This window comes from Bubalus kerabau, chromosome 15, assembly GCF_029407905.1.
Source record: "Bubalus kerabau isolate K-KA32 ecotype Philippines breed swamp buffalo chromosome 15, PCC_UOA_SB_1v2, whole genome shotgun sequence".
Lineage (NCBI taxonomy): Eukaryota > Metazoa > Chordata > Mammalia > Artiodactyla > Bovidae > Bubalus > Bubalus kerabau.
Window position 1 is genome coordinate 78407491 of NC_073638.1, and position 207882 is coordinate 78615372.

General features: G+C 47.8%; 1 protein-coding gene, 1 long non-coding RNA gene and 2 other non-coding genes across 8 annotated transcripts; 3 read left to right on the forward strand and 1 right to left on the reverse strand.

Moving 5' to 3' along the window:
* The first annotated feature begins 7100 nt into the window (after positions 1–7100).
* On the forward strand, positions 7101–16197 carry LOC129628412 (uncharacterized). 5 transcript variants are annotated; one of them, XR_008702817.1, is made up of 4 exons: positions 7101–7432; positions 8957–9107; positions 10342–11047; positions 15936–16197. It is a non-coding gene; the product is annotated as an uncharacterized LOC129628412 (long non-coding RNA). The 5 variants fall into 5 exon arrangements; XR_008702821.1 differs by having other exon boundaries at positions 8968–9107; XR_008702819.1 differs by lacking the exon at positions 7101–7432 and adding an exon at positions 8400–8589.
* A 17561-nt stretch (positions 16198–33758) lies between these two features.
* PTPRJ (protein tyrosine phosphatase receptor type J) lies at positions 33759–206869 on the forward strand. The gene is made up of 25 exons (XM_055547129.1): positions 33759–34199; positions 155544–155565; positions 156713–156859; positions 162754–162954; positions 165531–165773; positions 166688–166909; positions 168603–168869; positions 172082–172339; positions 176521–176778; positions 177538–177813; positions 180409–180699; positions 184179–184310; positions 186273–186483; positions 186593–186717; positions 189207–189294; positions 190480–190521; positions 191069–191077; positions 191181–191268; positions 192031–192121; positions 193405–193478; positions 193579–193713; positions 197554–197673; positions 199714–199874; positions 201370–201505; positions 203235–206869. Exons 1-25 carry the CDS (start codon positions 33759–33761, stop codon positions 203391–203393), a joined length of 4197 nt encoding a protein of 1398 aa, XP_055403104.1. The 3' UTR covers positions 203394–206869.
* On the reverse strand, positions 160144–160217 carry TRNAC-ACA (transfer RNA cysteine (anticodon ACA)). Its single transcript has one exon. It is a non-coding gene; the product is annotated as a tRNA-Cys (tRNA).
* On the forward strand, positions 191592–191664 carry TRNAG-CCC (transfer RNA glycine (anticodon CCC)). Its single transcript has one exon. It is a non-coding gene; the product is annotated as a tRNA-Gly (tRNA).
* Positions 206870–207882: the final 1013 nt, after the last annotated feature.

The window sequence follows — 207882 nt, forward strand, 5'->3', positions numbered from 1 at the left end:
AAATGGCAACCCACTCCAGTGTTCTTGCCTGGAGAATCCCAGGGATGGCAGAGCCTGGTGGGCTGCTGTCTATGGGATTGTGCAGAGTCGGACACGACTGAAGTGACTTAGCAAGGAAACTGTTGAGATAATGAGAAATTTGAACAAAGTCTGAAGATTTTATACTATCACATGATCATCAATAAAATATTTAGGGATAAAAGGGCCTATCCTGTCTGTAGTTTACTCTCAAATGATTCAGAAATAATATGTATGTATTATATGTGTGTGTGTGTGTACATGTGTGTGCGTGTGCAGAGAGAGAGAAAATAATAAGACAAATGTGATCAGTTGTAAATATCTGGGGAATCTGGGTGAAGATATAGTGTATTTCTTGTGTTATCCTTCTAACTTTTTGTAACTCTGGTATTACCTTAAAATAGATATGTTTTGTTTAAACCCTAAAACTTTTACAAAGTCCTAAAAATGGAAGAGAGTAGGGACAGAATTTAAAAATGCAAAGAAACCATTTTTTGTTGTTTTAAAAATAATCCACAGCTATAGGGAAAGAGATCATCCTTAAGAAGAGGCAGTTGTCAGAATAAAGGCGAAGGAGTTCTGGGCTTCTGTTTAAGCATCTGCTGATTTCAGGTTCCAGCAAGTATGCTGGCAGAGTACCTCCAATAGAGGGCGGTGCAACATTATGAAGAATAAATCACGTACCATGGGTTTTGGAGGTTACTTCAAGTGGATTCTCAAGTGTTTCCAAATAGAGGCACCGAGAATCTTAGAGCTGAATCTATCTGCATCCCATTTTACAGATGCATAAACTGAGACTCAAAGAGGGGAAGAAACTTGCCCAAAGTCATAGCCACCAGTAGCACAAGTGCCTTGCAAATAATAGCCACAGCTAAGATCTATGGAAGGCTTACTCTCTGCCAGGTGCCTTGCAAATAATAGCCACAGCTATGATTTATGGAAGGCTTACTCTCTGCCAGGCGTGGTAGCTAGTGAGCACTTCACATGCATTATTTATTCAGCCACACCTCCACCCCATCTCTTTCTTTTTTCCCTCCAGCTATGTAGCTGAGGCTCAGAGAAGTCAGTAACTTCCCTGACGGATGGCGCCAGTGAAGGGCTGTGCTCGTAGCTAACGTGGCATATTCTGTGCTCCAGTTTTGCTGGTGTACCCACCCTACCCTTGAAGGGGTAGGAGAACTCATAGGGGAAGGAGAACACAGCCATCAGAAGAGGAATTGATCTCAGCTTCTACTGACAGACACACACACACACACACACGGAACCAGAGATCTAGTGAGGAAAGAGTCCTAGGACTGAAGAAAGCAGAAAAGGAAGGTGCCATTGAAATAGTGAAGCATCAGTGGCATGTGGGAATGGGTGGTTTTAGAGATGGTGAAGAGAAAGCAGAGAGTGGTGGCGGAGAGAAAATGAAGGGGATGCACACAGTCTTGCTGGGAAGGCGTGAGTCTAATATGTTGGCTCCTCCTGTCTCTGCTACCCTGCATGCTAAGTCGTTTCAGTGGTGTCCGACTCTTTGTGAGCCCTCCAGGCTCCTCTGTCCTTGGGGATTCTCCAGGCAAGAATAATGGAGTGGGTTGCCATGGCCTCCTCCAGAGGATCTTCCGACCCAGGGATCGAACGCAATCCTCATCTCTTATGTCTCCTGCATTGGCAGGCAGGTTCTTTACCACTAGCGCCACCTGGAGAGTCCAATGTCCCCTCTAACGAATCTGTCATTAGATGGGTTTAGATGGATGGTGTTAGCTCTACATCCAGAAACATCTGTGGTCCCACAACTTCGCTCCATCTGCACTGCCTCGCCCTGGCTCAGGCTGCATCACCCCTCACCTTGACTTTTCAAAAGCCTCTGAGCTGGTCCCCTTGCTTCTTCTCTTGTACTATCCACAACTCACACGCCACACTGCAGCCAGTCATGCAGCAATCATGCCACTCTCCTATGAACATCTTCTAGCAGCTTCCCATGCATTCCGAATAAAATCCAAACGTCTCACCAGGCTCTACTTGAAAGGGCCTCTGCCTCCCTCTCTGACCTCATCTCCTGCTAACCTCCTCCTGGCCTCACGTTACTTTAGCCATACTGGCCTTTGTTCCACCCCGAGCACACGTAAAGTTTGTTGCCACCTGGAGGGCCTTTGCACTTGTTCTCACTTTTGCCTGGAACAGTCTTCACAGGTCTCCACGTGGCTGTCCTTTTCTTCTCCCTCAGTCCAGTTCAGTTCAGTCACTCAGTCGTGTCCGACTCTTTGCGACCCCATGAATTGCAGCACGCCAGGCCTCCCTGTCCATCACCAACTCCTAGAGTTCACCCAAACTCATGTCCATTGAGTCGGTGATGCCATCCAGCCATCTCATCCTCTGTCGTCCCCTTCTCCTCCCGCCCCCAATCCCTCCCAGCATCAGGGTCTTTTCCAATGAGTCAACTCTTCGCATCACGTGGCCAAAGTATTGGAGTTTCAGCTTCAGCATCAGTCCTTCCAATGAACACCCAGGACTGATCTCCTTTAGGATGAACTGGTTGGATCTCCTTGCAGTCCAAGGGACTCTCAAGAGTCTTCTCCAACACCACAGTTCAAAAGCATCAATTCTTCAGCTCTCAGCTTTCTTCACAGTCCAACTCTCACATCCATACATGACCACTGGAAAAACCATAGCCTTGACTAGACGGACCTTTGTTGGCAAAGTAATGTCTCTGCTTTTGAATATGCTATCTAGGTTGGTCATAACTTTCCTTCCAAGGAGTAAGCATCTTTTAATTTCATGGCTGCAGTCACCAACTGCAGTGATTTTGGAGCCCCTCAAAATGAAGTCTGACACTGTTTCCACTGTTTCCCCATCTATGTCCCATGAAGTGATGGGACCAGATGCCATGATCTTTGTTTTCTGAATGTTGAGCTTTAAGCCAACTTTTTCACTCTCCTCTTTCACTTTCATCAAGAGGATTTTTAGTTCCTCTTCACTTTCTGCCATAAGTGGTATCATCTGCATATCTGAGGTTATTGATATTTCTCCTGGCAATCTTGATTCCAGCTTCTGCTTCTTCCATCCCAGCGTTTCTTGTGATGTACTCTGCATATAAGTTAAATAAGCAGGGTGACAATATACAGCCTTGACGTACTCCTTTTCCTATTTGGAGCCAGTCTGTTTTCCATGTCCCTCAAGCCTTCCCTAAATGTGGTCCCACAGGGAGACCTTCCTGATGACAGGATGGAAGGGGGTCCCACCGCCTATCACTGCATCCTGCCTTGTTGGCGCTATTGTTAGCAAAGCATCAGGAACATTATCCTTATCTGAAATATTCTTGTTAACTTGTTTACTTGTCTCTTGTCCCCTTTCCCCGTCTTTCTACAATGTATTCTTGTTCAGCACAGCAGCACCTAGAGTAGTGAGTACCAGACACATGTAGGAATGTAAAACATAGCTATTGAATGAATGAATGAGTTGAATTGATTGAAGCACAGAATTCTTGTGCAGTGAAGCAGGGTGGGGTGGAGAGGTCTGTTTGAAAGGGTCAGGATGAGATTGAGGAGAGTCTCGAGTGGTAGACTAACCCTTCTATGTGTGTGTTGTAAGTAGCAGGGAGGCACTGAAGGTTTTTGATTTCCTAAAAGCAAGGTTTGTTCATGTAGTCTACAAGCAGTGTGTAAGATGGTCTTCCCTGGGGGCTCTGCAGTTCAGCAGATGCAGGAGACACGGATTCAATCCCTGGGTTGGGACGATCCCTTGGATGAGGAAATGGCAACCCAGTATTCTTGCCCAGAAAATTCCATGGACAGAGGAGCCTGGCAGGCTGCAATTCATGTAAGGTGGTTTGGAGAGGAGAGCCTGGAGATGACTGAGTTAGGAGACTAGTGCAAACCCAGCCAATTACAGAGTCATTTTTTTTTTTAAACTAAACGAATTGCCTTGACCATATAACACAAATAATTACCAGGACTCATTGTATAGAATTTACTGTGTGCTTTTGTTTGTCTCAGTAGACCCGCCTGGAGCATCCCGCAGTGGTGTGAGGTCTGGAAGAGGACTGGAAATGGAATCAGATGGACAGACACATCAACTTCTTCTGATTCTGCAATTATGGATAGCATCATTTAAAAGGTTAACAGTCAGGTCATAGGATTTAAGAATTTAAAAGTCTGAGCCCCAGAAAGGACCCAGTTCACATCTTGTCATTTTCACCTATAAGGAAAAATGAGCTTAGAGAAGGGAAGTGACTCGTTCAAGGCCAGGAGACCAGGAGAGCTTGCTTTGTCTTCCAGAGACCCGTCATGTCTACGTCAAGGTCCCTCACCTAGAATATGCAGATCAGATGAACAGGTTCAAACGGATCCTGTGCGAGGGTTTTGCAAATTGTGAAGTGAGGGGCTCATGTGATATTTTATTTTTGCTAAGTCACTTCAGTCGTGTCTGACTCTTTGCGACCCTAGGGACTATAGCCCACCAGGCTCTTCTGTCCATGGGACTTTCTAGGCAAGAACCCTGGAGTGGGTGTTATTATTATCTGGCCATGACTGCCAGCTTGACTTTAACTCAGGTTCAGATTCTTTCTCCCAGCACATCTTGCTTAGTGCATGCTAGGGCAGGGTCTGTTCCCAGCAGTGGAGACCCTGCAGTGAACACAAGGCCTACAAGCCCTAATCCCCACAGTGCCTACGTTCCGGGCAACTGCCAGTGTGGGTGTGCTTGCTGTGTGGTGATCAATGCCGTGGAGAAGAGCAGAGCAGAAGGGGGAATGGCAAGTGGCCAGAGATGGGAAGACGGGCTAGAATTACACACAGAAGGGGGGGTCAAAGAGGGCCCCTCAGAGAAAGTGACCCAGATCCCGGACTGCACCCAGCACAGTGGGAGGGGGGGACTTTTAAAATGGAAATAAAATTTTTTTGTGGAAAGAAGTATATTTGTTCTTGGGCAGCAGAGTCTCCAGGGAAAGGCCGACTTTGCTCAGGTCTGTGGCAGTGGCCTTTGACACTGGCCCGGGGCACGGGCTGCAGAAATGAAACCTTTGTCATCAGCATTCTTTTAGACCATCAGATGCAACTTTCTGCTTCCTTCTCACAAACCAAACCCAAGCAAAAACCTTCGGGGGTTAGCAGAAATGATTTGCATAAAGACATCCTCAAATCTTTAGGTAGTTCCGCAAGCAGGCAGGAACCCACACTGCAGCGCGGTGTGTGTGCTCAGCAGCGCCTGACTCGTTGCAACCCCATTGTGTCTGAAGTGCAGTGCTCGGCTCCCACCCGCTCCTCCATCTCATTTTACCCTCCAGGCAGCCCTATGAGGGAACGTTATCATTCCCATTTTGTAGATGAGGAAACTGAGGTTCGACACTTGCTCAGTGTCGGCATAACTGAGAAAGGACAGGCCAGAGGTTTAAACCCAGGCCAGCCTGGGTGTGTGCCCCGTGCTCTCTCTGTGAGGTCACAGCCCCTTCCCTGGACTGAGAGCTGCAGTGGTTCTGAAAGCAACTTCTGAAACCTTTCCCAGAAGCAATTCAGAAATTATATAGCCCAACCCCTTCATTTTGCAGATCAAACAAGTTAACAATATGAACGTGCGCCTAAGCACCTGGTAGCCATGAATGGATGTTGGTTTCCTGTCTTTGCAGATCAGAAACCAGCAGTTTAGAGAAAAGAAGTTACTTCTCTGAGGTTTACAAGGCAGCTTAGTGGCAAAGCTCATAGACTCAGGCAGCCTTGGGACTTCTACATGTTTTCACTTCTCTCCGTGCCCCTTAAGGCCTTAGAGGCGAAAGGGTGTAGTGTCAGTGACAGAGAGAGAGGAAGAGCTGTCAGGACTGGAGAGCGGTGATCCTTTAAGACTTCTACTGAAATGATGCCTACAGAGGAATGGGCAGGTTGGGTGGAGGTCTGGGGCCAGTAACCAGGAGTATCAGGGAGCTGGTGGGCTGATGCTCAAAGATAGCCATGCTTTCTCTTACGATGCATAGACTGGCACCTGTCACATCGGACCTGCTCTTCAAAGTGCTTTGCTTTGAGAGGCAGGGTGGTGGCGGGCACTGCCAGCTGACTGTGGGCTGGTTGTCTCGGTTCCACATTCTCATTCACAGGTTGAGCCTAAATAACAGTAATAGTTAATAGCTAACAGTTTCCCGGGTGGCTCAGATGGTAAAGAGTCTGCCTGCAATGCAGGAAACCCAGGTTCAACCCTGGGGTCAGGAAAATCCCCTAGAGAAGGGAATGGCAACCCACTCAGGTATTCTTGCCTGGGACACGGGGCCTCAAAGGCTGAGCGCCTGCACGACTGCTGCTGCTCTTACTTCAGACACCAAGCCTGACCTGTTCTTCCTCCAAAATAAATAGTTCTTGTAGCTCTACCCAGGTTATCCCCCATGCCAAGGATCTCCAAAGCTTTGGGGACTTCCCTGTAGCTCAGACAGTAAAGAATCTGCTTGCAATGCAGGAGACTGGGGTTCAATCGCTGGGTCAAGAAGAGCCTCTGGAGAAGACAATGGCAACCCACTTTAGTATTCTGCCTGGATAATTTCACGGACAGAAGAGCCTGGTGGGCTATAGTCCATGGGGTCACAAAGAGTCAGACACGACTGAGCGACCAGCACTGTGGCTGTAACAGTTAATGAGTCTACGTCAGGGCTGGGGACCTGGGGTGTATATGTGGGAGGGGGCTGGAGTGTACATGGGGGGAGCTGGGAGAAGGACCACTCACGTCTGGTCAGAGTGTGGGGGGTGAGTTAAAACTTGGGGGAGGAGGCGGGCTTACGTGTCATTTTCCCCGCATCCAGTCAGGTCACTCGAGTTTTCTTCCCGGTTCACAGACGAGAAGGCAGAGGCTCAGGGAACGTCAAGGTCACATAGCCAGTGAAGGTCAGAACTCTAGTCTGTCTAAGCTCCGTTTCCCAGTTTTACACTGGGTATGTGAATGTGAATGTGTGCAGAGGGGCTTAATTCCTTCTTCCACTTTAATAAGAAAATGCCGCGGGGTTGGGGGAGGGGGTTGGCGCTGGGTGGGGGGGCTGGCCCAGGATGGGAGGCTCCGTCTTGTTACTAGGAGTAAATGCCCCGAACTTTGGGAGGAGTCTCTCTCTGGGAATTTCACCAGGATGGGGCTTTATACAAACTTGAAGCAAGTCCCCGCCCACTGTCCTCAGGGAGGAGGTGGGGTTGCCCCAGTCTCTACACAGATGGAGCGGAGAGTATTGAGTTCTCTTTCATGATGTGAATCTATGTCTTTTTAACCACCCTTTACCCTGGAGGAGGAGTGAGGGGGAAAGTCTTCCCAGAGACAGATCCCAATGGCAGGTTAGGTGCCTCCGTGGGAGGTCTTTGCAGACTGAATAATGGAGACGAGGAAGCTGCCTTGGACCCATGTGACTGGTTTGAGTCATCCAGTCATTCATTAATTCACTGAAGCTCTGCTCGGCTTTGGGAATTTACTGGTGAGTTGCCCCCAGCTGAACTCTGGGAGAGTTAAAAGGGCAGCAAAGCAGCTCAAAATAGGATAGCTAAGATTGGAACTGACGGGGACTTCCCCGGTGGTCCGCTGGTGAAGAATCCACCTGCCAAATAGAGACTCAGACCTAGAGGACAGACTTCTGGACACAGCGGGGGCAGGAGAGGGTGGGAGGAACTGAGAGAGTAGCACAGAAATGTGTACATTTCCATAATGTGTACATTTCCATAGATATAGTAGACGGCTAAGGGGACCTTGCTGTGTAATACAGGGAGCTCAACAGCCCGGTGCTCTGTGACAACTGAGAGGGGTGGGAAGGGATGGGAGGTGGGAGGGAGGGTCCAGAGGGAGGGGACACATGCATACCTGTGGCTGATTCATGTTGATGGTTGATGGCAGAAACCAATACAACATTGTAAAGCCATCATCCTCTGATCAAAAACAAAACAAAAAAGGATCCACCTGCCAACGCAAGGGATGCTAGTTCTGTTCCCAGGTCGGGGAAGATCCCACCCCATGTGCCTCAGAACCTCTAAGCCTATGCGCTGCAACTAGGGAGCCCAAACTCTCGAGCCCCCCCGAGCTGCCGCTCCTGAAGCCTGAGTGCTCTAGGGCCCCCTGGCCGGCAGCAAGAAAAACCACCCTGAGGAGAGGCCCGCACACCACACTAGAGGGTAGTCCTCGCTCACAGCAACCAGAAAAGAGCCTGCATGCAGCACGGAAGAGCCTGTGCAGCCAAAGAGAAATAAATAAATACAGTTTAAAAAAGAAAAAGATCGGAGCTGATGGTTAGACTTGTGCAGCCCACCTGGAGTCTTGACGTCAGGGAGGTGGGAGAAGGAGGGGCTCTGGGTCATGTCAATATTTGGAGAGTTTGAGATCAGGACGATCTAGTGGGTGATGAGATAAATTTCCAGTTAGAGTCTGGAATCAGGGAAATGCAGTTTAGACGTGTGTTTGGTTGTTAGTCGCTCAGTCGTGTCTGACTCTTCGTGACCCCGTAAACTGTAGCCTTGCCAGGCTCCTCTGTCCATGGGATTTCGCAGGCAAAACTACTGGAGTGGATTGCCATTTCCTTCTCCAGGGGATCTTCGTGTTTGGTTAGTAGAGGCTATTTTAAAATTTGAATTTAAATGCCTTTAGGTGAGGATCCCATTCCCAGCTTCCGGGGTTCTCACCACTCCTTATTGGCCACATCAGATTTATGTATTTACATGACCAGCTATCTGCCCAGCCCTGTGGCTAACAGAATTTTCCACCCGAACAGTGGATGTCTCTAAGTTTTGAGAGTCTATTAATTCAAGTAGAAACAAACCAAAGGCAGATTTGCAGAATTTAGTATAGTTTTAAACTTTGAGCTTTTCTCTCATTCTCATCGGAATGAGAATAATGCCAGTCTTTACTGGTGATCTTCATTGATGACAATGATAGTTGGTGATAAATAATAGTGAAAAAGTTGGCATTTGTTTCCACTCGTTCCACATGTTTATTGAGAGCTGCTCTGTGTTAGCACTTCTCTAGGTCTCAGGAATACAGCAGCGAAGAAAACAGACAAAAATGGAACTTGAATCCCAGTGTGGGTGGAGGGAGACAGACAATAGAGAAGATACATCATTGTATTAGATGGCGATAAGCACTACAGAGAAAAGTTGGGAAAGAAGGTAAGAAGTATTGGAAGAGGAGGGGTTAGATGGGGTGGCCGTTGTGGGCTGCACTGAGAAAATGCATATTTAGTGAAGATCTTGATTTAGTGTGGGAACTGCCTTTGGAGCGAAGACCTAGGCAGGAAAAAGCGGCAAGGGCAGAGGGTTAGAGGAGCCCCGTGGGCACACCATGCCCGGCTCTGAGTCACTTCTCTTCCGTGAGGGAGGTGCTGTCATTGTCCCCACTTGCAGATGGGCAGACTGTGGCGGGAGAACCTAAGAAAGCTCCTGTGGGTTCATAAGTGGTAGAACCGGGCTTCTAACCCAAGCGGCCTAACTCGAGATCTTGTGCCTGTAAATGCTAAGCTGAAGAAATTAGACCCAGGTATGGAGGATTTACACCTCCAGCTATAAGCAGCCTTCCCAGCCCTGGAGGAAAACCCTGGGTGTGGTGGGAGGGGAGCGAGTGACTCGGGCCTTGGCTGGCTTCCTGCTGAGTCACTGCCGATGGGCCGTGAAGGGAGGCGAGGGGCACTCAGGCCTCCCCTCCTCACACTGGTTGGTTCCTGCCTTCCGGGGGAGACCTTCCTGGCAGCTGGCCTGAACCACACATTGTCAGTGGGCAAATTCGTCTGACTTTCCTAAGAGCTCTGCTGCAGACTGTGGGTGGCCTCCGTTTGCCAGTGTGGCCCCATGGCCAGCAAGAGGGACGGGCCCTGGAGGTTGACCCTCTGCCCAGCCCAGCCCAGCACCCTCTAGCATGTCCCGGATGGACGCGTTCTGCCTCTTGTCAGACTGGCTGGCTGTCATCTTCAAGAACAGCTGTGTGCTTGCCCCGCCACTACAGACAGCCAGATGCAGAGGGCAGCCACCCACACTGCCCTGGGCCTCGAGAGGCTCACCCTCTTGACATATTCATTCAGGCAGACGGCAAGGAAGGAACCCATAAGTACTATAACGTGTATATCAAGTTTGTTAAGATTTCAAAACAGGGACTGATGAATAATAGTAGCTAGCATGGACTGAGCACTGGTAGGTTCCAAACGCTTACCATAGTTAATCTCATCTTCATAGTTCCCTCACCACCTAGCGAGGGAGGTGCTTCCTGTTTTATAGAAAAGAGCCTCAGCGAGGCCTTACCCAAGAAAGGGCCAGGAGGACAGTGGGAATAGAATCCTGGAGTCCGGAAAGTACAGGCAGGGGCTTGGTTCCCCAGAGAGCCACAGGTTAAGACTCTGTGTTTCCGCTACAGGGGGCACGGGTTCAGTCCCTGGTTGGGGAACTAAAGATCCCGCATGCTACATGGCACAGCCAAAACCAAAGGACAGAGGAGGACAGTGACAGATGAAGCTGGAGAGGACCAATGGGACCAGGGGCTTGAGATCGTGGTGGCAGGGAACCACTGAAGATTTTCCACGGCATTTCTCCTTGGTGCCCCAGAGGTGTTGGATCCTTGTTGCTTTAGTTTACAGTGACCTTGGAGCTCAGATAATGGAGACTGAACAAACACAGTGGGAAGAACTCAGACTGCCTGTGGGGCGACATCCCTCCCTGGCTCCTTGCTCACCAAGCATCCTCTGTACCTGCTGAACTTCTACAGAATACCCTTAGGTAAGAATTGTAGGGCTTCCCTGATGGCTCAGTGATAAAGAATCCAAACTGCCAAAGCAGGAGACGCAGGTCTGATCTCTGGTCGGGGAGCATTCCACACGCTGCAGAGCACCTAAGCTCGTGCACCACAACTACTCATCCTGTGCTCCAGAGCCCAGGAACCACAACTACTGAGCCCACCCGCCACAGGTGCTGAAGCCCACATGTCCCAGGGCCAGTGCTCCCCAGAAGGAGAAGCCCCTGCAATGAGAAGCCTGTGTACTGTGACGAGAGAGTAACCCCTACTTGCAGCAACTAGAGAAAAGCCCATATAACAAAGAAGACCCAGCAGAGCCAAAAATAAATAGGTAAAAAAAATTTTTTTTAAGAAAAAACGTGTTGCATTATCTTAAAAAAAAAAAAAAAAAAGAATTGTGTGTTCCAGGAATGTGCTGTGCTGTCCACAGCTGGCTGATCCTCTCCACCCTGGCCATGCCCACCTGCCCTGATTCACCTCTTCTCATGGCCTTCATCTCCTTCCTCCCCAATTCTAATGTGCACCGAAGTTGTTTCTGTTTAGCTAGCATTTCCACCGCTTTTTGCTAAACTTCTCCTCTCTGTGCATCTTATGAGATCTATTCAGGTTGGCTCATAACACCTTGGAGAAGGCAGTGGCACCCCACTCCAGTACTCTTGCCTGGAGAATCCCATGGACGGAGGAGCCTGGTGGGCTGCAGTCCATGGGGTCGCTAAGAGTCGGACACGACTGAGCAACTTCACTGTCACTTTTCACTTTCATGCATTGCAGAAGGAAACGGCAACCCACTCCAGTGTTCTTGCCCGGAGAATCCCAGGGACAGGGGAGCCTGGTGGGCTGCCATCTATGGGGTCTCACAGAGTCAGACATGACTGAAGCGACTTAGCAGCAGTAGCACAACACCTCCTTGCAGTGGACATCATTGGGTTACCTACTCAGTCTAGTCTCCTTCCTGCCTGGCTTAAGAAACCCCAGTTTTCTTCTGGGTGACCACATGGCCAGCCCCAGGCCATGGGTCTAAACCAAAGACAGCACCGTTTCCCTTTCCCAGACTCCCTTGCCGCTAGGGTATCCATGTGAGACAGCTGTTGACAGCAAGACCTGCAGGGAAGTCTGCTCCGAGGCTTCTGAGAAAGTTTTTGGTTTTTTGACAAAAGGAAACAGGCCCTGCCCCAGGGCTCCTGGGGGCAGCCCTTCCCACTGCCCCCAACGTAAATACAGTCATGATGGCTGGAGAGTCCTGCAAGCTGGGGGAGCGTATCAGGTGAGGGTTGCCAGCAGCCATCGTCTGGAGAAAGCCTGCCTTCCGAGGTGAGTGCGCCTCAAACACACAGAGAAGAGCAACAGAGCGGCAAGGAAGAGGAAGAAAAGTCAAAGTCTCTTTTTTTGAATGTCTTGATTCACACCTGAAACCAGCACCACTCCTGGAATTCCAAGTTATGTGAACAATACATGCCCTTCTTTGTTCCTTATGTGTGTTGAGATGGGTTTCTATTATTTGTAACCAAAGGCCCGGGTCTTCCATCTTGACAGCAAATGTTTAACAGGGCTCCCAACCTTCCTCTTTCTGCAACACCTGCGACCTTGACGGGCTGTTAGGATGTGAATAAGGGCTCCAGTCACATGTCATTCTCCTGCCCACCCTCAACCTGAGCACCCCTCCCCATCACACACACACACACACACACACACACACACACACACACACCTCTATCTCTACCCTCTTGGTCAAAACTGGCCCAAAGGAATGAAGAATGGGGAAACCCAGGGTGTCAACACATACCATTCTGAGCTCCACAGTGTGCCCAGAATGTACTATTTTGTAACCCCTTTGTTTGAGAAACACTGGAGTTAAGAAATGGGTGTGAGAGAAAAGTGGTCTGGGTGGGGTGCACGAGGTCTGTGTGATCCGGGAGGAACCTTTGAGAATGTGTGTCTCTTGTCTCACTCATTTATTATTCAGAAAACACATTAGTGTATATATATATACACACATATGCAATGGCAACCCACTCCAGTACTCTTGCCTAGAAGATCGCATGGACGGAGGAGCCTGGTAGGCTGCAGTCCATGGGGTCGCTGGGAGTCGGGCACGACTGAGAGACTTTACTTTCACTTTTCACTTTCATGCATTGGAGAAGGAAATGGCAACCTACTCCAGTGTTCTTGCCTGGAGAATCCCAGGGATGGGGAGCCTGGTGGGCTGCCGTCTGTGGGGTCACACAGAGTCGGACACGACTGAAGCGACTTAGCAGCATACACACATATATTTTGCTACACCTCGTTTGGCTTGTGAGGTCTTAGTTCCTCAATCAGGGATTGAACCTCAGCAGTGACAGCGCTGAGTCCTAATCTCTGGACGACCAGGGAATTCCCTGTGCTGTGCTAAGTCCCTTCGTGTCCGACTCTTGAGACCCTGTGGACCGTAGCCCACTGGGTTCCTCTGTCCATGAGCTTCTCTAGGCAAGAATACTGGAGTGGATTGCCATGCCCTCCTCCAGGGGATCTTCCTGACCCAGGGATCGAACCCGAGTCTCTTATGTCTCCTGCATTGGCAGGTGGGTTCTTTACCACTCGCGGCACCTGGGAAGCCCATGGAAGTCCCTACGACAGTATTATTAACTTTAGTGAACACGCTGCATGTTATATGCTGTGACATTTATTTTCAGAGTGGAAGTTTGTACTTTTTGGTCTTCTTTCCCCATTTTTGCCCACCCCCACCCCCGACTCCCATGCCCACCCCCCACCTCTGACACCACCCATCTGTTCTCCACACAACACGTTTTTCTTTTGAGCACCTATTTGGTGCCGGAGTCTAAAACCTTCCCTGCTTTCTCTCCGTGGGTGAGGAAATGCGAGGTACAGCGTATGAAAGCTGCAAAAGAAAGAAACCAGCTGGTGAGTCTCCACCTTCTCTCCTTCTCAAAACGGAAACGACCTTAAAATGAAACAGACGAAATCCAGATTGGCAAGAGAGCCTTACTATTGAGAGGGATCTGAGATACTAACACGAGGCGTCACGCTGGGAGTGGGAACCTCCTTTCCTGGAAACCTTCAGGATAAAGGTCTAAACCGCTGACTCACTCTTGCTAGGCATGTCCGTGGGGTAACGCAGAGAGCAAGGGCTTCTGAGTGAATAAACTTGGGTTGGAATCCTGATTCCTTTCTTGAAAAGGGTGAATTTTGACAAATTGTTAAGCCTCTGAGGCTTGGTGTTCTTTGAGTTATTGGGAGCATTTTATGAAGATAATAAGTAATTAAAAAAAATTGTCTGTGCTGTTCTTAGTTGTGGCACGTGAGATCTTTTGTTGCGGCATGCAGGATCTAGTTCCCTGACCAGGGATCAAACCCGGGCCCCCGCCTTGGGAGTCTCAGCCACTGGACTACTAGGGAAATCCCTATGGAATGTTTTTTTGAGGGCTGACTATATTCTGGCTCCGATCCAAGCGCTGTATGTGTCTTAACTCATGAAACCTTTACAACAAATGAAGAAATCAAGGCTTAGGAAGGTCAGATGCCTTGCCGGTCAGCTGTAAAGCCTGGCTTTGAACTCAGGGAGCCTGGCTCCAAAGCTTGTGCATGTAACCAGGTCACTTACTGCCACTCTTCTTGGTAAAATGGAGATGACTCCTTTGGTTCAATCACTAGAAAGGATAAGAAAGTGGTAAGATGCAAGGGCTCTGGAGCCACACTGCCCCGGGGGTTCAAATCCCAGGTTTAGAATCTGCCTGCCAATGCAGGAGACAAATCCCATGAATGGAGGAACCTGGTGGGCTGCAGTCCATGGGGTCGCTGAGAGTCAGACACTACTGAGTGACTTCACTTTCACTTTTCACTTTCATGCATTGGAGAAGGAAATGGCAACCCGCTCCAGTATTCTTGCCTAGAGAATCCCAGGGACAGCGGAGCCTGGTGGGCTGCTGTCTATGAGGTCGCACAGATTCGGACACGACTGAAGCAACTTAGCAGCAGCAGCAGGAGACATAAGAGATGTGGGTTCGATCCCTGGATGGGGAAGACTCCCTGGAGGAGGGTACAGCAACCCACCTCTGTGTTCTTGCCTGGGAGATCCTGTGGACACAGGGGCCTGGTGGGTTGTAGTCCATGGGGTCACAAAGACTGAAACAACAGCAGCTGCAGTTATGAGCAGATCGCTTCACTTCTCTATCCCTGCCTTGATTTCCTCATCTGTGAAATGGAGCTGAAAGTAACACTCTTTGGCCTTTTGTGAGAACTGAGGGAGTTAACCCAATAAACTCTCTTTTTAATTTATTTTTATTTATTTGGCTGTACCAGATCTCCATTTGCGGCACTCGGGATCGCTCCCTGCGACATGTGAACTCTGAGTTGCCGCCTGTGGGATCTAATTCCCCGAGCAGGAATTGAACCTGGCTCCCCTGCAGGGGGAGCGCAGAGTCTTAACCAGGGGCCCACCAGGGAAAGTCAAAACAATAGACTTGCATCATACCTGCTGCCGGGTAAACACTCGGTACCTGCTGCCTAGTACTGTTTCAGGTCTCTCTGTTTCCTCAGGGAGGCCCCGCTGTCCACCCCCACCCAATCTGAATTATGTCCCCATCTCTGAGCATCCTGCTTCTTTCCCAGACAGCACTTAGGATTACTTGCAATCATGTATAATAGTAGCCATTTCACCGTGTTGTTATGAAGATTAAAGGAGATGATGTGAGGAAAGCACGGAGCTTCGTGGCACATGTTTGGCTCTTGGCAAGGGTAAGCTGCTATATTATTATCACCAGCTATTTACACTGGATGCCTTCCTTGGTTGAAAACACTGATGTAGTGACGTATTGACAATTTCACCAAATCTAAGCGTTATTCAGCTGCGTCCGACTCTTTGCGACTCCGTGGACTGTAGCCCGCCAGGCTCCTCTGTCCATGGAATTCTCCAGGCCAGAGTTGGGTTGCCATTTTCTACTCCAGGGGTTCTTCCTGACCCAGGGATCGAACCCAGGTCTTCTTCATTGCAGGCAGGTTCTTTACCATCTGATCCAAAGCAGCCATCAATTATAACCCACACCATTACTAATGGATTTCTAAGAAATACAAAATCATGGCATAAAGCTTTCTTATCACTTAGAATTTCCATTTCGTGCATAGTGAAAGAGCTCTTTAAGTCTTATTTAGACATAGATTTTTATTGTGTATCAAGCTGCTCTGTTTCCTTGCTTTTTAAAAAACACAATAACTTTTCATTTCAGTGCCAAATCAGCGTGAAGTCTTTTTGAAGACATTGTCAGCAGAGATTAAACCAACGTCTGCGGTGCTGGCGCTGCCCAAAGCTTAACGACAAGGATGACGAGATGCGGAACCGTGACCGAGTTCGTGCATGCGCACTACATCACCGCCGTCTCCCGCCTGCTTGCGATTTGAGATGCCGCCGTTACCACACACGGCCTTATTTCAGAGACGTTAAAATTATGTTGAAAAAGGTGTCGTAAGTTTGATGGAGTACAATAAGAAAATTTGAATGTCCTCCCTAACAGTTGTGTTGTTTCTTATTTGATGTTTCAAAAGCCACTGTGGTTTAAGTCAAACCTATGTAGGTTTTCCCTCTAAGTAACGGTTTCATCTTTAGCACTGAGCTTTTTTTTTAAAACAGTTTTATGTATTTATTTGGCAGTGCTGGGTGTTAGTTGCGGCACGCAGGATCTTCAGTCGCAACTTGCTAACTCCTAGCTGCGGCATGTGGGATCTAGTTCCTTGACCAGGGATGGAACCCGGGCCCCCTGCATTGGGAATGCAGAATCTTAGCCACTGGACTGCCCAGGGAAGTCCCCTAGCCTTGAGTTTTGATTCACGCAATGCTAGCTGCTGTAAAAGATAAACCCGAAAACCACATTGGTTAACACTCTAAAGGTCGATATCTTGCATGTATAAAGTCCAAATCAGACGTTCCTCGTTGGCGGCAAGGACTTCATGTCGTCATTCAGGGATCCAGATACAGAGATTTTGCCAGTTCCAAGAGATCAAGGCTGCCCTGGGGCTGGAAACATAGAAGGTTTTATGGGCTGAGCCTGGAGGAGGCAGGCACAGAACACTTTTTCTCACATTCCACTGTCAGATCTTGATCATATGGCCGCACCTACGGGAGCCTGGGAAATGTTCTGTGGCCGTGTCACCAGGAAGAAGGGGAACTGAGTTTGGTAATCAGATACCAGTATCTGCTCTGGGCTTTGTAGGAAGTTCAAGTCCTGTGACGGCCATGCTGTGTAAGTTAATTCATTGCACCCTCACAGCAAACCCCCCAAATGGTTACTATCTTCATTCTACAGGTAAAGAAGCAGAGGCTTGGGATTTCCTTGGCAGTCCAGTGGTTAAGACTCCATGTTTCCAATGCAGGGGTTCAGGTTCAATTCCTAGTCAGGGAACTAAGATCTGACATGCTGTGCAGTGCGGCCAAAAAGTAAAAAGAAAAAAAGAAAAAGAAACTGAGGTTCAAAGAGATGATTTGCCCAAGGCCACATTACTCCATAGTTAGGGAGCAAGTATTGAGGCTTTTCTACCTATTTCTTCCATTAAACCCGCCTCCCTCTTTGAACTATCCAAGAATGGCGAGGGAGAGAGTGTAAATAGTTCTTCTCAGATGGAGCTGATTCACATACAGGGTATAGTTTGTTTTTTTTTCTGAGGCCAGTGATTTCACCTTTAGTCAGTCGCCTCTTGGGCTTCCCTGGTGGCTCAGTTGTAAAGAATCCACCTGCTAATGCAGGAGATGTGAGTTGGATCCCTGGGTCATGAAGATCCCCTGGAGAAGGAGATGGTTACCCACTTCAGTATTCTTGCTTGGAGAATTCCATGGACAGAGGAGCTTTGCAGGCTGTAGTCCATGAGGTCACAAAGAGATGGATATGGTTTAACGACTAAACAACAGTCACCTCTTACTAGTGGACAGGAGGCAACAGGGTTTGCTACCCACTAACAGGATCATGTCAGACTCTTTGGGACCTCATGAACTGTAGCCTGCCAGGCTCCTCTGCCCATGGAATTTTCCAGGCAAGAATACTGGAGTGGGCCCACTGGAGTGGGCCATTTCCTACTCTAGGGGATCTTCCTGACCCAGGGATCAAACCTGAGTCTTGTGCATCTCCTGCATTGGCAGGTGGATTCTTTACCAACCGTGCCACCAAAAGTATAGTTGTACTGGGTACATGACTTTTTCAAGCAATCACTGTTTTTGGCTGAGCCTTGAAGCTGGCATGCATGCTCAGTCATTCAGTCATGTCTGACTCTTTTTGAACTCATGGACTGTGGCCCATCCTCTGTCCATGGTTTTTTTTTTTTTTCCAGGCAAGAATACTGGAGGAGGGTGTCATTTCTTACGGCAGAGGATCTTTGAGACCAAGGTATCAAACCCAAGTCTCCTGTGTTGGCAGGTGGATTCATTACCACTAAGCCACCTGGGAAGCCTTACCTTGCAGGATCTTATTCCCTGGTAGCTCAGCTGGTAAAGAATCTGCCTGCAATGCAGGAGACCCCGGTTTGATTCCTGGGTTGGGAACATCCCCTAGAGAAAGGATAGGCTACCTACTCCAGTATTCTTAGGCTTCCCTGGTGTCTTAGATGGTAAAGAATCCGCCTGCAATGTGGGAGACCTGGGTTCAATCCCTGGGTTGGGAAGACCCCTGGAGGAGGGCAACCCACTCCAGTATTCTCACCTGGAGAATCCCCATGGATAGAGGAGCCGGTGGGCTCAGTCCATGCGGCTGCAAAGAGCTGGACACGACTGAGTGACTAAGCGCACTTCCCTCACCAGGGGTTGAACCCATGGCCTTGGCCGTCAAAGTTTGGAGTCCTAACTACTGCACCGCCAGGGTATTGCTGGGAGTGATCATTTTGACAATAGAGATCTATCTATAGATATAGTCCATCTGTCCTAAGTCACTTCAGTTGTATCCGACTCTTTGCGACCCTATGGACTGCAGCCCTCCAGGCTCCTCTGTCCAGGGGATTTTCCAGGCAAGAATACTGGAGTGGGTTGCCATGCCCTCCTCTGGGGGATCTTCCTGACCCAGAGATCGAACCCGAATCTCTTATGTTTCCTGTACTGGCAGGTAGGTTTTCTACCATTAGCACCACCCGGGAAGACCCTATAGATATAGATGTTGATGTAAATGAGATTGTAGATATAGACATTAAAAGGAGACTTAAAAGTAAAAGGAGTATGGCAAAAACCATCACAATATTGTAAAATAATTAGCCTCCAATTAAAATAAATAAATTAATTTAAAAAAAGTAAAAACAACCAAATGCAATGTGTAAATGCTGATTGAGTCCTAGTTTGAAAAACCAGTATTTAAAAAAATTATAGGAAGAAATGTATATATTTGAGCATGGGCAGAGTATCTGGTGCTATGAAGGAATTATTATTGTGTTGGTTGTGATAATCTGTACTTCTCTAGTGGCTCAGATGGTAAAGAGTCTGCCTGCAATGCAGGAGACCCAGGTTTGATCCCTAGGTTGGGAAGATCCCCTGAAGAAGGGCATGGCAACTCACTCCAGTATTCTTGCCTGGAGAATCCCCATGGACAGAGGAGCCTTGTGGGCTGCAGACCATGGGGTCACAAAGAATCGGACACAGCTATGTGACAATCATATTGTAGCTAGGTGGACAACTGTCTTTAGTTTTTAGAGGTGTACTGAAGGGTGAAATGTCATGATGTTTGTACTTTAAAACAAATCAATGACAAAAACAGTAACAGAAAAATAGATGAACCAAATGTGGCAAAACTTTAAGAACAGTTAAATGTTGGTAATAGGTATGAGTATGTTCATCACATTTTTTTCCCCATGATATTTACTGTGTTTTTTTTTTTTTAATTATTGATTGGTTTGTTTGTATCCCTGGTACACAGTTGGATTTTATTCTTTTTTTTTTTTTTCTGCTAAACTCAGTTCTCACTGATGTTGTTGGCTCTTATCCATCATTGCCGGCTTGAGTTTTGCTGGTTCTGGCTGCATCTCTGGCTTTCTAGGTTCCCCCATTCATAGACCGGCTCTGCCCTTGGTCTATCTCTGGCCACAGGAAGCAGGACTGCTGGTGGTCCTGGTGCTCACCACAGCCTCGGCGTGAGCCTGCAGGGTCTCTCACCCTCCCCTGTGACGTGCTACCATCACACTGGCAATCCCTGGAGGGCAGAGACTTTGCTTGACACTTCCGGCTAGCTGCTAAAGCACTTGCCACCATATGCAATCAGGGCTCTGAAATCATTCGTTGATTGATCGCTTATATTCATCCCCCTCTTGGCCCCACTTCACACTTTTTTGATGAGAAATATTTTCATGTGTTACTTTCTTTTCTCCTATTACTTTTTAGTTATACAAGTAACACACGGTCATGGTAGAAAACTTAGAAGATAGAAATAAACTAAACAAGGATTAAAATAATCTGAAATCTGGTCTTCCATTGTTATCATTTTCATGCATAATTAACTTTTCTTTATGCATACGTTGAAATATTTTTCTGGGAATTCCCTAGCGGTCCTGTGGTTAGGACTATACCTTCACTGCTGAGGGCCCAGGTTCAATTCCTGGCTTGGAAACTAAGATCCCACAAGCTGTGCAGCATGGCCAAAAAATAATAATAATAAAGTAAAATGTTTTTCACTCTATAAAATGGCATTATCTTTTCCTTCCTTCCTCAACAGAATATTGAGAGAATATTCTTCCAAATCAGTAGGTATACATCTATGCCATCATTTAAAATATCTGTATTCTTTTATTAGCCTATCCCATAATTTATTTAACTAGTCCCCTATTGGTAGGCATTTAGGTTCTTTCTAATTTGCTACTGTATTGAAGATCCTTGCTTGTATCTCTATGCCCATGTCAATCATCTACTTGTTCATTCAGTGGTCTTTTATCAAGCCCCTTCTGGGTGTCAGGCTCTTTTCTAGGCACTGGAGAAACAACCACAGTGGATTTTTGCTGGGGGTAAAATGCCCGTATTTGTTTCTATTATTATTAAAGACTTTTAATACACATGGGCAAACTGTCTCAAGAGAGACCGGGCGGGTTTCGTTCCCACTTGTGGGGTATGTGTGTGTCTAGTGCCCTGTCCACGGTGGTGCTTCTGGCTGGCTCCACACGGCCTCTGCAGGAGGTGCCCAGCAGTGTGGCAGGCATCCCGGTTCTCTGCCCCCCTGCTCGGGGTTCTTTCCTGGGCCACACCCCTGCCTTCCAGAGTCGGCTTCCCTGCCTTCCTGTTCTGGCTCCACGACCCTAGTTTCCTGCCTGCCTCTGAGCGGGCCTTTGATTTCGAGGTTCCCTGCAGATACTTCCTCCACCTGCCTTGGCCCCATGCAGTGCTCCCCACAGTCAGCCACCATGCTTAGCCCCTGAATAGAGGGTTCGGGCAACCAGAGGGCAAGAAGCAGGCAGGATTCTGGGGCGTCACTGCTGATGGCAGGTTTTTCCCTTCCTCTGCATCTCTGTCTTCTTTCAGCAATACCCTCAGAAGCCAATCAGGGGATCTCCCCTCATCTGTGTGCAGAAAGAGCTGGAATTGAATCTTGGCCCTTGACCCAAATCCTTCCAGGAGAGCAGGGGCATCCCTTGGCATCCATGGATTAGTGCAGAGTGTGCAGCCGTGTATTTGGACTTGACCTTGGGGACAGAGGGATCAGTGGTTCTGGGGAAAGGCATTCTGTCCTGAGAGTGGGGAGACTCAGGCCTGAGCCCTGGCTCTGTGTGTCCTGTGTGACTGTAGTGGACAAGTTGTAGTGTGTCTGCTCAGCTCACCGCTACTCCTGTCTGTGCATCAACCACCCAGTGGGGGGCCTTTGATGGCCATTTTCATATTGGGTTGGCCATAAAGTTCATTTGGGTTTTTCTGCAAGATGTTATGGCTACTATAAGGGTTCCATCATAGCTCAGCTGATAAAGAATCCACCTGCAATGCAAGAGACCTGGGTTTGATCCCTGGGTTGGGAAGATCCCCTGGAGAAGGGAAAGGCTACCCACTCCAGTATTCTGGCCTGGAGAATTCCATGGACTAATAGTCTATGGGGTCACAAAGAGTCAGACGCGACTTTCACTTTTCACTTTCATAATACAACCCTGTCTCCTCAGCTACATTGGTAGGACCTGGGGTGGGCTTGGAATCCAAGCTGGGCTAATCAGCTGCCCCCTGGAAACTGATTTTACATGGTCTAGGAGTCACTGGGGAAGCCATGGGGCTGCCCCAGTGGCTCAGCAGTAAAGACTCTGCCTGCAGTGCAGGAACCACAAGAGACATGGGTTTGATCTCTGGGTCGGGACGGTCCCCTGGAGGAGAAAATGGCTACCCGCTCCAGCATTCTTGCCTGGGAAATCACATGGACGGGGAGCCTGGCGGGCTACAGTCCACGGGGTCGCAAAGAGCGGGACGCAACTGAGTGACTGAGCATGAACACATGCAGGAGTCACTGGAAGAACTGAAACAGAGGTGAGGAAAACTGGAAGGAAGTGCACACAGGTCTGCGGGAGCGGAGCGAGGGCAGAGACTGCTGTCCTGGGCTCTTGGTGGCTTTCCAGGTCTTGGTGCCAGGCTGGGGGAGGTGCTGGGTGGGGGCAATGGTCTGTGAGACACCCCGATGCTCTCATAATAAAAGCCCCCTTTCTGCTTAAGCTCTCTCTGTAATGTGCAAACCAGCAAACAAAAGTCTTCCTTAGGATGGTGCATAGGCCTAAACGTCAGTCTTTCTGAGCCTCCCCTTTCTCATCTGTAAGATGGAAATAGGGACAGAGTGCTCTTCTCAGGAATGTTGAGAGGCCCAGAGGCACTGAGTCTGTGGGGCTGGGGGCCCGCATGTATCATCAGAACCTGTGCCTGACCGGTTAAACCGTCTTGAGTATCAGCCTTGACTGTGTGTGAAAGAACTTTGGAAACGTTATGACTGCGGAACACTGCATGTATGTGTGTGCATGTACACGTGTGTGCAGCTCTGTCTACATCAGTCCCTAGTTTAACTTTTCCCTACAAACTTCTCCATGACTTTACTATCTTTTTAAAGGGAGTTTTTGTTAATATTTATTTATTTCGTTTTTATTATTTACTTGGCTGTGCCAGGTCTTGGGCATGCGGGATCTAGTTCCCTGACTAGGGATCACATCTAGGCCCCCTGACTGGGAGCACAGCATCTCAGCCACCGGACACCAGAGAAGACCCTCTCCACGGCCTTAGACGGTCACTGACCTCCTTTAGGGCCTTCATTTGTTGTTGTCGTCCAGGTGCTCAGTCGTGTCTGACTCTTTTGCGACCCCATAGACTGCAGCCCGCCATGCTCCTCTGTCCATGGGGTTTCCCAGGCAAGAAGACTGGAGTGGGTTGCCATGCTCTCCTCAAGGGGATCTTCCTGACTTAGAGATCAAACCTGCATCTCGTGCATTGGCAGGCAGATTCTTCACCATCGAACCACCAGGGAAGCCCAACGGGTCCTTCGTTTACTTGTAAAATCAGGGGTCAAATACATGACCTCTAAACCCCCTTCCTGCTCTGGGAGTGGAAGGTTGAGCTGGCTGGTTAACACCTGGGTGTGGTCCAGGCTCACAGAGAACACAGCTGCCTCAGGTTGCTGCTGAAGGCCAGGGGGCCAGGGGCCAGGGATCCTCCCGGGTGATCTGCCAGGGAGAGTCAGGGAACCAGGCAAGATCCTTTCGCTGCTTTGCTCTGTTTATGTTTATGCTTCTGCTACGTGGCTGTCTTGCTCCAGGCCAAATGAGTCTCCAGGTTGTCACTGTTCCAGCAGCGGCCGGAGCAGAGAAAAATCTAGCTTTGCCAGAAAAACCAAGATCTTGAGGACACTGGTTGTAGCCTTACCTCCAATCGGATTATAGCTCGTGTACAAACCCTTTCTTTCTACTGGATTCTTCTGCTTTGGACTATGGTCAAGTAAGAAACAGGCCCAGGATCAGCCCTGCCCAGTTTGCTTTCCCAGGGCCCGGAGGCTCAAGGCAAAAATACTTCATGTTCTGGGGATTTCCCTCGTGGGCCAGTGGTTAAGACTCTGCGCTCCCAACGTAGGGGGTCGGGGTTCGATCCCTGGTCAGAGAACTAGCTCCCGTGTGCCACAACGAAAGATCTGCTACTAAGACCTGTTGCAGTCAAATAAATAAATACAAATAAATATCAAAAAAATTCTTCATGTTCTGTACCTCCTTGGTAACTGGCAACTTCAAGGCTTCACTAAATCAAGCTTATTGACATTTCTTAACAGCCCAGAAATGAGTGGAGGTCATTTGAGAAGGGTGGAGCCTCAGATTGTTCTGTCGGCCATACAGAGGAAAGGGAGGATGTTAAGAAAGGTGGCAGAACCCAGCCTTTATTGCTGAAGCCCTGCTGATACACAGACCAACTGTGTTTCCATTCACAGGTCACTTGATCTCTCTGAGCCTCAGGTTCTTCTTCAGTTTCTTTATATGTAGAAGGAGCAGATTGGACTGGATGGCCTCCAAGCTTCTTTGTTGCATGTTACAATGTTAACAATTGTACCTTTACAATTTACTTACTTCCCGGGATCTCAGAATGATTAACCCTGAGAGCAGCAATAGCATCTTTCAGCAGAGTGGAAGCAAGTCTCAGAAAAAAAAAAAAAAAAAAGCCTGATGAAAATAACAACAGAGGAACATGACAGCAGCAGATGAATAAGAATCAAGGTGGGTGAGGAATCTGTCCACTGGTCCCTGTCTTGAAATCCTTCATTTACTGGGTGTGTGCAGGAAATTCAGGAGTATCTGTCTCACATTGTCCTGGGCAAGAGGCTGAAGGTTAAAGGACCATGTGGGAGACACAGGGTAGGGAGTGGATTCTGAAGAAGGACCTCCTTAGGCCAGGGATGTTTGCCCTGGGAAGCAGTCTTGGGGTGGTTAACACAAGCTTTGACTTCAGCCAGGTTTTGTGTGTCTGCTTCTTTTTCTGCCTCCTGTGTATTGTTGAGTAAGTTACTTAAACCACGTACTGTGGTTTCCTTAACCAGAAAAATGGGAATCATGATAGCATATATGGTATAGGGCGTGGGTTACAAATATTCAGATAAGTAAGGATTAAACGAGATAAAATATATCAAGTAGCTTACACATAGCCGGGTACACAGTCAGCTGCCAGTGATGGATGTGATTATTAGGTTTTTTGCCATTTCTTGACCTTGGATTATAGTTTCCAAGTAAGTAAAACAGAATTCTAAACATGCTCTGCTTATGTGTGGTAATCTAGATCTTTTAAAGTTCTTTTTCCTTCATTGAGGGGGAAAAAAAATCCCAACAGACTCAGAACAAACTTAGTATTTTTCCCAAACTGTGGTTGGAGGAAGCTACCTGTCCTGGGTCACCTGTGAGCTTCTTAGTGCAGAGTCCAGAACTCAGAGTCTTTGAGGCAGGCCCAGAAATGAGCATGTGAACAAGGTCACTGATCAAGGTTGAGTCAGCTCTTCTTTTTCCTTCGTTTGGTCTGCCCTGGATCTTCTTGCTGAGAGTGGGCTACTCTCTAGCTGCAGCTCGGGCTTCTCTTGTTGCGGAGCAAGGGCTCTGTAGTTGTAGCACGTGGCCTTGTTGCCTTTAGCGTGGCCATGAACAGGGATTGAATGCTTGAACCTATGTCCCCTGCATTGGCAGGCAGATTCTTTTTTTTTTTTTAATTGGAGGATAATTACTTTACAATATTGTGACGGCTTCTTCCATAGGTCAACATGAATCAACTGTAGGTATACACTTGTCCCCTCCCGCCCCATCCCACCCCTCATGGTTGTCCCAGAGCACTGGCTTTGGGGTCCCTGTGTCCTGCAGCACATTTCCACTGGCTACCTATTTCACATACGGTAGTGTATATGCTTCAGTGCTACTCTCTCAAATCATCCCACCTTCTCCCTCCCCTACTGTGTCCAAACGTCTGTTCTTTATGTCTGCCTCTCCATCTGGCAGCTGGGATTCTTAACCACTTGACCACCAGGGAAGTCTGAGAACCAGCTCTTAAGGAGTATGCCACCCTGCCAGCCAGCGGACCAGGTCAGTGCTTCTCAAACTTTGAGGTATGTAGGAATTTGCTGGCAGTCTCGTTAAAATGCAGACTCTGATTTAGTAGGTATATTAGTCAGTGTTCTTCTAAGAAAGAGAACCAATAGGAAAAAATTATATGAAAAAATATATATTAAAATACACATGTACGTGCCTGCCAAGTCGCTTCAGTTGTGTCCGACTCTTTGTGACCCCATGAACTTTAGCCCATTAGGCTCCTCTCTCCATGGGGATTCTCCAGGCAAGGATACCTGAGTGGGTTGCTGTGCCCTCCTTCAGGGGATCTTCTCAACCCAGGGATCAAACCTGAGTCTCCTGTGGCTCCTGCATTGTAGGCAGATTCTTTACCACTGAGCCACCAGGGAAGCCCTATACACACACACACACACATAAAATAAGATATTGGTTCATGTGATTATGGAGGCTGAGAAGCCCCATGACTTGTCACCCAAAAACTGGAAACCCAGGAAAGCTGGTGGGTGAAGTTCCTAGGCCCAAGAGCTAATTAATGGTGCAATTTCCAATCTGATCCTGAAGGTCTGAGAACCAGGAGCACCAGGGCAGGAGAAGATCACTGTCCCACTCCAACAGTCAGGCAGAGAGAAAATTCAACCCTCCTCCAGCTTTTTGTTCTATTCAGGCCCTCAACAGATTGGATGAGACCCTCCCACATCGGGGAGGGCCATCTGCTTTACTCAGCTCATTAATTTCACTGTGAGTCTCTTCCGGGAAGCACCCTCCCAAACAAATCAGAAATAGTGTTTCCCAGATATCTGGGCCTCCCCAGGCCCCCTCATCAAATTAACCATCTCGGCAGGTCTGGGGTGGGACCAGAAATTCTGCATTTCTAACAAGTTCCCAGGGGAATGTCATGCTTCTGCCCAGTGGACCATAGTTTCACTTGCCAGGTTTTCGAGGCTCTGTCACTGTGATGGTCACGAGTACCATTCACTAGACGTTTCTGACTGTGCTTTCAGGGCACCTGGTAGGATTGTACTTCCTGGCCCCTTTGTAGTTGAGTGGGGCCATATGACTAGTTCTGGCTAATGATCTGTGGGCAAAAGAAATCAGGGTCACTTTCAGGACAGACTATTTAATTGCCGATTCGATGGAGAAGGAAATGGCAACCCACTCCAGTTTTCTTGCTTGGAAAATCCCATGGACAGAGGAGCCTGGCAGGTTCCAGTCCCTGGGGTTGCAAAGAGTGGGACACGACTGAGCGACTTCACTTCTTCGATTCTCCAAAGCCTTTTTTCTGTTTGCCACTGCTACTGGCAATGTTTCAGAAAGCATCTGTTGGAGCAGACAGCCCCTGGGATGAATGGCATGGAGCCTGGCCCCCAGCTGGCCTGTGAGGACATGGCCTGAGAAGAAGACACGTGTGTTTGTGGCTTTCAGTCTCCCATATTTGGAGAGGTGTTTGTTACTGCAGCATAACCTAGCCCATCCTGACCGATACACTTATTCTAACCCATGTTGTACAAAACAAGAAACCAAGCCCTTGCGACGTCCCTGGTGGTCCAGTGGCTAAGACTCCGAACTCCCAATGTAGTAGGCCTGGGTTCGATTCCTGGTCAGGGAGCCAGATCCCACAGGCCACAACTAAGACCCCATGTAGCCAAATAAATAAATATATATTAAAAAAAAAAAAAAAAGAAACGAAGCCCAAGAAGAATGACTTGTCTGTGCTCTGACACTTGGTCAATGAAATACTAGGGGTCTGACTCCCCACTTTCCTTCCTTTTTTATCCCATCAATGACCATGCCTTTACCACTTGGATCTTCTGGAATATGTGCCAGGCACTTTACATGTGACATTTCCTTCTATCTTCACCACAGTGAATTATCATCCCACTCTTCATATTATGAAACAGAGGCCAAAGTTACACAGCAAACACAGGACTTGAACCTCTGACCATCTGATCCAAAGTACATGTCCCCCTCCCCCATTACATCATCCATCTCAGATCTACCAAAAGGATAACTTTAATAATGGAAAACACCTACATGCTATTTACTTTATTCCAGGCAGTACTATTAGTGATTTAACTATTTTAAAGCTTGTAAAAATCCTATGAGGCAGATAATGTCATCAAGAACATCCTCATTTAGATAAGGCTATCAAGGCACAGAGAACTTAGGTAATTTTTCCAGTGTTACACAGCTAATATGTGGCAGGACCAGGATATGAAGCCAGGTAGCTGACCTCAGGGTCCATACTCATACCCATTAGACTTTATTGCCACGATCAAAGATAATGCATATATCGGTCTAACATGATATGTATGTGCATGTATATACCATTTATATACATAATGTAACTATATTGCCAAATATGATTTTCGCTTATTTAGATTTAGGGTATTTTCTTCTCTACTGGCAGGACTCCACTGTACAATCGTTCCCACACGAGTTGATTTGCTAACTGAAGGGGCCCAGGTGTTGTATACATCAAGCCTAGTGTGATTAAGATTTTCTTTTCAACCTGGAAAAAAGAGAACATTTCTTTTCAAACCTGAAAAAAATTAATTTATTTTTAAAAAGCCTGGAAGAACCCAGCTGCCAGGAAGCCCTGGGACCCTGGGCCTCCTGCTTAGTCTCCCTCTCCTTATCTTTGTACCTCTCAGCCCTTTCTTTGTTGGAGGTGATGTTTTCAGCTACAGGCTTGACAGCCTCTTGCCCGCTGCCTGGCACTTCTGGTCTTTGTGTGGAAGTCATTCTCAAGCCCTTGACAAAAGCCTCTTATCCCCTAGGCTCCAAGTCTCCTTGCCAACAGACTCCCTGTGTTCTCAGGTACCCCGGAACCCTGGGTCTTTCTTTAATTTGTTCTGCTAGAATGTGAAGGTACCAGGCTCCTGGGGAGCTTGACTCAAGACCTAACAGCCGAGAGTGCAGAAACCAGTGGGCTCATCCCTGTGGCTACGGAAATGTGGGAAAGGCAGGGGACTCTTGAGAGCAATGACTCTCCTCTCTCCACACTCTGAAATCTGTCACGTGCTACTTTTTCCTTTAACTCAGCTTTGTTTTCTGTCTCAGCATAACACACACACACACACACACACACACACACACACACACACACACGGAATATTACTAAGCCAGAAAAAGGAACAAAATGGGGTCTTTGTAGTCATGTGGGTGGACATAGAGACTCTTATACAGAGTGAAGTAAGTCAGAAACAAACAAATATCATTTATTAATACATATACATGCTGCTGCTAAGTCGCTTTAGTTGTGTCGGACTCTGTGCAACCCCACAGACAGCAGCCCTCCAGTCTCCCCCGTCCCTGGGATTCTCCAGGCAAGAACGCTGGAGTGGGTTGCCATTTCCTTCTCCAATGCATGAAAGTGAAAAGTGAAAGTGAAGTCGCTCAGTCATGTCCGACTCTTAGCGACCCCACGGACTGCAGCCTACCAGGCTCCTCCGTCCATGGGATTTTCCAGGCAAGAGTACTGGAGTGGGGTGCCATTGTCTTCTCCATGCATATACATGGAATCTAGAAAAATGGTACATACAGATGAACCTATTTGTAGGGCAGGAATAGAGAAGCAGATAGAGAGAATGGACCATGTGGACATGGTGCGGGGGAGGGGAGGGTGAGATGAATTGATTAGGACAGACGTATACACACTACCTACCAGCTAGCTGTAAAACAGAGCGCTTGCGGGAGGCTGCTGCACAGCACAGGGGCTCAGCTCGGTGCTCTGTGATGACCTTGAGGGTGCAATGGGGGTGGTGGTGATGGGAGGTTGGCTCAAGAGGGTGGGGACTCACTTCTTTGTACAGCAGAAACCAACACAACGTTGTAAAGCAGTCATACTCCAATAATAATAATAATAATAATAATAAAGACATATGAACATGCTTAATGTTGCAAGTACTTGAAGTCAGGAATGAAAAAGGCCTTGCCAAGGCTTGGTGCAGGGCAGGTGATTCAGGCCCTCTTCTGGGAGGAACTGAGGTCTGGTGGACAAACAAGGAGTTCTAACCACAGCCCAGTTATTAGTCCACAGGAAACATCCTGTAACTCTTATAAAGATGAAGTGCTACTTTTTTATTTTTTTTAAAGAGCTTTCTAAAAGTCTTCTTTTCCATTCTGATTCAGTTCAAGTCTGTGAGGCAGGAAGGTCTCAGGGCAGCCATGCCTGCAACATTAGCTAATCAGACTCCCAAGAAACATTCCATTCCGCTTAGGAGGGCTTTGGAGAATGGTTTGCTCATGGTGGCTTTTAAAATAAACTGAGGGTTGCCAGGCTGAATGGACTCCCTGTGGGGCCTGTGACCTGGTTCCAGGCCGGTGCCCAGGGCGCTTGCCTCCTGCTAGGTTGGCAGACCTCTCATTAAACATGGTTGCCTTGCCTGTGCCCCATTCTCGGGGGATGAAGTGGAAAGTCTTGTACCTTCTGTCCCTTTCTGTTTTAAAACTGGGGAGACTGAGGCCCAAGAGAGTCAGGAGAAAAGTAATAACGACAGCCAATGCATAGAACACTTTATATTAACTTACCTACAAAGGTCAAGGCAAGGGTCACCATGGCATAGTGGCAAGTAAGATACAGCTTCAGATCCTGGTTTTGACTCTCTGAAGCTGTGTGATCTTGTGTAAGTAACTAAGCCTCTCTGAGAGGTAGTTTTCTGCTCCTCACATATTGATAATGATACCTATTCTAAAGAGTGGTTGGGAGCAGTAGAAATAATGGCTGTAAAGTACCTAGAGTAATGACTGGCACCTAGATAGTACCTGATCAATGGTCTTTATTATTAGTAGGGATGCAATGTGGGCCAGCCACAGGATAAATAGTGTTTTCCAACTTATCATGGACAGAGAAGCCTGGTGGGTGGGTCAGTCCATGGGGTCACAAAGAGCTGGACATGACAGAGTATAGCACACAGCACAATCCTGCTTCACAACAAGACTGACCCGAGGAGCTGGTGGAAAGTACAGATGTAGTCTAAGGAAAGGCACTGGGATGTGTAACAAGCCACTGGGTGACTCTTACTGGCCCATTTTGCGACACACCCAGGAAGCCTCCCCTCCAACCTCTTGCTTGCTTCAGTCCCTTGCACCTGGCCCCATATTCAGCAAAGATTTTGCTTGAGGGTAGACATGATTAAAAGGTCAAATATCATTATATACTCTCAAAGAGAATGTGCCTTGAACTTTACACAGTATATTTCTTTCTGGAAAGCTGCTTGCAAATAGAATTTGGTGTGTGCGTATGTGTGCGTGCGAACGGATGTATATTTAACACCTAAGTTTGCTATTCAAAGGAATGCAATCAATTCAGCTAAATGAATATTATATGTGTGACTTTTAAGTGCTGAGGATACAGTGACCAATAAGAGGTAGGCCCTGTCTTCAAGGGTCTTACTTAGGGTCCAGAGTGGTAGATAAGGTTAGCACAGGGACCACGGAGGGTCCCTCTACACTGGAACCTCATCTCAAATCCTTCTGGAAAGAGAATGGTCCTTCCCTAATTCATCCCTGCGGAAAAATGGACTTTCACACCATGTTGCCCTGGATTCATTTACACAATCAGGCAGCCGCACAAATACCGGGTTCCTGCCATGGGTAAGGCGCTGAGCGAGGTGTTGTAGGGCAGCTAGGGAGAGAAAGGCCCAGTCCCTGCCCTCAGGGAGCTTATACAACACCTGTTTATGATCCAGCAGGATTATTGAGGTCTTAACTCCCTTTCCTGAAAATACTGTGTATTCTCTTTCATCGCCATGTTGTGGAGAAACGCAGTTCTGGCCAACACAACCATGAACATCATATTTCATCCAGGAGATAATCCAAGTGTGTGCAGGCATCCCCAGGCTGCTTGCAGACCCTCTATGAAGTGGTGGGAGGCTTCTGAGGTGGCCCAGTGGTAAAGAATCTGCCTGCCCATGCAGGAGATACAAGAGATGCGGGGTGGAGTCCTGAATTGGGAAGATCCTCTGGAGAAGGACATGGAAACCCACTCCAGTATTCTTGCCTGGAGAATCCCATGGACGGAGGAGCCTGGCAGGCTACAGTCCATAGGGTCACAAAAGAGTCAGACCTGACTGAGTGACTGAGCATGTATACACATGAAGCTGTGGAGGCCTGGATGAATTCTTGGGGTCCACAGGGTCTGTGAGTATATGGGGCAACCTGAAGACCTGGAAGCACCTGGGGTAAGTGATGCTTTCCTCCCCTGCCCCCCGCCCCCCCAACCCCCCGCCACTGTCATCAACAGGAATGCTTTTCAAACCACTTGTCTCTGCCCTCAGAAGAGGAAGAGTCAGGAAGGAACAGCATTCCTGGTGAATTACGATCAGTACACCATCCAACCAGTCCATCCTAAAGGAGACCAGTCCTGGGTGTTCATTGGAGGGACTGATGTTGAAGCTGAAACTCCAATTCTTTGGCCACCTGATGTGAAGAACTGACTCATTGGAAAAGACCCTGATGTTGGGAAAGATGAGGGCAGGAGGAGAAGGGGACCACAGAGGATGAGATGGCTGGATGGCATCACTGACACAATGGACGTGGGTTTGGGTGAACTCCGGGAGTTGGTGATGGACAGGGAGGCCTGGTGTGCTGCAGTTCATGGCGTTGCAAAGAGTCGGACATGACTGAGCGACTGAACTGAACTGAACTGGACACCATATTTACACCAAAGATGGCAAGGTGTTGCAGTAAACATGTGAGGCCCCCTTGCCTTATGCTCTCTGTGTGTGGTGCCCTGGGAGGGAAGACGGGCTCCCATCTCCCAGATGGCAAACCGGAAGCACAAGGGGTGCCTAGAGGCTGTGCTGGCCACCTGGTGCTTTGCACCCAAATCTAGCCCACACTTACCATGTTGCCTTTCAAAGTCTCCTCTCTATATGAACCCCTCAACCTCGCATTCATTGCTTCTCAGAAGGCCAAGCCTGAAGCATTCACCTCCTGTTTTTTTTTTTTTTTTTTTTTTGCGAAGCTGCTCTCACTTCCTGGGCCCCTGCCCCGCCTCTAACTGGCTGGTGAAATTCAACCATCCCTCAAAGCCCAGCTCACGTGTCACCTCTCCCTCTGGTTGGAATTCACCTCTGTCTCCCCACACTCCTTGTTTGGCCTTTTCACTCATTACTTTTTCTTGGGCAACAGGCTTAAGTCTCTCAGATCCTCACTTCTCTCCTCTGTGCTTGGGTATAACATCTGCAGTAATCTTTAACCCTTTTCGGGTAGCGGACTTCTTTGAAAATGTGATGAAAGCTGCTGGAAGAGCTACTGTTGAGGGAAGCCTACTGTATGTCAGTGTCAGGCCTGGGGTTTAGGGCTTTTCCGTTCATTATTTCAGGTGATTGTCAAGTCTCTCTAGCCAGGTGCCAGTATTATCCTCACGTTACAGATGAGGAAAGGAGGCTCAGAGAGGCGAAACGCCTCTCCGCAGGTCACACAGCTAGTACCACTAGCAGAGCCAAGTTCACCCCATGGCAGAGTCGGGTGCTAATCTCTGGATCGGCTCCAACGCCCCGCTTTCAGCCTCCCTGGCCCGGGAATGGGGGCGGGGGCGCGGGTTAAGACAACACACCACATGTCTTCTGCAGTTTAGGGGTTCATGCACCTCTAAGCCACCCACTGGTCAGGTCAAGCAGGCCATCGCTTGGGTGCCATCCTATCGCAGGCCTGGCTGCTCCCTAGGGAGGGATCTCGGTCCACATCTGGCGACCCAAACGTGGGGGCCCCGGAGCCGGGGCCGAGGGTACAGACTCGTGGTTCGGGAGCCGCATCCCGGGTGCCGAGTCCCAGGAATGTGGGAGGGCTGAGCGGAGAGGGCGGGCGAGGCGGGGGCGCTTCCTCTGCCCGCCAGGAGGGGAGCCGCCCGGGCGCGCGCGGGTCGCGCCGCCGCCCCCTCCCAGCGGCCCGGCCGGCCCGGCGGGGGCGGGGGCTGCAGCGGGAGGGCGGCGAGGGGCCGCGGAGCTCGGCAGCCGCCCGGCCGGCCCGGGCGGGAGGAAGCGATGAATATGCAGAGGGGGAGGGGGAAGGGAGGGGGCTGAGCGCTCGCCGCGGCTCCCTGCAGCCGGAGCCGCATGACGCGCGGAGGAGGCAGCGGGAGCCGCCGGGGCCGCGGGAGCCGGGATCCGGGCGCCGCGCGCCAGGGGTGGGCGCCGCTTGCTCCGCCCTGCGAAGCCCCTACGCGTCCGGGGACGTGTCCCCCCCGCCGCAGCCGCGCCGGGCTCCGCCGTGTGGCCGCCGCCGCCGCCGCTGCCATGTCCCCGGGGAAGCCCGGGGCGGGCGGAGCGGGGACGAGGCGGACCGGCGGGAGGAGGCGGAGGCGGAGGCGGCGGCTAGAGGCGGTGACTCAGGCGCCGGGGCTCGGGCGCACGGCGGGGCCCGGCTCGCGCGTCCCGGGCACGTTCCAGGGCGCGCGGGGCATGAAGCCGGCGGCTCGGGAGGCGCGGCCGCCTCCGCGCTCGCCCGGGCTGCGCTGGGCGCTGCCGCCGCTGCTGCTGCTGTTGCGCTTGGGCCAGGTGAGCCGCCGGGTGGTGGGCGCTGGGGCGGGGGTGGTGGTGGCGGGGTGGGGGGCGCGAGGAGGTGGGGGCGGGACTGGAAGCCCCTGCACCTGCCCGGGTGCGTCCTGATTGCGGGGATCCGGGCAGATGGCCGGGGTGGGGTGGGGGTGGGGGCTCCGCGTCCCCGGGGCCCTCCCCTCCTGGAGGCCGGGCTCGTGTGCCGGCGACCCAGCCCTTTCCGCGGCTCCCGCGTCCCCGAAGGAGGGCGGCGGGCTCGGGGGTCCCGGAGGGAGGGGTGCGGAGCCTCGCCGTGGCCGCCCCCCGCTCGGGCTGCAGGCAGTCTCTGGCCCGGCCCGGCCCCGAGCTGGTCACATCTGGCGGGCGCGGGCCCGGCTCGCCCGGCCGAGGCGGCCGGAGGGGGCGTGTTTGCGGAGAGCTCGGACCGCGGAGCCGGGCCGGCCTGGCGGAGCGGCGGCCGACCTCCGACCTGGCCTGCGGGGGCCGAGGGGCGGGGCCGAAGGGCCGCGGCAGGCGGGGAGCTCGGGCCGGGGCCGGGCCCGGGGCTCGGGCCGCTGCGGGTGGTGGGCGAGGCGCAGGGCCTCCGGGCCGCGGCGCTGCTTCTGAGGAAAGTTGCAGCCCCGGGAGAAGGTGTCCCCTCGCAGGCGTGCCTCCGAGCGACGGTCCTTCTCCCGGAGAAGCTGCCTGCTTTCCCTGGGTGCTTAATTCATGCATTGTGGGCTCCGGCTTTCCCTACCCCCCCGCGCGCCCTGTTCTCGAGCTTCGCCTTTCAGATAATGCTGTGCCTGGCGTTTTGGCGATCCATCCCCCTGAAAAGCGCCGTTTCCCCTTCATGGTGTTCCCACGGGGTGAGGCAGGGCAGCTGAGCGATGTCCCCATTTCACAGACAGGGAACTGGAAGGAGAGAAGTGAAAAAGCAGAATCGCCCAGCCCTGCCGCGGCAGCTGAACCAGTGCATTCGTCCCCTTCTAGGAGCCTGCTACGGTCTTGAACCCGCGATGGAAAGGGCCTTGGCGTTTTTGTGAAGGAAAAAATTCTTGCTAGTAAACTGATTTCAACCAGTATATACTAAAATATGGGGAAAAAAATGTCTCTTCTTTTATACAGACGGCAGCTCTAAGAACAGGATGTTTGAAACCTGGGAAGCGAGTTATTGACTGGGGAGGGAACCTGGCTTCAGGGAAAACTACCACCCCCCGCCCCGCCGCCCCCCGCCCCCCGCCCCATCCCGGGTCCCTTCCTTTTTCTTTCTTTCTTGACATTGAAGTCTAGTTGATTTAGAATATTGTGTTAATTTCAGGTGTACAGGAAAGTAATTCTGTTATACGTATCCATGTATGTATTTTTCTGTATAATTTTGATTCTTTGCCGTTATGGTTTACTACAAGGGAAAACTTTTCAAGCACAAATAAAACGATTGCCTGAGAACAGAAACATCAGCCTTGGGGCAGCAATGCAGCCCAGCAGGCAGGACAGGAAGGTAGCTAGGGCCTGGGGGCTCCAGTAGCTCTCCGCACCCAGAGGGCTCTCTGGTTGTCAAGGTCCCTACAGTTTTCCTGGGCAGGCTTTGGCCAGTCTCTCCGGGGGACCTAGAAGGCGCAGTGACCTCCTGCAGAGAATGTGTGATGAGGTGTTTCGGAAGACCAGCTCCAGGGCCAAGTTCAGTCTCCTCCATTCTCAGTTAATTGCTAGCTCAGTGGTAAGGAACCTGCCTACAATGCAGGAGACGCAAGAGAAGTGGGTTTGATCCTTGGGTTGGGAAGATCCTCTGGAGGAGGAAGTAGCAACCCACTCCAGTATTCTTGCTTCAGAAATTCCATGGACAGAGGAGCCTGGTGGCCTATAGTCCAGAGGTCGCAAAGAGTCCAATGAGACTGAACACACACACACACACACACACACACACACACACACACACACCCCCCACCTGCCCCATGGGCTTGTCTGAGGGGCTCTCACTGGCCAGTGTCTGAAATAGCCTTATGAACATGAAAGGGCGTCCAGGTGGGATTATCATTAAGGTACGGTTTGTATGGACTTGCTCCTTGTCCCTATAAAGAAATTCATGGAGAACAGTATATGAGATTAAAAAAATATCACCTTATATTGAAGATCTCTTGTACCAGATATTTCATTTATTTTTAGTTTACTTTGGTGCAAATGTATCTTACAGTATTTCTCATTTTGCATGGGCCATAGTGGTTGCTAGCTCTGTTTGGAATCAGCGAAGTTTCTTCGGTAAATTTATTTCTTGCCCAATTCTTCCTTGTGTTTCAATAGCATTTTGCCATGCGACACTTGTCCCCTATTCAGATATTTCCTTCCTCTCTAATTTGTTCTGTAGAAACTTGAGGAGTCTATTTCTCGTTTTTGTATGCATTATAAAATGGGAAATGTAAAAGGCTTTCTGAAAAAGCATCTTCAAAATCCGCATTGGACAGTTCATTTTGATGTTGGATATTTCAGGGAGTCAGTGCATTTTTGAGCTGGACCAGACTTCAAGATAGCTCAAATTCCTTTTTTTTTTTTCTTTTAAAGATAAGGTTTTTGAGGCCCAGGGAAGACAGTGATTGGACTGAGGCCACCTGGCAAGACAGTAGAGGAGTTGGGATGGGACTGAAACCTGTGTCCCTTGCCTGTGTCTCTGATTTTCATGATTTTGTTATTGTTGTTTTTGCCATTTTCCACTTTGCTCGTAATTTTACTATGGGCACAGCGCTGCCTCACTGTGTACTCCTGAAACTGTGGGTTTGAATAGAGTTTTTCTTTTTTCCATCTTTTTGTGGGATCTTCCCTGGTCAGGAATCAAATCCATGTCTCCTGCCTTGACAGGTGGATTCTTTACCACTGAGCCGCCAGGGAAGCCCTCGAGTTTTTCAAGTCAAATCATATTTTCCATGTATATGTTTGGCTGATCGCCTTTACTGTCCACCTGAAACTATCACAACATTGTTTTCAGCTATTTACTCAAATATAAAATAAAAAGTTAAAGTCAAATCATATTTGAGATGGAAAGTCATATTTGAGGTTTTCAAAGCTTTTACATTTAGGAAATGTGGGTAAAGGGTCTGACTGTCTCCCTAACACTTGGTCGGTTTAGTAAGGCTTGGATTGTGTGTGTGTATGTTTTAAAATGAAATCAACAGTAGCAGGTTGAAAAAATGGGCAAGTTGTGGAAACAATGCACTCTGGGTATTCATGAGGACAGATACAGAAGCAGGAAAGCTGAGATGCTAGAAGACTCAGTGTTTAGTAGGGCTGGAGAAGCGATATTTGAACCTGTTTTCTCATCCCCTTTCTCCGAGGCAGGAAGGATGGCTGGGGTTGATTCCAACATGCGGACTTGACTGGTTGCAATGACTTCACCCATTCTCCTAGCATTTTTGCACCCTAATTTTGGTTTGTATGTATGTTTTAGGCAATGTGACAAAGCTATCCACCCCTCCTCCCTTGGTCTCCTTCTCTTGAGAAAAGTAGTTCTACAGATTCTTTTTGAAATCAGCTTGATCGTGGACTGCTTTAAAATGAAAAGCAAAACAAAACAAAACAAAACCCGAACTGGTGATTGATAGCTGTTTTGTTGGTCTTATGGTGTTTTGGATTTGCTTTTCTTTTATTTTCTTGTTTCCTGGTGAATAATAACTGTTTGTGTTTATTATCTACTGTAGCTAATCCTTAAGTCTGCTTGCCTACCTATTTTATCCAGGGTACAAAAAATATTTTGACTCCTTCAAAATTGCTTATTAAATTCTCATAGAGGCAACTTTAAACATTTTTGTTTTGCTTCAGAACAACAATGGAAAAAACCGAATGATTATGTTTTGTTTGCAGGCAATTTAAGAAAACAGAGCAAATTGGTTTATGGTTAGACTGTGGCTTTGAGCTGACTTCAACCTTAGCCCTATGATAAAGATAACCCTGGAATACCCAAGGTTTCCTAAGCAAAGAGAATCCTGGCTCCTGAGTGAGCAGTTTTGGTCAGCAGAGAGGTTATTTAGTTCCTAAAAGTAATTTTTGCTTGGGATTGAGACCCAGGCAAAGTTGCTGGGATTAAGCAGCACATCATCAGCAATTACTTGCTTAGTTTATTCACTGCTTGGCCAGGGGAATTATTTTGAGTGCAGGGTAAGAGGCAATTTTCTGTGCATTTCCTTTCTAATAGAATGCTGCTGCTAATACTGTAATTAATAGGTAGCTTTATATGTGGCAGGTGTTGTGCTAAGGGTTTTAATGCACTATCCCGTTTGGCCATATCAGAAATAACTGAGAAGGAGGTGCTGTTCATGGTCCCATCTTATTTTTTAAAATTTTACTTATTTAAAAAAATTTTTGGCTGTACTCTGTGACTTGTAGGATCTTAGTTCCCCAACCAGGGATTGAACCTGGGCCCTGGCACTGAAAGCATTGTGTCCGCTGGACTGGACTTCTGGGGATTTCCTGGTCCCATTTTATCTGGGAGAAAACTGAAGTTCTGAACTTACCAAAGATTCATCATAATAGTGTGTGGCAGAGCCGTGTTTGCCGTCTCTGGCACCCCAGTTTACTGTCCCGTGCTGTGAGAATGCGTGTCTTACAGAGTCTTTGGTGTTCAACTGGGAGACACAAATGAACCTACCTGCAAGAGGGAAACAGACTCGGAGAGACCAGACTGGCCATTGCCAGGGCAGGGGCCGGGGCAGAGAGATGGAGTGGGAGTCTGGGGTTAGTAGACACAAGCGATTATATATAGAATGGATAAACAGCAAAGGCCTACTGTAGAGCAGAGTGAGCTATATTCAATATCTTGGGATAAACCATCATGGAAAAGAATTTTAAAAATGTTTATATAGGTATAACTGAATCATTTGGCAATATAGCAGAAATTAATACAACACTGTAAATCAACTATACTTTAAAAAAAAGCAAACGGGGGAGGGGGGAGAGGAGGTGACTGACTTGTGAAAGACAGGCGTGTAGGGCCTTCCCCTTCCCCTGCTTATGTTTCTTTGGGAGCCTGAATCTGCAAGGCGGGCCTGCCTTAGTGGAGACAGAATGGGATTTGGGATGGAAAGGCCTGGGTTTAGGTCCCCCCTCAGTCACTTAGTAGCTGCATAAACTCGGGCAAGCCACTTAACCTCTGTGACTTCTCATTTCCTTATCTGGAAAATGGGACTAATACTTCCTGCTTCACCGGGTGGTTGAGAGGATCAAGTAAGATAGAAGGGGAACTGCTCCGTGAAATTTAAGGCTCAAGTTCAGTGGGGGCCTCTGCTATTATCTGGGGAGAGGATGTGAGGCTTCAAGTCATTTATTCATTGAACAGATATTTATTGTCTCCCACAGAGTGGTGATGAACTCAGCTCACATAACATTAAAAATAGTAATTATTCATTTTAGGGAGCTTTTAGTAAAAATGTAAGTGAGATATCAAATCCATGAGTGTCATGGTAAATAAATTTGTGTAAAACTTCATAAAAAGTTGAGCTGAAGGAAAATATTGAGGGGACTTCCCCGGTGGTCGCCCAGTAGCTGGGACTCCTCGCTTCCAGTGCTGGGGCTGAGGGGGCAGGGTTGATCCCCGGTCGGGAACTAGATCCTACCTGCTGCAACTAGAGATCCCACATGCCCAAACAAAGATCGAAGATCCCGTGTGCCCCAGCTAAAACCTGGAGCAGCCAAATAAACAAATACTTAAATAATATATTTTCAAGAGAAAAATATTGAGTAAAAATAATGATGTAAATAATGGTGTGGTTATGGCACCCTTGTAAATGCGATACATTTCTTAAGCGGGGGCACACTGCATGGGGCACAGGCAGTCGTGGTGAGCGGGAGAGGCAGCCTGGCTTTGTGTCTCTTATGGCTGTGGGGCTGGCACGACTCGGATCACCCCCAGCTCACCAGTCACAGTTGTGATACAGGCCGTGCTGGTGGTGTCCTTGCTGCCCCCGTCCCCCCGCCGGAGAAAGGGCTGGCCCTGGGTTTGCCAGGGAAGAGGTGGTGTTGAGAGGGACAAAGTGGAGATCCCTGGAAGCTGCAGCTGTGTCAGACCAGAGAAGTCCACAGCAATTTTGTCACCTCCTCCTATGGCTTTTCAGTGGCTTTTCTGGTGCCCGCTGGGAAGACAGGAGCTGCAGGAAATTTGCTATCACTTCCTTATCAGCCGTAGGATTCCTTGATAGTCACCCTATTGTTTCAGCCTTTCCATGGCATGTAAATGCCTGGATGAGGGGTGGTGGTAATGAGACAGCAGATGGGGGCCACTTTGAAAGCCAAGTAGTGTCCGCTCCCACAGAAGGTCTAATTTTAAACATGCAAATAATTTTCAGTTCCACTTTTCCTTCTTCCTGTTAGAGGGAAGCTGTCCCCTGTTGCCTTCTTTGAGGCTTGAGCAGACAATGTTGTTATTATGCCACAAACTATCCCCTTCTCCAGAGCAGGGATGGGGTGGTGGTTTTCTGAATGCCTGTGCTGGCCCCAGCCCAGGGTTATTTCATGGCTTCTGAGAAGCGATGTGAGTGAATATTAAAACTTAGCACCAATACCGAGTCTAACACAGTGGTTCTTAATCTTTCTGGGGAGGGCGGGTGAGGGCGAGGTTTACAACCCTAACAGAGTATTCATATGTAAAAGCGACTCCTCTCCCTAAAAGAAATGCACATATTTACAATATTGTATCCAATTTCAGGAGTTTTACAGCCCCTTTAAAATAGCCCATGAAGCCTAGGTTAAAAACCCTCCAATCTAAAATTGTAACAGTTACAAAAGTATCAGTTCTCTTCAAAGAGATAACCACTGTGTGTATCCTTGCTTCCCTCCTAGGGGAAAAAATGTTTCTATGTAATATATTTAAGTATCTTTGTTCATCATTTTAAAAAGTTACATTAAAGGAAACCTTATATATACATTGTTCTCTACTTTTAGCCTTTTACTTTACTTAGTTATCTTGAAGATTATTTCATTATCTGGACCCATAGTTTTAATTGATTCTTTTAAATGCCTAATATTTTGATGTGTGACTTTACCATAGTTTATTTGGCCATTCCGGTCAATGGACACTTTAGTTATTTTCTGACAATCCCCTCCTCCTTTTTTTTTTTTTTTTTTTTTTACAAATCATGCTTCAGAGAGTGTGTTTGATACATATTTCTTGTAACTTTCAGGAGCCATAGGGTAAATTTCTAATTTTAGGATGGCTGGCTTAGAGGGAACCTGCATTTAAAAATTTGATAGCCATTAAATTTTCCCATTTGTACCGCACCCATAGGCTTGGAGAGTGTCTGTTATCTCCATACTATAAGCTGAACTGAGGATTGTTAAGTTTTTAAATGTGTATCAGCCTGAGAGGTAAAAAATTATATCCTGTTACTTTTAGTTATATCTTCAATTTTGAGTTAGTTGAGCATTTTTTTGGGCTATTTGCATTTCTTCCTTCCTTTTTTTGGGGTGGGGGGAGTTAACTCCCTGTTCATTAAAAAAAGATTATCTTTTTGTTATTTGTGTGCAAGCTCTTTAGAAATGAAGGAAGTTAGTCCTTTTCTTTCATTTGTGTTTCAAATGCAACAATATAATTCAAATATAAGTATATCTAAAATATGACTATTTTAGCTGCAACCCTTGTCCTTAGGAACTGAAATTTAAATAGACCTCTGGGTGATAAAGAGAGGGTAGACTCTTTGTAGCGAGACTGCCAGGTTGGAATCCTAGCTCCACCATCTAAATAGCTGTGTATTTTGGGCAGGTGCCTTAACCTTTCTGACCCTTGGTGTTCACATTTCTAAATTGCTAGTATAACAGTAGAACCTCTCACACAGGGTAGTTGGATAAGTTAAATGAGATCACATTATGTTCAAGTTCCTTGTAAACTGATCTCGAAATATAAGAACACTGTTTCACTTATTTAAGGATTAGATTTGTAAAGTTAGAGCAAAAGGACATAATTCTGAATTGTAAAAATTGTGTCACAACATTTTAAAATTGAATTTGAGATTAGATCCACAATGGATAGTATACATACACACACATATATATATCTATATACCTATATATGTATATGTGTGTGTGTATATATATATATATATATATATATATATTAAAATGTATAATGTGAAAAAAATGTGTAATGTGAAGTGGTCTAGGCTTCTCTGCTAGGATAATTTAAATTATATTTCTCTTTTGACAAGTTGATATACTTGAATTAATATAGGTTAAATGAGCACAAGACGTGACTGAAGAGTGGCCAGTGTGATCTTTGTCCCCAGAGAGCGTAGGACTATTGACCATGTCCCCTAAACAAACAGGGTCTTCGTTGAGCATCCTTATCTTTGTGACCTGGCCAGCTCTGACTGTGGCCACCTCCTATCTCTGGGGACATTTTTTCTAGGACCATGAGGAGTTATTTTATGCTGCCAACTGAAAGTTTGAAGGCATTCTTCTTGGCTCTGAATGCAGAAGATGGGAAGTTGAGAGAGTCTGTGCCAACTGGTCCACCCTGTTTCCATGGTGACAAGGTGATGCTGCGGCTCCTGGCTGCTGGCTGAGGGGCCGCCATGTTTCCATGTCCATCTGTCGTGGGGGTTACTCCTTCCCCACTAAGCACGGACCACACTCATGGTCTTATTTTGCTGAGACACTGGCATACTTTACTATTTATGAAAACTAACATATTATTTTTTACCTATTTGGTTTGCAAGGCCTTCAACATATATGATTCATTCAGTTCTCACAGCATCCCTGTGGGTTTCTCATTGTCATTCCCATTTAAGATGTGACTTGGACTGTCCATTTCAGGTGCCATCTGTCTGTTGTGCAATAATAATGTACATTCACTATATAGCCCAGTTTTTAACATTAGTCAAATTTAGAATTAGCTTTCAAGAGGCTAATTGGCCAGTTGAGTCCCCTAGTTTGGTTCATTCATAATTATTAGGTTGAACCATATGAAATTACTGTTTTTGGTCCTTTGAATCCCGGCAGTTGTATATGGTTCCATCTAATATGTTCCAGGAAATGTTCTTTTATAGTGAAGTTTAGAAAACCAAATCATAGACTTGCATGTTGTAAAGTGGTATGTTTGAAACCATGGGTCATAAAATCAGTTTAGTAAGTTATGATCAGCATTAAAAAATGATAGAATAGAAAATATTGGCATCTTCTGCAGGTGGGATGGGCAAGAACTGCTTTATGAAAGCATATATATATATTTGTGTGTCTGTGTATGTACTGAATTGCATATAAATTGAATTCATCACGGCTTCAGTCATTGCCTAGAACACTGGAAGCCACTGTTAGGGAAAGGAGAGGTGGAAGGTGTTGGTGAGGGAGTGGAGGTGGTTTCTGTCTCTAAAGACAGTGGAAAACTAGTATAATGTCCCCAAATATGCATAATCAGTGCCCACATAGATGACTGAAGACCATTGTGCAGTAGCTGGTACAGGAAGGCCCTTAGGAGGGGAGTGGGTTGCCTAGCAGCTGAGGAGGCCTGACCTTAAGTAGCTGCCCTTCTGGAAACTTCGGGGGGACCACCCCAGTGAGACAAGTTATTGGCCATGCCCGGTGTTCTTTGGTGAATGGATTTGGTTGGGAGCTGACACTCTCTGTCTAGTGTGTTGTGTACTTTGAATAAAAACTTAGGACCTTCTCCGGGGAGCTGAGACTCTGAGGGGTTGTCACCCGTCTGTTGAGTAGTGGGACTCAGACTCACAGCCTGGCCTTTTTTTTTTAACCTTCAGGCTGTGCTGCCCTCAATCCCCTCATGCTGGTCCCCAATTGCCTGGAGGACCCTGACCTAGAGTTTGACTTTATTCTCCTATGAGTCAGTTCAGGGTTTTTTTTTTAATATAAAAAATATGAAAATACAGATAAATAAAAACAGAAAGCAAGATTATTATCTGTAATCTCTGCTCCCTTGAAATTAACTCCTGGTACTGTTTTCTGATGAGTGATCTTTGTCTTTTTTTTTTATGCTCGTTCTGTTTCTACTAAAATAGGGTTACCTGCTATACATGCTTTATAATTTATATTTTTCAATTTTTAAAAAATTGGGGTAGATGCATTTGTAGGGTATATCCCAGGAGCCCACAGCATAAACATGAGGCTTCTTCCTGGAAGCTCACTGTTATTCATTAGAAAGTCTTCTGGAAAAAAAAAAAAAAATTTTTTTTTTAAACAAACATGGTTGCATTAAGAAAATTTTCAGCAAATACAGAAGACAGCAAAAAGCATCTCTGTCCCTCTGGGGTATGAGTTCACTTTCCTCTGCTATTCTCAGGGGCGTTTTGTAAAGTACTGATAGTATGTTGCAAACATTTCCCCCTTGAGAGTAAATACTCTTGCCTTTTCTAACTTTTAACTGTTGCATCTCATTGCATTGTATGGGCTACCTTAGTTTATCTCATTCATCTTGTGATGAGTTGTCTGCTGCTGCTAAGTCGCTTCAGTTGTGTCCGACGCTGTGCGACCCCATAGACGGCAGTCCACCAGGCTCCCCGGTCCCTGGGATTCTCCAGGCAAGAACACTGGAGTGGGCTGCCATTTCCTTCCCCAATGCATGAACGTGAAAAGTGAAACTGAAGACGCTCAGTCATGTCCGACTCTTCTCGATCCCACGGACTGCAGCCCACCAGGCTCCTCCATCCATGGGACTTTCCAGGCAAGAGTACTGGAGTGGGGTGCCATTGCGTTCTCCTGATTATTTGTCTAGTTTGATTCTAACACATTTTGCCATGATAAAGACTATTTGGATAACTTTGTGGTTAACTCTGAACACATCTGATGATTTGGGGATACGTGGTGATAATAATAGCGGCTGGCATAGGTTGAATAGCCATTATGAATTGTCAGCACTCTGTGTGTTAACTAATACCATCCTGTGATGTAGGTACAGGGAAGGAAACTGAGGCCAGGGAGTTATAATCTGGACCATGGCCACAGCCTGTGCCAGGACCTCAACCAGCTAGTTGTGGGTTTCCTTGAGGACGCAGGGAGATCTGAGGGGCATTGCCTTCAAGCGCCAGGGTGCGATTGAGTCTCCTGGAAGGACAGCTGGGCTTGAGGGCCACTTTCGCAGGTGGGAGAGCCACCTTCCTGGGGTGGGGGGAAAGGCCCATTGACATTTGCTGCTCAAGTGCCATGACTTGGCAGGAATGAAATGCTTCCCAGAACCGCAGAAGGTACGAGTGTCTTGGCCATGGATTTTAGATCCTGAAGCTCTAAGTGGTAAAGTGAAAGTGGAAGTGAAGTCGCTCAGTTGTGTCCTCCTCTTTTGCGACCCCATGGACTATAGCCTACCAGGCTTCTCCGTCCATGGGATTCTCCAGGCAAGAATACTGGAGTGGGTTACCATTTCCTTCTCCAGGGGATCTTCCCGACTCACGGATTGAACCTGGGTCTCCCGCATTGGAGACAGATGCTTTAACCTCTGAGCCACCAGGGAAGCCCCTCTAAGTGGTTAAGGCTACCTGAAACTTTGGGGCCTTGGCTCAAATCAAATGATGACATAACGGCATGGCTTTGGGGTCTTGACCTTCCTTTTGTGAACGAGTTTGGATTTCATAGAGCTTGAAATTAGGCATGGATGACATGCCTTTGGGGTGTCCCAGGAGAAGAGCAGCATGGCAAAGGGCATGGGCTTTGGCATCAGCAGAACATGCATCCAAATCCATGTTCGTCTTCTGCAGCCTTGTCTTGAAAACTTGCTACAGCACCTGGGAAATGGGTCATAATTACCGGGCCACATGTTATTAGGGTTAAATGAGGGAAGGTGTGTGAGATTAAACCCAATCCAGATTGTGGCTTAAATGTGTGCTCCCAACTCACCCGTAGTATCACGGTGCTTCCTGACTTTGAGATATAGTTGCCACGCATCCAAGGAGAAGACCTGCTATGTAGGTGTTGAGACAGTTTCTGCCTTGGTGCCCGGGAGTAGTATTGTCTAGAGTGGTCACCAGACCCTACTGCATGGAGAGAAATTGTAGGGGTACAGATGGGAGCTCTTATTTCAGATGACACGTTGGCATATCTGATGATGTGGGCATATATTCACTGTGAATCACAGTGATCTCTAAAAGAGAATAATGTTAATTAAGCTGGAGCAGGAGATCATCAGACAGAGGGGTGGAGAGAAAGAGGTCACATACAAGCAGTTAGAGAGAGTCAGCCCTTCCTGGAGGAAAGTAATGGTCCCGTGTGCCTTTTCTCCCTGCTGGTGAGGCCATGCCAGCCTGTTACATCCTTGCTTCAGGCAGGAAACATTTAACCAGCACTAATCTCACCTTTTAGATCTAGCACCCTGCAGCCCAGCCTGTCTCTCTAGGGTAGCTGTACCCATCCCGGCGACCTATGGCTTGGCTTCATCATCTAGCACCTGTCTTCAGACTTCCTGCCCGAATCCATTCCTCAAGGTCCTCTCCTCCTGCAAACCACTCTATCTGATACCACCTCTGATTCTGCATTCTCCTTAGAGTTCAGACCTGATGCTGAAATTGTTTCATAGCTCTGACCCATGCACCTCTCCAGTCAATCATAACCTCCAATTTAGCTTCCTTGTATCTGGCTTCTGGGAGTCCATCCCTGTGAGAGTGGATGTCAGATGGCTTGAAGTCACTTTGGGGACAGTCTCACCAAACTCTGGGCTTGTTTCTGGAACTGAGAGACAGTGTGTGCAGTTGTCGAGAGCCAGGCTCTTGAGGAAGAAGACTGCATGGGGATTCCATGAGAAAACATGTTTTGTCATGTTGTTTAACCTCCCTGTGCCTCACTTTGCTCATCTATAAAATAGTGGTGGTTGTATGACTCAGCTCTAGGGCTGTTAGAGGAAGCAGGTAAGATAAGGTAGGTATTGCAAAGAATTAGTCACCGCATGTTAAATATCAGTAGAGATTCCCAGGGCGCTCAGTGGTAAAGAATCCACCTGCCAATGCAGGAGATGCAGGAGACACATGTTTGATCCCTGAGTTGGGAAGATCCCCTGGAGAAGGAAATGGCAACCCAGTCCAGTATTCCTGCCTGGAAAATCCCATGGACAGAGGGCTACAGTCCATGGGGTCACAAAGAGTTGGACATGACTGAGCACCCACACACATGAAACCAAATATCAGTAAATGTTACAAAAAAGAAAAGGGACCGTGTGCTGGATGGGGGTAAGACTCAGACGCTTGGCCTCTGTCTGACCATAAAGTCTGTGAGCAGCCGTTTGATTTCCTTTGGAAGAGGCACATGTGGTATTGAGCCTTTGCTGTCCCCTGGAATCTGGCCTTTAGGCTTCGAGGCTGTCTCCCAGGGTCACTGGGGGTGAGTGGGGACAACTACTATTCCTTTAGACCAGGGCTTCTCAACCTCAGATAATCGCTTATTTGGGGGACTAGTCTATGGACTGTAGGGTGTTTAGCAGCATGCATCCCTGACTTCTGCCCATTGCCTCCCGCAACTTGTGACAATTAAAACAAAGTCTCCAGCCATTGCCAAATGTCCCCTGGGGGGGTAACGTTGACTTAGTAGGCGGGTCCAGCTGTCTTTCCATTCCCAGGTGGTGATGTCACTGACTTCATCTCTTCTTTTTTTGACTGGACCCTTTTAAAAGTCTTTATTGAATTTGTTACAATATTGCTTTTGTTTTATGTTTTGGTGTTTTGGCCAAGAGGCATGTGGGATCTTCCCTCCCCGACCAGGGGTAGAACTGCACCCCATGCATTGGAAGGCGAAGTGTTAACCCCTGGACTGCCAGGGAAGTCCCCCGCTGACTTCTTCTTGTGCGACAGTAGATCTCAGCTAACCAATGCATTTACAGATGTGACGAATAGCTGCCCCGCTGGGTCTCAGAAGATGACTCCCATTCAACCTCTGCTTGTGCAGTGAGTGCCTTTCAGGGGTGCCGTCAGGTCAGGCGCTGTCCTGGGTGTCTCAGCTCCCAGGAGTCGAGTCCTATGCCAGGCTCCTCCCTGTGTGCTCAGGCTCACTTTCTTCTCCCGCAAAGTGGGAATAACTGACACTCTTCTCACCCTGCCCGGTGGGACAGGAAGCCCATGTTAATGTGATAAGTGTGGTTTGAAGCCTTACTGCAGAGCGTGTGAAGTTGAAGGAAAGGCTTTGTGTTTATTAGGAGTGAAGCCAGATGTGCCAAGTTCCGCACAAGAGATAGACCTGGTCAAAGGGAGATCACATTACACAGAGGCACTGCCAAGTTCCCCCTCCCACCACCTCCCTAGAAGGTTTTTCAGCTTTTTGAATGTTTAGCAGCCCCAGAGGTAGGCATAAGCCTAGAGATAATGCCTTCAGAGCCAGTGACAGGGAGACCAGCAGGAACAAGGCTGGATGAAGAACCCTGGAAAACCCGCTGAGATGGTGGCAGTGCCAGCCCAGGGCGAGGAGGGTTGAGAAGGGTTCGTGCATGGGTGCTCAGTGGTGTCCAGCTCTTTGTGACCCCACAGACTGTGGCTCCCTGTCCCTGAGATTTTTCATGCATGAATACTGGAGTGGGTTGCCATTCCCTTCTTCAGGGGGTCTTCCTGACCCAGGGATTGAACCTGCATCTTCTGCATTAGTGGGCGGGTTCTTTACCCACTGAGCCACCTGGAAAGCCCTGTCCAAGAAGGTTAGGTTTCCGAAAGTCTGATATTGACGCAGCTGTTTGAAGACACGTCACTTTGTGAAGCCAACAAAGGGCTCCTCCCTCAGTGTCGGTCACGCCTGGTCAAGATGTACTCTTTCTAGTGGCTCTAGTCTTGTACCCAGATTCCAGCAAGTTCTCCCGAGCTGGCCACTGGACTGCCACATGCAGTGCTGGGCTCCCTCTTCATCCTTTTCCTTTTGGCCATTTCAGAGCTGAGGCACAAAGAGGTGAGGGGACTTGCCCAGAGCCAGGGATGGGGCTGTTCAGTAATCTTTCTATTGTTTTGTGATCAACAGCAATTTAAACAGCTTTCAAAGCCTGAATTTTCCCGCATTGCCAAATGGGGCTAATAAACACCTCAAAGGATTCTTACTGAGATGCCATGAGAAAATGCATGGGGAGCCCCCAGCCTGGTGCCTGGCTCCAGAAGGTGCTCCAGAAATGCCAGCTGCTGTCGCTATTAACGTCTCAACTATCAGAGATAACACAGGGCACCAGCTTGGATGAGCTTTTCCAGGAATGGGAATGGCTTGCCTGATCTAAGCATACAGTCAGTCTCAGGCCCTGTTCCGTGAATGTTTGGGGGGTGCACCTGTCTGGAGGGGATGGGGGGATGTCATGTAGGGAGGACAGAGAGCCTGAGGTTGAGAGAAGAGAGCAAAGGAAAGCAGAATCTGCTCTCAGGGATGGACTATGCGATCTCCATCAAACCAGCTGAGCTCATTGCCATGCTATTTGGTGGTTGAGCATGGCTTATCAGAAGATAAAAAGGATCATCATCTCGAAGAGTGAGAAAGGACCTTAGGGACATTAGGCTAGGACAGATGGGCTCCAGTTTGAGTCCATTTTCAAGTGGTTGATAGCGGTTGTACCAGCCCTGCATGGCAGGGTTCTTAGACCACTAGGGATGGCCTCGCTCCGCTGGAGAGCGTGCTGGGATCAACTAGTGATGTCTGTCATGGCCACAAGCCAGGCAAGAGGTAGCACACAGGCTGTTTATTTGCTCTCGTTGATTTCAGCTGAGACGCTGAGGCCTAAGTACTCACTGGAGGGTCACCCAGCAAGTCGTAAAACCACAAAAATCTCTTTTGAAAGGGATCTTTTAAGGGTACCTAATTCTTGGGTTTCATCTCCGAGAAAGTGATTTTTTGCTGGACTGTCTTTAGCGAGAAGGAACATGCTGTCTCAAAAGGTGGCTGGGTCCGTCTTTGGGCACCTCTCCTGCGTGCGTGCTAAGTCACTTCAGTCATGTCCGACTCTTTGCCACCCCGTGGACTGTAGCCCTCCAGGCTCTCTGTCCATGGGGTTCTCCAGCAAGAATACTGGAGTGGGCTGCCATGCCCTCCTCCAGGGGATCTTCCTGACCCAGGGATCGAACCTGCATCTCTTATGTCTCCTGCATTGGCGGGTGGGTTCTTTACCACGAGCGCTATGTGGGAAGCACCTTTCCTGGGTGGCACTTCAACCACAGAGGGGGAGAAGGCCTTAGAAGCCACTTCTGGTGGTCTCTTCCCCACCATGGCTGCATCTGGGGAGCTTCTAGAAAATGCTGATTGAAAGCCCCTGCTCCGACCTGGGATTTGAACTTCTGGTCGGGTGGCCACACACCTTCCCCAGCTTTGTTGTTTTGTTATTATTTTTCCAGATGCCTCACGTGGTATTAAAGTGTGGCCAGGGATGAGAACCACTGAGACCAAACCTTTTTGTTTTGGAATCAGAGGCCTAGAAAGCGTATGGTTGTCTAGGTTTAGTGAGGCAGGGGAAGGAAACTAGGGTTTCTTTCTTCACAAAGGGCCAGCCATATGCTAGGCTCTTTTAATGTCCTGCAGAGGCTCTTTTTGTCCCATAGAGGTGCGTAACCCCACTGTTTAAATCCACGTGGCTTCATATTGCTCTTGGTATAAACCCATATGGTGTGTCTGCAAGACCCGAAACCTTGCGTCTGGATAACCAGACCCATCCTTCCTCTCTGACTCACCCTGTTCACCTGCCCCTTTTTGCTGATTCCATTCATGCTGGTTCTCTTATAGCAGACACTGGTACCCATCCTGCTTTCTCCCTTGGTGGGTTGGGAGGACTGGCTACAGCGTTCTTCCCCAGATCCTTCTGGTTCCTTCTCAGGCTTTAACTCTGACTTGCCCAGACCCCTCCAGCCCTTTGTCCTGCTTCATTTCCTCCCTGCTTACCAGAAACTATCTTACTGGTTTGCTGTTTCTGTTTCCCTTGTGGTTTAGCCACTGAGTTGTGTCTGACTCTTTGCCACCCCACGGGCTGTAGCCCACCAGGCTCCTCTGCCCATGGAATTACCCAGGCAAGAACTTTGGAGTGGGTTGCCATTTCTGTTTCCCTGTTCCCTGGAATAAGAACTTCAGGAGGTAGGGACCCTGTCTGGTTCTCTGCTCCATCTCTCATGACTTGGACAGAACCTGCCTCAAAAAGATGCTTGGTAAATGGGTGAATTAAAAGAACAACCTTGACATAGACCTGGTATTAATTATCCCCAAGTTACAACCAATTAGGATCCCAGTTAACTGCCTCTCAGTCTCATGTAATTTCCAATGATCTCATATTTTTACCTTTAGCCATGACAGCCCAAATGTGTGTGTATTTGTGAGAGTGCATGCTCTAGTTAAAAAAAAAAAAAAAAAAAGCCCAGATTTTTAAGTCCTTTGGACTTCAGTTTGAATCCCAGCACTGTCTTACTAGCTGTGTGATCTTGGGAGATTATGGCACCTGTCTGAGACCCAGTCTTTCTTGTCTGCAAAATGGAATGACAATCAATATTAATGCTGTGCATGTGCGCTAAGTTGCTTCAGTTGTGTTTGACTCTGTGCGACCCTATGGACTGTAGCCCACCAGGCTCCTCTGTCCATGGGATTCTCCAGGCAAGAATACTGGAGTGGGTTGCCATGTCCTTCTCCAGGGGATCTTCCCGACCCAGGGATCGAACCCGCATCTCTCCCATCTCCTACATTTGCAGGCCGGTCCTTTCCCACTAAGGCCACCTGGGAAGCTCAGTAGAAGCCAACTAATGCTTAGTTGGCATTGATTGAATGCTTTCTGTGTGCCAGGCACTGTGTGAAGGGCTTCATGTGTTTGGACTGAGCGAATCCTCATGACCACCTCAGGAGGAGGCTCTCTTCTTGCCTTCATTTTATAGGAAAGGAAAACCGAGACCCAGAGAGGTTAGGCAACCAGCCTGAGGTCACACCGTGAATCCAGCCAGACGCAAGAGTTCAAACTTCGGCAGTTTGCTTCTAGAGTCAGGGTGTTTTGAATCTATGAAACCATATCCGGGTGGCCCAGATGGGTGGTGGTGATGAGTCCCCAAGGCTTGTGCAGGATGTTGAGCCCGGGCACTCAGGGAGTGTGGGCGAATGAGTGCATTTCCCATGAAAAAAACAAAACAAAAAAACTCTTTGCCTCAAATATTTTATCAGGTGCCTACTTTGTGCCTGGCATTGTGACTAGGGCCAGTAAAAAAAAAAACTTAAAAAAGAAAAGGTCTCAATCCTATCACTCCAACTCATCAGCCTTTTATGCCTGATTACTTGGGCGCTTTTTGAGGTTATGATGGTTTTAACTGGACATGTGACTTTATGAGTGCTGGGCCTGGGTTGGGCATCACCTTGCTGAGGCATTTCCTGGAAGGATTTGCCCTGTTCTGATAAGTGGAAGTGTGAACAGCCGTGCCTGCATTTCCAGTGGCTGCTACACTTTGGGGTGAGCAGGCCTCAGGGTTGATGTGAGACTGAGAAGCCTCAAGTGAGTTTGGTCTTTTTTTTTTTTTAAATTATTTTTTTCCTAATTATATTAGAGTGGCATAACAACATTAAAAGAAGCTGGAGAAAGGGGGAAAAAAAGCCATGTATCTCTCCTTATCACGGAACTACTATATTTTAAAGCAGTTACAGCTATGATTTAGTCCATGTGGCTTCTTGTTTAAAGTAATTGTGATGACGGCTATTAATATATTCAAAGTAGATAACCAACAAGAAGCTACTGTATAGCACATGGAACTCTGCTCAACGTTATGTGCCAGCCTGGAAGGGAGGGGGCTTGGGGGTGAATGGGTGCATGTGTGTGTATGACTGCGTCCCTTCGCTCTTCACCCAAAGCTATCACAGCGTTGTCAACCGGCACGCCAATACGAAATAAAAAGTTGAAAGTTTCGAAGAAAATAGATAAAATAATGGTGATCACAGACGGGGACAGTTTCAGACCTCTGATGTCAAAAGGCCAAATGAAGAGCGAAACATTTTTCCTTGGTGATACATGAATGATATAACCATAATTTTTAATAGCTGCAGGATACTGCATGGACTGGATGTGCTGTAATTCACTTAAGCTTTTTCCTATTTAGAGTTTTAGGCAGCAGCCAATTTCCCCGTTACAAGTAATGTAGGGACGACCGTCTTCACGCCTGTCTCTTTTTCTGAGAAACAGAAATGATTTCTTCTGGATTAATTTCCAAGCATCTTTATAATCTTTGACACCACCTGCCAAATGCCTTTCCAAAAGGGGCGTATTGTTTATATTGCCATTAGAATGCATGAGACTGCCTGCTTCATTACGCCCACACTGGCACTGGGTGTTATCATTTTTTAAAGACAGATTTTAAATTTAATATTTGCATTTGCAGACATGCCAACTGGGCTATGTGGTGGCTGGCTGCCTCATGCCGCTTTTGACCATGTGTGACTCATATAGAACCTGTTTTGTGTAATCTTTTAAAAAAAATCGTTAATTTTTTTTTTTTGTCTAATGCTCGGGGAAAATGTCAGGTCACTGTCTGTGCCTTGTACCAAAGTCTACACTTGTCTGGTTCAGTTCAGTTCAGTCGCTCAGTCGTGTCCGACTCTTTGTGACCCCATGAATCGCAGCACGCCAGGCCTCCCTGTCCATCACTAACTCCCGGAGGTCACCCAAACTCATGTCCCTTGAGTCGGTGATGCCATCCAGCCATCTCATCCTCTTTCGTCCCCTTCTCCTCCTGCCCCCAAATCCCTCTCAGCATCAGGGTCTTTTCCAATGAGTCAACTCTTCTCATGAGGTGGTCAAAGTACTGGAGTTTCAGCCTCAGCATCAGTCCTTCCAATGAACACCCACGACTGGTCTCCTTTAGGATGGCCTGGTTGGATCTCCTTGCAGTCCAAGGGACTCTCAAGAGTCTTCTTCAGCACCACAGTTCAAAAGCATCAATTCTTCAATGCTCAGCTTTCTTCACAGTCCAACTCTCACATCCATACATGACCACTGGAAAAACCATAGCCTTGACTAGACGAACCTTTGTTGGCATAGTAATATCTCTGCTTTTTAATATGCTATCTAGGTTGGTCATAACTTTCCTTCCAAGGTGTAAGCATCTTTTAATTTCATGGCTGCAGTCACCATCTGCAGTGATTTTGGAGTGGTTAGGTACCTAGAAACTTCTAAGCACAGCCAGAAGCCAGCCGGACCTAGTTGGGTATTTTCTGATTGGAGAGATGATCAGCTGTATTCATTTCAGTTTTAGAGCTGCTGTTAGAGATGCCTGCTCTGCAGTATCTCAACCTTAAACTTGAATTATGTGATTGTCGGGGGAACATAGGGGAAATGAAATGTTTTTGAGTGCTTCCTAGATATCTAGGCCTTCCTGGTTACAGCTTGAAAATGGCAGCACATGCTAGCATGGCAGGCAGAGAAAGTTGCGTTCAAATCCTTGCTGCGCCCCCTGCCTTCTCCCCTCTTCCCCCCCGCCCCGCCCCTCCCTACCTGTAAATCAGTCTGCTAGTGCTGAGGTCCGGAGAAGGCGATGGCACCCCACTCCAGTACTCTTGCCTGGCGAATCCCATGGACGGAGGAGCCTGGTAGGCTGCAGTCCATGGGGTTGCTAAGAGTCGGACACGACTGAGCAACTTCACTTTCACTTTTCACTTTCATGCATTGGAGAAGGAAATGAAAACCCACTCCAGTGTTGTTGCCTGGAGAATCCAGGGACGGGGGAGCCTGGTGGGCTGCCGTCTATGGGGTCGCACAGAGTCAGACACGACTGAAGCGACTTAGCAGCAGCAGCAGCAGTGCTGAGGTCCAGATGAAGAGCCCTGTTATCAAGGATTCAGCCCACAGGAAGACTTGGGGATCTCCTTTTGGTGTTGACAGAACGGAGGCCCGAGGGGTGGGGACAGAGCAGAGGGAAGCAGGCCGCCCCAGATGGCTTTCCTTTGGGAGGTTCTGGTTTAGCAGGAGAGATAAGGTGGGCTGCTGGGTCAGCGTCAGGTCACTGATGGGACGGCCCTCAGAATAACGGCCAGGAGCTGAGACAGAAGGGAGGTCAAACGAGTTACCCTGGTCCCTGATCGGGGTTGAAGGTTGGGCGCCCAGCCTGGCAGTGGGGAGGACTCCTCCTGGGTCCAGCGAGGGAGTTGCAGTTGGCAAGTTTGGTGTGTTTGTGGCAAGGTGGGCTGGGGCCAGGCTGGAAGGTATCTGGTGTCTGAGTCCTTTAGACTCAGACTTGTAGAGCCTGAGGCCTTACAGAAGGATTTTCTTACAGATTTTAAATACTAACTGTTGTGTGTGTGTGTGTTAGTCGCTCAGTCATGTCCGACTCTTTGTGACCCCACGGACTGTAGCCCACCAGGCTCCTCTGTCCATGGGATTCTCCAGGCAAGAGTACCGGAGTGGGTTGCCATTCCCTTCTCCAGGGTATCTTCCCAACCCAGGGATCGAACCCTGGTCTCCTGCAGGCAGATTCTTTACCCTTTGAGCTACAGGGAAGTCCTAACTGTTGTTTTGTTGTTTTTTTTTCATGGTCATTTAAAAATTAACAGCTGTATTGAGATGTAATTCATGTACCACAAGAGCATCCTTTTAAAGTCTCCAACTTGGTTGTTTTTAGTGTATTCAGAGGCAATCGTCTCTGTTACCTAGTTCCAAAATATTTTCATTACCCTGCCCCACCCCTGCAAAATAACCCCATGCCCATTAGCAATCACTCCTGATGCTTCTTCCTCCCAGCGCCTGGCAACCAACAATTTGCTTTCTGTTTCTAAGAATTTGCCTGCTCTGTGTGTTTCGTGTAAGAAGAATTGTACAGTATTTGTCCTCTTGTATCTTTCTGGCTTATTTCACCGAGCATAATGTTTTCAAGGTCCATCCTTCTTTCTTTTTTGGACTTCACCACACAGCTTGCAGGGTCTTAGTTCCCCAACCAGGGACTGAACCTGTGCCCCCTGCATTAGAAGCCCAAAGTCCCAAACACTGGTCTGCCAGGGAATTCCTTCAAGGTATTCTGGAGAATAGCAGCACCTCATTCCTTTTCATGGCCAAGTAATGCTCCACCATAGGGACCCCCCCCCACCCCAGGTGTTATGTCTGCTTTCATGAATTGATGGGCATTTGCCTTAATCCCTCTTTTCAGCTGTTGTGAATAATGCTTCTGTGAACATTTGGGTGTAGGTTTTCTCGCACACAGAGATTTTCATTGTGAGAAGATTATGGACTGGGGAGTGGATTCAGAGCCTTTGAGCAAGATGGTCTGTGAGGAGGCCCGTGTTGTCTCCACCCTTAGGCCAGTCCAGAGCAAGCTTAACGTTCTTCTTTTCTAAGACCCTCTGAAGCAGAGTCTGATCTTACTCCATTTTGACAGATGAGGATACTCAGGTTCAACGAGGTGAAGTTAAGTAGCCCAGCTAGAAAATGGTAGGTTTAGGTCAGCCAGCCGGCAGGCCACCTGCTCCTGGAGATCGGGTGGTGGTGGTGGCCTCCCCGGGAGGCTGAGTGGTGCTGCAGAGTGGCAGGGAGTGGGATAGAGTGGGGTGTGTGTGTGCACCGGTGTGAGCCGGGTGTGTTGTCAGGGGCAGGACCGTGCAGCTGCAACAGTGGAGAGAAGCCTGAGCTGGAGTCAGTGAGAGCCAGTTGGATTCTTGGCACCATCTCTGTGACCTTGGGCAGATCTTGTCTCCTCTGAACTTGAACTTCCTCGTCCAGAACCTGGGGCTCTTCTCCCAGCCTCCTGCCTCCCTGAAGGCTGAAATGAGCAAGAAGCAGGTAGAGGGTGGGGAGAGAAGGGCAGAAGGGAGGCGAGGAGGAGAAAGGAAGAAGAGGGGGACCAGAACCTGCTGGAACATGTCTGGGGAGGGGGGCGGCAGGAAGGGACACGCGGCAGGTGCAGGCAGGCTCGGGGGGAGGTCGCCAGCTGGTCTGGGAGGAGAAACATCCCTGACCATCTGGGGGAGTCCCGAACCCTGGAAGAGCTCCTACCCAGAGGTTAATGAGCTGGTTGTCACCCTGGAACTGTTGATTTTTCCTAGTGTTTGAATTGGAGCTTTCATTTCCAGGAAGAGTCTGGCACTGACCTGCCCTCAGCATCAGTGGCCGCCTCCAGCACGTCCCTTCCTCATTCTGCCTGCGCATCACCTTCAAGCCACTGAGGCTTGCCCGGGTCCTTGAGGTCACTCGGGTGGCCTCTCCTATCTGGGCCTGTTTCTGTTCCAGTGGCAGAGCCGGCTGTCCCCTTTATCAGTGACTTGCAGCTTACCGGCGTTTTGTGTAAAGCTTGTCATTGCCAGTTAGGAAATAAAGATAGAAACCTCCCCTTTGGAGTTGGCATTGCGCTGACTTGCTCTTGTTCTGACTCCAGTATTTTGCTGGATTGTTATCAATCAGTCACTTTTTTTTCCCCCAAGTGTGACAAGCACATTTGTCTTAAAATGAGAAGCTAGGCTTTTATGTGATGCAAGTCAGATGATTTTTCCTTAGACTAAGAAACCTGCCCTTACCTCTATCAGAGAATGATCTGATGTGTTCTGTTTTGTCCTGACCTTTGAGGACATAATAGATGTGGGTTCAGTCCCTGGGTCGGGAAGATCCCCTGGAGGAGGGCATGGCAACCCACGCCAGTATCCTTGCCTCGAGAATCCCATGGACAGAGGAGCCTGGCGGCCTACGGTCCATAGGGTTACAATGAGTTGGACACGACTAGAGTGACGCATGAGGACACAGGGGACTTCGGTGTACTGTCCTTCCTCCGCGTAGTTTCTGCCCCTTTGCCTCCAGGCAGCAGCTGTTGGCTTGGGGCTGTACTTATGAGCTCAGATCATGGAGTCCAGTCACTGTTCATTTATATAACTGGTCAGGCCCAAGGGTCTCCTTCCGAGCAGGAAGGGACCTTAAGGATCACCTCATCCAAACCTTGCCCTTTGCAGATACTGAAAGTGAGGCCCCAAGAAGGGAAGCCACGTGCCCTCGGTCACATAGGTGTTCACAATGTAAGCCTAGCTTCCTGGCTCCCCCAAGACACTGTCTTTCTTCCAAACAGTAAAGCTCCCGACAGTGAGCATGCCGTGGGGCCTTCAGGGAGCATACCTATCTTTGACCCGTTTCTCTAGCAGATGCAGAACTGGTTTTCTGGAGGTGAATTCTGTCACATGCTTGGCGATCTGCTGGGGAGAATTCCATGCTTTCTGCGGAAGAGTTGGACGTGTCCGCTGGAGTCTGGCGTCTCTGCACTTTTTGGCCATCTGGGGAGAGATTGAGCATGCTTAGATCCTGAAGGTGTTGGCTGCCAGATGGTCCTCACCTGTACCCCCAGATATTGCATTTATATCTAATAGAGCAGGGGTTCCCCAACCTCCAGAGTCTAAGACCTGACGGTCCGAGGTGGAGCTGATGTCATAGGAACAGCAATGAAGTGCCCAATATGTGTCATGTGCTTGAATCATCCCAAAACTATCACCCCTCCCAGTGCATGGAAAATATGTCTTCCACGAAACCAAAAGGGTTGGGGACCACTGTCATAGAGAACCCAGCCCAGCAACCAAAACTGGGGGCGCTGAGTTGGGAAAGAAAAAGAGTGGTGTTTCTTTTAGAATAAAACTTGCTGATGTCGTTTTGAAAGTCATTGTCTTACTCATCCTTGCTGGAGATAAGTCACATAATGGGTGGTATCTGGGGTGCTGTTTCCCCCGTGAGAGCACAGCGAAGTGAACCTTGTGTGGGCTGGTTGGTTAAAAACCCAGAAGCCATGGGTTGGAAACAACCGAAATGTGAAGCATTGGGGGAGCTGCTGAAACCGTGCGCTGCCCTGAGGTCATCACAGATGCTTTGAAAGAATGCTCTGCGAGCTGGAAAGATGTTCATCACATAAGATACTTGAAGGTATGAGCTACAAAATAAGGTAAAGCAGAAACATTCAACCCGACTTCAAACTCAAAAACGTGTTTTGCAAGGATACAGCACAACACCATAGTGTGTTTTGTTTTTTTTTAAAGAAAAATACAACAACCAAAAAAGTAAGTTAGGCAGGCCTAGGCCCCTTGGGCAAGTCATCAGACCTTCCAAACTCAGGCTTCTCATCTGTAATTTGGGAGATGTTCCTTGCCTCTGGGTTGTGGGAGGAATTCAGTGAGCTATTTGGGCCTTCAGAGATAGGGTTTGCCTCCGCCTCTGGTCTTGGACTTTAAGTCTTCATGCTGTGGTCGAGTGATTGGACCAGGCCCAATTATCTGCTGCTTCAGGCCCATCAGAGCTCCCAGGGCCTTCTGGATCCTGGACCTGCATGCTGGGGGCTTACACCGTCACTTTGCGTGTCGTTTCCTCCACGTGCTGTGCCCTTTCTGGCCACCAGGGCCGTACACGTGCTGAAGTAACTCTTGTGTTTCTGGCTTCCACCCAGGGCACCGTGTACACAGCGCCTGGGGTCCAGGAGGTGCTTAGTCCAATGTTTGTCAACTGACTTGAAGAGGTGGGACTTGAATTAGGCCTCTAAGTGCGAAGTGGGGCTTGGTGATCGAGCTTGGAGCGTCATGCTAGGAGCCAGGCAGGGCAGAGGGCAGTGGTGGTCATCACTCCTGCCTGTTCAGGGACCAGACCAGCTGGGCACAGCAAGGGATTGACATAGGCACAGCCTGCCTTTTTTTAAAAAATAATTTTATTTATTTATTTATTTTTGGCTGTGCTGGGTTTTCACTGTTGCATGGACTTTTCTCTAGTTGGGGTCAGCAGGGGCTTCTCTCTAGTTGCGGGGTGCCGGCTTCTCACTGGGCTGGCTCTACTTTGTCATGGAGCAGAGCTCTGAGGAGTGCGGGCTTCGGTTGTTGTGGCTCCCGGGCTCTAGACCATTGGCTCAATAGTTGTGGCGCAGGAGCTTAGTTGCCCCGTGGCATGTGGGATCTTTCCAGATCAGGAACCCGTGGATCCTGCATCGGTAGATGGGCTTTTTGCCACGGAGCCAGCAGGAAAGCCCCGAGGCACAGCCTGCCTTTACTGTTCATTGTCACTGGGCATCACTGCCCTTTGTAAGACATTCAATGGGTCAGGCTCAATCGGTCTTGCTAGCTTTTGTAGCTTGGGGCTGTGTGTACTTCCTTATAAGAGAGACCCATCAAGACCAAGCCTGTGGGGTGGTCACATATGTACGGAGGCTGCTGACATCCTGCAGAAGGTGAGACCCAGCTGGACCTGGAGGCAGGAGGCAGCCTGGGTTCTCTGTCTCACTTTACCATTTCCTGGGCTTCCCAGGTGGCCCTAGTGGTAAAGAACCCTCCTGCCGATGCAGGAGATACTAGAGACGCGGGTTTGATACCTGGGTCATGTAGATCCCCTGGAGAAGGGCAAGGCAACTCACTCCAGTATTTTTGCCTGGAGAATCCCATGGACAGAGGAGCCCTGCGGGCAGGCTACGGTCCATAGGGTCACAAAGAGTCACACATTTCACACAACTGAGATGACTTAACACACACCGCCCCGCACACCCCCCCCCCCCCCACTTACTAGATCATGTCTTGAGTGGAGTGACTTCAGGAATGAAAGCAATGCTTGCCAGCATGTTCCGAGTGCCATCTACGCGCAGTAATCTCATCTAGTTCTTACGGCAGTGGTGTAATTCCGAACGTGTCCAGTCGCACGTGTGTGGTTGCTGTCTGTGAGGCAGCAGGGAGAAGTGGGGACTCAGAGAATCTGCCCTGTTTGAAGGGGAGCCCTCCCCTTTTTAAGAGGACACATTAAAATGTGTCAGGCAGTTTTTTGGTGTCTTTTGGCCAGACAGCTTATGGGTTGCTAGTTCCCTGACCAGGGATCCAACCCAAGTTCTGCCAGTGGCCAGTGAAAGCGCCACATCATAACCACTGGACTGCTAGAGAATTCCCTTGTTGTTTTTAAAAATTGCAGTAAAATATACGTAACATAAAATTGAGCATTTTAACCATTTAAAAACTTTTTAAAAAGTTTGTATTTATTTTGTACGTTTCAGCTGTTTTTAAGTGTACAGTTCGGCTCTGTGGACACTCACCGTGTTGTGTGCCCTCCACCACCCTCCATTCAGGCCCTGTATTTTGTGCTTTATAAACACCACCCCACTTAATCCTTACTAAACCTGCTGAGATAGCTCCGATTTTTAATCCTCATTTGAGAATTGAGGAATTTGAGCCACAGACGGGTTAAGGCACTGGTCAGTGTTGGAACTGGAATTCTAACCCTTAGGGGACCCAGAGTTGTCAGTTACTCTGATTCTTTTTTTTTTTTCCAGAAAAGCTGGAAATAGCTTTAAATGTTAAAACTCCTGCTTTTAAAAAATATTGACTCAAACTAACCAAACAAAGCACCATGGAGGCCAGACAACAGCCTCTTCGTTACTATCTGGACAGGGTTCTCCTGGTAACTCACTGACACCCATCCGGCCTGCCTCCAGGAGGCACTGGGATGGTGAAGGTCCAGGTGCTTCCCGGGTGACGCTAGTGGTAAAGAATTCGCCTGCCAACACAGGAGATTTAAGACATTGATTCGGTCCCTGGGTCTGGAAGATCCCCTGGAGGAGAGTATGGCGACCCACTCCAGTATTCTTTCCTAGAGAATCCCATGGACAGAGGAGCCTGGTGGGCTACTGTCCATGGGGTTGCAAGAGTTGGACACGACTGAGACGACTAAGCACACACACACACACACACACACAAGGAGATAATGTAAGTAAAACTTTGGGTAGCCTGTGAGGAGCAAGCAGGATGTCTTATTTGGGGGTTGTTAAGAATAGCTAAATACGCATATTGAGTGCTCTGTATGTGTCAAGTCCTGTTCTTCCGAGAGCCCTCCAGGGTTGGGGTATCGTTCCCCTCCTTTTACAGATGTGGCACAGACAGGTCAGGTACCTCTTCTGAGGTCAGGAGCGGTGGAGTCGGGATCCGAACCCAGGCAGTGGACTCCAGAGTGGGGCTCTGTTACCACTGTGCTTATTGCCTTGGAGCCCAACTCTGAAGAATTACCAGGGAAAGGGAAGTGATGAGCATCTATTTAAAGCCCAGAGCAGGGCCAGACACTTTGCCAGGCACCTTCTCTCACTTTATTTCATTTCACTCTCACAACAATCAGGTGGAAACTGAGACTCAGAGAGGTCTAGTGACTCGCCAAGGTCCCATGGGGAGAGAGTGCCAAAGCTGGGATTTGAACTTGGATCTGAGAGACTGCAGAGCCTGCACTATGCTTTCCTCTCCTTGAAAAGTGGAAGTTTAGTCTCAGTCAAGTCTGACTCTTTGTGACCCCATGAACTGTAGCCCGCCAGGCTCCTCTGACCATGGAATTCTCCAGGCAAGAATACTGGAGTGGGTAGCCAGTCTCTTCTCCAGGGGATCTTCCTGTCCCAGGGATCAAACCTGGGTCTCTTATGTCTCCGGCATTGCAGGCAGATTCTTTACCATCTGAACCATCAGAAAAGCCTTTCTTCATGGAAAGGTAGTAATCAACTAATTTTCAGATTTAAAAAACGTATCTGCTTAAGGGAAGAGCGCTGAAAAGTGCAGTTAGAAGCTTTAGGGCGGCTCAGGGGAAGCCCCCGAGAGCTGTAGCAGTTTCCCTCACGTGTGTTTGGGTGGCTCCTTGGGGGTCACGTGAGTCCAGATCTGCTGCAGTTTGGGGGCATGGGACAGGGAGCATGGAGCTGGGGTGAGGGCTGTGCTGGCCCCAGTTTCCTCTCTTTTTTCTTCGTTTGGAATTCTGCTAACAACCCTGTAAATTAGCTTGTTTGGATCCACAGCCTCCCTCTAAGTGGTGCTGATTGAAGGAACCACAGCCCCAAGGGGGTGGTTTCAAGGTTGGCATCTCAGTGGCTTGGTGGGAAGGTCTTCAGCCACTGTGTTGATGGCCCCTCCTCTTTATTCAGCACGGTCCCTCGAGGCTGGCCCGTACCAAGCCCTGTGCTGAGTCCCCGGGGAGTGAGAAGGTGGGGGACATACCCGTAGTCAAGGACTGAAGTCAAGGACCTCGTGATCCAACGCAGGAAAGAAGGAGCTGCTTCTCTGCCTGTTGTAACAGTCGATCAGCCATCAGAGAGGACCTTCTAGGCAGCAGGAACCACACGGGCAGATGAGGGACGTGCAGGGCATAGGGGAGAGAGACATGTCGGCTGGGCCTTGGAAGAAGAGAGCTCATGGATCTTACCCACCTTTCTGTCCCTGGATCTTAGCCCTGGACCTGCTCACCAGGCTTCCGAGAATGAGTCAGGGATGTATTTGAGCTGTCAGGCCCCAGGGGGCAGAAGGTAGATGACAAGAGAGAGATGTTAAACTTTTGGGCTCATGTGCACCTGGCCGCTTTGATTTCTTTCAGACCCATGGACTGGGCAGCTAGAAGTAGGAGGACCGTGACTCTGTGGCTGTGTGGGTCCACGCTAGGCGAGGACCACAGGCCACAGCCTGCCAGGGGCACAGAGGGCTCAGAAGGTCAAGGCCAGGGCTCAGTTAGAAGCCTGGGCCGGTACTTGGTCCTCAGTGCTAGGTAGGCCCTTAACAGCTGCTTCTCGAACGAGTGGATGGACACCAGAACCCATCCGGGGTGGATCCAAGGCTGGGAGCAGCCCTCTGCTGCCCGGAAGTGCTCAGTAAATGCTTGTTAATCATTTCCTGCCTGGCAAGCCCTGTGGGTGCCCGGGAGAGCCCTGGTTTGCTTGGGGGAAGGGTCATTCAAATGACCTGGCCTCCGGCCCGCCCGGCTCTCTGGGAGCTCAGGGCAGGGTGGCACCTGCAGGTGTGGCGGCGGGAGCAGCAGCCAGGGAAACCTGATGCCAGGTGGCCTCTCGCCTTAGTGAGCTAAAGGGAAACATGTGACGCGCCCTGCAGGCTGCCCCCAGGACTCCTGGACGGATGCCCGCCCTGGCCCCCTCTCCCCGCACCCTCTTCCATGAATGTGCTGCCCGCCCTGGGGGGTTGGGGGATGGTGAGGACCCTTCCCTGGCCCAAGACTCAGATCTTTGCTTTGACATGGGTGTTTCTCTGCAGGCTGGTGACCCTGAGCCAGGAGGCTGGGAGTTGGTCTTGCTGAACAAGCAGGTTCTGGAATGTTCAGGGGGCAGCCAGAGTGTCCATGTGTCCAGACAAGAGGGAGCTGCTTAGGTCTGAAGGATCCATTCAATTCTTAAAAATGCCATGTGTTCCAAAGTCAATAGGTGGTGGTGGTGGAGGGGGTTGGCTTGGAGACCAGGGATGTTCTTTGTTCCCTGGCGATTATGGGACCATCTCTTATCTCTGGGGTGGCCCGCTTTTCCTTCTTAGGAAAAGTTCGAATCCCCTAGGGTCATGAGAACACTTGTGAGTCTATTTCCATTCTGTGGGGGGAAAAGAGGTTTTTGGTTAAGAAAATTTGGAGAACTCTGGGCTAAACAGAATCAAGCAGATGTCTTTCTTGCAAGACTTCCAAGAACCTTCTGTGTGCTTCTGACTCTGAGAGAGGGGGGATATAAAATGCTTATTTCCCCCAGTTTTTTGTTTTACCTCATATCTATTTATCTCTGTTATTAGAAATACCTCAGGAGGCTAATGTTTTCAGGAACCTCCTGCAGGAAATGAATCAGTCAATTCAGCAAATGTTTATTGGGTAATTACTATGTGCCAGTGGCCATTATAGATGCTTGCGATAAGTCAAGGACAAGTCCAGACCTAGAGCCCTGTGCTGGAGGAACTTATCTCCTTGTGGAAGTGAAGATGTGATCTGTGCTGTGTGTCAGCCTGTGAGTTATCACATGTTACCCCGTGTAACCCTCACAACAGCCTGGTTGGATAGATGGACCACTTTACAGTTTAGGCTGTAACCGAGGCTCCCAAGGGTAAAGTGACCTCCCCGCTTGGGCTGAGTTGCAAGAGGATCTGGTGAAGTGAGGAACACCGGGCAGAGATGTTAGGGTCTGTGGCGAGGATCTGTTGCTATCCTCTGGTGTCCGCTTTTGAAGGTCTGATGGAGAAACTTTCCCAGGAGTCTCTGAATCTGACAGGGGAAAATGTGTGTCTCCTGAACAACTGGTTTGTTTTTCTCTCTGGGCACCGAGGATCTCATGACTGATCGTGTTTCCTTTTGGCTTCGGTTACTAAGCACCTGAGGACTAGGTGTGTGACCTGACTTGACACTTCTGCAGAGAGAAACTGACCATACGGTATATTTTTCTACGTGTTGGTCTTGCCTCTGGCTTCATTATTTTCCTTATGCTTATTTTTCTCTTGGCCCGATTCGCTTGACTGTTTATTTTATTCTTTGGTGTTGTTTGTATTGTTTGCTGTAAATACTTGGTGGATGGGCATAACTAAATTTAAAAAATGCTGGTCAGGTGCGTTCTGTCAGATCCTCCAGCTAGCTGGCCGGGGGAGGCAGGCTCCACCTCTGTCCTCCACACCCTGTGTCTTTCCGGATGAGGATCCACCAAGAGACAGTTCTATTTGCTTTTGCAGCCACCGTTCTGTGCGTTTCAGCAGAAACCAGGCTGGCTGAATTGGAGGTCTTGAGTGGCTTGAATTGACCTGCATGTCACACACATGGTTTGAGCAAGACTCTGGGCTGTGGATCCTTTCTTGGTGAGAGCTCCTCAGCCTTCCCTTCCTGCTTGTGGTTCGGAGAGTTCCCAGGGGGACAGGCCCTCTCCCTGCCTTGGACAGACAGATGAGCACCGGATGCTTTCCGCAGCTACCTGTCATTCATTATTCTCATGGCAACTCTGGAGAGCGTCAGGAGGAGCAGGTGATATTGATGAGAAAACAGGCCTGGAGAGGCTGAAGGACTGCACCCCCTGGGTGACACCTGAGCCTGCACCGCGACGTAAAAAACCACGCGGCCCCGGGGAGAGCTCCCTGAACCCTCCCTCTGTCGGCAGCGTGGGAGTGGGGAAGAGCTTAGGATTTGGGGTTTGGATCACATTGGGCATGAGTCCTGGCACACAACTGTGCGTGCCTATGGGTAAGTCACTTTTTCTGAGCCTCAGAAGCCTCATCTCTAAAGTGGGCGCCCTAATTCCTGCCCTGCCAGCCTCCATGGATGAAGGAGGAGGCGAGCATGGAAGCATTTGTCTGGTGTTAGCTACTGCGCGTGTGTGCTCTGCTCCATCTTCACCGCGCTGGTGATGGAGAGGGTGGCGATAACGATGTTGATGGGAATGGCGGAGTCATAAGAATGTTACTTCTTTGCCCATACATTATCTTAACGAACGCACAAAGTAAGCAGATGAGTGGGGAATATGAGAGTTCCTTTTTGTAGGTGGAAAAAAAATTGAGTAATTTGTTTAAAAAAAGATTAAGTAATTTGCTTAAAGGCACAGAGCTATTAAGTGGTAAAGCCAAGATTTGAAGCCAAGCAACTGACCTCAAGCTGAACTTATCATCACAATCCTGGGAAAGGGCAGAAGCCTGGGGCCTTTTAGGGTGATGGTATTATTATTTTAGGGTGATGGTATTATTATTTTAGGGTGATGGTATTATTGCACATCAATGTGAGAGGACCAGTAAGGACCACCTGGGGAGGCAGTTGGTGTGGGTGGTCCCTGGAGGGGCAGTGGGACCTGGAACAGCCTTGGGCAACTGAACCCCCCTCGGAGCTTCTTATTTTTCACCTGTAAGATGAGATAATAACACGCTTCATGGTGTTAATGAAATAGGGGATGCACAGATGCTTGTACCTTGCTATAAAATTGTTTGTGACATGTGAATGACATTTTGCAGACACGGAGAGCAGATGTAAATTAGTCGTCATGGCCCCTTCCATTTCTTAAAATCATCTCCCTTGCTGAGATGGTGGGATCACCTGTAGTATGCAGATTCTTCCTTCAACCAGTTTGTTGAGAGTCCGTGTTGCAAAGTCTTAGGAAAGTGCTGGCTCAACAGGCAAAGAATTCGCCTGCAGTGCAGGAGAGACAAGAGACGTGGGCTTGATCTCTGGGTCAGGAGATCCCCACCCCAGCCCCAGCCCCAGCCAGGAGATTCCCCGTCCTGAAAGGCAAACCACTCCGGTGTCCTTTCCTGGACAGAGGAGCCTGGTGGGTTACAGTCCATGGGGTCGCAGAGAGACAGAACTGAGCAGAGCGCAGCAAAGTGCCAGGCAGGCCTGAGGTACCCATCCAGGGGTGCTGCTGATGCGGGGCGCTGGGGGCAGGGTCGGAATTGCCCGAAGCCCTCCGCCTGCCTCGGAAGAGGTGGGAGGACCCTTAGCAGTGGAGCCCCTGGGATAAGGCAGTGGGATCCCAGGGTTCTCAGGTGGGAGGGAGAATTCTCTCTTCATTGTTTGGATCTTTTCTCTTCCCACCTACAAGTAATAATAACACTTTGAAAAGTTATGTGAAAAGTGGCTAACTGAAAAGATAAATACAGGCCCCTAGGAGATTGGAAACAGACACTGGAGAAACAGGTTCCTTGGGAACAAGGTGGCTTTTGTCAGCGCCAGTCAGGGGGCGGGGCGGGGGCGGGGCTGGCGAGCCACTCCCAGCTTCGGAAGGGGGAGACTGGCGCGCTGTTGAGCTTGATGAACTTTGGCTTTGAGTAAGGGATAGCCCTGTTATTTCCTGCTTTGTTCTGTCCCAGGTATGCAGTGACCACAGCCCTCATTCATGCAAATGAAAGCTGCCCGAGGGGGCGGGCTAGATACTGGGAGGAGAAAACTGAAGCCTTCCTTTCCTCCTGTCTCCAGTTACCCTCTCTCCAAACTTCCTGACGGTGGTGCTGGGGGTGTGTCTGTGCACGCGCGTGCGTGCATGCGTGTGTGTGTGTGTGTGTGTGTGTGTGCACGTGTGTGTACAGGGACACCTGGCATGCTGCAGTCCATGGGGTCACAAAGAGTCGGACTGAGCCACTGAACAAAGGCCCCCGACTGAAGAAAGGCCCCCTGCAGTGGGCCTTTGAGGTCAGGCTGTCCCAGTCTCCCCCGTTCTTTTCCTGCCTTGGGACGACTTCTGTCCAGGAATACCAAGGTGGTGGAGGTGAGGCGGACCCTTGGCCTCGACAGGAACAACGCAGAAGTGCTCTCAGGGGAAAGGAAGCGTCCTTCCTGGTTCACCCTCTCCTGCCTGGCCCCTCTGGACAGATGCACATGGACACACCTGTTTGGACTGGAGACCTCTTCCCAACACCCCCACCCCCCAGCTCTGAAAGCAAAACTGAGGGCCCACAGCCAAGGAAGCTGCAAACCAGGGAGAACTTGGCACCCTCATCATAACTGATTCTGACTTAAGGTGGTGACCCTGTGCTGTGCTTAGTTGCTCAGTCGTGTCTGACTCTTTGCGACCCCATCCATGGACTGCAGCCCCCCAGGCTCCTCTGTCCATGGGGATTCTCCTGGCAAGAATACTGGAGGGGGTTACCATGTCCTCCTCCAGGGGATCTTTCCCACCCGGGAATCAAACCGAGATCTCCTGCATTGCAGGCAGATTCTTTACCAGCTGAGTTCCCAGGGAAGGACCCTAAGGAGTGTTATTTTGGGGAAGCATCTTTGGACTTAACTCCCCTCCCCCGCCTCCAAAACGTACCCAGCACCCACCACTTCATTTCTCTGAGACCAGGAAGGGGTCCAGCTCTCTCTGTTGACCGTTCAGCAAACCCATTTGCCCAAGCCTGAAGGTAAAAATTCACTGACCCAGGCGAAAAGGGTAAAAACATGCTGTGCCAGGAACTCCAGGAGATAGTGAAGAACAGGGAGGCCTGTGTGATGCAGTTCACGGGCTGCAGAGGGTCGGACGGGACTTGGCGGCTGAACGCCAACGACAGAGGGAACCCAAGGTGTGTTTCTGCTCCCAAGGCCTCAGCCTGAGACACAGGAACATTTGGGTCTCTCCTGCCAGTGTGTTGAATGCTTGTCAGCTTTCCCTTCCTGAGTCTTCATCTTAATAAATTATTTGAGTAAGACAGATTTGTTTTGGAATGTCAGCACCTAAGTCTGTGCCATCAGACAGCACACAGCTGAGAGACCCATGCAGTTCTTTAGAATTCGCAGCCTGTGTTATGTACACAGCGGCGGACCTGGGTGGTGGTTATATGTGTAACCACTGACAAAAAAGGAACCATAAATTTTGCAGGAAAGAATTTGTTTTGGTTCCCTGTTCTTTTTGCTTTATATCACATATTGTTTAAAAGAAGGATTTTTTTTTTTTTTTTTTTTTTGGGTAAAGGAAAGGGAACTGTGTATATGAGATAAGTAGATTAAAATGAGATAAATAGTTGGGTTCTGTCATGTGCGAATCAAAATGGCATGATTTCTGAGGTCACTCTGGTTCTGTCCTGTTCCAGTATTTCTCTGAAAATTAAAACATAGAAACTATGGGCAGGTCCTGTGATGCTGGTTCGATGAGGATTTATAATGGCATTCCTTTCTGTTTGCTTTACAGAGCTGAGTTTGGTGAACTTTCAGGAGATTGTAGCCAGTGGTGATCCAGAGACAATAAATATTGCTTTCTGGGGAGGTCTCTACCTCGTGTCTAATTTGGTGACCGTTAAATGGTGGCCAAATGGCAGAACCCATTATGCAAATGTGGAAGTGGCTGGATTTGAGTCAGTCATCTCCGCTTGCGGCATGAAATACCCTAAGTTTTGGTGGCGGTGGTGGAGGGCGTTGGCACAGAAAGTCAAGATGCTTTCCATTCCCTGCTGCTGTGGGAATGTCTCTCATCTCTTCCAACCCTTCATTTGGTGTGGTCCCCTTTCCTTCTTAGGACATCTGGGGTTCCCTGGGGCGTGGGAACCTGGTCCACATCTGACCCCCACTGAGCTCACGGTTGGAGGTCTAATAACTGGGCTTGGTGCAATCTGGGTGCAGACCAAATGCTTGGTGACCGCAGCTGGCCCAGCCCAAGTCCCTGAGGTGGGTCAGAAGCTGAGCAGGCAGAGGTTTCAAAACCCTCTCAAAGTCAAGCTGTGTATTGGTTCCGCCATTGCTTGCTGTCAGCTTGTAGCTTCTAGAGCTACCATTGGTGTGGATGCGCCAGTGAGCTATGAACAGGCTGTGGGCAAGTTCATGAAACAGTAAAGGAGCGGGGGGATTTGGACAGTTCACCTCTGGATTATCCGACTTTATTTTATCATATGCCAGAGTTGACGATAGATCCACAGATGCAGAGAAAGACTGCAAAGGGCAGGCTGAACACTGATGGCTTATTTTTTAAAGAAACAGCTGGGCATTTTCTTGCATTGAGTGGCATCACTGATTCAATGGACATGAGTTTGAGCAAGCTCCGGGAGATGGTGAAGGACAGGGAAGCCTGGCCTGCTGCAGTCCGTGGGGTCGCAAAGAGTCGGAGATGACTGAGTGACTGGACAACAACAGCAAGGCATTTTATTTTTCTGTGGTAGGAGAGTAGTCTGCCCGGAGCCCTTAACAGGAGGGTGGGTTTTGTATGCAAGCCTCAAGGTTTGGGGCATCAGAGGTAGGAATGAAGCCAAGAGCCGTGTGCGAAGGACACATGCATTGTGAACAGACTGAAAAGATTGGGCTACTGTGGACGTTACCGTGTGACTGCCTCATCCCACCCCTCACAAACAGGGAATGCCCTAGAGAAAAAGCCAACAGATGTCTTGGAGGGGCGTTTAGCACGGTTAGGCTTCCGTTGCAACCTCCAGTGTCATGGGTGTTGTTTTAATTTTTTGTTTTTGTGGTTCGTTTGCTTCTTAAGGGACACTCTGGGTGTATTTCCTCTGTCAAATGGTTAATAGCCCAGTATTCCCTTTTCTGCCTACTTTTCCTTCTGGCAAAGTGCTTAAGAACCATGCGTCTAAAGCCTGGCTCCCTGGGTTCAACCCCCTGGCTCTGCCCCTCATCAGCTCTGTGACCTTGGCCAAATTCCTAAATCGCTCTGTGTTTCGGTTTCCTACTCTGTGAAATGGAGGGCATAAGAGAACTCGTGTCCTTAAGACTGTTGTGGGGATTAAATGTGTTCACCTGTAAGAGAGGGCGTAGGGAAATGCTGGACACCTGGTCGATTTTATGCAAGTGTTGGTTACACGAGTTGATTAAGCTGCCGTGTGGGCAGTGGAAAGTGCTGGTCGGGTGAGTCGAGAAACCTGGCTTCCGGCCTGATTCTGACAGACTGAGGTCCTCCAGCCAGCTGGGCACTTTCCCTCTCTGGGGTTCTGACTTTGCACCTGTAAGATGAAGACATTTGGCTTGACGAGTGCTTTTCTGGGACTCTGTGGTAAGGGGTAAGAGGGGTGGGGGCAGCCCCACGACAGAGTGACAGAGGCTTGTAGATCTCCGTCTTCGCTTTAGCTGGAGCAGGTTGGGTTCATTGCATCTGTGGATTTTGGTTCCTGGGGAGGAAAGGGTTCTTTTGGGGGTTGGTGTGTGTGTGTGTAAGTGTAAGAGAGAGAGACAGAGAGGGGGGAAACAAAGAGGTATGGAAGTGGCTGAACTCAAGGGCCCTTCCTGGGGAAAGAGGCAGGGTGAGTGGGCCAGCCAAGGGGAAGTTGTCCAGGGAGGGGTGAGCCTGGTGGGCGTAAGAGAGCCTGGGGAGGGGGTCTGAAGGCCTGAGGTCAAGCGGTACAGGATGGGACTAAATACAGAACAGTAGGGAAATGCTGCCTATCCAAGTGGTCTGGGCTGATCTCCTTACTTGGGCGGTATAGATGACTGCTTGTTTATAAGGTGACCAGACTTTGGAGAAGAAATTAAGAGCCAGGAAACCAAGAAAAATGACTATTAGACGTGTAGAAATTCAGTTTTGTTATAGCTTACTAGTTCTTGCTGGAGGTCATCCCAACTTGAACAAAACAGTTGCTGCCTTTTCTAGCATTGAAACCAGAGGGTGTCTGCCAGTCCTTAATGCTTCTGTTTCCATCTCCTCCTCTTTCCTTTCCATTCTAATAATTACTAGGAATTTCCCTGATACGAATGCCCATTCATTCCTTTATTATCACTTAGAGATGAGGCGCTATCTTGCCAAGTGGAAAACCCATTCACAGGCTGAATGGGTGTAACTTTCTCGAATGAGAGTTTTCCGTGGGATTTTGAACTTCATTCTTCCTAAAATGGGATTTAATGTTTCCTTTTTTTTTTTTTCAATTGTAGTTTTATTAGATCTACAGTATTTTTTTTTCAGAGGGAGGTCCTGATGATTAATCCAGCAGAAGTTAGATGATTTATGCCGCCCTGCCCAGGCTACTTCTTTAATTAAAAGCATCTTGCAAAACCCTGCCTTAGGGACGTCCCTGGTGGTCCAGTGGTTAAGGCTCCATACTACCAGTGCAGGGGGTGCAGGTTCAGTTCCTGGTCGGGGAACTAAGATCCCACATGCTGTGGGACCAGAAAATTAAACCCCCCAAAACAACAAAACACCAACAATCCCTCACACATACCCCCCCCCCCCCCCCAACCCTCCCCAGCACACACACCTCACCCAGCAGGTCTCCTGCCTGGACCCCAGCCTCTGTTCACATTCCTCCTATGTTAGTGACTTCATTAATCTGTAGGGTTCAGTGTTTGAACCCTTGACTAGGCTGTTTACTCACTGAAGACAGGAGTCATAGTTCCATTTCTTTTCTATTAGTATTTTGCTGCCGTGACCAACCTTCTCTCTCTTTCCAGCCTCTCTCACTCTGTCTAAGATGAAAGCAGTGGAGTAGATTTCCTGGTACAAACAGCTGATTCTGATGGGAGTAAGGGTTGGGGACTGAACCCTGACCCTGTCCTGAACAGGCCGTGCCTGCTGCCTTGGTTACTGGCCAGCGAGTGTTGAGCGTTTGCTTGCAGAATGTGCGTGGAATGCTGTGTTTCGTGACTGAGCTGCGTTGTTATTGCCCTCATTCTGAGTGGCATCTGAGCCAGATCTGCCTGGACTTACTCCAGGTTCCCCCCCAACCCCAGACCTGGCAAACGCACGGATCGCACCTGACTCAGATGTCATTCTTGACGTCTGCTTGGAAGGCCTGACACACAGTGGGTCATCAGGGAGAGCTGAGTTGGTAATAGAAGGGAAAATAAAGATATCTTGTGTTTCTTCTGAGCTTGTTGCCCAGCTCTCTGGAGGGCCCTTCTGGTTTCTTTTAGCTGTGCTATCGAGCAGGGCCTGAGAGTGTGTGAGGAGGAGTGAGGTGCCAGGTCTCTGTGGGTCAACAGTGGGCTCTGGGGGCAGGATTGGTACCTGGGGCTGAAGGAATCAGGAATATCTACTAGGCCCATAAGTCTAGCATAAATGTGGTTGATGTTGCAACTCGGAGGGCTCTGGGGGTGTGGTAGGTGGCCTGGTAAACGATAAGTGGACAGTGGAGGTTTGCCGTCCGTCCTGGAGATTCGAGAGAGGTGACCGTGTGGGAAGCGGGTGGCTGTGTGCTCTGCCAGCGGGAGCAGCTGCCAGTCAGCTTCTTTGTCACCGTGTAGGAGTGTCATCCTAGAAAAATTCAGAATTTTTTTTTTTTTTAAAGCTATGTCTCCTAATTTTTGAATGTTGGCAACCGTGTCAACCAGAGAGTCACGCCTGCTGGCTGGCCTCAGAGTGGGAGGGCCAGGCTGATGAATGCCAGTGGCCCCCAGGGGACACATGTTTGCCAGAGGGTCAGTTTGGGAGGGTGGAAGTCACCATCCAGATGGTGACATACCCTGATGGCCACGGAAATGGACTTGGCATTTGGGGCGGGCAGAGCAGATGCCAGAGGTTGGCATCAAGGAGATGTTAATGACAAAGGCTGAGTTCTTTGCCCACCAGAAAGCCTTCTGGTCCTTGTCTCCTTCCCTGCCCTGTGCCTCCCAGGGCTCCTCCCTGCCCCCTGGAGCCTCAGTCTGCCTTTTCCAGTCTGACCTTCAAGGCCTTCCTTGTGCGGTGTACCTGTAAATGTTGCTCCCATGTCAGAGAGTGGCCTCGACTGACTGACACGCCCGTGGGGTCCCACTGGCTCCTCCAGGCTTCCCGGACCGCGGCCGGGCGCTTCCAGGACACGCCCACGGTTTCTTCCCTCCTGGTTTCACTCATGCCGTCCCCTCTGCCGGAATGCTCGTCCCTCTAGTGTATGGGCGAGTCCGCGGCCTTCCCCACTCCGTAAACTGGGAATAAACCAGGTGTTTCCCTTAGCTACCATGGCACATTCTCTTCATCTGCACCCCTGTCCATGGATCGTGGATGTTCGAAGCTCTGTCTCCTGTGGTAGATGGTGCAGGCTTTGTGGGAGGGTCCCGGTCTCACTCATCACTCTGTACCCTCGGTGCTTGGCTCAGGACAGCGGTCAACAGGAGTTTATTGAATTAGACGCTTCTCAGTGGGGGAATGGAGATTTCTTAAGAGGAAGCTGCTTCAGGTCTGCAGGGAGCATGGAAAAGGGGACAGTTGGCCGGAGCAGAGGGTGGGATACTGCCTCGCGGGCTTTCTGGACTTCAGAGCAGGCCCTGCCTGCAGGACTGTTGGGTTTCCTTCCTTTTTCTCCCCCAAAGCTCTTCTTTAGGGGCACTCTTAGTTCCCACGCTCACAGGCATCCAGGGTCCAGGCATGCAGTGGCAATGAGAGGAGCTCCCCTGGTGAAAGAAAAAGCACCCCACATTAATAGCCCTTCTTCACAGCCGTGCCTGCCTCGCGTCTTGGAGGCGGAGGTCTTTCCTGTTGTTCGGTTGTCTGCTCTCTCACTTTGATGGAAGCACAGGGTCTTCCTGGTTTCTCTTTCCATTTTGTGCTGCTGACAGAGGCATGGACGCCACAAAATGTTGCTTTTATGGCGGAGAAATAAGCTTGGAGGTGGGTGCTGGCCTAAAGAGTGGTGGTGCTGGGAACAGCCTGGGGACCCCTCTGTGCCCCCTCGTACCACCTGTCATCCACCCTCAGCCCAAGGATGGGGACCTGGCATGCCCACATCCCCCAGGTCTTTGTGAAAAAGTGGAAATCTGGGCTTTAATGGGAAATCTCTTAATCGTTAGCTTTGTTTCAAAACATTGTGAACCAGACCATCCATGGGCCTGATACAGCCACGAGCCCCTCCTGGTCTTTGGGATCCATGGCAGAGAGGGAAGTTAAAGCTACATGTGAGGGCTCCTGAAAATAAAGGGTAGTTTGGAAGTGAATAAAAGCAGAGAAGATTTGCAATGATGGATGTGGGATTTCTTACCGTGTTCTGGAGCCATGTGGCAGAGGCTTGTCCCTGTGATGTGCGGGGGCTTTGAGCCCTGTGCTGGTGGTGGCCTTGCTGCGTCTGCCTCAGGTCCTGTGCTGGGAGCTGCCAATGCTGCTGTGAGCACAGTGGACGCGTCCTGCCTTGTTGGCCACCGCTCCCCGTGCCTCAAGGGTGTGGGCTGCTTCTCATGGGTCAGGGGAGCCTCACACCTGTGTGCATTGCTTAGCCCCTGTGACCTCATGCAGATTGCTCCAATTACTTTTCCGTTTCCAGAGCCATGAACAATAACTTAATTTTTTTTTAAAAGGGAAAAATGTCAACGAGTGCATGCACATGGTTGTATAAAATTCAGATTATACAGAAAGACCTAAAGAGGAAATTACTTTTTGCCTTTTCCTCTCTTCCTCTCCCAGTTATTTGAATAAAAAAAAACTAACTAGTTATGTGACCTCAGACAAATCCTCTAACCCCTCCAAACATAGTTTCCTTATATGTTATGGGATAGTAGTAAAACATGGGCTTCCCTGGTGGCTCAGACAGTAAAGAATCTGTCTGCAATGCAGGAGACCCTGGCTTGATCCCTGGGTTAGGAAGATCCCCTGGAGAAGAGAATAGCTACCCACTCCAGTATTCTTGCCTGGGGAATCCCAAGGACAGAGGAGCCTGGTAGGTCCATGGGATCACAAAGAGTCAGACAAAAACCTAGCTCACAGTATTATTATTTTTTCTTAAGCGTGGATTAAATGAGATGATGTGAAATCCCCCAAATCCTAAGCACACAGATTATTTTTTCTTTTTTTTTTCTTGTGTTAAGGATTTCTTTGGCAATCTCATTTGTAATTACCGCATGTTTGTCTTTGATAAACATACATGTTCAGCTGCATAAGAGAAATAATAAAAATATTAAAGTTGAGCAGTACCATTTTCAACTTGAAATCCTGTTCCTCCCCTCTTCCCATGAAGGAATATTAACATTGCTTTCATACCCTTGCATCCTGAAACTCCTAAAGACCTCTGATGACTGGCTGTCAGTAAGACCAGGGGACATTTTTCTCTTAATTAGAACAGGACGTGGGATCTTGATTGTATGAAGGTAGAGCTTGATCTACCTTCCTTGCAGCCAGAAGGTAAATCGTGTGGAGCCGTAGAAGGCGCTCAGGCCCTGGTGTCGGAAGTCACCCAGGCCCTGGGTCAACTCCCGGACTCCTCTGACCTCTCTGAGCTCTTCCCATCAGTGAGACGAGGAGTCCCGCCACCTACAGGGCTGCCGAAGCCTGTGGAAGCCCTGGTGGATCCGAAAGCGTGATGTGAATGATTAACCCACTGCTGGGCTGAAGTGTTTCCCGCAGGCATATGGGAAGCGCCCATAGTGTAGAAGATGCCGTGGGTTCAATGACGTCATAGAAGCGGTCCAGCCTGAGTCTGGCCCAACATGCTGGTGGGGTGCAGTCGGACTCTGTTTTTTACCAAATGGCAACCCACGCCAGTATTCCTGGAAGATCCCATGGATGGAGGAGCCTGGTGGGCTACAGTCCGTGGGGTCGCAAGAGTCGGACACCGCCACCATATATGTGCAGATGTGGCCTGCAGGGCATGCAGGATTGGAAACACGCACCTCTTCTTCCTTGTCGGTGTCTTTGTGCCTCTCACAGTGTGGTTATCTTGCCTTGCCAGTGTGCTTCCAGGGATTAAAATGTATATTTTCCATGCAGTGTGGCTCCTTCACGCAGACCATCTGCCTGTCCCTTCATCTGTCCAGTGCTGGAGCGCAGGGACTGCCTTGGTTGGCACATTTCGAGGGTTATTATGCTTGTGGTTGGTCCTATCCCCACACCCCGGTGACTTTTGTACCTAGCCCTGTGTTGGAGGGAGCATCCCCATGGCTCTATCATGGGGTTGTCATAAGGATGAGCACCCAGCCAGGTGCCCGGCGCTTGGTCAGGGCTCGGTGAGTGACCACTGCTGCGTCCAGCTGGTCAGAGCAGGCCAGGCGGCAGAGAGTGACTCGGTTCCCCCAGCACCTCTTCCTGCCCCCTGCCAGGATGTTCCCCCGACTTGGTTCCTTTTTTTGGGGTGAGATTCTCGTCCCTCAGCTCTGGATTTCCATGTGCCATCAGTTTCAAAACACGATGAGAAATAAAACACAGAAGGGGGAAGGGAGAGAAGGGAAGCCAAGCAGCCCAACCGAACTGGCCGCTGAGCACCTCCACGAGACTCCTTGGCTGGGCTTCAAGTGCGTCTTAAAAACTTGAAGTTAAGCCCCAGATACGATTTTGTTTTCTGACCCTTTCTTTGTCTACCTTGGCTTCTAATTAGTAAACCAGTTAATGGATTCACTCAGCACATGTCCGTATTCAGTACCTGCTCTGTGTCAAACCCCGTTTATGTCCTGGGGATACTGACATGCCCAGAACAGACCACGCCCCTCCCTCATGGAGCTTCCATCTGCTGGTGAAGACCGGTGGATTTCAGGTTGAGAAGTAAGACAGGGTGATGGGAGGCAGGTACTGTTTTACATATGGCAGCTGGGGCAAGCCTCCACAAGGGGGTTCAGGAAACAGCAAGTACAGATGCTTTGAGGAAAGACTGATTGGCTTGTTTGTGGAACAGCAAGGAGGCAGGTCTTTGGGGAGTGGAATGAACCAGGCAGGGGGTGTGGGTTTTCGACTTTTGAGCTTGAGATACTTTTCAACATGAATGTGGAGGTTGAGTAGGGTTTGGTAGCAGGTCCCTGGAGTTCAGAGGAGCCATGGAGTCTGGGACTGGATCGAGTGAGATTGGTCGCACTGGCCAGGTGCTGCACGTGTCCAGTTTTGGTGGATCTTCAAGAGATACAGGTGCCTGTCTGCCTCATTCATTGGCCATGGATTTGCATCTGGACAGAGTGACCAAGGACCAGTCCCTGTGTTGCTCCCCATCTGGTGTGGAAATCCCTCAGAAGGATGAGACGAGTACAGTGGAGGAGAAGTCACTGATGAGTCTGTGCTTGAGGTCTGGCCTCGATAACTGTCTGGTGGATGACCACTGATGGTGGTGGCCCCACTGGGATTGCTCAGCAGAACCAGAACATTTGACCGGTACTAGCCAGCTGAGTTTTCAACAAGTGCATTCTTTATTACTAGCCTTCTCTCCAAGGTGAATAGGCCATGTACCAAGCAGGGACTCGGCAGGACTTCCAAGTGTGAACTCTGAAATGCTGACACTGTTGGCAACAGCTGCCAATTGTCAAGCCCGTCTTACTTGGTCAGAAAGTAGCATACAGACTTGGCATGGGACTCCCCTTTTCTCCTCCAGTCTGTCCTATCCTGGTGCTAGACCCTGGCATGGACCTTCCTGCTGGCCATTCCCTCAAGGTGGCACGTGAGAAGGATGTGATCTGTTGGGAAGAACTTGGCTGCACAGGCAAAGACTTGAGCTAGAAAAAGAACAAAGGGTCATTCATTTGATGCTTCCCATTAACCAGTTTTTTTTTTTTTTTTTTTCCTTAAAGGAAACCTTCAAGAAAGGGAGATTCCCAGGCCATCTTTAGAATTTAGGCCCTGATTTCACATCATAGAATTGTTTCTCTTCGGGGAGATTCAATGAAAGACTTAAAGAACTTAGTGGATATGAAGACATACTGTAGATGTTAGGAACTGCTGCTGTTGCCTTAAAGGATACCCCTTTCCCCAGATCCCTGTTGATTCATCTTATTTATATAACAAATCCATAGACTAGAGCCTGGCACATATGTATACACCGTGTAAATGCTGTGCATATATTAACTCATTTACCCTAGATACCAGTTGGGAGGTAGGTGCTATTATTTCATCTGTTTTACAGATGAGGAAATAGACACAGAGGTTAAATAAGGTCACCCAACTAGCAAGTGATAGAGCTCAGATATTAACCAGAGGAGCCTGGCTGTGGCTCCAGGCTTTTCACCTTATTGGTTTTTCCGCAAATCTTTAGTAAAGAACAACGACAATGGCCATATCCATAACTGTTGCTCTTTTATACTGTCATGGTGTCATATATTTCAGAGGCTAAGACTCTTCATCCCCGCATCGTCTTCAAAGCCCATTTTTCACAGAAGGAAACAAAAGGCTCCGGGTCGTTAGATAGCCACTCCGAGTCTAAGGAATGGCGCCAGGATGCCAACTGTGGTCTGTCTGGCTTCCGAATCCCGCTGTTTCCTCAGCACAATGACTGTCCTGCCCTCTGCACATAATACTGTCCTGCCCTGGGTGACTCATGGGCCCTGGTCACCTCCTTTCAGACTTTTGTGGCCCACGGCACCAGTTGGGCTGCAGGACGGGACAGTGGCCCGTGTTTCTCCAGGCCTGGCTCCTAGGCCACGTGAACACCCCCCTGCCCGCCCCCCCCCCACCCCACGCCAGCCCCCATCTCCGGGGAGGCTGGCGAAGTCGGAGCTTGGACTTGAAAGCTGTTAATCCAGCCGGGCCCCCTCCATATCCTCTGCTCTGTTTTATTAAGCTCAAAGTTTTCCTAAAGCACCTCAGATCTCCTTTTCCTGTGTGAAGAGATTAGGCCAACACGCACACACCCGGTGTGTGCAAGATTAGGCATCACACCCAGTGTGATATGCAAGTATCTAGTTTCTGGTCAGCACTGGGATGAGCAGTTTCTCGTGACGTGCCCGGCCCTGGAGAAGCCTTGGGAGGGTGGGGACCATCTGTGCTGTCCTGTAAAGGAAATTGTGGTTTCTTTCTTTCCTTTTTTTTTTCTTTTTTTCATTTATGGGAAAGGGAGACTTCTGTCTCAATTGAGTCTTTGTGGCATTGCATTTCAGAGAGTCACAGAAAATGTTCTATGTAAATGACTACAAGCCCTGATGAGGGCCTCAATGGGCGCCATTGTGTCATATTGCTATTATTGGCGATTGCAGGATTCTAAATGATATTCTCATCAGGCTGAAAAAGTTCAGTGTTAGCAGCGAAACTCGGGGTTAATTATACTGCTCTGAATTAGAGCATAGAATTAAGTTTCAAGGAGAGCTGGGCTCTTAATTTCTCTCTTCCCCTCCCCCCACCCTCTGTCTCTGCAGGGTTGCTGTTGGAGTTTTGATCAGAGTATTGTTTAACCCATGTTCTAAATTTGTACTTACTGGCATTTTGCTCTGCATGAGTGAGTACCCTTTCTGGTGTTGGGAAACACAGGACCAATTTATAGGATGGTTGGAGAGGGGGAGAAGGGGTCAGCTTCCTAGCACGTTCTTAGTCCCTCTCTGCATAAGAAAGACCGAAGTCTTAGGGGGCGTGCGGGACCCCCTGGAGAGGCTCCTTTAATTTAGCTCTTGTCTCTCCTGCCTCGGAATTATTGGCTGCTCTGATACCGACTCACCTCTTTGAAGAAATGGCACACTGACCTACATCTCAGCTGAAACAGATAGAAGCCTCTTCTCTCTGTTCTGCCCCTTCTTGGCATTCCCCGGGCGACTCGCAAGGGAGGCCTGCGAGGCAGGCCCTCTCGGGTTTCTTGCCCTCGACTTCTCTCTTGCCTGTTTGAATTGCAGAGCTTGGCTCTTCTTTGGCTCGTTGCTGATTGTAAACTTCCTGCATTCCTTCTGCTCCTTGCTTTTGTCTATAAATTTCATGTCGCCTGCATCTCTTCTGAACCTACATCCCAGTTCTCTTTAATATGTTACATGGGCTATGAATGTAACTGTTACATTAAAAAAAAAACTTAGAAAAATGTTTTTTGTAGCAGTAGCCTCTTAGTTTATTGTCTGTATGTATCATTATTTAACCACTTCATCACTTTTCAAAAAATTAATTTTTATTGGAGTACAGTTGCTTTACCGTGCTGTTAGTTTCTGAACCAGCTATACTTACACAGATAGCTCCTCTGTTTTGGACTTCCTTCTATTTAGGTCACCTCGGAGCACAGAGTCGAGTTCCTAGAGCTGTACAGAAGGTTCTCGTTAGCTATTCACCGCTTTAGGTTTGTTTGTTTTTATTTTGGCTGCCCAGCTTGTGGGATCTTAATTCCCTGACCGGGGCTCGAACCCAGGCCCATGGTGGTGAAAGCACCCAGTTCTGACCACTGGCTCCCCAGGAACTCCCCCCCACGTCACCGCTTTTGGATGTTTAGGGTGACTCTTCTCTTTCTTTCTTTTGCTTTTGTCAGTCGTACTATATTGGCAACTCGCCTAGGACCAATTCCTAGAAATGAGCGTACTGAGAGTACGAACTGAAAAGAAGAGAAAGCATTTATAAACCCAGATCCATCTGCCTCCAAACCCGGTGCTCCTTCTGCCGATCTTAGTTCTCTTCGACCTGCCAGGAGATCCAGAGCCTGCCCAGAGAGGCCAGGCACACGCTGCTGTCCCTGGGGGCCCCACTTCTCACGTGGACGGGTCACGGGCACTGAGCTCTGGAATTCTTTCTCTCTCTCTTATGTTTGGAGTTTGACGGCAGTGAACGGTTCTCCAGGACAGCACCGGCGCCTGTCCTGCACAGCAGGTATCGACAGCACACGCAAGAATACCACATCATTAACACGTGGCCCTTGAAAGAGTAAAAGATAGGTTGTTTTTTTTTTTTTTAATGGCCATGCTTCACAACATGTGGAATCTTACTTCCATGACCACAGCTTGATCAGCAGGACCATGACCCTCTGCACTGGGAGCGAGGAGTCCTAACCATTGCACTATCAGGGACTGCCATATCGAATGTAATTTATTCCTCCCAGTGCAGACCCCTTGCAGAGTGTCCCATCCCTATTTGGAAACATTAGTTCGCAGTTTTCTCAGTTGGTGTGGTAACATATTTTCTATATTTATAGTATGTAAAACAGACGTTCTGAAGCACAGCCCTGACTGAGATGACTGTCTTTCCCACGCTGTGCATCCTCTCAGGACCTAGAGAGAAGATGAGGGGGGGGAAAGGGGTCCTTTGGTCAAACAAGCTGGGGAAGAACTCTGTTCTCAAGCGAGCCCTGGTGGTTAGGACTTTGCATTCCAATATAAGGAGTTGTGGGTTCGATCCCTGGTCGGGGAGCAAAGATCCCACATGTCTCATGGCCAAAAAATCAAAACATGAAACAGAAACAGCATTGTAACAAATTCAAAAGACTTTAAAGATGGTCCACATCAAAAAAAAATCTTAGAAAAGAAAGAGACTCCTGAAGCCCCTAGACTCTTGGAGGCTCAGCTATGCTGCGATCAGGAAGCCTGTTTAGTTCCGTGGAAGCCACTTTGTTCCCCTGGACACCTGTTGATATCTTGTGGCAGAAGCAGCATGTGAAACAACACTGAGCCAGGGATAAAGTCCAGGCTCCTAGCGTTTCAGTCCCTGTATCTGCTCTCACCTTTTTGCTTCCCATCCTTCCTGGCCTCTGTGCGTCTACAGATGCAATTGTCTCTGCCGTCTGTGCCCTTTCCCTTATCTAAACACAGCCAAGTTCAACCATATCTTCACATGGTCAGATTCAACCCCATTTGCAAGACTCAGTTCAGAGCCTCCTTTTTTTTGCTTTATCCTTAGACATTCTCCGTACACTTTGCCTCTGGGCCCCTGGCATCCTTACAGCTCGCTATGCTTTGTACCCGCCGTGTGTCATGACATCCCAGCTGGTACTCCATCTATTTGTGTCCACGTCTTTTTGACTGATGCATCTCCTTGAAGATAAGACCGGTCTTCCTGTCATGGCTGCAGTGGGATGGTCACATTATCTTGCACGTAGTAAGTGCTCAGTAAACGCTGAGCGGATGTTCGTCGTGTTGATTAATGCTTCCCTGGAGGGAGGGCCTGTCAGCGGTGGTCACAGGGGAAATGTCCCACAGCAATGTCTGTGCTGACCTCAAAAAACTGGCCACTGAACGAGACGCATAATCTGCCTTCTCCATTCAGCATTGCTGGGGAGGACAGCTTTTTAAAAAAAAATTTTTTTTATTGTGATGAAGATCATATAACATAAAACATACTATTTTGGCTAATTTAACTGTACCTTTCAGTGGCACCAAGTACATTCACCTTGTGCTGCTCTCATCACCATCTCTCTCTGGCATTTTTTACTTTCCTGAACTGAAACTCTGTCCCCATTAAATACTACCCAGGCCCAGGGCTGGAACCCGGCTCTCCTGTCTTGCAGGCAGATTCCTGACCATCTGAGCCACCAGGGAAGCCCCCTTCACCCCCACTCCCCCAACCCCCAGCTCCTGGCATCTATCAATGTACTTTCTTCTTCTTTTTTTTTTTAAATAATTTTATTTATTTATTTTTGGCCGTGCTGGGTCTCTGTTGCTATGTGGGCTTTTTCTAGTTGCAGCAGGCGGGGACTACTCCCTGGTTGCGGTGTGCAGTCTTATCACTGGGGTGGCTTCTCTTGCGGTGGAGCACCGGCCATAGGGCATGTGGGCTTCAGTAGCTGCAGGGTGCAGACTCCGTAGTTGTGGTGCTGGGCTCTAGAGCGCAGGCTCAATAGTTGCGGAGTGTGAGTTTAGTTGCTCTACAGAATGTGGGATCTTCCTGGACAGGGATCGAGCCTGTGTCCCCTGCATTGGCAGGCAGATTCTTTACCACTGAACCACCAGGGAAGCCCTACCAATGTACTTTCTGACTATGAATTTGACTATTCTAGGTACCTCACACAAGCGGAATCCAACAGTATTTGTTTGCACCTACTGAATATTGGAATGCATGTTTCACGTTAACTTAATGTATGTCCTGCAGATTATATCTTCCCCCCACCCTGTGCTATAGAGTAGGTTCTCATTAGTTACACATTTTTACATAGCTGTGTGTATATGTCAATCCCAGTCTCCCAATCTATCCCCCACCTCCTGCTTCTGTTCCTTTAGCACAGCCTTGCTTCTGATTTTTTTTTCCCCTGATCAATTACAATGAAGGTTTCATTTCTAAGACTACTGGTAAATGATCTTCACCTTCTTGAGCAGCACCTAGAGCATAAAGTCGTTAGCACCTAGTTATCTCTATAATCCTTCTACCTAGTGAGTTAGGTAGGGTTACTCAGCTAGTGTCGAAAACTATACCCCAGAGAGGTTAAAAAATGGGCTCAGGCATGGTCATATGGTAAATGGCAGTGCTGGGAATTAAACTCAGGTGTGACTCCAGAGTCCTTAATACCACATAACTCGATTGCCTTTCACCAAATGCAACAAATACTCTGGTGTGTGTGTGTGTGATTTATAGATTTATTGAATCGCTCTGGAGCCCTCCCCCTCCTTCCTCTTTTGAATAACACCATTTCTTCTCTCCTGGGCGCCATATCTGTGGCTTTAAATGTGGCTAATTTACTCAGTTTTACACAGTTTCTTAATTCTACTTATTCCCTCACCCCTCTTCTTTTTGAAGCTTTATCGAGAAACCACTGATGGGAGGATAAAGGGCTCCTAGTGTCCAGTTTGACATTAATAGTTGACTGTGTCCCCCGATCTGCCCTTTGCCCTCTCTTGGCATCACCGACACATTCTAACCTCATACCTTTCCAGATTCTAAGAGACCTGTTTTCTTTGGATACAGACTGCCCGTAGGTGTTGATTTTTTTGGAAGTTCCCAGATAGCATATGCATGCATGCTAAGTAGCTTCAGTCATGTCTGACTCTTTGCAACCCTGTGGACTGTAGCCCACCAGCCTCCTTTGTGCATGGGATTCTCCAGGCAAGAATACTGGAGTGGGCCTTGCTAAACAACCCAGCGCCAGAAACTGTCACCAGCTCCCTGAGATGCGTGTGTGCATGTGCACGTGTGTGTGCGCAGGCGCGCACACACCTAGTGAGATGTAAACATTTACAAGGAATAAAGGACGTTCTTTCCCCAGAGCTGAAATCTGGAGAGTCTCCAATGTATACAGCGTTGACGGTGATTCCATATGTTTTGTTCATCTTTATGTTTTTGCAGCCTCCACAAATTTATTTTCCACGCTGCTGCCACCAGCAGGAGAGCGTTTCCACGATGCAGATCTGACAATCTGACCATGTCTTTCCATGGTTAAAATCTTTCTTTGCCCCCCGCCCCCCCCCCGCCCAGACACACACGGAGCCCTCAGGGTGATTGGCCTGTTGGTTGCCCACTTTCCAGCCTCTTTTATGTGCTTCCTGTAAGTTTGCTCCAGCTGGGATGTATTCCAGGTTGTTCCTGGGTGTATGTGGTTCTCTCTTCTCTAGGCATTCCTGGCTGGCTGAGCCTTCTGTACCTGTCACTCGTCTCCCCCTGGCTAATTCCTATTGGACACTTCCGGAAATCTATGCCCAATCAGATCCGTCCCGGGTCCGCCCTTCTGTTGCGTCGCTGGGCTCACCGGGCTCTGTTCCGGTTCGCTTCCTCCCCTCAGCTGGACCATTCACACCTTGCCTTCTTCATCTCTGTACCTGGCACACAGTCGGAGCTCAGTAACGGTTGAATGGAGGATTAGTCACAAGACTTTATTTCCTGTGAAAATGCAGAGAGGTGGGAAAATCTGAGCGTTCTTGTTCCTTGCGCATTCCCAGATTTGCTAGATAATACACTCTGCTGGTTGGTTATCCAGTGTGCGCTTTCCCAGCGCTTTTGTTACCCTTGCTGCACCCACGTATATAGTGTTCCTACTGACCCCATCACACACGTGAAGAAGCAGGGGCTCCGTTTCTCAGATGAGAAGTCAGTAGACCATGGCTTCCCAGCATTTCAAGGCACTTTCTGCCTTTAAAGCTGAAGGGCCTCACCACTGAGGCTCAGGGAAATGGTGACAATATTGTGACAATATTTGAAACAGAATCTTGGGTGCTTGGGCCCTGAGAGAAGTTGCCAGTTGCCAATCCCTCTGAATGTAAAGGGGGAGAGGGGGATTTTCTTTCTCCAATAATTTGCATTTACATGAAGGCCAAATTGGAGTTGTTTATTGACTCAATAAAGACACTATCTCTGAATAATTCAGAATCTGATGGGCCTATTAGCCTGAGTTCCCCTTTTGTGAGCGACAGAGGCTGCTGGATGCCTCGTTGCAGAGCTGGGGGGTTATCTTATAAGGGGTCTCTTCAGTCTGGGTCATATGCATTTTTATTGCTCAGCAGGACGTGATAGAGGCTCTGAATAGTCAGGGAAAGCATCTCTTGTGCTTTTTCTCATGAATAGAACACTCTGTGCTGAGCTGTTGCTCCACTGGGGCCAGCACATGGTGTATTTTCCTTATGTTTGAACCAATACGCTTTTTCATTTTGGGGCAATCCAGGTAAATTCTGGTGCTCCTGGGTGGCAAGGAAAGCATTTCTTTTCTTTTGTGTTTTTCCCTTCTGTCCTGGTGTTTGAAAAAATAGATTTTGAGTTGCATGACTAATCAGCATATTTATTAGAAATTAATGTTCTGCTAGTGATCAGAAATTCCTTCCTCTCTTCCATGCTCTCAGAACAGTGCTGGGGAGGGGGGCTGGAACTCGGTGGGGGGTAGGGGGGGTATTCAGATCCAGAGGACAGCAGTTCAGAACATTGGAGACATTTGCAAGAATAAGTCTATGGCCTTGGGCTCTGATTCTTTTATCTGTGTGTGTGTGTGTGTGTGTGTGTGTGTGTGTGTGTGTGTGTGTGTGTGACAGGGGTAGGGTGAGAAAGAGAGGAAGATTGATTGGGAGGAGACTGTTGCACTGAGTAGAACAAGACTTCCTGAAACATGGGACCCAAAGAGACATCATAGTAACCATGTTTCCCAGCCCTTGTGTCAGGCTCAAGTTCTGGTAGAAGTTTTTCTTATGTCTTGTGAATTTGTTAATGTGAAAAGTTTTCTATAACTGTGGACATGTGTCTGGTAGACTGCTTTATGGAAAAGAATAAACCCCTACAGGGTGGGTCCTGACCTGTGAGCTCAGATCCTGATATGACTTGCAGACAGTGGTCTTCAGTCTTTGACCAGTTCCCTTTTGGGTGGAGCCTTCTCTGCCAGCCTGATAGTCATAAACGGCGGCACGTTTAGTCTGAGGTCTTTTTCTTTTCCAGGAAAAACAGAACCGCACCCATCTGACCAGGAAGACCTGGGCCGAGCCCCAGGAAGACCGCCTCTCTGGCTGGAGGGCTGTGGGAACCGAGGCAGACACGTGCAGGAAAAAATAACAGTTTCTCATCTTTAGAAAAAAGTTCAGTGCTCACTTGACTAGAACAAGTGCCACCTGTATGACACCGTGGAAGGTCAAAGCAGAATAGGGAAGGAAATGGTTGAATAATTTTTTTTTTTTTCCTTTCTTGAGGTTTTTTCCCTCCGGCCCCCCCTCTTTCCTCCCCGTCTAGAGGGATGTTTCACAATTGGCAGAGTCCAGTGGATCTTGAGATTATGGGGGTGGGGTCTGGGAGGGGGCTCAGCCATGGCTGACTCCCAGCTGCGGTTTAGAGTGCTGCTTTGTGCCAGCCCATGCTTCATCCTCAGAACCCTCCTCCGAGCTGAGAAAATGGGGGCTTAGAGGGTGGGTCCCAGGGTCTCATGGCTGGTATGTGGCTTTCAGATCTGTGCTGGGGTTGGGGTGAGGATGGCAGGAGAAGCCCCAGAAGCATTCAGAAGGGCATTTGCGCAGCTCCTCTCCTGTCTCTCAGAAAGGATGCTCATCACCTCACTCCTGCTTCGATGCTCTGGAAGGTTCCAGAACCAAGAGATCTGTCTGCTCAGGGGGGCTCCCTGGAGCTTGGCTGCTGTCCTCCTCCACGGGGGACTGGCCATGCGGGAAAGGCAGGGAAATCCGGTGTGCTGGGCTGCGGGAAGCATGGGCCTTGGTGCACACAGCCTTCTTGGGGATGGGGCGGTCCACGCTTGTGCTTTTCACTTGTGCTTGTTTTGAGGCACGCACGCTTCTTGCTCGAGTGGGGCTGAACTGGCTCCTCGCCCAGCTGGACTTGGGTTGACTTCCTCAGTGGATCCCACCTGGGGGGTGTGCTTTCCAGTGTGGGCTGTGGTTCACAGCTGCTCTGCCGTCAGGCATGATGGCCACTGGGACCCTCAGAGGAACTGGGTGGCCCAGGGGCCAGGCTGGGGCAGGATGGTTGCTTGTCATCTTCAGCCTATGCTCAGAGATCTCCCAAACTGGCTGGCTTGCTAGTGATGCTGGACAGAGGAGTAACTCATTTGAGTAAGGCTTTCATGCGCTTCGGTGGGGTTTCAGTATGCGCTACAGGAACCCGCGAGATGAAGAGGTCGGGTCAGGTGGCTTTCTGCCCACTTCAGACATGAGGATGTGGAGACTTGTTAAAGACCATACAGAAGTTGGAACTCAGCTGCTTTCCTCAGGCTGGGGTTCCTTCCGCTACCCTGTCTGAACCAGAGAGAGGACACACGCTAAGTCAGGCCCTCAGTGACCAGAGCTACACTGGAGGAGGTGGCCAGATGGGCTTGACAGTGTCCTGAGACAGTGGCAGTCATCGCTGCTGTGTCCCCAGCCCCTGACGGAGCCTGGCTGACGCGGGTTCTCAGTGTGGTGTTGCTGGGGCCTCGGAGGAGTTCCTAAGCCCTGGGGGAGTGACGCTGATGGAGTGATGCTGATTACTCTGCACCTTTCAGATTGTTTCTCTTCCCTCTGTGACCCCCAGATTCTTTCCTGCCCGCTTCTTTCCTCCTTCCTGGGATAGCACCTCTTACCCCGGCAGTGGGATGGTCTCTGAGCAGCACCTTTGAGATTCCCATCCAGCTTTTCCTTTCCCCCACAAATTTTGGGACTTGGGACTGGGAGAGAGAACTTTCAAGCCCAGTGCACGAGCTTGAGGGGGCTTCCCAGGTGATGCTAGTGGTAGAGAACCCGCCTGCAAGTGCAGGAGACGCAAGAGACTTGGGTTGGGAAGATCCTCTGGAGGAGGGCACAGCAACCCGCTCCAGTATTCTTGCCTGGAGAATCCCATGGACAGAGGAGCCTGGCGGGCTACAGTCCATAGGGTTTCACAGAGTCAGACACAACTGAAATGACTTAGCAGGCACGCATGAACTTGAGGTCTGGATTTTGTGGCTGGCTTCTGATGCTTATAGACCCCTTTGACCTGGGAGGGTGTCCTTGTAACTTCTTTATTTTATCAGCTTAGGAGAGTGGGTTCCAGGGAAGTTTGGGGAGCTGCCTGGGGCTTCCCACTGAGCAGCGACAGAGCTGGGCGTGAGCTTGAACTTTCGCTGCAGTGCTTTCTCTGTGCTAGTCTCTTTTGTCCCAGACCCCAGTGAGTGATCTTCGACGTCTTTTAAGATTTAAGTCTCTCTGGTTTCTGCTGCTTGGAGCTGAGCAGGGGAACTTCTGTTTAGGGCAGAAGGATGGTGGGATGTCTCTAGGTAAGATCTCGAGGCCACTGGTGCAAGACTGTTGCGGCTCTCAGGTATTTTTCTATTGAGAGTTCTCCCCTTCACTTCTCTTTTCTCCACCCACCTTGTGTTTTGAGCCCCTTGTGGCTTTCCTGGGGTGGAGACAGGTAGAGGCGAGCAGGTGGAATATTTGCGTGTGGAGCTGATCCCCAGACCCCTTGCGTGGGTGTGGCTGGTGGTGGTCCAGCTGGCTTGGCCCCTTTTCTGAGTCTGCAGGCTGTGGCCCACCCACCTGCCTCTCCCTGGAGGGCCCAGGGGCCGGCCACCTGGTGCTCATAAGGGCGGCTGTGCATGTGTTCTTGGGCCGAGGAGAGAGGGAGAGCGCCGCCTGATCACGTGCATACACGTGACCGTTTTACAGCCTCGTTCTGTTTGTGATCTCGTGTGCGCTGAAGGCGGGGTAGATTGCCACTTACTGGCACCTGTATGGAGGCCCTGCCCTGGGCACCTTCCCATCCATGAGCTCATTTAATCCTCACCGTAATGCAGGGTGGGGGGGGGGAGGGGGTGTGTCTCTTACAGAGAAGGAAACAAACAGAGAGTCCTTTGCTCGGAGGTTACTTTCATTCTTCATGCAATCTGTAGTTACGGAGTGTCTGTTGTGTGCAGAGTCCTGGCCTAAACCTGGCCTTGATGCATGAGACCCACAAAGTCCCTGTCCTCGTGGAGCTGGGACTCTGGGGGTGGAGCTCCCTTAGTGAGGTTTTTGAGTGGGGGGCAGTGAGACGGGACTGGAGGCTGGTGGAGGGACTTAGGGTTTTAGCCCATTTTACTTAGACACTTCATATTCCATCACGTTACCAGCCTTCTCCCTGGTGTCCTCCCCACTCCCCTTAGATTATTAACATGGTTTACCTATGTGTGAACCTAGGCTCAGAGAGGCTGGGTAACTCGTCTGAGGCTGCCCAGTAGGTGAGCTGGAATCTGAAGACCCTGGGTGGATTTCTGCCATCTTACACTGCCTACCTGTGCCTACGTGTTTTCATAAAGAGAAACAGTTGGCAGAAGAGCAGCAAGTCCTTCTGTGAGCATTTGGGGAAACTCAAACACGTCCACTTCAGAGTTGCTCCTGTGTAAGGGTGAGCTCTGTGTCTTATTTTGTAATTGGGACTCATGGATGTGGGGGGTCTGAGGTCTGAGGTGGGGTCTGAGCACGTGGTCTTGGCTGTATCTCACAATCTCGCTCCAGTGGAGAGTCAGGGTGAAAAACCTCTTCAGATAAAGGCCTCACTTTTGTTGCCAACAGGAGCCCGTGGTAATTTTTAAACCCTGCTCAAACTTTCAGAAAACAGAAGTCTGGAAATTCCATGTTGAGCCACCAGTGACTTCCTGGCACACGTGCGCGTGAGTGTGACACGGGGATCCGGGTGGCTGACGTGGCCGCAGGGCGGACACCCTGGTGGTTCTCCTCAGAAGCAGGAGTTCCTGGGCACATGCAGTTTGACCTTCTCAGGAGGCCTCCAAGTTGCTTAGGACCAACTTTATTTGGTTCTGGTTGTTTGTGGCCTTCTTGGGGGTTGCCTTGCAGCGAGCGGACGTTGTGGGGGCCCTGTTTGAAGCCCCTGAACACCGAGTTCTCGCTTCTTCTTGTCACATGAAAGGGCACCCTGATGGGGGGATGGGCTTTGCAGTTCAGTCTGCTGCTTATTCGTTCGGGGTCTGCAGAGGAAGCCTGACTAATCCTTTCCTTTGCTACCAAATGCTGCTGCCGTGGGACTGTCTGGTCTCGGGCCCCTTCTCCTTCTTGCTTTGTTTACTTAGTCATCACCCCCATACAGGACGTCTTTGGGGGTACAGGTGACCCCAGGAAACTCTGCTCGGAGACCCCCTGAGCTGCCCCACCTTGCTCAGTGTCCCACGGGGCCCTACCCTGCTTCTGGGAAAGCTTCTGCAGCCTGGCTGCTCCCCAGCTGGTGGCGGAGATGGCTCTTGGCGTTCAGAAGACGTCTCAGCTTTGCTGATTGGTCTCTCCTGAAGTTTGTGTTTGTGACGTGCCGGGCACTGGAGTGCTGTGAACCCTTTGTGTGCATAACCTCTCACTGTCTTCACCAAAACTTGGGAGGAGAGTATTTTTCTTGTCCCCACTGGATGGCTGAAGAAACAGAGGCTTGCACGGAGGCAGTCACTTATACCAGCTCGCACAGCCACCTGTGGAGGACTGCGTCTCACTGGAGGAGCAGAGTTCCACTTAGGAATGTCCTTCACTTGCACACGCGAGTGCGAAGTGGCTTCAGTTGTGTCCCACTCTTTGCAATTCCTCGGACTGTAGCCCGCCAGGCTCCTCGGTCTATGGGATTCTCCAGGCAAGAATGCTGGAGTGCGTTGCCATGCCCTCCTCCAGGGCATCTTCCCCACCCAGGGATCGAACCCTTGTCTCTGGCATCTCCCTGCATTAGCAGGCGGGTTCTTTACCACTAGTACCACTTGGAAAGCCCCGCAGACCTGAGGCAGGAGTCTTATTTTAAGGTTCCTTCAGCTTTTCTCTCTTAAGCCTTCTAGTTAAGATAGGGCCTCTCCGCCTTGGCATTCCTGACATTTGGGGCCAGATCATTCCTTTTTTTATGTTTAACTTTTTGGCCACACCACATGGCTTGTGGGATCTTTGTTCCCCAACCAGGGATCGAACCCGAGCCCCCTACATTGGAAGTGTGCTGTCTTAGCCACTGGACTATGGGGGGATGTCCTCTGATCATTCTCTATTGTGGGGACATCTCTGGCTTCTACCCACTTGATGCCAGGAGCCCCCTGTCCTGCCCTGTCCCCCCACCTCGCAGCCTCCAGTGTGACCACCCAAAGTGTCTCCAGATGTTGTCAGGTGTCCCCGGGGGTGGGGGTGGGACAAAACTGTGCCCAGTGAGGACCACTGGATTATAGTGACCACTTCAAACCCTAAGCCAGGATGCACATTATTTGGGGATGGAGAAAGATAGAGCATTTAAAATCAGGACTGTCTCAGCAAACTTGAAACTGCAGCTTTAACTAGAGCGTTCTGTGTGGGAAGACAGACTGACAGCAGGCTTTATGTGGGGATAACCTTTCAAGATGAAATTTATTTATTTACTAAAAATATTTAATTAAATAATTTTATTGACTGGCTTCCCTGGAGGCTCAGTGGTAAAGAATCCGCCTGCAGTGCAGGAGCCGCAAGAGACACGGGTTCGATCCCTGTGTCGGGAAGATTCCCTGGAGGAGGGCACGGCAACCTACTCCGGTATTCTTGCCTGGAGAATCCCATGGACAGAGGAGCCTGGCGGATTACAGTCCATAGGGTTGCGTAGAGGCGGACACGGCTAAAGTGACTTAGCACGCACGCACGCACAGGTCTTCGCTGGCGGCATGTGGGATCTAGGTCCCTGACCAGGAATCGAAGCCGGGCCCCCTGCATAGGGAGTGTGGACTCTTAGCCACTGGACCACCAGGGAAGTCCTAGGATGAAATTTAAATTACTCTGCATATCTCTTGGAGGCCTGTTATGGAGTTCCCTTAAAGTCTTTTGTCTTTGCTGGTAGCTTGTGGGGGAAAAAATCGTAGTCTTTGATTTATGCAAGTTTTGAGGTTCAAGGCACTTTCTGCTGGAAAGAATGGGGTGAAAACGAGAAGGGCCTCCCTCAGGCCCCAGGACACGTGGAAAGCGTGCCCTGACGGAGCACTCCTGTGTTCTCCATACGCCCCTGCGCACTCGCCTGCAGGTCTCATTGGCGCCCCGGTCAGGTGTGCTGTGTGTACGCGAGCCCACGTGAGTTTCTTTTCACACGCACAGCTGGCAGACCTGTCACGTTTTGTCCAGTGCGATTTCTTCTCCTCCGGGTGCAGCTCCTGTGGGTTCACACGTCCATCCTCAGAGGCTCCGAGCCGAGCTGTGCCAGGCTGCACCTGAAACCGCAGAGCAGCTATTTGCGGAGATCATAAAACAGGGGAGCACGTGGTGTGCCGCGATGCCTTGCACGGAGGAAATCCAGTTTATTAAAACGTCCAATGGAACAGTAACATTGGGAAAGATTATTTTTTTAGATGATGCAATCAGATGATAAATCCCATTTCTGTGGGTCTGTGGAAGACTGCTCCCTCCTGTTAGATCATAAGTAGGGTGCTGTTTGCAACACCCCTTTACACGTGCTTTTCCAGGAACACATATGTTAGCCAGGTGTAGTCTGTCCCTGTGCTGTAGTGGGCAACCTCCGGGGGCCATACCAGTGGCCTTGTGTTTAGTACGGCTTACGAGAGTGGCTGGTTTTCAGCAAATGGTTCTCTTGTCAGTCTTGGTAACTCAGGGGAATTTTGCAGAAGGGCCCGGTGAACATTTCTTTTTGCAGCACTGATATAACACCCCCAGGGGTGATATCTAATTAACTGATGACATCTTTTTACCCGTAAGGACCCATCGTTTTTTATTCCCAGGGCTTAAGTCTCCCCTCCAATAGGAAAAGTCATAATAATAGCTACGTTAGGCGTTCTGCTCTCTTATTAGGAGTGTCATTAACTGGGAAAGTTAACCGCCCAGCACAGGGAGGCACAGCAGAGCTGGGATCCCGGCCCTCAGGGCTTTCCCGCCTCTAACGGCCGTTGTAGATACAGAACCAAGGGAACAAGGAGAGTTTAAAAAAGAAATAGAAATCCCTTCTTTTGCCATCTTGAGGTCTACATTGTTAGCATTTTACCGTTCCCTTATGACTGAGCCCCCAGAATGCTTACGAGGATCATATTGCATGTGTCATTCTTTATTTCGCATATATAATTTTTCTATCTCATCTGCCTCACTTTGAGTTTTATTATGAGCACTTTCTCATGTTGAGAATTGTTCTTGTATCATTTGCTAGCTGCATAATATTCTAGCGTCTCTTGTATTTTATTCATTCTATTATGGAGCATTCGGTGTTTATGATGTTTCATGATCCTCAAGGGCTGTCACTGCAAGGCTGGTCTGACACTAGGGCCGTGTGTGTGTGTGTGTGTGCGCGCGCTTATGTGCAAGTTTGTGCAGACTGACTCACAGCATGAAGGCTGTGTGATGGGGCATTGGGTTCCAGGCTCGAGCTGGAAGCTTCTTACATTTGACTCCCAGGCCAAGCTGCTTGTGGTTTTCTCTTTCTTCCTTTTTGGTTTAGAGGAAGTCACTTGGTCATATTCCCCCTCCCCCGCCGGCCACCTCCCACGGAGTAAGGAAAAGGGTGTTTCTGATGATTGTGTTTCTCCGTAGATGTGGAAAAAAAACCTGCTCCTGGTTTTCAGAGAGGTTTTCCAGGTCACTGCGAGGTGGGTCTCAACTAGATGACCAGACTTATTCTAATGACAGCTGAGCGCAGTCAAGCCCTGCCTGGGAGCCGGCTTCTGGCCCAGATTCTTGGCATAAGCAGTTCCATTTACTGGAGGAGCCCTGAGAAGGAGACGCAGTGCTACGTCTGTCTTACAAAGGAGGAGACCGAGGCATATGCTTAGAGGCTGGGCTGGGATTTAAGGCCAGGATCAAACCCGGGCCCCTCTGCTAGTCCGTGTCTCTTCTGTCCCGGGCTGTGCCTTGGTATCCAGTGCAGCTCACAGCTGGGGGCGATTTTGCCTCCCAGGGGACGTTGGGCAGTTATCAGGAGACTTTTTGACGTCATGATTGTGAGGCAGAGGATTTTAAACTTGCTGTCGGACTTCCCTGGTGGCTGAGCGGTAAAGAATCGGCCTGCCAATGCAGGAGACACGGGTTCGGTCCCTGGTCTGGGAAGATCCCACAGGCCACGGAGCAACTAAGCTCCTGTTGCCACAACTACTGAGCCTGTGCTTTGCAACTACAGAGCCCACGGGCCCTAGAGCCTGTGCTCTGAAACAAGAGAAGCCACCACAATGAGAAGCCCGTGCACCACAACTGGAGAGTAAACGCTCTCTCTGCTAGAGAAAAGCCCGAGCAGCAGCGAACACCCAGCATAGCTGACAGTAAATTAAAAAAAAGTTGCTGTTGACAGCTGATGGGTGGAGCCCAGGCAGGCTGGTAAGGACTCTGCCTGCACAGGATGGCTGCCCACATGATGAACCGTCCAGCCTCTGATACCAGCCGTAGGAGCGGGGGCATTGAGAGGCCCTCCTGTGGGTGAGGGAGGGAAGAAAATACAGGCTTCTCGGGGTTAACCAGGAGGGGGTGGAAGAAAGTGGGCTTGGGAGAGGGAGCCCTTTTCCTGGTTTTATCATCTTACACAAATTACACAAATTTCTTGAGGCGCAGCTTCCTTATCTGAAAATCAGGAAGTAAGGCTTGACTGGCATTTCCAGCATGGGTTCAGGGGTCAGACTTCCTGGGCCTGAATTCTAGTTCCTTCTGCGAGTTTGAGTGAGTTACTTTAACTTTCCTAAGCCTCAGTTCTCTCATTTGTTGAATAGGCAGATAATAGTCATACCGAAATGGGACGCATGTCTGTGTTCCATTGCTCAGTCGTGTCTGAGTCTTTGTGACCCCATGGACTACACAGTCCGTGGGATTCTCCAGGCAGGAGTACCGGAGTGGGTAGCCTTTCCCTTCCCCAGGGGATCTTCCTGACCCAGGGATCGAAGCCAAGTCTCCTGCATTGTAGGCGGATTCTTGACTGTCTGAGCCACCAGGGAATCCCACCAAAATGTGATAAAGAGAGTGAAATGCATTAACATGCCAGCTGAGACCCAGTGGGCACGGGGAACGTTAGTGCCTTGATGGTAGTGACAGGGGTGGAGAAGGCACTTGGCCGAGTCTGGGGGTGCAGAGTCTGCTTCCTGAGGGCGGGGTTTTGTTTCACTCTGTGCTGTCTCTCTAGAGTCTGGAATTGCCTGTAGGTCCTCCCCTGGAGCCCATCTGGTGGGGCTGAGTTTAGAAAGACATGAGATATCGCATCTCCAGTGATGTGAGGCTTAGTGTTTATTCTTGGTCTACAAGGTAGCTGAAGAAACTCCAGTCCTTTGGCCACCTGATGTAAAGAGCAGACTCACTGGAAAAGGTGCTGATGCTGGGAAAGATTGAGGGCAGGAGGAGGAGGGGGCAACAGAAGATGAGATGGTTGGATGGCATCATGGACTCAATGGGTATGAGTTTGAGCAAACTCTGGGAGAGAGTGGACAGGGAAGCCTGGTGTGCTGCAGTCCATGGGGTCGCAGAGAGTCAGACACAACTTAGAAACTGGATAGCAATGCAAAGTAGTGGAGTCGTGATTCAGCTGTGAGTGTGCCCTCGGATTGGTGGTGGATGGTCTTCAGGTCCCTCAAATGTAAGAATATGGTTCTGTTGGGGCAGGCACTGGCCCTTTTCTTTCCCCACCAGGACTTCAGGAGATGCTGGCCATCCTCTGGAGCCCATAGATGGTCTTACTCTTGGCTTAGGCCTGAAACCGAGGTGCTCCCTGTTGCAGCCCTTGGGTAAGTGCCAGCAAGTCCCCCAGCCCTCCCATCCACTGAACCTCCCCACCTGGCTTGACAAGGGTTTATGCTTCCTGGGTGGCAGAAGAGCTCCTGAGGCCAGGAGGTGCTGGGGATCTCATGTATCTGCATCCCTTCCCTGATGCTTCTGATGGGAGTGACTTGATCAGGTGGAGTCCAGATCTGAAAGGGTGGGACAGATGCACCCAGGAGGTAGAGAAGAGCTTGGGGGAGCATCACACATGCTTGCCCAAAAGGGCTGGTTCCACATTACTGCCGTCAATGAAATGTGCATCATGGATCCCCCAGGTAACAGGGAAGTGGTACCAAAAATCTTACAACCCAGTGAAGACTTGGCAGAATTATAGAAACTGGTGAAGCTGTGTCTCACAACACCTGGCCTTATGCAGTGCTCACTTACGTTAGCAGTGCCGGGCACCAGCCTACAGTGGCCAGGCAGCCATATATATGAGGGAAGTGAGCTGGGGGCACTGGTGTTGAGCTGGAGGGGTTAGGTCTCCCACGGGGCCGCCCCTACTCAGCCCCAGCCCTTTTATGTTGTCATGTGAGAATATGGCCTAGTGTTAGTAGATCTTTTGCTTCTACCCCCCGCAAGAAAAGTGCATGCTCAGTCCCTAAGTCAGTCCCTAAGTCTGACTCTGTTTCCCTGTGGACTGTAGCCCACCAGGTGCCTCTGTCCATGGGATTTGCCAGGTGAGAATACTGAAGTGGGTTGCCATTTCCTTCTCCAGGTGATCTTCCCGAGCCAGGGATCAAACCCACATCTCCTGCATTGGCAGACGGATTCTTTACCCCTGAACCACCAGGGAAGCCTGAGAAAAGTAGGAGATTCTGTTTTGATGGAAGATATTCGCTTTCAGCAGATACCCCTCCAGAGTGGTCGGGACCTGTCGTTTGTAGACTGTGGGTTCCTTTGGTCTCAGTGGACTGCATTCTTGCCTGGCCGGTTGCCTGCAGACACGGAGCCTCTGATACAACAGTGATTCTTGGAATCTAAGGGGCCCAAGACACCCGGCCGATCTCTGGGGTTGACATCCAGTCCACCTCCTGCCTTTATTCCCTGGCCTCTGTCCCCTCCGCCTCCTCCTCCCACCAGTGAGACAGTCACATCCTCTCTAGAATATTTCTGATGAATTCCAGCCCTGGGAGGCTTGAGGGCTGGTCTCATGACCAACATGTGAAGGACAGCGTCACCCCACCCTCCCCACCTCGTATCCATAATCGGGCCCCTGAGCTCCATACTTCAAGGCGGGTTAGCTTCCAAAGCCTGCTGACAAATACCCCTTCTGTTATCCCATGCACAGGCTGGGGGCACCAAGGTCCCATTCCACCGTTAGGCCTCAGGGCCGGTGGATGAAGGTAGGTCCCTGAAGTCAGGTTCAGTAAAGGCCACTGGGGCAGCTGGCCTTGGTCTGTGATGCTGACCTTAGGACCCAGTGGGATGCTGCTAGCTTGCCTGGCTCAGCTGGGTTGGTGCTGGGAATAATAAGCAGGGTTGAAAACGCGATGCATTTCAGTCCCCGTCACTCTGATCCCTCTCCAGGTGTTGGGAGAATGTTTTTCCAGCTCGGTTACTTGCTGGCACGCATAGGTAAATATCCAAGGTGTTCCCGGAGAAGCTGGGGCTGGATGTTGATTTTGCTCCCTGGGATGTGTTCTGGGGAGGAAGTGGGCTTTTCGGTTGTGGTGGGTATAGGATGTGGTCTAGGGAGATTAGAATCATGCTGTGGATGAAGTTAACAAGAACAGTGGAACTCTTTTTTTTTTTTCCTTTTGTACTTTTGGGCTTAAAAGGCTTCTCAAAATGAGCTTTGTGTATCAGGGAGGTGCCCTTGATTCTGCATGTATTCTAAATATTTGTATGGAAGCTAGAAGCACACTCATTGCTCTATTTCATGCAGTAGATGTATTTCTGGCAGGTCATTTGTAAGACCTGAGTTCAGCTTCTAACTTTGACACTTAGTATAACTTAACCTCACACTGAATTTCAGATTGGGGAGTAAAAAGGGGACAAAACTCATAGAGGTTTCAATGCGTTATTGCATGTAAAGCACTTATTGTACAATTCTTGGCTCAGAGTAAGTATATTTAGTAATGGTAGTTATTATCCTAATTATTAGGCCACGTGGTATGATGATGATGATAATAATAATGGTGATGATGATAGTTATTGAGGGCTTACTATATGTCAGTTATTCTTCCAAGTACTTTGCATCAATTAACACGTTTAGTTCTCACAGTAACCCAATGAGGTAGGTGCTGTTACAAATGCTGTTTCATAGGTGATGTAACTCGGGCACAGAGAGGTTGAATAACGTGCCCAAAGTCACCCAGCTCATAAATATGAAAAGAGCAAGGACTTAGGAATCAAAAGACCTTGGCAGCAAGTCCTGGTGTGATAGTGTGGTCTTTTGCCAATTGCTTACCTCTGGGTTGCCTTTCTTAGCTATAAAAGGGTGCTCCTATGTCAGACCCCTCTCGCCTCCTCACCCTTCATCACTTTGTGCTTGGTTGTGGGTCCTTAATAATAGATGCTGAGTATTCATTTGCTGACTGACCGATGTTAGGGAGGGGTAATGAGGTTCCAGTGGTTGTTATTTTAAATGCCCCTACGCGCTTATTGTTGGGGTTTAAACAGCACACCTGTTTTTCAGATTTCTGAACCACTAAAGAGAGATACCAAGTAAAAAATATATATATATCAAAATATCACCTTTCTTACTGAGAAAGGCTTGCTTGGAGGATGTGGCTTAGGTGTGGGATACCATGAGCTTCCTGATAAGAGCTCGATGGTAGACAAACGGACCCACCCAGCCACGAGCAGACTTGAGCAGCCAGGGGCCTCCTCCACGGGCTGATGGTGGCGGCGGGGGCGGCAGTGACTCCTGGCGTGGAGGAGCGGACCACCAGGGCGGGATATGTCACTTCTGCGTGGGGGTGGGGGTGGGGGGAGGCCTAGAGGGAGAGACAGACTAGATTCAGGAGTTTCGAAGGAGCATCTTTCTTTCTGATGTGGACCATTTTAAAAGTCTATTAAATTTGTTACAACAATGTTGCTTCTGTTTTATGTTTTTGGATTTTGTTTTTTTTTTCTGGCTGTGAGGCTTGTGGGAATCTTAGCTCCCTGACCAGGGAATCAAACCAGCACCCCTTGCATTAGCAGGTGAAGCCTTAACCACTAGGCTGCCAGGGTAGTCCCAGGAAAATCTTTCTTTTTGGAAACTAGAAGCAGGGAAGAAGGATACTGGCTACAATGACTATTGAAAGAAATATTCTTCTCCCCCTGTGAAAAGCCCCAGTAACCAAAAATGACCCTTGCTCATGGTTCTAGCCACTTTCTGGCAGCACAGATCGTGTCTGCTCATCTCTGCTTGCTCACCCCTAGAGCCTTTGGGTCACCCTTGACGTTTCCCTCACACCCTGAATCTGTACCCTCATCGGTCTGTGGGCTCAATCCTCAAAGCAGATCCAGAATGCAAGCCATCATTGTCTCTCACCTGGGTTTTTGCAGGGGCCTCCTTTCTGATCTCCGTATTTCTCCCTTCGTCTCTTTTCCGTCTGCTCTCTTGGAAGCAGCCACAAGGAACTGGGAGCCAGGTCACGACCCTCCTGCTTACCACCTCCAATAGAACTGCATTGCTCTCTTGCAGTCACAGTGTAGGCCCCAGGAGGATTCTAATCTGGTTTCTGGGTGGATTCATCTCCAGCTACCAGGGCAGTGCCCGGCACGTAGTAGGGCCAGAACAGGGGCCTGTAGCAGCTACTGGAGATTTTGCCGTGCGCACTCGGCGTAGAGCAGGTGACGACGGCGTGTGTTTCCATAGCCCTCGCTGTATGCACGCTGCCCAGGCTGCTCTGCAGTCACCTGACAAGGTGGCTACTGTTAAAAGTCTCCATTTTCCGGGTGAGGAAACCGAGGATGAGAAAGCAGAAGTGGCTGAGCTAGGGTGATACATCTGGCATGCCGTGAAGTGAGTGTCAGCGCTTGGTGTCACCTCCGACAGCCTGTGTCTCAACCACTGCCCCGTCTGTCTGCACTGGCAGAAACCTGCAAGCAGCCTAAATCCAGTTTTGACTGAGGCTGAAGGGGAGCTTTGCTCGTGGTTAATGCGGTGCTCTGAGGTCAAGGGGTTCTGGGAAGCCTTCTCCGTGGAAGGGATGCTTTGTAAAGTGAAGATGCCTCTGGTAAATGGAGTAATCCACCCCCCCCCTCCCCAACTAGCTTCATTTTCCAGTTAACTATAATATATCAGGCTTTCTAAAGTGGACATATGCCTATTTTATTTTTCTCTCTAGGTCTGGGAAGCAGATTTTTGTTATGAGTAAAATTAAAAATGACTGAGTTCTAGGGTTACTGAGAATTCAAGAGATGGACTAATAACTTTATCTTTTGAAAAACATTTTTGAGAAACCCTATTTATAACCAGGAGGCAGACTTCATGAAACTTTTTTTCCATTAAAGTGTCTATGGTGTACCATAAACAAAGATTGAGCTCCTATGAGCTGCTTTTCCATAACTTAAAGAAAAGCTATATATTTTTTTAAAAGGATCCAAACTCATGTTGCCACACAAACAATAAAATTAACCAGTATGTGCCAAGAACAAACATTTGCTTTACCCACCCACAATCTTGGAAAGATACAGGATGGAAGGAGAAGCCGGAAGCCAGTGGGGTAGTGCCAGATTGTTTTGGGGGCTCCTGTTAATTTTAGCAAGTCTGGAAGAAGCTCTTAAGATTTTGTTTTTATTAGAACCACCACCTCAACAGAGTTGTCAGAAAGAGTATTTTCGTGAAGATTCGCTGGGCTCCGTGTTCCTTGAGCAACTGCGAGGCCCGGGCCCTTTAACAGGAGGCCACTTCTCCCCTGCCTCACTGTCCCATCCCCACTTTTCCACAGCAGTGTGGGCAAAGGAGTTTTTGAATCTCCTGTGTGACCAATGGCTTTTCAGGGAGCTTACATGGTGGTGGTAGGGCGCTGCTCACTGCTCACACCTGCCCCAGGAGCTGCCCTCTGTGGGGTGAGTGCTGTGGGCCACCTGGGGTCCATCCTGGCCCCACCCCGTGGGCACGCTGCTGGGTTCCCACTCAGTGCCCAGCCGTTCTGTCTTCCACCTGACAGAAGCCTCTTCTCCCAGTCTCACTTGCCTGGGTGGGCAACCACGTGACCCTGTCCACAGTTGCTTGTTGGGGTACCAGGTGGGGCTCCTGGGAAAGCCCTGAAGGGGGACTCACTCTGGTTTGCTCCTCGACAGTGCCCTTCCGATGCGGGTGTGGATGCTGTGCATGGAGGTGCTGCAGTGATGCTACAAATAAATGCATAATAAATATAATAATACTTATTATTTACTATCATTATTATTTATATTTATACTTTAGTAACTATAAGCTAAAAATAATGTAAATATTATTATATAATTGTTATATAATAATACTTTTTATATAATATAAAATAATAATAAATACTGCTGATAATAAATACAAAGACAGGGAGCCTGTGTGTCAGGCACTTTTCTGAGCCCATTTTATTAACTTGTTTAAGATAGGTAATATAATCTCTGTTGGGTAGAGGAGGAACCTGAGGCTGAGGAGGGCTGACACTCCCTCCTCCCCCGGGGCCGCAGACTAGGTGGCAGAGCTGGGACCCTGGTACCGGAATTTGTATCCGTCCCCTCTCTGATGCACTGCCTGTCACAGCAGTGCAAGTTCTGTCCTGAAGAACGGAAGCAAGAAGGAGCCTTGAGCAGCTGCCTGTGTCCTGGGCTGCCTGCTCTGCACTGCTCCCGCTTGGAGCACTTGCTGTTTGGGAAACATAACCCTCTTGTTACCAAGGGCCGATGCTGTATAAAACTGATGGAAACACTCCAAGTTGTGTGACTGTCGATGTGCTTCTTAACCTTTCTTGTCTGTGCTTAGTCACTCAGTCGTGTCTGACTCGTTGCGACCCTATGGACGGTAGCCCGCCAGGCTCCTCTGTCCGAGGGATTTATCCAGACAAGAGTACTGGAGTGGGTTGCCAGCTCCTTCTCCAGGGGTCTTCAACCTTTGTTGGTCTCAGTCTTTCATCTGTAAGATGTGGATGAAAATGGTGCCAACTCGTAAGTTGTTTAGAATAGCGCCTGGCACGTGTTCAAGCCCTGCTGTTACGTCATCGTTGTCAATGGCGTTGGCAGGGATCCCCCACTCTGTACCAGCCTCAGCAATAGGGGGATAGAAATAGCCCATGAGGGGCGATGGTCAAGGTGCTGGAGAGGCACTGAGGAAGAGGGCTGAGCACTGAGTGACAGGACCACCTGGCTGGCTCGTGGACACCGTTGCTTCTGAAGCACTTTCTCATATCTTTTCCTATTTAATCGCCTCCTGCCTGCCAACTTTGCCCACAGAGCCATCCCTAGGTGGAGCTAGCTCTCCCTTATCAGTCTGGGGCTGAGATGTGCCCCTGAGCAGGTCTCTGTGTCCACACCTGGATGGATGCAGGGGCCACAGGTGGGCATGGATTCCAGGCTACAATGCAGCAACAGGAGACAGGTCAGCGCGGGCTTACGGGCAGGGATGAGGGGGTGGGGCAGCGTCTTCGATGTTTCCACTGTACAAGACAGAGAACGGGTTCCTTTACTTTAAAGTCCACCTTTGGAGACGTCAGCTTTCCCCACGCCCCACCGCCCCTGCAAAGCGGGAGCTTTTGTGTGTTTTGTTTGGGGTCTCCTGCATGGCAGGCAGATTCTTGACCGTCTGAGCCATCAGGGAAGCCCTCTGTTTTGTTTATGGCTCTAAAATAGCAACTGGCAGGGCAGTGTAGGTGCTCGGTGCATATTTGTTGAATGAGTAATGAGAGAAATTGCTTTCCTTGCTCAGTTCTCATTGAAAGTTCAGTTTTCACATAAAGGGCAGTGTCATGGACAGGCTGACGCAGGGGGGCTGTTTGCGATAGCCTCAGTCTTTCCCGATGGAGGGAAGTGCACATTTTTTAGCTGCTTTTGCTCTGACCGATACACTTGGCTGCCTAACAAAAAGCCAGAGAAGAACCAAGATTTTTAGCATCGTTCAACATACTTGCCATTCCTCCCGCTTTGCGAAATCATGAGCTAGTTATTTCGAGTTCACATGAAGGTCAGAACTTGATCTGCAGGAAGGAGGTTCCCCTTGGTTTATGCTAAGAGAACTTTTTCCCCCTTCTGTTTATTTTACCCAAAGGCTTCTGTTTCTCTCCCAAGCTAAAAATCTGGCATTTGTTGTAGAAAGTTCTCAGCTTATGTATTTTTTTTCTTAAAAAAGCTCATATTTTGGCTTTAGTTTTGATTCTTAGTGACTTTTTTTTTACCGCCTTAGTTGATTTTTATGTTTCTTGCAAGGCCAGCTCATAAGTGGGCGCCTGAAGTTCCCTTTCAGTTTTAGAGGTAACTTAGAAACCATTTTCCGAGGCCTTCTAAGGGCTGCTGCCAGCTCGCGTGGTTCTTCTGGTTTTAGCTGCTCTAAGAGCACACAGGGACGGGGTCTCGCGAAGCCTGCGGGCTCTCCTGCCTTCCTCTCCACCCCTGTTTTGTTTCTAATGACTGAGACAAATGAATTCTCCTTCTCCTCCATGTGTGCTTTTTTTGGCAGGAGGGGAAGCCGGTGAAGTCCCTTGGGCCCTTGCACTGCCACAGGCTGTCTCCTGGGGACTAGAGGTCTGGGGCTGGGCTGGCTCAGAAAGTGGGGGGCGTTGGAACTTTGGGGGAGGCTGCTGTAGGGGCTGTGCGGTGGGGCAGAGCCTGGGCCACAAGGCTGCCTCAGCCCTTTCTGCTCATCCAGGATCCTCAGAGTGTTTTCCTACTGAGCAGGGGTGGAGAATCAACCCCAGGGGTCAGTGAAGACAGGAACTAGGGGAGGGGGTTCTCCCCATCCTGGGGGGGCTTTGGCCTGCGTCCTCCAGTGGGCTTGGTCACTGAGCCCTGCCGGCTCCTCCAAGGCCCCTCCTGGGGAAAGGCGTCCTTCCCGGGAACCCATGCTTTCCTCTGGACCCTTCAGGTCTTCATTCTTTCTTCCTGTGGTGCCTGTCAGCTTTTCCCCATCACACAGCTTTGCATTGTATTCTGGAAACTTCTGCAAGTCTTTCTTCCTGTTTGTAAACTGTATGTCTTCTGTTGGATTTTAAAACTATTGAAAGTACGTGTCTTTCTGTGTTCTGTGCTTTGTTTGTAGGGCTCAGATGACCAAGTGTGTTCAGGCCTTCTCTTACTTATGAACAGTAACCAGGGTGGACCCTGCCATGGTACTTCCTAAGAGCCAGGCTCTGTTCTAAGCCCTATGGACCTACTAACTTACCCTCATCCCATGCACTGTGCTCTTATCAGCCCTGATATATCGAGGGGAGAACTAGGCCAGAGAGAGGTTAAGCCCAGGCGGCCACACACTTGCCCAGTGCAGAGCTTGGATTTGAACTCAGGCAGGTAAGCGCCTGAATCCAGGTGTTGAAACCACTGCACCGCACTAGCCTTTCTATTAGCAGCAGGATTTGGACTTATCATTCTTATTTCTCAAAAATGAAAACTCCTGGGAACTTCCCTCATGGTCTGGTGGCTAGGACCCCATGCTCCCCATGCAGGGGACCTGGGTTCGATCCCTGGCCCGGGAGCTGGATCCCACATGCCACACACCACTAAAGATCCTGCATGCCACAGTAAGGCAAGGTGCACCAAATACAGGCCCACTGGAAAAGACCCTGATGCCGGGAGAGGTTGAGGGCAGGAGGCGAAGGGGGCAACAGAGGATGAGACGGTTGGATGTCCTCATGACTCAATGGACATGTTTGAGCAAACTCCGGGAGATGGTGAAGGACAGGGAAGCCTGGTGTGCTGCAGTTCATGGGGTCGCAAAGAATCGGACACGACTTAGTGACTGAACAATAAAAAAGGGAAAAATAAACCGTCCTTTTCCTAAAAGATTCAAAAGTAATACCACAGGAAAAACCTAAGTGATGTATATGAATGGAAAGTGAGTGCTCTCCCACCCCCTGGCACTCTTGAGATGGACCGAACTGCTGAAAGGGGATGCTGTCCGTACAGACTCCCCATTTGGAATCCTTCGTGTATTTCATACATCGAGTGTAACATACATAATCACACTGATGGGCCCCACCGTCCTCCCGCAGGTGGTAGGAAGGCAGCTCAGGTGTTGAGTCCACTCCAGGCACTCTCTGATATGGAGGAAGAGTCTGGGTTTGAACCCAGATCCCCTGTCTGCTGTGCCCTCCTTCTGGGGACTGAGTCAGGGGCTGGTTTTACAGTCCTCCGGCTTGTATTGTTGACGGATGATCTTCCATACAGACCTGTGGGTGCCTCCCGGGGTCATAAGTAAAAGGGGAATAGGTTTCAAGCAAAGACAGTAAAATGCAAATCTGCAGTTTCGGTTCAGAAAACCTGAAACTTGCGGTGGGGACATAGAAAATAAGGAAGTAGTATGATTGCCTTTCCACCACCTCTCCCTTTTTTCCCCTCTTCCAGAGAGTAGGGGTTGGGAGGCCTCCTGGAAAAGACTCCAGGAGAATCCTTTCCTGCGATAAAACCAGCCCCTTCCCCTCCCCCAGGGCAATTACGGAGCATCTGGCCTGGAACCCTGGAAGCATCCTCACCAGCCTGGAGGAGATACCATTCTGCAAACAATGGGGGGAAGGAAAGGAAAGCAATGCGTTTGCCAATGCTGCAGATGACTTCCTCAATGCGAGACTGGCTTGTGCTCAGGGAATCCCTACTGGGAGGTCCCGCCTGTATGGCCTTTGCTTTCACTCTCCACATCCTTCAGTCCAGGAAAGAACATTTCGAGGTGGTAGGGACGGGCCCTCTGGCTGTGAATTCAGATGGAAACTTGAAAGGGAAGGGAACCTTATCCTAGGAAGCCTCTCTCTCTTTCTGGATCGGACTGGTCAGGCAACAGCAATTATCCAAACCACAGCTCTGCACCAAGAGGCAAACCACAGGAAAAAGAAATGTGAACAATCGGTTCATGCTTTTCTCAGAGGAGAGTTTTTTATTCACAATTTTAAGGACTGGTCCAGTAAGCGTGCTTCTTCTGGTTTTCTATTCCATAGCAGATAAGCAGGAAATTGAAAGCAATAGGAGAAGCCTATAGGGCATCTCCAGGGTGGAAATGGGAGAAACTGGGGAAAGGCGAAGCATGTGCTTAAACACCTCTACAGCCCCTGCGGACCCTTAGTGCTTGATTTGTAATCAGAGTGTGGAAGGCCCTTATCTCAACTCCCCTAGGAAACATTAACCCAGCACAGGTAGGGACAGGCTGCTGATAAGATGACTTGTCATCCTCGAACGGTGAAGTGATGACTGAGGTGATATTATTATATCAGAGTTCAGTTCAGTTCAGTCGCTCAGTCGTGTCCTACTCTTTGCGACCCCATGAATCGCAGCACGCCAGGCCTCCCTGTCCATCACCAACTCCCAGAGTTCACTCAAACACACGTCCATCGAGTTAGTGATGCCATCCAGCCATCTCATCCTCTGTCATCCGCTTCTCCTCCCACCTTCAATCTTTCCCAGCATCAGGGTCTTTTCCAATGAGTCAACTCTTCACATGAGGTGGCCAAAGTACTGGAGTTTCAGCTTTAGCATAAGTCCTTCCAAAGAACATCCAGGGCTGATCTCCTTTAGAATGGACTGGTTGGATCTCCTTGCAGTCCAAGGGACTCTCAAGAGGCTTCTCCAACACCACACTTCAAAAGCATCAATTCTTCGACTCTCAGCTTTCTTCATAGTCCAACTCTCACATCCATACATGACCACTGGAAAAACCATAGCCTTGACTAGACGGACCTTTGTTGGCAAAGTAATGTCTCTGCTTTTCAATATGCTATCTAGGTTGGTCATAACTTTCCTTCCAAGGAGTAAGCATCTTTTAATTTCATGGCTGCAATCACCAAAAAATAAAGTCAGCCACTGTTTCCACTGTTTACCCATCTATTTCCCATGAAGTGATGGGACCAGATGCCATAATCTTCGTTTTCTGAATGTTGAGCTTTAAGCCAACTTTTTCACTCTCCTCTTTCACTTTCATCAAGAGGCTTTTTAGTTCCTCTTCACTTTCTGCCATAAGGGTGGTGTCATCTGCATATCTGAGGTTATTGATATCAGGGTACTCAGTTTAAGAAGGCGAGATGGGGGAGTTCAGAGGTTAGCATTCAGTGCTTTCACTGCTGTGGGCCCGGGTTCAGTCCCTGGGAACTGAGATCCTACAAGCCACATGGCTGGGCCAAAAAAAAAAAAAGATGTGATGCATAGATACAGACCTCCATCATTTCTTCTTTATTCCTCCTTTGGAGAAGCAGAACAATTGAAATAGATGTGTGAGTGACAGCAGTTGGTTACTGGCCGGCTCTAGGCAGCGTTCCTGTCAGCTGGGATAGGTGCAGAAGCGTTCAGGTTGCTGGGAATAGACATGGACTTGTCAACAGGGAGTTTGTGCTTTCCCGGCCCTGTGAGAGCTCTGTGATCAGAGCTGAGGTGGGAGGAGAGCCCGCTTGAGCCAGGCATTAAAGCTGGCCCTGCGCGTGTGCGGGCTCAGCCGCGTCTGATTCTTTGCAGCCCCCATGGACTGTAACCCACTAGGCTTCTCTGTCCATGGAATCTTCCAGGCAAGAATGTTGGAGTTGGTTGCCATTTCCTACTGCAGGGTGTCTTCCTGACTCAGGGATTTGAAACCATGTCTCCTGCATCTCCTGCATTATTAGAAGGCAGATTCTTTACCCCTGAGCCACCTGGGAAGCCCTGAAGCCCCGCCGCTTGCTGTACTGATTGGCTGCGTCCCTCCCCTTTCTGATCTTCAGTTTGCTCATGCATGGAGTGAAGACTATAAAAGGTCTACCCTCAGAGGTCTCCTGGGAAGATGAAATGAGAAAAAGTATGGAAACTACCTTTGCAGACTGCCCGGCATAGTCTGATAGCTGCTCTTCTTCTTCTTTGATTCTCCTTCACAATCGAAATCTGCCCTGGGTGATGGTGGGGAATTCCAGGGCCGCTTTGGACGGGAAGTGATCTTTGAATCCAGTCTTGAAGTCCCCTAGTAGGTACAAAGGAATAATTCTCAATGGCTGTGATAAAAAGGACAGTGAATTTGTTTACCAGGCCACATTGCCCGATGATGGTGGGAACAAAACAACTTGACTGTGTAATACTTTGGTTTTGGACTGCGGTCGTCGTGGGTGAGGCCAAGTGAAATAGAATCTCATTTGGAGCGTGGGTTCTTGATGGAAAGTCAGGGCTGTGGCAGACTTGCTGTTTGATTAGGATCACAAGTGAAAGTCATCATCCCTTGAGTTGTCCCCAAATAGTGTCCAAGGTGGTATTTATCTGCCACACTAGGGACATATGCTATCTTTCTCTTTTTTTTGGCCGTACTTGTGGCATGCAGGATCTTAGTTCCCTGACCAGGGGTCAGTCCTGTGCCCCTTGCATTGGGAGCTCAGAATCTTAACCACTGGAACTGGGGATGCCATTTCTTAGTAAGTTTCCTCCATGGTTGAAAAAAGTGCCATCTGTGGTTGAGCATCAGATTTAGGGGCTGCTGCTGCTGCTAAGTCACGTCAGTCGTGTCCGACTCTGTGTGACCCCATAGACAGCAGCCCACCAGGCTCTGCCATCCCTGGGATTCTCCAGGCAAGAACACTGGAGTGGGTTGCCATTTCCTTCTCCAATGCATGAAAGTGAAAAGTGAAAGTGAAGTCGCTCAGTCATGTCTGACTCTTAGCGACCCCATGGACTGCAGCCTACCAGGCTCCTCCGTCCATGGGATTTTACAGGCTGTATGAAAACTCTATATCCTTATGTTTTAAATGAGGATGGTGAGAAATGGTGTGTGGGAACTGGGCTTCGCTAGTGGCTCAGGGCTTCCCTGGTGGCTCAGATGGGAAAGAATCTGCCTGTAATGTAAGAGACTGGGATTTGATCCCTGGGTTGGGAAGATCCTCTGGAGAAGGGCATGGCATCCCCCTCCAGTATTCTTGCCTGGAGAATCCCATGGACAGAGGAGCCTGGCGGGCTACAGACCATGAGGTCGCGAAGAGTTGGACACGACTGAGCAGCGGAACAGCAGCTTGGGACTCACTGAGGCTACAGTTGATTTGGGTTTCACAACAGATGGTGGGTGGAATAGCTGCTACCATTTAAATTATGTCTTTTACTTCTCCTCTCCTGTCAAGATGTAGTTTAATTCACCCCAATGGTATCGTTATATGATGGAACATCAACATGGGCTTTTTGTTTTTGCTACTGCTGGTGATCTAATTTTAACTATGAATATGTCAGTGATAAGAGTTTTTGTTTTGTGTATTATTCTCTGTGGAAAATTTCTTAACGTATACTTCATTGTTTTATTCCTTGGCAGTTTCCCAATAGCAGCAAATATCATTCATTCTTATTGTTCAGAGGAGCGGACTATTTTTATATTTTTCCATCCAAAGTGCCGTGACCTTTTCAACCATAAAGGGAACTTTGATGATTTAGTGTTTTATGAGGGCTGTCACCTGACTGTGCTCATTGCCTTAGACGTATATTATTACCTGTTTCCTGAGAGGTGGAAGGACTTGGTTTTCCTGGGTTTACATAGTTATTGGTTCACTGGAATTGCAGATATATGAAAAGAAGGATTACAGACCATCGGGTTCATTCTTCTTCTAGTGCAGGGAACCTTCTACAGAGTTCTGAATAGATTGAATAGGTCATGATATCAATGACTAGAGCTCAGTGAAGCTCTTCTGCAAAACAGTATGAAAAGTACATAAATGTAAAAAGTATCTCAGCTGGTAAAGAATCTGCTTGCAATGCCGGAGAACCTAGGTTGATCCTGGGTTGAGAAGATCTGGAGAAGGAATAGGCTACCCACTCCGGTATTCTTGGGCTTCCCTTGTGGCTCAGCTGGTAAAGAATCTGCCTGCAGTGCAGGAGACCTGGATTCCATCCCTGGGTCGGGAAGATCCTCTGGAGAAGGGAATGGCTACCCACTCCAATATTCTGCCCTCGAGAATTCCATGGACTGTATAGTCCATGGGGTCGCAAAATGTTGGACACAACTGAGCGATTTTCACTTCACTTCACAAGTATCAAGAAGTATCAAGCTACTATTAATATGTCCTTGGCACTGTGGTGGTTAGTACTGGGTGTATTTTTTTTTAATAATCTCAACAACCACCCTAATGGAAATAGCACTATATCATATCCATTTGCAGGTAAGGAAATACACAGATTAAGTCAGGAGTTTTAACCTAAAATTATCTAATTCAAAAGTCATTGGTCTTTTGTTCTGCTTGACTCTTTTTGATCTGTAATTCTACATATGGTGGGCCTTCAACTCCTGGGATGTGAGATGATGTTAGATGCTACCCAGATGAATATTTATTTCAGTAGCCATCTCTTTTAAAATGTATTAGGGAAGAAAACCCAGAGAACAGTGAATGTCATGGTTTCTTGAATAGCATTACATAGGGTGAAGCTACATTTATTTCAGTAAAATCTGTAGATTAATTCACAGAAAAATATTAGATAAAAGTGTGAGTGGCTTGTGACTGTGGCAGAAATGATGGTGACGGTACTTGAACGAGTGAAGCAGTTTCAGTGATGCATTTGGAAATTAGACACTGTTCCACTGTTAATGTGGTTCTGCTGGTCGGAAAGTTCTTACAGCGGGGTGGTCTGCGTGCCGGCACCTTTTGCCTACGAGTTCTGTCTGGTTCCCCTAGAGCCCCCCACAAAGCCTGCATCCACTTTCCTCACTCCCTGTAGTACTTTCTTCTCCGGGTTAAGCATTCCCAGCCATCTGCGTCCCTGTGTGCCTCGGTCATTCATGCCCCAGGACAGCATTTCAAAACTGCGGGCGTCCCGCTTGAGATCAGGTCATCTCCTGGGATGTCTAGAAATGCTACTTCTGCGATGGTAACCTTCTACAGCAGATGCTCCAGGGCAGTCTGACCTCTTACACATCACTTCACCTCTTGATATTTTCCTCGTGAACCTCTCACCTCAGCTTTCTCATCTGTGAAATGGACAGACAACATGGAAAGTGCTTGGCACAGTGTTTACTATACAAAGACTGTTGTTGGTACTGCCAAGTCACTTTGCTGCTCATGGATAACTTTCTTTGATCATGCCTTCTTTAATATGAATGAGTTAACTGTAACTGAAAATGTACAGCTTTAAGACTTTTGGCCTCATGGTGGAAGGACCCCTTCCTGATTCCCTTTTATCAGATTTTCCTTTCAAAAAAAAAAAAGGGATGTTTAACATCTTTTCACTTTCGAGTTCAGTTTCTCTCTTCTCCTTTTTTCTGGCTGATGGTTGAAGTTATTATTTTAAAAAAACGTTACATACATGTGACATAAAATAACCCAATGTAGCTGAAAGTGTCCAAAGGTGTTTCTTGCATTCTTAATAGACCCATTCACTTTATAAGTCCTTAGGGTGTTATATTTGAGACCGCTTGCAACCTTTATGTATACTTTAAAGAGCAAAATTATGCTCACAAACATATTAACCTCTTTTTAAACCACAGGGGGGAAATTCATTTCTAAATTTAAAAAACTAGGAAAAAAAAAGTGTTTGTGTTAAGTCACTTCATTTGTGTCTGATTCTTTTCGACTCTATGGACTGTAGCCCACCAGGTTCCTCTGTCCATGGGATTCTCCAGGCAAGAGTGGGCAGGAGTGGGTTGCCATGCTCACCTCCAGGGGCTCTTCCTGACCCAGGGATTGAACTCATGTCTCTTATGTCTCCTGCATTGGCAGGTAGGTTCTTTACCACTAGCACCACCAGGGAAGCAAAAAAAAAAAAAAAAAAAAAAAAGGTTTAAAGTACTTTAAACTTGAGAACTTCAAGTTTCTGTTCTGTGCTGCCAACTTATTTTTGCAATAGTGATTATTTCAGCTGCCTGTAGTATTAGCATATAGGAACATTGGACTGATTTGTTCATGAGTCTATTTAGAGCCTTTTACTTGATAAGAATCGTATATATCATGCCTGAATTTGTAATTACCCAGCGTGCTGTGCTTAGTTGCTCAGTCGTGTCTGATTCTTTGTGACCCTTGAACTGTAGCCCACCAGGCTCTTCTGTCCATGGGGATTCTCCAGGCAAGAATACTGGAGTGGGTTGCCATGCCCTCCTTCAGGGGATCTTCCCAACACAGGGGTCAAACCCATGTCTCCTGCATTGTAGGCAGATTCTTTACAATCTGAGCCATCAGGGAAGCTCAGAACCAAATTAATACACAGTATTTAGATTCTGGGAAATAATGCCTAAAAAGACTAGCATTATTTAAGTTGTGCCAGAGTCTCTTCCCACCTGTTGTGTGAACCTGAGCAGGGTATGTAACCTTTCTGAGCCTCACTTCCTTACTTATCACATGTAAGTAATTCACGATGCAGTTTGGGCAAAAATCAAAGCCCACTGTGACAGTCATGGAGGCTTTGAACCTTAGTTCAAAGTTTGGACCTTAGTTCTTAGGTCAGTGCTTCAGAGTACTTTGGACTTTCTTGTTTGGTGTTGTCTAAAGTGCAGTGTGCCATCTTTTTTAGGTATTTTTGAAAATACTAAAGCACTTACTGGAATAATTGATACGAGTATGGAATTTTACCAAATTAGGGCCAGGAGTCAGTGCTCTCAACATGGGAGAATCTCACCCTCCATATATTTTAATGTAGGTTTTGCATGTTTAGCAAGAGCTGTAAAGGCACAGCGAGGGCAACAGTACTTGCCCCCAGCTTGGAGTTTCTTTGCAAAGAGAGGAGTGAGTAGGCGCATATCAGCTTCAGGAAAACATAAAGAATACTTGGAACTTAACTGGATTTCCAAGATTCTCTGGTTTTGGTTTACAACCTGCAGCTGTGTTCCGGCTTCTTCCATCTCTTCCAGAGAACTCCAGGAGGATATTTTGATGTATGGTCATGTCCCTTACCTGCTCCGAAGCCCTTGTTTCCTGCCTCACTCCCCTAGACAGAGGCCAGGTTCTGGTTGAAGCAGCCTGATTGTTGTTTTCTGTCTAAATGGCAAGTGCTGGGCCTTCAGCGTGGGATGCGCTGCCTTCCCAGCTGTGTCTACTCAAGTCCCGGTCGTCTGGCCTCCATCTCGAAGGTCCCTTGTTCCTAAACCCTTCCACAGTTTCCCCGCCCCAACAAGCCATACGTTCCCTTCTCGTGGGACTGTCCTTGGAAGAACGTGGCAGGCTGACCCGTCTTCACATTACCGCCTGTGTGTTTACGTGGGGAGTGACCTTAGGTGGGTCCATTCATGTCCTTACAGCTTTAGGTGAGAGCCTGACTCCCATGAGACAGCACAGCCAGGGCATCTAACATAGCTTCTCTCCACGCACTGTTGTCTGACCTCTTCTGTTGCCCTAATGGCTTTTACGTTTGCTGTTAAGGGTTTTGTTTTTGTCTTGTTGTCGTCTAGTTGCTAAGTCATTTCCCACAAGCCAAACCACCACCCTACTAATGGCCCCTGCACTGATGAAGAGAGAACAAATGGGCTGGGAAAGAAAGTCCACAGTGCCTGGAGTCAGTTCTGGATTTGAATCCTGGTGTGTTTAATTGCTAAGTTGTATCCGACTCTTTGTGAGCATATGGACTGCAGCACGCCAGGCTTCCCTGTTCTTCACCATCTCCTAGAGCTTGCTCAAATTCATGCCCAATGAGTCAGTGATGCCATCCAATCATCTCATCCTCTGTCAACCCCTTCTCCTCCTGCCCTCAATCTTTCCCAGCATCAGGGTCTTTTCCAGTGAGTCGGCTCTTCACATCTGGTGGCCAAAGTATTGGAGCTTCAGCTTCAGCATCAGGGCTTCCAATGGATATTCAGGGTTGGTTTCCTTTAGGATTGACTGGTTTGATCTCTCTGAAGTCCAAGGGACTCTCAAGAGTCTTCTCCAGCACCACAGTTCAAAAGCATCAATTCTTTGGTGTTCAGCCATCTTTATGGTCCAGCTCTCACATCCATACATGACTACTGGAAAAACTACAGCTTTGACTATACGGACATTTGTTATCAGCGTGATGTCTCTGCTTTTTAATATGCTGTTTAGGTCTGTCATAGCTTTTCTTTCAAGGAGAAATGTCTTTTAATTTCATGGTGACAGTCACCATCTGCAGTGATTTTGGAGCCCCAGAAAATAAAATCTGTCATTGCTTGCACTTTCCCCCCATCTGTTTGCCATAAAGTGATGGACTGGATACCATGATCTTTGTTTTTTTGAATGTTGAGTTTCAAGCCAGCTTTTTCATACTCCTCTTTCACCCTTGTCAAGAGGTTCTATGGTTCCTCTTCACTTTCTGCAATTAAAGTGGTATCATCTTATTGTTTTTGTCTTATTTTATTTTAATAAATTATAATCTTGTGAAAGAAAACTGTCCTTTCTTTGTTTTCCCAATAGTGCCTAGCATAATGCTTTTACATAGATACTGTGTTGATGCCTGTTTCCATAGAATCAAGTTGGTCTGGAGTTATTCCAGTTAAGGGATAAAATTGGAGAGCGCTTGTGTTCAAAAGGGCCTTCTTCTCCCTTTTCATCCTTTATTTCTGTCTTCTCCCCATCTTTTAGCTTCCATTTTTACTTCTTTAGTACTGAGAAAGTGCCAGGCTCACTTCAAAGAGTTGACTTCAAAGCCCCCCTTGGCCGAGAACTGCTTGCCACTGAAGCCTATAGGGGTTGGTGTCAATGGAAGACCTTGTGTTGGTTGCATTTGAGAGTTTTCTGAGACTTCTATTTTTATAATCCTTTTAAAGAGATGCTATAGAAACATCTGCTTCTTAAAAAAAAAAAAAAGGCATAAGCCAGTGTAATTCTAAAAAAAGTTAAGATGTCTTAAAAAAAAAAAGCTATTTTACAGTTGGTGAAAAAAACAAATCTTTTTCTTTAAAAAATTACTTTTTCTGGTCTGTCCTACTTTTATTAGGCTGAGGACGGAAATAGTCTTATGTGCAACGTTTTCCAAGATGGCCAAGCAGGGCTGCAGGTTGCAGACAGAAAGTGGGGCTCAGGCCTGGTAAGACCTCATACTCAGTTGTCCTTGGAGCTGTAGGTGTGGGCTGGACAAGGAGAGGCAGAGACCAGGGATCTCCTGCCATTGACCCTTGGATGTACTTGTATGTTGACTTTTTGAGGCTTGGAGTAACTGACTCTTCCAGGAATGAGAAATGGAATCCTCCCAGTTTCTATGATAGTCCCCCAACATACTTCCTGAAGGCCTACTGTGTGTCCACACCATGCTGAGCCTCCCGCAGCAGCCCTAGTGAGTGTGTGCCTGGGCCAAGAAACGCTTTGTGACCTGACGTTTGCCCCCTGCTCCACCCTTGCCTTTGCAGAACTCTCTGCAGCCTAGAATGGCACTTTCCCTGCTCTCAAACCCTTATGTCTTATTGGCTTGCTCACCTTTCAAGACCTGGATTAAGGGGTTTGCCTTTTATAGAGACTTCCTCCATTTTCTCCTGAGCTGGTTGCTCCCCCTACCCCCCTTAAAACAGTTTGGCCGCACCGGGTCTGAGTTGCGGTGTGTGGTCTTTAGTCCTCCGATCAGGGATTGAACACAGGCCCCCCAACCTTGGGAGCACAGAGTCTTAACCACCGGACCACCAGGGGAGTCCCACAGCTGGTGGCTTTGTTCTCCACTGTAGCACTGTGAACACCAATTAGAATGTCCATTTTATTCTTTGGTAATTATCTGTTTGTACTTTTATCCCTGCTAATTGTAAGCCATTTGGTTTCCCTGGTAGCTCAGTTGGTAAAGAATCCGCCTTAAGTGCAGGAGACCCCGGTTTGATTCCTGGGTTGGGAAGATCCCCTGGAGAAGGGAATGGCTACCCACGCCAGTATTCTGGCCTGGAGAATTCCGTGGACTGTATAGTCCACGGGGTCACAAAGAGTCAGACACGGCTGCGTGACTTTCACTTTCACTGAGGGCTGGATGAATGGCATAGTGAATGCTATATGAATGGAGACTCAGTTGAGGTTAGGTGATCAGGGGAAGTTTTGAGGACGATCTCAGAGTCTAATCCATAAAGATGGATGCAATTTATTGGCCAAATTGAAAAGGACGGCCTTAGGTAGTTTAGGCTCTTAGGAGACAATGTGAAAGATATCTGGGATCCTGAATGAGCCAGGCCTCACGTGCCAGCAAAGATGTTTGGCCATTTACAGGAGGGGAATGAGATGAGTACAGTGGAACTTGTCGGAAGATCTGCCCAGGTAGGAGCAAGCAGGATGCGATTAAGGTGTAGTCAGATGTGCTAGGGAGGCCCAGTGGAGAGTGTTGGTGAGGTCTGGGGGTGAGGTGTCAAGGGTGTAGACCAGGCCTGCCACCTGTGTTTGCATGGCCAGGGAGTTAAGAAAATATGCCGTGGCATGGGGAAGTTATGTGGACGTCAGCGTCCATAAGTCAAGTTCTTTTGGAACACAGACCTATCCGTTTGCATATTTTCTGTGGTTGCTTTCACACAACCATGTCAGCCTTGAGTTTGCGACAGAGATCACATGGCCCGTGATGGCTAAACTAAGTACCATCCAGCCTGTGACAGACTAAGCTTTTCGACCCCTGGAGTAGACCAGCCGGGGTGAGTGAGAGGGAGTGGAAAGGAGAGGAATGGTCAGGATCAAGGGACGTTTTAGGGGAAGATGCAACAGAGTTAAGTAGTTGTGCTTCCCTCCTTCTGGAACTCCGTGTCTTAGTGGTGGTGCCCTAGATGTGGGCTTCGCTAGGGGCAGGGGGCAGAGGGCAGGGAAAGGTAAAAGGATTGTGCTTTCACAGTGGGGGGCCGGGGTTAGTCTTAGAGTAAACCCAAATCACTGGGTGGCTCCAAGTCCTCCAGACCGAGGACAGCTTGCCGGCTGCTGGTGGGGCCGGATAAGAAAAGAGCCAAGCTGGGACTTCCCTGGCACTCCAGTGGTTAGGACCCTGTGCTTCCACAGGCAGGAGGTGCCGGTTCCATCTCTGGCTAGGGAACTAAGATCCCACGTGTCACACAACCAAGAGTGAAGCTGAGCAGCCCACACTTGACTGATTGGGGGGCTTTTGGGGTAACAGTTCTTCTGAGAGGTCGGGAGAGCTGTGGAAGGGGAGCAGCCCCCCGAGGCTCCTTTCTTCCCAAGCTGCAACTTCTCAAGGGTGTGTCTGTATGAGACCTAAGTGATTGGAGCTCTTTGTCTCTGTCTGGCTGGTGTTGACGCTTCTTTTCCCTGCCTTTGGGGATGAGAGAGGAAGCTGATGACTCCCTTTAGTCTTGGGTGTGGACGAGGCTGCAAGGTCAAGTTCCCTACTGTCCCGTGTCTGCCTGCTTGCTGGGGGAGGGTCACCCACAGAGCTTTTTGAGGATGAAAAGATACAAAGAAGAAGCCAGGGTGGGAAGGGAGACTCAAGAGGGAAGCACAGGGTTCCGAGGCATATCCCTCATCAGGGAAAAGGCATGACTTTCAGCCAGCCTTAGGGGTGCCGAAAGCCATGAGTCAGAGGAGACATGCACACCAGTCCAGGGAAGACCCTGAGGACTTAAAGTCTCTTTCCACTATTAGAAAAATGGAGTCGTTGCTCAGGAGATGTTAGAGTCAGGTGTAAGCCTCTGGTTTGCAGGTGAGAAACTTGAGCCCAAGATGGATGTATTATATTTACAAAGCTGGTTGGTGATGGGTGGTGGTGGTGTTCAGTTGCTCAGTGGTGTCTGGCTTTTTGCAACCCCACGGATTGCAGCACACTATGCTCCTCTTTCTTGCATTATCTGCCCAAACTCATGACCATTGAGTTGGTGATGCTGTCTCACCATCTCATCCTCTACTGCTCCCTTCTCCTTTTGCCTTCCATCTTTCCCGGCATCAGGGTCTTATGTTTAATTGCAAACCTTTCATTATTATTGTTACTAAATAATCCAGGGGCTCCACCTGTAGACTTACCTTTCACTGCAACCTTGGAAAGAGCTGTTGTCTCTTCTTTACAGAAGAGGAAAGCAAGGCTTGGAAAGGCTCATGGCCTGCAACCTGGTAACTAGAAATGCTCCGCTGACCCTAGTCAGTCTCACTGCAGGGGCTGAGCAGCTTCCTGTTCTCGTCGTGTTCAACTCATCCTCCATTTTTTTTTTTTTTTTTTTGGATTGGACCATTTAAAAAGTCTTTATTGAAGACTTTGTTACAGTATTACTTCTGTTTTATCCTTTGGTTTTTTTGGCCCCAAGTCATATGGGATCTTAGCTTCCCAACCAAGGATCAAACCCATATCCCTCACACTGGACCGCCAGGGAAGTCCCCATCTTCCATTTTTATTCATTCATCAATGTGTACTGAGTGCCTTTGAGAAGTCAGGAGGGTACTGGGGCTAAGTGAGGATGGGTGGGGTGCCATCTTGGTTTTGGCTAAGCCAAGGGGAATGCCAAAGGCCAGCCAAGGTGGGGAATGATGGTTCCATAGCAGCCTCCTCCCCACTCTCTGGGCCTCGGCTCCAAGATCCCATCTTCTGTGATGCTGCTTGTGACCACCCGCTCCCGGCAGAGCTGATTTCTCCCACCTTTGAGCCCCCTTCACGCTCTGTCTTCAGCACATCACACTGTATCGTGTCTCCTTTGGATGCTTAGACTGGGAGCATGTGCATTTTTTTTTTTTTTAGAAAAAAATTTTTTAAATTATTTTTTTAACTGCACTGGGTCTCCGTTGCTGCGTACAGGCTTTCTCCTCGCGGTGAGCAGGGGCTACTCTACCCTGCAGTACCCAGGCTTCTCATTACTGTGGTTTCTTTCATTGAGGCTTGTGGGCTCTAGAGCGTAGGCTTAGTAGCACATGGGCTGAGTTGCCCTGTGGCATCTTCCTGGACCAGGGATTGAACCCCTGTCCCCCGCATTGCAAGGCAGATTCTTAACCACTGGGCCACCAGGGAAGCCAAGGAGCACGTGCATTTATCTTTGCATTCCTATATCACAGGTGGCAAATGTTGAGTGAATGAATGAATATGGACCCAAATCGTCCCTGGTTCTCAGACTTGATTTTGCAAATGAGTCACTTGAGGAGCTTGCGAAAGATTCACGCTCCTGAGTTCTCCCCCTGCTGGTTCCTGCTAGGTTGGTAGAACCCAGAGTCTGAATTTCCCTGTAGCACCAGGTGTTTCGGATGCGGGTGGTCCGCAAGCCATGCGTGGAGCAATTCTGGCACAGGTGCCGAGCCTTCTGGAAGAAAGACAGGAACCGCACGTTAAAAATAGCACGCCATTCATTTGCTTCTGTTGGGATGCCAAGTGTCCCCTCCTGCCAGCGACAGGTCCGGATGTGGGCCAGTTCGCTGCCCAGGGAAAATGAACAGTGTCTTCTTCGCAGTGCCCAGAACGGTCTGAGTCAGTGGAATGTGCCGCCAGCCAGGCAGGCAGAAGGGAACTTCTACTTCTTTTTTAAACCTTGGTGGGAATGGTGCTGGCCAGGCGGACCGGGAGGAGAGGAAGCTCGATGTGGGCTTTGGGGTTGGCCGGCCTCGCAGGGCTGGCTGGACTTTGGGTGGCCGCCGAGGACCACTGCTATATATGCCCCTTTCCTCTTGAAATAGTCACTTCCCTGCCGGGGTGATGTGTTGCTTGGCCGCCTCAAATGTGTGGCTGTTATTCAAGGGGGCCTCCTGGGATGTTAAAAAGAGCAAATTAGGCCAGGCCGCAGCCAGGGCTTCTCAGGAAGACGAGCGAGTGGGCTGTGGCCCCTGTCACACCTCTGACTCATCGTGAGGTTCAGAAGCAGTGGCTTCTGGGTCCTGGGCTTGCTTTTCCATCTGTAAAATGGGTGGGGTGAAGGGGCAGAGCAATAAAGCTCGTTTCTTCTCCTGAAAGGCATGTTTCACGGCCAAGACTGAACACAGGGCTCTGTTGTTAATCTGATGCCATTGATGGAGGCTCAGGAGCTTGCAGTTAACCCTTCTGGGGAACATGTGGTCAACAGGCTCAGCCTGAGTTGGAGTTGTGCTGGTGACAGCCCTCGAGGACAGAAGCTCCGGAAGGGCAGACCCTTGGTCTGTCTTCTTCATCTCTGTACCCTCACTGCCTCATACTGGCCCTGGCGTCCTAGGTCTCCACGAACACTTGGAGAGCTCGTGGCTCCAAATATGGGTGCCTACTGAGCATCAGGCTCCGTCTCTCTGTCTTCTTCATAAGTTCGACTTGCTGTCTGAGAAGGAGGATTATGACGATCCGGGACATTTTTGGAGGAAGGCACTAAGCTGCTATCGTTGCTCTAAATGTCTCATCCATTTTCTTTTCCTTACTTGAAGGAGTATCAGAGGTGAAGGAAACGGTGGTGGTCTGTCTGGTGAAATGAAGTGTGCAGGGCAGGTCAGGGGACTTGGGTTCAAGTTCTGAGTTCATTATGTAACAGGCACATTGCCGCATATTAACCTCTGCCAGGCTCAGTTTCCTCATCTGAAAAAGCGATGAATAATACCTGCCCCAGATCACTCTCACGGAGTCATGTGAGGCTCAGGCTGGATGGCCAATGTGCCGTACAGGCCTCTGTGTCAGCAGGGAGGCTGTGGTCAGCCTGCTGGGAGGGGCAGAAGCCGCTCTGTGAGATAACTGCTGAGGTTTAGCCCTCCTGGAGCCACTGGAAGGGAATCCAGCCCCAGTGGTGAGCTCTCAGCACTTCTAGGGCAGGTCACCCCCACCTCCCCGCCCCCGCCCATGTCCACAAGTATTTTTGTATTTAAAAAAACACAACAACACAGCAACCCATATTTTATTGTGAAACCCTTAAATTAGCAAATCCCAAGCTGGCTGAAATAGGCCTCCCAGGGAACCCACATGCCCATGTGCAAATATATGGTATGGTGTTTCATTTCCCTCTGGCACTTAGCGTTACCTGACATTATTGTGTACCTTTACTGGTTTGCTTGTGTGCGGTCTGCCCTCCCCACGAGAATGTGAGCTACACGAGGGCAGGGCTTTGCCTTGTTCACTGCGGAATTCCCAGCACCTGAAACAGATGTAGCGGGTGCCCAGTAAATAGTTGTGGAATGAATGAAGAGATACGGACATACATTCACTGGGTGTGAGCTTACCGGTGGTTCTCAAAAAGTGGTCCTGGGACCTCTGGACTTCCCTGAGACCCTTTCAGTGGATCTGCGTGGTCAAAACCATTTCTGTAATAGTGTTGATCTGTGGTCTTTTCTGGAGAAGGCAATGGCACCCCACTTCAGTACTCTTGCCTGGAAAATCCCATGGACGGAGGAGCCTGGTAGGCTGCAGTCCATGGGGTCGCTAAGAGTCAGACACAACTGAGCGACTTCACTTTCACTTTTCACTTTCATGCATTGGAGAAGGAAATGGCAACCCACTCCAGTGTTCTTGCCTAGAGAATCCCAGGGACGGGGGAGCCTGGTGGGCTGCCGTCTATGGGGTCGCACAGAGTTGGACACGACTGAAGTGACTTAGCAGCAGCAGCAGCAGTGGTCTTTTCATTCTCATTCTCTCTCGGGTACAAATCTCAGTGGACTAATATTTTCCAAGTAACTGATGCATGATGGCACAAAGCCATGCAGGGTAAAAAGAGCCATGCAAAGTGCAGTGAGTACAAAGAGCGATTGATTTTCATGTAACAGAAGACGAACAGTCACTGACAGAGTTTCAGATTCCACATCACGGCTGACTTTAAACAGCTACCTGTCACTTGTCGAGTTTTGGTGTAGTGTCAAAGAAAAATATCCACGATTACCGAGAAGGCTGAGAAAATACTGCCTTTCCCAACGACAGGTTTGTGTCAGGCCAGGGTTTCTTCATCGACTTCAGCTCCCAAAACCATACTATAATAGACTGAACGCAGAAGTACATGTGAGAATCCAGCTTCTCTTATGTTACCAGACATGAAAGAGACTTGCAACAATCTAAAATAATGCCACTCCTCCCATGAATTTTTTTTCATGTTGGAAAATACCGTTTCCATAATGATTTTTAAACAGGTAATAGATACCATATTATAAACATATATAATATTATAAACAAAAAGTCATTAATAAAAGAGGTCCCAAGACCAAACATATTAAGAAGCTCTGGTCCAGATGGAGGCCCCCATGGGCTGCTGAAGGGCCTGCGCTCATCCGGTAGCTCCCACAGGGATGCTCGCCCAGGTGGGTGATTGGGTTTATGGAGCATCCCTTATGTCAGGCATGTCTGTCTGAATAATGTGCTTGCCTTCTACCCATGTGGCCTTGGGGAAGTTGCTCTCTCTCAGGGCCTTGCTTTTCTCGTTTGTTGAAGACTGGGGCTAGGAGCAGGTGGAAGAGACTGTGTTGGGTCTCTTTCAGGTTCTCTTCATGTTAGCTCTGCTCACCCCTTGCAAAGAGATGGTGAGGGAATTGAAATGGGGAGAGAAGGTTTCAGGGAGAAGAGGAGGCTTCAAGCTGAGCAAGGTTTGCCTGTGAGGCTGGGAGGGATTCAGACGAGGGGGATATCGCATCCAGCTGATGGGCAAACTCGGGCTCTCTGTCTGAGCCCCGAGTCACGTGGCCTGGGTGGAGGAACAGTTACTTTGATTCTGGGCCCCAGCCTGTGTCCATCCAGTAACCTGGAGCGTTTCGTTCTTTTCACCCAAGAATTCCCCGGCCTCATGTGGGGCCTTTCCTGGGTTTACAGAGCAACCGAGGTCAGTGGCCTGAGACCACCTGGCCTTTGTGACCGATCAGCTAGTGTGCAGGAAGACACCGAATGTGTGTGTTCATTTTAATTGCCTTTCTATAACTTCCTGCTGCTCTTCTCAGGGCAACAGTGCTTTTTAAAATAGACTGTGACTATGTTTCTTCATGTTGAGCCTTGAAATAAGTTGCAATCTGTTTTTTTTTTTTTTCAGTCTGAATATATTTCCTTATCATGGTGCCCCTGGAGACTTGCATGTTGTTGCTATTGAGTCACTCAGTTGTGTCTGACTCTTTGTGACCCTGTGGACTATAGCCCAGTAGACTCCTCTGTTTTCCCAGGAAAGAATACTGGAGTGTGTTACCACTTCCTTCTCCAGGGAATCTTCCCTACCCAGGGATCGAACCCATGTCTCCTGCATTGACAGGCTTATTATTATTATTATTTTACCAGTGAGCCACCAGGTAAGCCTGGAGAACTGCATATCTTGATGGAAAATGGACAAAAATTGGATATGGAGAATTAAATGACTCAATCCATGCAAAGCACTGAGCATCTTGCCTGCCTCAACAACAACAAGAAATAAAATTAAAGTAATACATTATGATTGGTACGGTTTCTCTTTAGCAATCTTGGTAATTGACTTCCGCAACTCACGTTATATCAGTTTATTCTGCAGCTAAAATGCATCGAGGTCTTCCAGCATGCCAGGCAAAGCAATTAATTTTATGCTCTAAGATGAATGTGGCTGGAAATGCATCTGACAGTGATTCCCATACACTGGTCTGCAGACCAGTGCACAGCCTGTGCGAAGTTTTCAGGGGCCCGTGTTAAAAAGAGAAGAACAAGGACAGTATACTGAGATTCTCATGACCCTACCTCAGTTCAAAGGAACATTCTTTCATCAGAATATGTCCTCCCTATATTTTTTGGGGAAACTATTTCTTTTCATGAAACAAGAATGACAGACAGTAGGTGGTAAGTACCCCTAGGCAAAATAAAGAGCTGTGACTCTCGAGTTGACCCTTAAGGTTTTGTGTGTTTAATGTTCGAAACTGCATTGGTCTGTGAAGTCCAAAACCCTGGTAGACAAATCCATAAAATGTCAGAGCTAGAAGGGACCTTAGAAACCAGTCAAGGAATGTTCTCCTCTTAAGTAAGGAACCTGAGACTCAGAGGAAGTACATGACCTGCCCAAGGTCACACAGCAAATCTGAGGCGAGTCAGGGCTAAAACCCAGAGAGGATGACTGTGAGCACTGGTTTTGAGTTAACCATACCTGTGTTCAAATTCTGCCTCTGATCTCTTCCCTGTGAGACTGGGGTATCCTCCCAAGAAGTTAGCTAACACGCAAACTTAGATGACTGGGTTTAGGAGAGATTTCTGGGTCAAAAGCAAAGGAAACCCTGTTTCTCTCCCTTCCCCCTCCTTAGTAAAATAGGTTCTTATGTTGTCAGTGAGTGACATCAGAGTTTTATTTTTAGCCTGGTTCCTGCATTTACTGTTTGTGATTCTAAGTAACATCAGCTTCTAGTTGGGTTGGTTTCTTAGCCCTCTCTTGATGATCTTTCAACTGTGGATGGACTTCAAAGATCTAATTTGAGTCTTCCTGCCCCTAGTTTCAGCCCAGGTCCTAGGAGGATGGGATAAAAGGGCTTTCCCTGGATTCTATGCTGTGTACACAGATCAGGCATTCTTCTCTTTCTTGAGAGGTCCTGCCTTCCTCTCCTAAGATGATTGACAAGCATTTTCTCTCTCATCTGGGGCCTTACAAGGCAGCTTTTTAACAAAGATAACCACAGAGTAGTGAGCATGGAGAAATTCTCATGACATCCTGTCAGATTTAAAGACCAAAGAGCATCCCATGCTCCTTCCTGAAGCCTTGTAATAACTGACGTAAATGATCTGTGGGAAAGGAGCGGCCCTGGCCTCGGCTGAGCTGTACCGTGCTCTCCCAGTGGCAGCTTAGTGACTCCATGTGTTCACAGATGAAGGGAGCACAGTGACCTGGCCAGTGGCCCCCTGTGCCCCTGGCTTGCTGCCACAGGCACCTCCTTGAGGCCAAGTGATGTTTGCAAAATGCCCACCTTTGCTCTTGGTGTGCGGTGGGTGCCCCATAGGCGGTGGCTATCGTGGCCGGGATACCGGATCCAGATAGCCCTGTGGGCTCCTCTGTACCTGTCATTTGAGCATCGTGGTCTGCAGGCCCTTGTGTCCTTCAGGGTGGATGAATGAGACACCTCTGATGGGCCCATCTGTGCACCAGCTCAGGGATCACATGTGGCTTCTATACTCAGGCTTGTTATGCTTGGCTGGGGGCGAGCTTAGCGAATGAAATTTCCAGCCTGGTGTGTCATATTAAGAAAATTTATGTTGTGTTGATGCCAGCCAAACCAGCCGACGTGCTTTGCTCTAGTAACTTTGCGAAGGGTTTATCCTCTATTCTGTATTCAGCTGACACACGGTGTCTCTTAATTTCAGAGCTGCTCCGTTTGTTCTCCCTGGTCAGCGTGTTCTACAGCCAGGGGGGCTGTTCCTTGCATTGGAGACCACTTTGAACGTTTTTAGTTTGGTGGTTATTATTCCCCACTGTGTTCTGCATGGAATTAAAGTCCTGTGCTTTTTAAAAATTGTGAAAGGAAGCCCTGCCCTGTGTGCAAAGGATGCCAACTACAGAAGCCTATTGAAAAGAAGCCTCCTGTTACTGATTACCTGAGGAGACCGCTATTAATGACTGGGTGTGTGTGTTCTCAGCACTTTTTTTTTCATGCAAAAAGATACTTTAGTTGATGTCATCCTGTACACATATAAACTCTTAAACAGAGATGGTGTATTTTATTAGAGAGCTGTTGTGAGGGTTTAGTAAAATAACAAATGTGAAATGCCTTAGCACAGGGCTGGCATCTAGTTCAGTTCAGTCACTTAATCGTGTCCGGCTCTTTGCCACCCCATGGACTGCAGCATGCCAGGCCTCCCTGTCCATCACCAACTCCCGGAGCTTGCTCAAACTCATGTCCATTGAGTCGGTGATGCCATCCAACCATCTCATCCTCTGTCGTCCCCTTCTCCTCCTGCCTTCAATTTTCCCCAGCATCAGAGTCTTTTCTAGTGGGTCAGTTCTTTGCATCAGGTGGCCAAAGAATTAGAGTATGAGCTTCAGCATCAGTCCTTCCAATGAATATTCAGGACTGATTTCCTTTCGGATGGACAGGTTGGATCTCCTTGCAGTCCACGGGACTCTCAAGAGTCTTCTGCAACACCATAGTTCAAAAGCATCAATTCTTCGGTGCTCAGCTTTCTGTACAGTCCAACTCTCACATTTATATGTGACCACTGGAAAAACTATAGCTTTGACTACATGGACCATTGTTGGCAAAGTCATGTCTCTGCTTTTTAATATGCTATCTAGGTTGGTAATAGCTTTTCTTCCAAGGAGCAAGCATCTTTTAATTTCATGGCTGGAGTCACCATCTGCAGTGATTTTGGAGCCCCCAAAAAGAAAGTCTATCACTGTTTCCACTGTTTCCCCATCTATTTGCCATGAAGTGATGGCACCTAGTAACCATCAGTAAATGAAAGGAGTCTGTATGGAGCAGAGGGGGCTCCAGGCCTAGTTCTGTTACGTCCTAGCTCCAGGGCCTTGTACCACCAGCCACTGGAGCACTGGCTGCAATCCATTTCCCCATCTGGGAAATGGGGCTAACCACGGCGTACCCCCGGATAGCACATACTAGATCCTTGGAGCAGTGCTGCCTCACAGCCAGCTCACGGTAAATGTTGGCTGTTATTAATCAAGAGTAACGTAGGAAAACCCATTTTTAGACGTAGCAGGAGTTCAGTCCCCTCCTCTCTAGCCACCTGGATGTAGGGGGTCAGAGGACACTCTGTCACTGAGCCTGTTGAGCGGCTCAGGGTCAGCTGGGAGCTGCCCGTGAGGACAGACAGTCCATCACCTCCTCTGTACCCCAGGCCCCCCACGGAGCCAGTGGCCTGGGCCCACCTCCATCCTTTAGCCGCCATTGGAGGCCCACAGCCCCAGATGCTTCTTCCTCTTCTTCCTGACACACTCTTTCCTCTCCCTGGTCCACTTGTCACCCGAGCTTCAGGGAGGAGGAAGGAAAAATGGCCTCTTCTTCCCAAACCCCAGCCCACACCGGCTTCCCTTCTTGAAGCTCCTGGCCAGCCAGCTCTCCCTTCTATGTCGTCCTCTTGGGTCAGCCGTCGGGAGAGGCTTTGCTGTTATGGTGTCTCTGACCAGCTCCAGCACGTTAGCCTCTGCAGAGGCAGGCCTGGGCCTCTGGGCTGGCCTTGTGAACCTCTGTGTCCTCACTGACTGTGACCAGCGCGTGGTGGTACCCCGACCCACCCTGACCTGCCTGGCCTGGCCGGTGGTTTTACTGAGTGCCTGAGAGTTGCCGTTGCTTCTGCTCCATTGCACGGCGGTGTCTGGAAGTCAGTTCACGTGGCTGAGGATGCTGTGTGTGGCACGGCCTGGGGCCGGGTTTGCCTGGCTGGGTTTCCTCTGCTGTGGTCCTGCTACCTGGGCTCAGCTTGGCTGTGGGTATGCAGCTGGGCCTTTGTATTTTGAGTGAGGCCTCTGTCCTGCTGGTGCATTCTCCCCAGGTCTTCCAGCATTTAAAGAAGTCCACCCAGGCTGCCCTAGTCTCGAGGTGAGTGTCTGGCGGGTGGTGGTGAAGTGCTGCCCAGCTAGAGGTTGCCTAGGAGACCGTATTCTGCAGGTTGACCCAAAGTGCTCAGGGGAGGGTGCTTACTGGTTTGCCTCAGAAGATTTCTTCAATGTGCAGCTAAACAAACTCCTCCTTGATAGAAGGTGGGAGGATGGGGAGGACTTGTGGGGGAGAACTGGAGGAAACATCCTACAGGCTAATGACATGGCCTTGGGCGATTCACTTCCTGTGTTCCAACCTTGATTTCCCAATTTGTGAAATGCAGATAAGAGCATCCCTTATCTCATAGGAGTTACTAGTATTCCATGGATGAGTTTCCCAGCGTATGGGAAGAACTCAGTGAATGCCTGCTGCTACCATGATATTGTTGACATTATCAGAAATTTGCATTTTATGACTTCCCCATGAGGAGTTGTGTATGTGTATTTAAGAGGTTAGGCTACCAAATAAAACTCTTTCTAAACCTCAGGACAGGATGGGTCTTTTTTAGTTAGACTCCATAGTGGTGTTTGACAATGAGGGGAAAGCCAGAGACTCTGCTCATGTGTTAAGGGCAGGTCTGGACTGGCCTCTTTGAAGTGAAAAATATAGTTGTTCACGTGACTTTTCTTCTCCCTTTCTGCTCCAGATTTGACTTTTTTTTTTTTTAATTATTTTTTAATTAGAGGAAAATTGCTTTGCAATGTTGTGATGGTTTCTGCCGTACGACAGTGCAAATCAGCCGTGATTATACATATATCCCCTCTTAAGCCTCCCTCCCCTCGCTGCCTCCCACCCCTCTGGATGATCACAGAGCCTGGCTGGGCTCCCTGTGTTATATAGCAGCTTCTCACCAGTACATGGAAGTGTATATATGTTGATGCTACTGCCTCCATTCTTTCCTTCACATGATTGAAAACTTGCTGAAAGGCACCTGCTTCCTTAGGGCTGCTGTCAACAGGCAGTGACGTAACCAGGTGAAGTCTGTTTCAAGAGCCTTTTGCTGTTTGCTTGTGGTTGTTATTTCAATCAGAGGGTGGTGTCCCCTCCCCCAACCGCGGGACAGGGCCAGGCTTGTGTGCTGCTGCTCAGGGCTGACAGAGGCGGCTGAGGATTGGAGTGGAGCCCGGAGAACCGCTGGTCTGTGGGGTCAAATCGCGTCTCCCCTGTGAAGCGAGTGTGTAGGTTTTCATCTTTGGCAGCAAACAGCATAATTTTGGGAGTCCCCCGGGGTGCTGTTCAGACATGCAGGTGCTTCTAGAAAGCCACTGCTGTGGGAGACAGAAGTAGTTGTCAGAGTGATCAGGGAGTTCTGATAAACTGGCTTAAGTGTGTGCTTTTGCAGACAGGAGAAATCTGAAGTCTACCAAGGGCTGGTTGGATCGTTGAAGAGTTTCTGTGCAGTTAGAAGGCGGGGGTGACCATATCACTTTATGGGCAAAAGAGCAGAGGCCTGAACAAGGTGAGGTGTCTTGACTCCAGGGATGGAGTACGTCTGGATCCAGGACTCCAGACCCACAGAAATAGTGTCCCCCTCCCTTTAGATCAGTTTGGGTGGGTGGTGGGTGGGTAGGTGGCTTCTGATGTGATCTGTTACCAGGAACCTCCTGCACTGTCTTGAGGTGGTCCCATCAGACAAACCATCTGAGCCAGCCAGCCACGTCCAGCCAGCTCCTGACTTTCTCTATTCCTCTCTCTTCTCACTCCCCTTCTTTTTCTCCCTCCTCTCTCACTTCCCTTTCTTCCTCTGTTTCCTTCAAGGCCAGTGGTGGTCCTCAGGACCTTCCCACCCCCATGCTGAGCACAGGCTGAGGCTCTAAGCTGGCTCTAAACTTCTTTTCATACGCTTTTTTTTTTTTAATGTGAACCATTTTAAAAGTCTTTATTGAATTTGTTACAGTATTGCTTCCCTGGTGGCTCAGCTGGTAAAAAATCTGCCTGCCATGCCAGAGACCCCAGTTTGATCCCTGGGTTGGGAAGATCCCCTGAAGAAGGGAAAAGCTACCCACTCCAGTATTCTTGGACTTCCCTTGTGGCTCAGCTGGTAAAGAATCTGCCTGCAATGCCAGAGACCTGGCTTCAATCCCTGGGTTGGGAAGATCCCCTGGAGAAGGGAAAGACTACCCACTCCAGTATTCTGGCCTGGAGAATTCCATGGACTGTATAGTCCATGGGGTAGCAAAGAATCAGACTCAACTGAGCAACTTTCACTTTTACAATATTGCTGTTTTATATATATATTTTTTTGGCTACAAGGCATGTAGTTCCCTGACCAGGAATTGAACCCACACCCCTTGCATTGGAAAGCAAAGTCCTAACCACTGGCCCACCAGGAAAGTCCCCTAAACTTGCCCTGTTGACTCCTAGTGAAGAAGGTCTGCTAAATCCTGTAGATGATGGCTGTTAGGAGAAAGCTTTGGATTTGCTTTGACAAGATACCAACCATTTGTATGCTCCTTAGTAACAAATGATGGGCAATATTTCTTATGACAGAGGGCCACCCACCTTTCTGTTGCCACCTTGTCAGGTGAGAACCTCTCTTCTAGAAGCTAATGGTTTTAGCTGCCATTCAGGTAAAGCAATTGGTTCTAAAGTGCCCATGGATGTGCATGGGTCAGCTTATAATGATATACCAAGCATGATAAATGACCAAGCATGTTATTCTGGTAATTACCTTATTATATAATATATATTTCACTTATGTATCCAGCCAATGGGTATTTATTGGGCACCTGCTAGGTGCTAGGCACTCAGAGGGAACAGAGGAACTGGCAAGGAGTGCCCGTTAACCTACACTGTGGTTGGGGAAATGACGCAAACACCAGATACCCACAGGCGGGTGGTGACGTGTGGCCTTGGGCGCCTTCCTCCTGGCAGAGGGCGAGGCGGCCTGGCTTTGTCTTCCGGTTCTGACCTCCCACCTGGCAGGGCTCCCTCTCTAGTTCTCCTGTGTGATTGGAGAAGTGCCCGGCCTCCAGTGATCGCCTGGTAAGTGTTGGCTGCTGTCAGCGTCAGTGGTGGCGGTGGATTGTGTCAGTGGTTCAATCAATGTTATCATGTAATATACGATAATTTGAAAGAATTACAAGCTGAGTTACAAGCACAGTCATAGAGTACACTGGGAGTAACCACCCAGTTATTTCATTTACCTGTGTTCCTTTCGAGCCCATCACTTGCCTCCCCTGCAGCCAGATCACTGCTATCCTGAATGACGTTGATCACGTTTCAGCATTAGAAAATATTTAAACATATGTTGTTCAGTTGCCAAGTCATGTCCAACTCTTTGCAACCCCATGGACTGCAGCACGCCAGGCTTCCCTGTGCTTCACTATCTCCTGGAGCTTGCTCAAATCCATGTCCATTGAGTTGGTGATGCCATCCAACCATCTCATCCTCTGTCGTCCCCTTCTCCTCCTGCCCTCAATCTTTTCCAGCATCAGGGTCTTTTCTAATGAGTCAGTTGTTTGCATTAGGTGGCCAAAGTGTTGGAGTTTCAGCTTCAGCATCAGTCCTTCCAATGAATATTCAGGAATGATTTCCTTTAGGATGGACTGGTTGGATCTCCTTGCAGTCCAAGGGACTCTCAAGAGTCTTCTCCAACACCACAGTTCAAAAGCATCAATTCTTCGGCACTCGGCTTTCTTCACAGTCCAACTCTCACATCCATACATGACCACTGGAAAAACCATAGCCTTGATTAGATGGACCTTTGTTGGCAAAGTAATGTCTCTGCTTTTCAATATGTTGTCTAGGTTGGTCATAACTTTCCTTCCAAGGAGTAAGAGTCTTTTAATTTCATGGCTGCAGTCACCATCTGCAGTGATTTTGGAGCCCCCCAAAATAAAGTCTGTCACTGTTTCCACTGTTTCCCCATCTATTTCCCATGAAGTGATGGGACCAGATGCCATGATCTTTGTTTTCTGAATGTTGAGTTTTAAGCCAACTTTTTCACTCTCCTCTTTCACTTTCATCAAGAGGCTTTTGAGTTCCTCTTCACTTTCTGCCATAAGGGTGGTGTCATCTGCGTATCTGAGGTTATTGATACTATATGTCAGTTACCTCAGTAAAGCTGGGGGAAATAAAAACAACTTTCAACCTTGTAGGCTACTCATGTTTCTTTGTACTGCCAGCTTAACTTTTTTTTTTTTTAATTTATTGATGCCATTAGGAATAAAACCTCTGCTCTCTATTTAATTTGGATAAATTGTTAAACTTGCACCATTTGCAGCTACACAGCTCTGTGAATCAGAATTTTGTTGATTTTTGTGCAATCAAATGAAACCAGAAATGGATGAGATGTAACACGTGATTTCAGATTTTTGTGTTTGCCCAAGTTGCCATTAAAAAAAAAAGATGAATACTTCATAATAAGTAAGTGAGTGATATAAATATGAACTATAAAAATAATTAAGGCTTCCTAATAATATTACCCACCTTATCTGGTTTTATTTGGGTGTTAATTTGTCAAGAGGGTTTTGCTGTTCTAAAATAATAAAAAGAGGAGCCACTGATTGTCAATGGCTGCGGCAGCGCTGATGGTCCATGATGAAGTGTTCTTTGATTAAGTGTCAAGATGAATGGAGCAAACCTTTGACAGGCAAGGCTGCAGCCGGAGAGAGCCCAGCGTTAACTGCTGACCTTGCCATCTCAAGTGATCAGGTGCTGAATGAGTTCAGTTCTCTCTCAGCCCTTCTTTTTCCCTGGTGGGTCATTGGCTTCTGAGTAAGATAGATGCATGCAATAGAAGAACTGTTAATAGCATTTACTCTGTCTTAATCCTTTTTAATCCCATTCATATTTCAGTGTCTGAAACTTGGCAGGATGTCAGAAGCCACAATGCAGGCAGAGAAATTTTTCTTTGAACAGCAAGGACCAAGTAAAATTGTTTTCCTGGTATTTAATTTGTTAAAACATGTGAGACTGGAATATTCCCTCTAAGATCCCAAAGAAAGGCAACCAAAAGATCTTGTCAGTATGACCTTCCTGGAGTTTCTTCTTATCTTCATTTAAGAAATTGCCATAAAATCATTTTATCAGGCTTACCAAATATCGTAAGATATTCCTGGCATATTAAATTTACTTCATAACTTTGACAAACGTTGACAGACAAGCATTGTTGGTCTGATGTCAAACCTGTTGGGAATTTGGATCTTTTAACTTGTTACTGATAAGACTTTAGCCTCTGTTTGGGCTTGTTGGCCCAAATTTTTCCCCCTTCTTCTTTTCCCCCAACTTTATTGAAATATAATTGATAATATAACATTGTACAAGCTTAAACTGTGCAACAGGTTACTTTGATGCAAAATAATTACCATCATAGCATTAGCTAATATTTCAATCCCATCACATAATTACCATTTCTTGATATAAAATTTTTTTAACTGATATAGAGTTGATGTACAATGTTTGCTAAGTTTCAGTCGTACAGCAAAGTGAGTCGGTTCCGCTTATCAAGTCTTTTTCAGATTCTCTTCCCTTGTAGGTTATTAAAGATGTTGAGTATAGTTCCTTGTGCTATACAGTAGATCTTTGTTGGTTATCTGTTTTATGTACAATAGTGTGGATATTTTAATCCCAGAGTCATAATTTATCTCCCCCTACCCCATTCCCTTTTGGTAACCATAAGTTTGTTTTCTGTGTCTGTGAGTCTGTTTCTACTTTATAAAAAAAACTCACATGTATAATTTTTTTTTTTTGGATTCCACATATAAGCAATATCGTATGATATTTGTCTTTCTCTGTCTGACTTCAGTTAGTGTGATAATCTCGAGGTCCATCCGTGTTGCTGAAAATGGCCTTATTTTAACTTTTTCATTAGTAGGACTTGGCTGCTTCCTTAAATATCTTATGTAAAGAATTTGGAGAACCCCATTAAGACACCAGGAAGACTGAGACACCAGTCTCCATTGTAACTTGTCAAAGCTGAGATTGGGTGTGCTGGGGTTTGCTGTCTGCTGTGCTGCGTGCGTATCTTAAATCTGTATTGTGGCCCTTACGGATGATTTGGGGGTGTAGAAACTCTTGGTAACACAACAGCTCCCCAAAGGCTAGATTCTGGATCTGACTTGGGGTCAATGTCAGGATAGCAGGAGGACGGATGCCCAGGACATGCTGTCTTCGCCTTCCAAATGGCCTTCCGCTTCTCATGCTGGCCTTTCCTGGGCGGAGACGGGTCTTGTCTGCCCTCTGAGTTCCTGCCGAGCCCCGGGGTGAGGGCTGACGGGGTGCTGGCAGGGGGACGTCCAGCCCATTGTGGGAGAGAAGGCTGAGGGCTCCGAGAAGAGCATTTGGGCTTTGAGTCAGTTGTGTCTTTGAAAAAAAGTTACCCATTTTTGGACTTTTCTGTGGAAGCAATTAGGGGGATCACAGGACCGTTTCTGACTCCTGCTTCTGAACAGTGTCTGTTCAGAAAAGTAGAGAACAGTCAATTGGAACAGGATTATCTGAGCACACACAGAGTCCTGTTGTCTCAGAGGCATGCCCTCAGACAATTTGCCTTTTAGTGAAGTTTTAAGCCCATGAAAGGAAATAAAAAGTGTTTTATTTGATGGCAAAGAAAGATGGACTGGACTTATGAGACTTTGAGCATTTTAGCTTTTTCTTTGTTAATGCAAACTTTGGAAGAGAGTGACTCTTTATAGAATGCAATTTATTTGTACAATGTGGTAATTAATTGCTAATAGTTAATAATTATCTTCAACTGGGTAAAATACCATTGTGTGTGTGTGTATGTGTGTGTGTGTGGTGTATCTTTTGTTTAAAGCTAAACATTTCCACTTCTGAAGATAAGTGTACCTCAGGGACGTAGCCAGCTAACAATTATTAAGCATCTATTTTTTTCCCCGAGACCTTACGGCGGTTCCTCCTTGTCACCACTGCGGGAGGTCAGGCAGCATTATTTGCCACCTGAACATGTGGACACTGAAGCTTCAAAAGAACTGGTGACTCCCCCAGTGCCGTACGCCTAGTTGGTGGTAGAGTGGGGATTTGAACCTGAGTCTGACTTGCAAAATCCATTCTTGTAAAAGGCTGACTCACTCACGTTAGGCCTGGCTGGAACCCAGCCCAGCTCATTGCAGTTTACAGAATTTGTTTACATCCACTGTGTCTCTTAAGCATTGCATCTCATTTCCTGAAAGCTCATAAGGAAAACCAGGGGCTCCATGAATGGGACCTGTGATGTACTGTATGAACAGATGGTGCCAGTCAGTGGGCAGGAAAAGGACTTTTTGAGTGCTAAGTGGCAGAGCCTGGGTCTTCTGACCTTGGTAGGAAAATGGTTCCAGTTCTTGGTCAGTGAGGAAAATGAGCTCTTCATCCCAATTCCTACCTAGACCGTTGGGATTACGCACTAAGGTTTGTTGGGTGGCTGGATTTGTTAAAGGCAGAACTGGAGGAAGCTGGCAGAAGTTTGCCGCGCATCTGAGTAAAACCCTCCCTTTGATGCACCTTCTCCACCAAGTACAGTTTGGTTTTAGCCCAGTTAGAACCTATGGGGTGACCTCAGTCTGAGTTCCAGAAGACCTGGCCCCTTTCTTGTTTAAAGACCATTAAAGGATGTCTTCAGTTTATTCTGAATTGAATTTTCCTCAAACCGGACCAGCGCGCCCAACTCCCTCCCTGGAGTGAGCCTTCAGGGTTTTCCTGGGAGATCATGGGCTGTGGCTGCTTCAGACCAGAGGAGGCTCTCTGGGCTGGATTATCTTTTCTCAGTGTCCCTTTAAAATGACTTAAGCTGGTGGCTCTCAAGGGCTTCCCAGGTGGAGCTAGTGGTAAAGAACCCACGTGCCAAAGCAGGAGACATAAGAGACACAAGTTCCATCCCTGGCTTGGGAAGATCCCCTGGAGGAGGGCATCTCAACCCACACCAGTGTTCTTGCTGGAGAATCCTGTGGACAGAGGAGTCTGGCAGGCCACAGTTCATGGGGTCACAGAGAGTCAGACATGACGTGACTGAAGTGATGTAGCAGCAGCAGCAGCAGTGGTTCTCATAAAAGTCACCTAGAGAGAGAGCTGGTTTAGAACACAGAGCCCCAGCACCTAACACAGAGCCCCAGGGCCTAGAGAGCTGATTTAGAACACAGAGCCCCAGGACCTAGAGAGCTGATTTAGGACACAGAGCCCCAGGCTGCTTGAAGTAGGACAGGAATGGACCCTTTGTGTTTTTAACTAAGTTCCCTGGACGGCCTGAACCAGAGTGTGAGAATCACATCCACTTGATTTCTTGTCACTGTTTTTTTTTTCTCACTCTATCCTTGGCGTCAAATGCTGTCTTCCCTACTTTTCTGCTGCCCAAATCAAATCTGATTTCCATGCCTGGACCCTCTCCCCACTGTCATCCTTTCAGCTACTAAACTTTTGTTTTTAAAATGAAAAAATACTGAAGTGTAGTTGGTTTTCAATGTTGTGTTCGTTTCGGCTGTACAGCAAGGTGATTCAGCTAAGCATATCTGTACCTGTGTCTGTATCTATTCTTTTTCAGATTCTTTTCCACTGCACGTTATTACAAGGTATAGAATGCAGTTCCCTGTTCTCCATGGCAGGTCCTTGTTTCATCCGTGTAAACTTCTTACCATCCAAATGTCTGGTGGCCGGCCGGGTCAGGCGCTGTGCTGGCCATGAGTTAGAGTCCCCAGTGTCATGGAGTTTCCAGGCCAGATGGACAGTTATGATAACAGTAAGCGGAAAGGCAGGGTGCCAAGCATCCCACGGAGGAGAGCTCAGCTGTGCTGGGGGAGGGAGTTTGGCCAAGTTGTCCTGGTACGAGGATGAGCAGGAATGAGTCGGGCGGAGGAGAGAGTGAGACAGCTCTTGCCTTCTAGGGTGTGGGCCCAGCACAAGTCAAAGTAGGGGATGACAGCGCAGCTTAGCAGGGGATTTGAGGTATGTTGACACAAGGGAAAATGTACATGCAATGTGAATCCTGCGTTTATGACTCATACTTTCCTTTACAGAAGGCATGGGCTACGTCATTAAAAAAAAAAGTATGTTGAAAAGTTCAGAAGAAGACGTGAAGTGGAAGAAGTAGAAGGTTGACATCCTTACCAAATGAAGTGGTTTCCACCTAAAGGGAGGAGAACAAGACCGTTGTTTATTTCTTTGTCTCCCTTGCTAGTCTTTGGAAAGAAATGTGTATTTTATTGGGCTGTGTTGGGTCTTAGTTGTGGCATGTGGTATCTTTGCTGCCATGTGTGGGCTCTAGCTTCCTGACCAGGGATCGAACCCAGGACCCCTGTGTTGGGAGCATGGAGTCTTAACCACTGGACCACCAGGGAAGTCCTTCCCCTTGCTGGTCTATAAGCAACTTGAGACCGTGGGACTTTCATCTCTGTGTCCCTAGAATGATCGTGCGGCCTGGCGTAGAGAACTCAGTCAGTGAACAGTGGGTGAATGAAGGAGCTTCAGATGCAGGAACATTGGACAGATCCCTTTGCCTGTCTGGGCTTCTGTTGCCTCAACTCCAAGTAAAGGTTTTATCCAATATTTGTGACTGATGACCCATATTCCAGTTGCTTGCTCTTGGGGCCCTGAAGTTCACACCCATGCATCCAAGTTTACCCACTAGTGGCCAGGCCAGCTCTGTTCCAGGCATTGGAGATCCAATTAAAACCCACCAATCAGCCAATGTGGAATGAGCGTGGAAGGCCCTGTGTTGGGCATGGGTGGGTGTCACTGTGTGAGTCCCCTTCATTGTAGAGATGTGGATGAACCTAGAGCCTGCCATATAGAGTGAAGTAAGTCAGAAAGAGAAAAACAAATATTATGAATTAGCACACACATATATGTAGAATCTGGAAAAACTGTGCTGATGAGCTGTTTTCAGGGCAGGAATAGAGATGCAGAGGGAAGGGGAGGGTGGGACGAATGGAGAGAGTATTGACATATATTCACCACCATGTGCTTCCCTGGTGGCTCAGGCGGTAAAGCGTCCACCTGCAATGCAGGAAACCTGGGTTCGATCCCTGGGTTGGAAAGATCCCCTGGAGAAGGAAATGGCAACCCACTCAGTATCCTTGTCTGGAAAATCCCAACGACAGAAGAGCCTGGCGGGCTATACAGCCCATGGGGTCGCAAAGAGTCGGACACGACTGAGAGACTAACACACACACGTGTGAAATAGCTAGGGAGAAGCCACCGTGTAACACAGGGAGCTCAGCTTGGTGCTCTGTGGTGACCTAGAGGGATGGGATGGGGGTGTGGGAGGGAGGCTCGAGAGTGAGGGGATGTATGTATACACACAGCTGATTCACTTGGTTGTATAGCAGAAACGAACACAGGGTTGTAAAGAAGTTACCATCCGATTTGAAACAGAGTTTATTGTCTGTTAAGATAAACTGTCTTCTGATTAAGTGCCGAAAGTCAGGATCAGTTTGCAGATGTATAGGCTACCAGAGGGGCTTCTCCGAGAAAGCAGTTCTGTAGCCAGTGTGTTTTGACCATCAGCCACCATCCTCTGTCGCCAGTGGACCCGTGTGTTCTGTGCTTAGTCGCTTCAGTCGTGTCTGACTCTTTGCAATGCTGTGGACTGGAGCCTTCCAGTCTCCTCTGTTCATGGGATTCCCAGGCAAGAATACTGGAGAGGGTTGCCATGCACTCCTCCAGGGGATCTTCCTGACCCAGAGATCAAACTCATGTTTCACGTCTCCTGCAGTAGCCGGTGGGCTCTTTACCACTAGCACCACCCAGGAAACCCCAATGGACTCATAGTGCAAGGTATTTCATCTCTCAGATACCCCGTTTTCACGAAGAAGAGTTTTGTTCCTTCCCATGTCTTATCAGCCAGTTAGAAATTCCGGCCAGCACCGAGAGATCCTGTGTTCCTAAACCGCGCTGGTTGATCTCTAGCCAAAAACCAAGAAACAATGGCAATAATGATAGAATTGTCCTCTCTCAAACATTTGCCTTATGCCAGACATTATTTCATTTAATTAGCTTAATTCTTTAGGAGGGGACTGTTGTAATTTCTATTTTCAGAGGAGAAGGTTCAACTTCAGCTTAGTACTCAAGCTAGTAATTGTCAGAACCAGGACCAAAACCCAGACCGCAGGCTCATGCTCTGACCTGCTGCAAGCCTGTGCTGATGGCCTGTCCAGCGTAAATATGTGATTTAGGGCAGTGGTCAGCCAGCCTCGCTCCCACAGCCCAGGTCCAGCCACTGTCTGTTTTGGGGTGGCCTGGGAGCCAAGAGTGGTTTTTTTACACTTTTAAGTGGTTAAAAAAAAATCAAAGAGAAGAATAATATTTGATGACAGGCAAAAATTATTTGAAATACAAATTGAATACTCATAACTAAAGTTGTAATGGAACAGAGCCATGGTCGTTACTCTGCACACTGTCAGTGGTTGATTTCCCGGTACAACAGCAGAGCTGGAAGACCTGCAAAAGCCTGAAATATGTACTGTCTGGCCTTTTACGGAGACAGTTTGCCAACCTCTGATTGAGGGCATTCATCAGGCTTTAGGAGATGTTGAAAATCGGTCACCTCCCACTGTCTTCACCCTCACCATTTGTGGGTAGGCTCTGCTGATAATCAGTATTTTATGATTCCTCATTCTCTTTTCATTGCTTGGGTATTAAATGAAGGTGTTTACTCTGTGACCTCACTGGCTTGATAGTACCTGCCCTGGGGGATTCGCCCAGGTGCCGGTTTATCAAAGATCTGTCTTTTGGAGAAGACAGTGGTATGACTTTGCCTTGAAAAATCTTTTTTGTGGTGTTGGTGGTTGTATTTTGGTTACTGTTAAAAACTGATTTGGAGAACAGTTGTCTCCAAATGGAACAAACAGGTGTTCCAGAGATGGATGCGCTTTTTAATTGAAGGAGAATATGGTAGGCAGGAAAATCTCTGTAAGAACTCTTATCACCTCCACCTGTGATTATGAAGGCCACCCTGAGACTGTCCTGGTGGGTGGGGAGGACCCGGGCTGGGTCCTGTGCTCTCATTTTGCTGGCCTCGTGGGGAGTGGGGTGGACGGTGGGTTTGCTGAGAGCATCTTTCTCCTCTGGCGGAGGCAGGATGGTCTCGGTGCCGCTCTGGCTGTGATGGCTGGTGAGAGTTGAGGCTGCAGTCGGTCTGAGAATTTCAGCCCGAGTTCTTCCTAACGTGCACCAGAATCCTGGACAGCTTGCTCTCTCTGCTGTCCTTCTTTCTGCGTTAGCTGCAACACTCCCTGGTTCTGCTTTTTCTTATGCTTTGTTGCAACAGCTCACCCCTCCCCATGCAACACCTCTTGAACCTTCCCTTCCCAGCTCCTGCTTGGGGCTGATAATGGTAATGCTAGCTAATATTTATCGGGCCCCCGCTGTATGTTAAGTGCTTCGCATGGATTGTATCATTTAAGGCTTGTCAAAGTCATCCTGTGCGGTAAATACTGTTTAAACCATTTATTTTTTAAGTTATGAAAGTTATCAAACACACACAGATGAACTCCAGGCACCCCTCTCTCAGGTTCTGCAGACTCTTTCGCCCCCTCCTTTGCTCAGGAAGGTGGTTACTGTAGTCACTGAAAGAGGATAGGGAGCTGGCTCAGGTGCGTGTAGCTGGTCGGCTGGATGCCAAAGTATCTTCTCTCAATTCCTGTGTCCTCCCACTTGCTGACTGATCTTTGCGGCTGTTTAGGGAGTGCCTACTGTGTGCTACTTAACCCTCACGTCAAGCCTATAGAATAGACGATAACTTACAGGTGAAAGAGTTCCAAGAGGTGAGCTCCCTGGCCTCCAGACTCCTTACTAATAGCTAGCAAGACCAGGATTCAAACCACTCAATCCTAAAGGAAATCCACCCTGAATATTCATTGGAAGGACACATGCTGAAGCTGAAGCTCCAATATTTTGGCCACCTGATGTGAAGAATTGACTCATTGGAAAAGACCCTGATGCTGGGAAAGATTGAAGGCAGGAGGAGAAGGGCGGCAGCAGAGGATGAGATGGTTGGATGGCATCACCGACTCAATGGACATGAATTTGAGCAAACGCTGGGAGCTAGTAGTGAAGGATGGGGAAGCCTGGCGTGCTGCAGTCCGCAGGGTCACAAAGAGTTGCACATGACTTGACAACCAAACACACCAGGATTCAAATCCAGAACTGACTCCAGGCCCCGTGCATTTTCTTCCCCACCCATTCTCTGCCCTCCTCTCTTGGGTGAGTGCAGGCAGAATCAGTGGGGTGGTGGTTTGGCTTGTGGGGACCTCTTGCTGCAAACTTTGCTAGAACACAGGGTTACTTCAGGATGAACTCTAGAAGGGTGTGAGGAGCTTCTGGGCCTGTTGAAATCTCTGTTGGTCCTTGTGACCTCGGAGACAGAATCCACCCTTGACCTTTTGGCCGTTTTTCATAGATAATGAGAGACCCCTTAACATCTGTGGTCAGTTGAAGGCAGAGCTCGCCAGGCTAGCACTCGGGAGTCCTGATGGTCAGTGCTCCTCTGGGGGAGAGGGGGAGAGGTGAGGGGGGCTGGGGAGCTGGGAAGGATGGGCTGTGGATGCACCCAGGTCGGGGGCAGGGTGGGGATGGGGAGGTGTCCACGAGGAGCTGGCCTTGAACACAGCAGGCCCTTAGTCAAGGCTGAAAAGAAGTGTTAGTTGCTCAGTCGTGTCTGACTCTTCGCGACCTCATGGACTGTGGCCCACCAGGCTCCTCTGTCCATGGGGTTCTCCAGGCAAGAATACTAGAGTGGGTTGCCATGCCCTTCTTCCAGGGGATCTTCCCGACTCAGGGATTGAACTCCAGTGTCCTGGATTGCAGGCAGATCCTTTATTGTCTGAGCTACTAGGAAAGCCCTAGTAAATGGTGGCTCTTAGCTATTTTTATCAGTACTCTAAGGTGGATGGGTGGTGCTGGAGGGAACTGGTGGGATTTATGGAGTGGTTTTATTCAGATTCAAGAGTAGGAAGTGAAAATCTTCAACTGAGAAATGAACTCCCTACTCTGCTTTTGCTCCTTTGGGTGGGTGGTAGTGGCATGGGGGAGCAGGTCAGGGGATGAGTGGAGAATTTGTTGTCATTTTGTGTCTCAGTGGTCTCCGACTCTTTGCAACCCCATGGACTGTAACCCGCCAGGTTCCTCTGTCCATGGGATTTCTCAGGCAAGAACACTGAAGTAGGTTGCCATTTCCTCCTCCAGGAGATCTTCCCGACCCAGGGATCGAAACCCTGTCTCTGGCATTGGGAGGATGAATTCTTTACCACTGAGCTGCCAGGAAAGCCTGAACAGAGAATTTAGGGGCAGGCAAAATGGACTATTTTGCATCTGACATTGGCCAGAGGTCTGTTCCTAAGAGAGAAAGTTAGAAAGGAAATATCATGAATAATTGCAACCCATGAATTTTACAAACTGCACTCCAGTTAGTAGTCAGAAACTCACATGTGGTCGACCTGTGGGGAATACAAATGAATGGGATGTGCCAGTCGCTGAGAAGTCCTGGTGCCTCTGCATCTCTTATATGCTCTTGTGTGATAGAGAAAATGAGGAGTGTGAGCGCCATGTTGCTTGGCCACTGCCATGAGCCCTCAGCATTGAGGTGACGATGCTAGGAGGCGGCGGGGAACTCCATGCACTTACCCCAGTGAGGGGGGAGCTGATGCGCAGAGGCAACTCTTTGCTTTTGTTGTTTAGTCACTCAGTCGGGTCCGACTCTTCTGCGGCCCCCATGGGCTATAGCCCACCAGGCTCCTCTGTCCATGGGATTCTCTAGACAAGAACGCTGGAGTGCGTCTCCATTCCCTCCTCCAGGGGATCTTCTCTACCCAGGGATCGAACTTGCATCTCCTGCATTGGCAGGTGGCTTCTTTACCGCTGAACTACCAGGGAATCCTGACTCATTGCTTACATGTGGCCAGATCTTCTTTGCCTTTTTCTTTTTCCCCTTTGAGAAGCTAAAAATCAGTACTTGAAAACCTGCTGTCTCCTAATTTTAAAGTATTTACTTAAGATTTTAAGAAATACTGTGGCAAAGCATTATGTCTTATACCATAAATATATATAATCTTTTATTTTTGACAATTATATCAAAGTTGGAAAAAAGTACAATGGGGGAAATAGAACAGTGTTCTAATGGAGGTAAATTAAAAAAAAAAAGCAACAACCCTGTAGATTAGGTAAAACATGTCAGCGGGCTAGATTTGAACAGTGGAGTTGTAACTTCAGACCCCGGGATTTAGCATGTGATGTGGGGAAAAGGTTCAGACGGGGGCCTGGATCTTGCCAGCTCTGATGCTCTCATGAGGTGGGGAAGTGAGTCCTGCTTTGTGCTTTAGTTTTAGGGCTGGGTCATGTTCGTTTAGTTGCTGAACCACTTTGGACTGTTCTTGGCTTCCATCATGAAATCGAAGGGGAGATTGATTACTCGTTTACAAACCGTGTCCCTTGAGGCCCATCGGGGAATCCATAAGTGTTTCCTGTGAGATTCCTTAAAAAAACACGCCCCACCCCGTCTCCAACCCCTTCCAATAAACTGTAATGCAAACACTTGTGTGTTACACCAATTTTTAATACATTGGAGAATACAGGGTCTTGATTATGCATCTATTATATTGAAAATAAGAACAAGGTAACTTGAACTTTGAACGTATAATGAAAAGATTGCTTTTACCCGAGGGCACATAGACACACGTAGACATTTATACCTACATAGATATATATGATATGTGGAACTCTATGCATGTAGTCCTTCATAAGATTCTTTGTAAAAGAAATAGTTCTGCTGCTAAAAATACCCATGGAAACTTCTGGCCTGGGGTTTCCAAGTTCATCTTCAGCTCTGCATCTCAGAGTTCACACAGCCTCACCAAAATAGCCCCTCTAGTTACTTTTTCCTCTCTGCTTTGGAAGGGAAATGTTCATCCTGCCTTCAGCTGTCCCAAGAGGCAAAAGATGAGCCAGCTGGTGTTTGCCAGAGTTGTTGTTGCTCACTCCTTGTGTCAAAGCCTCACCTGACTTTTTTTGGGGCACAAAATTATGGGTTATGCTGACCCTTCTCCGCAGTCTCTTTTGATGACAGTGTCAAGTTCAGAGAGTCATATATTTGCCTATGAGGCAGAGTGAGCCAGCCCACTCTCATCTTGCTTTGCCTGATGTCTTGTACTGTGGGGACCGCTTGCCATATTACCTGTTGGACTGCCTCTCCCCACCTGGGGACTCTAGGATGGAAATGGATGCCAGGTGTTAAGGTTGCCCTACAATGTCACACCTGTCTTCTGGGAAGTTTCCCATAAAGGTGTTTATTGCCTGGCTTCTGGGTTTGGAGGGAGTGTTCAGCCTTTCCAGGTTTTCTATCTGATTTACCATCTTTTTTAAGTGAAAGCAGTACAGATTTTTAAAGCTTTACTCAGATATAATTGATGTTCACAATTGCATACTGGGCCATGTGGCATGTGGGATCTTAGTTCCCCTGCCAGGGATGGAACTTGTGCCCTCCTGCAGTGGAAGCATGGAGTCTTAACCACAGGACCACCACCAGGGAAGTGCCAGTGATTTACCTTTTTATCCCACTTTTAAAGGGAGATAAATGGAAGATAAATTATCAATCCTGATAATCCATCAGGATTGGAATGTGTGCCTGCACCGAATCCCATAAAATGCTGTTTGATTTTGAAAATCGCTTGACGTAGTTCACAGTTTGGTTAATTACGTCAGTGGGTAAAAATAACTATTGTCATATGGTGTGCGGGCTTGGTTTTAGAAGGATAAAGAATCTATTGTTACCCATTGTATTATTCAGTCACTTATTACTCACCCCGAAACTCTGAACGTGTGTAATAGAAAACCTGAAGCTGTGTCACTTTCTGAAATCCAGGCTCTGTGAATTTATCCTCAGACTCTGCTCCTTTTGAGAATAGTGCAGAATCCTTCTTCATCCAGCCCATTTAAATAGATGGATGGGACCTGACCACAGGGTCTGTGACAGGCAGGGTTTGTGGCATGCAGCCCTGGAAGTGCCTTTGGGTTCTGTGGCCTCAGGTGAGATTTGTCCAGGGTACGAACCAGCTTCGGGCTCCCTGGAGTCGTTAAGGTCAAGAGCTTCAGGGTCAGACAGTCCTGAGCTGGAACCTTAGTCTTCCTAGCTATAGGATTCTGGGTCAGGAACTTAGCTTTTCCAAGGCTTAGTTTCTTCATCTGTATAATGGGGATCAACACAGCTCCTGCCTCCTAGGTCCTTGTCGTAAGCCTCTTAAAGGCGATGATGAATGTGGTACCTGTGTTGGCCAGTAGTCAGGGGCTTAGTCCATATTATTGGAAGTCGACTCCACTGGCATGAAGTGCCCGAGTGGGATCACTCTCAAACCACCCGTGTGCCTCCCTCTGTATCTCCCCTCCCTCAGCAACCCCGCCTTCCTCTGGGGGGCTCCTGGCTCCCTCTTGGCGTTGCATGGTCATTGTCTTTGATGTTGCTCCTGCCCATGGCTCTTGGTGAGTCCGAACCACCTTATGTGCCCTGGTATCATCCAGCCCAGGGCCTGGTGCTGTGCCAGGCCTCCAGGAAAGGGCACAAATGGCAGGGACTGAAAGGGACTCAGAGCCTGGGGAGATCCTGGGGCTGGAGGGGTCATAGAAGGTCATCCAGAGAGCTGTCCCATAGCCTCTTTGGAGTTTGTTGAGGCTGGAGGAAGGCTATGAGGTTGGGCCTTTAGCAACCTGGTTTCATTAGAGCCCCAGGAGAATACCGACGTGGGCTGTGGATCGCATATGTCCCTCTGTGGCTTTTCAGCGGATGAAATGGATGGCTCGGTGAGACCCAGCCAAGTCCCTGAGCTCACAAGTGCCAGGGGAAGTGGAACCTAAACCTCTTGATCACCTCTCTGGACCGTGCCTGTGACGTTCACAGTGGTGAACCTCCACGGTGATGTGACATGATCTCTGCTTTGGCCCTTCTGTGTGCAGCTGCAGGCCCCTGCCTCCTCCCCCCGCCCACCTCCACCCTGCTGCGCCCACCAGGAGGAGGCTGCCCTCCTCGGGCTATACCATGAGTGCCCTCGGTCTGCAGCTTCCTGCTGGGCTGGCCCCTCAGCCCCTTCCCTTGTTTGGTCCCACGGCTGCTAAAACTCTCACCCAGCCCTTGCTGGGTTCCCGTCACACCCTTGTAAACAGACCCTTTGAAACTCTCCTCAGTTACCCTGGTAGCGTGTCATCTGTCCCCACCCAGCTCCCTGTGAACACTGGCTTGTTTTAGAAAGGGTAATCTAGCAGTTCTATATTAACTTTCCACTATGCATTGAAGGGAGAGATGGAGAGAAGCAGCCAGGTGTGTGGATGAAGGAATAGGGCTGGTTGTACACAAAGAGCTTCAATTTAGCTATTGGGCTTTTATATTCAAATGAGGGATTGTAGATATTGCAGCAGATAGAATCCTCTGCTGGCACTTCTTAACGTGTGTGTGTGTGTGTGTGTGTGTGTGTCTACTGAGAGCTTCAAGATATAAAAGGGGAAATGGTTTGTTTCAGCCCAAGGACAGTGCTGTCTTCTGTTCGGGCTGAGGGTTATGAGGTTTGTTTTTGGGTGGCCGCAGTGTGGAAGTGGGAAGTCCAGGTGCATTCAACACCCAAGCATCGTCAGGCCATGACCGCTGAGTGTACCCACAAAGGATGCAGGGAGGGAGCTGGGAGACAGGTGTGATGGGGCAGTCACAGAGGTATTGGGTTGGCCAAAAAGTTCATTCCAACCCAGTACTTGGAGAGGGGGAAGAGAACACGTCCAAGTCTCTTTTGGTGTGTATCTAGGAGGAGTGTTTACCTGAAGAGGAGCTGGGGAGCATTTAGAAACTGTAGGTGAACGTAGCTAGTGAGATCCCTGTGATTTAGCTGTTTGGCAGGAAGACTCCAGGGTTCAACGTGGACCACTGATGTGACCACTGTAGCTTTGGCTGAGTTGGGATGGTACCGAGGGCGGTGTTAGCAGTTTTGTTTTCTCTGGGCATGGAGGAAGACCCTTGTGACTGGAACCAAAGTTTCAGGACTGGGGGTGGTTCCCAAAGAGGGTTCAGCTCATCAGCCGGACCAGAGGAGGCTGTGAAGGAAGAACACATCCCCGGGGCAGGGGGATGATGAAAAAGGCTGGATGTCTCGACAGGGAGGGTCTGCTCCTTAGAAAAGAAGCAGAAGACTGCTGTGCAGTGCTGGGTGTTCTTGGGTGTCGTTAATGCTCGGCCATCTGGTTGGCCTGTGGGTGGACCATTGTCTGCTGTCCCTGGGGTAGCTCAGTAACTGGAAGTCCTTGGCAGACTGAGGACAGTCTTAGAGTCTTTTCTCGTATGTTGGTATGTCTTCCTCCTTGGACAGTGAGTGTAGTCTCTCTTCTCTCTGGGCCCCTTTAGCCCAGTTTTGGGGGCCTGCAGAAGCCTTGGGCCACCTGTATGGGTGACTTTGCAGGGGGAAAGCAGGAACATGGGCGGGCTATGCGTACTCCATCCAGGTCTGCCTCCCAGGAGAGAAGGCTTTGGGGAGTCTTGGCTGGAGTGGCTGAGGTCAAAACCTGGGTTGTTTTTGGTACTTCCTCACTGCTGTGTGTCCTTGGGTAAGCCCCTGAGTGCCTCTGGACCTCCCTGCCCACCTCTGTAGCTGGGTTCTTCCGTATTTATACACTTTGGAAAGGATGTGTTTCAAATTGCCTATGGGTTATGTCCGTGGAGTCTGAGCTTTGGTGTCATCTGTAAAATAGAGATAGAATACCTTGCAGAGTTGCTGTGAAGATTCCAGGTAGTGATGGTAGTGATAGTGGCGAAAGAGATCGTTTTGTTTCATTTCATCCCTGTTCATAGATGTGGACCAAGGGACAGAGAGGTCAAGCTACCTGCCCAAAGTCACACAGCCAGTAAGCGGTGGCCCTGCATGACTTCACCCAGGTGGTTGGTCTGGTTCCAGAGCCCAGGCTCTTAGCCAAGATTCCATGAGTCTGTGCTCGGACAAAGGTCACAGCAAGCCCAGCTCAGTGCCTGGCATGCTGTGGCTGCTCAGTAAACTTGAGTTCCTTCCTTTTTATCCTCAGAATGCACCTGGAAGTGGAGGTCCCCACTGTGCTTCTGGTCAGACGCTTCAGCTCATGTTTTCTTTTTTATTTTCTCCCAATTCTGGAGGTTAGCAGTGCCAGATCAAGGTGTGCATGGCATGCGTGCTAAGTTCCTTTAGTCATTTCTGACTCTTTGCGACCCCATGGACTATAGCCCGCCAGGCTCCTCTGCCCATGGGATTCTCCAGGCAAGAATACTGGAGCAGGCTGCCATGCCCTCCTCCAGGGGATCTTCCTGACCCAGGGATTGACCCTGCATCTCTCAGGTCTCCTGGATTGGCAGGTGGGTTCTTTACCACTAGCGCCACCTGGGAAGCCCTGCCTAGCTCATGCTATCTAACGTCTGGTTCAGGGAGGTTCATTCCCCCTTTTGCAACTGTCCAAATCCACCTTTCAAAACCTTCCTATTTTACCTTCCTCTTCTCCTCCCTCCCCCACCCTCGTCCTGCTAGAAGCCACCTTTCACTCCTCCTTCTCAGCAGCTCAGCTTGATGATAAATAGTCACCTACTCACTGTCTTTTTTTTTTTTAATTGGGGTGATATTCACATAACATAAAATTAGCCATTATAAGGTGTGCAGTCCAGTGACATTTAGTACATTGACCATGTTGTGTAACCACCACCTCCATCGATTATGGTTTCAGAACATTTTTGTCCGCCCGCAGAAAAGCCAGTACCTGTGAGCAGTCACTCTCCCTTCCCATCTTCTGTCCCCTGGCAACCGCTAGTTCTGCCTTCTGTTTCTGTGGATTTCCCTCTTCTGGATGTTTTGTATAAATGGAACCACAGTCTGTTTGCTTCTGTGTCTGACTTCCTTCATTTGGTGTCATGTTTTTGCATCCATCCTCATTGTAGCTTAAATCAGAGTTTCCTTCCTTCTTAAGGCTTAACAGTGTCCCTGCGCATGTATACACATTCCGCTCATCTGCCAGTGGACAGGGGGTTGTCTCCACCTTCAAGCTATTGAGAGTGGTGCGGCTGTTAACCCCCACTGTCTTTTATGCAGACACTGCCCCCTTTTTCTGTTTGAGCACTGGGACTGTGACTTCTGGTGTCCCCTGAGTCCTTGCCACAGGGTGGGCTCATTCATCACTCCCTGCTGGATCTCCTTAAGCCAGGAGGGAGAAGACTGGGAGCAAGAGGTGCCCCTCACTCGTGGGCTGGCTCGACACACTTTATCTGGTTTAATTTCTGCCCAGAGGAAGGTAGCAAGTGGAAAGTGCCTTTTTTTCTTCACCGTGAAGCACTTCTCACTCCAGTGCCTGGGGCAGGTTCGTAACAGCCAGCCAGGGAATTTCTGAGCTCTGTGACCTAAGGCATTCTCTGGCCTCAGTGTTCTCATCTGCACAATGGGAATGCTCATTCTTTTTTTACAGACTCGTGTGAGGGTTAAATGAGATGGAGGTTCTGGAATGTTTGCTTCTTTCCGTACCTGGAATTGGAGCTCTGGGTGAGGGCCCAGTTTGAAGAAGGGCCCTTGCAGGCCATTCAGGTATGACCTGAATCAAGTCCCTCATGATTTTACAGTGCAGGTGACCAAGAGATTCAAGAGATTAGATCTGGTAGACAGAGTGCCCAAAGAACTATGGATGGAGGTTTGTAACATTGTACACGAAGCAGTGTCCAAAACCATTCCAAAGAAAAAGAAATGCAAAAAGGTGAAATGGTTGTCTGAGGAGGCCTTACAAATAGCTGAGAAAAGAAGAGAATCAAAAGGCAAAGGAGAAAGGGAACGATATATCAAACTGAACGCAGAGTTCCAGAGAATAGCAAGGAGAGATCAGAAAGCCTTCTTAAGTGAACAACGTAAAGAAATAGAGGAAAAGAGTCCAATGAGAAAGACTAGAGATCTCTTCAAGAAAATTAGAGATACCAAGGGAACATTTCATGCAAGGATGGACACAATAAAGGACAGAAATAGTATGGATCTATCAGAAGCAGAAGAGATTAGGAAGAAGTTGCAAAAATCTACAGAACTATACAAAAAAGGTCTTAGTGACCCAGATAACCACGATGGTGTGGTCACTCACCTAGAGCCAGACATCCTGGAGTGTGAAGTGAAGTGGGCCTTAGGAAGCATACTACAAACAAAGCTAGTGGAGGTGATGGAATTCCAATGGAGCTCTTTCAAATCCTAAAAGATGATGCTTTTAAAGTGCTGCACTCAACATGCCAGCAAATATGGAAAACTCAGCAGTGGCTACAGGACTGGAAAAAGTCAGTTTTCATTCCAGTCAATGCCAAAGGCATTGCCAAAGAATGTTCAAACTACCACATGCTAGCAAGGTAATGCTCAAAATTCTTCAAATTAGCCTTCCACAGTATGTGAACCGAGAACTTCCAGATGTACAAGCTGAATTTAGAAAAGGCAGAGGAACCAGATGTCAAACTGCCAACATCCATTGGATCATAGAAAAAGCAAGGGAATTCCATAAAAACATCTATTTCTGCTTCCTTGACTATGCTAAAGCCTTTGCCTGTATGGATCACAACAAACTGTGGAAAATTCTTAAAGAGATGGGGATGCCTACCATACCTGCCTCCTGAGAAAGCTGTATGCAGGCCAAGAAGCAACAATTATAACTGGACATGAAACAATGAATTGGTTCAAAATTGGGAAAGGAGTATGTCAAGACTGTGTATTATCTCCCTGATTATTTAACTTCTATGCAGAGTACATCATGCAAAATGTCAGGCTGGATGAAGCACAAGTTGGAATCAAGATTGCCGGGAGAAATATCAACAACCTCAGATATGCAGATGATACCACTCTAGTGGCAGAAAGTAAAGAGGAACTAAAGAGCCTCTTGATGAGGGTGAAAGAGGAGAGTGAAAAAAACTGACTTAAAACTCAGCATTCAAAAAACTAAGATCATGGAATCCGATTCCATCACTTCATGGCAAATGAAACGGGAAAAAGTGGAAGCAGTGACAGAGTTTATTTTCTTGGGCTCCAAAATCACTGCGGAAGGTGACTGCAGCCATGAAATTAAAAGATGCTTTCCTTGGAAGACAAGCTATGACTTAATATACCTAGATAGCATATTAAAAAGCAGAGACATCACTTTGCCGACAAAGGTGTGTCTAGTCAAAGCTATGGTTTTTCCAGTAGTCATGTACAGATGTGCAAGTTAGACCATAAAGAAGGCTGAAGAATTGATTCTTTCGAATTGTGATGCTGGAGGAGAATCTTGAGAGTTCCTTGAACTGCAAGGGGATCCAACCAGTCAATCCTAAAGAAATTCAACCCTGAATATTCACTGGAAGGACTGATGCTAAAGCTCCAATACTTTGGGCATCTGATACGAAGAGTCAACTCTTTGGAAAACACCCTGATGCTAGGAAAGACTGAGGGCAGGAGGAGAAGGGGGCAACAGAGGATGACTTGGTTAGAGAGCATCACTGACTCAGTGGACATGAGTTTGAGCAAATTCCATAGTGAAGAATAGGGAAGCCTGGCGTGCTGCAGTTCGTGGGTCACAAAGAGTCGGACATGACTTAGTAACTAAAAACAGCAACTTGCAGGCAGGCCGGTTTCTATGCAGTCCTTCCTGACGAGCGACGACCGGTGCCTCCGGGTGTCCCCTTAGAAGGGGAAGGAGCTGCAGTCATTCTCGTCACCATGCTTAGTTGTCACTGCCGGAAAGTTGTCCCCACTTCCCTTTTCTGCAGTTAACTCTGGTGCTTAGTGTAGGAATCTGTGGAAACTGGCTTTCTCCCATCTCACCCCAGGCACAGCTGTGCTCTGAGCTAAGTTTAGAAAGGTGAGCTTTCTGTTGATTGAATGACTGGAATGAGAGGGACTGAGCTCTGTCGTGTCCGACTCTTTGTCACCCTTTGGACTGTAGCCCGCTAAGCTCCTCCGTCCATGGAATTTCCCAGGCAAGAAGACTGGAGGAGGTTGCCATTTCCTTCTCCAGGGTATCTTCGCAACCAGGGATTAGACCGCATCTCCTGCGCCTCCTGCATTGCAGGTGAATTCTTTATCTGCTAAGCCAACGGGGAAGCCCTTTCTGTTGTATTCTTTTAAAAAGTACTCATAAGGTGTCCCCCAGGCCATGGACCTTGTGGGGTGTTGTTTGCAAGGGTCTTTTTGCCCTGTGGTCAGTGGAAGAGTTTGGGGGCCTGGCAGACCTAGACTGGCCTCCTGTGTCTGCCTCTCACTGACCAGCTCGGTAACCCTGGATGACAGGTCACTGACCTTTCACTTTCTTTATCTATAAAAATGAAGGTTACTGTGAAAATTAGTCATCTAGCTTTGTGCTCATTATAGTGTCAACTAGTGTTCCAAATAGTGTTCTTTTGGTTGCAAACCTTACACAACCCAAACAAAAGTAGTTAAATTAAAAGGGGTATTACATCTCCCCAGCCAAGAAGTCCGGAAGTAGAAAGAGTCTAGAATTTCTTGATTTGGCAGTGCAAGAAGGATCCAAGTGTTTTCTCTCTTTCCACATCAGCCATCCTCAGCTGGTGGGTGAGTTCTTCCCTCCTTGTCACACAGTGGCCGCAGAAGTGCCAAGCATCATGGGCAGATCTGCTGAAGTCCAGCAAAGCAGGATGGTATTTCCTTCCATGAATTTCCTTTTTATAGAGAAGAAGTATTCCCCCAAGAGACTCCTTGCAGATTTCTCTTAGGTACCCTACCCTTGTCCTTCGTTTTAGTCTGCATCCTTTAGCTTCCCTGAGTCCTAAGGCAAGGACTAAGCTGCTGATGCTTCATTTGGGAAGTCAAGGCCCATTGAGGTCAAGGTGAGGGAATGAAGCCAGGAAAGACGTGAAGCCACGTGAGCTAGGGTGACGTCACTCTAGCTACTGTTTCATCATGAGCCTCGAAGAGATGCCAGCTGGTGTGTACACCTGGCGTATAAGGTCTTCTTTGGGAGGGTTGCCAGGAGAAACTGTACCTGGCTCTGTCAAAGAGGCACACTGAGAATATCTTTTGAAGTTAATGTTTAAACCTTCCCTTAGTTCTAGTACATTTCTTGCCAGTTGCTTTATGTTGGAAGCTAGTGGTTTAGGACAGACTGGAGTCAGACTGCCTGGGTTCAGACCCTGGTGCTATGGCTCAGTAGGGACCTGAGCCTCCCGTTTAGGGCAGTTTGGAAGAGGGAATGAGTTAGTATCTGAAAGTGCTCTGTGCATATTGGGCCAAGGGTGTTGAGAATGTAGAGTCAAGGCATGATTCTAATCTTGGGAAACCTGCGTTTGGCCATGACTGTGATCCTGGGAGTTTCATCTGTAGAACTCAGAGCTCTTTGACACGTTGTCCTGTGTCGTGACCAGCAGCCAGTCAGTGTTTGCCGAGTCTCGGACTGCAGAGGACCCAGATTGACATGCACAGACACTCTTCCCCTTCCCTTGCACCTCCCCTGACTTCCCTTGGCAGGTGGTACTGACCCCAGGGCACACTCCATCTGTCCCCCTCCCTCCCTCGCTCCACCATGGCCCCCGTGACTCAGGGCCTGTCTGCTTTAGTTCTGAGGTTTTAGCCCAGCGCTTGGCACACACAGGCACTCAAGAGTTGCTTGTTAAATGTCAGTACTTTCTACCTTGACTGACTGATTTACAGACGTGTCTCATTTCCCTTACTTTTCTGTAAACAGTTTGAAGACAGGGCCCAGATCTTTATTGCTTTAGGCAATATTTGGTGGGATGGATGGATGGTTGCATGGCTTCCAGGAGAGGACACAGCACACAGATGCCCAGGCAGAGAGAGAGTAACATTGTAAAGGGCTGGGACGTGCCATCCTAGGGTCACAAGGTGATGTAGTTTAATGGTTTCCAACGCGGGAGCAAAAAAAAAAAAGTTTACTGCCCTGTGCTGCTTACCTAGTGACCTACTCCTCCTTTTTCTCCCTCGTGTGGTCCATCCTGGATGATGTGGGATGCAGAGCATAGAGTGAGGGCGAGGGCTGGAGGGAGGAAGGTGAGCTGGAAACGCTGAGGCCTGAGATGAGGCGGGGTGAAGGGTACATGGTGGTGGTGGGAATGGAAAGTTTGAGAGTGGGGTGTGAGCAGGAAGGGAAGTCAACAGGGCTCGCCCACCCCTTGCCTCCCCCCTCCGCCCCCTGGCACCCCATCCCGCAGGCTGGCAGGGATTGAGGAGGGGAGGAGTGCTGGATTCCTTTGAGTACTGGTGCCTGGGTCCCTGGGAGACAGAGCTGGGGCCAGGACCCCTTCTGCCCACCTATGTCATGAGACGAGAACAAACATTCTTGTTTTCTCCATTTGATAAGTGCAAACTTGTGGGATAAGTGGGAGGAATACGGGGCTGAGTAATCGGGCTCCTGGGACCTGACCGGCTTTGGCCTTGTCCTTGCTGTCAAACCTTGGGGAAATCTTTCCCTTCACTGGGCCTTAGAGATTGGCTCCTCTGCAAAATGAGAGGCTCGTTCTTTCCTTCCGTGACATGTATTGAGTGCCTACTGTGTGTAATATTCTAGGCGTGGGCACAGACGCAGTTTCTGTTCTCCTGGAGTGTGCATTTCAGTTGGAGGAGACTGACGATGATTGAGGTGAAGGCTGGGAGAAAACCTACCAGTCAAGCAGTGTGGATGGGGCTCATTTCCATCGGCTGGTGGCACCATCTGGGAAGGTCTGGATGGCGGGGTGGGGGGTGAGGGCAGTGTTTTTGGAGAAGGGAATCAGTGCATAAAGGCTCCTGCGGAGAACCAGCTTCAAGAACATTGCAAAGGGCATGAGAGGTGGTAACAGAGGGAACCTGTGGTTAAGAGTTTGCATTTTATTCTAAGTGTGATGGGAGGTTTGAGGACATTTTTTTCCACTGGAGTCTCTTTTGATTATTTTCCACTTTACAAGGGCCGTAATTGGAAATATCCCATTAACAAGAAAGGTGTGATTTTACTAAACAACAGATTGAACAATCTTGAATTTTTTTAGGCTTTTAAAGTGTGGGGAAATAATAGGGGTTTGATAAATATCTTTGAGAATCCTCAGGGATCTATACAGATGGCAGATAGAGACACCCTCTGGTTCAAACATTTATTCTTCACAAAGCCATTTACCGAATGATTTTTAAAAAGATTCCTACCACCTCCTGATAGAAGATGAACTTTTGCACAATGAACATCTCTAACGCGGTGGATTTCTGCTGCCACACGTCTCTCTTCATATCCTCCGTTCCTCGACCCAAAGTGGCTCTGGGGAAGGGGCGATGGGGGTGGGGATGGCCCTGCTTTCTTTCTTTTGGTCCAGAGAATCTCAACTCCTGTTGCGATGTCCTTTTGCCTCAAAGTACAGCGTAGTGACGGGAAGGAGCGCGGACCTGGGGAGTTGCTCTTATTGGGTGTTTTCCAGGGGAAGAAACGCTGAACAGCCGTTTGGTCTCCCTGTAACTGAGTTCATCCATTGTTTGCAGATGGATGGCGCTTACCCTGGATTCCCCACATTCAGTGGCCTCACACCCTAACCCTGGCCGGCAGGCCTTTGCCTAATGCATTTCTTAACACCCCACCCCAGTCATTACATTTTCATCTGCTTTATTTCTGATTTGCAGTTTGCCCAGGCTGAAGGAATCTACTGACTTCCGTTTTCTTTTTCTGTTACAGATCCTGTGCGCAGGTGACTGTGGTAAGTACCACTTCCCACTCTGCGCTTGTGTTGTTCGCTACTGCCCCCTACTGGACGCATCAATATTAACAGGACAGTGAAAAATCACAGAACATGCTAATTTGCTAAAACTCGCTTAGTTCCAATATTTCTTTGGAAGTGCGGTGAGGGTGGAAACAGCAAATGAAAGAAAAAATTTGATCAGTTGTGCAACCCTGACAAATACAATTTTTTTTCCTGTGATTTTTTTTTTCTACCCTACATTTGTGGGTGATTTTTTTTTTTAAAGACAACTTAGTTTTCATAATGTAGTATGATGTGTATTTATTTCATGCACTGTTACCCTGTAAGTATTTTCTTGTGTTGCTGCATCACCCCATGATTTTTTAAATGATGTACAGGTTTTGTATATGATCTTTGGTAAACCAGACGTAGCCTCCTGTATATTGTGCCTCAACTGTGCTGAGTCTCAGTTGCTAATTAGTTCCTGATCCATTGAAGTCCTCCCTGGTCTATAGTAAAATGAGAAAAATGGGGTTGCTATAGTAAATTTTTAATGGAACTTAACATATTTAGTTGAAAGCACTATTTACTCTGGGGTTATGTCCTCACTAATTTTTTGATCATTATTCACTTCTATAAGAAATAAATAATATTTAGTAATTTTTAAAGGTACCTCTTTGAAAAATAAAAATAGGTGGCTTTTGTCTGTCATCAAAATTCAAGGACTACTTCCCCCCACCCCCTGCCGCCTGTTGGTAAAATCTCAGCCTGTGAACCATAGAGATAAAATTCTTAGAATATTCTTACAGTGTCATGCAAAGGGCGCAGCCTTGCTGAAACCTTCTAATAAAGAGAATCTCACTTAATAACAGTAATTATGCAAAGCCTGTGCAAACAATAGGAAGAGTTCTGTAATTGCTTTCTCTTCCTTGTTAATCAGTTTGGTAAATAAGCTGGTAGGTTCCTTGCACAGGCTCAAATCACTGGTGCAAAAGAAAATATGTGTGTGTAGAGGCCATATTGGAAGGTGGGGGAGGGGAGATGAAAGAACTGTGATACATTAAAAAAATTATAGTTAAAAGTCTGTTAAATGGCCTGTATGTGGTGGTGGTGGGGGGGTGCCGTTTTATTAGCTTGCATTTTGTTTTTCTTTCCTGTGTTCTAGGCACCAACTGCAATGTGACTACATTCTCATCTATAGCCAGTAAGAGTCCATGGACCGCAGCCCCAGAAAACCTTTTAACAACTGTAATGCATTCGAATGGCCAGTTTACTCAGGCAGACAGTAGGACATTTTCACCCCTGGATCCTGGTATGCACTATCTTTTCACCCTTTAAAATGGCTCCAGTCAGTTCAGTCGCTCAGTTGTGTCTGACTCTCTGTGATCCCGTGGACTATAGCACGCCACGTTTCCTGTCCGTCACCAACTCCTGGAGCTTGCTCAAACTCATGTCCATTGAGTCGGTGATGCCATCCAACCATCTCATCCTCTGTTGTCCCCTTCTCCTCCTGCCTTCAATCTTTCCCAGCATCAGGCTCTTTTCCAAAGACTCGGTTCTTCCCATCAGGTGGCCAAAGTATTGGAGTTTCAGCTTCAGCATCAGTCCTTCTAATGAATATTCAGGACTGACTTCCTTTAGGATGGACTTCCTTTAGGTTGGATCTCCTTGCAGTCCAAGGGACTCTCAAGAGTCTTCTCCAGCACCACAGTTCAAAAGCATCAATTCTTTGGCCCTCAGCTTTCTTTATAGTCCAACTCCCACATCCATACACGACTACTGGAAAAACCATAGCTTTGACTATGTGAACCTTTGTTGGCAAAGTAATGTCTCTGCTTTTTAATATGCTGTCTAGGTTAGTCATAACTTTCCTTCCAAGGAGTAAGCATCTTTTAATTTCATGGCTGCAGTCACCTTCTTCAGTGAATTTGGTGCCCAAGAAAATAAAGTCTGTCACTGTTTCCACTGTTTCCCCGTCTATTGGCCATGAAGTGATGGGACCAGCTGTCATGATCTTAGTTTTCTGAATGTTGAGTTTTAAGCCAGCTTTTTCATTTTCCTCTTTCACTTTCATCAAGAGGCTCTTTAATTCTTTTTCACCTTTTGCCATAAGGGTGGTGTCATCTGCGTATCTGAGCAATCTTGATTCCAGCTTGTGCTTCATGCAGGCTGGCATTTCTCACCATGTACTCTGCATATAAGTTAAATAAGCAGGGTGACAACATACAGCCTTGATCTATTCCTTTCCCAGTTTGGAACTGATCTGTTGTTCCATGTCCATTTTTAACTGTTGTTTCTTGACCTGCATTTAAATTTCTCAGGAGGCAGGTAAGGTGGTCTCGTATTCCCATCTCTTTAAGAATTTTCCACAGTTTGTTGTGATCCATACAGTCAAAGGCTTTGGCGTAGTTAATAAAGCAGAAGTAGATGTTTTTCTGGAACTCTTGTGCTTTTTCAATGATCCAGTAGATGTTGGCAATTTGATCTCTGGTTCCTCTGCCTTTTCTAAATCCAGCTTGAACATCTGGAAGTTCACGGTTCACTTACTGCTGAAGCCTGGCTTGGAGAATTTTAAGCACTGTTTTACTAGTGTGTGAGATGAGTGCAATTGTGTGGTAGTTTGAGCATTCTTTGGCATTGCCTTTCTTTGGGATTGGAATGAAAACTGACCTTTTTCAGTCCTGTGGCCACTGCTGAGCTTTCCAAATTTGCTGGCATGTTGAGTGCAGCACTTTTACAGTGTCATCTTTTAGGATTTGAAATAGCTCTACTGGAATTCTATCACATCCACTAGCCTTGTTCATAGTGATGCTTCTGAAGGCCCACTTGACTTCACATTCCAGGATGTCTGGCTCTAGGTGAGTGATCACACCATCGTGATTATCTGGGTCGTGAAGATCTTTTTTGTACAGTTCTTCTGTGTATTCTTGCCACCTCTTCTTAATATCTTCTGCCTCTGTTAGGTCCATACCATTTCTGTCCTTTATTGAGCCCATCTTTGCATGAAACGTTCCCTTGGTATCTCTAATTTTCTTGAAGAAATCTCTAGTCTTTTCCATTGTAATGTTTTCCTCTATTTCTTTGCATTGATCGCTGAGGAAGGCTTTCTTACCTCTCATTGCTATTGTTTGGAACTCTGCATTCAAATGGGTATATTTTCCCTTTCTCCTTTGCCTTTAGCTTCTCTTCTTTTCTCAGCTATTTGTAAGGCCTCCTCAGACAACCATTTTGCCTTTTTGCATTTCTTTTTCTTGGCTGCCTCCTGTACAGTGTCACAAACCTCCATCCAAAGTTCTTCAGGGACTCTATGTATCAGATCTAATCCCTTGAATCTATTTGTCACTTCCACTGTATAATCATAAGGGATTTGATTTAGGTCATACTTGAATGATCTAGTGGTTTTCCCTACTTTCTTCAATTTAAGTCTGAATTTAGCAATAAGGAGCTCATGACCTTCACCATAGTCAACTCCTGGTCTTATTTTTGCTGACTGTATAGAACTTCTCCATCTTTGGCTGCAAAGAATATATTCACTCTGATTTTGGTATTGACCATCTGGTGATGTCCATGTATAGAGAGTTCTCTTGTGTTTTTGGAAGAGGTTATTTGCTATGACCATTGCGTTCTCTTGACAAAGCTCTATTAGCCTTTGCCCTGCTTCATTTTGTACTCCAAGGCCAAATTTGCCTGTTACTCCAGGTATCTCTTGACTTCCTACTTTTGCATTCCAGTCCCCTATAATGAAAAAGACACTTTTTTGGGGTGTTAGTTCTGGAAAGTCTTGTAGGTCTTCATTGAACCATTCAACTTCAGCTTCTTTAACATTACTGGTTGGGGCATAGACTTGGATTACTGTGATATTGAATGGTTTGCCTTGGAAATGAAGAGAGATTATTTTGTCGTTTTTGAGATTGCATCCAAATACTGCATTTCGGACTCTTTTGTTGACTATGATGGCTACTCTATTTCTTCTAAGAGATTCTTGCCCGCAGTAGTAGGTATAATGGTCATCTGAGTAAAATTCGTCCATTCCAGTCCATTTTTGTTCACTGATTCCTAAAATGTACCTGCTGCCAAAAAGTGCAAACACGTGAGCAAGACCTTTGGGGTAGGTTGTGGGTTTTGGAGAATGCCAGTATCTTCATATGTGCACTATATTCAAGATCACTTCATCTAGGCTTCAATAGTAGAATGCAACTACTAATATCTCTTGGCTCCCTATTCTTGGCCTTGTAGCCTGGCTCCCCGGGAGCTGTTTTAACACTTGTCTTTCTGTCTGCTCTCTGAGCAGCACTCCAATGGTGTAGTGGTTAAGATCCCAGACTGAAAATCAGAGTCCCAGCTTTGCTTCCTGGATCTGTCACTGTCTCACTATGTGATCCTGGGCTAGTTTTCCTCTTATTTTATTGATTTATGTTTTTGCCCTCACCACACAGCCTGTGGAATCTTAGTTCCTTAAGAAAGTGAAAGTGAAGTTGCTCAGTTGTGTCCAACTCTTTGCAACCCCATGGACTCTAGCCCACCAGTCTCCTCCGTCCATGGGATTCTCCAGGCAAGAATACTGGAGTGGGTTGCCATTTCCTTCTCCAGGGGATCTTCCCGACCCAGGGATCGAACCTGGGTCTCCTGCATTGTAGGCAGACGCTTTTTACCATCTGAGCCACCAGGGAAGTCCCTAAAAGAAATACTAAGTAATTTATTGAGGTTGGTTGGGCTTGAAGGGAACCTAGAAATCGAACCAGTGTCTCCTGCATTAGCAGGTGGAGTCTTTACCACTAAACCACCAGGGAAGCCCCTGGCCCTTCCAGCCAGGAATCGAACCTGTGGCCCCTGCCATGGGAGCCCCGAGTCTTGACCACTGGACCACTGGGTATGTCCCTCATTGGTCCTCTTAGACCTCAGATTCTTCATCTTTATCACCAAAAATACATACATATACACACATATTTTTAAAAGATATTTTAAGATGTACTTTGCTGAACTATTGAAAGTTCAGGACTTGCTTTTCAGGAATTCCCTGGCAGTCCGGTGGTTAGGACTCCACATTTCCACTGTAGAGGGCACAAGTTTGATCCCTGGTCCAGGAACCTAAGGTTCCACATGCCATGTGGCATGGCCAAAAAAAAAAAAAAAAAAGAACTTGCTTTTCTCAAATCTTCCCAGAATCCTTATGTGAATCAAAATTGAGGTCTTAACACATTTCTTTGCCTTCTTAAAATGGTGCTGTTGCCTCCTTCGTGAGGTTGTTATGCCGCACACGTGGGAAAATGTGTGCACAGCACCGAGGCGTGGTCCTTGGGACCCGGCCAGCACCCAGGATAGGACTGCGGCCCTTCTTGCTGCCTCCGCGCTGTAACCGCGGCCGCTGTTTTATCATTCTCCTCCTCGCCATCATCATCACTGACTGCAGATGGCATCACAGTGATGACCTGCGAAAATGCTGCTCTGATGCTGTGAGCGCTTACGTGATAAACAGGAGCTTCACGTCTGGAGGGGCTTCCTAACCTGCAGTTTACTGAAGTGAGGGCCACTAGATTTTTCTGTGCCTGGTCCCTTTCTCTTGTTTCCTCTCCCTTCTTCTTCGATTGGGTCGATGTTTGCGTCTCCCTGGCTCCTGATGGGGCACACCCCCCGTGCTGTCATTTGAAGGGCACGTCCATGCAGAGATGGTGTTGCCTGTACCCCCTTTATTCTCCTCGGATCCAGCCCTGGGTCCTTGAGAAGGGCCTTACTGCTTGTGCTTACGCTTCTGTTTCGAGTTGTTGCTCCTCCGTCTAGGCTGTAATTAGGATACACCCATCTTGAAGTTTTAATTCCTGTTAGTAACCAGCATGGCTTCCATTGTGTTAAGATCCCATACATATGCAATTTGACAGAGGAGGAAGTGACATTCAGAGCAGTGAATTTTACTCTGAGTAAAATCTCATGCCAGTGACTGGCAGGATTGGACTCTGAGCCCTGACTTTTGAATGTCCAAATTTAGTGACGGTGTTTACAATGTCATGGTGTCTTAATAATAATCCTTTATGTTTAAATATAACATTCTTGAGCGGTCAGCAGAGGAAACTGAGACTGAGATATTTTCAGGGGTTACTTCCAGGTCACACAGCTAAGGGGCAGAACAGGTCCTTACCTCCAAGCTTGGATTCCAAGGCCGACCCTTTCTTCTTTATGCTCTTCTGTTCTGTGCCATCTTTATGCCAGAGAGCTGTGGCGCTTCCTCCTAAGATCTGAGTTTGGAAAAAAGGCTATCACACGCACAACGTTTAGGTCTTAACACAGTTTTTTCCTTCTTAAAATGGTGCCGTCGCCTCCTTCATGACGTTGTTACGAAGCATACATGGGAGGATGCGTGCACGGCACCTTGACAGGGTCCTGGGGACCGTGTAGTGTGCATACCTCTCCATACGCGGCGTTTTCAGAACATCGGGGATGGACGCATTTAGCATCTCAGGTTGGCTTCTGTACAGATTTAACTCCATGTTCAAGTTGTAGCCAGCAAGGCCAAACTCTATTATTTTTATCTTTTAAAAAACCTTTTTATTTTGTATTGGGGTATATCTTTGATTAACAAACAATGTTGTGACAATTTCAGGTGAACAGCAAGGAGACTCAGCCATGTATCTATTCTCCCCCAAACTCCCCTCCCATCCAAGCCACCACTTAACATTGAGCAGAGTTCCCTGTGCTGCACAGTGGGTCCTTATTGGTTATTCCTTTTAAATACATCCTGTGTATATGTCCATCCTAAACCCCCCAACTATCCCTTCTCCCCATTCCTTTCCCTGCCAACCATAAGTGTGTCCTCCAGGTCTGTGGATCTCTTTCTGTTTTGTAGATTCCACACGTAAGGGATGTCTTACAGTATTTTTCCTCTGTCTGACTTTCTTCATTCAGTGTGATTATCTAGGTCCATGCTTATTTTTTATCTTTATTTTGTAGCCTTCTGTTTCACTGACACGTATGTATGTATTATATACACACATGTATGCATGTATGTGTATATATATCTATCTATCTAAATACATGGAAATCTAAATGTATTTTGTTGGAGGGAAGTCCAGGAGGCAAATAAAGAGAAATGAAATTTTATAGTTGCAAAACTCACTTCTGGAAAGTAGACATACAGAACAGCCTTTACTCTTACATTTCTTTTTGAAAAATAATTTTTTTCTGTCCTTTTTTTTGGAAACAATATTAAAATAGAATCCAGTCCTGTGAAAGCGGTTACCATCAGTCCATCCAGTGTGACCCCAACTTGGAAAAACAACACAACTGCTTCTGATTCCGTGGGTGGCATAAAGAGTACGAATGAGAATCTGCAGATGGGCTTTGCAAATCAGACAGGTGATAACAGCACGGATTCGGGGCCAGGAAGCAACGGGACTTCAGGAGATGCCATAGTAGGTAAGATGAGTGGCTCCCAGGGCGGATCATGAACTGTCCTTCTCAACCTGTACCCTAGAGCCTTGCCCATTCAAGTTGCCTGTTGGAAAGAGATTGATTTTTGTTGACTCTGGAAGATGAGGGAAGATTCTGTGTGGTTTCACGCCCAGGAGTTCAGGTGGCAGGATCATTTAATACTAAGGTCCTGTGTGTTTTGGGATATTTTAACTGCTTCCAACTGTTTGGTTTTTAAAAAATCTCTCATTATTATTGGTGAATACTTACTTTTCTGCTAAGACTTGGGAACAGGGACCCTGTTAGAAATGTGTCTTGATGCTGTTGGGAACTACTAGGCTTCTTTTAAGCTCCCCAGGAAAGTTGATGCTGTGTTTGTATTCCCAGAAGCTTCTGTTGGGCATGAAAATTTGGATACTTTATAGAGGAGTATATGCTTCAAATGCAATAAGAGCCCAGTGACATTGGATTAAGCTTAGATTTTTATTTAGCTTAGGTATCAGTACCCTGAACCACCTGTTATAACTGCAAATAACAGCTTTTTTATTTTTTTTAAGGCTGAAAAGAACCAAAAACATAAAAAAGAGTTGAGATGCTTTTTTTTTTTAAGCTCAGAAGAATACAGAATTCAAAAAAAGAGGTCCTGTGTTGGCTTTCTGATCTGGAGGGGCGGTGATGTCATTGGCTGGTGGGAGCCACGGGAAGCTGACCTCTCAAGCCCGGGGCTTGAAGTGACCACCTGGCAGAGCAGCTTCCACACACAAAGCAAGCCAGTGCTAGACCAGTGGTTTTGAACATGGCTTTTCTCCAAGCCAGGAAATTATTTCTTTAAATAAAACGTTGCCCAGGTGCCCAGAAACTGCAAAGAACTGGAGAAAGAGGAGCTACAGGGATGCAATGTCACAGGCGCCTTCAAAAACTCCTGGAGGTCCTCAGAGCACAGTTTTAGAGAAAACAAAACCTGCAGGAAAGCTTCCCTGTATTGTGGGAGAGACAGGAAAGAAGGACAGGGCAGAGGAGATGGAAGGGAACGGAGGAGGAAAAAGAAAGCAGAATTTAGAGTTGGTAATGGGACAAGGTGACACAGAATTGGTGACTATGGGGACGGGGAGGTGACCAGGTGACCCGAAGCACCCGGCTCAGGGGCTGAGGCTCCTCACTCCAGCTTAAGGCCCCCAAGGCCAAGGCTGTGTTCATCAGCTGCTATTTATTGAGCATGTACTATGTGCTTCAGCTCAGTTCAGTCACTCAGTCGTGTCCGACTGTTTGCAACCCCATGGACTGCAGCATGCCAGGCCCCCCTGTCCATCACCAACGCCCAGAGCTTGCTCAAACTCATGTCCATTGAGTTGGTAATGCCATCCAACCATCTCATCCTCTGTCGCCGCCTTCTCCTCCTGCCCTCAACCTTTCCCAACATCAGGGTCTTTTCCAGTGAGTCTTTTCAGTGTGCTTAGCTGCCCATAATACATCAGAGTGCCCTCACAGTAACCCTGAGGGCTACAGAGGAGGAATCTGTAACGCTGAGAAGCTAAGTTTCTTCTGCGCTCCTGGGGTCATTGAGCACCATGTGGAGGGAGCCCAGGAGCCTGGTTCCAGAGCACTGCGGTACAGCGGTGTCCATAGTGGCCACCCAGATCACTGAGCCGGCTGGTTTATTCACATTCCGTTTCTTTAAAAAAGACAACTGCATGACCCAGTTTAGAAATCTTGGCCTCAGATATCGTTTGACATGAAGAATAAAGTCGTAGGATGGATCAGCTGGCCTCAGAGCTGGATGGGGCCTGACGGGCATCCGTGCCAGGGTCTTTGAGTTGAGCCTCCTCAAGCAGGGTTGTGGCCTCGTCTGCAGCGCTGTTGCTGCGGTTACTGTCTAGTTGCTCAGTCGCATCTGACTCTTTGCGACCCCATGCTCAAAGCTAGAGCCCTGGGTTCTAGTTCCCCGATGCTCCAAGTATGCTGTGCGTTCTTGAGCAAGTCACCCTGCCGTTCTGAATTTCCATGCTCTCATCTCAAGACCGAAGGATATGGGTGTCATTTTGGCCAAAGTGGTTTGGTTTTGGTCACAATCAGCCAAATAAAGTGACAGAAAGGATGGTAGGGGGATAGTATAGATTGGAAGTCTTCAGAAAATTCCCCTTGGGGTTGGAATACAGGGATGAGCGTCTCAGTTGAAATGTCTCGGTACTATGACATATTCGTATTATGTGGAATTGAGACCTTTAGATGTAGCAGATGGTCACTTTTTTGGATGCTTCTTCCTGATACCTAAAACAAATATTAAAAGCTGCTGTTTAAAAGGGCAATGTAAAAGAGTGCCAAATCACTGTAGAAGTTAACTGTCTTGGAGAATAGTTCCGATCCTAAAAAGTTATAGCTTTAAGGTTCATCCTTTTCCCCTTTTTCCTGCATGATGGTAAGTTTTCTCCCCACTGTGAAGCAATAGAATTGCACTGGACTCTGACATAAAGGAAGTGTCTGTAGTGGGCCCCACTCAATCGTCAGTGCCCCCAGTCATTCATAATGAAGGGTGACTGCAGGCATCTCGTTCCATCGGTGCCCACTCTGTGCTTTTCAAATAGAACCTCATCCAGTAATGGATCTGCGTGCTGCCTTCGTGGGTGTGACGCACGTGACTCTTACCTGGAAGAATGATAACATCACGGAAACCTGCCGGATGCTCCTTGAAGGAAGCCAGGAGTCGACTAAAAACTTAATGGTCAATATTTTTGACCTGAAGCCGGGGAGTCAGTACACGGTCACCCTGTATCCTTTAGGATCAAATGAGACCCAGGGAAGCCCCCTGTCGACAGAAAATGGCTTGGGTGAGTCACAGTGGTAGGCTTCTGACCCACAAGGCCTTGAAGGAAGAGATGAGGTGACGCTGGTCTCTCTTCCTGCTTCTTTTAAACGGCCTTCCCCCTGGTCCAGCAGTTCTGCCTGTTTCACCCTCTCTCTGCAGGGGTCTGGTCCAGGAAAAGAAGGCCTTGAGTGGGGCTCTGCTTAGCCCAGTGTGAATCATGGGGTTGTCCCTGGAAATCCATGTTTGGAGTTGGGTGGGAGAAGATGGGTTCTTGGAAGAAGTTGGGGGGTGATGCAAGTAGCTGCTTTGGAGAGAAAAGCACGTATATCTGTGGTGCTACCTGGTCTTCCCTGGTGGCTCAGATGGTAGAGTCTACCTGCAATGCAGGAGAAGACCCGGGTTCAATCCCTGGGTTGGGAAGATCCCCTGGAGAAGGAAATGGCAACCCATTCTGGTATTCTTGCTGGGAGAATCCCATAGACAGAGGAGCCTGGCGGGCTACAGTCCATAGGGTCACAAAGACGCAACTGAGCGACTTAACACACCTGTGCTAAAAGTACAATGCAAAATACCTGCCAAAGATGAGGCTCCTGGGACTTCCCCGGAAGATCAGTGGTTAGGAAGCCACCTGGCAACACTGGGCAGCATGAGTTCAGTTCCTGATCGTTAAACTAAGATCCCACGTGTGTCACACAATCAATGAATCCGTCAATACACACACACACACACACCCCTAAACCATTGCTTAACAATATCAGGCTCCTTTTAGGAGCATGGATCTCTTTCTGGGGGAGAAAGGGAACAGGTGTTCGTCGAATCCCAGCTGTGGGCACTGTCTGATGTGGCATCCTTCGGTGGGGAGGGCAGCGGCACTGAAAGCAGACAGGAATGCACTTCCATCTCAGGTCATGTCTTTGCCTTTTGTGTTTCAAACAGATGCCGGCAACACAGACAGCTTGCCTGGGGGTCCCGCGGCCCCTGGGTCCAAATACCGACTGGAACCTGCCGGCCCGTCCTCTGACGCTTCTCTGGCCCAGGACACCGTGGAAGTCTTGCTTCTCAGGTTAAAGCCTGACACACAGTACAAGGCCACAGTCTATCCCCAGGCTGGGGTTAACGGTGCCGAAGGACAGCCCCAGGCTACAGAGTTCAAAACAAGTATGTGGAGTTTTGTAAAATGGCTTCAGCCAGAGTTTCCTATTGCAAAGTTTGTCTCCTGTGATTCTGGTCCTGAGTTATCTCTTGCTTCATAAGTCAGCTTGTGGTTGGAGGGAATTTTCTGGAAGAGATTTTGGACAGAGCAGGTCCAGTGAGTTTCTTCTGAGCTCTGTGGCCAAGGCTCTTCTTTCCTTGACCCCATCACAGCGGATTCAGCAGCTACCGTGTGCGGATGTGAGGGGCTCCCTTGCTCTCTCTTTTATAGCTCTGCATACTGGCCAGGGAGACACACTGGCATAAGGTTTTTGTCTTGAAAGTTGATATTCATTTTGTCCACGTTGGTTAAGTACTTCCCCCCTGAGAGGAGAAAATGAGTCTTCTTTTTTGACCGAAACTTGAAAGGCATACTGACCTTCCTGTGTCCCTTGCTGACATGCATGCTGCTGCTTTTGACCTAGAATCTGTCAGCGTTCTTACTCTGTAAATTGAACAGTTTTGGAGACTTTTGGGATTAGTGCTAATGAGGGTGTAAAGAAATGCATGGTTCCTACGCTCAGGAAATTTTAGAACAGAAGGGGAATCGAGGGAAAATACATGCAAAAGCACACAGCCATGCTCAGTGGGTTCAGAAATGAATGCTGTAGCCTTGTAGCCTTCGGGGGCTTGCTTGCAGGCGATACAGACCAATTTGGGTGATCTTATCCAAAAATATATCTATTTTGCATGGCAGTCTCTCTGCTGCACAGCAGAAACTAACACATTATAGGTCAAATATATTCCAATAAAAACTAAAACAAGCAAACAAACACCCCCTCTCCTCCAAATATATTTATTCTGGAAGGCTGTCATAGATCCATAGAACAGGGGGAGGGGGGTGGAGGACCAAGGTCAGAACACCGAGTAGCAGCCAGGAAACTGGCGCTGGACCTGGTGACCCAGAACGGGAGGTGATGAGGAGAAGGCTCCAGTTGCTTTCTCCTCCAGCCCCACAGTAGCCTGCCTGTTTCACTCACTGGTGGAACCTGTCACCCGGCACAGTGCCCCAGTGATGCAGGGTGCCGGGGTCAGCATTGTGGGGACACAGTGCAGGCGGGAGAGGACAGAGGGTGGATTGGGAGGGTGGGGTGGACAAGTGATGAATGACTAGCGCTCTTGTGTTTCCTTTCCTGGAGTTACGGTTGTTATCTTGATTTTTTTTTTATAGATGAGGAAACTGAGCTCAGTGATTTTCCTAAGATCTACCAGGCTCTTCAGTAGAGCTCACCTTGGAACCCAGACCTGCCTCGTGCAAAAGTCTGTGATCTTTACTTAATCGTGTAGATAGTGTTAATTCTTGGATGGATATATGCCTGAGACCTTTTGGGGTCACCCAGCACTTAGACGGGCATGTGTAGAGTCCATGTTGTGGTTTGAGACATCTATTGCATCCCTAGGATTAGTCAACTCAACAGGGAGAATGAAGGGTAAACTATGCAGGTGCAATTAGCCAGGCTGTTTCTTCACTGAAGATGCTGTCTGACTTTTGCTGGGACCCTGTCTACACTTGGGTCTGCTGTGTTAAATGGTGTAGAACAGGAAGAAGAACTGCTGAGAGTGTTTCTTGGATGAGATGCCTTAATGACAGCATCTCTCTCCCTGTCTCTCTCTGACTTGGCCATCCTGGTGGTGGTGAACTCCTCTTGTGTCTTCACAGATCCCAGTCAGGTTTTTGACATCAAAGTTGTGAACATCAGCGCCACCAGCTTGACCATGACCTGGAAGATCAATGATAATGAGTCATCTTCAGTCTATACCTACAGGATACAAGTTGTGGATGAGACCGATTCCTTCAATCTCACCGTCAATGAGACTCATGCCATCATCACTGAACTGAGCTCAGGCACCTTGTACAACATCACGGTGTATCCTTTCCTTGATGACGGTTCCGAGGGCACGCCGGGCTTCATCCAAGTTTACACCCGTGAGTCCACTCATGGCTTTGCTAACCTTTCTTCCTGTCGGCCGTGTGCCCGGCCCAGATACAAGACAAACCCTGTTCCTTTCTCGAGGAACGCACAGTTCAGCGTGTGGGTCCACAGGGACTCTTACTACCTTCAAGATTTTCAATCCTATAATGGTGACCATTGACTGACCCTGCCCACACGTCCAGCATCGTGTGACATGTTTTCCTTGTGCCGTCTCCTTTGATGTTCACACATCTGTGACATGGTTGGCATTGGCCTCATTTTATGGATGAGGAATTCCAGGCTGAGAGAGATGCTGTGGGCAGGTATCACATCTTGTAAGTGTCTGAGGTGGGATCAGACAGCTGGGCTCTCTCAGCTCCAGTCTGTGCTGGCGACAACCACCCTAGCAAGGTGGAGACGGGGAGCAAATTGGTATGTGGAGATGAAAAGAACCCGGATATTCACATGCCTTTGTCCTTTGAATGTTGACAAAATAATGAAGCAGGACGCAGCTATCTCTCTTTTTTTTTTTTTCCTTCTCATTCGAGTCTCTCTTAAAGATAAGGTGATTGGCAGCAAATAAAAACCTTTCTGTTCCAAAGAAGGTCCAATAATTAAAACAATAATGGTCTACCAGTAATGTAATAATATAGTGCATTAATATTACATAATGGTATTGGTGTCACACTGTGCCAGGAGCTTTGCATATATCGCAGGGGTCTTCATGGTAGCTGTTAGGATCCCTGTTTTTTTTTTAATTTAATTTAATTTTTTAACTTTTTATTTTGTATTGGGGTATAGCTGGTTAACAATGCTCTGATTGTTTCAGGTAAACAGCGAAGGGACTCAGCCATACCTATATATGTATCCATTCTTCCCCAAACAGGATCCCTGTTTTACAGGTGAAAAACCTACAGCCCAACATGGCTGAAGAATTTGCCTAAGACCAGAGAGCTGGCAAGCGGCAGGGCAGGGACTTGAATCCAGGGGTGCCTGGCCCTGGACCCAGGGCTCATCCCATGAGAATGCTTTATTCAAGCGTCTGATGCTTCCTGCAAGGCACCTTAGGCATTCTTACAAATGTCTTCTGACTTGGTCTGTGGAGTAAATGAAATCTGCTTCCTTTTCTTCACCTTCTACTTAAAAAAAAAAAATTAATCTCTCTGTTAAGATTAGGTTCACTGTGAGTAAAAAACTCCCCAAGTATCCAAGACAGGAGTTTGTTTCTCTCTCACTGTAAAAGAAGCCCAGTGCTAAGCCCGGGGCTGTGGATGGGATGGTAGAGTCTTAGCTACGGCTCAGAGCAAGAAATAGGAACCGTGAGCTTACTGCAGTGTTTTTTTTTTTTTTTTTTTATTTTAACTTGTGGAAAATTGCTTTTCAGTGTTGTGTTGGTTTCTGCCGTACAACAACAAGAGTCAGTCGTAGTTATATGTATATCCCTTACCTCTTGAGCCTCCCTCTCCTCCCCTCATCCCACCCTTCTAGGCCATCCCTGGGTGCCAGGCTGGCTGGGCTCCCTGCGTTATATGACGGTTCCCCACTAACTAACTGTTTTACACACGATAGTATATATATGTCAGTGCTACTTTCTCAGTCTGTCCCACCCTCACCTTCCCCCGCTATGTGCACAAGTCCGTTTTCTACTAGGGTCATCAGTACCGTTTTTTCAGATTCCATATACACGTGTTAACGTACGACACTTGCTTTTCTGACTTCACTTCAGCCTGTATGACAGGCTCTAGGTTCACTCACCTCATTACAACGGACTCAGATTCATTCCTTTTTATGGCTGAGAGACTATGAGCTATTTGAAGCTGAGAAGGATCTAATCTTGGGAACTGCGAGTTTATAGAATCATTGGAAGGGCTGATGTGTTAATTTGCTAGGGCTGCCGTAACACGCACCACAGATTGGGAGGCTTTAACAGCAGAAATCTGCTCTCTCACAGTCTGGAGGCAAATAGTCTGAGATCAAGTGATTCAGGGTTGGTTTCTTCTGAGATCTGCCTTCCTGGTTTTGTAATGGCCAGCTTCTCCCCGTGTCTTCACATGACTGTCCTTTGGTCTGTGCATGCCTGTGTCCCAGTCACCTCTTTATTTTATTTTATTGAAATACTGTGGATTTACCATGTTGTATTTCTGCTGTATAGCAAAGTGACTCAGTTAAACATGTTTATATTCTTTTTTTACATTCTTTTCCATTGTGGCTTATCACAGGATATTGAATATAGTTCCTTCCAATTTCTTCTTATAAGGATACTAATTGTTGTAATTTAGACCTACCTTAATGGCCTCATTTTACCTTAAACACTTCTTTAAAAACCCCATCTCCAAGTGTAGTCAGATTCTGAGGTACTGTGGGTTGGGACTTCAATATAAGAATTGTGAGGGGACATAATTCAGCTCATAACATGTGAGGTGCAGGGTCTAGGCTGGGACCCAGAAATGACTCCCAGTCCAAGGGTGCACAACTGCCCACCCTGGGAGTCCCCAGCACTCTCACAGTCAGTACCTGGCTGTAGTTGTTGGCTCTTGGAATGTATGCAGTTGCTTGCTGGGCATCAGGAGGCTGCAGCTACTGCCACATTCTTGGTTCTAGAGCCAGGTAGCCTGAGTCCAGGCATCACACCCACAGTTCAGCTACAAGGAGGAGAAAGGATAGAAAATAGTGCTCCCCGCTTTAAGGTTGCTTCTTAGGAGCCATATTGTTCTTATACTCACATCCCATTGGCCAGAACTTAGTCATCACGTGACTAGTTGCAAGGGAGGCTGGGAAATGTAGTTTTTAAAATCTCCAAGCGTCATGTACATTGCTAAAAATCTGGGAGTGTATGTTTAAAGAAAATGGAGGGGGATGAATTTTGGGGGTCCACAGCACCTTCTGCTGTACATCGTTAAAAAAAGACTCTGGGTGGCTAAGTGTTGTATGCAAGATAAGACTGCTGGCAGTGGCCAAGGTCCCACTCCAGAGTCTGAGCCCCGAACCCTCGGGAATTCACCCCTTTTCTCATTTCCTTTGAATGACTTTGTACAACTTAACCGGTGTCTGAACTCCTGTGGCCAATTGTTCTCTTGATGGTTAGAAACATGAGTTCCTAAGGGGCTTGTGTTGTAGGTGTACCAAGTGTGCATTTAATCTCTGTGTAAATATTTTGTGGGATTCAGTCACCCTTGTCTTCTGGAGAAATAGATTCTTAATCTAGTCATTTGCTTTCTTCACACAGCCCCCAGTCCAGTTTCTGACTTTAGAGTGACAAGTATCAGCACAAGGGAAGTCGGCTTAGCATGGAACAGCAATGACACTCATTCCTTTGAGATACGAATCACACCTCACGAAGCTGGAGAACCTCGGCTCATCACCACCACCGAACAGAGCACTGTCATTGGTGGCTTATACCCTGGAACCATGTATCGTTTTGACATATATCCACAAGGACCAAATGGGACTAAAGGGGATTCCCAAACAGTTTCCACTACAACTGGTAAGCAAATAGGCTGTATTTTCTGTGAATCAGTTACGTTTCTCAAGGGAAATCAGTATAAACCTTATCTGTCAAAATTTCCAAATATTGCTTTTCTTTTAATTATCTAAGAAAGGCCTTTTAAAAAACTGTTAATGACAGCAGTGCATATTCATGATCTAAAATACAGATAAGCAAAAAGAAAAATCACCTGTAGACCAACAGCCAGAGATAATCACTAATAGCTTTTGATGCATGATGTTTTAGAACAGGGGTCCCCAACCCCTGGGCCACAGACTGGTACTGATCTGTGGCCTGTTAGGAACCAGGCTGCACAGCAGGAGGTGAGTGGTGGCTGAAGGAGTCACTCCCCATCGCTCGCATTTACCGCCTGAACTCCACCTTCTGTCAGATCGGCCATGGCATCACATTCTCATAGGAGTGTGAGCCCTACTGTGAACTGCGCATGCAGGGGGTGTAGGTTGCGTGCTCTTTATGAAAATCATCCCCAAACCACCCATCTACCCTGTGTGTGGAAAAATGTCTCCCATGAAACCAGTCTGTGATGCCAAAAAGGTTGCGGACTGCTCTTCTAGAGTTTTAAGATTATATAAAGGTGTATGTATGTATGTGTGCATGTATATTTTAATAAGTATTAAAATCCTCTACATGTGTGGTTTTAAATCTGCTTTTTGTTCTATTCAAGTTTATTATGACTCTTCTTCCCTATCAGCATAAATATCCCTGCAGATTAATTTTAATATCTGCCTGGCATTCCATTGTCCGAATCAGGAGTCAGCAGACAATAATGGTCCATGGGTCAAATCTGGCTTACTGCCTGTTTTTTTTTTTTATAAGTAAAGCTTTATTCAAGCCTAGCCATGCTCATTTCTTTATATAAAGTCTATGACTTCTTTTGTGCTAGAAACGAATAGTTGCAACAGAGAATACATGGCCTGCAAAGCCTAGGATATATTTGTTCTGTGGTCCATATAGAAAAAGTTTGCTGACCCTTGGTTAGATCAGTGGTTCTCAAAGTGTGGTCTGGGGATCTCTGGGGCGGTCCCCTAGACTCTTTGAAGGGGGTCTGTGAGGTATTAGTATTATCATAATACTACTGGAATACTATTTGGCTTTTTCACTCTCATTCTCTCATGATAAGTGTACAGTAGAGTTTTCCAGATGCAGTGTGACATGGGCATCATTCTTCTGTTGGGTCATGGAATGTATGATTTGTATTCTTACATTTTAAGCGTTTCCTCATTAAAAATGTTCTGTTACAGCATACAAAAATATAACCTAAATAAATAAAAATTCCCTGAGAGCCTCAATAATTTTCAAAAGGTAAAGGGGTCCAGACTGCTGGTCTGGATGTATTATAAATCGCTTGACCATTCGCCTGTTGTTGGACAGGTAGATCACTGACAGTCTTTCATGAACAATATTGTGATGCAATGGTCTTGTTAGTTCTATGAGGCTGATTGATGTTGATAAAAGTATTTCATGAAAACAATCCATTGTTCATTATTGTTACCTTTGAAATTTGAAATGAAATTTTTTGGGAAAGCTTGGAGAACATCCAGTATCCTTGATCTTTGATTGCAGGGGACTTGAAATCCTTTCTACAGAAGGAAAGAGTAAATAAATGGGACTGATTCCTTGAGCCATGTGTGAAGTCAGTTGGGTTCTTGAGATTCTCCTTGTGTGGGTTTTCTCAACTCTGTTGGTTAGGTTAAGCATTGATGGTTATTTGGAAGATCTGCCTCCACAATAAGGAAACTGCTAAAATGTATCCCTCAGATGAAGTGCATAGTTCCTTTTCAAGTCTGATTTTCAGGTTAGACTTTTGAGATCAGGTTATAGTATCAACATATATATTTTTTCTCTCTTTTTAAGAATGTAGCTAATGGTAAGGGGATCACAATTTGGGTCCCTTTGATGTTGTGTGACTTGCCAATTCCCAGGATTTACTGCAATAATAACATTATGTAGTGGGGGTCTACAAAGCGCTGGGCTCTCAGCCTTTGTATTTAAACATTTTGAACACAACTCTATGAGATAGGTACTATTATCATCTCTATTTTATAGAGTAGGAAACGGGGACTCTGTGAACTTAAGTAACTGACCCAGGGTGACAAGGGAGTGAACTGGCCTCTGTCTGCCTTTGGAGACTGAGGTCTTAACCACAGTGTGGACTGCACTGCGATATGGAGCAACTGCAGGAGTAATTTAGGGCTATTCGTAAGGAGAAGGCATCTCTTGTACTCTTGCCTATAATTGTCCCAATTAATGGAAATCAAGAAGAGTTATAATAAGGCACTAGACTCTTAGGACATCACCAATTCTATTATTGACCAATGTTTGCTGTTATTGGGGGAGAATCAATGTAACAGCATTAAAGGCGATTTTGAAAAAGGGAAGCAAGTACTGGATGACCCAGCAATTCCACTCTTACATGTATACGTATTTCTAAACGAATTGAAACCAGGGACTTGAACATATTTCTCTACACCAACATTCATAGTAGCATGATTCACAATAGCTAGAAGGTGGAGGCAGCCAAGTGTCCATCAGCAGGTGAAATGTGGTATATCCATATAATAGAATGCTGCTGCTGCTGCTAAGTCGCATCAGTCGTGTCCGACTCTGTGCGACCCCATAGACGGCATCCCACCAGGCTCCCCCATCCCTGGGATTCTCCAGGCAAGAACACTGGAGTGGGCTGCCATTTCCTTCTCTGATGCATGAAAGTGAAAAGTGAAAGTGAAGTCGCTCAGTCATGTCCGTCTCTTAGCGACCCCATGGACTGCAGCCTACCAGGCTCCTCTGTCCATGGGATTTTCCAGGCAAGAGTACTGGAGTGGGGTGCCATTGCCTTCTCCATATAATAGAATAGTTGTTATTTAGTTGCTAAGTCATGCACGACTCTTTTGTGACCCCATGGACTGTAGTCCACCAGCCTCCTCTGTCCATGGGATTCTGCAGGCAAGAATCCTAGAGCGGGTTGCCCTTTCCTCCTGCAGGGTAGCTTCCTGTCCGAGGGATTGAGCCCGCATCTCCTGCATTGCAGGTGGATTCTTTACCATTGAGCCACTAGGGAAGCCCCACACTAGAATATTATTTAGCCACACAAGGAATGATGTACCAAGGCATGCTACAGTGTGAATAAACCTTGGAAGCATTATGCTAGGTGAAAAAAGCCCGACATAGAAGAACAACTGCCATGTACATCCACTTATGTGAGGTGCCTAGAATTGGCACATTTGTAGAGACAGAAGATAGAATAGAGGAGTGGGGAGAAGGGAGGAATGAGAAGTTCTTACCTCAAGGGAACAGAGTTTGTGTTGGGCATCATGAAATGCTTTGTGTTTAGCCAGTGATGATGGTGATACCGCACTGTGAACCTACTTAACGCTGCTGGGTTGTCCACTTACAAATGGTTCAGACGATAACTATTGCACTCTGTTTATTTTACTACCACGAAATTCAATAAAGACTTTAAAGATGGTCCTTGTAAAAAAAAAACTTAAAAAAAAAGAGATTCTGTGCAGTTATATTGCAGCCGGTTCAGTGTGTAGAGGTGAGACGGTGAGTGCAGAACCCAGAGCCCTCTGGGTAGTTTCGCTTCTGACTCCCGCTGTGAGGTTGCGGCTCCGTGTACTTTTTCCCCTTCCGCGCTCCAGCCTCAAGTGCCCATTTCAGTGTCAACTCTCCATTTCCGTTTTTCTCTTCAGTATGCCTGCCTGTGTTATAGAAAGATGTTTTCTTCCGAGGGACTGGTTTTTAAAAAACTTTGCTGAGATACAATACATACGCTGAACACACACGCATCCTAGATGCGTAATTTGATGCATCTTTACAAACTGAACCCATCTGGTCACTAGCACTCAGATCAAGAAAACCTGAGCATGGTTTCCACTCTAGAAGACCCCCTCCCAACCACCCCCAGACCAAGGGGATGTCTCTATGACAGAAGCAAAAGGCCAGAGAACAGATAGGACAGGCTGGTAAATTCATCGGTGTTGCAGAAGAGCCAAGATTCTTGAAAGAAACTGTTTCTCACCTAAGTGTTAAGAGTTTGCCCTTTGTGAACTCATTTGATGACAGAAGAGCAAGTTCTCTGGGCAGGTGCTTTAGAATAAAGCCGGACATTGCGATGGTCATTGACAGACTTCCCTTTTTTCTTCCTTTCCTCTGCCCAGACCGCAGTGCAGTGTTTGACATCCGTGTTGTTAACGTCACCACCACCGACATGCAGCTGGCGTGGCAGAACACAGACAACGCTTCCGGGTACATCTACAGCGTAGAAATACAGTCTGAACACAGCTCTGATTGGAAGAACAGTTCTCACACGGAGATCGCATTCCACGGCCTGACCCCGGGCACCTTATACAAGATCACAGTCACCCCCCAGATGGACTTTGTCCAGGGGCTGGCCAACTCCACCCTACAGTACACACGTAAGTGCTTCAGGACACCCTCCTAAGGAAGCATTTTCCCAGCCTTTCACCGGGAGGAGGGGAAATAAGCATGGGTTCAGTGATGAGGCAAGAGGCCCTTGTGTTTCTGGGCTCCAGGTAGAATGTGAAACCGAGGAAGCTGAAGACATTAGGTTCAGCCAACGTTCTGCCCTGCCCTGGTGGCGCTGGTGCTGAGCCATGTGAACTTGGAATTGTCTTCCGAAGCAGAGAGGCATCCCATGAGCATGGGAAGCATCACTATTCATTCCTTCCTTGGGAATACAGACTGGAGGAGGGGTCACCCGGTCATGTTGGCATGGAAGATGGTGCCCAAAGGAAGCAGTTTTGCATGCACCAGTAAGGGACATGCTTTGCTAATATTTGACCTAAATATATGGTAGAGATAGAAGTTTATAATGTATTTTTTGTATATTTTTGTTTCATTAATCATTTCAAAAACAAGTAGGAAATTACATCTTAAAAATAGATTTCAGATAAAGTATTAAAAGAAGTCTGAAAAGCTTCAATTCTTTTGAGATTTAATCTGTATAATTATTATCTAAATGTCTTTTTGGGGAAGCCTCCTCTTTTTTGATCCCAGCAAGTATTAGCTTTATTTATTCTTTACCCAAAGGAGCCAGGCTATTTTTATTTTAAATTTAATGAAAAAAAAAGAAAAAAAATTCCAGGCTATTTTTAGATGCAGTCAATAAAATGGTCAAGTTAATCCATCCTTTTTTTTTCCCCCTAAAACTTGAGGGCCCAGCAAGGTGTCCAGCATTGAGATAACGACCAATACCACAGCAGCAACCTTAAATTGGCAGAATGTTGATGAAGCCTCTTCAAACTACACCTACTGCCTTCTTATTAGGCAGGACGGAAGTTCCAGCAACTTCCCGCCAATAGTCACAGACGTCGGCGTTACCCATGCTACGGTCACCAACTTAATACCTGGTTCCTCCTACACCGTAGAGATCTTCACGCGGGTGGTGGATGTCAAGTCACTTGGGCCCAGCAGGCAGTCATTCTGTACAGGTGGGTAGTCTCAGGGGCCTCTTGGATTCCTTCTGGTGTCATGCTGACCTTGCACGTAGGTCCTTGCAATAAACTCCAGTTGATTAGTGTTTTTTTGCCGACCACCATGGCATCTTAGTTTTCTAACCAGGGATAGAACCTTCGCCCCGCTGCAGTGGCCCACCAGGGAAGCCCCTCGAGTTGGTTAGCTTCTGTGTGGTGTGTGAGCATCCTATTAGCTCATTAGTGCTGTCTTGCTGCCCTCGTCGTTCGTTCATTCAGCAGATACGTCCTGAGCATTTACTGTGCGTCAGGTACCGTCTAAGGTCACAGATGAGTCCCTGCCTTTCTGAAACTTCCGTTCTGCTGGCGGAAGACCCAATAAGCCAGAAACATAGGTTATTAGGTGACGATTACTGCTGAGGAAGGATAAGTAAAAAGGATAGGAGAAATGAGATGTTTATCTTGGGGAAGGCTTTGTCGAAAAGGTGACTTTTGAGCAAAGACTTGCAGGAAGTGAAGCCAGTCGTGTGGACAGGAGAGACGGGCAGCCCCAGTGTGGAGGTCCTGGGCCTGGAGTGTGCCTGCTGTGTTGGAGGCAGAGCAGGAGGTCAGGATGGCAGAGGTGGAGCCACGGCAGCAAGAGGGGGAGGTGGAGGAGGTGAGGCCAACGGGGTGAGCGGCCAGGGCACGGCTGACGTCAGGCCTTGCAGCTCATAGTTTGGCTTTTACCCTGAAGAAGACAGAAAGGATATAGTTAAAAGGGATGCTCAGCATTTTCAGTTTTCTTGATCCTTATCTCTCAATGCAAAAAGTGTGAGCATTTAAAGAGAAGAGCCCTGTGTTTAACTGAAGGAGCTTTCAGAAAGCGAGTCGGGGGATGTTTGGTGAACGGCTGTGAGTCCTTCTGCTCACAGTTCTGATGGCGGGGCCTTTATCCCTCTGGACCTGTGGGCCATCTTATCCCCTACCCTCTTTGCACTTGCTTCCTTTCTTCCTTAGACTAAGCCCTTCAGGTGTGTTCAGGCTGATCTGGAAGTCGGGCAGGGATCTCAGCAGATCAGCCTCCCTGGTAGTTAGGGGCTGGGACCTCGATGACCTCTGACCTTTCACATGGAGTGGCAAAAGAGATGCTGGCAGCTCTGAGCCCCCTGTGTTAACTCAAACTCTGTTCACCTGGTCTAGACTCTGATCTTTGGCATGTGGGTGGCTTCCATTGCTAATATTTATCTTAGCTGCAGTCATGATTCCCTGTAGCAAGAGAAAGATATCTGTGAGCATTTATGAGCGGGGGGGTGGATGGACAGGACTGTGGGAGGGGGATTGTATCGGGCAGGTTGTCCTTCCAGGCCTCAGGTGGAGAATGTGGGCTCTGTGCGTGGGTGCCTCTTTAAAACTTTTTCTGCTTTAAAACACTGCGGTGTTCAAGTCATGATAATATCCGCCTCCCCCAGTACATTAACACAGAGCTTTCCGTTTATTTATTTTTGGAGGCACCACTGGGATCTGAAAGAGTTTTCCATTTATGTCAGCTTTTTGTGGACACTTAATAAAATCCTGCTGCTGCTGCTTAGCTGACTTGGGCGTGTCTGAGTCTGTGAGACCCCATGGACTGCAGCCTGCCAGCCTCCTCTGTCCGTGGAATTCTCTTGGCAAGAGTACTAGAGCGGATGGCCATGTCCTCCAGGGGATCTTCCTGGCCCTGGGATTGAACCTGGGTGTCCTGCATTGCAGGCAGATTCTTTACCGCGGAGCTACCAGGGAAGCCCTAATAATATCCTACTGGCCCTTCAAATGGGTAGAGACAAATAACACCCCATATTAAAGATGAAGAAATTGGTACCATGGTACCCCACTCCAGTACTTTTGCCTGGAAAATCCCATGGACGGAGGAGCCTGGTAGGCTGCAGTCCATGGGGTCGCTAGAGTCGGACACAACTGAGCAACTTCACTTTCACTTTTCACTTTCATGCATTGGAGAAGGAAATGGCAACCCACTCCAGTGTTCTTGCCTGGAGAATCCCAGGGACGGGGAAGCCTGGTGGGCTGCCGTCTATGGGGTTGCACAGAGTCGGACATGACTGAAGCGACTTAGCAGCAGCAGCAGCACCATTGGTTATTCAGCCTGTTGTGTATGTAGAAAACACCTTGGACTTGGATTTAGAAAACCCAAGATCCAGTTTTGGCTTTGCCACTGGCCAGCCATGTCATTTGAGCAAATTACTTAATCTAAGTCTCAGTTGATTCAGCTGCAAAGTGGGACAGTATTAACACTGCCTGTTCCAGAATGATGGTCAAGAGGGTGCCCAGAAGAGGGAACACAGGTGGAGAAATTGCTACCACTCCCCGCGTAAGGTAGCTATGTCTCACGGGCCCTTGCGCTCTTCCAGCCTGGAGCCCGACGGCCACCGTTTCATTTAATCCTCAGGTCGTCCTGCAGCTGGGGCTGACCCAAGGTCACAAAGTTCAGTAAGGCCTGATTCAAGGTCAGCCTCTGCCTCTTCTGACATTCCCCACTGCTGTCTCCTCATCACCAATGGGCCAGGCATCCCAAGTTTAAGTGTTTGCAAAGGCAAGTGTCTAAGAATCTCATGCTGTGCTGTGCTTGCCTTGCAGACCCTGAGTCGGTGGCCTCCTTCGACTGTGAAGCAGTCCCCAAGAAGGCCACCTTGGTCCTTAGGTGGGCCTGCCCTTTAGGTACCAGCACAAAGTTTGAGCTGGAGGTCAGCCATGGATACTGGAAAAATAAAACGACCTTGGAGGGCTGCTCCTTGAACAACGGCCCTGAGTTCATGACGGAAGTCACGCATTTGAATTTTTCTACCTTGTATGACATCAGCATCGCTACCTGCTCCTGTAACAAGACGGCACCGCCCGCCCAAAACACCTGCCTCTCTGGCATCACAGGTGAGCTTCCCAGAGGACAGGGTAGCCAGCAGGTCATTTGATCACTCCTGGAAAGCTGACCCAGAGGCTCTGCCAAGTGTGGTTGGAAACCTGTTTCTAAAAAAAAATTATCCAAAATATTTGTTTTTGTTAACCAGTTCTGTAGAAATCTAGTCTATATAGTCTATAGAAACTATAGTGAGTGAGTGAAAGTCACTCAGTTGTGTCTGATTCTTTGCGACCCCATGGACTATACAGTCCATGGAATTCTCCAGGCCAGAATACTGGAGTGGGTAGCCTTTCCCTTCTCCAGAGGATCTTCCCAACCCAGAGGTCAAACCCAGGTCTCCCACATTACAGGCAGATCCTTTACCAGCCTAATCACAAGGGAGGCATAGAAACTGTATAATCTATAGGAATTTAGTGAGTGAGAATTATCTTTTACATTCCCAAAGTTGCCTTTGTTTTATGCAACAATTTGTTGCCACATATTCTTTTAAGTGGTAAGTTCCTCTACTGCATTAAAACAAAGTATTTTTATAGAAATGTTCAAATAGACACAAAAGCAAAGGAAAGTGTAATGGGACACACGTACCATCATCACTCACTTGACCGTTTGTGGGCATTTGACCAATCTTGTTTCATTCATATTCCCTCCACTCTTTTTTTTTTTTCCCCCTCCACTCTTATTGGATTTCTTTGAGACCAGTCCTGGTTATTCTATAATTTTATTTGTATGTTTTCCACATGTATTGATACAAGAGAGGGACTCCTTTCCCCCTTTTTTCCAAACATAACTACATTACTATTCAGTTCAGTTCAGTTGCTCAGTTGTGTCTGACTCTTTGTGACCCCATGAATAGCAGCACGCCAGGCTTCCCTGTCCATCACCAACTCCCGGAATCCACCCAAACTCATGTCCATTGAGTGAGTGATGCCATCCAACCATCTCATCCTCTGCCGTCCCCTTCTCCTCCTGCCTTCAATCTTTGCCAGCATCATGATCTTTTCAAATGAGTCAGTTCTTTGCATCAGGTGGCCAAAGTATTGGAGTTTCAGCCTCAGTCCTTCCAATCAATATTCAGGACTGATTTCCTTTCGGGATGGACTGGTTGGATCTCCTTGCAGTCCAAGGGATTCTCAAGAATCTTCTCCAACACCACAGTTCAAAAGCATCAATTCTTTGGCATTCCTATTACCATTACATTAAAAATTTAACAATCCTTTTTTTTTTTTGGCCATGCTGCACAACTTGTGGGATCTCAGTTCTCTGACCAGGATTTGAACCCAGGTTACAGCAGTTAAGGCACTAAATCCTGACCACTAGGTCACCAGGGAACTCCCAGCAATCTTTTTTTTTCTTTAAACTATTATGAGATATTCAGTCAAGATTCAAATTTCACTAGAATCTGGGTCAACAAATTCCCCAGCTGTTTTGGGGTCATTCACAAGAGATTCCTCCTAGTGCATGTTCCCATGTTGTTGCCTAGTTGCTCAGTCGTGTCTGACTCTTTTGCAACCTCCTGGACCATAGTGCTCCAGGCTCCTCTGCCCATGGGATTTCCCAGGCAAGAATACTGGAGTGGGTTGTTGTTTCCTTCTCCAGGGGATCTTCCCAATGCAGGCAGGCAGGGCCCCTTGAGTGTAGGACTGAGAAAAGCACTGAGAAGGAATTTCCAGGCTTGGAGGTGAATGCTGTCTTGGGGCAGGGAGCTGGGGACTCCCCGCTGGCCGGCTAGAAGGCAAAGAGCTATGGGCAGTGTGGGAGCTGGTGTTACAGGGTCTGATGAGGCAGTTGACACCAAGACGTGGGAACAGCGCCTCCAAGTGGCCACTGCTGGCAGTTACTTGAGAGGTTGCCAGAGGATGGTTTAGAGCTATGCCTTCCAGTAGGAAATCATATGAGCCTCTTGTATAATAAAAAATTTTCTAGGCACCACATTAGGAAACTAAAAAGAGCAGCTGAAGTGAGTTTGTTTGTTTTTTTCTGCTCTCTGTGGCATATGGGATCTTAGTTCCCTGACCAGGGATTGAACCCTTGCATTGGAAGTGTGGACCACTGGACTGCCAGGGAAGTCCCCTGAAATGAGTTTTGATCATATTGTATTTAACCCAGTATATTAAAAATGTTATCATTTCAGCATTTAATTTCACTTAATTTGTATAAAGTAAGTTATTAATGGGGCTTCCCTGGTAGCTCAGCTGGTAAAGAAGCTACCTGCAATGCAGGAGACCTGGGTTTGATCCCTGGGTTGGGAAAGATCCCCTGGAGGAGGGCATGGCAACCCAGTCCAGTATTCTTGCCTGGAGAATCCCATGGACATAAGAGCCTGGTGGGCTACAGTCCACGGGATCGCAGAGTTGGACACGACTGAGCAACTAAGCGCATGTGTGCGTGCACAGACACACACACACACACACGTTATTAATGAGATACTCTACGTCCAGAGTTGGACTAGTTACTTTTCAGAGTGGTTTATTGTTGTTTAGTCGCTCAGTCATGTCTGACTCTTGTGACCCCATGGACTGTAGCCCGCCAAGCTCCCCTGTCTGTGGGATTTCTCCGGCAAGAATACTGGAGTGGGTTGCCATTTCAGTGGCTGCCATATTGGACAGCATATGTTTGGAGAATTGGGTTGTGGGCTTTGTCTTTTTGGAGTTCACTTTTCTGAGTCTCTCTTGATTATAATAGCAAAGACACTCACACTGTACCTGGGAGACACAGTTAGGTAGAGAGTGTGTATGAGGAGAGGGACCATCTTTAATTCAGCTTTTCTTTCCTTTTGTGTCAATTCAGAGAGTGGCTTTATGAGCTTAGCTTGGGAAGCTGAGGCACGAGATTTTGAAGGCCACTCTCAGAATATTTCCGTGTGGGCTTTTCTGATTTCCAGGAAGAGGGTCAGCTGGGTTTCTCTAGTGGAGTTTTAAACCATCCCTAGCAAACAATGAGGACTTTGGTGTGAAGGGCAGAGTAGGACTGCAGTCAGGTCTCAGGAGGAAGTGTGTTCTCTCCACGTCGTCCTTGCTTCCCTCTGGGTTCCTGCTCCGTCATTGTTCTCAGCTGACCAACCAGTCCTGGGGCCAAGTCTAGCTCCCAGGTCCCCACCTGGACATTCCACTTACACAGCCTCTGTCTCGCTCTCCTCCTTCTGCACCCCTTCTCAGGGTAAGCAACCTGGCCTTTCTGGGTCAGGAAGGACTGGCGGAAAATAGAAAAGACATAGTACGTTCTAGAAACGAGGTTGCCAGGAGGCCCCCTTGGGAATGTGGTTGGACCCACTGAAGGGGTGCTTGTCAGCTAGGCAGGCTCCCCGAGGACCCCCCACCTCTGTCCCCACCAGTTCGCTTCCTCACCTTTCGCTTCTGGATTTGCTTTGCATGAGCCCAACATGCAGCATGCAGAACCAGGGGGGATCTTGAGGGGGGCACTACAGTAAATCCTCTCCTTAATAATATTGTTCCTTCTTTGGTTTTAAGTGTTTTGTGTTGTCCTGTTTCAGACCCCCCTCTTCCAGATGGGTCCCCTAATATCACATCTGTCAGTCACAATTCGGTGAAGGTCAAGTTCAGTGGGTTCGAAGCCAGCCATGGACCTATCAAAGCCTACGCGCTCGTTCTCACCACTGTGGATGGTAAGCAGGGGTCCTGATGGGTTCCGTAGCTGGCGGGTGATGGCGTGACCGGGCGCCACTTCCGTGCCCACCGAGGCACATTAATGAGACAGGCACATGTCGGGTTTGACACTGCGGCCCACACTTTGGCGCTCACCCGGGGATGGGTGGGTGTAATTCTGATGAGCTCAGTTAGAGGTTGACAGACTTTCTGTAAAGGGCCAGACGGCAAACCATTTTAAACTTCGCAGGCTCTGCAGTCTCCTCCTCAGCTGTTCAACTTTGCGGCTGTCGCGTGAAAGAAACCATAGAAGATACAGAAAGAGTGAGAGTGACTATTCCAGAATTTACCAAAAATGGGTGGCTGGCTGGCTGTGGCCCTTGGATTTGACTTGCTTACCTGTAATCTAGGTTCTTCATCTCTTTTGCAACACAGGGTCTTTTAGGTGGCAGATTAGTAGTTTTAACCAACTTTGTCTCTTGCACATGTGCATACACACATGCGTGCACACACACACACACACACACACACACACACACACACAAACGCCCAAATGATCCTCAAAGGGTGATTTTTTCTTGGAAGAAAACAACAAAAAAATTTGCATTTGCAGTGGGAACTGGCAAAGAGCATCGCCATAGCTGAGAGAGGAGGTGGATTAAATGCCGCCTTTCCTTAAAGGGCTCTATTACATTCCTTGGAAGTAAGAAGGGAAAGCTTTGAGGATGAGTGGGTGGGTCTGGGTGCTTTGTTCAAGGCTTGGTTTAAAGGTCTGAGTTTTGGAACTTCCCTGAGGGTCCAGTGGTTAGGACTCTGAGCTTTCAAGGCCGTGTGCCTGAGTTCAATCCTGGTTCAGGAACTAAGCTCCTGCAAGTTACGTGGCATGGCCAAAAAACAAAAAAGTGCCGGGTTTTGCTTTTTGGTGATTCTTTAACTGTGAACAATGCAGTGCTGTCCCTGCCCAGGCGTGCAGCCTGTGATTCTGCCCTCATCTCCCCGAGGAAGACAGATCAAACCCACTGTCAGGGCAGTGGGCACCCCGGAAGACAAGGGATTCGCTGGTGTCGTCAACCTGTGGCTTGATTTCAAAAAGAGGAACACATGTATACCTGTGGCGGATTCATTTTGATATTTGGCAAAACTAATACAATTATGTAAAGTTTAAAAATAAAATTTAAAAAAAAAAAAAAAAAAGAGAAACGTTGAGATCTTGCTCTTTTTCTTTCTGTCTTTTGTTTTGAGTCTGTTTCAGACACCTAGTCATTTTGCTGTGAAGGTTTTCAGCAGATTCCAAGCTCAGATCTTTGCTGAATGGGGGAGGTGAGGTTGTATACTGAACAGCCTGATCAGGACCAGCCTGGGATGGGTGAGGTCACACACACTCCCCGTCGGGTGGTCTGGGCTAGAAATACAATTCCACCACCTTTGGGCCCAGGTCTCTTTTAGCCATGCCATATAACTTGCCGGAGCTTAGTTCCTGAACCAGGGATTGAACCCAGGTACATGGCCTTGAGAGCTCAGAGTCCTAACCACTGGACGCTCAGGGAAGTTCCAAAACTCAGACCTTTCTACTGTACAGATGTATCCCCATCTGTACAGTGGGGACAGTCAGCCTGTGCAGTGAGATTATTGTGGGGATCAAATGGGTAAGTAAAGCTCTTAGAACTTAATGGAAAACCTGGCAGAGAGAGCATACATAAGAGATGGCAGGGGTCACCACCATCACCCATTGTCAAGGTCATTATTTAGAAATGCTGGAGACACAATACACCTCTGTGATCACTTTCTCTTTAAAAAAGATTTATTCAGTGTTTAAAGGTTACAGTCCGTTTGCACCTGTTACACAATATTGGCTGCAGCCTCTGTGCTGCATAAGGCATCCTGGAGCCGGTGTCACCCCAGCAGTTTGTGCCCCCCTCCCCACCCCACGTGTGATCCCTTTCTCACTTTCTTACGCCTTCCCTTCTGTGTGCCTTTCTTAGCTATTCCACCATCGGCAGATGTTTTGAGATTCACATATGATGACTTCAAAAGGGGGGCCTCGAATACTTATGTGACATACCTCATAACGACAGAAGCAAAGAGACGTGCTCAGGGCTTGTCTGAAGTCTTGAAATACGAAGTTGATGTTGGCAACGAGTCCATCACGCATGGCTACTACAACGGGAAGCTGGAACCCCTGGGCTCCTATCGGTAATGCCTCGTGGTTCTTGCTCTTGGGGGCCGGGCCTCTGAGTCCAGAGCTCTCTGTGCCTGGGACGTCAGGTCTCAGTCACCTCTTTTTTCCCTTGTCACCCCACAGGGCTTGTGTGGCCGGCTTCACCAATATTGCCTTCAACCCTCGCAACGAGGGACTCATAGACGGGAACGAGAGCTACGTGTCCTTCAGTCCCTGTTCAGAGGCCATTTTCTTGCCGCAGGATCCAGGTAGAGGGGCAAGAGTGCTGTTAGCAGTTCACTGAGGCTTTGCCTCCAGTATCCACAGAAGGACGGGTATCTGCACTCCTCCCTGGGTTCCCAGGAGGCTTGGAAAGTCTGGTCTCTTTTCGCAGAAGCTGAGAAGTCACTTGGCCATCAGGACCCAGCTCAGCTTCCTCTTCTGGGGTCCCCTCAGCCCCCGCCCACCACGTCCCTCCTCCGAAGGCCCGTCGCACGTCCAGTCTGCGCACACTTTGCTCCTTTCTCTTCAGTGTAGTGGTTTGTGTGACCGTGTGCCAGACACACGTGCCCCTTTCAGCGCATGGAACTCTTGACTATTAGGATCAGAAGGAGCCATGGAAATCATCTTGTCGGATGCTCATTTTACTTTTTAAAAATTTTATTGAAGTATAGTTGATGTACAATGTTGTGTTAGTCTCTGGAGCATGGCAGAGTGATTCAGACACACACACAGACACACACACACATACTCTTGTTTATGTTCTTTTCCTGTATTTATCACAGGGTGTTGAATGCAGCTCCCTCTGCTATGTACACTAGGCCTTGTTGTTATCCGCCCTGAATATGATAGTCTGCCTCTACGAGCCCCAAACTCTCAGTCCTTTCCTCCCCCCGCCCGCCGTCCCCTTGGCAACCAGAAGTCTGTTCTGTCCGTGCAATTCGCGCATTAGAAATGAGGGCGTTAAGGCCCAGAGAGGGGCAGTGACTGGCCCCAGGTTGCACAGTGCCTTTAGGGACTCCTTGTCAAGTGCTCCTGTCCTTTATCACAGAGTGAAGTGATTTAGGAGCTTCAAGGACTCAAGGGGGCAGGGTGCAGCCCCTCCGCTCAGGCCAGAGACCGACTGACCAGCCAGTTTGTTATTTGTCTATACTTGGTAGCCGTTGGCTTTTCAGCAAAGAAGCCCAGGAGCCAAGTTCAGGGTTCCCCAAAGCCTCCCCAGCAAGCACATGGGTTTTATGTCACCGGGCGTGTGGGGGTTAGTGTCAAAAAGTCAACGGGGGAACGGCGTGTCCAGGAATTTTCAAACTGCGGTTGCTCCGCCCCACGGCCCATTCCTGGGGGGCTCCTGCCCGACTCCGACCTCACCAAGAGCGTTTCTGCTCGCTTTGTATCTTGTACTTTGGGGGGCTGCACACACTTCCCTGTGAGGAAAGGAAGTGGTGGGTGAGGACAACCCAAAAGTCACCGGTAGCTCAACTGCCTCAGTTTGCAGGTGGAGGGAGCAGCGCCTTTCCCAGAGCAGCCAGGCAGCCGCGGCCGGGAGCCCAGGACCGCTCCCAGACGCCTAGGCTAGGTTATGCCCAGAGCTGCCTACCTGCCCTCTGCCGCGCACACACAAACACACGCACATGTGCACACACATGCACAGACACAGACATAGACAGAAACAGAGACGCACACACACACAGACACACAGACACAGACACACACACACACACCACACACAGAGACACACACACAGACACACCACACACACACACAGACACACAAACACATACACAGAGACACAGACACATACCACACACAAACACGCACAGACACACAGACAGACACAGACACACACACTACACACAGACATATCACACACACACATACCACACACACACAGACACATACACACATCACACAGACAGACACAGAAACAGACACACACACACCACACACACACCACACACACACAGACACAGACACACACAGACACAGACACACACACACCACACACACACACGCACAGACACACAGACACAGACACACACACACACCACACACACAGACACAGACATACACACCACACACACACACACATAGACACAGACACACACATAGATACACACACCACACACACAGACCATACACACACAGACACACACAGAGACACACACACAGACACACACACAGACACACACCACACAGACACACACCACACACACACAGACACACACACACCACACAGACACACACACACATGCACACACACGCACAGACACACACAGACAGACACACACAGAAAGAGACACAGACACCCCCCCCACACACAGACACACACATACTGCACACAGACACACACCACACATACACACACACCACACACACAGACACACACACATGTTTTATGTCCAGAGCTATTTACCTGTCCTCTGCCACACACACAGACACACACACACCACACAGACACACAGACACACACACATCACACACACACAGACATACCACACACACACACAGACACACATAACACACAGACACACAGAGACACACACACACCACACACACAGACACACACACAGACACACCACACACACAGACACACATACCGCAGACTGCACACGGACACACACACAGACATACCGCACACAGACACACACACACGTTTTGTGTCCAGAGCTATTCCCCTCCTCCGCACCCCCGCCCCCACCGCGCGCGCTGGCTGGCTGTGAACACCTCCTGACGTGCCTCCCGTGTGGACTCTCCCCAGGTGTCATCTGTGGAGCAGTCTTTGGATGTATCTTTGGTGCCTTGGTCATCGTGGCCGTGGGAGGCTTCATCTTCTGGAGGAGGAGAAGGTGACTGCTGCTTATGCTGATGATAATGCGCTACACGTATTATTAATTAATTGAGCAAGAGCCCGAGTAGACGCGTTGCGGTGCGTCCGTACCCCAGGTTTCCTCCCGGCCCAGAGCTTCTGATGCGTCCTACACCTGGTTTTCTCCACCACCTCGCCCTCCTGGGTTGATAGGCAGTGCCTGTGTTCCAGCTTTTTGCATTAGATTCTATTTTTTTTTTTTTTTTGAGGGAGGGGTCAAAACAGCTTTATCGTTTCTTGTTAAAGTAAACTTATACATACTTATGACAAAAAGAAGCAACAAGAAAAAACAGAAAGACAAGAAATAGCCCATACTTACAGCATGGAAAACTACTCTTAACATGGATGTGATTACAAAACTCACATATGTACACACACCCACACCCACAAACAGGATCATATTATACGTGTTATTTTCTGGCTTGCTTTTGTTCTTAAGACATTGTGGACAGCTTCAGATCTTCATTTTAAGTGGCTATCGCGTGTTCAGCTGTGTGGAAATTATTCAGCCAATTTTCTGACGCTTTTGTGTCCTTCCTTGCCACTGTTACTTATCCTTGTGTGTAAATCTGGGCGCAATCATAGTTATTCCTTTAGGCCACATTCCAAGCGGGGTAGTTGCTGGGTCAGTGCGTATGCATGTTTTTAATTTTAGTACGTACTGCGAAATTGCCTTCCAGAGTTTTATCCTTTTTTTTTTTTTTAATACCAGTATGGGGTTTAGTCAGCAATACAGAAGAGTTCCAGGTCCCTCCCCCCCGGCCCCCCCCCCCTCCCAACCGCCCACCCCGGTGGTCCCTCACCAACACTGGATATGTTTTCTGGTTTATTACATTAACTTTTTCAGAAAGGCTTACTCAAAAAACAGAAACAAAAATCAGAGCACGAAGTAGTGAGCTTGACTGTGTGATAGCGCGGTGCTGCTGATCTGTATTTGCTCAGAGAAAGTCCTGCAAGTTGCTTGAGTAGGATCCTGTGATACTTTTAGACGGTATAAAAGCGAGGAACTTCACGGGTTTAGACCGTTAAGCTTCAGTGTTTGTGAACAGGATCTGATGCGCTCTATGAACTAAGGCCCAGGGAAGAAGCGTCTTGTAGATACACACAGGAAAGGCACAGTATTAAGCCGTTTTGATCTAATGCATCTGTTTTTCTTTCAAAGTAGGAAAGGTGTAAAGAACAATGACGTGACCTTTTCTCAAATTAAGTAAGTCTCTACATTAATGAGCCTTAAGACATTTAATCCCCCAATCTGTTCAGTGACTATTTTGAGATTTTTTTTTTTTTTGATGGGAACCGCTGCCATTTTTCCAGATTGACACGTTTGGACCTGATCACCCAGAAGTTCTTATTAGCGTTGTTATCCTGCAAGGACCCATGTTGGCTTGTCTCCTGAAACTGGCTTCCTTGCCATGTTCTACCATGCCAAGTAGAACTATACTTGCCGTATTCTACCAATAAATATATATTTTGTGATTCAAAACATGGTTATTCAAGGCCTAGGAGGAAAGAACTTGCTCAGAGTCACGAAGCCACTCAGTTATATAACAGGGTCTAGAAGTCAGATTTCCTGATTCACATTTCAGTGTTTTGTGAATTACATTACAGTGAACCTCCCCCAACTAGCCCCTGCCATTATACTATAGGTTTTCTTCTTTGGGGAAAAAATCTCTGGAGTTATGGTTGAGTCATTTTTTTGTTTTTTTTTTTTTCTAATTGTCTTTTTTTTTTTTCTTTGCTTTTCTGCGGTGAAGACCTAAAAAGTGAGTACACATTTTGCTTTTTAAAAAATAACTTGCATGTTTCTATCTTGAGCGTGAACTTGACTGAATGCAGCCAATCCTGACACGTTGTTTTTTCCTCTAGATCCAAGTTAATCAAAGTGGAGAATTTTGAGGCCTACTTCAAGAAACAGCAAGCTGACTCCAACTGTGGGTTTGCAGAAGAATATGAAGTATGTGGTTGTTGAATGTTGTCGTTGTATTTGCTTTATGTTTTTCCTGAAAGTTGGGAAAACTGTTTCTGTTTTATGGTGAAGCTTTGGGTAAGAGGTAGCCTCTTCGAGGGAAGAGAGAAGGTTTTTTTTTTTGGCCATGCTGCATGGCCCACAGGACCTTAGATCCCCCATCAGGGATTGAACCCACGCCTCCTGCAGTGGAAGCGCTGGTGTCTTAACCATGGGACTGCCGGGGAAGTTTCCTGCCTCCATCTTTATGTGTCTCCCTTACGTGTCTCTATCTCAGTGTCTTTTCTCCTCTTAAAAAGGTATCAGGGACTTCCCTGGTGGTCCAGTGGCTAGGACTCTGCGCTCCCAGTGCGGGGGGCCCAGGTTCAATCCCTGGTCAGGGAAGTGGGTCCCACGTGCTGCAAGTGGGAGTTTACATGCCGCAAATAAAAACAGACCCTGCGTGCTGCAACTAAGACCTGGAACAACCAAATAAATAAATTAAAAAAAAAAAGACACCAGTGATACTGGATTAAGGGCCCTGCCCTCTGCAGTATGACCTCATCTTATCTTGATTACATCCACAAAAGCTGTAATTTCCAGCCAGGTTGTGTGCACAGGTACCAGGGCTTAGAACTGCTATGTCTTTTTGGGGATGCAGTGTTACCCATAACATCTCTGCATTCGCACGTTATCCTGCTATACTCTTTGTGCCGTATAAATACTATCTCGACACGGAGTGAATGAACAATTCTTATGGTCTGCTTTCAGGATCTGAAGCTTGTTGGAATTAACCTACCTAAATATGCAGCTGAACTGGCTGAGAACAGAGGAAAGAATCGCTATAACAACGTTCTGCCCTGTAAGTTGTTTTTCCCGCATCTTCCCTTTTTTACCCCATCTTGGACATCACGTCTCTAGGAGCAGGGGGCAGAGGAATGTGGGTACTAACCAGCCACTTCCACAGCCATCCATCAGTCACCTGCTGTGTGCTCAGCACTGCGTTTAGGCATAAGCTGTTGGATTCAGCCTCACAATAGCCTTACGGAACAGGCAGTAGGATGTTCTGCAAAAAAAAAAAAAAAAAAAGCAGCACAGAGTGGCTGAGCGATTTGTCCAAAGTCACACTGAGAGTCATGGTGGGACCAGACTTGGACTGGATCTGGCCATTTCCTGCAGAGTCCTGCAGACTCCTCCAGAGTCCATGCTTTGAGCCCCTTTGCTCTCACAGCCCGTGTATGCCCCTTTATTCCAACATAAACACAGTTCTGGAACAAAAGGGGAGCCAGTGAAGGAGAAGTGGGGAGTGACACTTTCTGCTTGTCCAGACATGTCTCTGGTTGGCTGAGTACGTTCCATGGCTAGATGTGAATTATATTTGGATTCATTCCTGTTTTTGAGGATTGACAATGTCTGTAGCCTGACAGGAACAACAACACATTGAGTGTACTCTGTGAATTTGTTTCTGTTTTGTAAATAAGTTCATTTGTGTCATATTTGAGATTCCACACATACCACTTATAGTATTCTTAGACACTCAGTTTATTCTTGCATTTGGGACTATCTTTTTATAACAACTTTTTAATGAGAATAGGGAAAGCGTGAAAGGCTTAACTTTTTACCCTGAGGATCTACCCTGCCATAGTGGAAAGGGCACTGGATTTGAATTCTGGCTGCCACTCACCAGATGAAAGAGTTTGGAAAAATCACTTAACCTCTCTGACCCTCAGTTTTCTCATCTGTAAAATGGGCACAGAAGCTCATCTGATGGTTATGAGGGATAAATAACTGTGGAGGGCCTTCCCTGGCTTGTGGCATACACCCAAGGAAGGAAGTAGTTGGTTTCATCTAGAAGGTGGTCTGGAGTGGTTCAGAGCTTGGGCACCGGTGCCAGACTGTCAAGGTTCGAACCCTGGCTCTGCCACTTAACTAGCTCTGCCCAGGGAATCATGCAACTTCTCTGTGCCACGGTCATATCTGGTGACGGCGGGAATGCAAGAAGGCCGTGGATCTAAAACACTGAGCCAGGCAGCGTCAAGGTGTGACGGAGCCCCCACGTTGCCGTTTTGCACTTGTTTCTCTGTTCTGAGATGAAATATTCTATTCTGTATCCTAACGTAGAACTCTTCTCTTTGAATGTCACAGATGACATTTCCCGTGTCAAACTTTCAGTTCAGACCCATTCGACTGACGACTACATCAACGCCAACTACATGCCTGTGAGTGGGGAGCGGGGCTCGCCGTGCTGGCTGGAGGAGGTCCTTGGGGCTCCTCCTCCGTCTCTTTGAGATTGACTCTGTGCTGCTTTCTGTTTTCTAGGGCTACCATTCCAAAGAAGATTTCATTGCCACGCAAGGACCTTTACCCAACACTCTGAAAGATTTTTGGCGTATGGTTTGGGAGAAAAATGTCTATGCCATTGTCATGCTGACCAAATGTGTTGAACAGGGAAGGGTATGTAATTTTTATTTTTATTGTTATTCAGTTCAGTTCATTCATTCATAGTTACTGTGGTGGAGGGTATTTTAAAACCTGTTTTTTTAAAAAAGATACTTCCCCAAAGCATTAGCACTTCTAGTCTCAGAAATGTGTTTTTTGTCTTTTTCTCCTCTAAAAGTTAAAAAAAAAAAAATCTGTGTTGTTACCTTCTTTATGGAGAGAAGAATGTTCTGTATACATTAAGTCACTGTTGCTGGAGTTAATAGACATCAAGATTTGGGTTAGTGCAACAAAAGAACTTTGTGCGACTCCATCCTTCATCAGATACGTGTTAATGCATTTTTTTGGTCATATCCCGTGGCATATGGCATCTTAGTTCCTTGACCAGGGATTGAACCCATGCCCCCTGCATTGGAAGCACAGAGTCATAACCACTGGACCACAGGGAAGTCCCCATCAGCTCTATGAATGGGTACAAGCCTGTCTTGTCCCGGAGCAACCAGCTGCACCTGTGAGATGACCAACTTGAGTGATTCAGTGATTTTCAAACTGAGTTTTTAACATCGGAACCCTTTCTTTCTGCAAAATTTCCAACTTATCCCCTGATATGTCTCAGCAGTTCCCTCTCCCCTGTGATGGCCTGGAATCCCCCCATCAAAGATAAGATTTCTTCTAGTGATAAAATCCTTTAGCTTCCCTAGTGGCTCAGATGGTGAGGAATCTGCCTGAAATGCAGCAGACCTAGGTTCAATTCCTGGGTTGGGAAGACTCCCTGGAGAAGGGAATGGCAACCTATTCCAGTGTTCTCGCTTGGAAAATCCCATGGACAGAGGAGCGTGGCAGGCTACAGTCCATGGGGTTGCAAAGAGTCGGATACCACTGAGTGACTTTCGCTTTCACTTTTCCACAAATAAACCAAGGGGAATTGAAAACCATGGGCTAAATTCAGAAAAGTCTGTGCTTGAGGAATAGGACCTCATGTGCTTTGTGAATCTTTTCATGTAGGTCTGTTACTTGAAGAATAGGGTGGGAGTCAAGTCCCTAAGCCCGTGGTTCTGAAACATTAACGTGCCTCGGGGTCACCTGGAAGGTTTCCAGTTTTCTGGAGGGTTTCTGCCTGCAGGGTCTCTGGTGGACCCCAGAGCTGCGTTTCTGCCAATTCCTGGTGCTGCTATTCCAGGGCGCTCGCACTATCCTGGGGAGAGTGGGAACCTGACAGGCATCATTTCTTTCCGTGTTCTTTTCTTTCACTTTAATTGAGCAGATGTGTGTCTGGCCCCAGTTGTGTGTGAAAGGTGGAGAAGACAATGGCAACCCACTCCAGTACTGTTGCCTGGAAAACCCCATGAATGGAGGAGCCTGGTGGGCTGCAGTCCATGGGGTTGCTAAGAGTTGGACACGACTGAAGCGACTTAGCGGCAGCAGCAGCAGTGTGTGTAAGGCCGTGTGCTGGGGGCTGGGGATGGAGGAGGCAGAGGTAACAAAGAGCAATCAGAGATGGTTCCCGTCTTCGCTTTATTTGTGACGCAGAAGGTTGGGTTCTGTACCTGCTTCTGACATTAGAGCAGGTTATTATGCAAACGAAAGGCTACTGCTTATGTGTGCAGATAAACTTTATGGTGCTGTTGAACCCAAGGCTTCACACATGGAACGTTCTCCTAAATATCTGTTAGATAAATGAAAACAACATAGTTAATGGAGAGCAAGACAAATTTAAATGGGCCCTTGTTCATTTTTAAAGAAAAAACTAATTTTTGGCTGTTCTGGGTCTTCGTTGTGGCTCATGGGCTCAGTAGTTGCGGCTTGAGGGCCCTCGTTCATCTTACATTGGGAGGGAAGTGGAAGTTAATGACTAAGTGAGAGGAGAGAGGAGCCTGTATTGTTGTTGTTGTTCAGATGCCTGGTTGTGCCTGAGTCTTTGCGACCCCATGAACTGCAGCACACCTGGTTTCCCCTGTCCTTCGCTATCTCCCGAGTTTGCTCGAACTCATGTCTATTGAGTCGGTGTGTGAAAAGTGTGAAAGTGAAAGTTGCTCAGTCGTGTCCGACTCTTTGGCAACCCCATGGACTGTAGCCCACCAGGCTCCTCTGTCCATGGAATTCTTCAGCCCAGAATGTTGGAACGGGTAGCCTATCCCTTTTCCAGGGGATCTTCCCAACCCAGGAGTTGAACTGGGGTCTCCTGCATTGCAGGCAAATTCTTTACCAGCTGAATGAGTTGATGATACCATCCAACCGTCTCATCCTCCGTCACCCACTTCTCTTCTTGTCCTCAATCTTTCCTAGCATCAGGGTCTTTCCCAGTGAGTTGGCTCTTCACATCAGGTGGCCAAAATTTTGGAGCTTCAGCATCAGTCCTTCCAATGAATATTCAGGGTTGATTTCCTTTAGAATTGACTGATTACCTGCACTAGATTCTCCATATATGTTATTTTTCCCTATAACAACCCTGGGAGATGTTACTATTTTATGGATGGGGAAACTGAAACTTAGAGTTTAAGAACTTGCCCACAAGTTAGCAACGTAATCCAGCTGGTAAGAGACCAACTTAGGCAAAAACTCCATGCCAGTGTATGGCCCAGTCCCGTGTTCTTTCTTGGAGCAGTGGTCCAGAAGCCAGGATACTTTTTGGCATCAACCAATAAAATTTATTTAGTGTATCATGTGGCAAAGTTACTAATATCATGAACAACTTAAATTATTGGTTTTCAATTGGTTTCAACAAAGAGAAAAATTACATCAAAATCAATATAACTTTTTACAGGAATTAACTAAAAAAATGTCAGAGGTTAACCTTACTCTTTCATGCAGAAAATGAAATGGCATAGTTTAGTGTTACCTTCTTCCCAAATTTCACCAAGTGCTAACATCAAGTACCATTTAAGTCAGTCTCTTATTTGAGCATGAGGTGTTTATGTGCTGTGCTTAGTCGCTCAGTCATGTCTGACTCTTTGTGACCCCATGGACTGTAGCCCGCCAGGCTCCTCTGTGGGGATTCTCCAGGCAAGAATACTGGAGTGGGTTGCCATGCCCTCCTCCAGGGGGTCTTTCTGACCCAGAGATCGAACCCAGGTCTCCTGCATTGCAGGCGTATTCTTTACCGTCTGAGCCAGCAGGGAAGCCCATGAGGTGTTTCTGATTTTCTACAAATTAAGATTTTTTAAAAAGCAGAAGCTGGGATCATTTAATAAATACAGATCTCTGGGCCAGAGTTAGCGTCTCTGGAGTTGAGAAGCAGGTATCTGTTTTTAAAGCAAAACAAACCTCTCATTTTTTAAAAAGTCAGTTACCAAGTAGGGATTCAGATACTTTCAGAGAGCGGTTGTCTCTTGATTTTTATTTCTGTTCACATTTGCCCACTGGCTGTCAAAATCAAAGACCCCAAAATGATTTAATCTGATTTTCTTTTTTTTTTTGGTGTCCATAGTTGTGTTGGAGTTAGTGTATATTTAAAAGTCTTGAGAAAAGCTCTCATTTCTTCTGCACGTGGAGAAGTTTAGTGAACAGTTGGTGGAAGGGTTGCTGTAGGGCTGGAGAGCCAGCGGGGCACAGGGTCCCCTGTGAAGGAACAGTGGCTGCCCAGCTGTAAGTCAATTTCTGTGCAGAAATGGGGGCTCAGTGTTGGCTAGGTCTTCTGATTTCTCAAGAGAAACCAGAAATCTAGATTTTTATGGGAAGACTCCCAAATTTATAAAGTTGGTAGGAATTGAAAATTAAAATACAAAATTCCAAGGGTCAGGCAGAACCCACATAAGGCATGGATTCAGACTCTGATGCTCGGTTTTAAGATCTCATCTCCTGTGAGGTTTCAGTGATGGCAGACTGTGTGATCTGAGTGTTTGCATTTCATTCTAGACCAAATGTGAGGAGTACTGGCCCTCCAAGCAGGCTCAGGACTATGGGGACATAACTGTGGCAATGACGTCCGAAATTGTTCTTCCAGAATGGACCATCAGAGACTTCACAGTGAAAAATGTAAGTAAGGAGTCAAGACGCATAGATCTCATATAAAATTTGTATCCATTACTTTGGGGGTGACACTTTTAGGTTGATATTGATGTAAACCATTTTTTTTTAATGCATCAGGAAAATATTTTCGCTTTCTTCTTTATAGAATGTAACAATCTGTATCTGCATATACCCTAATGCAACCTGTTGGCTTTGCTTGCTTGAGAGTTTCATAAGTTATTCGTAAATGAATCTTAGGAGCATGGCTCAGCATCTTTAACTTCTTTTCTTCCCCTTCCAGGTGACCTGCTTATAGAGTTTTTCTTACAGATCAAGGCCCTTTTGAATTGTTTGGTTGGAAATTTGACATCAGGAGTGTCCGTTTGCTGTTGAGATAGTTTATGATGACATTTACGTTAAGAGGAGTCCAGGACATATCCATATGGCCTCCTTTTCCCTCAAAAGTTATGAAAACAAATGCAACTAAATTGTGTAGGCATTCTAAGAAGTCAGTATATGTCCTTTTTATTTTTAAACGGTATTTAAAAATTGAGTCACTGTCATGGGTGACTCTGATATCTTTTGATGGCTGTGTAAATCAGTATAGCCCTCTATAGTTTATATCAAAGGCATAAAAATATCTGTTCCCCTTTGATCTGGTTTCAAGCTTGAGAATCTGTCCTAGAGAAATAATCTGAAATCTAGGAGAAGCATTCTTCTTTTTTTAAACATTTATTTATTTATGCGGCTGCACTGGGTCTGAGTTGCGGAATGTGGGATCTAGTTCCCTGACCAGGGGTCGAAACCCAGGGCCCCTGCATTGGAAGCACGGAGTCTTAGCCACTGAACCACCAGGGAGTCCCTGATATATATATATATTAAAAAAGAAAATAAATATGCTTCAAAGGGTAGCTGTCATTGCGCAAACGCCTGCCATCCAGGTGTAGTACACACAGATGAGGTCAGTCCCCAGGTGTAGGCATAGCGAGTGCAGTTGACTCAGGAATGGGGATGGTTCAGCCAGGGCAGAGTTCTGATAATTAAAGGTATGTGCTTTGGTCCACTGTAGGAAGGCACTCTGTGTCGTAACTAACTCTGTTATAATGAGCTTCACTTTCTATTGTCTATCTGAAGTTGAAATAGATTTTTTTTTTGGGCGGGGAGTCCTTTCTTAAATCCCTACAGTTCTAAATATTTACTTGGTGCTTGCTGATTGCTTATCACTTTATTAAATTCTTTAGAAAGTGAAAGTTGCTCAGTCATGTCCAACTCTTGGCAACCCCATGGACTATACAGTCCATGGAATTCTCCAAGCCAGAATACTGGAGTGGGTAGCCTTTCCCTTCTCCAGAGGATCTTCCCAACCCAGGGATTGAATCCAGGTCTCCCACATTGCAAGTGGATTCTTTACCATCTGAGCCACAGGGGAAGCCCAAGAATACTGGAGTGGGTAGCCTATCCCTTCTCCAGTGGATCTTCCTGACTCAGGAATTGAACCAGGGTCTCCTGCATTGCAGGCAGATTCTTTACCAACTGAGCTATCAGGGAAGCCAAAATTCTTTGGAAGACATGTGAATTATGAGACAGTTCTTGCCCTGAAGGCACTGGTTTTCATAGTTATACTTGCATAAATTTATTTCTGGCTGGTGACATTCCCGCTTGGGTTCAGGGATGGGGGTTTATGAAGCTCTGAGGAGGTGTAGGTATAAGAATGTGAGTGCACTATTGGCAGGGGCCTGTGGTAAAAAGGGAAGATTCTGAGCTCAAAACCGAAGGATACGAGATCTGTGCCGCTGAGCTGAGTGTTAAGAGACTGTCGCTTCACAACTTGGAAAGTTTGTTTCCCCTTCTTAAAAGGGAGACAGCAAACCCTCCTGCTTGGCATGTTATACGGATTTGCAGTCCGTGCAAGCACTTTATTAGCTCTTTTACCAGCATATAATTCTAATTTGTAGTCATAATCACGTCTGAGCTGCTTTTCAGCCGTACTGTGCAGTTCAGCCTTCAGGTATGGCTTGCTCTAGCTTGCCTTTCTCTCTGGCTCTAAGCTTGTTTCTTGGTTTTTAGACTCCGACAAGTGAGAGTCACCCTCTGCGTCAGTTCCATTTCACCTCGTGGCCTGACCATGGTGTTCCTGACGCCACTGATCTACTCATCAACTTCCGCTACCTTGTTCGTGACTACATGAAGCAGAGTCCTCCTGATTCGCCAATACTGGTGCATTGCAGGTATGCATATGCGACAGATTTCAAATGTAATCATAAATATGGACACTTTCGAAAAAAGAAAAAAGCCTGAGAGGGGATGCAGTAGGTGTTTATAAATTCAAGGAAGTTTGGATATGGGACAATGGATTTATTCCCTAAACCTTGAGTCTTTAGAACAGGGATTGGCAAACGATAGCCTATGGGTCAGATTTGGTCAGCTCACTGTATTTTAAAAAACATTGTAACATATTTTATTTCTTATTTATAATATTTCCCTTTGAGATATTTCAACCTTACAAAAATGCGGAAAATAATTTAACAAAGCTCAGCATGACACCATATATGTTTCTTTTTGTTAATAATACATTACAGGTATAATTAAAGTCTCTACTTACTAGCCTCCTATCCCATTCTCTTTCTTACACATTTGGTCCTAAAGTTGATCTGTATCATTCCCTTGCATGCTTTTATATTTTATTGCATGTGTAGGTAACTCGATTGTTTTATATAGCTTTAAACTTTTACTAGGTTTTATAATGTATAAGTCATTCTGCAGCCTGTTTTCTTTAGCATTCTGGTTTGCTGTTTAACGGTGTTGAGATACATAATTCTAGTTCATTTTATTTACTTAAAAATATGTTTTCCACATACAAAAACTGTTTGCACATGAATGTATACAACCTGATAAGTTTGGAGATGAGTATACCTCCGTCAAGCCATCACCACAATCTATTTGGCTGCCTGTTTTCATCAGTAAAGTTTTATTGGAATACAGCCGTGTCCCTTTGGTTGCATAGTGTCTGTGGTTACTTCCACACTGCAGTGGCAGGATGAGTCTGCAAAGCTGATGATGTTTTACTTTCTGGTCCTTAAGAGAAAACTTTGCCACCTCCTCCTGCAGAACAACAATCGATTAGCTTTGGAGCTAAAGGAATTGATTTTGGGACAGAAGACGGGAGGGACTTTGTTACCCTTTGAGAGTAACAGATTGAAATGGATGAAACGTGCCATCCTAGACACAGTGGCAACTTTGATGGGACTGAGATTAAACACCTCTAACAAGGTGTTTTATTTGTGGCATCTGATTTGAAAGTAACGTTAGGACTTGGGTCCCAGTTCCAAGCTAGTACAGTCTGACTTGCTGAGGTTTTAATTAAACCAATGGTTAATGGTCCTGGCCTTGACCCTCAAAGCCTGATAGCTGGGCAGAGCAGGATATATGTACAAATGGGGAAGTGGGAGTTTTATAGTAGAGGTGACCCATGCTAGGTGGTGCTAGTGGTTAAGAACCTGCCTTCCAACGCAGGAGATAGAGGAGACTCAGGTTCGATCCCTGGGTCAGGAAGATTCCCTGGAGGAGGGCATGGCAAGCCACTCCAGTATTCTTGCCTGGAGAATCCCATGGACAGAGGAGCCTGGTGGGCTACAGTCCATGGGATCACAAAGAGTCGGACATGACTGGAGCGACTTAGCACACTCAACTCATGCTGACGTGCTCCTTTCCCCTGTTTTTCAGTGCCGGGGTGGGAAGGACGGGCACTTTCGTGGCCATCGATCGTCTTATCTATCAGATAGAGAACGAGAACACTGTGGACGTGTACGGCATCGTGTACGACCTTCGCATGCACAGGCCTTTAATGGTGCAAACAGAGGTGAGGCCAGTGTCTGTGTCTAACAGTTCTCCCTTCCTGTCCGTGTTTTAATTTTTTTTAAAATTTTATTTATTTATTTAAATTGGAGTATAATTGCTTTACAGTTTAGTTTCTGGTGTATGATAATGTGAATCAGCTCTATGTATTCCCTGAAATGTTCCAGATAAACAGCATGCTCAAGGCGTGTTCTCAACAAGGGAACTGGGAAATAGCCCTCCTCAAAGCTGTCAGGGTGAAGGCATCCTGACCAGGATAGAGCAGAATATTAATCTAGTGTCAGGCTGTCACCCTGAACCAGTTTAGGACTCTGTGAAGAGGTGCTGTGTTTCTGAGTCCAGCAGAGAATGTTCTAGAGGTCTGGGTGCTTTGGGGTGAGCAGGTGGCTGGGGTGGGAAGAGTAGAGTCACCTCCTGTGTTGGTTGGTAGAGAGATCTTCTTTTTTCTGCTCTAATTATATGGAGTCATAGTTCTTCATCTTTTAGATTTTGGGTAGCACAGAAATCTTACGCCTGCTTACAGATGTTCTCGTCCCTTTTTAAAATATTTTGAAAATTGCATAAATTTGTTCATATCAAAAAACTTAGTGCAGGATTATACAGAGGACATTTTTCTCTTTCGCCTTTTCTTTTCCAATTCCGTGCCCTAGAGGTAGGTAGTGTTTACAGTCTGCAGAGCTGCAGTCCTTCGGCCAGCTGACGTGAAGAGCTGACTCACTGGAAAAGACCCTGATGCCGGGGAAGATTGAAGGCGGGAGGAGAAGGGGACGACAGGGGATGAGATGGTTGGATGGGGTCACTGACTCAATGGACATGAGTTTGAGCAAACTCTGGGAGATGGTGAAGGAGAGAGAAGCCTGGGGTGTGCAGTCCATGGGGTGCAAAGTGTCAGCATTACTTAGCAACGAGCAACAGCAACAATGTATCTTTATAGGCTTCTTTATGTACATCTGTTAAAAAAAAACGTGTACAGACATGGAGCGTGTTTTATTTTTTTGAGAAGAATTTATAATTAGCTTTTTTTTTTTTTTGCCTTTTAGTGACTTGGTTGTTTCATTTAGTATAATGTCCTCAAGTGCATTCATGTTTTAGGATATTGCAGATGTTCCTTCCTAGAGCATGTTTGAAAAATTGGAAACTATTTTATATATAATGCTGTCCTATGACTTTTTTCCCCTCTTAAAGTTTGTGGATGTCTTTCAGCAAACACCTCTTCTTCTTTTTAATGGCTACCTGCAGATTTTGACGTGCTTGTCTGAAGGGTTGGATCCTGATCATAACCCCAATGTCTACACAACCCCCACTGAAGGATAGGAGCCCCCAGCTCAACCCTGACCAGCCACCTTTATTTCACCCCTTTCATTGAGAATCACAGCTTACTCCTTATTCTTCACATTCACATCCTCCGTAGCCAAGAAAACTGCTGGGCATTTTGGTGATTGAATATGCACGTGCCTTAGCTCCTCCACGTATTCTCTTCCTTAAGATTCTGGTACTTCTTGATGAGCCGAGCTGTGTGTGGGGTGCACCCCTCTGGTTGATTCTCATTAGTGACGAGAACCTTGCTACCTCTAGTTTCAGAGTTCCCCACTATGTAATTACTCCTTGACCATGTGAACTTGGAGTGTTCGCTTGTGGGGTGGTGAGTGGGGTTGGAGGGTGGAAATCTGAGAAAACCTTGGGTGCTAATCTTTGGTGCTCCTTTTTTTTTTTCTTCTTTCTTTTTCTAACAGGACCAGTATGTTTTCCTCAATCAGTGTGTTTTGGATATTATCAGATCCCAGAAGGACTCAAAGGTGGATCTTATCTACCAGAACACAACTGCAATGACAATCTATGAGAACCTTTCACCCATAACCACGTTTGGAAAGACAAATGGTTACATTGCCTAATTCCAAAGGAAAACCTTTCTGGAGTTAACCAGACCGTCACACCCACAGCGAAGGAAAATGCCCCGATGTTGACATGTTTTTATATGTCTAATATCCTAATTCTTTGTTCTGTTTTGTTAGAACTAATTTGAGAGTGTGAAGCTGCACATGTAAAGCATGAGAAATGAGAGGCTGGGGCTATCAGGGGCTGTGGATGGCTGGCGAGCAAATCAACTACATTCCTGATTACCAATGGGATGAGTTCACTTTTTTTTTTTTTCTCTTGAGAATTACAGAATACCAGGAAAAGTGAGCTATGATTTTTTTTTCTTTTACAAGACATTTTTTTTTAAAAAGACTATTTTATATGATTCACACGCTAAAGCCAGGATTGTGTTGGGTTGAATATATTTTAAGTATCAGAGGTCTATTTTTACCTACTGTATCTTGGAATCTAGCTGATGGAAAATACATAATTGTGGATGATTATCACGTAGGGAGGGGTATGTGGTACCTCTTCCGCCTGTGTTTTCTATTTGAACATGTGCCTTTTCTGAATTATGCTTCCACAGGCAAAACTCAGTAGATATTTCTATTTTTGTACTGAATCTCGTAATTGGACTATGTGGAATATTTAAACAGTAGTTTAGTATTGGAGGTTCAGCCTTCTCAGTAACATTCCTGTTCTCATTTGATTAGAGAAGATCTCGCCTCCACCCCCCACTTTCCCCATCTCCTGTTTTGTGCTCTATTTTTTCGTTCCTTTTCCCTTCCTATTTTTCCCCAAAGACATTTCTGATGACCATGCTTTCTGCCCACTGGTTGAGCAAGAGTGGAAACTAAATTATCATCTTGAAAATTTTGGGGGTGGGAGTCGGGTGAGCAGAGGAACCAACCCTTCAGTGACACAATAATCTTTTATTGTCCCTGTTTTATCTTTTTTTCTTTCTCATTTCTGTGTTTGGTAAGAAGGATTATTTAAAGGTGCAATATGTGACTTAGTGATTCATGATGCTCTAGGTTTTTAGTAACGTTTTACTCAGGTTGGCATTTTATGTGTCTCTGTGTGTCCGTGTATGTGTGTGTGTGTGTGTTTCTAAAAGTGTGGCAGTCTGTGAACACTTCCGTGTGAAAACGGTGTCAGATGAATCCCTTCTTAAAGTCTACTGGCTTTGGTCTGTACGTGCAGTGACGCATATCCATATCTACTGTATATATATATACTAAACTCTTAGAACAGTCATTCCTTGAAATTGAGGTGTACAAAGTTTGAATTTGTATCAAAGATGTAATTATTATTTTTAAAACCTCTTTTTCACTATACTGCTGCTGTAATTACTTTGATTTTTTTAAAAAAAAAGTAGATTAATTTTTTGTTTATTGTTGTTTGGCTTTCAGGTGTGTATCCACTGAGAGTTTCCAAATCTATGTGGATTTATTTTATTGGTACATAATCTGTAAACTTCTCAAGGCATTAATTAACACGAAAGGATTTGTTTCTTTGTTTTGTTTTGTTTTATTTTATATTGTGGCTCAGGTTCTATTCTGAAGATGTATTACGTTTCTCCTCCAATAAGCAATGAAGTGTTCAAGGTCTTATGAAGGATCGATCAAGTCCCGCAAGTCCTGTGGCTGTTTCCCACAGTGATAAATCCTGCTGTAAGTGTAGGCGATGTGTCCTGTTGGAAATGGGAGCGGGGTCTTCTCTGAGTGCCCCGGTCACCCTGGGCCTGGGGGAGCCTGTCTCCTGGCCCTGTGCCCCGGCTCGCTGGGCCTTTGAGCGCTGATGGGGCGCTCCGGAGGGGGAACCACAGCGTACGGAGAACCCTTGGGTCAGTGTCGGGGTCGAGGGCCATACGTCTTTTGTCTCCCTTTCCCCTTGAGGTACTGAAAGGAATAGAGGAGAGGTGATGATGGTGTTGTGTTTTGGGAGAACCTTACTTCCCAAATGGAAATTGCACTTTTGGCTATGTCCTTTGCTCTCTCTGTGGTGGAAAGCAGTTCATTCTGTGTCAGGCCCTTCGAGGAGCGGGCTGGCCGGGCTGGGCTGGGTCCTCTTGGGTCCTGTATCAGGGAAGCCCTGCCATCCTGGGCTGCTGAGTGAAGCTGGGTTTGGGCGATGGCTTCCAAGTCTTTCACGTGGGTCCGCCCCTCGCGCGCCTATCTTGGAGAGCTCCCTAACTTCTTCAGGGGTCCTGGTCCAGGCGGCAGTTCTGGGGTCCCACCCCTTCCCACTCCAGTTGCCAGGAAGCCATGCTGGTGGGTGCCGAGGTACCGTCAGGCCCCACGTAGGCGTACACCCTGCCTGCATCACTGCTGCTGCCCTGGGGAAGTCAGGGGGAAGGACTTGACTCCAGAAATTCCTTTAAAAGATGAAAGCAACAATAATTAGAAACATATGGGTGTAAAAAATGCAAAGATCAGAAACTCTCCTCCCTTCCGCCTGGGATGAGCTTGGGAAATGGGCCGTAGCCCGGTCAGCCTCACTCAGACGTCACCCCTGGTCCCGGGAGGAAGGCTTGCGGTGGCCAGGTCTGGCTTCCAAATGGGTAGGTCACACGAAGGTCATTCACGATGCTTCTCTGCATCCTGAAGAGGCCTGGCAATGGGCCAGGGGGTGGGGGGTGGGTGGGTGGTGAGGGTATTTATAGCACAGTGATTGAAAAGGGAAGATTAACGTGTAAATATAGAGGACAGGAGGGCTGAGGGCTGGTCACAGGAGAGAGAAAGTGCTTTTGAGCTCCTGCCCCAAACCGTCCCAGGAGCGACGAGCTAAAACCGAGTCCAGTGGAGTCATGGGGAGGGCGTGATCGCCCCTGCTTAGCATTTGACAAGTGCAGAAGTACACCAGCCAGCGTGGGTTGAGCTGGTTTGGGGGATTTTGGCCTCTAAAATCTTCCAAGAGCAAGGATGTTTTTGTCTGCAAAGTTAAATCTAGCGATGGTTGGCAGCGGTGTGAAATGAGATGCAGGTCGCTTCCCTGTGGCCACGTGACAACCACCAGCTGGATTTGAGCATACTTGACCACTGGACGTGGGCATCGCAGAGTTGGAGGCTCCTGGGGCTTGGGCCCGACTATGCAGCTGATTCACAGTTGCTTTTCATCTGGGGGTGAAAAAGCCTGGTTTCCTTTTGAAATGCTTGATTGCACTTGCTGAGCTAAACAAGCCTTGGTGACTGATGTTGATTTGCCTCCAAAGTCCAAGTTCTGAATTTGCAGACTCTGTGTAGCAGTCGAGTATTCAATATACTGTAGCTTTTTATCCCCTCGGGGGCACCTGTGAAGAGGATGTGTTGATGTGGACTCTAAACCTGTAATTTTCTTGTAACTATTTTGGAATGATGCATATTTCTAATGTTTGTTATACTTGTACAGAGTATTGCTGTTGGTTGCTTTTTTCCCCCTCTTTGGTTTGTTTTTTAAGGAAAAACATGGCCTGAAAAAAATTTTTTTAAAAAGACTTATAAATACCAAATATAAAAAAATGTCAACACGTCATGCCTGTGTTTGCTTGTCTTTCTGCCTCCTTACTTTATGTCCACATCATATCATTTACTGAGCAGTTTACTGGCCTCTGTTCAGCTGGGGGATCCTTAACAAAAGCATGTTTCCCTTGGGATTTTTCCACCTTGTTTTGGTTTGCTAGGGGCTGCTGTAACTAAGTACAGCATGCTGAGGGGCTTAAACATTAAAAACAGACCATCTCCCTGTCCTGGAGGCTAGACGTCTGAGATTGAGGTGTCGGCAGGTTGGTTTCCTCTGAGGCCACTCTGGCTGGTGGACGACCGTGTTCCCCCTGTGTGTTCTAATCTCTTCTTACAAGAACACCAGTCACTGGGGATCACAGCCCATGCTAATGACCTCATATGACCTGAGTTACCTCTGGAGACTCTTATCTCCAAATACATTTGCATTGGGAGGCACTGGAGGTTAGGATTTTAGCATATAAACCTTGGGGGCACATAAGTCAGCCTAAAGGGCTTCCCTGGTGGCTCAGTGGTAAAGAATCCACCTGCAATGCAGGAGTTGTGGGTTCAGTCCCTGGGTCGGGAAGATCCCCTGGAGGAGGAAATGGCTACCCACTCCAGTATTCTTGCCTGGGAAACCCCATGGACAGAGGAGTCTGGTGGGCTATAGTCCATGGGGTCACGAAAGAGTTGGACCACGACTGACCGACTAAACAACAGCAGGAACAACAAAAGTCATCCCAGAACACACACGGAGGGTGATAAAGTGGGGCCTGGGGGAGTGAGCGCACCTCCAAAATGTGGTGGCATATGTTCCCAGAGGGTAGGAGGCAGGGGTCTGCAGGTGGACAGACACCCACTTGGGGGCAGCTCACATGCCTTAGGCAAGCCTCCAGGATCTTTAGAGGCTTTCTGGTTGATGGATTTGGGGAATCTCAAAATTCCCGGGGGATGGTAGCAGTTTGGGGGTTTTTCTTTCATCTCACTCCCTTATGCCTTGATGCAAACTCTTAAGTGAACTGAGATGATTTTAAGCTATCTC

Coding starts and splice junctions, on each gene's coding strand:
- PTPRJ (XM_055547129.1), top strand. CDS start 33,759: ATGACGCGCGGAGGAGGCAGCGGGAGCCGCCGGGGCCGCGGGAGCCGG. Junction 34,200..155,543: donor TGCTGTTGCGCTTGGGCCAG/GTGAGCCGCCGG, acceptor TTTCTGTTACAG/ATCCTGTGCGCAGGTGACTG. Junction 197,674..199,713: donor GAGACTTCACAGTGAAAAAT/GTAAGTAAGGAG, acceptor CTTGGTTTTTAG/ACTCCGACAAGTGAGAGTCA.